This window comes from Diceros bicornis, chromosome 16 (assembly GCF_020826845.1).
Source record: "Diceros bicornis minor isolate mBicDic1 chromosome 16, mDicBic1.mat.cur, whole genome shotgun sequence".
NCBI classification, from domain to species: domain Eukaryota; kingdom Metazoa; phylum Chordata; class Mammalia; order Perissodactyla; family Rhinocerotidae; genus Diceros; species Diceros bicornis.
Window position 1 is genome coordinate 6,795,196 of NC_080755.1, and position 288,358 is coordinate 7,083,553.

Here is a 288,358-nt window from a genome sequence, read left to right on the forward strand (position 1 = left end):
TATAAGGGTAAAGTGCTATGGGACCCCAGAGGGCTTCCCTTTAGGGGTCACGGAAAGCTTCCAAGAGTAGTGATAAGGGGCAGATCCAGGCTTGGAAGGTCTGAAGGTTATACAATTTGGATAGCCCTTTAACAAAAAATATCTTTATCCTATAATTTTACAAAAATAACAAATGTCCATGTGAACACATTGCTAGAACCCCTCCCTTGGTCTTAGTACAGGCCCATGCAAATGCAAGTTCTGGAGCTTAAATTTCATTGGCTTCACAGTAAACCTGCCCTGGAGATAACATATGAGTTGGGTTTTGAAGGTTGTCTAGGACTTTCCCAGGCAAAGAAAGAAGGGAATAACCCACCCAGCAAAGCTATTAGTATTTGCAAGGGCCAAAGACGCAGAAATGATGTGTATCACAGCATGGACTTCATGGCGTTGAATGATGAGGATGACATCAGAGAAACGGTCCTGGGGTCAGATTGAAGATGACCTTGATGTACCGAGGAGTTTTGATTATATTCCATATCATATGCTCAAGAGAGTTTTACACCAAGGAATAATATGACCAGATTTGTTTTTATTTATTTATTTATTTTATTTATTTTTTTGTGAGGAAGATCAGCCCTGAGCTAACATCCGTGCTAATCCTCCTCTTTTTGCTGAGGCAGACCGGCTCTGAGCTAACATCTATTACCAATCCTCCTCCCTTTTTTTCCCTTTTTCTCCCCAAAGCCCCAGTAGATAGTTGTATGTCATAGTTGCACATCCTTCTAGTTGCTGTATGTGGGACGCGGCCTCAGCGTGGCTGGAGAAGCAGTGCATCGGTGCGCGCCCTGGATCCGAACCCAGGCCGCCAGTAGCGGAGTGCGCGCACTTAACTGCCAAGCCACGGGGCCGGCCCCTCGATGTTGCCTTTTAAGTGCACGGTTTGCTTTTCGTCTTCACAGGAAGGCCAAAGAAGTTGCTCTGTCCTTTTCTTTCCAATCAGCAATTCTTTTTATTATTAGGAAAGAGTATAGGAAGTGAATCCCCTTCCGTTTGGCTATTTTAACAACAGATGCAGCACTGTAACTCTTGGGCCTATTCTCAGTCTGCTATTAGCAACACAACACACAAAACTTCCTTAGTTTTTCTTGTTTTATATATTTTTTCCACTAAACTATTTTCAATCTTCAGAGAACAAATGGGTGGCCTGTGAAGCTGGGCAGGTTACCAAAAAGCTGCACCAAAACAGAAAGAGCGTTTGTTGCTTTCCAGTGCTGAGTCGGTGCTAGCTTTGTGGGGAAGAGGATGTATCTGGTCATCCTCTGGGACCCGGCGAGTGTGTAGGATTGTTCACTCCCATTTATTCCTCCGTGCTGCAGGAAATCCAGAGGGAGACAGCAGAGAAGTTTCCTGATTCCTTAAGGTGCATAGACATCTAGTGAAACAATTAGATGAAATAAATATAGAATAAACTCCGCGATGGTCCATGTGGCTGTAAGGTCTGCCACGTAGCTAGGATTTCATCAGTGGCCTCAGAATCTTCCTCTCCACCCCAACTCCTTTAGCCAGGCTGTGTGGCTTCATCTTCTACATTGTTAACACTCCATCCCACAGATAGCCATAAGGGCCCTACTTTAGTATGCCAAAGACCTTCACTGTGACTGCCTTTCAACCACCTATTCCTGGGGTCATATTCTTCATTGCATTAGCACCCAGAAGTGATTCATCTCTGAGATCTTAAGCTTCAATGTTTTACTCAGACCATTTGCAGAGATTGCTAGAAGCCTTCAATTGTCATTTAAGGGCACAGGCTGTTCATAATAAAGCCCATATTTTCCAGTATCCCTTCCAACTAGGTGTGGCAATGTGACTAAGTACTAGTTCAATGGGATGTAAACAGAGGCGATATATGCAACTTCTATGAACTGTCCTCAAAGGAAGGAAGCAATCCATTCTTTACTTCCTCCTCCTTCTTGCTGGGTGGAATAAGGATGTGATGACTGGGGCTTGAGCAGCCATTTTGGACCATGAGTTAGAAGCTCTCATGTTGAGGGTGACAGAGCTACATTACAGAAGCCATCTGGGTTCCTTATGATTGTGGCACTTCATACCAGCCCTGCATTGCCTATGTTTCCATGGGAGAAAAATAAGCCTCAATCTTCTTTAAGGCACTGCTCTTTTGGGTTTTCTGCCCTTCATAGCCAATCTCAATCCTAATATTTATAGCTCTCTTTTCACCATTATGTTTGCATCTTAACATCAAAACCTCAGTCCTGTTTCTTCCAGATTCTCTCTTGGTACTATTTTCTTTGCTACCCATACTCTCTTTCTAGCCTCTGTAGCCCATGCAATACACATCATGAAGTGACTAAGAGTTACATGGTGTTCTATTAATCCCCAGGGTACACTGGGGATGTTGAGAAATTGTTGAGAAATTAAGAAATTGTTCCACCGTCCTCGTGTCTGTGCAATGGGGGATCTGTTTGCAGATCAGACTCCAAGGGGAAGTGCTGCTTCTCTCATAGCTGCAGCTACAGCTCAGAGGACAATTCTACCACGACCACTGACCCTGCAGAGGGAGCAATGGCACCAAGCAGAACACTCGGGTTTAGGAGGTGTGTGCAGCCTTGCAGACAGCGTCTAGCAGAGCCCACTGAGGGGACACATGCCTATTTAAGGAGACCAACAGATAAAGACAGTTCTTCAAGTAGTTACATCAGCAGAAGGCTCTAAGGAATCTGAAAGCTGGCAGCCCAGACAGAGAAGCACTGCAGAGAGTAAGATGGGACTCGACCCAGTCCCGGCCACACTGGTTAGGAGATGTTACCACCTCCTTCATGCTGAGGCTGTGATCCACAACCGGTGTCTAGGATTCACTCATTGACTCTCATATGCATGCTGTGTTGTGGTACTTGTTAATTTGGGTCTGAGTTCAGTCAGTCTCAACAAATACTTTTGCCATCTTCATAATGTTCTGAATTAAAGAACCTAGCTATTTTTTATAATATCTAGAAAAAATGAATTAGAAGGGCCCTATTTGAGTCAAGAGTGTCATCCCCAAAGGATGACACTGCTGAGACAATGCTGTTTTGTGGGGTGCACTTCTGTTTGCATTTGCCAGATCTGAGGTAGAATTAGGCCCGCCCTCGTCCGTGCCTCCGTGGTACTCTTGCCATAGGGAAGGGCAATTATGCCTTTCTCTTCCATGGGACTCTGAAGGGTTCCTTGAGACAGGGCCTCTACTACTCATCTCCAGATCCCTGGATACAAGACTGGGATGGAGTAGAGCATTAACAAATACACGGTGATTGACTGACTGACTGAAAGAATCTTGACTACAGTATGGATATGTAACCAGACTTTACACTGAAAACACAGTCACATAATAATAGAGTTCAGTGGACTTACTGAAAAGGGAGACTACATACAGGCACTGTGAGATGGAGGCACAATGCATGCAAGCTTGCTGGGGTAATTTAGCAGGAGTATGTGATCAGAAGTTGGGAGGGAAGTAGGATGGCTGTTGGCCTCGCGTTCTGCGCATCAGGACTAATAGAACGGCTCTAGAGGCCGGCGTGAGCTGTGCTCGCTGCCCTCTCTTTTGCACTTCATGCACAGGAGGAGGGGCAAGTGGCACAGAATAGCACGGCTCCTTGCCCCAGCAGACCCTGGTGCACAGCCCACGAACAGGAATGCCTTGGAGGGAGGAGAAAGGTGTGCCCTACCTGCTTGGTGTGGGGCAGCCCACCTGGCCCGGAGCTATGGCTTCCTGAGAGATGGGCGGTCCCATTCAGGAAGGAAGTGTGGCTTTGGGGTGACCTGATCCCTGGGGGGCATCTTAGCTGGGGGATGACTGCTAATGCCCAGGTGAAGGTTACCAAGGGGCTCTGCCCTACTGGGAGCCATGGACCTATTATCAGACAGGGCTTTTCAGAAACATCTTCTCACAGGCCACATCAATGTTCTCTTATTACTCATACAACCTTCTCCTTCCTTTTTCTGCAAAATCATCTCTTATTCTGAGCTGGGAGGAGGCACAGGGGATCTCTTAATAATCAGTGCCCCAGCATGAACAAGAGCATGAAACAGATGGAGGATGGACAGATGGATGGATGGATGGGTGGACAGAGACATGATTAGACAAACAGGAAGAAATTAGTAATAAGAATAATAATAATATTTATGTTAATAATATTAATAATTTATACTATTATTAATATTATTTGTAATAATTATTAGTAATATTATAGTATTAATGATATAATTTTTTTATAAGAATTAAACCAAGAATTGAAGCAGAGACATGGAACATCTCTTCATCTTCTGGCTAGGCTGGCAGGATAGGGGCCTAGAGTCATCAAAGGCCAACAGTAGCTTACAGCACTGTCGGGATTTGAAGCATAGCCTAGCCCAAGCCCTGCTCATTTATTATCCAGTAATTACAAACTCTTCATGATGGCTTAACGGGCACAATTAACAGAAGAATGGACATTAGAGGGTAGTGATCAAGACGGGAAGGAAATATGTGTATATTATATTTCCTGGAAGTTTTGAGGAGAGGGCTTATTCGCGTGGATCACCTATTTTTGACAAAACGTCATCTTACAGAAGCATATTGCTTGACAAATGTCAGCACATCAGCGCTTTTGGCGCCAAGCCACTGTGGACACTGGCATGCCTCTGTCCTCAACCACCCCTGGCCTCTGGTGTAACAGCTCCAGCTTAGACCAGCTCTGTGTGCAGCCGTGCATGTGCCAGCATTTTCAGATTACTCTGCGATAAATCTTAGCATGTGTTGATACTGTAGCAAATGCCTGGCTGGGCAGTTTCTCAATGTGATAGGTCTGGTGACAAAGCTGTCAGCTCTGTGAGGCCAGGAACCTGGTCTGCTCTGGCTCCTGCCATATGCCCAGCCCCTAGCAGAGTGCCAAGCTCCTGGTAGAGGTCAAAGATCTGCTGAATGACTGAATGAAAAGGCCCAGTGTGGGGAAAGTGGGGTGGGACTTGCCTTTTCAGGACTAAGGGAAGTGTCTATACGGTCTCTGGGTACGAACCCTTTATATACCATCTGTGGGACTTAGTCTTATTGGAAGACAACCACTAAGGGTTGAGCTTCTCATCTAGTCTGTGACTTCACTGCTGAGCCACCAGCAGAGCGGCCACACAGATAACGATCCTAGGTTCTTAGATCCTCTGTGTAATACAAATTGACAAGAGGCCCAACCCAAGTCTCAGACAAGGTTTTCTCGGGGCTTATGCGCGAGCACAAGGGAGACGGCACAGGAGAAGCGGCTCTCGGGCTGGCCCCCAGAAGGGAGGCGTCCTGAGTCTTTCATGGGGTGAGGGGAGCGGACTGGTGTCACGATTCTCCGCCTCCAGGGGCGCTCTTCTTCCCTCTTCCTGGTGGCGCTGTCACCGTCGCACGCCCCGTCGGCGTTGAGGTCCTGCGCCTGCCCAGCCGGCCCAACACCGGGGCTTGCTCGCCGCCGGCGCCCCAGGACGGTCGCGGCGGGCCTCTCCAGGCTCTGCGCGCACGCCGGAGTCGGGTCGGCTGCTTGCCGGCAGCTTTGCGGCTGGACTTCGAAAATGGCTGGGCTGGGAGGTGCGGGATCTGGTGGCTAAGGGTGAGGGGCAGAGTCCCGTCCCTTTTCTGTCTCAACACCTTCCCCTGTGCCACGGCCCTCGGGTCTGTTTCTGTCCTGTCTAGCGGGCTGTGCCATAGGTATTTGCTTGTGTATGCGTCTCCTTCTCTTGAGGGCAGGAACTAGGTGTTATCTGACTCTTGTCCAAAGTCTAGCAGAGTGGCCTGTAAGGGTGTGTACTCACTCTGTGTTTGCTGAGTGAATGGACAAACGACACAAAACTGCATTTCACAGATGGCCCCCAGATGGTGCATGGGTAAGGAACAGATTACTAAAGATGTGTTTCTGGAGGTAGTCAGAAATGCTACTGGGGGATTTCTGCACCGAGCCAGGGGCAAGAGGATAAACGGTGCAGAGAAGCATGTGCTGGCTGCTGGCTGCCAGCAGGGGCTTTGGGTCAGATGATCCAGGATCTGAATTGCTGGTTCCATTCTTATTACACATAAATGACCTAACCTCGTTCAGCCTCGTTTCCTCATCTGTAAGATGCCTAGGATTGTTGTATTAAATGAGATAATACCTGGCATATGGTCAAGTGCTCAATAAATGATTGTTATCGTGTTTATTATTAATTAGAATCATGGAGCCTACGTGGAGGAGGAATACAAATCGGAGGGGTGGGGGGGAATACGAGGTTTCTCCCCCTTCTTTCTTCCCCTGAAATAGCCCTGGAGGCCCCTCCAGGGGAATCTGAGGGTGGGCAGGGCCTCTGAGAGGTCCCGGGGAGAGCAGTTCATGGCTTGGGGAGCAGTCAAGTGACCAGAAGACCTGAGTGAGGGAGAGCTGTAGAAAGGGTCGAGAAAGAGTGAGGAATGGGAAATGGGCACTATACTCGGCCCGCAAATCCTAAACATGTTAAAAGAATGATGTGTGTAAAAGCACTCGGTGAAGCCAGGAATTCGCAAACTGATAGCTATTAGCATTACCATGTGCTTGTTATTATGCTATGTGTGTGTTTAGGCTAAACAATGTATCTTTCCGCATAGGTGGCTTAGGCTATATTCCTTAAATTTTAATTCACTCCTCCCCCCCAAAAAAAACACACAAAACATTGGAAATGAGAGATTGGATCCAACAAGCATTTCTTGAGGGTCTACTAATTTGTTCAGGGCACTGTGAGGTAACAAGGAAGAAAGCCCCTGCCTTCATGGGGCTCACAACCCAGTGTGTCTGTGAAGCCACGTTATAAATAAATAAATATACATATAAATATATATTTATATATATATACACAAATATATATAATATATACAATATTGTATACATACATATATACAGTTGTATATATACAAATAAATATATAAATAATTATATAATTAACTCCTTAGCTTTTGTCTCACTGCAAGTGGCAGAGCAGCATTAGGCTGAGGAAGCTAGAATGTAAACCAGCCTTCCTTGGTGAGTGCATAACAGCCTGTCATCCATGCCACCTGCCCGGGCACATGCAGGTGGCTCCTGCCCAGGGGAAGGAGAGCAGGTGATTTTAAATGCTGAGGAAGAGGTAGGGTTCCAGCCTCCAACGCACATGCCCCATCCGCTGTATCTCCCACCCGGAGCAGTGAACTAAAACGCATATTAGGTTTTGTTGAAATGCCAGAGTAACGTGCTCACCAGATGCAGCTACTGATGCTTCTAAGAGTGATGTCTACATGGTGTTGCTAGGCAACCACACACGCCCTGCGCATCCCAGAGCCGCTGGCCAGCATCACAGTCCTGCCGGCAGCCCTGCTGGCACCCCTGCTCACAGGTGCCGAGCCAGCCCTCGCCTTGACCACTGCGGAAGCAGTTTGCTGCCCATCTGGTCTCCCAGGCGGCGAGTTAATATTGGATGGAACCTCCAAACGGGTCACTGGTTGCTTTATGGGGCATCTCTGCCTTGAATACAGTGTCCCAAATTTCATTTAAAAAAAAAGATCCCCTTCGGTTCTAGCTCTTTCCGTAAGTGGATCAGGGTAAATTTAGACAAGATCTTTAGTGGCTCTGAGAATTCAAATCAATTTGGAGTTGACTTTTAAGGACACAGTGTTCTCAGGGGGAAGATATTCCTGCCTTGTTATTTTGGGTTTTTGCCTTAACCAGTATGGTCTGGGAATGACCTCCTTCATGTTCAAGGTGCAGCCACTAAGGCAAGAAGTGACTGGAGAGGTCCCCTCTGCAGCCAGGAGAATGGTGGCTTTTCTCACCAAGAAATCCCTTCTGCAAATCTTTCTCAGGGCATCAACATTGCCAGCACAGGTGGCCCTACAACCCTGCAGCCCATAGCCCATAGGGAGTAAATTCTGCCTCAGCAAAGCTGTGGCTGCTCCAGGATTCCTATGTAGGAGCAACTTAGGGGCTTCGTTCTAGCTGAACAGGGACTAGGAAAGTTCTTTCGTTTTTTTGTGAGGAAGATCAGCCCTGAGCTAACATCCGATGCGAATCCTCCTCTTTTTGCTGAGGAAGACTGGCCCTGGGCTAACATCCATGCCCATCTTCCTCTACTTTATATGGGATGCCGCCACAGCATGGCCTGACAAGCTGTGTGTCGGTGCGCGCCCGGCATCTGAATTCGCGAAGCCCGGGCCGCTGCATCGGAGTGCGCGCACCTAACTGCTGCGCCACCAGGCAGGCCCGGAAAGTTCTTGAAACTGTGTTTTCACGTCATTTTACATAGCAGTGAAAAGTCAGCTGGTCATATCTAAATAAAGGGAGATGAGGTAGGCTAAATGGCCCTGTCTCTCCCTCCCCGCTCACCCAGCCAACCCTGGTGCAACCACCACCACAGGCATGGTTTCCCTCTCGCTCACACTGGGGGCTGGGGGCTGAGGGGAAGTCCTGGGACACTGCACAGATGACGGCTCCTTAGCAATGAACATACCTTTTAAGTAAACAAAGTAAACGTGTGGTCGTATCTGAGGGTGCTGAGGGCCTCTTCTAGTCCTGTGGTTCTATACTTTTCTTCACGTTGGGTCAAAGCATTACATTCCAAGGCATGTTAGTGCCTTAGGCAATTTCCCTTTCTTCTCCATAATCCATGCAGCAAATATAAATAATGTGTCCCCAGTGCCTAGGTTCATCCTTCTGTATCAGGAGTTATGTGAGGATTTATCAGGCCATGACCCCTTTAGAAAGGGTACCATACTAATAAAAGAAGCAATGGTAGGTAAACATTGCTTTTCCAGAACACAATGAGAAAATGATTCTGGTCAAAGAGGTCAATTGAGGCTATTTTACAATCTTGAAAAGATACAAAGTCAATGAAATTCTAGACAGGATTTAGTTTATTAAGCTCCAGGACAGAAGCAGGTGAGCTGAGATGGGCCCAGGTCCACCTGACAGCCTAAATTGGTCCCATAGTAGAGCCAATTCAACAACACGGGCCAGCCTCATTTGCTCTGGCAGGGCAGGGCAGTTAATGGAGTGGGTGTGGGGCGGCTGCAAGTGTCTGCTCAGTAAAGCCTTGGGGTGAGTCCTGCTTTGCCAATTATTACTGTGTAATCTTGAGGCAGCCAATGACCTTTCCAATCCTCACTTCCTTTAGCTATCAGATTAGGACAATCACTTTTACAGGATTATCAAGAGAAGTAAATGGGATGATACTAACTTGTGCTTCTTGAGCAAGTATCATAAGACAGACTCTGTGCTCACTCACTCTCTTATTCAGTCCTCACAGCCACCTTGTGAGGCAGCTGCCGTTATTTTACCGATGAGAAAACCCAAGTCCAGAAAGGGTAAGGGGTATGGACCATGTCCACGACCACACAGTATGATCGAGTCAGGGTTTGTGCCCATGTCTGTCTGACTAGACCTTAAACTCTGAAATCTGGTTAAGACTGTGGCTCCCATAACAGAGTTAATTCTGATGGGGATTAATTCTTTTAAAAATTCTGATGCCCAGGTCTCACTTGAGACCAAGAACATCAGAAGGTCTGGAGTGAGAAGCAGGCATCAGGGTTTCTTAAGCTCCCAGGTGATTCTAGTGTACAGCAACATTTGGGAACCACCAGGTTAAGAAATTCTGCTCTACTGGTAGTTTTGAATCCTAGCTGCACAGTAGAGCCACCAGGGAAACATCTAAAATATACTGATGGCCATACCCAAGGGAGTCTGATTTATTTGAAATGAGGTAGGGCCTTAAAGGCCTAAAGTTACTCTGGGTGATTCTAAAATGCAGACAGGGAGAGACCACTGCACTAAGTTACAGGGAAAGCACCCTCGGAAAATGGTTGTGTTATTAAAATTATGTATCAAATGAAGGCTTGGTAAGTGTGCTCTTAAACTCTCTTCCAACTTGTACTTGTAATTCCCTAGGAAAACCACTGTTCACTTTTGTCTCAGTTTGCTGGCTCAAGGGAGGAATTCAAACTATACTCTTCCAACAACGAGTGTAGCTGGGAAGAAGGAAAGGGGCGGGAAGCAGCCTCATTGGAATATTTAGCCCATTTGCTTCTGCTTCATACATGTAGTCAAGTAATTCAAGAATAAGCACAGTTCTACCTTCGTCTACTCTTAGCTAAAGGAACTGGAAGTTTCTTTTATTATGAATTCAAGGAATTCAATAAGGAAAATAATAGCTGTTTGCATAGCTTTAAATTCTCAAACCTCTTTTGTTAACATGAAGTAGCACTTTTACGTGCTGTGAAAATTCGATCTTCTGTTTTGATTTTTTCACATTATTTATACATGCATTTCCATTTTTTTGGACAGTTATTCCAGTCAGGATGGGCTAAGTTATGCTGCATTAATGAACAATTCCCAAATCTCAGTGGCTAACACAAGGACTTATTTGTCCCTCATCTACGTATTTAAAGTGTGTCTGTGTATGACAGTCACTAGGGGCCCAGGTGGATGGACACATGCCTCCAAACTGCCACGGCAGAAAAGGAACATGGCGAGTGCTGTATTGGCTCTTAAATCTTTCAGCAGGAAGTGACACATGTGGCTTTTCTTCACATTTCACTGGCAAAGAGCCACACCCAACATCAAAGGGGGTGGGGAAGTGTGACTTTATGATGTGCTCAGGAGTAGATGGAATATTCATGAACAGCTCTAGTGACTAACACAACAGCATTCATATTTATCTCATTTTTATTAGTATGACCTTGAGAACATTGGCACCTCCAGAGTCTATAACTCACAGGTAAACAGACATGAATCCACAAGACAGTGTAGATGGGGCTGCTAGTGTCACTAGGAACACGTTGGCAGTGAGAGTCTTCTAGCGGAACAAGAGTAAAAGTGACTCTTCCTACAAAATGCCATAGAAGATGGCATGTCCAGGAAGGAGGAACTGGCGTGCCTGCTAGGGCGGCCTTATTATGGGATTACTATATTGGGATGGCGGGCAGGGTCCTGGGGGTCAGGGTGGAGGAGCTACTTTTCTTCCTTTGGTTTTCTTTCCAATAAAGCTTAGCCTGGTGTCACATTCAATAAAAACACCAGTTCAATATACAAAAGTCATTGAAAATAATTTTGAATCTATCTGGGAAAATCCCAAAGGAGTATTACACGCAGTGCCTAGGCAGTACTTCTGGAGGTTCTCTTTCTCACTCCCTCTCTTCCCTCACCATTTCTACTTGGAGGAACCTAGGCATCCTTCAAGACGCTTACCAAACAGGTCCGCATGAACAGACCCTCCCCCAGGCAGAAATAATCCCTTTTATGCGCTCATTCTATACTTACATTTGCTATTATAGCACTTATCATACTGTCGTTATATTATAATGACATTTATATAATCATTTTGATACTGAACCTCTTAATCTCAAGTTCATGTGCCTGATGCACAGCAAGCCAAACAGTGAGATATCGGTGCTTGGAGATGAAGAAAGATTTATTTAAATTGACCAAAATAAGTAGGTGGGCACCTGGGTTGGCTTAAATCCACCTCCCCAAGAGCAGAAAGCAGGGGGCTTTATAGGGCTAAGGGGCTTGGCAGGAGGGGCTTCAGGGAAACAAAGGGCTCACTCCCGATAAGCCCCTGGGCAATCTGACTTGGCGGCCATCCAGTGATGGCAACCTCCCTGAAGGCATTCTTTCTTTTGCCAAACAAGCTCACAACCCTCTGGAAAACAAGCTCACCAATCCTTGAGACCCCTAAGTCACCCCTCAAGTTAAACAGGAAAACAGCAAATTGGTTTAGTATCTACAGTAACACTCAGGTACCCAGCTTCAATTTTATTTAACAAAATTTAGTGCCAGGCACTATTCTAAGAGCTTAACAAGTGGTATCTTCCTTAATCCTCATACCTACCTCTCGGGGGATTACCATTATTCTCTTTCTTTTGCGTAGGAGAAAACTGCGGCTCAGAGGGTGTGGGTAAATTTCCCGAGGGTGTCTGGTTAGAGGGTAGTGAAGCAGGATTTGAGCCCAGGTGGTTGGACACCCCTGGTGTCCAGGTCACAAGCTTCGTGGGAGCAGAAATTTCATGTTTATGGTTGTATTTCCACAGGTGCAGCCCAGTCCCCAGTCATGAGGAAGGTTTTTTGGGGAAAGAGCACAGTATTCACACCTGTGGATGGACCATAACTTGTTTAACCTGTTTCCAAATCCACTGCATAATTTGTGCTGCTATGAACCTATTTTACAAATTACACTGATTTCATTGGAGTTATTTGGGGTAAACTCCCCTAAGTGAAATGACTCAACAAGTATCAACAGTTTTATGGATAATTGCTATTGCTTAATCACTCTCCAGAAATTTGAATTTAGAATTTAGAATTCCACCAGCTATTCTTAGCTGCACTTATCCCATCACAGCATCTTCAGTGCTTTGTCATTTTAATCAGTCAAAATTATATGGACAGAGGACCAACGCTGGCCGGGGCTGATGGGTGATGAGTGATGAATTTGTTCCAGGATTACCATGGGAATTATAAGGTTGGATTCCTGGAGCCCTATTGAAATTTATTAGCTCCCTAGGATGGTATAGAAGCTTCTATCTTTGAAATGGAGTGGGTTCTTTCAAACTAATAGATAGAATTTGGCCTAGGAAAAATGAAGTGTGTACTCTGTGTGTTCCTATCTTATTGGTTTAGACTAGGGGTGCCACCCTCCCCCACCATCCCCACACCCAGAGCCCTCTGTGGTCCCCCTATAAAGAGAATTTAAAGAGCAGGAACCCACTTTCACTAAATTACAAATGACTGATAATAGCTTAGAAGTTGCCAACTTCCTTTTGCAGAAGGATCGGACCTTAAAAACGAAACAAAACCGAAATAAGAACCTTGCTCTGGGGGCCGGCCCGGTGGTGCAAGCAGTTAAGTGCGTGCGCTCCGCTGTGGCGGCCTGGGGTTCAGCGGTTCGGATCCCAGGTGTGCACCGACGCACCGCTTGTCAAGCCGTGCTGTGGTGGCGTCCCACAAAGTGGAGGAAGACGGGCACGGATGTTAGCCCAGGGCCAGTCTTCCTCAGCAAAAAGAGGAGGATTGGCAGCTGTTAGGTCAGGGCTGATCTTCCTCACACACACACACACACACACACACACACACACACACACAAAATAAGAACCTTGCTCTGTGATTCTGCACCCTGAAGCAAGGAAGGGGTAAGAGGGGAGGTGGTTCTCCCTGGCCCAAGGCCATGGACAAGCCTGCTGGCCCAGACTGAGAGACAGCAGAAGAATAAAGAAGGGCTTCCTTCAGCTTTTATCTGAACAAGTGGGACAGACTCGAGAGTTTGGCAGCAAGGTCTGCAGAATCCTCAGCAGCAGATTCTAAAGCCCAGTTCTTGACGAGCAGCACGTGGCAAGCCTGGTGGTGGCAATGCTAACAATAACAGCAGCAGACAAACTGTCCAAGCCACCAGCAAGGCTTCTCTCCGTCAGCACAAGAGTCTTCCGTTGGGAAGCCTTCCAGTCTTGCCCCTGCATATCCTCACAGCACAGCAGTCTTCTAAAGAGTAACTCCCTTGCTTAATATCTTTCCATGGAATGTTTCCCATCTAGCATAAAATTCAAACTCTCTCCAGGGGGCCTCTCCCAAGCTCCCGGTTCTCTCCCCCTACCCTACTCCCCCATGCTCAGGCCACAATGGCCCTCTTCCGCTTCCTGGAACACACCAGGCTCATGCCCACCTCCTCCTCCCAACTTTGCACCAGCTATTCCCTCTGCCCAGCTGACAGCTGCTTCTTGTCCAGGCCTCAGTGCAAATGGCATCTCCTCAGGGAAGACTTTAAGTTACTCTCCATCCACTTACACCTGTTTACTACATGTTTCTCATCACTACATTATAAGCTCTGTGAAAGCAGGGAGCTCATCTTTTCTGTTCATCTCTGGTGTTCACAACTCTTAGCATTTTGTACACAGTAGGTACACAGTAAACCTTAATCCTTGCAAGCCTGGGAAATAGGTATTATTGTTGCTATTTTTCAAATAAGTCTTAAAGCGATGACCCAAGGTTGTATTACTTTAAGTGTTCAACCCAGGATTCAAATCCAGATTTTTCCACTCTCAGTGCCACACTGATTCTAGTCACCCACAGTGTATTAAAGACCCAGTGTCATCAAATTCATTCTAACAGCTAACTTGCTTTTGACTCAGCCTGATTTCTTGCTGTACTGGTTTCCAATGCACTTTGCATTCAAAGAACGATGCTGAAAGCACTAAATGCAAATCAAAGAAAAACACGGCAAGTATGATATGTACCGGTGGCCTCGTGAAACCGCTGTGTGTAAGAGTTAAACACGCCAGAGTGCCTCAGTTATGAAAACTGACTGATGAGTGTCCTAATTGTGCGTTGTGAATTGCCTCCCTTTGGAGAATGCTCAAGGTTGTTTAAGGTAACCAACACATTTTCTTCTGTTTTAAAAATAGACACATTGCCATCAACTGATGAATGGATAAACAAGACGTAGTACCTCCACACAATGGAATATTATTCACTCATAAAAGGAATGCAGTGCTGACACATGCTACAACATGGATGAACCTCGAAAACACTGTGCCAAGTGAAAGAAGCCCGTCACAAAAGGCCACATATTGTGTGATTCCATTTATATGAAATATCCTGAATAGGCAAATCCACAGAGACAGAAAACAGATTGGTGGTGCCAGGGGCGGGGAGAGTGGCTGTCTGACATGTACTTCCTTTTAGGGTGATGAAAATGTTCTGGGACTAGACTGTGGTGATGACTGCACAACACTGGGAATGTACTAAAAGCCACTGAATTGCACACTTTAAAATGGTTAAAATGGTAAGTTTTATGTTACATGGATTTTGCCACATTTTTTTAAAAAAAATCAATGAAATAGGAAATAGAAAATAATAGTTGTACTCTGTTACTTTTTGAACAAAATAAATATACATAACTCTGGCAAGCTTGATAAGCAAAGAGTGAGACACAAACGTACTAAATAAGAACTATGATATGCACAGATAATACCAAAAACCTTAACGGGACACGGGACACGTTACCCTCTCATCTGGAGAAGAAAGGAGGGTACAATATGCAGCCACCGCCCGAGGGCGGCTGGTGCTGGCTGTGACCAGGGGGCAGGGTGGCCCAGGGGGCAGGGCGGCCCTCGGGCAGAGCTGTTGGCTCTGTTTGAGGAATCTGCTTCTGCCTCTTTCTTTAGGACATGAAAGCAAATGGCACATTAGCGACAACAGCTCCTGGAGACAGAAACAGACACTTCCCGGGGCCGTCCTCTCAGGCAGCTGCCGCCTCTTGGAGCCTGGCGTGACTCACATAGCTGCCTCGGCATCCTTTGGACAGGAATGTAGAAATGATTTCATCCTACTGTCTTGCCTTTGCAAAAGCTGGAGTGGTTCCACAGTAAATGGACTCAAGAACACAAATGCCCAACCATTAGAAAATGGGATGGTCAGAGAAGTTCCAAACTGGCTTTCATGGCCCTGACGCCCATGACGTGGCCTTGCTCACTGCGGGCTCTGCTGGCGGCCCAGCTGCCGCGTCACCGCCCTGGTGAGATGTATTTATTACCACCTCCTCACACCCTGCTCCTCCTGTACCCCTACCCAACCAACTCTCCCTCCTTCACATTTAAATCCTGCTCTTCCTTTGAGGGCCAACTCAAGTCCCACTTTACTTAGAATTTAAACCACATCATATTTGCATTCCATTGTCTTTGTGCCTGGAAAATTTATCTCCCCTGTCCAGATGGCAAGTTCTCTGCTGACAGAAACCTCTCCTTGTAATTCTAGGGTGCCCCCAGTCGCACACAGCCTTCACTGCCTTCCAGGCCCCTTTCCCTCTATTCCAACTGCTGGCTGGTTTTCCTCTGCTGGTCAGTCTGTCAGTGATTGGTTCTGAGCGAGAGGTGAATTAAAGCAGACCCATGAGATTCACCGTCCTGGGGCTTTTGCTGCAGCTACTGGTAAGACACCTTTTTCCTCTAGGAGTTGCTAAACTAATAGACGCTGCTGGGGACCACTGTTGCCAACTCTTGGGATGCTTGTCTGAGAATAAAGCCAGAGGAGAGCAGAGCAGGGTCCTGACAGCCTTGTTGGAGGCTCTGGATTGTAACCACGCTAGATGCCAGCGCTTTTCCAGGGATGAGGGCCAACTACTTCCCTTCTTGCTGCTAACTGGCTGCTTCTAACTGAAAGAATGCTAATGCCCCTCCCAGTATTTACTGTGGGCACAGTGTAGGCACAAAAGAAGTATCTGCTGACTTGCTGATAGTTTATTTACAGCTATGTCTAGGGTGGTTAAGCAGAATATTTTTTGAATTAAAAAATTGTTATTGGGGGGCCAGCTCGGTGGCATAACGGTTAAGTGCATGTGCTCCGCTTTGGCGGCCCAGGGTTCGCAGGTTCAGATCCCGGGCGCGCACCGACGCATCGCGCGTCCAGCCATGTTTTGGCGGCGTCCCATACAAAGTAGAGGAAGATGGGCACGGATGTTAGCCCAGGGCCAGTCTTCCTCAGCAAAAAGAGGAGGATTGGCAACAGATGTTAACTCAGGGCTAATCTTCCTCACACACACACAAAATTGTTATTGAGGTAAAATATGCATAACGTTCACCATTTTAATCATTTTTAAATGTATGTAGAGTTCTGTGGCATTACATACATTCATATTGTTGTGCCACCATCATCACTATCTGTTTCCAGAACTTTTCCATCAACCCAAACAGAAACTCTGTCCCCATTAAACACTAACTCCCAATTTTTTCCTCTCCCCAACCCCTGGTAACCACTTTCTGTCTCTATGAATTTGACTATTCTAGGTACCTCGTATAAGTGGAATCATACAATATTTGTTATTTTTGTGACTGGCTCATTTCACTTAGCATAATGTCCTCAAGAATAATCCATGTTGTACAATGTGTCAGAATTCTCTTCCCTTGTTAAAGCTGAATAGTATTCCACTGTATGTACATAGCACATTTTGTTTATCCCTTCACTAGGGTTGTTGCCACATTTTGGCTGTGGTGAATAATGCTGCTGTGAAAATGGGTGTACAAATATCTGTTCAAGTCCCAGCTTTCAATTCCTCCGGACCTATACCCAGAAGTAGAATTGCTGGATCATATGATAATTCTGTTTAACTTTTTAAGGAACTGTCACAGTTTCCATAGCGGCTGCACCGTTCTACATTCCCACCAACAGTGCTCCATATCCTCGCCAACAGTTGTTATTTTCCACTTTTTGGAAAGTATTTAGTTTACAGGTGCGACGGTGGCAATGCTGGGAAGAGAACTTACGTCATTGCCTGTCTCGATAAGAAGGAAACTGTAAGTCAGGGCAACACAGAGCTAGAAGCTCCGGCCTGCACCGCTCTTCTCGTGCTCTCGTGGCAGCTCCGCTTCCTCTTGAACTCCTCCTCTACCAGGTACCCACAGGCGGGGCCACCCCTCGCCATCAGGGATGGAGATGCCTGTTCTGGAGGTACTGGCCACTCTCGCTTTCCCAAGGAGGGGAGAGGGGGAGAGCCAGGCACATTTTGACCTGTGGATAACCAGTTTCCTCACAGCCCCATGTCCACCCGTTTTGGCTTTTCCAGCAAGAATGGAGTCGCCTCTTTATCTATCCCAGGACGCTCCTACAAGCACAGAAGCTCTGCAACGCCATCCCGCACGCGCAGTGCGTTCCCAGTTGGGTAAGTCAGCAGCTGTTGCCTCTTTACATGATCCCCTCTTTCCCTGGTTCCCCTGGCTATGGAAAACTTTCCACTTGACTCCTTAGGAAAAGATGGAGGGCATGTGAAACATGAGATCCAGGACAGGCTGCCATCTTGTAAAGGCTTTATTTCTACTTCATCATCGTCTCATACAGACTCCGAGGCATCATCCCTTGTTTCCATTTGGTATCTTCATGACTTTTTGTAGTGTTTTTCCTTAAACAAGAAAATTTTGAGTAAACACTGTATATTGCCAGTTAATCTTTTAACAATAATTTAAAAATGCAGTTGCTGTTCTATCATCAATGCAAGAGGACAATAAAAGTACAGTACGAGGGAATTCACAACGTATCACCATGTGACAGACGACTCACAGGTAGGCGGTGGTGAGACCACAGCAGCAGGATGTACATGCACCAAGTGCTTCGAACCTGAAGACGTGCGGGTCAAGCAGAGCATGTGGATTATACAGCGCATTTGGTCAGCCCAGCTGAGGACGCGGTACCTTTTCAAAATGCTGACACCAGTCCCCTCCAGGATATAGGGCATCTGTCTGGTCCACTGGCTTCACAGCTTTCCACTGCAAACAGCTCACTGAATCAGACAGTCTGAAGCACTTCATAAATTCTTAAAAAAATAAGTACACTGACAAAATAAAATTAACTTAAAACAGTCAAACTCAACGTGGGAATAAACCAAACCCATATGTAACAGTGCAAATTTGACAGAGGCAGTCAGTATTGAGAGTGCGAGCGTTCAGAATCTCTTAAAACGTACACCTTTAAAACTTTTATTTTTTAAATTTATTCATCTCTTATTTACCTTTTTTTGTTTAATATACTGTGTAAAAAAGATGGAGACAAAAATAGTTTTCTGAGCTATGAAAAAAATTAAGTTATTACAGGCACATTTACTGTTTCATTCTAGAAACATCTCAGGGTCACAGGTTGAACATTCAGCAGCTGTTTTTTTTTAAAAAAAAAAAACATTCTTTGACCTTGGGAAAACTAGATCTCTCCTTTTGGGTGGAGTTTGGTTGATGACAATGGTGTGGTTATGCAAATTACAGTGAATTATTCCACGATAATCCATGCAAACTTGCATCACGTCACAGGTGGAGCTTCTCCCCGGGCGCCTCCTCGTCGCCGAGCTCCTCCACGGAGGTCAGGTCTCCCGGTGACTGAGCCGGGCAGGCCATGGGGGAATGTGGGGCCCAGCGGGATGGAGGGCGCCGGTTTGCTGGTCTCTCGGGCCTGGAGAAGCAGGGTTCTAGGGATGGAGCTAGTGCGGAACAAGGTAGTTCCTTCAGAGCCGAGAAAGAGAAAGACAGGGTTACTCAGATGGACAGTTCCTCCAGGGGGTGATCTCCCCCACACACACTTCTCAACAGACTCAAGTTAAATATAATAGACCAGGGGCAACTTCTGAACGTTAATTTATATTTTGGTCATGGAGAATAACTTAAAATGGTATGTAAAGAGTTCACCCTGAATAATCAGTGACGATGGTAATGGGAAGATATCAAATTATAATGAAAAGATGGCAATGCCATGAGATGGTGTGTTGACAGACACCCTCAGACTTGGGCTGGAGCACAGGCCACATGTCATACTCCCAGCATACCCCACCACCTTGGCCCTCTTGAAAGATCGATTCAGCTACAATGACCGGTCCTAGGAGGCCAGCCTCCCTGTGCCTTGGTGTGGTGGGGGCCCATGAAGAGACCCATGATTTCATCCAGCTGTATTAGCAACGAGACTCACCTTAAAACGAACTCTGCTACTGTTTATTTTAAATTGACTGGCAGTGGTTAAACAAACTCCCACAACAAGGAACAAAGGCTGCAGGCAGGAATTTTAATTTAGATCTCGTCTTGTTTAATGACTCTTCCTTGCAGCAGCATTTTAAAAAGTGGAGTGCAAGTGCACTTGTGCTTTTGTGGCGCAGGCATCCCACACCTTCTAAGAGCAGACCATGCAAGACACACTCAACCGTGGTGCAAGTCACCTCTAACACTTACTCAAGGGCCACTGCTACTGTTTTGGTTTTACAGAAGGCTGAGCTACTTGTCCTGAGTCTGCACAGAAGGAAACAAGGACGCCCAAAGTTGGAATTTGCTGGCACACACAAACGTGACAAGCTGTGGCATGGGGAAACAGTGAGTTCTACAGGGTGGAGCCCGTCTGCCCAAATGATAGCCAACAATGAAGGGGTGAGATGGTAAACCACACAATGAGGAATGACACGGAACAAAGCCCTCCGAGTGTCAGGAAGCAAGTTGGAGGATTTAAAGAGACGTGACAAGCAGCTGCAAGACCAGAAGGAGGAATGTGTTGTCAGCGTAGCAGAGGGACAAAGGCGGGAAGAGACAGCGACTGTGTTGATGGGCAACATGACGAGGGAGGGAGAAGATGGCAGGCGGAACACGCTGGAGCGCGCACAGACGCAGTGCTTCGGGAAGAATGACGGAGTGGGGTGGTTTCCCCGCCTCCCTGGGGGGTCAGCAGAAAAGGAGCATTAGCCCTGGAGACTACTTCTTAAGGTTCCCTGCCTCCTTTGTGGCTGGCACTTTATGGCAAGGGGGAGCCTTGATCAGCAAAGCACTTACACTAATGGGAACCATGACAAGCAGCAACAGCTCACCTGTGAAAACATGTCAGCACTGAAATAGCTGAAATGCAAACTAACCTGGGGTGAGCTGTCCTCACCTCATCTCAGCCCAGCTCGAGGGGACCCATGGGCTGGGAAATCTGCTCCTGTTTTGTGTCTTTTTGTGTTTCTGCTCCTGGTAGTATAAGAGTTGTGTGTGTGCATGTGTGTGCTGCACATGTGTGTATTGTTTGTGCTGTGTATGAGTGTGTTGTATGTGCGGTGGATGTCATGTGTTGGTAAGGTTGCTGCTCTAGGTTTTCTCGACGCCACTGCAGCCTGGTTCCACCTGGATGACGCTGAACCAGAATGGGTTTTTCATTAGACAGTTTTGTGCCACCTCTTCACTGGCATCTATTCGTGAACTCCAACAGGAAGAAATGTCGTACGACCACCAGTTCAAGGGAATGAACTTTTTCTTTAGTAAGACACCAGCACATATAAGCAAACAACGCTGTCCTTTCCCGAGATAGTGGGTGATGTGGGCCTCTTATCCTGGGAGCAAGCACCACTGGAGCCTTTGAGAGCCCACTGTACTTTGCATTTAGCCCTTGGAGTTAAGGCCAGTGGATGAGTGGGTGGGTGACTGTATCCTTGATCAAAAACAAAGTGGGTATTTTCTCCTGCGCCTCCATTCAGGCTCTGAAGGCAATTCTGCGAGAATATTTTTTGTAGCAGGGATAGCTTTGTTGTTTATTCAATCAACAAATGTTTATTGAGCACTTACTATGTCCCCCTGGTGATGGCCTGGGAGGACAAGACACATTTGGGTTTACTCCTTCTGGTGTGGTTATTGAGAAAAGGAGAGAAGCCTGTCCGTTATGGTCACACCTCACTGCAGCAGACGGCAGTGCACACGTACCCTCAGCACACCCGTGAGCAGGTGCAGGCCAACTGGGAAACGCTGGGCTCAGAGACCCCCAGGCTAGGCCTCCGTGCAGGAGACACTCCCCTCTCCAGCCAACATCCCTCTAATCCTCTGAAAGCATCCTGGCTGCACAGTGCCCAGGAGAGCGGAATCTCAGCAGTGTCTCTACAACATAAGAGCCCTTTGCACTGAGCGGTCCACACTCAGGTGAGACAAAAGGGAAGGTCCAGCCTGCCAACCTGTCCCTGCAGGTGGACCCCGGCCAGCGTGGGTGTCTGCCTCTACGGAGCACATCTACCTGGATGATTTGGCCTTATTCTTGAGTGTCAGGTGCCAACCCTGATGACACAAACGATCTCTCCAGACAGCTTGGAAAGAAGGAAGAAAGCACTTACGGCGTGAGGCAGGCAGGGCTAGAGTCCCCAGGGGGCAGTTAGTAAGACAGTTTGGTTCTGGACAGAACAGACAGAGAAAGAGAAGAAAAACAAGGAGGTTGGAAAGTACTTTTAAAAAGAAGAACAGTAAAGGTTTAACCTCAACCAGCCCAGCAGCAGCTCAGGGAGAGCCATCAGGAGAAACTCGAGGTCCCGCAGAAACAGGCGCGTACACGCCGGGCACACTGGCCTGTCCTCCGTGTAGGTCCGGAGCCAGCAGGGACCCTCACCACGGACCGGCAGGAGACCTCTCCCTTCCGCCCGCTATTTTTCCCAGAGCTGCCCTTTGGCATTTAACATTTCATACACCCTCTGGCGCACAGAGAGACAGGAGTCACAAGACTGTTGTATTTGAAACAGAGCCCACTAAACAGCCTGTTTGTTTTAGTCACAATGATCTAGCAACCGCTGCTCATACTAAAAATTTCCTCTCGCATTTTCCACTTAGACACAGGAGGGAAGAAGAGCATTACATTTCCAGATTATTCTTTCTCTTCACACCAGAACTCCTCACAGCTTCTTTGTATCGCCGAATTGGTGCTATGGCTTCAGGAGAAAAAGAGGAATGAGTAGCTTGTGGGGTGGGAGTGAGGGTAGAAAGGGAGACCTCCTGTTGTGCACGTTTCTAGTGCAGGAATGCCCACGTCACCCGTGTCTAGATGTCCAAGTGAACTTCAGGGAGCGAGTCCACCACAGGGAGCACAGAGCAGGGTGGGAAATCAGAATCAGTTCTGGTGATCTGGATGAAAACCCAGAACTACATCATCTATGCAGCGACAGGAAGGGGTCTCCAATGGGCCTAACACAGTAAGTCAATTCAGACAAGGAATATTCCACTGGAATCCAGAGCAAGCAAAATTCCAACAAAAAGGAACAAAGGGCCCACGACATTTAAATATAGCCAGTGAGTGCTCCATGCAGGTTCTGAATCCCTGAAACTACGCTGTGCTCCCTACAAACTGGTCAATCATCTCTTTGGTAGCAGACACACCAAGTGAGAAGAAAATCTAAATAGACTCTTTGCAGAGGATAGGAGTGGGGGGTGGGCATAGCTTTGTACTGATAAAAGCATTGTCATGCCTTACAGCTGTGATTCACTCATTAAACCATTTTCTTTACATTTTTTGGTTCCTAAAAATTAATTTCTATTTAGTGTCTAATATAAATGGACATCACAGACACAGCCAGTTAATGCTTTGGGACAAAGCCCTAATTTCAACTGATTCCTCCAGAGCCCTAAGAAGGCAAAGCATTCACAGAAATAAGACCCTCTGCAACCAGTGAGTCACTTACCTGAGGGCCCTGGAGGGGTGGGGGTAACAGAAGCCTGCAGAAAGCAACATTTGTCACCTGATAACCCTGAACCAGCAGCATCTGTCCTCTCAGAGCATGTAAACAACTTTACCACAGACCCGTAGCTTCGGAACGTGTAGGCCACAGACCATCTATATTAGGTGGAACCTTGCCATTTCTGTAGGTCACTGGCCATTTCACGTGGTTGAACCTATTGCAGATTTAAACTCTATGTTTTGAGTTAAACACTGGGAACTCGAACATCATTTTGCTCCAGTGGGAAATGGGGGCAGAAAGAGGATCAGCTCAGACAGGAAATACACCTTCCTCCCTCCTCATCCGAGAAGGGAAGCGAGGGCTCCGGGGCCGTGGCAGGAAAGCAGTCAGGCGGCCCGGGGAGCGCATTTCTCTCCTCCCCCCTACCCCTGCCAGCTGCTGGAGCTGCTCAGCCCGGAGAATGCTAATGGGTGTCTGGACCCCACTGCTGCGGAGCCCGTCCACCTGGCTACCAGTAGGTCAGGCCTCACCCTCAAGTCTATCCACGGGATCACTCACTGAGCAGTGTCTTGATGGAGCACTGGGAAACGTGTCCTTCCCACCCCGTGAACTGCGAGGCCAGGGTCACCACCGTTTTCACCTTTAGCATTATCATCAGGCTTTGTTTATTTTGCACATTCTTGAAGTGGAAACAGGAATTGTCTTTTAAAGTGGTGTGACACAAATAGACTACATGTAGATATGCATCAGAACAGAATTCAAGGTTGCCTGATTCGTGAGTGTTAAAGGGGATATAATAATCATATAATAATAATACGTGATAATAAGTGTGGTCATATGTAATGTGATAACATGTGATGTATAAGGGGGATAATGATAACCATCACATCGTTTGCAGGCAGGATTTTGCTCTCATCCATTTGTCTCAGCTGGTTTCACTGCTAGGGAGACTCATGGACACGGAGCGGGTATGTGATTTTGAGAGGTAAGACTACTATTCCATACTGAAGCCAATACTGGAATCCAGGTGTTGTAATTCCTGATGAGATGTTCTAGTGTCCACGCTGTCAAAATCCTCTCCAGCACACCTCTTGTGTGTCATCACGTATAAAGATGTGGAGCATGCAGAAAGCCCTGACATGACTCTCCGTACTTCACATACATACATACATACACACACACACACACACACACACACACACACATTCATAGGACACAAATTCATACAGAAAGAGGGCAAATTACAACCCCAAGTGAAAAGCCCAGCTAAAAAGATAAGCATCGATCACTTAGATCAGAGAAGAGAACCTGAATCAAATTTAAAATTGTTGTGAACAGTAAAATGAAATTTTCTTTAAGCAGCAGCTCAGGGTTTGTGTTTCTGCCTATTCCATTCTCCCATAAACCCTGTATCTCCCCAGCTCACAAGAACCTATACGGACCAGGATTCTTGAACTCAAATGACCTGGTACAATCCCAGGTTCAAACATGTTCTCTCAACATTTAAATGGAAGAACTGGGAGGGTGAGGGTGTGGATACTCAGCCTGCATTACCTCCATGGACCCTGGTTCGGCTTTGACTGCTTCTCCCACATGGCTGTCACTGTTGAGACTTGAGGGGACGTGGGGGGACTGCCTCCTCTCCTCCTTTAAGGCATGCTCCAACAGCTTCTTGTTGAGGATCCGAGCTACATTCTCAGTGAGTGTGTAGCCAGGGGGAGCAGATAAGTCCTGCCTCACAGGTGTGCCCTCTCCCCCTTCCTCCCTACATGTCTCCGAGCCAACCCCGATGGGGCTGGGTGACTGTCCCCGGGAACTGGGGCTGGTTTCCTGGCCTAGGCCCAGCTCTGGCCGGGGTTCTGCAGAGCAAGACCGACTCCCAGCCCGCATCCCCTTCTGGAAGGGGTCCTGCACCACGGGGCTGTGGTCGATGATGTTGAAGAGGCTGGAGAGGCCGTCGTTGATGGCGGTGTGCACGGGGCTTTCCCTTGTGGTGGTGGAGCGGGCCCAGGCCGACTCGCTGCACCCCTTCTGGGCCAGCCCTGGGGAGGTCCTATTATTTGGCTGGTCAGCTTTGGGGAAGGGCTTCCTCTGCAGCTTGGGAGACCCGTACTTGGGGGAGCAGCACGTGCGTTCAAACTTGGCCTGTACCTTCTCGATGGCAGGCGCCACCTGCCTGCTCCTAAGGCCACGGGAAGGAGATGATGCGGGCGTGGCACCACCCCCTGCCTTTGGTGTGAGACACTTGTGGGGGCTGCTGGTGATGGCGCTGCCACGCAGGGCTTCGGTCTGCAGGCCCACGCTGATGGTCTGGACGGTCTGTGTCCCCGTCGTCCGGGACCCATTGGTCTGACAGGCCATGTCCTTGACTGGAGGCTCGGTGGGACCAGAGCAGATGGCATTCCTGACAGAGAAGGCCACCTCCTTCATGTCATCACTCATGTTCTTGGACATCTCCAGGCTGTGCAGTGGGGAGGCAAAACCCAAGGGGGTGCAGAGGGTGCTATCGAGGGGGCGGAGCCCTCCCTCCACGTAGTCTCGGGGGTGTCTGGAGGGGGCCCCAGGCCACCTGCCAAGCATGTGTTCTGAGGAGCCCCCCTTTGTGTCTCCCGTGCCCCCTCTGGCTCTGCTTGTGGAAAATGGGCACTCGGGCTCCGGCCGGCCCCTGCCCTCACCGCCCGCCACGACGATGCTATCCATCCTGCGGACGGCAGGTGGGCTGTGCAGCACCCGCACCCCGGGCGGCTCGGCCCGGACGTGGCTCCGCAGGGGCTGCTTCAGGCAGTGCTCTGGGCTGGTCATGGTGTCCGTGGTCATGGTGACGCTCGTGGTGAGGTACCAGGAGGAGTCAGGGAAAGGCTCGGTGCCGGCCTCGTGCCCCACCTGCCCCCCCTCGGTCCTGTCTGCCCAGGGGTCTGGGGGCCTCTCGTCCCAGCTCTTGCTGTTGAACTCCTCGATGTACTTCAGGTCGTCAGGAGACAGGGGCGGAGTGACATCCTCCCTGCTGCTCCCGGCGGGCAGGCCTTTCTCGGGCAGGAAGGGAGAGACGTCCATCAGGCGCTGGAACTCAGACATGGAGGACACGGACACCGCCCTGGGAAGAGTGGAGAGAGGACGGCATCAGCGGCCCATGTGCCAGCCAGGGAGCCCGCTGACCCGTGCCCCCACCCCGGCGCAGCTCACGAGTCCTGCCTGCACCAGCAGCGCCTGCTGCGCGACGGGCTCCACCTGAATGACCAGCACGCTCGCTGTCCAGCTGCCTGATGTTGTCCAGCTCTGACCCTGTGGATGTTTAACAGATCTTTACGATGGCTCTGGAAGTGTTCCAGGAGCCTTGTACTGGTCAGAACTCAATACAGCCAACCCTTAGATACTGTGGGAACAAGCGGAAGGTGGGCATGGCAGTCAGAGCCAAGCTCCAAACCCACTTTGAAATGGTTCATTTTAGCCTGTGGACGCTCCGCAGGAAGAGGGGAAACTACAGGAACCCTGGCTGTGGCCTGGCCTCTCCATCTATTGACAAGTGCCTTCAATTCCAAACCTACTGGGAGACTCCTGAGTTCCAGGCATCATGGCAGGTGCTCAGGCTACAGACATGACCGCACCACAGTCCCAACCCAAAACCAGCCACTGGTACTGGGGGAGTGAAATACCCCAACAAAATAACTACCATCTGAAGTCCTTCTTACTCTCAGCCTCATCCTCCACTGGCCTGAAGTACTAACAACGTCCAAAGGCCAAACAAAAGACGTAGAAGAGAGAGAGGAGGGGAAGATGTAATCAGGTTGGCAAACAATTCCCAAACGCCATTTCAAACAGAAACTCCACCCGGCCCTGCCAAACCCACCACCAGGGCTCAGTGCCCTCAGTTCCCTCTCTGCTTCCTCCTTGATAGCCGAGCTACTTTTTGTTCTTGCTCCTTCTATACTCCTGGCCAAGATGCACAAACACAACGGGAGAGTGAAGACAGGAGAGCTAAAGCAACAGCCAGTTTGGGGTGAGCTACTGCCTGATGGACGTGGATTTGGATGTAGATGACTCAGTGTATTGGCACTTAACTCAATATATTTCGATTTGACGTGAATTTACTGACTGCCTCCTGCAGGCCCAGGCGGCACGGTATGAGGGGCTGGGGACTCCAACATGCTGAGACAGGAAGTTGCTGCAGGGCTTGGACAGCTTGTCAACCCAGCCAGGGCAAAGAAGTGGTGGCCAGGAAGGAGGCTTGGGGCTGGCCATGCGTGCCGACTCAGGTCCTGGACCCTCTGGTCTGGAATCTCTCCTGATGTGGTGGTGGAGGTGAAGCGTGTGCAGACTCACTGTCTCTACAAGTAGACCACTTTATCATAGGACATATTAATAACCACGCACCCCCAAACTCTAAATACCTAGGGTTCTAGACCAGCCCAGGCCCTGCTGAAGGGGTCCCAGACTGAGTGCATGGCCACTCCTCTGCAGGACCCATTAACAACGGCGAGGCCAGAACTGGGTCCTGCTCTGAGCAAGTGTGTGGACCACAAGGACTGGTCCACAGAATGGGCAAAGTTCTAGGTGGCTTGGCTGACAATGCCCTTACCCTAGGGGCATGTGCTGGTGGTCGTTACCATGGGGTAAAACAGCAGGCTACAAATGACACCACTGGGCATTTCATCTTGTTATTTCTCACTAGAGGCACAAGTCAGTGGTATTTTTGTTATAAATAACCTATAAACTGTCCAATGGCCCTCTGAATAACAGAAAGCTGGCTATGGAAATAAAAGGAAATAGAAAGGATAAGGATGGTCCATTTGTCACTAGGTCCTAAGCTTTCCAGCAAGCACGATTTTCCTCTTGTTGCCTCTGATCAAGGAGCTGCTGAATTAACAATGAGCTTCAGAACACTGTTCACCGGGAGCTGGAAGTGCTCTACAGGTAGCCAAACCCTAATCCCTTCCCGTTTCTTGGATGTAGCTCATCTAACCCTGCTTCTGCCCACAGGAACTGCTCTCAGAGTCAAAGCAGCAGCAGCACCTCTGTGGGGACTTTTTGCCTCTAGGTCTTGGATGGATATCGTGGAACAGAGATGATGTGGACAGAGAAAGGAGAGGCGTTAACCTTAACAGTGGCCAAAGCAAAACAAAACCATACCTACAAAAACCAGACACATGTGCAACAAGGAGAAAGCACGAAGAGAACACAGGAAAGCACTAGAAGGGAAGGGGGTGGAGGGGAGGACAGCACCTTCTTTCTTTGTACATTTTGATACTGTTTCAATTTTACAAGCATGGATTACTTTTGAAATTAACAGAAGCAATTAAGATAAGCAATAATAACTAGCTACAGTGCAGGGAGGAGCTCTGCTAAGAAAGGCAGAAAGCGAGAGGGTGTAATGACAGCAAACTTCGCTCACTGCTATTCTGCGCCAGACATCGCTTCATCTTATGTGTATTAACACATTTAGGCTGCAAACAAATCTAATACCTCCTGTTTCCAGATGAGGAAACGAAGCACAAAGCAGTCAGATAACTCACCCAAGGTTGCATGGCTAGTGAGAGGTGGATGTGGATCTGAACCCAGGATGTTTGGCTCTGGGGCCGAGCTCTCAAGTGCTGCCCTGTGCTGTCCAAGAGCAACCGGACGAGACAGAGCTCGAAGGACAGAAATGTGCCACAGGCACTTCCCGGCGTTGGATGAATCCCACAAAGGGCAGAACGGGAAGGAGACATACTTCATGGACTCCAAGTTCACAGGAAAGTTAGGGAGCAAATTAGGAAGAGCAAATTGCCCTGAGAAGAAGCTGCATGCAGGGCAATGGTGTGTACCATCTACAAAGAAAAGTACGTGTGTGCGTGTGGGGAGGGCGAGGGATGGGTAAAGGAAACCGCCGCACTTTCTGCTCAGCTGTAGCTGTGTGTTTTTTTTTTTTTTGATGAGGGAGATCAGCCCTGAGCTAACATCTGATGCCAATCCTCCTCTTTTTGCTAAGGAAGATTGGCCCTGGGCTAACATCCATGCCCATCTTCCTCTACTTTATATGGGACGCCAGCACAGCATGGCCTGACAAGCACTGTGTAGGTCTGCACCCGGGATCCGAACCTGCGAACTCTGGGCCGCCAAAGCGGAGCACACGAACTTAACCACTACGCCACTGGGCCAGCCCTCAGCTGTGTGTTCTTAATATTTCCATTTAAACAAATTTGCTTATACATGCCTTTTCAGACATGTCTCATCATACATATGACCTAAAATACATGATTACTAACATCAACAACATCAACTACTTTATATTTACTTCAAGGATTACTGATGGGAAATATTTTAATAAACCCTCCTTGTAGAGCTTTTCAATGTACAGTATATAAAATGTCTCATAGCACAGCAAGAGGGACTTTTTCCAGACTTTAAATTAGAAGACAGAGGTTTCCATAGACTTTTCAAAACCCATTTAACACAATCATTCCTTTATATACACAACACACAACTATATCTGCAAAGTTCTTACCATAACACTAATACACATGGCTTGTCTCTTAGTTGTTACTACTAATAAAAAATACAATATTTATAAAATTAATAATAATAAAGCAACCACTTATTCAGAAGTCTTATCTTAAGTCATTCTGAAGATAGCGTTACAACAGACTACAGAGACAGGATGGAATCTCAGGACCAAGGGGTTTTTACTTCAGTAGTCTACTACTGTTTTCATCAATCTTACCTTTGAAGATTTCCCTTGGGATTTTCTTCTTCCTATAAAGAAGAGATAAGTTTGTCTGAATCAGTTAATTTTGGTTGCCTAGGAGCCTTCAGAGGGCTGAGTGACTTGTTTTGCTCTTCTGCTCTAGGAAAACACCACTTCAAATACACACTGAGGCCAAGTTCTGGCGGGGAGTGCTGCTGCCCTCAGCCCTTTGAAGTAACAATAAACCTGAATCCACAGCGTGATGAGGGGTTGGAGCTTCTGCAGTCCAGGGAGGAGCCCACGTGAAGGAGAGACACCAGCTGTAAACTTTGTCATGGAGGAAGTGCTTCCTCAAAAGACTTCGATAACTACATGCATTTCAAAGCCAGCTTTTGAAATGACCTGAATACGGCTGAATGTGTGCGTGTGTGTGTGTGTGTGTGTGTGAGAGAGAGAGTGAGAGAGAGAGAGAGAGAGAGAGAAGAGGATGAGAGAGAGAGGGGAGGTGGGGAGAAGGGAAGACGAGGGTAAGGGTTAGGAGACTGAAGTCCGTTGGTCCGAGCCTCACTTGGAAGTTGCTGTGACAGCCTTAGGCTGGAGCGCTTTCTTGGTTTTAAACATTGCCATTTAGAATCAGAGGTGAAATTACAGTGACTTCCCTTTAGATAGAAGAATGATAGCTGTGCTGGCAGAGAACCACATGAACACAGGCTGTCTCTGGAGAGAACACCCCCATGCTGACATGGTCCTGAAGAAGGACCAAGGATCCTAGCAAGCCTTCGACAGTAATGGAATTTCATTCCCCAGCACAGTAAACAGCTGGGTGTGCTTCCCTTTAGCAAGCATGGCCCTGGTCTCCGTCGTGCAGATCAGCACGGGGTCCAGGGCTCCCAGCATGCAGAGCCAGAACCAGACAGTCTCCCAACCCTGGTCTGCTTTCTCTCTGCTGTGAAATTGGACCATGAGAGATGCCAATAGATCAAACAGGGAGGCATACTGGCACTGTCATGTCATCCGGGTACCTACTGCTGAGAAGAAGGCACTCGACTTCACAGACATGTGACCAAAGCGTAACTTCCCCACATTTCAACACTATTTGACATGAACTCTTTTGAGTCTATTTAGTGTTAGGGACGGGTTAAATGACAGGTATAACCTTCACTCATTTCACCCACCTCCACCCTCTTGAAAGTGGCTAAGAAAGATCTTACAAGTTCTCATCATAAGATAAAAAAATTGTCACCATGTTTGGTGACGGATGTTAACTAGATGTACTGTGGTGATCACTTCACAATATATACGTATGTTGAATCATTATGTTGTACATCTGAAACTAATACAATGTTATATGTCAATTATATGTCAGTGAAAAAAAATAAATGATAGGTATAATTGTTAAAATGACTCACAAGTAATGATCCCTAAAATCAATTTTTAAAACCCGGCCTTAACAAGGAGAGAAAACCTCCTGCCTCGAGGTGGAACTTTTCAGTGCACACGCAGCTCACCTATTTGCTGACCTAATTTACATAAGGTTTCTCAGTGTAGGATTTTTTTCCCTTTGCACAGAATAAGATATTTATAGTATGTCATTGATTAGTAACATTTGCTATTTCTAACTGTGAAGTACTTTCTTTAAAACAGAATCTTTTTGGTTATTAATAAGTTTTCTAGAATCAGAAGACTGTGCTATGATTTTAAGGAAAGTTGAAGATCCACACTTCCCAGAGTGATCTACTTCCTCCCGAGTTTTGTTGGGCATACTCACTTGTGAGACGGCTCCTTTTACACAGGACATGAGCCCAGTATTTCCAAACCCAAAACAAGGTGGTAAAGTGAACAGGACCACAGCACACGCTAGGAACCTGGGGTTAGGACCACCATGCACAGCCCTTGGATTATGAAGGTTTCACTTTTACTCAACCCACAGGCTGCGCTATGTGAAGCCCTGGAGCCTGCTAGCCACATGGCCAGTTTCCCAGCAACCCCTGGACCCAAAACCCCAGGCCGACCTCGGGCAGGCAGTTCCTGAACTCCCTCTGGGGCCCATGGGCTGGAGGCTCCTCGGGCTCGTCGTCCAGGGACAGGGCGTCTAAGTAGAGGTTCTCCCGGGCCGAGCACCTGTCCGACTCCTTCAGCTTGGATAGTGGCCGGTCTTCGAATGGGGTGGAGTCGGTGTCCACACAGGGCCACATCCCCAGGGTACGGGGCACGTGGGGGCTTCCGGGGTGGGCACAGGGGCGGATGTTGCCTTCTTTCTGATCACAGAGGAAAATGCCACCTCTCCGGGGACTGTTTTCTTTCTGCAACTTGAGGGTTTTAAAAATGAAAACAATTAGCCTCACTTTTCTGTATGTTGTTCTCCCTGAGACCATGGTTTCTCCACAATTTAGAATTACATATGGGTCCATCTGAAAGACTGTAAGAAGTAAATGTTCTTAGAAAAGTCTAACCCAGTTTCAAAATGTAACACAACATTACAAATGCTTTTAAAAAGAAAAATCACAATTTTATCTGGACTGGAAAATCTGCATAAACCACACCCAAGCCAACTCCTTCTGACGAGAATATGTTATTGCATATAACTTTGAGTACCATGCTCAAAGTACATTTATTCTTTAAAAATCTCACATTGTTAAATGACATATTTAGAGCTCTCTTTTGTAATTACCTTCAGAACTTAAGGCACACTCAATGGAAAACCATCCATGACAGCAAACTTCTGAGGGTGACTTTGATTTTCCTAACTAGCACAGTTTCCTAATAGTAACAGAGTATTATTTACAAATTATTTGGAACGAGTCCTACACATAATCCGAGTGATCAAACTGGGTTATAACCAGTGGGTGTCAAAAACAACTTATACTTTGCTTGAGAGGATTAAAACTCAGCCATAAAGGTAATTAAAGACCTGGCATGACTGGAAACAAACAAACAAACGTAAGCCACATCCTTCAGAGTCCCTTCTTTCCCCTGTCGTGGTAAACTCAAGACGCAGTAGTGGGGGAAACACAGGACCACGTGGAGTGAGGAAGACCTGAGTCACAGCCACTGTTTCATGGCTTGCTGGTTTGCTCACAGGTGTAAGGTTCCCAACTCTTCTCAGCTCAGTTTGCTCACCTGTAAAATGGGGATAGCACACTCCCTCCCTCCCAGGTTGAGGGGAGGACCAGGGCTGCAGGCAAGGTCAGCCCAGCAGGGGCCGGCCCACTGTAGAGGTCACTGTTTTTCCCTCAGGCTTGAGCCCACAGGTAAGTGCCTTGCCTACTTACAGCACTAGAGCTAGACCAAGCAGAGGCCCTTCGGGAAGGGAGCCAACGTGAACCCACAGGAACAGGCCGGAAATGGCGTGCAGGGCAGACGTTCTTGCTTCTCAGAGCAGCCCTAATACACTGCTTTCCCTCAAAACATGCACAGAAAGCACAGTTGAGAGCTGAGGATATTTCCACCTATGAACCTTTAACGGGGTCCTCATTGGATGACATGCTCACACACTCTACCCCGTTGGCTGATCTTCTGAATAAGTAAATTATCTGAATGACTAAAATGACATCGGATTTGACCTGAAGGGAAGGCAGAAGAAAGATTTTCAGTCCTCAAGTGCTGAGACAGTGCCAGCAAGTTCCGAAACTCTCTTGGAAGCATATTAATTTATTCTTTAACAAAGCATCTTTCACAAATGATACCCTTGTGTCCTAATTTAAGCCTTCATCTACAAGTTGGATATGTGTGGCCTGTGTATCATCAGGAACAAAGCCACGTGAAATAATGGAGACAAAGGACTTTTACTCATTTTTACTAACTTCTGAGGTGGTGGAACAAAAGTCTCAGACTATGATCTTCATTTTGTAAGAGAGATGGAGATTCAAGTAGCCAGATCTTAAATGTTCCAGTCTGAGGCAGGATCACACTTGACTTAGGGAAGAAGCTCAGCCTCCTCTGCTCTCCACGCCCCCTCCCCAAAGACATGGTTCTTCCCAGTTCTCTAAAAGATGCTCAATGCTTTCTTTAAAAAAATAAAAAGGAAAGCTTTTTATTAGGTTCATCTAATGCATGTCAGTGCAATTTAGTTTCAACACATGATCATCTTCAAGCTATTTTGGGTGAGGAATTAAAATGCAAGAACCACATCTGAAGCTGTAAATGCGCACTGAGGGTGTGCATGAAGAGGGGGAAGGAGTGACTAAGAGGGAGCTATGAACAAGCACCTTCTAACTCAGTAAAGAGGGATTTCAAAAATAAACCCAGGCAGCCAGAAGCAACGTGAGCTAAAGCTGGTAAGTGTTAGGTTTCCTAAAACTGAGCTGGAATGGTTTTAGCTGGAGGTGTCTGCTGCTAAGATGCCTCTGGAGTGTCGTAACAGAATAATGGGGCCTTAAAAGGATAGGGTTTCCTAGGACAGTCATTTCAAACCCAGCACCAGCACCCACTGTACTTAGAATCTTGCAGTAGAACAACTTTTAATGCAAATAGAAAATTTAAAAGATTTGCATTTCAAATAATACAGGAAACAATAAACCCTCAAGAGTGTCACTTTACCTGGATTGGTGAAAAGAAAAAAGGTCACTTCGCGAACAGGTTTTAAAAGAATGGCTTTTCATGTTGTAAAGGCAACTGATTTAAGGAAGTCACTGGAAGGAGAATGGCATGACAGGCAAGCTTTCCTGCAGGGCTGCAAGTCCTACATCTTCTGCATGTTAACTGGAAACTGAAGAGTTCTAAGGAGAAATGGACTGTGATTCCATAAATGTTTACCACCCAGTCAAATCTGGATTGAGACAAGAGATGCTGATAAGATAGATGATATGTGTTATCTGACCTTAACCACACTCTCAGTCATTCATCATTTAAAATGCCTCATGTGGCATAAAAATTATGTAGGAATTTAACGACACCGGACAAGTATGAAGCACGTGTTCTGAAAGTGGAAAATGGATTTAGTGTTACGTCTTTCACCATCTGTATGAGGTTATCATAGTCAAGGTTATACGGCTCAACAAATAGTCAAATATCTAGAGCATACATTGTGAAGAAGGTTCACTTGTGTTGTTTCTTGTTTGTTTATGGAATGTGTGGCTGGAAGTTCAGCAAACAAGCAACCTGATAACTGAGAAACAAATACTATCTATACACACACACACACACTTCAGCCAATTTCCTCTTTTACAGAGAATGCCTATAACTGCTTTACCTAATTTTCAGAATTGGGCACCAAAATTTATAAAATCTTCTTTTAAAATGTCCAATATTTGAGGGAGAAGGCCAGGTTTATTTTTGAAAGCCACAATTGCATAGCTGAAGCATCATTCACTGGCAACGAATCCTCTTCTAAAAACAGCAGTGAAATCATTGTACAAAGCCTGTGAGATCTACCACACAGATTTCAGGAACAGATGAATACCTGGAACCCATGTGTCTCGAATCCATTATGCTCAGAGATGTTACCCCTGAGGCTTAAGTTCTAGGGCTATCAGCTGGTGAACGGTTACAGGACTGACTATTTGGAAATGGGGTTCAGCTCCTGCCCACTCTTATCTTTCCAAAATATAGCCTTAAAATGAGGTGACTGTTCATCCCTAGGTCATTAACTCTTTGAAAGTTGAGTATCATCAGATGTCTTACTATTTTTCCTTTACTAGAAATTCTTCATTCCCAAAAGCAAAATAAAACCCTAAAAGACTTGCTTAACTCATGTCCAAGGTGTGACCTCCAAAATGAAGCCATGACAAGACCAATAAGCCCACAGCTGACAGAGGGGACCCTAGCAGGGCCACAGCAGGGTTATGATGGCCTTGCTGGGGTATGGGAGGGACAGACAAAGTGAATGATCCTGGAGGGAACGCCAAGAGGGAACCTCCCTGGTGACCAGGGGTCTGGAGTTACTGTGGTTAACTCAACTCGGACATGATAAACCTGTGAGCATTCTGTAGGAATACACATTACTTCTGTCCCAACAAGTGCCACCTAAGAGCTGATCCATTTGACAGCGCACGGAGCCACAGGGGACTTAACACAGAAGATTCTTTTCAAGGGCTGCATTTCTAGACCGAAAAGGAAGTAGCCAACTTTCCTTTGATAGAATTTGGGGAATTGTGAAATGAGCCACATCAAATACCAACACGGCGACTCGGTGTGTGACTAATCAAATCTAGGAAGAACTTCAGCTCCTTTCCATCCGTAGTGCGCACTCTTCTCCTCAACAGCTTCTCAGCCAAAGGCTCCCTTCTAAGCTTACTTCCCAACGGCATGCAGAAACTAACCTATGCACCGCACCTCCGTAACACAAGTACCATGGCTGGGGATAACAGAGCACATTTTTCAAAAGGCTCCCACATAAATGTAGGCAGTACGGGTATTTATAATAGAGCAATGAGGTTATGTTTTCCTGAACTCAGTTTCTTATTGATTAACACATTTCCTTGAGGCCTCATGAATTTTTAAGTGTGACAGGCTGAAAGAAATAAAATGTATGCTATATAAAAATTTGGCCAGGGAGGAATTCCAAACCTTCATCAATTTAATGTGAAAATTTAATTTTCCCTCTGGCACGACCCCAACAGTGCAGACTGTCCTAAGTCTGACGTAACGTAGAGAATGATTATCTGGGCAGTAGAAAAACAACTCCCCCTCACCCCGTGAATTCATCTGAGTTCTTGAATTGTTTGTTTAGCTGAAGACACTGAGCTCCCAGCTACCTCCCCTGGTAGGGTCTTATCTAATTACAGCTCAGCAATATCTACAGCAGGTGCAAACAGCCTGACTTCCAACTTAATTCAGCACTTTTTTTACTCCTGGACAACAATTCCATTCAAGCTGAAGCAGTCACTGTGACAACATCTTTAGTGCCAAACTTAAAAGTTAGTTTGCCTTTTGGCAGAAATCACTTTATAAGACATGAAATAACTTAATCTTTCAAGTTTAGTCTTTAAATTCCTTTAAAAAGTTACCCCCCACCCCCACCCCTGACCATACACACACCACACGCAGACACACACAGTGAAGTCACCTACAAACTTTGCAATGGAAAGATTTGTGTAATAGGAGGGCTGAGCCTAGGTCTCCAATACGAGAAATCCCAGTATTTCCTCCTCTTCCTCTGAAGCCCTTAAGACATCCTGATGCAGCAAGGACCTCCCGAGCAGCCTGTTTCCTGTAAGTCAGGTCACTGTCCTGCCCCCGGGGCAGGGGCTCCTCACCTGCTCTCTTCTCTCTGACTCCAGGTCACTGTCCTGCCCCCGGGGCGGGGGCTCCTCACCTGCTCTAGTCTCCACAAGAGCTCCTTCTTCTGCCGCTCCCACTCCTGCCGCTCTCTGTCCAGGCAGTCGAGAAGTTCTACCTTCTCCCGATTCCAGTTCTTCTCGCTGTGGTGGATCTGCCAGCGCAGGTCCATGACCAGGCTGTGGCTGTCAGCAAGCAGCTTCTGGTGTGTCTCCCTCTCCTTCTTGAATGCCCCTTTGCTGTCAGCGGAGGTGCCTGGTTCTCCCAGGTTTTTCTCAGTCTTCTCTTCCAGCTGTCAAGAAAAAAGACTTAGAACTCAGTCCCTGACAAGTCTTCATTAGTAGGTGAAGAAAATCTCAGCACACTTACATATTATCCCTGGAAACATGTATAAACCAAGGTTTGACCGATCCCATGGAAAAAACAATTTTCATTATTAAAGTCCTAATGATGCACATTTGACACAGAGAGTCACACAGAAAGTTAAGCTGCCCATAGCCTGCTTCTCAGCTCCACTTCATTACTCTGAGTTACTGCCACCTCTTGCCATCCTTCTGTGGAGTTCCTTCAGGGCTGGCACATCTGTCCCTATATCCTGAGTATGGAACCTAGTGACAGGGCAGTGATGGAACCTAGATGTCTAGTGATGGGGCAGTGATGGAACCTAGATGTCTGCAATCAATGTTTGTCAAACACTCAGGAGGTTAAATACCAAAAAGAAACAAACAAGCAAAAAACTCCCATCTAGACATATATTCAAACTGCTGAAAACATAAGAGAAAATCTCTGAGGCAGACAGAGAAAAAAGACACATTATGCACAGAGGCACACAGATGAGAGTGACAGCAGACTTCTCCTCAGAAACCAGGCGAATCTGCAGACAATGGAGTGACATCTTTAAAGGGCTGAAGGGAAAAAATGTCAACCTCAATAGAATGCTATACTCAGCAACAATAACTTTCAAAAATGAAAGAAAATTTTCAACAAATGAAAATTGAATAAAACCATTGCCAGCAGACCTACATTTCAAGAAATAACACAGGAAGTTCTTAGGCCGAAGGAATATTATACCAACAGACACTCTGATCTACACCAAAAATGAAAACACTGGAAATGGCATAAATAGATATAGACATAAAACTCACTTTTCTCTATTCCTGATTGCTTTAAAATATCACTGAGCGTCTAAAGCAAAAAATAGTTGCAATGATGGTGTGTTTACAGAACATGTAGAAGTAAACTGTGATAACAATAGCATAGAGGACAGAATCAGGAGTATACTGTAGACGGAGAACGTGATAAATTTTAATGAAAGGTTAGTGAACACAAAGATGTATCTTTTTCCTATTCTAGTTCAGCAGGTCCCTGAATTCTACCCATGGACCTATGTTCATCTGTTGAATTCTTATGGTTTCTAATCCGTTCTCTACCTGGAATCCAAAAGAACCTTTTTAAAATGCAAATCAAAATGCTTTACTTCCATGATAAAATCAGGATTAACATTTCAATTCTTTAACATTCTTCTTTTCCCTCATCCCTGACTAGGTGCAGCTCCTCAGATGTGCCCTGCTCCTTTCTTCTTGACATTCCCTTGCTGTCTGAAACACCCTTCTCTCCTTCTCCATGTTCCCACTCCTAGTCATGCTCTGAGATTCATTCTAAGTAGCACTTTCACAAACAACCTTCCCTGAGCCCTGAAGCCAAGGTGTGTGCTCTGCACACCCCCATTCCCGACGGCACTGTGTACAGGCCTGGCAGGGCACTTAACACACAATTAGAAATGATAACCCTTGTCTGGGTCTCCCACCACACTGAGGGCCCCTTCAAGAAATATCTTATTTGTTGCTGGATCCTTGGCATTTAGAGCAAGGTCTGACTTAGAAGGCAATTAAAGGAATCATAGATTTTGAACTGATACAACATGGCCTCCACTGAGAGAAAATACTTAACTTTTGATAGAATTCAACTGTTTTGCATTTAAGTAGAAGAGGGTAAAGATGGGACTATTATAAATGAACTAGCATCAACCCATATTCCTTGCTTCCTGGGCTGCAAATGTTTAAGAAACTTTCTAAACAATTAGGGCAAAAGATGAATCTTTGCCTATTACCACTCGGCTTCCAGGCCTGAAGTCCTAGCTTTATTTCTCAGTGCTTAGTGACTCTCCCTGAGGCTTTATTTGTAGCAAATGTGTGGGTGGATACCAGGTTCCTCTAAAACAAAGACAAAACGTTTTGAAACTGGCTCGCATCAAAGATTATGCCTCCTTTCTTTGGCTATACTTACATCTTTGAAAATATTTAGCTTTCTCCCCCATAAACATATTTTTAAGTAGGTTTAAAGGCAGCTCATCAGAGTGTCCTTACTCATTTCTCCTCCTCAGCTGACTCTTCAGGTTGTGCACAAAGATAAACAGAGCATCTGGTAGGAATCTCCTACCAGGCAGTAGGCAGGATTCATAACTGGGTTAGTGGCTCCGTCATTTGACAGGCCTGGCCTGGACTTTGGTTTTGCTATGCTTTACTTCTTCCTCTGCAGAGAAGGCTGTCTCTCAGCTCTATCCAGAGCTGTGAGCCTGACACCACTGTTCCCTTGGGCCAGGCTGCAATGCAAGTGAACTTGTGGCCACCAGGGGAGCTGTTTTCTTTTGACATGACAGGCCCTTTCATCTTTTATCAAGGCCATTTGGAAGATGTCTCCTTTCTGGGCAGTTTTTTTGGTTCATGACTGAGCCGATTCATACAAAATTTTAATTGCTTTATGGTTAGCCTCAAAATAGGGCCTAAAAAATAGATTATCAAAGATGCACAGACCTCTCCTCCCTCATCAGGATCAAGGGGCTGGAAGAAACCTAGAGAAACAACCTGAGCAAGCAGACATGGTGCAGGAAGTGACACTGCTTTTAAGGCTTTCCAGGGAGTAAACACTCAGAAAAGAATGCTTCTGGTTGTCTGAACTTAACAACCATGGTCACAGTCTACAACCTCTGAGGAGGGTCTGCTCTGTTGGGAGGCGGGAGGCAAGAGCCCACTGTCCTCTCCACTGGAGCACTAACGACTGTGACCTGAGATCAGCCCCTCCTTCTGGGCCTCGCTTTCCTTCGGTGTAAAAAGGACACTGAAACCGATTGGACTTCTTGGGCATGTAGTGAAAGGTCTACAATTTCTTTCCAGTATTTTGAGAAATCTAAAGGAAAGCATGCGTTTACCTCTTTCAGAGATAACTAAACCAGTTTGCTTTTTCTCTGCTCCTGTTTGCATTGTGTCAGCACACTCTGATCACCACTTCATGCGGCCGTGCTTCGACGGGGCTAAACACAACCTTGTTCCACGCAGAATGGAAAATACACGCTACTTGAAAATGCTGCTTGGCAGGGACCGTGCTTCTCACTTGGGAGAGGGAATATGAGGGAAAAGAAAGTGTCTGGGGAAGGTTGGGAACTTCAGGAAGACACAGCAGGCAGCCGCTCCTGCTCTTTCCTCAGAGCCCTTGCTCTTGGATGAGGGCCACTGTGGATCTGAGTAAGCGTGCCTCCTCCCCACCTGTCCTGGACCACAGAGACCCCGCGGGCAGCACGGAGGGACTGGGCGGGCAGGTACCTGCTCTAGGCGGCACTTGAGCATGGCCCACTCCACGTCCCAGGCAGCCTTGTCGCTGGCGTATTGCTGCTGCAGCCGCAGCCGGGCATGCTCATCCTCCTGCAGCTCCAAGCGCAAGTCCTCCAGCAAGGTCTTGAGCGCGCCAAAGAGCTGCTGGTTTTCCACCACCTGTGGGAACACGGGAGTCGGCTCTGCCCCCTCATGTAAGGGTACTCTTTAGGTCAGAAGAGGAAGGAGGCTGGCAATCAAGCTGGTACTTGGCTGTTTCCAAGGTGCCATTGCAACGGGCGCCAAGCAGTGGGCAGCTACACAGTTGGTGAGAGAGAGCCAGAAGATCCCCATGCCCGCCACCAGGCTCCTGGAGCTGAGACTGCAAAGGGCCCGTTGGATTAGGAGGGAGGCCAGAACTCAGGCTGGCGCTATGGGAACCTGGAGCAGAGGTGCTCCGGCTGGAGAAGCAGAAGGGAGCAAGGTGCAGGAGGCCACAGGGAGCCCCAGAGGCCAGGGCTGCCAGGACACACTGTCGGACTTCAGACGTCTGGAGCTCTGGTTGGGGGTGCAGAAATGACAAGATATAGACACTCACCTTTGTATGCTGTCATTTCAGTGCCAGCTGTTGAGCCAGAAGGGAATTAATAAAAGCCTCATGTCTCTTATAAACATAGGGTGGTCATGCGCTGACCCGTAGTTACTAACGGGTCATATACATGACAAGCATGGCCCTGGTGGGGAGGAAGGGGATTTCTGAGGCTTCATAACTTAAAGCCAAAGGTAAAGTGCTTAACCCGTTTATAGAAGGCTTCCTCACGGTCCCCTGAGACAGAGTCACTGCCCCTGCCTTTCCACTGCACCACTCACACGAACCACCACCGCAGCGTCTTATTTATCTTGTGTCCCCCCACTGTAAGTGCCCAGAGAGACAAAGCCCGACCCACCCCGCCGTCCCAGTGCTTCACACAATGCGCAGCTCATGGGAAGCATGCCAGCAGGTCTCATAAATGAAGAATGGATTTTATTACTAATCTGCTTATACCTAACTTAAAAGATTTCATATTTTCTAAAACCTGTCCAGCCCTTTGAAGGCACATTCAAAACCATGACTGCCATCTCAGTACGTTTCAGCATGGGCATTCTATCAGAAAGGTCTGTCCAAATGAAGTAAACACACTGAATCAACTATAGTACCTGGATCATAAAAGCCACATGAGCCCATCTCCTCCAATCAGACAGAAAACACTAAAAGTGCATCGCGAGCGCTCAGACTGGTCTCGAGGCAATCTTGTTTGGTACATTTCTGAAGCAAGACGAATAAAAGCTCTCTCAGTCCTGCTGGATGCAGACGGTCAGATAGAATCCCCCTACTTGGTAAGGGTCTCAAGCCAGGGGCAGCAAGGAATACGCTCTCTGGCCTCTGAGCGTGGGCTCTGCACTCACATCAGCCTTCTTCTCTTTCACCTGCGGAGAGCCAGTCATGCTTTTCAAACTGTCCAGTCGATCCACTAAACACACACTCATACATATACAAAACTGCTTAGCCACACTCGGGAAGAACTTAAGATATTCTGGATACGTGTTTTGATTTAAATGAAGTTAAATTAGAAAAGAAAAAAGAAACTCTTTAACATAAGAAGATTTATTACTAAAAATGCCATAGTTTTTCCACATAATTTATCTGAAGAGTTGCAATATTTGATACAGTAGACTTTCCATCGAGTAGAAAGGCCAATTTATTAGCATTTATTGCTCCTTGATTTTTCTCACCTCCAACACCAATTTTTTACTTTAATAACTCTGAGACAAAAGGCATTAAGAGTACAATTCAGTTAACATTTGCAAAACTCAGCAGATAGAGAACTTTCTGGAAATCCTACACATTCTTTCCAACCATCTGAATGTAAAAAAATTACCACTATCATCAAAGAGATGCTCATAAAATGTGTGAAACTGTAATAAATGCAGAACAGTTTCCTTAAACTCTACACCAAAAGTATGTATTTTAAGGGGCCGGCCCGGTGGCGCAAGCGGTTGAGTGCGCGCGCTCCGCTGCGGCGGCCCGGGGTTCGCTGGTTCGGATCCCGAGCGCGCACCGACGCACTGCTTGGCAAGCCATGCTGTGGCGGTGTCCCATATAAAGTGGAGGAAGATGGGCACAGCTGTTAGCCCAGGGCCGTCTTCCTCAGCAAAAAAAAAAAAAAAAAGAGGAGGATTGGCAGATGTTAGCACAGGGCTGATCTCCTCACCAAAAAAAAAAAAAAACAGTATGTATTTTAAAAAACTGTAAGTGCAGGTGAGTGAGAAGGGGTGTTGCAACAATCTTTTCAGAAATACACATTCTCCTAAGTATAGAATTTGCTGAAAAATTATGTATATTTTATGGTAGATTTATCTGGTATTTTCATCTTTGGATTTTAAATTTTAAAAATCACTACTTTTTGAGTTATAGTATTTAAAGCATAAAATAACAGTAATGATTTTGATCCAGTCTTTGGAGTAGCCATCTAATTTTCACTGAGGAGAAAGCAGAAAACCATATAATCAATTCTTGTATGTAATCAATAGCTCTCTATGAGCCCCGAGTTGCATATGTGAGCAGCGTGTGGGGTTCTTAGCCCTACACCAAACAGCTCTGATAACATTAGGACCAGAACTTTGTGCTCCTCGAGAGCAGGGGTTCACATGACAGCCCTTGTGCAGACTGAAAATCTGGTTCCTCTAGAAGTAATTACTTCGGGGCATTAGCAGATATCATATTAAATAAACTTAAGCCTTAATGTTTTCACGCACATTTGGGTCACAGTAATCCAAAAAATGTCCTATTATACCTGTATAATATCAATCATCATGGAATGAGCTCAAAAATCATTTTGGGGTGAAGGTGGCCAAAGGGAGCCAGAAAGCCTCAAGAATCAATGCTCCTGGGACTTGTTACCACAATCGCCCGGGAGCAGCAGGCAGCATGGCACACAGCCAGACTAGGTCTCCACCACTGGAGCACACCAGCAAGAATCCACGTTGGAGTAAAAACTCCTGAAGACCCAGACTGAGCCCTAGATGGGCATGATTCTTTTAAACAACTTTTTCACATATAAAAGAACATAATAGTAATTGTCTCCAATGGGCCAGGGGGTATGCTAAATCATTCACCTACATGACCTTACTTGCATTTCACATTAATCCTGGGTGTGTGCTGTCACGTTCCTAGTGTTACAGAGGAGGAATTACAGCTTGGAGCAGCTGAGGTCTCGCTGCTAGGAAGTGCAGAGCCTGGATCACAACCCAGGTCTGTCCAAAGCCGGACAAACCAAGCCAGGATATTTGAATTCGCACATCATACCCTGCCCAGGCCTTTATTTAAACTTTGCCTTAGAGAAGCCATCTAATCTCCGTGAAACAATTCCATCCCTCATACCAAGGGAAATAACAAGTCAGCCATCCAGCAAGAACGCCTGGAAGTCACTTCTCTCACTTTTTCTCCTAAGGGTGCCTCCTGCACTATGTTTTGGGTAAAAAGATGACCCAAATCAAGAATGGAATCAAGACTCTGGTCCATTTAGAGGTCTTTAGGTGAAAGTCTTCTTGGATACAGAGCTTTCTGAACTTTTTTGTGTCGGTGGCCTAGCTATGTAACCTGTTATCTTATACATAATTTGTTAAGTATAGGTCAATTTTAGTTAAAAACAACTTTTCAGGGGCTGGCCCGGTGGCGCAGCGGTTAAGTTTGCATGTTTTGCTTTGGCGGCCTAGGGTTCGCCAGTTCTGATCCTGGGCATGGACCTACTCACCGTTCAACAAGCCATGCGGAGGTGGCGTCCCATATAGAAAAGCTACAACTCTAAAACTATGATACACAACTAGGTACTGGGGCTTTGGGCAGACAAAAGAGGAAGACTGACAACAGATGTTAGCGCAGGGCCAATCTTCCTCAAAAAAACAAAAACCTTTTCAATCTCTTCAGGATCAGCTGGTTGGTTTTCTCCCAAAGAAGCAGGATAAAATGGCTCCTCTATTTCCTTCTCCTCAGTCTAAGGGTATTTCATCCCTTCCAAACTCATCTCTCTTGGGTAAGGCTTAAAATAATCCCAAAAGTTGAATCAGGAACTTGATGGTGCTATAAAGTATTAAACTTTATAACAGGTTCAAGGTTGGGCTTCAGCCAACAGGACTGCTATCCAAATATATACTAAATATTATTACTAGAAAGTGAAAAGTGAGCTTTTGGAAAAGGTAACACATCCAGACATTTGTGATGCAATGCCAGCTGTTTTACAAAATCATTCTTATCTAAGATGACTTCTAAGACGTGCATCAAAACTTTGTGAAAGAGCTCAACTACCATCAATGACTTTGCTTACATCAGAGCCATTGACTTTGGAGGTGGGTTTAATCTCAATTTGGAACAGAGATTTTGATCTGCTGCTATGGGCTGACCCACAAAAAGCCAGTCACCAACTAGAGGTGATGCTTCCACCTCCTATTCATTTAGGCTATTAGACATAGGCAGGGAGTTCCAGAATGCTGCAGTAGCTGCCCTCATCCCCAACACACACATGCACAGTTCCTATTTGATACTTTTAAAGAGGGGGAGCTCCAGCAGTGTTCAGTAACAGTAACTCCTCTACCAGCAGGAGTCCCAAAACAAGTCCTTTACTGAGTGATCAGCCAGAAAGGATACATCTGCACCTCCAGCAACATTTTAGTAAATAAACTATTTGTTGTTCTTACCTTAATTGTTACATTCAGATTAACTTTAAGATTCTTTTCTAAAACCATTATCCCCCCACAGATAAAAGAGAATGGGTCATGGAAGGCTGGCTATGATGGACGTTTACAGAGATGAGTGATTCATTTATGTACAGAAATCATTTGTCCTCTGGCTGAGAATGTGCCAGGTGACCCGGGCCACGAGGGCTCTGTGCCTGCAGGTCACGATAATTTTCAAAGACAGCTTCCCAAGGATAAATGTGGGTGTATGAAAGAACTAATGGGCATATATTTGGTATGTTATAAATCCAGAGTTATCAGTCAAAAGCTTCAAAGAAACCAGGACAGGTCTGCAGGCAGATGGAAAGAAACCACTTACTAGCGAGGTTTAGAGCTTGTCCCACACTTTGACAGTTATGTTGCCAACGGCCGACCGTGGTTAACCTGGAGAGGTGAGACTGGAGCGCAGCACGTCCTTTCCTTAGTACTTGTGACTTTTCACCTCCTGCATTGCTATTTCACAGTAACAGAAACAAGCAAAAATATGCAGCAAAAATAACGTTTCCTAATCATAAGCTCTGGTCTGGTTCTTTACACAGAGCTGGACGTCTCCTAGGGGAGGTGATAAAGTTGCGCAGTCTGAAGAATAAACCGTGGCACAACACACAAAATCGAAACGTAAAAGCTATCTAGGCTCAAGAGGAAAGCTTTCTTATTTAGAAAAAAAATAAGTCAGGGAAGATCACAGTTCTGACACGCAGGCCTCATCTGGCAGAGGTGCTCTTTCAGGAAGTTTCTGCATCTTGGGCAAAATAGAAAGGTGGGCAGCCAGAAAGTGGGCTTCTGGGCACCCAGGTGAGTCTACGTCCAGGAGGCCAGGGAGCCAAAGGCACCTTGTCTTCAAGAGAAAGGCTGACTTTTACTTAGAGCAGCCCCTGAAGGCCCCAAGCTTCAGATGAGTCCTAGATCAGTGACGAAGGGCCAGAGAAGCAGATCTACTCGGTCCTGAGGCTGGATCCTGAGTAGGACTCTCCAGTGACCAGTAGCAGTTGAAGACTTGATGACCAATATAAAACATAATTTCATTAGATCTTGCTCCGAATTTTAAATTACGTTCTTTATATTCACACTTAGATGTTTTAATAAAGAGTATTATGTCACATCCCTGAGTGAAAAAAAAACTTTTCAGGGCCGGCCCCATGGCCTAGTGGTTCAGTTCCATGGCCTAGTGGTTCAGTTCGGTGCTGTCCACTTCGGTCTAGGTTTGGTTTCCAGGCGTGGACCTACACCACTCATTAGCGGCCATGCTGTGGTGGCGACCCACATATAATATAAAGTAGAGGAAGAATGGCAACAGATGTTAGCTCAGGGTGAATCTTCCTCAGCAAAAAATAAATAAATAAATAAATAACTTCTCTTTTAATAAATTAATCCAATTCTGGTAAGATTAGCTGTTGGAACCACAGGATCATAATTCTGGCACTATTAATCACTTTGTGTTAAAAAACTTGATTTTAGGAATTACTAAGTATAAAATGCATACACAGCCTTAGGAGTCTGTTCAAAAGTTTAACGAAGTAGCAAGCGCCATGGAGCTCAATGAGAACTATACAACATGTTCTTGCATATTTCCAGCCTCTGCTCTTCCAGAAGGCCGGGCAAACTGAAAGTGCTTACTATTCTCAAGGACAATCAGGTCGCTGCCTCTAGATCGCGTGACTAAAGATTAGTCAGCAGGGAACATTCGCAGAGCCAAACGTTTTCCAACCTGATGATTTTTTATGAGCTATTTCCAAGGTTGACTCGACACCTGTGTGTTTCTTTTTTTTAACCTCTTTGGACATGATAAATGTTGCCATTTATTGTGTTCAACTGTGAGAATGTTCAATATGACACAAAGCAAGGACCAAGCCAAGGCCTGGGAAATTTTGTTACTCATGAATTCATCCTTGGGAAAGAAGTTAGCCACATTTCCCATTGTGCTTATCACCTTGGGAGGTTCTCAGAGTTTCTGAAAAGAGTGTGGCTCTGGACGGCAGTTCTGAGCAAGAACACGTGTTCCTGCTCTTGCATCCAGGCTGCCTAGCTGATACCCATGCCACTAAAGGGCAAGCAAACCTTCCAACCGAGAATGCTCACTCCCAGGGAGCCAGCTGCCGCTTACAGTAGAACTCATTAATCTTCTGTCATTGGATGGATGGCATTATGCACTTAACTACTATGGACAGATGGGTCCATCATAGGCAGACCTGATTCTGCCCATCTGGGCCCTACCCTATTAGCCCATCCACATGCCTCTACTGCACACTGTACAAAGTACAAACTCACGAGTCTGTCTCCATTTTCAAGAGGAATAGATACAAAATTAGCATTGGAAGGAGGAGGAGGCAAAGAGAGATGACATTAAAATACACTGAATGTGAGGTTCCAGCTGAGTGACTTTACATTATTTTCCACTTCAAGGGTAAAATTTTCCATGACTATTATTTAGAAAACCAGATGTGTTGTATTTTTTTTGCTTCTCCAAAGCATTTGGATGCACTCGTGGGAAACACCCAGCACGTGATCTGCGATGCAGCAGGTTGATGGCCAAGCAGCAGTCAAGGAATGCTATTCGAGTGAATCACAGAAACTTTATAGGACAGATTGACAACACAGCTTTTAAAAATTATAAAACTGGTAGATTTTAAAGGATTATTTGCAAAGTAGCATTTTATTTTCTAACTAGATCATCGCTGGGAAACTCATTCCATGAGCTAAATCTCCCCATGGACACTGACATAATGATGAACTTCCTAATCACTGTGATTAAAAGTTCCTTTGAAAGTATAACCTCTTTCTTGAGTCATATTATTCAGGAAAAATGAAAGGTGGATGGGTGTGCACAGAAAACAGCTCTTCAGTTGTGAAAACCTGATGTGTATGTGCAGAGAAAGCAGTAAGGGGAAACCTACATTTCCCCAGGCCCGTGCTAGGACATGACCACGTTTCCTCCTTTAGATCTGAGCCAAAGTTCTGATGACAGTCTCTCCCACCTCACCCTCCGAGGCTCTGGGCTGAGGGAGGAGCCGCAGCTGTGGAGGCCAGTGCAGAGGGAGTGCCCAAAAATGCTTGCGGCTGAGCGGCTGCAGCCGCGCCCAGGTGACTGCCGCACCAGGGGCCAACCGGCCCTGCCCTCACCCCAGAGCCAGGGGTCCGGGCTTGGGGCCTCAGGCTCTGCCCTGCAGAACCCGAAAAGAAGCAATATGGTGTCAGTAGGGACTCAGACCAGGAAGCATAGGAGCAGAAAAGCTTTAACATCGGGTGCCTCCCAGGGGCTCAACACTCCAGACCCACCACAGCTGCTGTTTTGTAGGAAAGTGCAAAAACTCTGGGTGGCACCAACAGTGTCTGTTGTCTATTAAGCAGGGTCTATCTGCTTAATAATTAATAAATGTGGCATTCGGCAACACTAATAATAGTATACGCTGAAATCCCACCTCTCTTTATACATGCTTTAATTTTAAGTGTCATCAAATATTTTTATTTGGGGCATTATGTTTTAAGTGGCCCAAAGAGAAGCTGAAACACTTTACATGTATGGGGATTTTTAAAAATACTTGTTCTTTCCTCCTTACGCATTATGGTGCCACATCAGCGATGTTGCTGATGCTCACTTGACTAAACATCAATAAAAGCCCCGGACTGGCCGTGATGAGAGCACTGCACTCCGCACTCTCCTCCTTGGGAGGATGGGCAGAGCTGAAGGCCACAGACCACTCTGTAGAACATTTTTTCCTTCTGCTTCTGAGGTACATTTTTTGGCCTTGAGGGGAAACAATTCATCTAATCTTACTATGATCCTTATTTATATGTGTAAACTAATGAACTAATGGGCTGCCATTACAATGAAAGCCTTAATGATGTGATTTCTAGCAAAGATACAGCATCAGGCCACCACAGACAGCAAGAGAAGTTGTCTGCTCCCTGGAACACCGCATGTGAAATAAGATGACACAGACTTAGATTAGGAGCCTCCTCCTCCAGGTGTGGGTAGAACAAGGGGCTGGGACCTCAGCACCCACCTGCCTGTGGAACTGTCCTCCATCTGCAGGCTGCAGCCGTGATCCGTGGTCACCGATCTGCACAGGGGAGTGTGAAGAATGCTCCCCCATAGCAAAGCTGCAGCCTGGACCGTCGTCATCTTGGTCTGGGCCGCCTCCTGTTGGATCCTCCAGGACTCCAAGCTCACCAAGCCTGGGGAGGGTCTCTGGATGCTCGCTCTGAAAATAGCAGGAGACGATGATCACAGCTCCACCTGAATCATCTGCTGTGTAGCCTGATTTTTATTGTTGGAAGAGGATTATCCACTTTGTGGGTTATCAACTCATCACTTCTCAGCCCTCTTCCCTAATACGCTCATATGGGCCATTTCACCCAGTAGCCACTTTGTCCATTTAAATAGCACAGAGTGGGTGCCCAACTTATCAGAAAGATTAGAAATTTTACTATTTATAAATTATTTTGATAATGAAAAATTTTACTATTTATAAATTATTATTGCTTAGTTATGGTTTTATAATTTAGAGGAGGAGGAACTCCAAAGTATTAATCAATAGGAAACTTTACAACTATTTCTAGGTTTTACTTAACGATAGTTTTCTATGTTATGGATATTTGGAAGTAAGTTGAATTAATTTTTGAAGGCTTTCTTCACCCTGAGGAAAGAGAATCACCGTATCTTCCCATTCATAGGATGACTTAAAATTACACACACTGTTCACTAGAGTGAAAAGCACACAAAAGGTCTTTGGGGGCTAAAAGGAAACCAACATTCACAATGCCTTGAAGCAGCTGACAAAGTGGCCAATGGTGTGAACATCCAGAACACATCGAACACGGGTGGTTTCAGCCCTGCACTCACCAGAAAGCATGGCCAGGAAAGAGCCTGCAGAGCTAGAGATCACTCTGACTTATTCAATAAAAATGAATCAGAAAGCAAATAACTCTATTCTGCTTCTGTTATGAATCTGGGAATTGAGGCAGAAGAAGGAGAACATACACCAATTTCAGAGGTGGCAAAAAAGTCACCCATCTGGAGCTGAGAAGAGACCTTATAAAACTGCATGGGGCAGAATGGGCTCTAGCATTTAGGAACAAAAACTGAAATGGAGAGAAAACAGAAAGATTTAGAACTGGGTTTTACAAACTGGCAAGGTAGAATGAGACAGCCAAGGATCTCAGGGTGATAACTTTAACGAATTTGTAAATCAGCAATGAAAGGGATGGCAGCAAAACTTTGCTGAAGAATGGAGTTACAGACCAGTCTATTCTCAAAACAAGGTCAAAGGACAGCAGCGAATTCTTAGTCTAATATACCATTGGAAAACCCACTGCATTTCCACTGCCTGGACTGGACTTGACAAAATATCCTGAAATAACAGAACATGACTGACTGTGTGTGTAGCGGGGAGGGGGACAGCAGGGTCTGGGGGTCAAGAACAAAATCGACACAAATAAAATGAACTCTCCAGGGAGAGGTACCTTGGTGAAGTCCTCCCCTTCTTCCTCCGCCTGTTTTCCTTGCCGCCAGTGTTTCAGCAGCCACCTGAGTCTGATGTAGAAAAGGAAAATGTTCTGCTTCAAGGACCGGAGCTCCTGCTGCATCAGATTCCTCTCATCACTCCAGGTCCGCTCATGGAGGGTGTTTTGCAAAGCTAGGCTGTGCATTTCCAGTTCTTTCCACCTCAAAGCATAGAGGTGCTCCTCCTCCATCTTGGACAGAAGAACAGAGAGAGTGTGACAAGCAGCGATTCCAAATCGCCACCAAACCAAACCAAGAGTCTTTGTAACCTGCCTTTCAGTCTATACCATTTTGCACATAGGACTTGAAACACAGAAGCCCCCCCAAAGTTAGTAAATTCCTTGAGATGTCTACTATTGATAAAAACTCATGAGTTTTCTGATTCAGAAGCAAGTGCTATTTCAAGGTAACGCATTATAATCATTTTTCATTGTCAAGTTTCTTGTGGTGTTTTTAGATATCTCCAAAGTCCTTCAGGAAAATCGTTTCTTGGATGCATGGCTTACAGCTGACTTAAATGCAGACTCCACCTGCCCTCTGCGTGTGAGCTCGCACACAAAGGCACACTGCCTTTGGTAAGAGGAGGTAAGTGGAAACCCTTCCCCCTGGCTTTCTGAGCCCTCTGGTGCTCACAGGCCCCGTGGAAAGAGACCACCACGCTGACAGAGAGGCCCACAGAGAGCAGCGCAGTGAGTGCTGGGGCCAGCAGGAACTCTGCTCAAACGTGCAGTGTTCTGCTGATGCACAGCGGGGAGTGAACAGGAAAGTGAGTTGATCACCCACTTCCACGCTTAGGACTTCACATTCCCCCTAGATACAGGCAACTCTTAGGGAATAAAAGTATTGCTGAAAAAGAAGTGTTCTCCACCTCTCTGTTAAGGTCCTGCTTTTCCAACATAGGTATAGGCACTCTTCCAAGCAACAAACAATTATTATGTGTCAATAATGACTAAGCAAAAGGTTGTGAACAAAATCTTACTTTACAGATAAGGGCATAAGGATAATATCTATAGTAGCTAAAGTGATCTACGGGATGACAGCTTTCTGTTCTACAGACCAAGAAAAGGGTTAGAATCCAGGCTTATCGTTGTCAGCTGCCCTCTCCTAAGTTAACACTCCCTCTTGTGCCAAAAACCAAGGCAGTGGGTTTTGTTTTGTTTTTTCTAAAGCTCTAGGTTAATGCTCAGAAACCATGCGGATATGACTATGGCTGTCTGAGGCTGACACCAATATGACCCACGTGCCAAAGGCCAGTGAAGAGCGAGAGGCAGCTCTGGAAAGGTCCCTGGGTCTGCACGGCCGCTGTTGTAATACCAGATCTTTTTTGCATTTCAAACTGAAATAACATAAAATAGCACCATTCAATTCACCATCTCAGCAGCCCTCAGAGTCCCACCACTGGCTCTCTCCCTGTGGACACAAGCATAGGACAGATTGTGAAAAGGGGGCAGCCTCGCGTACTGGAAATCCAGTGTTTGCAAATGACGTGCAGTGTCGTCTTAGGCCACCGTCTGACTCTGGTAAGGCTTCAGCCTCCTCAGCTGCAAAATGACGCTAACACGAGATGCTGTGCGGAGCGCCTGGCTCATGGTAGAACTCCAGAGGCACCAGAGTATTAGCAGTGGGGTGCGGCGCTGGGGAAGGGCAATGTTCCTTCCAGACTCGCTCTGACTTCTCCACTGCCCTTGCTGCCTCCTTCTGTTCCAGGACTCCAAGCACTTCCCAAGGCTCAGTGGGTCCTCTGGCTTCGGGGTGCGTTAGGGGACACCATCCCTTCCCCTTTGAACAAGCTTGCATGACATCTCACCACCTTCGACGAAGCTGTGGGAGACTCTTCCTCGGCACACTCCTGTATCTTGAATCCAAGCACTAGACACACCTGGCACCCTGCCATTTTTCTATCAGCATCTCCAGGGACAAACTCACTTTTCAAATGATTTTTGGTACAGTGGAAAAAAAAAGGAAAGAAAATTAAACTACTTAGGAATCTACCTTTCGAGTAATATGAAATTATTTTCCTTTCCCTTATCAGTTGTTGACCTATTCAGATGAGCACAACCACGGACTATGTGGGGCTTATGTGTAACACACATTCCTTGCCAAAATAAGTTCTCGGATACAACAGGTACCTTATTTTGCACAGGATATGCATTTTAAAACACCACGGTGCCCTATTCAAGATCAACTCGTTTTTGTTTTTCATTTTTAAAGATACGGGCATCTTCCAAAAACAAATACAAGGGGAGAAAAGCAGCAATAGCAATTCTGAGCCTGGACATTTGTTTACGACTTAATTAGATCTGAGCTGGGAGGGACTGGACAGTCCTCAGGGAGGGCTGCAGGCCTGTGTCTGTGACTCCTTTCCACCAGGAACCCTGGGAAGGATGTAATGGACAAAAGATAATCAGCCAGTAACAGGTTCCTCTAAAACAGCTAGAAGAGTTAATAAAGCCACAGCTCAATTCATGGTAGTTTTTTGAAGACAACTGTTCAGGGTGAGTTGTTGATGTTTCTATCAGAAAATTTACCTAACTCTGACAAACTTACAAATCTGCAGGACAACAAGAGTTAGGACACACTTTTGTGTCCAGTTGCATCGAAGGCCTTTATTTTATCTTACTTTGCTGGTTATGGCTGCAGAAATTTAGATTAGGTATTAGAAAGAACTTCCTGAGGCCTCCCTGTAAATATGGAAAAGCATGTGAGAGAGCAGAAAGGTAGACAGTTATCTTCATTAGACGTCTGAGGGGCAGCTCGACTGGATGACCGCTCCACACACCCTCCAAGCCCTGTGAGTCCACGAGCCTGTGAGCAACAGGCGGCATCTTTTACAATACATCTTGTCATCTCTCTTGGGGAGCTCTACTGTCAGAGAAGTGGTTGTGCTGAAATCCATGTTACATATTTACCTTGTGGATCCTGTTAGTAAATTTCTCTGTCTCCTCTTGATGCAGTCTGGTCGCCTGTGCAAGATGACCCTGTAGCTCCTCTATTGATACACTCTGTTCAGGTAAAACAGGGGGGCCCCTGAGCTGATTGGTGGGATAAAGGAAGGGGTTTAGTGGAAGCAAGAACTCTGCCTGAGGTGAAGACGCAGGACAGACATCTGCACAAACCAGGGACACACGGAGCAACACGGCCCGTGCAGGCGCTATAGCAGTGGAGTGACTCCACAGCGACCCCCTGGACCCTCGCGCTGTGCTGGGAGGGACAGCTCACCTGCCGGTTCTATCTTACCTGGGGGACAGGCGGTAAGTGGGGCCTATCACCTGAACTCTCACCAGAGGAACCACAAACCAGGCTGAAGGAGGGAGCCTGGGTACACGAGAGCATCTTGGCCACCACAGCAGCTTCTAGACAGTTTTGTAAAGTGCTGGGTCAGAGCTGGCAATTATGACTGAGTCAAGCACGACTGCCTCACACACCGTCAGCCTCTGAGATTCACTGTCCGGTCCATATGTGTCCTTCTAAGTTGCACAGTTAACTTGCTCACGTGCTTTCTTATTAGAGCTTTTCCTGCTCAATGGCACGCCCTTCTCCTCTCCTGCCCTCCTACCCCAGACGTGCAGTGTGACTGGGGTGAGGCTCCTTCAATTACCAGAAACATCAGCTCAGGCCTCTCAACTGCACACACAGCCTGGGAAGAACTGCACAAAGATCTGCTTACTACATTTTAGGTTAAAAATACGTAAAGGAATATTTGTATATTGTTTTTATTGGTCAAGTCTATCTTTTATGCCTTTTTGGTCCAAACAGCAATGATAGAGAAGTCAGAGCTACTACTTGTGAAATAAAATGTGTTCTTTTAGAGATGGAAACGGTAAAAATCTCAGGCATCGTTAAAATGGAAGCATGACATTTTACCCACTTGTTTATGCTACTTGAAGAGAAGGGATTTATAAAGGTGGGAATTAGAGTAGATTATCGCGATAAAAATAGGTGTCGTTTTACTGGTTCATTCTGATTACCTTTAACCAATCTGTTATTTCTCACTGAAGATAGTGTTTACTCTTCCCCATCTGATGCTACCTGAGTTGTCATGAAGGAAAATCCCGCCCAAGAACAGAAATGCAGAAAATAAAAGAGCAGATCACTTCCCTCAGCACAGGGATGACCAAGAGACAGTTTACAGAAAGAAGGATGGAGACAAAAACTTAGAGACACTGCAGATTTGCCAGCTTTAGGATAAAATTTTTGAAAGCTATAAATTTAAGCTCATCCTACTTTCAAGAACTACTGAGAATATTAATGCTCCTTTGATTTGCTGGTTATTAAAGATTATTATCATAGTATTTTATACCTACCAGGCAGGATTTCGGGTTCTCTTTGAAGAGATATTTCTCTACACATTGAATTTACTCTAATGGCTAATTCCTCATTTCTAAAAGTACTATTTTATTGTTTTTTAACAAGTATGGTCTTTTATTGTAATGACTTAATCTTTTCTCCTGTTTGCTTGCCTTTTCATAGTCTTGAACACACTTATTTTGTAGTCTCTATCTGATCATTCTAGAACCTGAAGGTCTTAGAGTTGGATCCTGCTGTTGGCCATCAGCTGACTCTTGTTCCAGGTGTGTGTTTGTGGCTTGTGTTTGCAGTTTTGCATTCTGAGTTCATCTTCAATGGGGAGTTAGCTATGATCTCGTATGTGACCTGGCTTTGTGTTTTCAGAAGCCAGCAACAGAACATAAACTTTCCTTTCCTTGGGCATTCCTAAGCCACTGGGTGACATCAGTTCAAAGTCAGGTCCTGGTGAGGCCGACTGTCCTTACAGTTACTCAGGGGAGACTTCATGATGGTGGACAAGCTCCCCTGTTGCCTCCCTCTCCTCAGAGACAGATTCTCTCCAGTTCTGCCTTTCACACCATGCAGCCCTTTGGGGGTCTTGATTCATTTCTTTCCCTGCCCCTATTGGGCCTAAGGCCCTGTCTCGTGTCCCCAGGGAGCTATTAAAACCTAAGGCTCTGGGTTACCAATTCCGGCAACTATCCCCCTAACCCATCTACCTAGAGGCCACAGATAGTGCTCTGGTTTTCAATTCTGAAATCCATTCCAACTCTTGAAGATTTTCCTAACTTTCTTGGGAATTCAGCTATATATTTAAAGGACACTTTGTATTTTATGCAGCATTTTATTCCACAAGTATTATTGGGCACCTACAGTGCTAGGCACTACACTGGGGATACAGCAGCAAAGGAAGCTGCCCCAGAAGCCCTGGGGCGCCACTTCTGGCAGTTTTGATGTTTTACACAGGAGTGCTGTCACCGTGACCCAGGCTGCTCTACTGTGAGCATCAGTTCTCAGTTACACACGACTCTGTACCTCTGAACTGTAAAAACCCTCCACATTTTAACACATCTGGTACTAGCCCAAAGCTCTACATTATTAGATGTTAAATCGGGCATCCTAATCAAGCTCATCTTTTAAGAAAAGCGAAGATCTATTAATTTAGTTTCTATATATTATACCAAATAATTTAGTTTGGTTTTACTCTTAATAAATAATGTATATAAGCCATTTTTATTTTATTGAATATATGAGCCTCATACTTCAGCATCATTAGATTAAAAATGTGTTCCTCTGTTTGAGCCACATCTTTGAAGGGTCACAGAAAAGGCCGCCTGCAGTCCTATGAGGCTGCTCCTCTGGGGCATTTGATTGACTGTAGCGGCTTCGTGTCATCCGTGGAGACTGGTCAACAAGAGAAACTTTTAGATCCTCCTCATCTATTAGATGTTTTACTTTCTTTTATTGTCCATTCTTGCTAATGGAATATTAAAACTCCTACGAGTAACTAACTGTTCCTAGTGGGGATGCCGTCACTCCAATGTTACAAAAAACAAAATACACACACACTATGACAGAAGTTTCAGCCCAGAATTATTCTACTGCCACACATCCACATACGACCACATACCTTTGGAGAAAATTTTCACATAACACACAGATTTCCTCTAGAAAAAAAATAACTTCCCTTCATCACCAAATTCCCAAAGGTTTGATTCTAAAAACCACCCTTTGCCCATCTACCTAAGATTCTGATTATACATCAAATTCATCTTGACCTCTCTATGAAGACAGTTTATTTAAACAAATACCATCCTCACCTGATTCCGAGGCTATGGAGATGCATAAATCCTGACATCACAACCACCCTCCCTGTCTTAGTGTTCTGGACCCCCCACTAGGCTTCCCCCCATGGATGCATCCCACACTGATTCACATTGCTAATCTCATGGATGACTTCAGAGAAAGTGGCTTATAAATTACTTTCTACACTTAAGAAGATAACTTCACTATCTCAAGAAAGAAGAAAAGGGATGCTTTTCATCATAGCCACTCTGGTCCCTAGCAATGCTACTTACATGTTAGGACTCTATTCTACCTCCATCACCGTGACTTCATTTTCTGGTGAGTTCCATTTTGTTCTGGCCAGCTTTGCTATTGCTTCTTCCAAAGGTGGAATATGAGGTCAACACATGTGTACACATACTTGGCATGAAACCCTGTGTCATTTCATTGTGGCTGGTATTTCACAGCTGAGGCATAAGTGATCGCAAATGCTTCATGGGCTTCACTGATTAAAGGATAAAAGGAGGAGCTGGGGAAGAGAGCTCTTTGAGATTTCTGACCCAGAAACTCAATCCTCCGGGCACAGGCTTGGTTTCATTTATATTTGAAATCTGACCAGTGCCCGTGCTTGGCTACTTCTCATTCAGAACTATTTTTAAGGCGCCCTGCACATTCCAAACCACATATTCCATACACCACTCTGTCTTAACAAATGGGAATCTCTCAGCAGATTTGTCAGGAGCCACAGGGAGCAAAGTCAGGGAAGAATCCGGCGCATGGTATAAGAATCTTGCTAACATCTATTAAGATGAATAGGCAACAGGAATATCTATCCTTCTGAAGTCTGGTTGTTTTTTTCTGAACAGTTCACTTTTGTGTGGTTGCATTAATGGGTTAGTGGGTGTTAGTGGGTTCAGACTTCAGCTGTCTCTGCCTGTGACTGTTTTAAGAGTGTGGGTGTGGATATACCATTCCCTTCCTAAGCTTAGTGTATCCACCTCCCAGTGGCAGGCCCCTACTATTCAGATTTGTTATCTCCTGAAGTGCACAGTGTAAGAATGTCATTTCCCTTTTTCTCCTTCTTGTTAGTACTTCTGCTACTGGTACTACGAGAGGTAGTTTAACCTGGCCAAAATATCCAAATCTTCCAAAATAAGAACTTATCTTCTTTCTCCTTTCCCCAAATATGAAAATCTATAAGGCGAAAATCACAGAAGGCATTTAACAAATGGAACTTGAGAAACTGATCCCTTTTTACAACTTCAGCTTAAATTCAGAAGTCACTGCTCCTTTTAAGCTGCCAGTACTAGGTGTCCTATCAGCTCTGACCCAAGGAACGAAGGGCAAAGAGCTACAGGAAATGCACACGCAAAGAGCAGGAGCTGGCCGAGCGCACACTCAGTGGTCACTTCAGGGCAAGGTGAGAGGGAGTCGAGAGAACTGCTGGGGGTACATCGGCTTCAGTGTCGGCCTCGTTCCAGGCGACAGTGTCCGGGCTTGCCTCTCCCTCAATGACCGCGGCGCTCTGCAGCGTCCGTGCCTCGCGGGGGCCTCAGCAGGGCGGCTTCTCAGGGTGGCTGCCTGCTGACTACAGGATTGTTCCCATTATAGCCTCAGAGGAAAGCAGCTGCTGGCAATGAATTCGCTGGTGTTTTCACTAAAAGGCTTTCAAGAGTTCTGCTCCCTAGAACTGTCCATTGTACAATTCTTTAACCGAATGTAATATTCAAAGACCACACTAAGCCGTCTGTCAGGGTGACATCCACCCCAGGGACAGAGCAGCGTCCCCAGACCCAGATTCCGCAAGGATCTACTTGAATAAAAGGAAGGCCTATGGAGCCATCAAAGTGGTCCTAGGATGTGTTTCATAACGTGTTTGCACACATATTTGAGTTTTCTCTTCTGTGTGAAATGCCTTAGTGAATCGAAAAGTCAGAGCAAGGATGTTTCTCTCCTGATTCATACTATTTCCCCTTCTAGGAAATGATGCTTCCCAGACCCTGCTTCTCACTGTGAGCTTTTTATACTCACTAAAATATACAAAATTAAAGGAAACCAGACAGATGTTTAAAAGAAGAAACACCCGTGGCAAGACAGCTGGCTGCACAATTAGTCTCCTGAGTGATCTGTGCTTAGAAACATCTAGAGGAGACAGAGTTCTTGTTGGGGTGTCCAGGCCCAGTGGGGGGTCAGTGCTGATCAGTCCCTGCTGCTACAAGGCAGCGCTCCTCATGGGAAGTCAGGGAGAGAACTGAACCAGGCCTGGGGAGACCGTTCTAGACCCAGTCCTACCACCAGCCACTCAGGGCCTCACTGGCAAGCCGCTTGCTCTCAGGCCTCACTTTGCTCCTTCGCAGAATGAGGGAATCAGTCCAAAGATCCGACATTCCCTTCTCAGCGATATTGTTCAGTAATCCTCAATCACCATACGGCACCAACCACCTCTGCTAATCTACCTCTGATATAAAGAGGTTTATTTCCCCACAACGTTCAGCTTGATTCAACAAAGTCTTTTTCTCTCTTTAAAATCACTGCCGGTTTCTGAAGCAGTGCAACGCACACACGTATGCGGCAAGGGAAGGGAAGGCTCTTCCCGGCCCCAGCGTTAAACAACACCATCAGAGTTTAACTAAACAAGGTCGTGTGTGACATGCTTTGAATGACGGAGCGCATGGGAAGAGAGCTGCAGTTCTCTTCAGATGGTCTATCAAAGAGAAGAGGGCCACGACATTCAGCCACAGTTGTGCTTCTGGCACAGGACCAGGAAGCGGCCGGTGGAAATGAGACAGCCACAGTGGGGAGAGAAAACTGGTAGCAGGCCCAGCCTCTCACCATCGGTTTCGGTGCCAGCAGTCGGTTTGAAGGACGGGACACAGACTGGCCTGTCTGGGACTTACACGTGCTACCATCTGATCTACCCTGGGTAGCTTTTGTTTCTTTTTATCATATATTTATAGTAATAAAATCATGCAGCAAAAATAAAAAGAAAATTGGTACCATGACCACGGGAGCTGTGACATCCCTTCCTACCTGGCAGTGTCCAAGGCAGGACGTATTTCTCTCTATTATCAATCATACTCGGCATTTACAAAGCATTTAGCACTTTTTAGGGTACTTTCTCAGTCAAGAGCTCTTTGGTTCTGAAGACCATCCACGTATAACCATATGAGGCGGCAGGGCAGTATTTTTACTCCCATTTTACAGATGAAGAAACAGAGGCCCAGAGACTTGCCTGAGAAACAGAGCTAGTAATGGGCACAGCTGGGCTAGAGCCCAGGGGCCTGATGCCCCCGCCAGGGTTGATTCCAGCCCGGCACGATGTCCTGGCTAGAAAGAGCTGGTGGTGCAGCGGTAACCAAAGGCTGGGAAACGTGTCTTCCTGAGGCTTCCATCCTGGTTTCCATCCTGGAGATGGATCATTCAGTTCATCTGACATGTCCGTAACTGTGAGCTTCTACTGTCCAAGCAAACAGCATTCTCAGATGAGGCCCTGTGTGAGTCCCGGGCTCATCAGAGGGGCTTTCTGAGAAAGGTCCAGAGTTGTAAGACACACCAATCACAGTCCAAGGGGAAAATGGGAGTGCCCCAAACATGTAGGGTTTTGCTCACCTCTGGTATAAAACCTTAGAACGTCGTTTTTTGTTTTTGTAGTTTTTTTTTTTTTTTGATGAGGAAGATTGGCCCTGAGCTATCATCTGTGCCAGTCTTTCTCTATCTTCTATGTGGGATGCTGCCACAGCTTGGTTTGATGAGTGGTGTGTAAGTCCGCGCCCGGCATCTGAACCCGTGAACCCCAGGCTGCCAAAATGAAGTGCACGAACTTAACTACTACGCCACCAGGCCGGCCCTAGGAACTTCTTAACTGCAACTATGGAATGAGAAACACACTAAAGTTGGTATGCTGTAATACACGTCTAACTCCATGTCCAAAGATAGCGCTCAGAAAACATTTAAAAAAAAAATTACAGGGCCGGCCCCGTGGCTTAGTAGTTAAGTGCACGCGCTCCACTGCTGGCGGCCTGGGTGTGGATCCCGGGCACGCACCAACACACTGCTTCTCCAGCCATGCTGAGGCCTCGTCCCACATACAGCAACTAGAAGGGTGTGCAGCTATGACGCACAACTATCAACTGGGGCTTAGGGGGGAAAGTAAATAAATAAATTATTTAAAAAAAAAATTACAAATGCTTATTCTGGGCAATGTAAGCTTCTAACTGGGAGGGCCCCAGGCACCCTGCTGCTCCATGGACCACCATAGCAGCCCCAGACAGACACTGGGCTCTGCTTGCTTTCCGGAGCTTGGTGCTGGCGTGCATGGCCATCAGCATGCAGAATGTCTTCTGTCACATCTTGTGTGGTCCAGTTACTTCCCTCTGGGGCTCGGACCTGGATGCCACCTTCTCAGGCGAGCCTGGCCTCTGCCCAGGTAATCGGAGGACAGTGGAACTGCACAGGATGTTTCTGAAAACCGTTCTTGTCTTTATTTAAGCTTTTGGAGGTTGTTTTCATGTTACTTCTTGCCTAACCGAGGGTGGAGATGTGACATGCCCTATACAGGACAAGGGAAAAGTCCCAGACTGGAGATCTTTGACCTCACATCTGGGTAAGCCAGCAGCCCCGTGTGCCCACCTCTGACAGCAGGACCGGTGGCCTACCCAAGGCAGTGGCTGCAAGCTGAGCCAGAGGCGCAAGCGCCACTCTGCCCCTGTGCCTCTGGGCGCTTCATTTCCGTGAGACGCTTGACTATTTTGCCGAGCGTGCTTCTGTTTGCTTCCAGGTGTGAGAGACCCCCCTCTTCCTCGTCGCTGCCCTTTGGGAACCACTAGGATGCCTGGAGCTGAGCAGTAACATCCCCATTGGGCCGGATAAATTAAGAATCTTCATCCAGACCTTTCCTAACGGAGAGTACATTGATTCAGCCTTGTAATAACCTGCCGTGACCAACAGTATCAGAGCCAGACTCACTCCTCAGGAATGCCTCTTTCTGCCCTGGGTGGAATTACTGGCATGGGAGAGCTTTTACCGACAGGACTGCTGACAACTGTTTCATACAATGGCGTATCTGTGGTGGCTGGGACCTCTGTTGACATGGGATTACTATGGTGACAGAGACCACTGAAGAGCCCCCAGGTCAGGAGTGCACTCCCTGATTCTGCCCACCAGCTGGAGTACTGCCACCAGAACCTGTGGGACAGGCCACGTGAGACACAGGGAAGGACAGTTTCCTCCAGACCAGCAAAAACAGCGCTTGGTTTCCATCCCTGCTGCTGTCACTGCTTGACAAGAAGCCACGTAATGCTCACAAATCAGTCTCGTGTGCCTCGCTCCATTTCCATGCATTCACGCCCCTAGCGAAACAGGTCTGTGGACGGAACAAAGGCTGTCTGATAAGGAGTGTTGGCCGCTCGCCTGCATTCACCGTGTGGACCCCCCAGTTCCAGCTGCATGCCATGGACTTTGATTCCAGTTAAGTCCCACCCGGTTCCACATCCGCCTGCTGTATTCCCTGTGGGCCTTGCACCCAGGTAGGAAACGTCACACAGCCAGCCACACAACAAAAGGAGGGGCGGGAGGGAGAGAGGGGGTTTGGCCAGTTGGACCAGTCAGTTTGCTGACCTCTAGATTGACGCAGCTCTGGCCTCCCGGCCGGCAGCTCCCCACGTCTCCATCGGCTCGGCGGTGCAGCTCCCATGTGGCTCGGAGGCGCAGGTGCTCCGGCTCGTCCCCTCGCTCCTGCCCCAGCTGCCACTCCATCTGATCTCTCAGTTTGGACTGTTAGGTGCATGGGAGGGATTTGGTTTTGTTTGTTTTTTAATTTTAAATAAAAAACAAAGGACAAGAGGGTAGGGGTCGGCATGGGGGTGGAGAGAAGGGATAAAGAAAACAAAAATGGGTAAGGTAGACGACTGAAAAACTACCAGACGAAGAAAAGCATGACTAGAAAAACCAACTTAAACACAGTGGCGTAAGAGAGTGAAAAGAACAGAACCAAAATGAGGATGAGCAAAATGATGGGCTGAAAGATCTGAAAAGCAAAAAGAGAAAAAGAGGAAAGAATGCAAAACACTGGTTATGAGGCGCATGCAATGGGGATGCATGAATCAAAGAGGCAACCGCAAGCACACTACCCATGAAGGATACGGAAACAAGGCTCTTCCTTCCTTACTTGTGGTCGAGCAGCAAAAGGCATGATCCAGGATGGCCGCTGGGTCATGCACCCCAGGGCGATGCATAGGAAAGCAGTCCTCAGAAGGCTACTCCATTCTGCCCTCACCTCGGCTCAAGGAGGGCAGCGGGCAAGCTGGCAGCGAGATTTTGCATCAAAATCATCCTTCTCTCAGAACCACGCTCCTCTCCCCCATCCTGGCTCATCTTCCAGTGGGAGCGGGTGGGCCTGGCTGCCTAGGACCTTTCAGGATTGTACTGTGTCCCTCTGGCAATAAACCCAAGCAGGTGTGCACACGCTCCTGACCAAGTCTGCTAATCATCCTGACTGTGAAATGAGTTTGTACTTTGTTTTAAACTCCTCTTTGCTTCTTCATCGGGAAAGCTGGTCGTTTGAGACACAAAAAAGGAGAAAGGACGGACTGCGTCGATCCCTACAGCTTCCATTGGGATTAGCCTTGTGTCATGAGGGAGGGCTCTAAGCCAGGAGCAGCGGCGCAGTTAAAAATAAGAGGAAAAAGGAAAAAGAAGCAAGGAAACAAAAGAGAACTAAAAAAACAACAAAAAAGGAACCCAACCAATAGAAAGGATTTGGTTGACACTTGAGGCTTTAGTACAATGCAGGCTTGAAATCATAACCAAGCAGCCGTGAGCAGAGCGAGCTGGAGGGCAGCAATGCCAGCGAGAAGGAAGAGTAGCACGACGGAGCAGGGAGGCAGAGCCCGGGGCCCCCTTACCTGCAAGTCTGGGACCAGCTCCTTCCCCAGGGTCCCGACGGGGGAGTCCCGGGACACGGAGGTCACGGTGGAGAGGAAGCTGGAAGACTCCGTGAGGTGGGGCAAGGGGGACAGGCCTTCCAGGCGCTCCCTCAGGCCGTCCCCGAGGCGGTGCACCTGCTCCAGGAAGGCCTGGAGCTCCTTCCTGAAAGCCTTCATCCTCGCGTTGATGGTGCCCAGCAGCTGGGGCTCGTTCTGGTCCCCCTGCCCCGTGTCCCCGTGCCCCTGGCCGCCCTGCAGCCCCGCGCCGGCCGCGAAGCCCTCGGTGTCGCTGATGAGGCGCTCCACGGTGCGCTCCAGCCGCTCGGCCTCGCGCCGCATGCTCACCAGGCACTCCGAGTCCTCCCGGGCCCGCAGCAGCGCCGCCGCGCACGGCTCGCTCGCCTCCGACGGCTTCCCGCTGCCAAAGCCCGACGACTTCTCGAACATCTCCTCCGAGTCGCTCTCGCCGCCGATGGGGCCTTCCCGCCTGGGCTGGGGCGGGCGGCCCTCCTCCCCGTCGCTCTCCTTCTTGCCCGCGTCGCTGTCGGCGTCGCTGTCCCGGGGGCTCGGGGCGCGCAGGCCCAGGTGGGCGGCCAGGTCGTAGCGCTGGACGTTGGACAGCAGCACCCGGTTCTCATACTGCAGCTTCAGCACCTTTCCGCTCAGCTCGTTGATCTGCAGCCGGGCGGACTTCAGCTCCTCCTGCAGGGGGGCCCCGGCCCCCGCGCCCTTCTCCGCCAGCCAGCCGGGCTCCGGCCGCGGCTCAAACTTGAACTTGCTCAGCTCGTGGGTCAACTGCCGGTTGTGGTCCTCGATCTCGGATATGGACCTCCGGAGCAGCTCCGCTTCCTCCTCCACGAACTGCAGGTGTCGGCGGAGCTCGGCGGAGGACTCCAGGGAGTCGCCGAAGGGTGAGGTAGGAATGCTGGGGATGTGGTCCCGGCCGGGCCCCTCTCGCTCACACTGGCCCCGCAGGTCCTCCATCTCCGCTTTGAGGCCTCGGTTCTCCACCTCCAGCTCCACAATCTTCCGGCCCAAGATGTTGGCTTCTTCCTCCACCAACTTCAGCCGCAGCTTCAGCTCAGCCTCCCTGGTGCTGGGCGGCCCGCCGGCTTCCCCCGTGGGGAGGGGGCTGTCCACGTCGCCATAGAGGGCCTTGTACTTCTGCAACTCCTGTTCCAGCTCATCCTTCTCCCTCCCCAGCTTGGCCATCTTTTTGCACATCAGGGAGCCTTCCTCTTTAGCAAACTGAAGCTGGCACTTCAAATCGGCACTGTCATCCTGCCAGGAAAGAACAGCCCGAGAAAGGGTTATTTGAAAATACCAAATGTTCCTGTTTTCGATGATTTCCCTAGCACCTCGCCCCCAACACACATACAAACACAAAACATCAATCTCTGTCAGTGCCTTGAGATACACGTGGAAGGGGCCAAGACCAAGGCGAGGGGACCCTGGGGCCTCCGCAGAGGGACGTGGCAGAGGCCTACAGTCTGTTGCTTTGCCACAGAAACAAAAGAAACCAAAAAACTAATTTAGAAAATACATGCACATGAAAACCGTCATACAGGTGATGAGTGAAGAGAAATAAATGAAATGAGCCCAGCACACGTCAGTAATGCAGCGATCCCTCCTCACTCTGTAGATCCAGTCTAACCAATCACTAGCACCCATGAGAGACACCAGAGCCCCTCACTCAGCCTGCTGCCAGCAGACAGGCTTCAGCAGCCACTTCCAGCTGTTGGCACTCACTTCCTGCCCAGTGCAGACCTCCCTCATCCAAAGTGGTCAGCAACCCACAGGTATGACCAGGATGGGGAGGCCCGGTAACCCCAAATTAGATCCCAACTTGCCACTGATTTGCTGAGAACCAGAGACACAGCCTCTCCTCTCCGAGTCTCCCCATCCACAACGTATCACAAGGATGACATGAGGACAAAAACATGAGATGATGGGCATGAAGGTGCTTTGGAAGTTGAGGTGCAGAGTAAGTACCAAGTTCTGAAGGTTAGTATGAATTGGTTACTGCAAACCTAAACACCTGGTTACTTACAACCTCTCACTATGCAAGTGCAACTTCAGAGCCTTTGGTTACGATCCGCTCCCTTTAGTTGCTGTAACACAGCAGGAAATTAAACTCAGAAACCCAAGGCAAGGAGCTAAGTGCTTCAAAACCTGCGAAGTGGTTCTCGCTGGGATACCAGAGCATTCTAGAGGGTCACGAAAGCGGACTCTCTGTGTTAAAAGCCAACACTGTTTGGCTGAGGTCAAGAAGGCACTTGCTGGGCCAACTGGAAAGTCAACTCCGCCTTTCCAGCACAAGTCTCAATGCTTTGAAGCTACATGAACTCTGATTTGGGCTTGCACAAATGTTTCACTATTCACATTCAGTGAATGGGAAAAATGACCAGTTTCATGAATCATTCCTCTTGACTGGCTATCACAAGTTGCAAAAGCCTGTCATGGGGACAAAGACTTCGGCAAAGGCTTCCCCATCACACAGAGAAACTCAACAACATGCTTGATAGCAGTCATACCCCAACAGCCCAAGGGAGGGAGAGTCATCCAACCAATCTCTGGAACAAGTCAACCCTCTGGGAGAGAATAAAGTCTTTCAGATCACCGTCTGTGCGCAAATGGTCTAGTAGAGTTGATGCAGTGTTCGCACTCAGAGAACATGCCTCACTCTCTGCCATGCTCTTGCTGCACTCACCACTGGGCAAAAAGATGTAGAGAGAACTCCCTTGGTGCCCCTCAACTTTCCTCCTTCTATCCCCGCTAGACTCCTCCTCCCTGTACCACAAATCCACGGAAGAAAAAAAAGTGATGTGACAGGGAAGACTCAAGGAAAAACCTAAGGCCAACTGTGAGTCAGTGCCACGTGGAAAGCAGGCCCTGGCGCTATCTGTGTGCCCTCTGAGAGACAACACTCCCACTGCCACGCTCTTAGCAGAGGATGAACCAGTCCTGCTGGGCTTGGAGTCAAACATGCTGCCTTGAGTCCCAGTTCTCCTCTTCTGTCCATGGCACTATAGCTGATCACAGAGCCCTGGTGACCCTGTCTCCTTATGTCTAAAGCAGGATTCTCACTCAATCACAAGGTCATTGTGAAAGTCAGATGAAATAATGTACAGCAAAGTGGTTTGTACATGGTAAATCTCCAGATTCTGGCACCCTAAAATTAACTTTTTGCTTTCTGAGGGTCTTTGCGCAGAAAGGAGCAGGATCTCTGAGAGGCACACAGAACCTGGGCCTTCCTCAAGGGTTCTGAAACTCTTGGTTGTAAGTACTCAGGGTAGAAAATCTCAAAGAGCCCTCAAATCACCTTGATTTCTGGAAACCTTGAACCTCACACCGTCCCCCCCCATCTGCCATTCCCCACAAGTCTAACTATAAACCAGAACCATTCTCCTCCATCTCCTTAAACCTCCTTAAACACACATCAGTTAACTTAGAAGCAAGATTCTATGACATACCCTAACGAGTGTCTGATATGCAGATTACCTGAGGACTGATAAAATATCCAAAAGTCTTCTTGTTCCTTAAAAAGAGAAACTATCCACACACCAGGAATTCTAACATATGATTAAAGCATGCCGTCATATCTACTCAACACCCATGCACTACGAGGCCTGCCACCAACACTAAAGCAGTTTTTGAAAGAAAGACAATCTCTGAAGCCAAGGGAGGGAGTGTGCGCATTTAACAGAGTGCCCAGACCCGTCGCCTCACTCTGGTCAAGGCGGCTGCAGCAGGCCAGTGTGTGGGAGAGGGGCGGCCCAGGGGAGCAGGGGTGAGCCGTCCTGGAGCGGGATGTCCACTCACTCTCATAAGAGGGAGAATCTCAGCCTCCACTAAAGCAGTGGGAGGCTGGGTACTTGTAATGCAGACTTTCTAAAACTCTGCCAAACTCCAGGGGAGGAGTGTAGGCAAAGCCTAAAGTGAAGGATATCAAGCTCTGGTTTCAAGAGATCATCAGACAGAGAGCTCAGGAATGCAGTATGAAAGCAGAAGTTGAGCCCAACTTTCCACCCACCACTCCTGCTGCAGGCAGAGTAGGCAAGCACAGCATGGAGCGGAGGGCGCACACAGGACCCCCGGCCCCCCCACACCAGCCGGAAAGGCCTTGTCAAGCAACAGAAATATATCGCGATGGGTATATATTCTTTGGCTTGCAAGTTGGTTGTCTAGCCAGCACCCCAAGCGCTGACTTCTCGAATTCCTACCTTGCGCCGGGGCGCCAGTTTCCTTTGAGTTTTGGTCGCAGACCTGCAGTTCCCAAGGTGCTCCGTTCCACCACTCTGCTGAACAGAAACTCCTTTCTCAATGACACTGCAGGCTGAGGGGAACCTAGCACATACTCTGGAGGGGCAGCCGCGGCTGTTCTCAGCCTGATTTACCCACAGGTGAATGCAATGTTATGCTGCTCATTCCATAACGGGGCAGCGGTCACCCTTTTAAGGAAAAGATCTTCCCTGGTCAAGAGCCAGGAAGCTGAGACATACTCGAAGCCCAGGAGGGTCAAAGCACCCAGCAGTAGGATGACAGCTTTTAATTTCTCTGTGATTAGTAGATTCCAAAATGAGATTTGGGGAGTAGAGATTTGGGTTAGAAGCGAAAAGTTCATCTTTGGCATTCCCACTGTTCACATGCCCTGGCCGCCCTGAAGGATACTCTGGGGACCAGTGAGTTTGTAGAATGGAGGAACCAAAGGGAATCAAGTGTAGAATACACAGGGGCAGGCCAGCACTAAGGTCTTAGAGCTCTTAGTTACCCAGACTCATTGCGTCTCTCGAATTACTACTTGCTCCAAGCTCAGGGAGCTGATATCCCAATAATGCCTTTGTTCTCTCCAACACCTAATACCAGCAGCAATTAAAAAAAAAAAATAAGAAAGGAATCCAGTAAAGCAAGTGCTCAGAAAATCTAAGAAAGTTCTGAAGAACACATACCATGTACATAGAAAGGGCTACACTTTTATCATGTTTTGGCGAGAACACTTCACTTTCAATTAGGCCAGTTTAAGATACTGTTCAGCTCGCGTGTTTAAAAAAACTTAAGTCAAAATAATGCCTTACGAATGACCCAACACCACAGTAGCTGTACTATTCTACGTGGATGACTTTGAAGGCCAAAACACATGACCAGTTGTGAGCACCGCCAGGGCCTTGAACTATGCCGGAGGACACGTTACACACAGCCCATGTGTTCTTCTCTTTCTTGAAGAAATCACAGCTCCTCAGTGTGAGAAACAAAACGGAGGAGCTGATGGTTTGCAAAGACAATTTTCACTCCATAAAGGTTTTGAACGAGTCCAAATTTTAGGGCAAGTAATGTTTCTTTGAATATTTTAAAGGCAACACTAACACTTTTTGAGAAAATTCAAAATGAAGTGATTGCCTCTTGAGGAGATATAACATTAGAATGAAACCTCTGCTTACCTGGTTCAAGGTTTTCTTTTCTTTGTACGTTTCCCGACTGCCTCTTCTTTTCAGGGAACTCTGAAATAGATCCAAGTGACATTCTGTTACGGAAGGGTCACATGCAGGAGCTAGCACCAGGTAGACACCATCCCCACTTGTAGGGGACACACACAATGGACAGAGGCTCCTTTTTTCACTGGAATCCAGAAACCATTTAGAGTCAGTGTTTAAATGCAGTTGAATAAGCTTGCTGAGGTCTTTGAATCCTAAGATGCTTTAAATCCTAATTACTATATTTGCGGTATTTCTCAATTATTCAGTTTAATGAAAAATGAGGGTGGTTTGGATCGTTTGTAACAGTAGAAGAAAGACAAGAAGAAGAGGAAAAAGGACGTTTTGGAAATAGATATGTAATATTTCTGGAGCTGCCTTACCTTCCTAATTATGCTTTGTTTGGGCTAATACTAAAATTAATTGATGTTTCCTGAGTGCCTATGGGTAAATGCCCAGACAAAAAAGGGGTAGGGAGGGAGAGAAGGGCGGCCCTTGTTTATGGAAAACCCAATCTAGGCTGCAACATTCTCTATGAACAACCCACACCAATTCCTGATTAAACCTGCATCTCCAAGGTCTTAGAATTCATAACTGATTCCTATGTGCACTGGCCTTGCCTGCGTCCCTCAGCGGGCTGGGTCCTGCCTGTGTTACTACATTGCAGTGCACCTTTGCCTACTACAGGCAAGAAATGTGTCTGAAATAAATAGATAAGGGACCCAAGATAGTTCTTGCTAAAGTAAAGTGTGAAGACAGAAAGAAGGAGTGAGAAGCATCCTAGGGGAAGATAAATGAATCTGAAGCCTGAAAGGATTAATATAATCCTGAGACAAGTTGGAAGAAAGCAGTTTGGAAAGTTAAGACTTGCTGGCTATCATTCAGACCTTGGAAGCCTGAGAGTGGGAAGAGATTCTCCCTGATGGCTGCCCCCTCCCCTTGGTAGTTTCGTCCTGAGGCATGCAACAGGAGCTCATCTTGAGATGGGTTCAGAGCTGTGACCCTCTGCTTCATTCCTTGGCTGCTACCAACTTCCCACCTCCCCCCACCCCCAACAAAACAGCTTGGGGAGGAGACTCTTTTACAAGTGACTTATAGCACAGTCAGACCTTATGTTAATATCCTCAGTACTGTCTACATTTTAAGTGTTTCACTCTCAGAAGGCTAGGCCAGGCCATTTATTGGAGGAATTTCAAGGTTGAGAAATAATTAAAATTCTAGCTGCCCCTTAGCCTCTAGGAGGCTGGAGGCCTGGGGAAAAATGGTAATTGAGAGAAGGGATGAGAAGGGTTATAGAACCAGCACAGACTGTGGGCCTCCCTGGTCAATTAATGCACTCGGTGGGGGGGGGGGGGGGTGCGGTGCTGGCAGTGCGCTCTCTCTCACTCTCTCTCTACCCCCGCCGCAGAAGTGGCTTTATCTCCTAGAGCCTTCCCTGTAAAAGCAGGGTCAAACTTCAAAGAGAACCTGTCTCCTCCAACAGGTTGGGTCAAGCCTGTCTTAAGAAGGGTTTGAGTGTTTCCACCCATAATAAGTAGGTTTTCCAGGATTCTTCACACTGCAGTTAAGGAGTCTCTTTGATTTGAATGAGCTAAGTGAGATGAACACTTCTGACGACCCCCTAGAGAGAAGAGTTACCATAAAGCAGCGAGGAGAGAGACTGTTCCCAAGTCTTCGAACTGAGGAATTTCATTCTGGGACTGTGGCAGCTATCTAGGCCCGTGGGGAATCTGCAAGCCACCCAGCATCGCGGCACACTCTCCTAGTGACCGGAAAGCAGATTCTACACGCGCTGAAAGAAAACTAAACATCTAGATGAAAGCTAGAAGTAGAGACAAGGTTTCTTAAAATCTATGCCGAATCACGGGTTGCTGCATTGTGGTACTGGAGGAAGGAGCACATTCTGAGTCCTCCTGCTGGGCAGGAAAGGGTAGAGAGCCAATGCATGGATTCCTCCCACCCGCCAGTGGGTCTTTGCCCCTTGCTGAGCCCTGAATACAACTGCCTCTGAGTCCTGTGATCCTTCTAGTGACTCATGAATAGCTGGGGGGGTCACGGGACGACCCCTCTGACGCAGATCCCAGTCACAATGGCAACTACAATAAAAAACATTGCAAGGATTAAAGTTAACCAGAAATTTGCAGAACCTATATGAGAGAAACCATAAAACTTTGGTGACGGACATAAAAATATGCTTGATGCTGCCTGATGGGAAGACCCATTTCTCCCAAATCACTTTATAAGTATGATGTCATTTTAAGCAAATTCCTCCCTCTCTCCTCCCTATATATATAATGTAATATGCACATATATATACAAAAAGTATGTGTGTGTGGATACATATACACAGACTTGGTGTGTATATGTGAGACTGGTGAGTGGATGGAAGGACTTGACAAAATGATTCAAAAATTCATCTAGAACAGGGGTTGGCAAACTACGGCCCTCAGGAGCATTTTAAAACAGTGGGGGAAAAGAATGGGCTATTTGGTATATGTTGGGGAACAACTGGCTAACACAGGAAAAAAAATTGTGAGGTCCATATCATGTATCCATACCACATATAAAAAAATATTCCAGATGAATTAAAAATCTAGATGCAAAAAATCATAAAGGAACTAGAAAGAAAGAGATAAATTTCTAGTTATTCTTAGAGCATGGCCTTTATAAATACGGAAACAAAAGCAGAAACATCCAAGGAAAAGACTGATCAAGTGGACGGGTAAAATTTTTAACTTTTCTATATATCAAAAGAAACCATTTACAGTTTAAAAACTAAATGACAAAATGGAAAAAAATTTTTCTAACATGATAGACAAAACAGTAATATTTTGCAAGTAATGGGAAAACCATCTTAATAAGAAAATAAACAAATGGCCAATAAGCACATGATTACTAGTAATTAAAACAACAAGGTACCATTTTTTCACTTAGAGATTTACAGACCACAAGAGGTGTGACACCCGGCGTGAGTGAGTGTCCAGAGGTGGGCACTTCCACGCAGATCCATGAGAGTGGGGAGTGCTGTGGCATTTCACAGGGCGACTCAGCCTGACAAATGCTCTATCGTGACCCGTAATTCCACCTCTGGGAACATACCCTTAGGAAAAATGCAAAGACATGTGTGAAGATTTATGGGTAAGAATGTTCATCACAGTGCCTTTTATAATAGTAAATGAATACTGTGGAGGTTATTAAAATGATGTTTTTAAAGAATACTTAAAGATTCAGGAAATACATTAAAAGAAAAATGCAGGTTACAACAGCATGTATTTTGTGATTTCAATTGATATCTAATAAATTATAACTATACATATGTATTACATGTATATGTCAGAAAAATAGATTGGAGAATTATATCAAAATAATAAATGATCATCTTTAGGTGACAGAATTATGGATAATTTTAATTTTCTTTATTGTGGCTTTTCATGCACTCCAAATTATCTACAGTGAATACTATTTCCTTTACAGTTAAAAAAAAAAATGGGGGGCTGGCCCGGTGACATAGTGGTTAAGTTTGTGTGCTCCGCTTCGGCGGCCTGGGGTTTGAAGGTTTGAATCCTGGGCCTGGACTGACGCACAGCTCATCAAGCCATGCTTTGGCGGCATCCCACATACACAATAGAGGAAGATGGGCACGGATGTTAGCTCAGAGCCAATCTTCCTCAGCAAAAAGAGGAGGATTGGCAACAGACATTAGCTCAGGGCAATCTTCCTCACCAAGAAAAAAAAAATGGGAAATGAAAATCTGTACTTGAAAGAGGTGAGAGGAAAGAGGCTATCACTGATCTCCCATGCAGGACTGCAGCAGTGCTTCATCAGAAGTTATTCACCAATTTCTTAGGTCTCCTTCCATAAGCTGATATTGTTTCTATTAGCCTAGTCCTTGAGGTATAACCTATACATATATGGTTGGTTAAAAAGACCAGGAAGCCCCTGAGGGTCGGAGGAACTGGCCTGGTACCCCACTGCACTGCAGATCACAGACACTTGGCTCCCTCACCAAGTGCCAAGCAGTCACGAGGCCCCCAGCCTCACCTGCTGGGAGTATCATCCAGGGCAGCGCTGAGTGCTTTGGCTGCCAAGGGGGTCTGCGTGTAGGGCGATTTGTATGAGCATTATTCATGGCCAGTTCATTCCACTGGATGACTCAGAGATCCAGTGGAGAATATCTGCCAAGAGACAATTAAGGGAAAGGGGGAAATGTAGACTGTCAAGTAAACGGAACCCAGGATGGGGGACTTGCCTGCTGACTCATTCTGCTCTTTTTTTTTAAGTCTGGCCAACTGCCAGCAAATCAACTCTAAACTTCCTACTGAAAAGGAAAAAAATTGAGTTTGTGAATCCAAATTGACTCCATCTAAGGCTGACGCATTTGCTGAGTACTGAATATGATAGAACAAAATATGAAGTTAGGCAATTATTTGGACTTTCATGTCAATTCTTAATGTTTCCTATTTTAAGTTAGCCAGTTTCTTCCAAGCAATTTCACAGAAACTAACAAGCTCTCAATGGCTGAAGTGTTTCAGAGACAGACTGGGCTTAAAATTTAGGTTGCTAATAAAAGGAGACAAATAAAAATTAGGATGCTGTAAATTATGAGTCAGCATGGGAAAGAGGGCATAGCCGTAGGCAGATGATTTTCAGAATTCTTACAGATTCTTATTATTTAGAAAGTTGCTTGGGTTTTTGAGGCTGATTTACAGCCCACACAGTTATAAAATCAGATTAAGAAAACGAAGGTGCATAGGCCTTCTTTTGCCTCTTAGGAGGATGTCATCAAGATTCTTTACCTATACTGAAGTTATCACGTCAGTGTTATGGGATGTGGAGGAGAAGAACTGTTAGCTTCTCCTTCAGCTAGAAGCACCAGTCCTGGCTGGGAGACACTGCCCTTTCCTCCTCTCCACTCAACCGTCAGCCCAGCCCCAGGGAGACTGGTTCCCTTCAGGCCACGGATCGCTGCACTCTGCTGACGTCAGTTGCCCCACAGTCCACTGCAGGACCCAATACACATACAGCCCCTTGGATTCAGGAGAAACCGTCATGGCCACGATGGGAAGGAAACCCCTTCTCCTCGGCCCTGCCTGGGAGGATAACAATGACATTAACAACAGCCCTTTCCCGGGCACTTACTCAGGCACAGTGCTAACCTCCTTCTTTACAAATCTCGTCTAATCTAATTCTCACGAGAGCCCTGAGAGGCATATATTATTATCACTGATTAACAGACAAGAGGACCCAGTCAGCAGTTAGGTCATGTTTCAAGGTCCTCCAAACTTGGAGATGGGGCACCAACCTGACCCTGACTCCAAGTCCTCGCTCACAGCCACAGACCCCCGCCCCTCAGAGCTGCCTTCCAGGCCTCTGACAGCCCAATCTCCCAATTTGGGCTGTTTATCTTTTTGTTTTCTTGAGGTTTCTGAGCCCCAAATTGCTCAGTTTTCTCATCCAAAGAGTCTCTCCTTTCTTCAGCAAAAGAGCACAAAGAACTATTATAGGAATGGTTGCAAATTGCTCTGCTCACAAGGTACCCCAAGGTCGTGAAATATTTGTTGGCACTCGACTTCTGAAAGGATCTGAGGCTGCAGACAGCAAAAGTCCTTATTTGGAAAAGACAGAAAACTGGTATCAGAGGATAAAATACCACAAAGTAAATGAGAAGAGGAGGAAAATTATACTGAGACATTTCGGCTGAAGAAAGGTACAGCCATGACAATCAGAGCTGGTTCCAGACCCCAGCAGCCAAGGCTAAGAGAGGGACAGCCAGGAGGGCAACAGCTCGGCCACAGGCCGCACTGTCCAGGCCCCAAGGGCCCTGGAGTGGACAGAGACCACCAGCATACCCAACCTATCAAACACCACTTTCTCCTGGGAAAAGAACATGATGATAAAAATGACAGGTCACGGCACATACAAATTTGGGGAACGTGACACATACGGCTTTGCACAAGGGCTGGTTGATTTATTCAAACCTTAGAAACGTATCTTGAGGCCTAGTAATCAAAAAATTGCTGGCTACAACACGGCAGCCTCAAACATTACAAAATAAGCTAAACTGAAGGTGATAAAGTAAAACTGAAAATTATCATTAATATGCAAAAAGAAAAATGGAAAATCATGACCACTACAAGAACAAAATGATGACTACACCAAAAACAAAGTGTCCTTCTCAAAATTGTAGGAACCCCCAGCTCTCAATGTGTGCATACATGTAGGCACTCAGCAACACCACCAAGCATTATATAAATACTGAATTAGAATCCACACTTCACACGCCTCTACCGACTCAGTAGGTGACCAAGAAGTGGCCCTTGGGCATTCACGTTGAAAATCTATAGAAATGGATGCCATTTTCCTGTTAGAACTATAGATGAGGCTTGTGTCTTTTTAAAAATAATCTGTTCCTGGATCCCCCTGGCCTACTGGAAAGAAATATAACAATCCATCAAGAGAGGCAAATTACTTCCTAGTCTAATGAAATAATACAAGAGTAAGAAGTACTTTGAAAAAAAAAAAAAGCCAAAAATTACAAATAAATGATAAATTAAAACGTTGCTCCCTTTTTAGAGAAAACTCATCACTCATTTTTTTTCAAGTGCATGTAACATGAGAAAATATTTAATGCTTTCCTCTGTTTAGCTTGCAAACAAAAGAGCATACGGAAAAGTTCTGAATTACTTGTGATACTATTTCATAGTAATCTGCCATCACATCCTTTGGACCTTCTCACTAGTCCTAAATAACAGAGTACACTGTTATACTATTAAAATTTATGCACACATTTGTCAAAACTCAGTGAATATAAACTTAAGATTTATGCATTTCAGTATATGTAAATTAACTCAAAAAAATGTAAGCAAAAATTAAGCTCTAGTTAACAATGTGTATTTAGGAAAAAGTGAATTGGTGTCTACAATTTATTTTCAAATGCATCAAAAAATAAGATGGGTTAAGAGATCAATAGATGGATAGATGTGTGATAAATCAAGTATACTAAAATGTTAATGTAGAAGGTAGGTGGTGAGGATTCAGGTGTTCACTATAAAATTCTCTAAGCTTTACTATTGAAAATTTTCATAATGTTGGGAAGAAAAACATGCACATAAGTCTCCAATTTCACTGAAAGCAGTTAATATAGTAATATTGTATAGCTATTAAAATTATGATTACTAAAAATTTTTAATGATGGTAAATTTTTCATAAAATGCCAATTTTTGAAATGCAGAATAAAAAACATAAATTTAATATAATCACACTAAGATTAAATATTTTCGTCTTTGAAATGTTTGGAAACAAATACACTAAAATGCTAACAGGTTTTACCAATAATGGGCAATAGAATTATGGGTGACTTCACGTTTTTCTTTATAGATTTTGTTTTTTTATTTCTCTAAGAGTCAAAGCTAATATACAAGTATTTTTTAAATTTCAAAAGACGTTATATTTTGAGGGCAATAGAATTAACTCATAATGCAAACACACCCACTAAACCTAATACTGTGGTGCCTTTGTCTGGCCTTCCCTCGAAGCAATGGACAAGACTGATGGGCATGGGCCCCTCAAGTAAGACAGATATGAACAGGAAATTAAGCTGGAGGATTAGCCCCAGGCAGGATTAGCTCTGTACTGCTGGGGATCATCAAATACATCTTCGCACAGGGGACAAAGAAGGGCTTAATGGACATGTGGGGACAGAAAATGGATCTGAGATTCTAATCGTCTTCCCAGGCTGATGGCTTCCTCTTAGAGAGGCTCCCCCTCGAGATGGAGGCCGACTTGCTGACCCGTGTCTGCCGAGAAGCCCTGTTATCTGGAGCCACCACTCAGGTCCATTAATCATCCACCAAAAGGTCTGAAATCTCAGAAGTGTCCCTGGCTAGCATTCTGCATAAAGCCATTCCTGTCCCTTGAGTACATCTTCAGCAATTCTCATCTCCAGGCCATGGCAATTCGGATTCCCACCTCTAACACCAAGGCACACCTTAAGTGATGGAAGGAGAGAGTGAGGATGCTCACCCCATGGTTTCATGATTCTCCATTAGCCTCCACTATTGCTCAGGAACTGCAGATGATTCAATTAGACAAGCCCAGTAACTGAGCTGCGGGGCGAAGAGCAAGATGCGACTTGCCCTTGCATCATGAGAAACCCCTGGAAGCCCAAGAGCTGGAAGGGGCCAGCCAGTGAGCAATGGGAAATAAACATGCTTCCAGTAGAATATACCCTGGTAGGAAAAAACATCATGGCAGGAACAATACCAGCCATGGGCTAAGGACGGGCACAGAGCAGAGAGAAGGGAGGGGCTTCCCTGCTCCGACCAGGCAGGGCTGCAGCTGGGAGCAGGCGTTCTGTGGAAGAATGAAAACAGCCCTGGGTTCAGGTGATTAAATGCAAGGAAGCCAGTTTTATCCTCTGTGGTGGTAAACCTTCTTTTCTTTTGTGAACACACGGGCTAAGAAGCTTGATGCCCCAAACCATCCATATTTGTGCTAGCATATTATATTGATGAGACAGAACATCCCAGATACTGTTTAAAAAGCATAATCAGCTGCCAGGCCGGGTATTCCCACTGCAGGCCCTCAACAGCTAAAGCAGAGCAGTCACCATGCGAGCTGCTATCACCTGCAAGTCCCCACTCAGCCCACCAGGCCACGGGCTCTGATGTGGACAGCAGCTGTGTCACAGAGCCCATGGGGTTTCCCCAAGCAGCCCTGTGGCATACTCCCCAACGAAGCTGTTCTGCTCCCCCAAAGAGCTCGACAACTTATGCCTTGCTGAGGATGGAGCATCGTGGCTGGAGCTCGCAGGACAGAACTAGGCTGAGAATGATGAAGGTGGTCCCATCAGGCCTCACTCCTCAGCGTGGCCCTGCAGAGATGCAAGACTGCAGTGCTCAGCCAGCACACCTTTCCTGTGTGCGTAACAGCCTTCATGCTCTTATAACCACATCAGTCTATTTCTTTGTCTTCTAAATGACACCAAATCTATTACCAGTTTCTCACAGGAAATGCTGGTCTGAAAAAATCTAAATGTTGTCAGATCTTTATGTGCAAGCTGTAAAAATTTAGAAGACCTCATCTAGGTATAGAAGGGCAAGAGTGTTCTTTATTCAGATGCGCAGCAGCGTTTTATTAGGATGGCTCTTTCCAGGGCTGTGTGTAAATCCATTTGTATAATCAAGCCAGATTCTAATGGATTCCGAGTTGACAGAGGAAAGGGGCTTAATTAGGAAGTACTGTCTGCCTGAAAGCTTCCTCCTGCTTCCTTCCCGACGCAGCTTACGTGGCCTCTCCCGCTGAGACAGATGGCTCATCTCTGCATATAGGCCTACTCCTGACTCATAGTCTGTCCAAGGATGAAACCAGATGTCCCAACCTTTAGATTATCTGATTCTACTGTTCCACAAAAGCACTCTTACCCAAGGCAGCCTGGGCTGGGGCAGTGACACATCCCGGGGAGGCTCTGTGGGAGGAGGAAAGGGTAGTGCACATGCATAGGGTGCCTCAGCACTCGCACTTTCTAGGAGGGGCAGTACGAATCGTCGTGCCTCACTGCCCAGGAGAAAACTGAGGCCTGCAAAGATTACTGGATGCGCTCACGGCCGTGCAGGGAGAGTCGCCTCATTTGGAGTGTTCTGCTCGACCACACCTCAGCTGCCCCTGAAGCACAGCGATAAGGCCCCCGAGAGCACAGCGATTTGGGGTTGAGGTGTCTTTATTTTGTGCATCAGCCGTCTGTTTCATCAGAGCGCTGTACGTGTCCTCGTGTGGCTGGTTCCATCCTTCTCGTGCCTCCACCCCTTTCGCAGGTTTCCAGAAGGAAAGTCGGCAGCCAGGGGCTGGCCCCCTCCACTCCCACCTCTTCGGCCTCAACCTTACTCAGGTGCATGAGCTTGGCCACTGCAAACATTCACGTGTGGATGCAAAAGTGCTTTGGAAAATTAACTGGTGTTCAAAGAAAGAGTCCTTTGGAGATTTAAGTAACAACCAGCCCGCCAAGAGGAAAACGCCAGTAGAAAGGTTTTTTCCATCCCACTCGATGTCCACCGACGTTTTCTGCTTGCCACATAGCTCACGCTTCATGCCAGCACTACCGTGTTCTGGTCACACCCCTCTGTACTCCACCACTTTGCTTTGACTCTTCTTTTAGGCATTTTATTTTTTCTCTTTTTCTTGTCTGGAGAAATAGCACCCGAGATCTCTCAAAGTTGAATTTGTAATTTCAACTGATTTTTAAAAGCTTTCACAGTATGGCTCTGGGGAAACTCTGAAAATTCAAATTATAACTTTTTTTTTGCATTAGACAATAAACTTTATTCTAAAACTGGCCCAACATCTTCATGAATTTTTCAGTTTTCCAGCAAGCACGGGAAAGCACGTAAGCCACGTGTTTTCAAAAGGAAAAGGCGAATTAGGAACATGGACATTCATGTCCAAATCCAGGCACACCACTCACAGCCCGTGACCTTGGACTAGTTCCTTGAGCTCCTCGTGCCTCCATTTCCTTATTTAAAAGGGGTAATAATATTAATACCATTTTATATAAAGGGTTCTTGTAAGGACTAAATGAAGTAATATGCTTAACAAGTGACAGCCATAAAATGAAAAGGTTAGCCTGCTAACCAATTATGACTCTTTTCTTGGTTAATATTTTCACACACTAATCATTTTTTTTTCAAAGTAGAGAGTAAGAGCCATTATTAATCACACCAGCTTTCTTCTCTCTCTAGGAAAAAAACCACTGTTTACAGAAATGTCTTTTTTACTCTGCATGGAAAATGTGTTTGGAGTATAAACTTCATCTTCTGTGTGGTTTCTGTATATTCTTTTCTGCATATGCAATGGAATTTGCATAATTTAGAACTCTACATTCATGTCACAGATCACATAAAATCTACTGTGAAAATATCTTATTACTGTCTGTTAATAATTCACAGAAGAAATTTTAACTTAAAACAATTTCTCTCTCACATTAAGTGGGCATTATTTATATCATTTCAGGGAGATAAGTAGGTCAGATTTTCCACAACACAATTAAGTATGCCAAGAGCCAATGGCAAAAATGGCCTCACACACAACGTTGTGGATGAATCAAATGACTAGGAGAAAACCGATGACAAGGCATGCTCCCCACCTCACCCCGGCTTAGATGCTATCAGGACCCAACTCGCAAAGGTGAGGCACTCCTCTTTGTGACTGACAAGGTTTGTCTTCAACATAGTAACATAAAGTGAATAAGAATAATATTAACAAAAAGTTGTAGGAGGTCGGCTGAACCAAAGGATAAGTAAGAGGATGAAGCCGAGGAAAAGGAAACAAAGAGAAGAGAGATTATGAAACCTCTTCCATAACACAACTCCTGCCTGGTTTTAGATGGAAACTGAGACGCACCCAGCGTGTGAAACGAAATGGGCTGGCAAGACCTCCTGTTTGGTCATGGTGTCAGCCAGATGTGCAAATACATGCAATCTCATCTGGATATAAACCAACACCCAGCTGGAAAAAATGAGAGAAGAGTTAGATTATGCACTTTCCAGGCCTTTCCGACAAGTTGGACCTGCCTGTCCTGGGCTGGCCCCACGTGGGAGCCCCCCAGCCGACCTCCTGTCTGTGCTGGAAGGACCCTCTATGGTGTGGTTCTCTTCTTGGACATTGCTTTCCTCTCCCTTTATTTCTAAGCCCTCTGATAATTTCTGGGTTTCGGTTCTCTGTTTTCTTCCACACGACTGAAAACGGACATAAGATCTTGTCACAAGGTCTCCTTCACTCCGGGCAGATTTGCACGTTTTGTTATAAATTAGGACATTTTGAATGGGCTTAATTGTGAATTAATGTTCTAGGGTGGAGAAGTTCTTTGTGTAGTTAGCAGGTTATTTCAGGCTATAAAATGTATAAAAGACTTTCTAGCTACCAAAAATAACTAAGAATGAAATTGATAAAGAGAGGAAAGTATCACAGAAACTGAAACGTACAGCAGCACAAAAGCAGCCGTTGTGATGACAGGTGGGCACAGACACATCCTTCCAAGCCCTGAGAATGGGCGGGATGCAGGGGGAGGGCCGCTTTCCGGGCACATCCCACCTGACCTCCTGTGCCATCCGGTCTTCTCATGTGTATCTCCTACTTCTCACCTGTCTCTTGTACAGCCTCAGATCTCATTGTCTGTTACCACACAGCGAGTCCCCACTTGTTAGTCTTCTTGCCACACTCTGTACCCCATGTGCTGATATCTTCTCATTCCTCGGTTTCAGCTGCCATGGATATTGCTCCTCTCTCCACCCCTGGGAGGGGTTCCTGGGAGTGCCCTCATCTGTCCTCAAGAATAGAAGCCCTGCAGTTTTCATCAACTCTTCTGTCCTCACTCCACATCTGTAACACGCCATCCACTGAACATAATCTTTTGTATTCATCCTCCTCCTCTCCTGCAGCCAAGGGAAGACTTGATCGCCTGGGCCATACTGTTGGAAGCCTCCCTGGTGGTGATGCCTGCATCTTCAATCAGTGCTAAACTATTTAGTAACGTTTTCTTTGGGGGAGGATCCACGGTGGCATCTCTATCTTGTTTACATATTACTGGTGCATTTGCCAGGTGGCTGCCTCTGGCTGACGGACAATGTGTTTTGTGTTTGCAGTGTCCATAGGCACGTGGTCAGCTTTAACTATGGAGACAGACAATATAGTGCCAGGAGCTGGTTTTCATAATAGCAAGTGTATGCCATTCATTGATGTACCCTTGCACCTTCTCTTTGAGAAGCTCAACCTACAGAAAGTTACCATTTTAAAACACTAATTAGCAGAGACTCAAACAGATAACTAAACAATAATGTTCACTGCATCATTATTCACGATAGCCAAAAGGTGGAAACAATCTAAGTGCCCATCAACAGATGAATGGATAAACAAAATATGGTATAAATGCACAGTGGAATATTATTCTGCCATAAAAAGGAAGGAAATTCTGATACATGGATGAACCTTGAAAACATGCTAGGTGAAATAAGCCAGACAAATATTACATGATTCCACTTACATGAAATACCTACATTAGGCAAATTCAGAGACAGAAAGTAAAATAGAGGTTACCAGGGGCTGGGGGGCAGTGGCCAAGGGGAATGAGGAGTTACCATTTAATGGATGCAGAGTTTCTGTTTGGGATGATGGAAAAGTTCTGGAAATAGATAGTGGTGATGGTTGCACAACATTGTGAATTATCTAATGCCACTCAATTATACACTTAAAAAGGATTAAAATGGTAAGTTTTATGTTATGTATATTTCACTACACAAAAAAAAACTATATCCAAGATAGTCTATTTTAAGAGCCATAACAAAGCACCCCAAACAAAACCTTATGGATTGCTATAGCTTATTTTTACGGTGTCACTGTAAGACCCATGATTTATTTCTCTTTCCATGTGTACAATACTATACATTCTTTCTCTCCTTTTATGGCCAGGAAGCTAAGATTAGCTGGTACTGTTTTTAATCTGTAAAATACACATTCAGATGGATTCAAACTGTTTATAAATGTTTTGAAGGCAGCTTTTAAACAGTGACCAAAGCTTTAGCAAGTTTTTTCTCCAAAGGCCTTACATTTTTTTAACAATGGCATACATTTTTAAATTTTATTTTATTATACCTCTAAAGGAGTTTCTCCTCTATTGATGTTTCAAGTCAGTACATTTTAACCAACTATTACATGCATGGTGTCTTCATAAGAAGTAAATAATTTCTCTCAGCAATCATAACTGATTTGTGGAAAAAAATTTCTAAAATTTACCAGAAAATACTAGAGGGAGAAATTTTGATTTTTTCATAGAGGTATAAAATCTTAAAACTTGTTGGAAGCAATGCAGGAGTGCATTCTACGAGATTTTATATTTGCTTTTTGTACATACACACACAAATACATTGCTTCTTATGGAAATGTGGGAAGAAAAAAGAACGGAAGGAGTAAAGGCAGTTGGAGAGAATGGAGGTAAGACCAGGGAAGTGGAGAAGGCGAGGCCCCAGTCATTACGTTCTCTTCCTAGACAGAGCCCTCGCTGACCGCGCAGTCGTTACGTTCTCCTCCTAGACAGAGCCCTCGCTGACCCTGCAGTTGTTATGTTCTCTTCCTAGACAGAGCCCTCGCTGACCGTGCAGTCCTTACGTTCTCTTCCTAGACAGAGCCCTCGCTGACCATCCACCCTAGCCTCTGAGTCAACGGAGAAGTCAAGATCATAACACTTGCTTTCTGATGGGTTAGGAGAGCACCCTGATGAGAAGACAACCCACTCGCCAAAGGACAGCCATTAAGAACATCAGCTATGGGCCGCCCCGTGGCTTAGCGGTTAAGTGCGCACGCTCTGCTACTGGCGGCCTGGATTCGGATCCCGGATGCGCACCAACGCACCGCTTCTCCGGCCATGCTGAGGCCGCGTCCCACATACAGCAACTAGAAGGATGTGCAGCTATGACATACAACTATCTACTAGGGCTTTGGGGGAAAAATAAATAAAATTATAAAAAAAAAAAAAAGAACATCAGCTAAGTCAGCAAACACACTGCTTGTATTTCGTATCTAATAACTCATTCCATCATAGTCAAGCACTATATACTCAAGATCTCTCCTCCTCACAACACCTTTATGAGAAGGGTATTATTATTCTCATTTCATATGTGAGGGAACAGGGCAAAGTAACTTGCCCTCCATCACAGGCAGAATTTGAACTCAGGCCCTCCCCTCATAGCTTGAGTCGCTCCCCAGAGCTGTGCTTTCTCTCTGATGAGGGAGCCTGGGAGAAAACAGGTCAGAGGCACTGCTGGGCCATTCACCTCCGTGCTGACTGCTCTCGGATTCCAAGTGGACCTGTGAGGTTGGCCCACGTCCCAGAAGAGTATGTGACAAGGAATAGTGCAGGGCCCTTGATATTTTGGGTGCTCCAAAGCAGGCAAAGCACTCATCCGACTAGAGTCATTTCACGTTTATGCATCTTTTAAAACGGGAGAAACGACTCCAGTCTACAACGTACCAAGGTGCAGCAGACCCAATCCTCCAGGACTGAGGCCCTACAAGCATAAGCCCTTTGGGGGCTCCTGGAGAAATGTGGAATCCCAAACCACGCCACCATCCTCTCAGTCAGGACACCCACAGCTCACCGATGTGTCTCCCACTCTACCCTCTTCAAGCGTGGAGACCCTGGAGGCCCAGGTCTAGTGTTTCCTGGGTTACTGGTGGGCACAGAGAACCTATTACAATAATAGTTTGTCATTTATGGACATTACACTTTTCTCTAGAATCTTATGCCAATTACACGCTTCTATAAAAATCCTGGGCTTGAGAGGACAACCTCCTTTTAATAAGGTCTCATTATGGCATTCTGCTTTTTAAATATCTTTTTTTCCCAGAATTTGTTTTCATATGGTTTGTGACAAATGAGAACCTCAACTGCCTGGTTAGAAGGGTCTCAGAATGTCCTTGCAGGGAAGCAGTCTCACAATGAATTAAGAACAGAGAAAGAACAGGAGAAAGAAACCTTTCTCCTGGGTAGCCCTGGCTGTATGGAAGAAATCGTAAGCAACTCCTTAACCTCAAGGAGACAGCGTTCCAGCAGTCCTTGAAAACAACAGGATTCTTTCAGAGTCCCTCCTGAATTCGGCTCCTCCGTGCAGCTAGAGACTAGTGAAGGTCTAAGGATGGAAAAAAGCACTGAGCTCCAGGAAGAATCTTAAAAGCACATCACAATTTTCCTCTGCTTTGAGAAGCAGCAGCACTCACATTTAGACCTTAAGCCACACAGATGCACTCTATAGCAAGGCACGCTCAGCAGCCTGTAAAACGGCATCAGTGAGTTTAAAAGCACTCGGCATAATTTGTGTGCTATCTGCTACTTAAGTCTTTCCACTCAAAGGCAGTTTTCCTCCAAAAGTGATCCCGAATGCAGAATTAAACAACAATAACAATTCCCTTGCCCTCAACACACCTCTCATCTCTTTTTGTCCTGTTATTCTCTGTTCCTCTGTTACTACTGTCCTGGACTGATATTCTGGAGGAGGTATTTCAACTATATTTTACTGTCTGCAATAAGGGGAGGAAAAAAAGGGGAAACTTTGAGAGAAATCCCCAATGTTGGTGTATTCAGCCCTTTTCATCTCTATTTTAAAAACACTGCATCTGGTTTCCCTAGGTATCAACACAATTTGCAATAATAGTTTTATTTCCTTGCACCATTTATTATTGTCTGTCTACTGTCTGATCCAAACACCTGATAACCAAGAATTCATAATTCACTGACGTCCCCTGACCCTTGAGAGATGAGAGAGTGCCTGAATATGTAATAAGTGTTAACAATTTTCAAGAAAACTTCAACAGCACAAAATAACACAATCATAGCTTGTGCAAGACTAGGCTTTTCTAGATTTATCAAGTTGTATGAGCTTAACTAGTATCCTAAGGGAGAAGTGCCAAGCTCATCATAGATAAGATTAATCAACCTGAATAACTCATCCATTGTTTTTAATTACCCCAAATCCTACAGATTAAGGAAAACCCAGGTGATAGGCCTTGCTGTAATCTATAGAAGAAAACATCCCATGAAATTATCTCCACCTAGCAAATGTGAATGAGCCACAGTTAGATAATTGGAAAAATCTCAGTGTTGTCTGGCATAATTCCTGAGGGAAGGATTAGCACAGTGGGTGCTACCCTATGAGTCATTAGTGAAAATATTTCTTTTTATCTTTCTTGAATAAAAAGCTGACAAACCAGTCTTTAAAACCTTATTTAGCCAAATCCAGTTATAAAACCAGTTAAAGGAAGAATATCTCTATCAAAAGAACATGCACATTTTTTAACATCAACAATAAAAGAAGACAATAGTATTTAATACAGTAAAAACATATTGCTTTTAAAGAACTATAAAACTTTATCAGACCACCTTTATTAGAAGACAATATTCCTCAAAAACCATATCAGAAGTGCAAATGACCTCCTTTTTCTATACGTGTATCTCCAAATAGACCTTTGCGTCTGTCATTTGTGTTTCTGCACCACAACGTGGGTCCAAATGTGGGTCCGAATGCAGCTGTGTGACTCCCTCCTGTCACCCGGCCCCGCTGTGGACTCCAAGAGCTCTCGCATCACTTCTGACTGAGCTTCGATGGGCGGTAATACTTGCACTTCACCTGTCCACAGGTCTCCCTGCTCCCTGGCCTTCTCTAGTTTGTTACTGACCTGCAGTTCATGTGACTCGCCTATTACAAAGTCTGCTGGGGGTTTTCTTGGCTGCCAGGACACACATCTTTAGTTCCTACAGTGACTCTTTGCCGATCGGGCATCCTCAAGGAAAGAGGGGTTCCACATAAAATTACAGGGAAATAAAATAGGAGCTAAAACTTAAAACAATAAATAAATGGAGTTAACCATTATAGACGACTATGAAGTGGTAGACTCCTGGAAGTTTGGAACCTAATAGGAGAGCGTCATGGTGACCCATGGGACTCACCAGAGGGAAAGCCAGTATTTCTGATTCCCAGTTACTCTTTTAGAAAATATATTGCGCTTTTTCCTGCCTTCTTAAATGGAATTTACAGAATACAGGCCAACCCTGTCCTCGTGTCTGGGGCTCCTATTAGCAACCTCCGGGGGACTCTGCCATGGGCTCTCTGGCTGACCACGCTCCAGGGCTAACACTGTCCCCTCACTCATCATTAGGGCGTCAGTGGAGACTCTCCTTCGCCCTGCTCCAGCTGACCCTGCTGGTGGTGTCAAAGCAATTGGGGCCAGGGTAAAGGATGACCGCAGCCATTAGAAAGAAATACAAATCCAGCTAATTTCATGGGGTAGGGCCCTAAGAGGAAACCTCACCCATTAAATACATCACTTGGGATTCACGACAGCTCCTTTAGGGATTCAGAGCCTTTCTTTAAGCACTCTGGGATTTGTGACCATGTTCCAGTTGCTTAAAGCTGACAATACGTGAATTCCAGACAAAGATACACTTTCTCATCTTTCACACTTTATCTTCTCTTTCTCCCTCCCTTGTAAAAGTCTCTAAATTTTTCTTTTCTCCAAAAAGTTTGCCTCTATTCTTCAGTATTCATGAAACTCTAAGTGAGAACCTGAATCTCTTGCCTTTGATATGTACAATTCTTTCTCACGGCTAGCTAAGGCTGAAATTTCACGCTGTTCTATAATGGAAATGTGACCAGGGCCAGAAGTCACCAACCAGGGCAGTAAGTCACTGCCTTACGATCTCCAGAAAGGCCTGGGACCCTGCAAGGGACCACAGCACTCACAAGCTGAAGCACAAGCACTCTGCTCCCGGGACAGAACCTTCTGCCCTCACTCTGTGCCTGCTAATTCTAATTCTGAATACAAGCCTAACAAAACAGATGAAACTAATCATATCTGTGCAAGGTTTTATAACGTGCTGTAGAACCTCCATATCAAGCCCTGCTCCACACACAACTGCCTGTGACCAAACTTTCCGTGGACTTTACAGGTCTGTATTATATCACAGAGGTGCGAGTTTGTCTTTCAAAGGTGGCTTAGACATAAAAAATAGTCATGACCCATCACAAAATAGGTCAGGTTATCCTGGGGGCCCTCGAGACATGTCCTTGAATTCTAAGAAGCTGCATTGGCTTCAGGAGGATTTTCTGGGACAGGGCTGGTCCCTGGGAAGCGAGGAGAAGGGTGTAAGATGCCCTCGAAGTCCCTGGTAGAAATGAAGCCTTGCTCGGGGATCTTTCATCAAGAGGAACAATCGCACATGCTACAAGTGTCAGGGCTGGAGATTTCCTCGCTATGGTCCCGCCACCACTAATTAAACTTGAGCTTGATGAGGGGAGATAATCAAGGACTAAACTCTAGTTTTTTACGCTGATATAGTAGTTTTTACCTCAAATAAATCCTAGTTTACAAAACAACAACAAAAAAACCAAAAAAGCACTTATAACCTTGGCATCAAAAAACCTGTGTCCCGGACCTTGCCCTGTCACTTGTTGAGTGAGCCACTCCCTCCCATGGGTGGACCAGTTATCTCCTAACTCACAACGTGGAGGTGAGGGACACAGAGGTACAGAAGCACTGGCATTACTCAAACGTGCTCTATCATTACGTAGCCGTCTCAACATACAAGTTACCTAGAGACTTGAAAGTAATGTTTTCAGTGACTTTAAGTTAACTGTGTTTCCTCCACCACCACCCCAAACAGGAGCAAACATGAACTGTTAAGCAGCCAGCTTGCTCACAGCTAGGGGGCTCTTTGATACTACCACGTAGAAAAGATCCAAGAGCCCGGGCAGCACTGGGGAGACTTTTTCAGGTGAGCTCCACCTGCAAGCTATTTTCTTCCCACTAAAAAGCCTGAAGAACTAAACCCCCTTTCCACCAATACTCCTACATTTCACATTCAGAGAGATACAGGGAGAGAAATGGAGAGCACGCAAGGCACAGAGAATTGGAAAAAATTTTTTTTTCCATTTTGCAGAACTGCAGCTTCTGTACCATAGCTATTGGGAGCCAGGGTGGCTACACAATGGGACTACAGACCAATTAAAAAATATGTAACCATTCTTGATAGAAACGTGACAAAATGATCTGGTTCACTTTTCCCTCTGACATCACATGATCAAGCACTGGATGGATTTCCTTTGGTTGTTTCACGTAAGCCTATCTCATTACTCTAATATGTTATAAAGCTGAGGGCCAGGACTGAATCATCTCCCCTTCCATACGCCCAACAGCACCTGGTAGAATGTTATGCACATAGGGGATATTTCATAGATGACTGCTTAAAAATAAGGGTGAGAGGAAGGAAGGAGGGAGAAAATTTTTCAAGCAGTTGCTTATCACATAGTCTGTAGGAAAAATAATAGGATTTTCAAATAGCTTGAAATAAGAATATATATTTTAAATTTTAAATATATAACCAAATTATATGCTGTGAAATGGTCCTTTATTAAATAGACACAAATTTAAACACTTCTCAAATTTTCACCTGTAACATTGTGATATTTATTTTTTTAATCATGAGGAGAAAGTCTGCGTGGGTCTCTCACAGTCCTACACATCTTGCTCAGTGTGCCAAGGCTGCAAGGCTCCAACCAATCCTTACCTGGACCATTTCTCAGGACTGTGTTTGCAGCGAGCAACCTTGAAGGATGAGGGAACATCTCTCTCTGCACCAAAGAGCAAGCTTGCCTACCATCTGCTATAGGACGGTGGGTTCCCCCAGCTCAGTGTTCCGCAGCTGCAACACAAGTCCACAATGTGCGCAACGTCTATCTGGGCCATTGGGTCCTGCTCCTTGGACCTGGGAACAAGGGGAACTGACTGTGTTGATGCTGCCTGCTGTACCCTGAGTAATAAAGTCCTTTGTCTCTGACCCAGGAGTCTCACATCTTTGGTAACAGGCCAGCTTATTAGCCTGTAAGCAGGGTAAAATCAATCCTGGACCTGTCCATATCTATTCAAATAATGACTGAGTGTCTCCAACTCACTTTATAGTTGAGTCAAAGGAAAACACTGGATTCAAAGGTCATGCCTATAACAATAGAATTTAGCATTTGATACTTTAAGAAGTGATTTTAACTTTTTGTGAAAACCATCTTGCCCACCTTGGGCTCTTCTACGTCTACTTCTGAGTGTGCACGAAGCCTCCCGTCTGTGATGTGCATCAAGCCAGCCAGGCAACCCCACTGCCTGACCAGGATCTGGCGTGTTTGCTTCTCTTCTCATCCTTTTACGAGGGCTCCCATGACTCTGCTGAAGGCAACTGGTTTTATAGCCTAGGGATCAACAGTAAAAATTCAAGTGCAACCAGCCTCTGCCCTTGGCCCGCTCCACCCTTTCCCCCTGCAGGAGTAAGTCAAAATGGCCACGCTGGGTGTACAGGTGTTTCACTGTTTGCCCTCCGTCTTCTCTGAGGCTTCTCACATCCCAGTCATCCACAGCCCAAGGCTTATGCCTCACTACGGCGTACCGTGCACTACATGAAGCCCGGGGCCTCCTCAACTCATCCCTCTCAGAGGGCAGGGGCTATGTAGTTTCTGGGAGAGCCTATGTATCCAGCAAGAGGGCACCTGCACCCCAATATCAACTCCACAATACTTGATGAGTGAGCGAATCAATTTATCATCATTGCTAGATCTCATTTGCAACAATATTTTTCAAGATCATTCTATTGGGTTTAAAAAGTGGGAAAGTAGCAAGCAGGATCTTTAAACAGTTCCCCCAGGAACCTTAGAACTGCTCTGTGTGTCTGGCATAAAAAGTACAACGCACCTAAGACTGGAAAGTTTTCACCGTTTGTTTAATTTAGTATTCCATGGGGTTTTCTCTGAGACAGAGCCAGGGCAGGCCTTTCTTAAACTTTCCTCCAAATCAAACCTGGAAAAACAAGTAACAGTTGCTAAAGAGAGTCAAAAAATTTCAAATTATTTTTCTAATTAAAAGTTATCAACTATCAGTTCTCTTTCAGTTATTATGCAACTAGTATGTGGAAGCTTAAATATTAAAAAAGAAAAATTTAACAAAGTTTACAAAACTACTATTCAGTACTTCTAATATGCATATAATTTTCATAAACATGATATTTATACATCTTACTCAAAATAACACCATTTAGGTGTTCTCACTTAAAATATTACATGATGTTTAATTCTATCTCATTCTGCAAGTCAACCCTGACCTCATCATCTTCTCCCCAAATCAGCCCTCTCCATTTCTGTCATTAAGATGTCCCAGATTCAGGGGGCCGGCCCGGTGATGCAAGCAGTTAAGTGCGCGCACTCCGCTGCGGCGGCCTGGGGTTCGCCAGTTCGGATCCTGGGTGCGCACCGACGCACCGCTTGGCAAGCCATGCTGTGGCGGCGTCCCATATAAAGTGGAGGAAGAGGGGCATGGCTGTTAGCCCAGGGCCAGTCTTCCTCAGCAAAAAGAGGAGGATTGGCAGATGTTAGCACAGGGCCGATCTTCCTCACTAAAAAAAAAAAAAAAAACAAGATGTCCCAGATTCAAAGCCCTGAAGTTCCCTCCATCTCTCCCCTTCCCTTCTTTTTGGTCTCAGAGATTTATCAACAAAACTCCTTCCAAGACACCTCCACATTTATTGTCCCTCCTCATTTCCAGCATCACTACCCTAATCTAGTTCTTGAATACCTCATGTCCAGGTTAACAAAACAACTTTCCAAAGACAATCACACTGATTCCATCTGTCCCAACTCAAGCATTTCTGATCTAATCCAGTCTTCAACATGATCATGAAAAAACTTTTTTTATTGTGATGTCCCCTCTTCCAAAAAGCCAGCAGCTCTCTTGGAGCCAGCAGCCAATCTCACTTGCACTGAGCCTCCCCATATCTCACCCCAACACCTACCCCAGCCTGCACTGGATCTGTGGGGTTCAGAACAATGAGAAAGTTCGCCCCATGTTTCCTTGACCATTGAAGGGCATGCAGCAAAAATCCCCAAGAACAAAAAGCGATCATTTTTAGTGTTCTTATATGGGAAATGCATGTCAAAAACAGCATCCCAGTGAGAAATCGTAGCACAAAATTTAAGTTATCTTGTTCCAAAACAACACCAACCCATCTGGAAAGACTAAGACGGCCAACTTCTGAGCACAGGCCAGGACAGTAGTAGCAGCATTACTCACAGCCCCAGAAGCACAGATAAAATATCATGTTACACTCCGGGGTGGTCACTGAAAGAGATGTGTTTAACGTCTCTGCATACAAAACTTAGAGAACGAAGTGCCTGGTGGGATACCCTTCTGAAGCCTTCTTTTGACAGAACACACACAAGCTATGTCCAAACAAGTTCAAAATTCCTTATAAATAGTCAAGTCAAAGTGCAGAGTGAGCAGCAGCTTGACATTTACAAATCTCTTTTTTGTATAAACATTTTCTTCTCAACGGAATCCAGGCACACCACGTACTGAGAGATATGCACATGGAGCATGAAAACATGCAGCCATACGTCCACAACCACTTGTCCTGCTTTGAGTCTGGTGCCCGGAGCATCTGCCCCTCCAATCCTCAGAGCACTAGGTGGTGGCTGTGGAGGCCCACAGGACAGACCTGGCCAAGGTGCATGCTGTGCAGTGATGTGGCATACCTGCCCCCACAGCTGCTCACTACACTCCCAGTAACCTTCTCCCAATGCATGTCTAATATATCCACATATAAATAGAAGGTAGCTCTGCAGGCCTCAACCCCAGCAATGCCAAAGGTGACTATCTTGTGACTCCCTGAAATAAATTAAGTCTTCCTGGCAAGTCACTTCACTATAATGAAAATAAAGCACTCTAATAAGCCAAGAACTCCCTCACGTCAGATGGAAAATCAGATTATACCTGCAATGCATTCAAAAAGCATGCTAATAATCTTGTTACAACTCCTCCCCCACCCAGGAAAGGTGTTTTCAAGCCTTTTGCAGAGCAGTGTTCTCTGGATTTATGCATTTGGGGTCCAAGTTTGTAACCCCAAGGAAGAGGTGGTGGCATTCTATAGTTCCCCTCTGCTCTCCATCTGATTAAAAGATAGAAACTTCCCTCCTTCACCTATGCAGCCAGCCAGGTGAGAAGCACAGGCTGCGCTCGCACTGGGTGCCCCAACCTCCAGGGGATGGCAGGGACACGAAGAGCAGCAGGTGTGGCCGCGCCCTGGAGGAGGGCACACTCTGGGTCTGGGCCCTCTCCAGGCTGGTCTGGACTTGGCAGTCACACACATGGCCAACCAGATGACAACAACTTTAATATTCCCTACGGACTAACAAACAATTTCAAAATACGTTTTTACGTTAGTCTGTACCTCCTCTTAAAGCAAAGCTTTATCTCATTTAACAAAAGAACAAGCTTCTAAGGTAGGTACTAATATCCCCATTTTACAGTTGCAGACACTGAAGTTCAAGTAATTAAGCAACGTGACCAAGTCACATGGTTACGAAGTTTGACAGAAGAGGATCTGATGTCTGAATGATGCTCGACTCAGGCTGTACAGAACTATACACAGAGTTCTGGTGTCCCTACAAGTGGAAGATACTATTCTCACAGGTGTTGAACAGGTGGCTAAATCTCTGACTGGCTCACAGCCCTATCACCACCGCCTCTGCCTTAGGTCAGGCTTAGATGACTGCAAGAGCCTCCTGACTGGCCTCCTCTCTCTTCTCGTTTCAGTCCACTGCCAGTTATCTTCCAAAGACACAGTTCTGACTGTGTCACTCTCCATTTAAAGTCCTCCTGCGGCGCCCCACTGCCTGCAGAATAACACCCAACACTCCGAGCCCGGACAGTAGGTTCACGTGGTCTGTCCTTGGCCAGCCTGACCCGTCCAGTCTCACTTCTACCGCCCCACACTCTGAGCCCCTTGTGGCAGTCACACTGCGTGGCTGTGGTCCCGGGAGGTCTGGCTCTTCACCTCTTGCTCCAGTGCTTCCTAATCTGATATGATTTAATTACTGCTAAGGCTGAGGCTTGGCCAGCTGCACTCGGGTGTGCTGTGGCACATCTGTGATTTTCTAATTGCTCTTCGATGCCTTTATGAGATGAGTCTGAAGACACTGCACAGGGAAGAATGTTCCAGAAACTGAAAATGCTGCTGGTTGATCAAAAGCTCCACCTTTTACTGCTGCTAAACAAATAAGGTAAGTGACCAAATATCTCATAAGGTCATCTGAGGCAAGTTCAGGGTCTCCATTTATAACAGAACTAAAAGTAGCGATGAGGCATGACATTGTAAGGGTGGCATCATGTCCTAGTGGTGCTAACAGAGGACACTTCCTGGTGTGTGGGAAAGTGCTTTGAAAGGACTGAACCTCTTAGGTGATTGTGACAACCTGAGAAGGAGCCATGATCACCTATGACTTTTGGCTGCAGATGCAAGGATGTCCTGTCAGTCCCAGGGTACAAACCACATGGCTTCCCTCATCGAAGCCTGGCACTCCGTCCAGTGATTACAGCCCAAAAGACAGAAGGGCCTGACCCTGAACTAATGTCAGATAAAAATTCTGAAGAATCTATATTAATACATCAATAAATTTCCCTAGCTCTAACAGAAATACGTATCTGTTATATATACTATCTGTATATTAAATATATATAAGGTATATATCTCATATCTTAGCATCTGAAAATGTCAATCAGTGCTGTTTTTCTGTAGTTCTGAATTTTCATTCATCCTCAGTTATAAGTTTCCACCAACTATTTTCATTTTCTTTCTCTTGGTTATAAATGTTTGGTTTCATCAAGTTTATTAAGATTCTTTAATATTTTCTCCAAATGGGGGTTTACCTCACTCATTATATGTATTGTACCAAAGTCACAAAATATTTCACTAATTGTCAATAAAAAGTAACCAGAAACCACGGGGAATTTTAAGGGACTTGAGTAGAAATGTGTATAGTTCCAAAAAATTATTTTTTATCAATTCAGTGTGTTCCATCCAACAGCTGATCTACTGGTGATGCCATGAAGGTTCTGCGTTCTCAGCCGGGACGAAAAGGGGCCAAGACCTGGCTGCTTGCAGGTGCACGCGCCAAGGGCCCTCATCTTGCACGATTGGTCTCAGCTGCTCAGCTTTAGTTTGCATGCAGCTAGTCATTCATTCATTCATGCGTTCAGCAAATACTCATTAGAGTTTTACTATGTGTTAAATGATACTCCACCGTGATGGAGATAGAAATGAATAAGAAAGTGCCTGCCTTCAAGGAGCTTAGGGTCTAGCAGAGGTGTTGAGACCGATACCCAAATAAGAACAAAACAGGGCAGAATGTGGTGAGTGCTTGAGCTCCCAACGGAGAGCACCTTCCCAGCTGAGTTCTTCAGTGGGTCTGGGAGCCTCAGCAGGAGGGACTAGAGGGGAGATGACTGCAGAGATTGCCGACCATGTGAGCTGCAGCCCTGAAGCACCAGTGTGCAGGGTATGTGTGGCACGTGGCCGAGAGCAGTCACAAGGGCTCTGGGAAACAGGGTGGAAGACAAGGGTGGAAAGAGCTTAGGCCAATGGAGCCTAATGCCAGGCTAAAAGTTTACTGCATTTACCAGAAAGCGAGTCCCAGTGATTTCTGGGCCTGGGAGTAACTACCGTGGGGCCTCTTTAAGAAGACTCACCTGGCACCTTTGGACAGAACTGACTGGAGGGGCGGGACCCAGGCAGGGGTCACCTACGGGAACACTGCAACAGTTCCCATGTGAGGCCCAGTGGAGACAGAGAGACCGGAACAAAAGGGGCAGAACCAGGAGACACTGCAGTGGAGGACGCTGACGGGATGTGTGGGGCCCAGGGAGAGGGCAGCCAAGGGCAGTTCCGAGGTTTTACTTTGGGAATTAAAGACCAGAGGTACCACCGCCATGATATGGAAGCGAGGAAGAGGAGCGGGTGCGTGCATGCGTGCGTAAGTGATGTGCAACCAGCTCTCCTCACAACCCGCAGGAGGTCTCTCTCTCGGGGGGACTTCATCGTGGGCCACATGAGGGAGCAGCAGCGAGGAACGGAGCCCCAGGGCAGTGCTGCTCAAGCCATCTCTCCAGGAATAGTTTAAGAAAAATGCAAGAGGGGCGGCCCAGCGGCACGGTGGTTAAGAGCACTTCGGCAGCCCGGGGTTCGCAGGTTCGGATCCCGGGTGCAGGCCTACACACTGCTCATCAAGCCATGCTGTGGCAGCGTCCCATATAAAATAGAAGAAGATGGGCACAGATGTTAGCCCAGGGCCAATCTTCCTCAGCAAAAAGGGGAGGATTGGCAACAGATGATAGCTCAGGGCTAATCTTCCTCACAAAAAAAAAAAAGAAGAAGAAAAGAAAACTGCAACAAAATGAATTACTAAAAAAAAGAAATAGAAAATATAAGCCCACTGATCCTGTGCTTGGATGTCACGGCAGTGTCAAATTCCAGCTTTCTCTCATTTTCTGTGGCTGTCCCAGCGTTGGGGTTGGATTGTGTCCCCCAAAGAGATATACTTAAGTCCCAACCCCTAGTGCTCGTGCGTGTGCCCTTATTTGGAAATACGGTCTCTACAAGTGTAATGGAGTTAAGATGTGGTCACCGGGAGTAGGGTGGGCCCTAATCCAATATGACTGGTATCCTCAGAAGAAGAGAAGAGACATGGAGACAGACACACAGAGGGAAGACGACCTTGTGACAATGGAGGCAGAGACTGTAGCAGGCAGCTGCAAGCCCAGGGACGCCCAGGAACCCCAGAAGTGAAGAGAGAGGTATGGAACAGACCTTGCCCAGAGCCTGCAGAGAGAGCATGGCCCTGCCGACACCCTGATTTCAGACTTCTAAACTCCAGGACTGTGAGAGAATAGAGTTCTGTTTTTTAAGCCACCCAGTTTGTGGCACTTTGTGATGGCAGCCCAAGGATCCCTAGTCCCCATGTGGATGGGCAGTGCCCAGCAACCTGCTGGGGAGGTCCGGGGCTCTGCACCTACTCACTCCAAAAAGCTGACCATCCTCTCGGATTTCCCAGGGAAGAGCCAGGCCATTACGGGGACGCTCAGGAAGAAAGACTGCTGTGATTATAAACGGGCCCCAGGCAACAAGACCCAGTGTGAGTAGAGAGATGGAAACCGGCAAGTCCAGATTCTCAAGCTAAATCTTAAACTGGCACCCATGGCCATTCAGCTTTAGTCTCCTTTTTCTGAGAACAGAAAAATCCCCGTTTTGCATTTACAGTGAACCCTGCATATTAAGTCTATAGGACAGAGTTTTCCCATGGGAAGCCCAGAGAAGTCATCTTAATTAAAAAAAAAAAAAAAAAAATGGGCCAGCCCCATGGCTTAGCGGTTAAGTGCACGTGCTCTGCTACTGGCGGCCCAGGTTCGGATCCCGGGCACGCACCGACGCACTGCTTGTCCGGCCATGCTGAGGCCGCGTCTCACATACAGCAACTAGAAGGATGTGCAACTATGACGTACAACTATCTACTGGGGCTTTGGGGAGAAAAAGAGAAAAAAAAAGTCCCATTGTAGGTACACCCAATCCCGGGGTATTTATTCATTACTCTTAGATATAATGAGATAATTTTCTGTTTAATCATCCCACATCAATAACCCACACCCATCACTCCAGGGGCTCTGGGCTCGGCCACAGTGAAGACTCAACTCTCCGGGCAGTGAGCGAGCACAGGGGAGCCTGCCAGCAGGGTCTGCAGACCCCTAAACACAGCTGAGAGAAAATCTTCCCCACGAGAAGCAAAACTACCAATTTATCCCCAACTTTATTTTTACTCTAAAGAGAACAAGGAACTGGGCAGGAGAGCACCCACTTGAACATCTCCAGGGTTTTCTGGATTGAAATTACATAGGACTCTCCCCTCCCCGGATAACAGCTCTGATAACAGCAGTGACAGCCCTTGGTATATATTGTAGGTAACCTAGATATGAACCTTGAGTCCCCACAACAACATGGCCAGGTAGGCATGAGTGACCCCAATTAGAGAAGAAAATGCAGGCCTCCTAGAAAACATCATCTCCAATGAGGTCATGGGGCAAACAGGTCAAGAAAACACCTGCCAGGTGGGAAAATCAATGCTGTCCCCACTTCAGTTACACACAGCATGCTGCTTCATGACACCTACCTCAAATTACTTCTGATAAACCTGCCAACCACCTCTCTTTACTTCTTCAGAACAAACACATGGAGAAGCATATAATACAAGATAGGGTTGCCAGATCCGACCCTGAGAGGGCTGCCAGTTTGCTGCAAACAGAGAGCTAAAGAACAGTTTTGACTAACAGAACGGTAACCCAGCATCCCTCGGCAACCTGTAAACATATAAAATGACCCCCATCCATGGCAGTGGTTCTCAGAGAAGAGCAGAGGGCTAAGTGTCTGCTGGGGTGTTTTTTCACAAACATTCACACACGTACACATCCATTCAGGATTCACTTGTCAGAAGGGAGAGTGGCGGGTGCGGGCGGGGGGGGGCAGAGTTTGCAAAAGTTCCCTGATAACTGTGAATCACGTCCCACTCCAAGTAGAGAGTGACTACGCTAAGAAACGACACAATGAAAGGTGCCAGAACAACAGGTCACCCACATGGGGGGAAATGGAAAAGGCTCTCCATTCATACCCTACCATAAAGATAAATCCCATTTGGCTCAAGAACTTGTGAAAGTTGGCAATCCTATAAAATTATAGGAGAATATGCTCATGACTTTGGCATATGTACCATAAAGGAAAAGACTGATAAATTTAACCACTTTAAAATTTATATTTCTGTTCATCAAAAAGCATTACCCGGGGCCGGCCCAGTAGCGTAGTGGTTAAGTTCACGTACTCCGCTTCAGCGGCCTGGGGTTCACTGGTTCGGATCCTGGGCGCGGACCTACTCACTGCTCATCAAGCCATGCTGAGGCAGCGTCCCACAGAGAACAACTAGAAGGATGTACAACTATGACATACAACTATCTACCAGGGCTTTGGGGAGAAAAAAGGAAAAAAAGGAAGAAGATTGGCAACAGATGTTAGCTCAGGGCCACTCTTCCTCAAAAAAAAAAGTATTACCCAAAAAAATGAAAAAGATATGCCACAAAACAAGACATTCTGCAGCATGTGCAAACTAAAACCATCAGGATATATCATTTCATTCAGCAGACTGGCAAATTTTAAAAATTTGACCACATAAGAGTTAGCACAGACACAGAACAAACGGAATTCTCATAAACTGCTGTGTACATATAAGCAGTTACAACCACTCTGACAAGTGATTTGGCATTACCTAGTTAACACTGAACATATGCAAAGGACTTGAACAGACATTTGTCCAAAGATATACAAATGGCCAATAGGCACATGAAGAGATGCCCAACATCACCAGTCATTAGGGAAATACAAGTCAAAACCACAATGAAATACCTCTTCACACCCATTAGGATGGCTACCATCAAAAAAAAGAAAGGATGTGTAGAAATTATGCACCTTATGCAATGTAGACAGGAATGTAAAATGGTGCAGCGCTGTGGAAAAGAACAGCGGTTTCTCAAAACATTAAAAATAGAATTACCATATGACCCAGCAATTCTACTTCTGGGTATATATTCAAAAGAATTAAAAGTGGGACTTGAACTGATATTTGTACTCTCGTGTTCACAGCCGCATTATTCACAATAGCCAAGAGGTGGAAACAACGCAAGTGTCTGATGGACGAATGGATAAACAAAATGTGGTCTATACATACGATGGAACATTATTCAGCCTTAACAAGGAGGGAAATTCTGAAACATGCTATAACACAGATGAACCTTGAAGACATTATGCTAAATGAAACAAGCCAGACACAAAGGGACAAACATTTTATGATTCCACTCAAATGAGGTAATTAGAGTAATCAAATTCATGGAGACAGAAAGCAGAATGGTGTTGCCGGGGGCTAGGAGGAGGGATGAGTGGGGAAGTATTGTTTAATGGGTACAGAGTTTCAGTTTGGGAAGATGAAAAACGTTCTGTAGATGGATAGTGGTGATGGTTGCACAACAATGTGAATGAGCTTAATGCCACTGAACTGTACACCTAAAAATGGTTAAAATGGTCAGTTTTATATTATGTATATTTTACCATAATTTTAAAAAATTAAAATTTAGAAAATAAAATTGAACATGTGCACCACCCTATGGCCCAGCACACCTACTCCTAGGAATATGCATTAGAGAAATTATGGCACATGGCACCAGGAGGTGGCAAGGTATGTGCACAGAAACGTGGTTTGTAGCAACAATAACCAAATAGACAAGAGGAGAGATCCAGACAATGCAATAATAAATAGGAGTAACAATGAATGAACTACAGCTACATGCACCAGCATAGATGAGTATAAAAACACTCTGTCAAGGGTATGTCACAGAAAATACCTACAGTATGACTCCATTTTATTCCTTATTCAAAAATAAGCAAAACTAAACAATATACTTCTTCAGGATACATACATAGTTGGCAAACTATAAAGAAAAGTGAGAAAAAAATTAACATAATTCAAGACAATGTTGACTTGAGTCTGGGAGATAGACATACATGGATTTGCAAACTAACTGGTAACGTTCTATTGCCCAAGATGGGTATTCTTTTTACTAGTCTTCTTTAACTCTTATATATAGTTCTATATATATATAGTTCTATATATAGTTCTATATATATATAGTTCTATATATATATATAGTTCTATATATATATATAGCTCTATATATATAGTTCTATATACATATATATTTAAAATATACTATTTTTATATATAATGTAGTTCATAATTTTTTTTAATCACTCAAAAAATTAAGGACATGAACTTGGTTTGTACCTGAGAATCTCTAAATCTCAAAACTTCTCAAATATTAGGAGGCAGGAGGGGAATTTGTCCTCTCCTCCTACATTTGCAGCCCAGGCCACTCCCCAGCTGTCATCTCCTTGTGGATCATGGGATTAGTGGAGACCACAGGAGACCACTGGTAGACAACCTCAGCGGGGTTGGCTGCCCTGTTCTGGGCCACCAACTCCCAGATGTTCCCTGCATGGGCCTCTAGTTATCATCAGAACAAGGGAACCCATGGGGCTGGGTGGGGGAATGGGGGACTCTTTCACAGAATTTCAGTGCATTCCAGATCCTTGCAACAAATAGAAGGAACAGAAAACAAGACAGGAGTGCCCTAGACTTTAACAAGGGAGACTGTTGCAGCTCCTGTGAACCTGACCGCTATCACACCATGGTTAGAGGGACGGACATATACATGTCAAAGTTCATACACTCTAAAGAAAGTATCCAAACTTGTGAAAGGAAAAAATAAAACAGACAGAAGGAATGTGTCCAAGACAAAAAGAAATATGGGATTCAGTCCTAAGAAGCAGCAGGAGCAGGGTGAGAAATGGAAACCAGGTGAAGTTTCTATCTTAGAATTTCCACACAAATCTTCTCATGTGTTTGAACTGGGTAGTTTACAATAAAAACCATGTTCCAAGAGGATTAAAAAAATACGATGTCCTTCAGAGAAGGAAATTAGGAGCTACAAAAATTTTAAAAGTTTGAGAATACAATGATACTTAAATCTTCTTTCAAAAAGGATCTTCTGGAAAATGCATTATCACTCATGTCACTGGAGGAAAATGTGAGCTGGCAGAATGGTATAACGGAAAAAGAATACTAGACAGGAAACTGGAGATCTGATAGGTAACCACATGCACCCAGCACATGGTAGAAAGAGTACGGGTCGGCTAGGGCATCCAACAACTCTGGGTGTGATTTCTCACGTAGCTGCCACTTACCAGCTACGTGACAAAGGGCAGGTATGTTAGCCACTCTGAGCCTCAGTTTTCTTATCATTAAAGTAGGAATATAAAAATGCCTACTTCAAAGGGTTGTCATAAAGATTAAACAGCATTTGGAAGCATTTAATACCCAGTGGTGCATAATAAATGTTATGCTGCAGGCCTCAGTTTCCCAACTATGCAAATGCAAGAAGGAATAAATGAGCTCTAATTTCACTTGCTCTAAAATTTTGTTTCCCTACTGTGGTAGGTAGAATAATTCCCCTCTTCCTCCCAAATGTCCACGTCCTTAATCCACGGAGTCTGTGACTGTATTATGCCATATGGTGAAGCGTAATTAAGGTTGCTAATCAGCTGACCTTAAAATAGGGAGATTATTCTGAATTATCCAGGTGTGCCCAGTGTAATCACAGGGTCCTTAAAAATGGAAGAGGGAGGCAGGAGAGAGAATCAGAGAGAATATGTCAGCCCACCATTGCTGGATTTGAAGATGGAGGAAGAGGACTTGAGCCAAGAAATGCAAACGCATCTAGAAGCTGGAAAGGGCAAGGAAATGAATTCTCCTCCAGAGCCTCCAGAAAGGAATGCAGCTCTGCTGATACTTTCATTTTAAGCAGGGAGGCCCAGTTCAGACTTCTGAACTACAGTACTGTGAGACAATAAACTTGCATTGTTTTAAGCCACTAAGTTTGTGGTAATCTGGTACAGCAGCAGTAAGAAACTAATACACCTGTCTGTGGTACTAAGACCTATTATGCTTAGGACTGGCCCTATACTGCACCAGGGAGGAGAGAACGATGCAAAAAAAGGAAAAGAAAAATTACTCTAAAACACTAACACATTAGTAACGTAATATGTGATGATACTTATCAATTCATTTATGTAGGTCTATATCTGCATGTGGATATATAACTTTAAAAAACTGTTTAAAGGGCCACCCCAGTGGTGTAGCAGTTAAGTTCAAGCACTCTGCTTCAGCGGCCCGGGGTTCACCAGTTCAGATCCTGGGCTCAGACCTACGCACCACTCATCAAGCCATGCTGAGGTGGTGTCCCACACAGAGCAACTAGAAGGATATACAACTATGACATACAACTATCTACTGGGGCTTTGGGGAGAAAAAAGGAAAAAAAAAGGAGGAAGATTGGCAACAGATGTTAGCTCAAGGCCAATCTTCCTCAAAACAAACAAAAAAAAACTGTTTAAGAGTCACTAAACTGCTAGAACAATGTTCTGTAAAAGAACAGGAAGACATCAACGAATCCATGTTACAGTATCTTCTCCAGCTTCTCCATCCTGGACTTGTCCAGCTCTGGGATCCCAAAGCAGTCTAAAGCAACTCATTCAAATATCCCAACTGCTTTTAAGTTAATAAAATGATATAGTTTTAATTGTGATAACAATTAAAATGACACTAATAATTCCTACTACCAATCCCAAGGGAAATGCCTGAGTGAATGATTAGTGTACACATCTAGAAAATCCATAGCATTATTGTTGTTATCCTTGCTCCCTGTAAATCAAGGTTTTGTGGGCTTTGTTAAGGGAAACTGCATAAATTACAGACTCCTTCAGTTTATTACATGGTCTACATTTTCCATTTGAAAAATAAGGAATTTAGAAGTACTAAATATCATGTGTATAGATATTTAGGATTTGCTTTAAAATACTCAACATAAAGGAAGGGAGGGAGAACAAGAGAAGGAATAGATAAAACAAGACTGGCAACATGCAGATACTGGTTGAAGCCGGGTGATGAGTATTTGGAGGGTCATTATACTATTCTCTCTAATGCTGTATATCTTTGAAAGTCCTCATAATTAAAAAAAAATTTAAATCAAGTATGCTTCCTACCTGCCAATATACTCCCACCAAACTGGGGCTGGTGTCCTGTTGAGGTGACATTTTGCCTCTGAAAACGATCAGGTTTGGTCCAGTGGCAGAGCAGTGTCCTGCACTGCATTAGAGATCCTGAGAAAACACAGGCTCAGCCCTATGCAGGGTGAGCCGGACTGGGGGAAATGAAAGCAGCTCAGAGTACGGTCAAGAAAAGCCGCCGCCTCCTTGAAGACACGGCCTAACCGCTTTTCAACAGCTTCCCCTCAGACCTAAGTCTCCCCCTGAAAGACTGTGGCCAAGTCACAGGAACACAGGCCTGGGCTCCCAGCTGCCTCAAGCCAGCTTGTTTCAAGAGCCATTTAACTCTCCATTAACTTGATTTGATGCGTTGCTGGATGGCCACCAAGTGCACTGAGAAATAAACTCTCGCACATCAAGCACATCACAATTTACCACATCCATTAACTGACATATGAGCCTGTACTGCTTGGGACAAAAGTAAATCACTTCTGTTTTCTTATTTCTCTCACATCCGTCCTCCCTGGTTTGTGTGCATTTAGTTGGCTCTTCTCATCTTTTGTAGTTTCCTATTGAGCTGTTATTCCATTTATTTTTCCCATCTCATAATCTTTTACTGAGTTGTGCAGTTTGCTATCGCCATCCATACAATTTTTTCAGAATTGATCAAGGTTTCAAGGCAAAATCCCACAACCCTCAAACTCTCCACTCACCCAACTTCAAAACGTTTGCCACGACCAAGTATCTTCACGCAGGAGGCCGTGTGACGAGAAGAGCATTCAATTGGGACTCAAGGAAACCTTGGCCGTGTCATTTAACCTGGGCCCTGGCACTGTTCCGGGCAAGAGGAAACGGTCTGGGGTTGTTTAGTGGAGAGAACACTGCATCGTGGGGAGAAGACCTGAGATACAAAACATCTGGTTGGATGTTTAATTTTCACTCCTTTCACCAAATATAAGAGCAACCACTGTCCCAGATACCACCTCAGGCACTACAGATACGACAGTCACCCCAGTCCCTGCCCCAAGAAGGCCTCTAGCCCAGCAGCTACACAGCTTTCTCAGTGAATTATCTAAGATGCCATTCCTTCACGTCCTCAGGGTACCTGTCCGACAGGGGTGATAAAACAACGAATCAGCTTGCCTCACAGAGCTATAAAGTGCAAATAAAACCAAAGCATGAAGCACTATCCTGGAAGTGGCTGTTATCTTGTTTCTCGAGGATTTTTCATGCTTGAACAGGTTCTTGCATCCCTGAATGCATATGAATAACAGAGCTATAAGATTGGATTTTGGTTAGTAGAAGAACAACCTGGATAAAGCTAAGTGAGTAAACAGAGCAGCATACAAGTATTTCTTCACTAACCAATTAATAAGACACATCTGCCCCCAAACTCACTCAGCAGAACGGGCTCTAGGAGAATTAACATGTTTTCCAAGGAAAGAGCAGTTGTTTTAATAACCTTGAGAAAAGAAATGTTACTCTCATCTGCTCTTTACAATCTCCTTAACATAGGTATTTGTGGCCCCCCTTTGTGCAGCACTTAAACTCGCACACAGACCTCCCTCCAACCAGAGACTTGTGATCAGACGGTGCTCTTTCACCAAGTCGCTGTTCTTCCTGAACCTGTCAGCGACCTCTCTGAATAAGACAGATGCTGATGTTGATCTCTGGAAAATGTACCCTTAATAACATGGGAAAACCATCCAGGGTAGGGGAGGATCTCTTATAAATGCCACAGACATGCACAGGGGTTTCTAGGGGAAAGCACACTCATGTTTGTAGCAGAATACCTTTCTGTCATCGCCTCTCCCCCACCATGCACACACGTGCGCACACACACACACGCGCGCGCACACACACACACACGCACACCCCAATCACGCTGGAGCACGTGCTTCCTGGTGGAACAGTCCCCGCCTGCCCCTTATCGTTGCCCCCTGTTTAGGTCCCCACATTTCATGTGTTTTGAATGAACATATGATATGCTCCGAAACCCACCAGATCCAGACTCCTGTGATGTCTTCTGCGAGTTAAGTGGACTCACACTCCAATACCGTATCTGCTGCTCGAGGTTCTAACTGGTGGTTTCTCACTCTGCTGAGCCTAGTTGCTGATGTATTATAGCTGCTACAGAATCATTCCGAGTGGAATTGGCCAAGGAGTCTGTGAGCCTCCCTTCTGACTCTCAAAGCAGTGTACTCTATCTTCCACACAGGCCAGGTCGGTCTAACCTGACCTTAAGAGGCAGTTCTTGGGCAAAACTGTGTACTATGTGGAGGGTCGGGAGGGCAATCTCAAAAGAAAGGGCTCTATTTCCTCTTCTGCAAGAAAAAGAAACGCCATGCCTTCATTCCCAACAGATCATATGAGGTTGACTGACCTCGAAAATCTCTCCCAAAGTAGTTTTCTAATTATTTGTGTTTATTAGCCAACATGTCTCAAAATAATAAAGACCAACACCTTAAAAATTGTTCTATAAACCCACAGGGTTTCACGTTAAGAGACCTATAAAAATATTTTTGCAAGAGAAGACAAAAATCACCTACCTACTCACTCATTCAGTGTTTCCTACTATATGTAACACTAAGGATAAAACTATATCTGTAGCACCTACACGTGCAAAGATTCATTAGAATATAGTAACCTAACTAGAATGACAAAATCACCTTACAGCCAGTGGTTAACACATAAAACTATCTTTTAAAAACTGCACTAGTAAGCTCAGAGCAGTGGCGGAAAATGGGCTCCTCAGCATTTCAGTCAGATGGCAGCCACTCCACTGCACGGCTACAGAAGAGGAAGGAAAAGTCCTCTAGTATGGAAACGCAAGACCAGACAAAACACTTCTGGAGGTAAATGTTGTTAGCCATGAAGTTATTGGCTAAAATGTTATTTCTTGAATAGTATCGAAGAGAAAATAAGAAAAATGAAAAATATGTTTATTCTTTTAGACCAACGCATTCTAGTAAGATTTACATGATGGCCACCTCAGAGAGCCTGTATTTACTGGACATAGATTTAACTTCTAAAAGCTCTGAGATCTTTTGCTATTGGTCTCTGCATCATCACACATGCCTGACAGACACTGCCAGGCAACTGGACCTTCAATAAACCTGCACCAGGCAGGCTGGGCTGATGTACTCACAGTGATCCTAAACATAAGAAATGAAGAACACACTGCAAGCCCCAAGAGGGATAAATAAAAAGAAATCCACATCGAGAGGCATCATAGTAAAACTGCAATGGTAACAAGTAAAACTTAAAAGGAACAGAGAGAAAAGTCAGATTACGGACAAAGAATGAGAATTAGGCTCACAGCCGCCGCAATGACAACAGGTACCAAAAAATATTAGAATTGTACCTTTAGAAGTGCTGAGGCAAAATAATTATTAACCTAAAAACTCTACCAAATTAAATTTTCATTTGAGAGTAAGGGCAAAACGAGGATACTTTTTAAATATACAAAGGCCTCTCTTAAAAGATCACCTCCTACTTACACTTACTGAAATAACACTAAAAGATGCATTCTAGCAAGAAGGAAACAGAATCTGGAAAGAAAAGTGGTAACCGAAGTTGGTAAATTTAGATCTAAACAGTGACTCAACGTAAGTAGTTACAATTTAAAGAGAAACAAATGGAAGCTTAAGATGGGGTGGAGTGTTTGACATTTACCTAACGTCAGCAAGTCAGCGCCAGAAGGAGCTTATCTCATTTAGGAGAATGGAAAATATAAATTAAGTGTGTTTGTTAAAATTTGCAAAAGCAATCAGTAAAAGGAGAGATAACTTCTAAACCCATAGACAGAATTTTAAAAAAAGCCCAATATTTTTGACAGAAGGCAGGAAGGTGAAACAAAAAGAAGAAAAAAACATGATAGCAAGAAATGGAAAATAAAATAGTAGAACAAGTCCCACTATAAGTGCAATCACAATAACTGTAAATGGAATAAACTCACTGATAAAGATAAGCTCAGATTATCACACACACACACTCACTCAGCCATAAGCTGCTTAAAACATGACACAGAAAAGTTGAAAACAAAGGAGTAGAAAAATTAAACCAGCAAAAAAATACCTCAAAGAAAACCGATGTAGCAATATTGATGCAATATAATACTAATAGCAATATCAGACAAACTGCAATATAAGGCAAAGGACTAAGAGGGATAAAGAATATATTTAATAACAGAAAAAGAGCCATCTACCATGTATAACAATCATGAATTTTTATGCACCTAATAATAAAGCAGCAAACACTTTCCTAAACCAAATTCGCTTTCTTTATTTTGCTCAAACGACCCAAAAAAGCAACAGACAAGAAAGCCAGCCCACTGGTCAGAGGGGTCACTGGCTGGCTGGATGGGCCGTGGTCTTGATTTAGTAGCAGTTTCTGTCCTGCAGCTGGTTAGGGAGCCCTGTGAGGTCCCATTTCTTGAGCAGTTCTGAACGTAGTCAAGGGCTGTTTTCCTCCTGTGTGTGTCATAGGACTCAAATCCAATGCTCAATGTTTAGCTTGACTCATTTAGTATCTGAATCCCTTGAGTTGTCCTCTCAGCTCTGAAGAAATTGAGAGAGATACCCCAGAAGCCCAGCTGCCCTTCAGTTAGTCATCTGCTTGGTGTCTTCAATCGTTTCTGCTCACTTCGCCTGCTGTCAATTAGGTTCTCAAGATACTCCAAGAACACCCACGCTGACAGCCAGCCCAGGCCACCACAGCCATGATGTCTCCCTCAAGCTGCTGGGCACCGTCCTTTGTTTACATTCCACACGTCATTTACACCAGCCCCAGTCTTGAAATATAGGCGAGAGGTGACATGACCATAGGACACTACTTATCGCTTTCTCAAAACTTATCCTTAAAACTCTTTAAACTTTAAACTTCCCTGTCTCTGTTTAAATCCTTTATGACTAAATGTTGAAACAGACCCGAGTGTAAGAACTAAACAAAACTCCTATATTATAGTGAATGTCAACCACTCTACTAAGTTGAGTTCCATTTGTTTGCTACTTTTAAGATGAAAGTAAAGGACAGCCCTGGGAACCTTGACGTGAATGTCCTGCCTTCCAGGACTTTACTACCTCATAGAAGAGAACATGAAGAGTTACAACACAGGCAATGTCCAGAAAAGGCTACAGGAATACTCTGAAAAGGTGCTACAGAAAGTCCTCCTTAGTCTACACAGCAACAGACAGCTCCAGGAAAGTTTTAAAATCCCCTCACGCTTCCTTAGGTGCCTAACTCAGGTGGGAAGTAATCTGGGCAAAGGATATAATAGAGCTTACCCCAGGGAATCTTTAGAATGTGTACATGCCATATTTCACTGATTTTAAGATACACGTGGAGTTGCATGCTATGATCTACGGCATGTCATAATTGGCAGCATGCTTTTATTTTCTCTTAAAATAAAGAGATGACAGTCACTTTTCATTGATGACAGTCGGTGGAATATGCTTCACCCATGGAAACAGCTATACCCAGATTGAGTATGTGACACAGGATTAAAAAACGAAGGAAAGGATGCAATTCTTTATCTTCTTTTTTTCTTTATTTTGCATACATGCAGCCTTAATATATAATAGTAGGTACATTTGTACATTTCACACATAAGTCCCCAAATTTCCCCCACATCTCTTAGAAAAGTTTGGAAAGGCATTTTGATTAAAAAAAATAAAGTATGTGCTCTGTCTCTTACAGTCTATGTTACCCACTGATGTGAGGTCCTGTCTGCCAGATACAAGTTGTGTGATCTGGCAAGTCACTTAACATCACAGAGGCTCCATGTGCTCACTGAAAATGGGTCTGCCCCACCCAGCTCAGCTGGTTGCTTGAAGGATGAAACACGTGAGGTTCTTAGAGCACTGAGCACCCTGCTGGCCCCCAGGAACCCTCAGGCACCGCTGTGAGAGGGCCTCTCACTCAGGCTGTTCCCAAGGCTCCACCCTCTGCTTCTCTCCCATACCCATCACCACCACTCCCAAGCCCACCCCCACCAGAGGGATCCTCAGAAACAGAGGAAGTGAGACCACCCAGGCTAGCAAACCACCCTTCCCCTCCCCACCCTTGTCCTGACAGTGTGTCCTGCTATCACAAGAGCAACTGAACAAAACAAAATCCTGGCACTCGAGTGGGTGGATTCAAAGCCCATGAGAGGCTGGCAGGCCACTTGGAGGCCAGCAGGAGGGACTGACCAAATGGCCACCATTGCATTCTAATGCAGTTCCTGTTCCACTGGTGACCTGGAGTACCAGAGCTACACACAACCAGCACAACCCACAACGGCTAGAAGGGTACGCTCTTTAGGTGAGTAAAAGGGGAAAAGGAGAGAAGAGAAAAAAAACTAAAATGGCAGAGAGGAGTGGAGTGAATTTGATTAGTGGCAGGTTCAAATGAACCTTACACAGGTGAAGGCCGTCATGCACATGTTAGAAAATGGCCTCTGATGTGTTTTAGGAAATCTATAATTAACAGACAGGAAACCACAGTCATTGCCCTTTACAACTTCTATGGTCAAAAATACACAACTCAAAACTGTGATTTGACAAACTCACTAGAGCAATTACACATTGTAGCTCAATCGTCTAGGGCCTCTGTTGTGATGGAATGAGGTCATCCCAAGGCCTCATCTTCCCCAAATGCCTGATCTGGAGACTCCTATTTTACCCTTTTAATCTAACCAACCTGCAGCACCACCCCTGGGTAAGAAATATTTAATTATAATTACAGAGATGTTTCAGACACACCATCTCACGACAGTGACCACTGCTGACCTAAAATCACTGGAAGGTTTTAAAAAACACAGATGCTTGGGTCCCATCCCAAGAAGTTCTGACGTAACTGGCCTGGTGTGGCATGGACATCATGATTCTTAAAAGCCCCCCAGGGACGTTAATGTGCAACCAGGGTGGAGCATCACTGGGCTCTAAGGGTTCAGGCCTTGACATGCATTTATACAATCCCTTTCACCACCTAGTAAAAGCAGTGGTGTAAGACGCGCCTTGTCAAAACCTGCTCTGAGCACTGCTGTTCTCTAATCCTCCTGCAAAGAAAGACCCAAACGTCTACACAATCATTTCAAAGGATACCGCTGAAGATGTTCTGCAAGAGGTTGAGAGCAAAGGCAACCATGTAGTGCCTACCTTCCACCCACTTCTTTGTCGAGTTAGAAAACGCAGGCGAGCCCACCTTTCAGAAAATAAAATAATTAACCAAGCTCTAGACTTCACTGGGATGACTCAGAAGTAGGATTTGAATCCAGATATAGTAACATGGGAGACAAGAGAGCTTTCCTAAGGTACTAGAACAAACCTGTGCAGCTGCCTCACAATCATGTCAAACAAATCCTCCCTCAAGAAGAAAAGAACCTGACACTGTTGCCCAAGCCAAATGCATGTGGACACCACCATGTGCTCATCTAGGCCAACCAGGATTCTCTCCTCCGAAGCTCCAGGGGGGTTGGAGGAAGAGATGTCCTGCTAGACTTCGCATTGGTTTGTCTCTCTAAGCCAGTGGTGCTCAACTGGGGGCGATCTGGGCCCCTCCTAAGGGCACCTGGCACTGCCCATAGACATTGTCACAAATCAGGGGGTGGGGTGGAGTACTTGCATTTAGTGAGTAGAGGCCAGATATACTGTTATGCATCCTGCAAAACACAGGACAGCCCCCTACTACAAAGAATTATCAAGCCCAATATGTCCATAGTGCCGAGACTAAGAAACCCCACTCTTAGCAGATTACTTAAAAGGGAATCCTCAAGCAATTCCAACAGGTGATGTTTCCATGAAGGTTATAGGACATCTGGGCCACATCACTTAGGGTGACTCCATGAGGAACCTTGTTTAAAAATAAATCCAAACTCAAACCAAAAATCCTACACAAGAGAACCCCTGGAAACAAATGAAAAACTTCCAGTGTTACTTCAAAATTGAAAAGTAAAAGAGTGGCCTGGCCAAGCCCTACATAGAATCAGTTAGCCAGAGGAAAAATCACCTTCAGTTACCATGAGAACGCCGCTGCAACTCTCTTCTAGTAGAAATGTTTAAAGCTCTTGATCATTAAAAGAGTTTTGAACACATGTTATCAGACCAAAACAGACAGGCACTTGTTACATAAAATTATATCATCTTTAAACTGTACTGTTTCCTATGATTAACAAATTTAATAAATGGAGAATTTTTCAGAAATGATTTTGTTTCACTTCTTTATGGAAAAAATTGTTGCTAATCCCTGTGAATAAACACAGATGGTCAAACATTCACAAGCCTCTTCGCATCCCCACTCTCAGTGCGGCTGTTTGGCAGTCCCACGAGGAATGCTCGGTGCCCTGACGTCCCCCCACTGGCTCCCCCAGACTGCCCTTTGCAGCTCCCAGTCCTGCTCAGACTCCAGCAAGACCTCCAGCCAGAAGACACGAAGCCACGTGAAACGGGAAACAGCTGACAAGGGTCTACTCCAACTGTTCAGAATTAAACACAAATACATGCTTGATAAATATTGTTTTGCCTGGGCAACCAGCTCATGTCAGCATCCGAAGATGAATAGCATCTATATTCCAATGCCAACTGTCTGATGAATGTGCCCGACATTTTCTACATTCCCTTCTTCCAGTAAAACTGCTATGGGTCACAAGAAAGAGCGTCTGCGATGTCAGGGAACAAATGAGCACCCAACCATCTCACACAAACATTCTTTCAGTAAAAGTTAACGACCTGCACAAATAAATCACACGGGAAAGCACCCTGGGACCACTCAGGGTCTCCTCTCCTTTCTCTGAGGCTCATCCTTAGGTCAGAAATTCAAACGCTGCTTGTTTCTATATGGTTGTGTAACTACATCTATAATTTGGTGTCTTTTCAATGCTGAATAATTTTTGATTACTAGGGAAAAAAATGAAAACAGCTTATTTGGCTCATAATCATAATACCACTCAATGTATGATGGCTCTCACTTGAGTCAGAGAAATAGCAAGAAAGTACACTCAGGAAGAGATAATACCATGTAGTGTTTTCTAAGCATTGCTATTTCTCTGACTCCTGATTCTGCATTGCAGGATAAAACTTACATAAATTATAGTACGTCAATAACACCACTTATAACATATACATTTGACAGACCCCCAGTATCAAATGTAAATTTTGACAAGAGAAGTATTTTTTATTTATTTCCATAACACAAACTTAATGTAGTTAACTGTCTAGTGAAGTCTAAATTATTCAGAAATATGTGCTGTCTACATTTTAATTATTTTTTAAGGAAAGCGACGTGAACATAATGTCCATCTCACTAAAATTCACAAGTTCCATTCTAATGCTTAAAGAGTAGTGGACGACATGTTGAAGCATTGTCCTCCACATTATAAGATCCCCATCTGCCAAGAAAGGATGTATTGGGGGGGAGGGGAGAAATGACTGGATCTTAAATCTCTAGGGAAAGAGACTGCATGTGGCCTGCAAACCAACAGGCTGCTCACTGCATCACTGCTTCTGATGTGGCTGTCTAAAAGGGTCCATCCTCTGCCTAAAAGCCCACCTGAGCAGCCACAGTGCCTGTGGGTGAGATGCCATGGGAAACAGGCAAAAAGGAGGAGGCTGCCCAGCCCACAGGAGACAACTTGGTGTGGCACGACACCAGCAATGGACACAGCCTGGCTGAATCTTCAGGAAGTCAATGGACAAAAGCAGCTTTGCTCATCACTAACCTAACAGGGTGATTTATGACCCACGGTCATTGTCAAAAAACTTGACCCAGAGTGGAATTACTGGTTTATATTAACTGTCCTAAGGTAATCATTTACAGAATCAGAAATTCCTCACCAAGAGATCTTTAAATAATGTTATGGCTCTTTCTCAGGGAAAAATAAAGATGGTAAGACCTTCACTCACTCAACAAATATTTGCTGAGTGCTTCATAAAGGCAGGGATGTGTAAACGCACATATATATCCAAAGGGCAGAAACATGAGTGTTCTGAAATGCCACTGAGGGATCAAGCAAGACTCCCAAACTGCTGGGGAGAGTAAACACCATCCCGGGAAAGCACTCTAAGCCTTACACAGCTAAGCAATCCAGGCTGTACTAGCAGAGATCAATGAAACAGAACAGAAAACCCAGAAACAGACACACACAAACATGTCCAACTGATTTTTGACAAAAGTGTTAAAGTAATTCAATGGAGGAAAGACATCCTTTTCAACAAATGGTGCTGGAACAACTGGGCATCCACAAACAAAAAAAATGAACTTTAACCTAAGTCTCATACCTTACAGAAAATGAATTCAAAATGGACCATGGATTTGTAAAATGTAAAACTATAAAACTTTTCAAAAAAAATAGAGAGAAAATATTCAGAATTTAGGGCTAGGCAAAGAGCTCTTAGAATTGATACCATAAAAGGAAATATTTATAAACCTAACATCAAAATTAAAAACATTTGCCCTGAGAAAGACCCTGTTGAAAGGATGAAAGACAAGCTACAGAGTGGAAGAAAATATTTGTAAACCATATATCCGGCAAAAGACTAGTATCTAGACTGTAGAAAGAACTCTCAAAACTCAACAGGAAAAAAAAAATAAGTAAAAGAAACAAGCAATCTAATTAGAAAATGGGCAAAAGACATAAAGAGACATTTCACCAAAGAGGATATACAGATGGCAAAGGGCACATGAAAAGATGTCCAATATCATTAGCCATTAGGGAAATGCAAATTAAAACCACAATAAGATATCACCTATCAGAATGGCTAAAATAAAAAACAATGACAATACCAAATGCTGGTGAAGGTGCAGAATAAAAAGGAGTTAACATGGCCAGTTGGAATGGCAGCTTCAATGAGGCTTTTCAAGTTCACAGTCATCATTGTTCATTCAATACATACATACTTGAGAGTCTACCATGAGTAAAGATATCTTATTATATCCCTCTCCGCACTTCCTGCACACACACACACACACACACACACACAGTAGGGCAGCTATAAACAGGAGCACTCAGATATTACTTGTGGCAATGTTAAACGATACAGCCACTCTGGAAAACAGTTTGGCACTTTCTTAAGAAAACTAAATATGCAACTACTATATGACCCAGGAACTGAGCTCCTGGGCAGTTATCCCAGAGAAATGAAGACTTAGGTTCCCACAAAACCTGCACACGAACGTTCACAGAAACTTTCTTAGTAACAGCCCCAAACTGGAAACAATTCAGATGTCCTTCAATCAGGGAACAGTTAAACACATTACGGTGCATCCTTATCGTGTCACACTACTCAGCAATAAAAAGGCATTAACTATGGATGTGCACAACAATCTGGATGAATCTCCGGAGAATGCTGCTAAGTGAGAAAAAACAATCCCAACAGGTTGCACACTGCATGATTCCATTTATATAACATTCTTGAAGAAATGACAAAATTATCGAAATGGAGAACACAGCAGTGATTGCCAGGGGTGAGGGATGGGATGGGTTTGGCCATAAAAGGTCACCGTGAGGGATCCTGTGGTGATGGAACTGCTCTACAGCCTGAGGAACTGCTCTACAGCCTGACTGAACAATGTCAATATCCCGGCTGTGATATGATCATACTAGAGTGTTACAAGATGTAACCACTGGGGGAAAACTAGGGTACATGGGATCTCTGCTATTTCTTACAACTGCACGCAAATCTACAAGTATGTATCTCCAAACAAAAAGTTTAACTAAAAATAAAAATAGTACATATGGTATATTTCCAATTTCATGTGAAAAGCAGATATATCTCTGGGATGTCAGCATGATGGGAACTTTCTCCCTCTACAATTTTCTTTACCTTTCAAATTTTCTACAATGACCACGTAATGGCTTAATCACATGAAAACGTTTGTTCAGAGTTCAGAAAAGAGTGCTGTGGAAGGCTTCAATGAGGAGGCAGCATTTCCAGGAGCATCTTAAAGAATGGGCAGGATTTCAGTAGGAAGAGGTGGCAATCTAGGTATGATCCTGGGGAAAGACTGGCAGGACCAATGAGCTGGATAGGAGGGAGAAGGAGCATGGAGGCTTCCCTGGGGAGCACGGTAGGAAGGCAGGCTGGGAGGACCCACGCTCACTCTCCTCAAAGGTAAATCCTGCCCTCCTTCTTCCTATGATTTTCTCAGTAGAGATGAAAGAAGGAGCTTAATATATACTTCTAAAAGTAGAAATTAATTTTCTAGAGAAGCATTAATGGGTCAGAGAAAGATACAGGTGCCCTTCCTGGCCAACCCGTCGAACAAGGAACCCAGAGCTGCTCCTCCTCTAGCAGCTCCTCCTCAGGGATGCTCCCTTCAGGCTGGCTCCACAGGCCACCACTCCAGTCCTGACCTGCTAACCAGCCTCCTCCTTCTGGGTTTACAAAGAAAGGAGGAGGTGGGACTGGAGCTAAGGTCTGGAGGAAAGGAAGGAGGAAGAGGGTTGCTAGGAGTTAGGGTCCTGGGGCAGGGTCCCAGCTCTGTTGCCAATGGGCCACCCGACTTAAGGCCATTCACCACCCAGGCAGATCCCTTTCCTCATGTAGGTAAGGAGAAGGTCGGCTAACTCCCCTCAAGGATTCTTCTGGCTCTCACGCTCAGTGACCCTGAGGTCCTCGGGCCTGGTCTGGCCACTGTCCTACACACTGATGGGAAGGGAGCTGTCACACACTATTCCTCCTGCCCACAACCTCCCTCTGTCCTCACCACCAAACTTTTTCCCAACATAAAAGCCACACAAAGTGGAGGAAAAATACTCCTTTGACAACAGCACTTAATGAAATAGCATAACCTAAGAAACGAAAGCATTTCAGAAACGTGAACCTGGGCAAGCCCTCAGCCCCTCTCGCCTGGCCACAGCTCACCAGGGAGAAGCACAGAGGCAGCCTGCGCCTCCCCGAGGCCTGCTGAGGCTAAAGGAGCCAGCGCCCAGGGGGCACAGTACTCGGACTCCCTGTAGAGTGGGCGGCAGGACTCTATCAGCCTCGTGGAAGATCTTCACATGGTTTTGTCTTGGTTTTGACAAGAACTGTCAAAGGGGCACAGGTTCCGAGTGACCAGAACAGACTGTGACAGGCTCTCACTCATCCTTTCCAGCAACAGCGTGAATCAGTCATTAGTGCAATTTATGGTTTTTTAACTGAACACACACCCCCTTTCTTCCCAGCCACCAAAACTGTTCCATCTACAGCTTACACATTCAAAAATATTTATGCCAAATCTTCCTGCAGTTGCTGCCTGTTCCAAATCCTCCCGGCCTCTGAACTCTGGATCTCCCAGCCTGGTGTTTGTCTCCTTGGTTGACACAGCTCTAGTCCAATCCCATCCCTGCCCTCCTGATCTGGGCAGAACACACAAAAGGCCATTTTCCTCCAGATCCCTGTGCAGACACTGCACGCACACACACGTGCACATGCAGGCAAACACACAAACCAGACTCTTCTCATGTCTCCGTGTTTGGGGAAAAAAGACTTAAACCAGACACTCCTGATTCTTCCTGCTCCCACTCTGATGCCATTTTACCTCATTATTAACTTAGCAGGCCCACAACTGGGGTATTATTCAGGGTACTGGATTTCCTCCCCTTCCTGTTCTCTGGCTATAGGCACCACGCCCTCCTCAAACTCATGACTAGCAAATGAAACCAGGTGCTGGTTATTCCCTCCGAGGTGTCCTAGAGAGCCCACCAAGCTAATACATACAATGCCTGCCTTTATCCACATGGCCTGCGGGTCCAACAGTCCACTGTTAATTGGGCCACGGGTAAGGCCCTATCTAACTCCACGGCAACCACCAACAACCTGGTCTGTGTCCGATGAGATGCCCTGGCATGAGCACTCTGCCCAAAGACGCTTTACACCGGCTCACCCACGCAAATCTCTTTCTTAAGGAGGACCATAAATTCTGGAAACAGATACAGGAGGAAGACCATAAAGTCTGGAAACATAGATAATACTATTTTAATAAAATAGTATAATAGTATAGTAGCTAATAGCAATAAACCATTTATTATGTTTGAACACCTATATTTCTAGAATTTATGGCTGTCTGAGAGTTTGAAAGTAATGACATACAGAGAAAAGTCATCACCCACTGGTTGAGAAAATAGTAGAAAGACTCTCTTAGTCCATTTGGGCTGCTATAAAAAAAATATCACAGACTGGGTGGCCTAAAGAACAAGCATTAGTTTCTCACAGTTCTGGAGGCTGGGAAATCTAAGATCAAGGTGCTGGCAGATTCGGTGTCTGGTGAGGATCCACTTCATGGTCCATAGGTGGCCATGTTTTCACTGTGTCCTCACAAGGCAGAAGGGGGCAAGGGAGCTCTCTGGGGCCTCTTTTATAAGGGCACTAATCCCATACTTGAGGGCTCCACCCTCATGACCTAATCACCCCAAAGGCTCCACCTCCAAATACCATCTCACTGGGGATTAGGATTTAATGTATGAATTTTGGAGAGACACAAACATTCAGTCTATAGCAGCTGCCCAGAAACAAGACAGTGAGTAGAAACCTTGAATGGTAGAGAAGCCATGAGTAAAAAATGGCCCAGAGGTAAATGGGAGCTGCTGAGTGGCAGGGTAGAAGGAAAGGAAGAGAGAGAGAGGAAGGGACAAAAGTGCTGAGTCAGGAACTGGAAGACAACTGGGCTTACTGGTGACACTCCAGAGCTGCTACTGGGGAGCTTCTGCTGAGCCCTGAAGGGTCACCCAGTTTTGGCAACATAGTACACACTCACAGTCATGAGCCCTCCCCCAACAGACAGTTAGAAATGCTAGAGAAAACATAACAAACAAAAATTTATACACAGCTAAACTCATACACACAAAAAAGGAAAACATCCTGGAGTCAGAAATGAGTAAGGACTGAAAACCAGCAGTTAGCAGGAGGGTTTGCGTTAAGGGTTAGGGGATAGGAGGAAATGGTAGAAGTTACCAGACCCGAAAATACACCCTTATGGCCAGGGGTATGAGAAAAGGCTTCAATTAGTGTAGCCAGGAAACCCACTGAAGAGATGCACTCCAGTGAAAGTAAACTAAAAATAACTCAAGGAAGGGAAAAGTTGGCTTCTGCTCAGGACACTGGGTAGTGGGGAAAAAAATCTCCTCTGGCATATAAAAATATCCTAGGCCTATGCCACATGCAAGTTTGATGTCCAATTGACACAACCCATTTGGTACACAACTCCACAAGCCAAAAATTAAGAACTGTATTTGGACTAACGATACTACTGAGGCCTCTGGAAAAGACTCATGCAAAATGTCACCAGGAGGACATTTCAACAAACTTCATGGAATTCCCACTAAGAAGAGCTCATAATAGAATTCTCACTAAGAAGAGCTCAGCATCTCCTGAGCGGAGCTTTTGCATGTGCCTGGTGCCCCAATTTCTGTTGCTGCTGCCTAAGGGATGCCTCTTGATTGCCTGACTCTGAAGGCCAAGAGAGCTTGCATTCCTGGTCCCATAGGACTGTAATAGTTGGTGTCACCCAGAAGGGAATTCATACCCCTGCTGCCACCCTGATTTTTCAGACTGCTGCCAGGGGACACCACCAGATCACTTGGCTCTGGTGGCCAGTGGGGCTTACACTCATAGTCCCACAGGACTATATATGTTTGTATACTTTTAAAAGCTGCTGCCTGAGGGTCTGGCTTCCAATTAGCCTGAATCTAGATGCTGACAGAGATCCTCCCCTTTGGGATACTGACAGTTCTTCACACATCTTCTACTGGCAGCTATTAAAAATATAATAGGCTGCTTGGACAAGCATAAAGGCTTGAGAGACAACCAAGAGCCGATGTGGGGTTGAATCACAAGGCTCATCTCCTACAAGAGGCCACTCTTTCAAGACTGGGAGAGGTGGTTGTTTCATCTACTATATAGAAACCAACACAGAGAGTCAAGCAAAATGAAGAAACACAGGAATATGTTCCAAATGAAAGAACAAGTTAAAACCTCAGGTGGAGAAAAAAAAGAAAAACCTTAATGAAATGAAGATAAGGAATCTACCTGATAAAGAGTTCAAAGTAGTGGTCATAAAGATGCACACCGAACTGGGACGAAGAATGGATGAACACAGAAAGAACTTCAACAAAGAGATAGAAAATATAAGAAAGTACCAAATAGAAGTCACAGAGCTGAAGAATACAACAAATGAAAGAAAAATACACTAGAGGAGTTCAACAGCAGACTAGATAAGCAGAAGAAAGAATCAGTCAACTCAGAGACAAGGCAGTGAAACTCAACCAATCAGAGCAGCAAAAAGAAAAAAGAATGGAAAAAAGTGAAGATAGCTTAAGGGACTTATGGGACAACATCAAATGGACTAACATTCATATCACAGGAGTCCCAGAAGGAGAAGAGAAAGAGAAAGGGGCAGAAATTTTATTAGAAGAAATAATGGCTGAAAACTTCCCTAACCTGGAGAAAGAAACAAACATCCAGATCCAGGAAGCTGAAAGAGTTCCAAACAAGAGGAACCCAAAGAGACTTACACCAAGACACATTATAATTAAAATGTCAAAAGTTAAAGACAAGGAGAGAATATTAAAAGCACCAAGAGAAAAACAACTTGTTATGTACAAGGGAACCCCCGTTAAACTAGCTGCAGATTTTTCAGCAGAAACTTTGCAGACCAGAAGGGAGTGGAACAATATATTCAAAGTGCTGAAAGAAAAAAGTGCCAACCAAGAATACTCTACCTGGCAGTGTTATCACTCAGCAGTGAATGAGAGATAAAGAGTTTTCCAGACAAGCAAAGGCTAAATGAGTTCATCACCATTAAACCAGCCTTACAAGAAATGTTAAAGGGACTTCTTTAAACTGAAAACAAGGGCACCAATTAGTAACAAGAACACATATTAAAGAATAAACCTCATTGGAAAGGTAAATATATAGTAAAGGTAGTGGATTAATCACTTATAAAGCTAGTATGCAGGATAAAAGACAAAAGCAGTAAAAATAACCATGATTATAATAATTAGTCAAGGAATACACAAGATAAAAAGATGTAAAATGTGACATCAAAAACATAAAATGTGGGGGGCCAGCCCCGTGGCGTAGCAGTTAAGTGCGCGTGCTCCGCTGCTGGCGGCCCAGGTTTGGATCCCGGGCGCACACAGATGCACCGCTTGTCAGGCCATGCTGTGGCGGCATCCCATATACAGTGGAGAAAGATAGGCACAGATGTTAGCTCAGGGCCAGTCTTTCTCACAAAAAAAAAATATATATATATATAAAATGTGGGTGAGGGAGTACTAATGTTGAGCTTTACCATGGGATCAAACAAGTTGTTATCAACTTAAAACAGACTGTTATGGATGTAAGTTAATATATGTAAGCCTCTTGGTCACAACAAAGCAAAAACCTATAGTAAATACACAAAAGATAAAGAGAAAGAAATATAAGCATACCACTAAAGAAAGTCATCAAACCACAAAGGAAGAGAGTAAGAGAAGAAGAAAGGAACCGACAAGGACTATAAAAACATCCAGAAAATAATTTAAAAAATGGCAATAAGCACATACCTATCAATAATTATTTTAAATGTAAATGGACTAAATTCTCTAATCAAAAGACACAGAGTGGCTGAATGGATAAAAAAAGAAGACCCATCTATATAATGCCTACAAGAGACTCACTCACTTTAGATGTAAGGATACATACAGACTGAAAATGAAGAGATGGAAAAAGATCTTCCATGCAAATGAAAACCAAACGAAAGCTAGAGTAGCTACACTTATATCAGATAAAACAGACTTTAAAGCAAAGACGGTAACAAGAGACTAAGAAGGGTATCACATAATGACAGAGGGGTCAATCCAACACGAAGATATAACATTTGTAAATATTTATGCACCCAACATAGGAGCACCTAAATATATAAGGCAAATATTAACAGACCTGAAGGGAGAAACAGCAATACAATAATAGGAGGGGACTTTAATACCCTACTCACATCAACAGATAAATTATCCAGACAGAAAATCAATAAGGAAACATCGGCCACAAACAACACATTAGACCAAATGGACTTAACAGACATATACAGAACATACCATTCAAAAGCAACAGGGCCAGCTCCGTGGCTTAGCGGTTAAGTGCGCACGCTCCGCTGCTGGTGGCCCAGGTTCGGATCCCGGGTGCGCACTGACTCACCGCTTCTCCGGCCATGCTGAGGCCGCGTCCCACGTACAGCAACTACAAGGATGTGAAACTATGATGTACAACTACCTACTGGGGCTTTGGGGGAAAATAAATAAATAAATAAAAATTATAAGTTAAAAAAAAAAAACAAAAGCAACAGAATACGCCTGCTTCTCAAGTGTACATGGAACCTTTTCCAAGACAAATCATATGTTAGCCCACAAAATAAGTTTTAATATATTTAAGAGGACTGAAATAATATCAAGCAACTTTTCTGACCACAATGGTATGAACCTAGATATTAATTACATGAAGAAAACTGGAAAATTCACAAGTACATGGAGATTAAACAACATGTTATTGAACAACCAATGGGTCAAAACAAAAGAATCAAGAGAGAAATCAAAAAATATCTTGAGACAAATGAAAATGGAAATGGAACATACCAAAATTTATGGGATTCATCAAAAGCAGTTCTAAGCGGGAAATTCATAGAAACAAATGCCTACCTCAAGAAACAAGAAAAGGCTCAAATAAACAACCTAACTTTACACCTCAAGGAACTAGGAAAAAAAAGAACAAACGAAGTCCAAAGTTAGTAGAAGGACAGAAATAGCAAAGATTAGAGCGGAAATAATGAAATACAGACTGAAAAGACAATAAAAAAGATCAACGAAACTAAAACCCAGTTCTTTGAAAAGATAAATAAGCAAACCTTTAGCTAGACTCACCGAGAAAAAATGAGAGAGGACTCAAATAAAGTCAGAACTGAAAAAGGAGATGTTACGACTGATATCACAGAAATGCAAAGGATCCTAAGAGACTACTATGAACAATTATAAACTAACAAATTGGAATAACCTAGAAGAAATGGATAAATTCCTAGAAACATACAACCTGCCAAGGCTAAATCAAGATGAAATAAAAATCTGAACAGATCAATTACTAGAAAGGAGATTGAATCAGTAATCAAAAACCTCCAAACAAACAAAAGTGCAGGACCAGACAGCTTCACTGGTGAACTCTACCAAACAGTGAAAGAAGAATTAATACCAATACTTTCCAAACTCTTCCACAAAAGAGAAAAGAGGGGAAGAAAACTTCCAAATCATTTTAAGAGGCCAGCATTACCCAGATACCAAAACCAGACAAGGATGCCACAAGAAAAGAAAATTAGAGGCTAATATCTTTGATGAATGTAGATGCAAAAATCCTCAACAAAATATTAGCAAATTGAATTTAACAGTACATTAAAAGGATCATACACCACAATCAAGTGGGATTTATTCCAGGGATGCAAGGATGGTTCAACATCCACAAATCAGTCAATGCGCTACACCACTTTAACAGAATGAAGGATAAAAATCATATAATCATCTCAATAGATATAGAAAAAGCATTCGACAAAATGCAACATCCATTTATGATAAAAACTCTCAACAAAGCAGGAATAGGGGGAACGTACATCAACATAATGAAGGCCGTATGTGACAAGCCGACAGCTAACATTGTACTCAACAGTGAAAAGCTGAAAGCTTTTCCTCTAAGATCAGCAACAAGACAAGGATGCCCACTCTCACCACTTTTATTCAACATAGTATTGGAAGTCCCAGCCAGCGCAATTAGGCTCCCAAAAAATAAAAGGCACCCAAATCGAAGAAAAAGAAGTAAAACTGTCACTACTTGCAGATGATATTACATAATATTATATATAGAAAACCTTAAAGACTCCATCAAAAAACTGTTAGAACTAACAAAGGAATTCAGTAAAGTTGCAGGATACAAAATCAATACACAAAAAATCTGTTGCATTTCTATACACTAACCATGAATTATCAGAAACAGAAATTAATAAATCAATCCCATTTATAATGGCATCAAAAAGGATAAAATACCTGGAAATAAATTTAACCAAGGAAGTGAAAGACCTGTATATTGAAAACTACAAGACATTAATGAAAAAAACTGAAGAAGACACAAATGAATGGAAAGATATTCTGTGATCCTGGACTGGAAGAATTAATATTGTTAAAATGTCCATACTACCCAAACAAATATACAGATTCAATGCAATCCCTATGAAAATTCCAATGGCATTTTTCACAGAAATAGAGCAAAAAAGTCCTAAAATTTGTATGGAACCATAAAAGACGCCAAACAGCCAAAGCAATCTTGAGACAGAAGAACAAAGCTGGAGGCATCAAGTTCCCTGATTTCAAACTATATTACAGAGCTATAGTAATTGAAACAGTATGGTATTAGCATAAAAACAGACACAGAAATCAATGGAACAGAATAGAGAGCCCAGAATTTAACCCACACATATATGGTCAATTAATTTACAATAAAGGAGCAAAAAATATACAATGGGGAAAGGACAGTCTCTTCAATAAATGGTGTTGGGAAAATTGGACAGCCAATTACAAAAGAATGAAACTAGACCACTATCTTACACCATACACAAAAATTAACTCAAAATGGATTAAAGACTTGAACATAAGGCCTGAAACCATAAAACTCTAGAAGAAAATACAAGCAGTAAGCTCCTTGACATTGGCGCTGATTTTTAAAATCTGACACCAAAAGCAAAAGCAACAAAAGCAAAAATAAAAAAGTGGAACTACATCAAACTAAAAAGCTTCTGCGCAGCAAAAGAAACCATCAACAAAATAAAAAGGCAAAGCACGAAATGGGAGAAAGTATTTGCATATCATATATCTGATAAGGGGCTAATACTAAAAATACATAAAGAACTCATACAACTCAATAGGAAAAAAACAAATAATCCAATTAAAAAATGGGCAGAAGATCTGAAGACACATTTTTCTAAAAAAGACAGACAGATGGCCAACAGGGACATGAAAAGATGCTCTACATCATTAATCACTAGAGAAATGCAAATCAAAACCACAGTGAGATATCACCTCATACCTGTTACAATGGTCATTATCAAAAAGACTAGAAATAACAAGCGTTGGCAAGGATGTGGAGAAAAGGGAACCCTTATGTGCTGTTGGTGGGAATGCAAAGTGGTACAGCCACTAAGAAAGCAGTATAGGGGCCAGCCCAGTGGCACAGTGGTTAAGTTCTCACGCTCCACTTTGGCGGCCTGGGGTTCGCCGGTTTGGATCCTGGGCGTGGACCTATGCACCACTCATCAAGCCATGCTAAGGCAGTGTCCCACATAGAGCAAGTAGAAGGATGTACAACTATGACATAAAACTATCTACTGGGGCTTTGGGGAGAAAAAAGGAGGAAGATTGGCAATAGATGTTAGCTCAGGGCCAATCTTCCTCAGAAAAAAGAAAACAGCATGGAGGTTGCTCAAAAAATTAAATATATAACTACCATATGACCCAGTAATTTCGCTTCTGGGTATTTATCTGAAGAAAACAAAACATATAACTCAAAAAGATATATGCACCCCATGCTCACTGCAGCATTATTTACAATAACCAAGATATGGAAACAACCTAAGTGTTCATCGATGGATGAATAGATAAAGAAATTGTGCTATGTATGTATGTATGTGTGTACACACACACACACACACACACACACACACACACACACACAGAGGAATATTATTCAGCCATAAAAAAGAATAAAATCTTGCCATTTGCAACAACATGGATGGACCTTGAGGGCATTATGCTAAGTGAAATAAGTCAGACAGACAAAGACACACACTGTATAATCTCTCTTTTGTGTGGAATATAGAAAATAAAATATAAGATTAAAAAACTAAACTCATAGATACAGAGAACAGATTGGTGGTTGCCAGAGGAGGAGAGTGGGAGATGGGAGAAATGGGTGAACTGTTTTGGGGTTTTTTCAGTTTAAATAAATTGAATTATTAAAAAAAGAAGAGCTCAAAATAAAATCCACTTTGAGTGAGTCAGCAGATCTGACAGAAGGATTAGTAACACCAAGAAGTCAAGATAACAGAACAAACTGAAAGAGACTATAACTTTAAAATGTTTAAAGATTTAAAAGAAGAAATAAGAGATGATGAGGAAAGAAGAAGCTCTAAGAAAAAGAACAAGCAAATTTTTAAAACTTCTAGAAATGAAAAGTCAACTCATTGAAATGAAAACTTAGTGAATGAATAAAACAGTAATTCTTTTGTAAAGAAGAGAATTAGTAGAGCCAGCCCCTCGTGGGTAAGCTCAGCATGCTCCACTCTGGCGGCCCACATTCGGTTCCCAGGCGCAGACCTACAACGCTCTATTAGCAGCCATGCTGTACTGGCAGCCCACGTACTAAAAAACAGAGGAAGACTGGCACAAATGTTAGCTCAGGGTTAATCTTCCTCAGCAAAAAAAAAAAAAAAAAAAGGGAAGAATAAGAATTAGTAACTTGGACAAGAAAGGAAGAAATTATCCAAAATGTAGTATAGAGAAATAAAAAGATTTTTAAAAAGAACAGTGAGGTGAGATGGAGGATGGAATAAGAATGGCCAACATAAGAAGGTCCCACAGAAGAGTAACAGGAATTCTAGAAGAAATAGAGAATGGGGAAGAAACACTATTCAAAGTGAGAATTTCACCACTGAATACTATTCAAAGAGTGAGAATTTTCCAGATTTCACGACAGACATAAACACTAAGATTGACAATGAGTGTTGAGTAAAACAAAAATAAATCTATATTCATTTGACTGAAACTACAGAATACCAAACACAAAGAGAAAAGTATAAAAGTAACCAGGAAGTAAAGACAGAGCATCTACAAAAATGAGAATTATCTGACAGCAGAACTCTTGATAGCAAAATAGAGCCAAAGATAATAAAAATATTATCTTCAAAGGGTTAGAATTCTATGCCCAACTAAATATCTCTCAAGACTGAGTATAAAATAAAAGCATTTCACACATCATCATTTACTGAAAAAAAAAAATACTAAAGGATATATTAATAGATCAGTGAGAAGAAAACTGAACTCAGAAGGAAGGAGTAACACTCAAGAAGCAATGTTAACAGACTGGAAATTGTGTAAATGAATCTAAATAAGCATTAACTATTAAATTAGTCAACTTGGGTGGATGATTTCAAAAAGATGAAACAATGATACTAGATAACAATTATATGAAAGACCGGAGTTGACTGCAGTTGAAGCTTTCTAAGATGCATGTATTATTCAGGAGAAGAATAGAGCTAACGATCAGTTTTAGATGTTAACTCAAACATGCATGTTAAATATGTAAGAGTAATCATCAGAATAACAGTAATAGAATATATAACTTTCTAACCAAGAGAGAGAACATGAGAATTAGAAATTCAATCAATCAAAGAGAAATCAACATAGAAAAAGGAAACAAAGAAAAGTCACGGAATATAAAGAACATAAAATACAATGATAGAAATAAATTAAAACACATATATAATATAAATATAAATATAATAATGGAATATAAAACACATAAAATAAATAACCACGATAAAGGTAAATTCGCAAGTTTAAAAAAAACAGATTCTCAGATTTCATTTTTAAAAAGGTAGCTATAGTCCATTCACAACAAAGATACCTAAACCATAATGACATAGAAAAATAGAAACTAAAGGAATCACAGAAAAGCTATACCAGGCAAATACTAACCAAAACAAATTTGGTATAATAAAAGCAGACAGAGTAAACTTGACAGCAAAAAAGCAATACATTAGAATAAAGAGGTCATTATCAAATAATAAAGGGAACAATTCACAAAGAATAGTTCTAAATACGTATGCATTTATATTCAAAATATATAAAGAAAAATGAGACAGATTACAAGTAGAAAAATTAAATACAAAAATTATAATGGGTGATTTTAACATAACTTTATCCTAAATAGATATACTTACCAGACAAAACAAAACTATAAAGGGTACAGAAAATCTGAACAACACAATTTCCAAATTGCAGCAAAATCCACTAATGGACTAGAAATCAAACTTATAACCACCATTAAAAACAGAACAGAATAGAATTGAAAATATCAGAATGTATCCCATATGGCAAAGATAAGCATTATTTTGTGAAATCTTTATGTTTGTATATTGAGTGATGACATAAAATGTACTTCTTGCTGTGGGTTATAGTTAAAGTTTGAAAGTCTTCAACCCAATCAATTTATATTAAAGTCTTCACCCCAAAATTGGAGCACAGACATTCTTCTTAAGCACTCAAGAAATATTTACAAAATCTGACCATTTACTAGGCACAAAAGAAGTTTCAACCAAGGGCCAGCCCAGTGGCATAGTGGTTAAGCTCACGTGCTCTGCTTCAGCGGTCGGTGCTTTGCAGGTTCGGATCCCTGGTGAGGCCTACACACCACTTATCAAGCCATGCTGTGGCAGCGTCCCACATACAAAATAGAGGAAGATGGGCACAGGTGTTAGCTCAAGCCAATCTTCCTCAGCAAAAAAGAGGAGGATTGGCAACAGATGTTAGCTCAGGGCTAATCTTTGTCACCAAAAAAAAAAAAAAGAAAGAAAAAAAAAAGTTATAAATAAAACATATATCTAAAAAAAAAAAGTTTCAACCAAACCCAGAGAATCAATATCATATCCTGAATGGTGATGAAAGATGTCCCACAAGGGCTATCTGACTGCTAGTCGGTTCCTGTGGTTCCATTCAACAGTCCAGGGGTTGGGGTGGGGATGGTATGGGGGGTGGTGAAATAGGTGAAAAGGATCAAAAGATACTGTGGAAATTAATAAACAGAAAACTCATTAAATTGGAGTTGGGAAGCCAAAAGGAAGAGCTCTCATACCCTATGTCCATAGCAGAGCCCAACAGGAAGAAGAAAGACTTCTTCTTGACGAGCAAGAAGCTCAGCCAATGAGAGACTGTCACGACTCAGCCAATGAAAAGCCACTACACCTGGAACTTTTGGTATACCACAGCCCTCCCAACTTCCTCTGCCCTCCATAAAAGAGTTTGTCCCCTCTTGCCCCTGTGGGACTTGCACGTGGCTCGCCATGGTTGCAGATCCCAAACTGCAGTTCTTTGCTAACCTCAAATACACCCATTTTTGCTAGAGAAATAATTGGCTGTCTATTTGTTTAAGGTCAACATTATGGTGGCCCGTACAGGGACCCAGAGAAGACCCCCAATGACTCCAAGGCTGGTGAGCAAACAGGTGTGGTACCCACAACAGAGCCCACTGAGCTCCTTGCTTTTCTCATCCACCCTGGAGTTTGAGAGTAAGTCTTTCTTTTGGATCCGAGCTTCAGCACTCTGCATTTGAGGCTCTCCAGGCTTATGTGAGATCTGTTCTGAGCCTTCGTTCTTTTCTGGTTAAGGCCTTGTTTGTCGCAAGGACTCGGGCAGCACTTTGGCCTGACTCTTTGACTCAGGCCGTTTCTTTGAAGTGCGCTACCTTTTCGTCCAATTCCTTTTGGAACTGGAATGTTCCCATACTTGGAACTAGTTAGCCTTCAGTCCGACTTCTGGACTATTCGTTGGAACCATAGTGGTCCAGCCTTTGGCCTGACTCTGTTGGGAGCAGACTGTCCCCTGGAACTGCGTTGATCAACCTTGGAACTAAACTATTCTTTGGAATTGCATTGTTCTTTGGAACTGCCTTGATTTGACCTCTGGTCTGTCTTAGTGAAATTAGACTGTTCTATTGGGACTGGCTGGTATTAAGCCTGTAGGCTATTAGAGCTGTTCAAGCTGTTTGAGCTGTTTAGGCTGTTTGAGAATTATTCCTTTGCTCTAGAGAAAAACCTCTAAGAAATGAGATCTCAGTATTCTAAATATTTTGAGGGTGCCCCCTCTACAGGGACCCTGGCCACTTTTACGTTTAAAAACCGCGGTAATCCCTCATGCTCATTTCTAACTAAATGGACCGATTTAACCAGAAGTAATTTAGAAAATCAATGGCCATTATGGGGAATTACTGACCTCCCCAAACTTACTTTTCTTAAACCAAATTGGACAACCATAGCCCTGTAATTTCCAAAACTGAATGGAACGCCTATTTTGATTGGTATTTTGAGACTTTCAAATGTTATCAAGAGTCTAAAATGGCCTCTTTGCAAAATAAAATTTTAAGATTAACTGAGGCAAATAAACGATTAAAGAAAGATAAAATGGCTTCCGAAGCTTCATGTTCCTCTCCTCCGGCTCCTCGTGCTCAGGCCCCTTCTTCAGCACCATGTTCCTTGTCCCCTTCCATACCGTCTACCCCTTCTGTATATTCTCAGAGCCCCCATTCTAACTCTCACCTAACTTCCCCTTTTTCCTGAACCTCTCCCCACTCCCTCTTCCTCTGAACCTATCAGAACCTGTGCTTTTAGAATTAAGCCTTCTGAGGATACAAAGGTTAAACCCTTAATTTCTTATCTCCCCGGACTAAAGCTGAACTTCAAGCCACAGTCAAAGATTTTCCCAAAGTAACCAAAGATCCTTACGAATTTGCTGAGGAATTTACTATAGTCATTCAAATGCATCAACCTTGTTCCCCTGACTTATATCAGCTAGTCCATTATGCTCGTCGTCGGTGAAGGCCAGGCCCAGCATTGGATGAAAACTGTTAAGTGGCAAAATCCCATAAGTCCCTAGAATTACAACCAGGAGACCAGCCCGCTGACCTGTTGTATGATCAGGCTCAGGCAATCACTAGACAACTTCATCAGGCAATTTCTAGGGCTTTCCCAAAGCCTGTTGATTGGAACAAAATTCAGGCTTGTGCACAAAAACCTGATGAACCTGTTCATGACTACAATCGACTTCACGTTGTTTTTAAATAAAATTCTGGTCTCCCTCCAGATGTTGATTCCCCCCAGGTAGCTTCTAACTCTATGTTTATTAATGAGCTGACCTGACCTTCCCCTTCTAGGAAGAAGGGCCAGGATGGAAGGGGAAACTATGTCCAGTCCAGATTTAGTTAATCTGGCAAACCTCTGAAACTCTAGACGAGTCACCTAAAAGAAAGACCACTAACATTCTTTTTTTTTTTTTTTTAAAAATACTTGACCCTTTTTTTTTTCTCCAGTGAGGAAGATTGGCCCTGAGCTAACATCTGTGCCAATCTGCCTCTATTTTATATGTGGGACACCGCCACAGCATGACTTGATGAGCAGGGTGTAGGTCCACGCCTGGGATCCAAACCCATGAACTCTGGGCCGCTGAAGCAGAGTGCGTGAACTTAACCACTATGCCACTGGGCTGGCCCAAAGACCACTAAAATTCTTAATCTTCAACTCCAGCAAATGAAAGCCCCTAAACGAACCAATAAACCTCCTAGTTTCTGTTACTATCGCAAAGAGCTAGGACATTGGAAAAGAGATTGTTACAAATTTAAGCACTTCAAGTGCCTTCAGCCTTCTAATCAGCCTTTCCACTGTCCTCCAAATTCCCAACAACGGGGCTCCGAGGAACTACTGGAGCTCTTCCCAATCCTCCCTTTTAATTGGCTTGGAGAAGCATTTATCGAGACTAGCGATGAATCTCCTTTTGTCCTAACTGACACCAGAGCCACCCCCTTGATGCTCAACCCCACTACTATAAAGCAGCCCCTGCTTCGGAGTACTAAAACAGTTCAAATAGTGGGGATTTCTAATAAATCTCAACAGGGTCCTGCTCTGAACCTATTCCCACTTTTGTTTAGGCCCTTTGTGAGACACACACTCTTTTCTCTTTAGTCCCTCCACCCCTATTCAGTTACTAGGCCAAGACTTCTTGGAAAAGTATCTTGCTGGAATTTCTTTCTCCCAAAAAGGGGAAATAATTCTAGAATTAGACAGTAGCCATCCAAACAGCCAACCAGATGAGTTAAATGACCCTTTGACATCTTTTATTTGCTCTATCTCTGACAGTACTAGAGTTGATTCTAGAAATATTGATTCAGCTACCACCCTCCTTATGGGCAAAATCTCCAATTCATATTGATAAAATTCACACCAAGATTCAAATAGATCCCTTGAAATCTCTTGACAGAATTAATCAATATCCTACAAGTAAAGAAGCCCTTCAAGGTATAAAGCCCATAATAGAGGACTACAAGGCTTAAGTCCTCATTGTCCCTTGTACTAGTCCCTGTAATACTCCTATTTTACCTGTGAGAAAACCCAAAGGCTGAGGGTGGAGGTTTGCCCAGGACCTCCAACCAATAAACAACATTGCTATTCCTTGACACCCTGTTGTTCCTAACCCTCATACGCTACTAACATCCATACCCACTGGAAGCAAACTTTTTATGGTAATTGATTTATGCAGTACCCTCTTTAGTATTCCAGTTGATGAAGGTAGTCAATACACTTTTGCCTTCACCTGGGAAGGAAAACAATTCACCTGGACAGTAATGCCTCAGGGTTTTACTGAGAGTCCTTCTTATTTCTCACAAATCCTGAAGGCTGACCTGGATGATATAAAGTTCCCTAAGGAGCGGCTCTACTTTGATCCAATAAGTGGATGATTTGCTTCTTTGCTCTCCCTCCCAAGCCTCCTCACAGGAAGTCAGCATCCACTTGCTAAAGCTTTTAGCCTAAAGGGACATAAGGTGACCAAGGAGAAACTGCAGTTTGCCCAAACTCAGATTTGATATTTAGGGCATCTTATATCAGAACAAGGGCTACACCTAGATCCAGTTAGGCTTCATGGTGTTCTAAGTTTCCCAAAACCCAAAACTAAGCGCCAAATGTAAGGTTTTCTTCGGCTAGTTGGCTATTGCCTAAATTGGATTCCCAATTTCTCTCTTAACGGCCAAACCTTTGTATGTTTTAATAAAGAACAACAACCCCAATCCAATTTTATGGGAATAACTGGACAACAGCCTTTAAGGCCTTAAAGGAGAGTTTGATGAACCCACCTGCCCTTGGACAACCCAATTATCAGATTCTCCTTTTCCTATTTGTATATGAAAGGTAAGGGAATGCCCTTGGGTTACTTCCCCAAAATCAGGGGGACTACCATTGACCCACAGGGTATTATAGCAAGCAACTGGATGCTGTGGCACAGGGATACCCCCTTGCCTTAGAGCCATTATTGCCAGTGCCCTTTTGGTTAAGGCGACTGAGAAAATTGCTGTGGGATCCCCTTTACCCATTTTTGTACCTCATGTAGTAGAAGCCCTCCTGAATTCTCATCACACCCAACATATTTCAGCCAGCCACCTCCTTTGAAATCCTTTTGTTAACTGCTCCTCACAGTAATAACCTGAACTCTGCTACTCTTCTCCCCTCCACTACTGACAAAGTCCCTCATGACTCCTTAATACTGAGAGATCACTTCCTAACTCCTCCTGATGATCTGCAGGAAACTCCTTTGGGTAACGCCCATTTCTCATGGTTCACAGATGGTTCTTATTTAAAAGGTGACAATGGCAAATATTGTGCTGGATATGCTATTGCAACTCCTTTTGATATTGCTGAGGCAGCACCTTTACCTATGGCTACTTCAGCCCAACAGGCTGAATTATATGCTCTTACACAGGCTTGTACTTTAGCCAAGGGCAAAACTGCCAACACTGATACTGATAGTAGACGTGGTTTTGAAGTAGCTCATGATTTTGGAATGTTGCAGAAGCAACATGGCTTCTTTACTTGCAAGGGAAATAAAATTAAAAATGGTCCCAATGTCCAGGAATTATTAGATGCTATACTTTTACCTGCTGCTTTAGCTATTACTAAGACCCCAGGACATTCTAAACTTTACTCTCTGGAAACTAAAGGAAATCACCTTGCTGACATTTCCACAAGGAATGCAGCCCTTCAAGGAACCAACAACAGCCAAACCTCTGCATGGTCCAAGGGATACTTCCCCAGATAACTTAGAAAAACTAGCTAGAGAAGCCCAACAACTTGCCTCAATAAAGGAAAAACAGTTTGGAAATTCAATAATTATTGGTTTTATAAAAAAGAGAAGGCTCTGGTTTGGACCAAATAACAACCCAGTCCTACTGGAGACTCTAACATTCCCAATCCTAACCACTGTACATGCATTAAACCATTGGTCTCCTGACAAAATGATAGCATTCATGAGTTAATACTGGTGGGGAAATATCAACAAAGCCACAAAAAGTGCCTACTTCACTTGTCCCATTTGTCTAAAATTCAGGGAAGCCTGTTCACACCGTTCCCAGACATTTTAAACTGCCTAATGGATCACCTGAGGTTTGGCAAATGGATTTCATACAACTTCCCCCATCAAATAGACATAAATATGTTTTAGTCATGGTTTGTATGTTTTCTCACTGTACTGAAGCGTTTCCTTGCAGACAGGCTACTGCCTCTTCTGTGGCTAAAGTCCATTCGGAAAGGATTATCCCTACCTGGGAACTCCTCTCAAGCTTCATAGTGAACGAGGAACCTATTTTACTGGTCAGATACTTTGACGAGTCTGCACTGTTTGGCCAATTTTACACCACTTTCACTGTGCTTACCACCCTCAATCCTCTGGTTTAGTCAAATGCACTAACGGCATTATTAACACTCAATTGGCAAAATTTATAGAGACCCTCCAAATACTTTGGCCAAAAGCATTGCCATCGGTCCTTCTAAGTCTCAGATCCACTCCCTTTGGAACTCATAAACTCTCACCCTTTGAAATATTCAGAGGATGCCCAATGCACTTGGCTCCTGCTCTTTTGACACATAGTTTATTAAAAAAAACTAATATTCCAAAGGCCTAATTGTTTCTATTAAAAATAACCATGTTTTGTAGAGCAATCTTTTCACAGTGCACTCTAGGGAGACGAAGATGTTAAGCATCATACTTTGCAATCTTGAGATTTCATCTATTGGAAAAGACACTTCCAGAAGGACTTTCTTCAACTTCGCTGGAAAGGCCCCATCAGGTGCTGCTAACTGACCCTGGTGCCGCAAAACTCCAGGAAATAGACTCTTGGAGTTTTGAAAGTTAAGATTTGAAAGTAAAGATTTCCCGGAATTGAAGCAGACGACATCTGATGAGACAGCTTTCCCAAGACGTCCAGACCACGCCTTGGAAGTTGATCTGCCAAACTTCTGATGATGACATAATGCTTCGGATAATCTCCAATGCTTATGATCTTGATAACGTATGGACTTTAGAAAAGAAAAATGCCTGAGAGTTCTCCCTCCTGCCCCTCCTTGTTATTCAAATGTGGCCTCAGTAGGTTTACAGTCTGTGCCCTTTCCCTCCTACCTGGGACATGACACCCAGGAAAGGTCCTTCCTGGCATCAAGAGATAAAAGGTGATGAAACCAGAAAAACCTGATGCTTGATCAGCAATGCTTTCAGAGAAAGATCTCGATCAAAACAGGAAATTGTCAAACTAATAAACAGCAACCTCTTTAAATTGGAATCGGGAAGCCAAAATGGAGAGCCCTGACACCCCATGTCCATAGCAGAGCCCAACAGGAAGAAGAAAGACTTTCTCTTTTTGATGAGGAAGAAGCTCAGCCAATGAGAGACTGTCACAACTCAGTCAATGAAAAGCCACTACAACTCAAACTCTGGGTTTACAATAGCCCTCCCAACTTCCTCTTTCCCTCTATAAAAGAGTTTTTTCTCCCTTGCTGCTAGGGGACTTGCATATGGCTTGCCATGGTTGCAAACCCAAAATTGCAGTTCTTTGCTGATCCTGAATAAACCTGCTTTTGCTGGAGAAATAACTAGCTGTCTATTTGTTTAAGGTCAACAGTACAAACTTTCAATTATAAAATACATAAGTCGGGGCCGGCCCCATGGCGTAGTGGTTAAGTCTGGCATGCCCCACCTCGGCAGCCCAGCTTCATGGGTTCAGATCCTGGGTGCAGACCTACACCACTTGTCAACCATGCTGAGGTGGCAACCCAAATACGAAATAGAAAAAGACTGGCACAGATGTTAGCTCAGGGCAAATCTTCCTCACCAAATAAATAAATAAATAAATAAGTCATGGGAAATAATGTACAGCATAATGATATAGTTAACAATACTGTATTACATATTTGAAAGTTGCTAAAAGAATAGATCTTAAAAGTTCTCATCAAAAGAAAAAGAATTTTTGTAACTATGTACAGTGACGAACGTTAACCAGACTTACTGTGGTGATCATTTTGCAATATATACACATATTAAATCATTATGTCATGCACCTGAAATTAACATAATGTTATATGTCAACTATACCTCAATAAGAAAAGAAAAGACAATCCGAGTTCCCTGGAGTACTTTAGAATATGTCTCTGTTCCTTGCAAGTGCCAACTAACTTGGCAAGTTATTATTTGTGTCTAGCATATAATAAGTACTCAAAAAATTTTTGGTAGAATGAAATACTATTGAGTGGAAACACTTGGGCAATCTTCAAGAAGTTGAAACTAAGCTAAGGTTAACCATTTTCAACCTTTTGAGATATTCTACCATAGAGACAATTGAGTGTTAAAGGAAATATACTCCCCCCAAAAAGGAAAAAAATTCTGAGTTTGCACAAGTGAAGGGGTATATGGGAGATTGGGTGCATGGACCATGGCGTGAACAGGCACAGGAAGCAAGCAAGCAAGCTGGCTAACCAGAAGGGGCAGTTCCAGTGGGTTAATTATTGCCAGCCCTCTTCAGTCGTCTCATCTGTCAATGCAGAAAGTGACTTTGCTAAGACACACCTTTATTAGTTCAAACAGGACCAGAAGGCATAGTCTCTTCTCATCCTGCTCAACTGCATTTCATGTCACACCAGGGTTTACTGCCATGGGGTGGGAAACCCAGCTGGGAAACAGGGATGGGCCAGGCAGGAAAGGTTCTTTGCGTCATGCTGAAGAGTTAGACAACTGGGAACCCAAGCAAGTTTGTTTAAGTGGAGAGTAACACGGTCAGATTTTGGGGATGTAGAAGACAATCCCGAAAAGGGAGAGACTAGAAGTGGTGCATGCCTTCAATGTAGTGATGGCATAGTATCAGCCTTCAAATCTTCATTCGAGAGGAGACTGGTGAAAGGATGGATAGAATAGAGAAAGTAAACATCCATAATTGAGGTTAAATTAACCATTTTTAAAGTGTACAATTAGGTGGCATTTAGTACATTCACACTGGACTTGTGAAGTGTACCTGCACAACCATCACCTCTATCTAGTTACAAAGCATTTTCATCACCCCAAAGGAAACCCCCTGCCCATTAAGCAGTTGGTCTCCCTTCTACCCAGCCCCTGGAAACCACTAATCTGTTTTCTGTCTCTATGGATTGACCTATCCTGAATATTTCCTATAAATGGAGTCATATAATATGTCTGGCTTCTTTCTACTTGGTATATTTTCAAAGTTCCTCCAATGCTGCAGCATCTACCAGTGAGAAAGAAAATTCTAAGACTGCAAAAGCAGAACAGCAGAACCTAAAGCACAGAGCAGGCAACTGAGGGTGGGGAGCAAGAGAGGTAAGGGTAATGGCCATCACTTAAGCCTCAGGACTGAAGAGGACAGTGGCACCATTAACACAGATGGGAAAGACAGAAGAAAGTGTGGGTGGAGACAAGGGTGATGAGTCTGTTTCTGGACACACTGAGTGTGAAGTGCTAGGAGAAATCCATCTTGGAGAAGTCCACCAGGCAGCTGAAAACACAGTCTGCAGCTTAAGAGAGAAGCCCAGCAGCGGCCACAGGGCTGCAGAGATGCGCTGATTTACCCTCCTCTGAGGCCGAGGGGTACATACACGTCCGCAACTCCTCCTGTCATCTGAGGATACGCACAACGAACGCACCAAATGTCCTTGCCTTTTTCAGAATGTGACACGTCCATTTACAAAACTTCAGAGGTGAACGATAATGAGCAAGGCTCAGGATAGAGAAAATATCATCTTCACCCTAAAGCAAAACTTGGCGCATTTTGTTCTGGCTTTGGTAAGAAGAACCCATTCACGGAGACCGCAGCTGGCATTTTCCAATAAATATCTCCTCCACCACCTTTGAACCTTGTATCGCTTCCTATCATTCTCTGCTTCCAGCACAGTCTATCAGCGTCTCACCCTCCTCAGACTCCTGACAGTTTCAAGATTCACCTAGAAGTTTGGTGTAAATATGCAGCCCCACCAGTCTGACTGCAACTCTGGAGGTAACTCAGTTGTATCCCAACTGAGCAATCCCTTTCTGAGTAATTCTAAGCCACAAAGGAAGGGAGGGGCTGAGCCCTCCACCTCCCTCCTCACATCCAGCCTGAGCCAACATCACAGCTCTCTGAGGATCCCCGCCTCCCACTTGCCCAGCTCTGTTGTTAAGAGCAACAGTGACCACTGCTTTCCCCAAAGAGCTAGTCATGACCTGACACAAAGGTCTACACAAATCCATTTACATGTGTGCAAAAGAACCTTTGCTTGCTTAAAATAGATTTACTTATGTTTATACATAATTTATATATTTATACATAAACATGCACACATATAAAATTTATAAGATACACTTCTAAGTTGTTTTCTATAGCCCCAAGGTCAGGCTCAAACTGGAAATTTTAAGAAAAGAAACCATTATGGCACACCTTCTAGCAAACTTAGACCAAAGGAAAAAGAGAGAAGTAAATTACCAGGACCTGTAAGTGTAGAGGGAAGGGATCCACAATCATAGGAGAGATTCCTCCAGTCCTGGTGGTAAGCAGGTTTGTAAGTTAAGGGACAAGGTCCCATGAAGAAAGAAGGTTCTCAGAATCTACCTCTTCCTCTGTGGAGCTCACTGAGTCCCCCAGGCAAGCTGTAGTCAACACAGCTCCACATTCTCACCCTGCATCCCCCCGTCACCCAGCGAGTCCCTGACAATGCCTATGTGCCGGCACTGTTCTAGGCACAGGGACCCCACAGTGAACCAGAGAGACAAAACCCCCATCCCATGGAGCTTGAGTTCTAGAGAGACATGAGTGAAGGGGGGACTGTGGAAAGACAAAGAAATAAGACACACAGCATTTTCAGATAAGTGGTGACAATATACACATAATTTACCAAAATCCACGTGTCAGATTGGGATGGCCAGGGTGGAGACAGGAACAACTTTAATGTGTAAGTATTGAGGGGACATGGCTAAGGTGAGATGTCAGCAGAGACCTGGCGATGAGGGAGTGAGCCACGGCAGTGTGGGGGTGTGGAAAAAGTACGCTTCAGGGGGAGGGCAAGCTCTAGCAACGGCAGGGAGGCCAGCATGGTTGTGAGGAGAGGGAGCGGGGGAGGAACCAGAGAGGCTACAGCACTGGCTCCTTTGCTGTAATTTACTTGTCTTGCTATCAGTGTGCCAAGTGGATCTGTAAACACCTTGAGGGCAGGGCCTGTGCTGCCATATTCCCATCTGCACCCCCAGGGCCTAGTCCAGTGCCTGAATTAAGTGTGGGCGGATGGACGAGGAATGACTGAGTGAATCAAGAAACTTATGTGGAGGAAAAATGAACTGCCAAGTGAGGCTTTTAGCAGGTAATATGCTGGCTTTAGCCATCATCTTAAAGCTTTAACCAACAGTCTTTAACTTCATCAATATGCAGGATATTTTCCAAGAAAATACTCAGTTTTAATCTTATAATGGAAGTCAACAACAAAACAGGATTTGCATTGCTGTATGCAAATGAAAAAATATATATACATATATATACATACATACATTCATTTTCTAGACCACTTTGCTAGGACACGTTCACTCCCTAAAAATAAAAAAAATCTGCATTTAAATCATATTGGCTGAACAACAGACATAGGTAGCACACACACATTATCTGTTCACGTAGCTTTAACAGACAACCATAACATATTTTCCAGCTCATTGGAAGAGCAGACTCTTGAGAAAAAAGATACTGCTTAACTTCGTATACTAGTATTAATATACCCACTTGGACACATAAAAGGAATTAATGGCCAGTCATCTGAACGGAAATTATAAAAAACAGCTTTAGACCAGGGTCCAACAAGCCTTTTCTGTACAGGGCCAGAGAGCATATACTTCAGGCTTTGCAAGCAACATACAGTCTGTCACATAGTTTTCTTTGCTTTTTTAGGTTCATTTTGTGCGGTTGGGTTTTTTCCTTGATTTTTTTTTTTTTAACAATGCTATAAAAAAATGTAAAAACCATTCTTAGTTCCCAGGCCATACAAACAGGCCTAGTTTGCCCATCCCTGATGTAGACCACAATAAGAATGGGACGCTTGGAGTCCCAAGTTCCTAACAATTAAACCCAAGGGGGAATCCCCGTACGTGTCTGGATTACCTCTTTCAGTCTCTCCAGCTCATTTTGGAGGGCCTGTTTGGATATTTCCACTTCGATCATCTGCTGTCGGAGAACTTCATTTTCATCCTCAGCTTTAGCACGCTTTTCCTCCACAGTTTCAAGTTCATGGTGCAATCTGACAGATACGTCTTTGGCTACCTGCATTGACCCGCAGAGATAGTCATCAGGATGTGAAGCTTTCTGTGTGCTAAGGGTACACTCGAACAACTTCAGAGGCAGAATCATTAAGTAACATGGTATTACAACAAAGAGCAAAGACCCTGGCAAGATTAAGCAAACTTATTTTTAAAGGAGGAGGGTATTAGTTCAAAACATGAAAATCCACATTATGAGAAAGAATACGACTTTTATCTGGATTAAAGGGCCACTTTGGATAGCCCCATCTCCTTACAGAATATCACCAAGAACGCCAATTCTGCCCAAGCACACACATTTTCAATGGTAAATTACAAATAATAATAATAGTAAACAGATAAACATTTCTGTTTCCTAAGGTAATATTAAATCTACCTGCTAAAAAGCAAATAAAATAATTCTGTATGCAGTAGATGTTTAATAATCTATTGTGGTAAAATATTTGAATGTTTACAGCAGTTAAACATTTTCACTTTTTAAAAGGAAATGATGAAAGAGATTTTGCAAGAGAAATATAAATCACCTTTATATCACATTGAATGACACTTTGTTAATGGTTTATAAATTTGGTAGAATTACAAAGATTCTTTTCCTGTTATCACAATGAAAGGCCAAATGAGATTTCCTAAGTACTCCCATAATAAGAAGCACATTATACATAATGCATGTCTAGATAAATGATTTGATAATTGGGGCATGAGAGAACCTATGCTGCCCATGGAGAGAGTGAATGGTATAAAGTCTGGGGTTCTTCACCTCATTCTCATTTCTGCCAATGGTTCTGAAATACACTTTAGACAATTAGTTATGATCCTAGTTCTCCTTCAGTTAAATCTCCGCTGCACAAGTCTCACTTGGGTTATGGTAATTGAGGTTTTCTGCATCTTAGAAACTTACGTAAGAATAAAAATGTTAAGTGATTACGGTCAACCTTTCAGAGTGGTCTTTGACTATAACTGAATTGATAATCAATAGATTTTTTTTTTCAGATCTTTAGAAGGAGTTTCTCTACAATTTCTACACAACTGTCAGACCAATTGGTAGCTATTATTTCTTTTTTTATTGTAGATTCATTACTATGATTTCTTTTCTTTTCTTTCTTTTTATAGATTTTAAGATTCCAGTTCATATCACATTTAAATCTTGGGCCGTCAAAGCCATATGAGTACACACACCCTATAAGCCATAAAGTGAAAGAAGAATGTTTATGCAGCAATCCGCTGAGAGAGACAGAAACACTAAGAGAACATGAAGACCACGGGTAGGTGGGGTCTGCCGGCTGCATTTTCAGGTCTGGGATCCCACCCACAGCAGCCCCTTCCGGGAATGCGCATTCCATCAAGGCGCTCACTCACCTTTAAGTCCTGCTCCAGACTCCGGATCAGCTCACCATCCACTTGACCAGTCTCAGCCACTTTCAGGCTTTTCTGCTCGGCTTTCCTGAGGCGGTACTGCAGGATTCGGCAGTTTTTATTAGCACGGTCCAGTTCTCGCCGAAGCTCCTGCAGCTGGTAAACATCTTCCTCTAAGTAACTGTCTCTCATCTCTTCCATTTCAGCACGGAGTTCATCCAACTCATCCTACCCAAGCCAGACAGAGTAGATTTATAAGCCAAGTCCATCAAAAAAGGGCGGTGTCTCCTCTCCACCCCTGCTCCGCAATACTAAATATTCACTACCTGCACACCTACCCACCGGCCTATGGCCACACCTGTGTGACATGGCACAGGGACCTCTGGAAATTCTCCCATGAGACAATATCACCAGATATCTGTTCAAATCTTATAGATCCAGAAACTAGAAACCAGCATCAATTATTCATTGCCACCTCTCAGCATTTATTCCACTCCCAATATTTCCCGACATAATCATAACCATAAATGAAATAACTGCAGATAATTAAACCTTTAGATTCAAACCAAGCACTTACCTGAACTTATATCTCTAAGACACAATCTAGATATGAAGATGAGTCAGACAGACCCTGCCTTCAAAGAACGGAAACTTTAGTGGGATTTAACTAGGAACTGCCCTGGAATTACACCTGCAAATGTCCCTAAAACTCTGTTCCACAATACAAATCTCAGCATTGACTACGTGACTCACAATTCTAAAGATAAAACCTTCTGCATTATTTCAAACACACATGGGTTTGTTTTTTTCCATTGACCTATCCTTTATTTCTCATCTCCATTCTACTCTGGCGCCAACATGAAAACATTGGACAGTTGTTCCTGGCTCCCCTCCTTCCTCCCATTTCACAGCCAGTCCAGTGCTGTCAGCTCAACATCCAAACACCCTCGGGGGTTCTCCTCCCAGCAGCTCCATGTCACTGCGCTAGTCCCTGCCTCTGTCCCTCTCAAGGGAGTAGCTGCATACACAGGCAAGGCCATCACATGCGGCTCCCTACTTCCCCTCCAGCTTCTCCTCCTTCACAGCCCCTTCTCCACCCAGAGAGTTCTGTTTTTAATATGTAACTCAGACCACCTCCCCCTACTCAAACCCGTCAGGGGCTTCCCATCAAACTGAGAAAATTCTTTAAAGTCCTTCCCAGGGCCTCTCGGCTGCCAGCTCCCTCCCTGCCACACTGCTGGTCCCACAGGGTCTAGGACTGCTCCCAGACTTTCACGTGTTATGCCCTCTGCTTAAAACGGTCCTCCTCGCCCTTTGCTGAGCTCATTGTCACAAAATTGGAAGGAATACAATGCCTTCTCTGACCACCCTTCCCCCCAACCCCATTGTCTCTAGCCACCCCCTTGCTCTATTTTCTTCCCATCTCTTTTTATTTGTTTCTTCCTCTTCATCGTCTGTCGCCCACACTGACAGGTAGGCTCCACATGGGGAGACACCTTGAGTGTCTGCTCCTCCTTGCGTTCACGGCACCCAGAGCAGTGCGAGCCACACAGTAGGTCCTCAATAAATACTTGTGGAATGAATACACATGAACATCGGTCAACACCTAGAAGGACCAACTCATAAAGACAACCAAAATAGGACATAACTGCACCTCTGCTTTGTTCCAGTCTTGTTACCTCATCATGAAAAATTCTCCCCAAACCCACAGACTGCAGTATATGAGATATAAATTCTACTGAAGTCTTATAAGAGATCTTAAAGAGGAGCAATGTGGAAGGAGGAGATTAAAGAAAGCATTCAGGAATTTTCTGATTAATTTGATAATTGATGGTTTAAAAGCCTTCAGTCTAGGATACCCTCAATCATTCCCATGTATTTTGTTCAATTAATATTGAGGCTCAAAAAAAAACTCTCCCAAACTTCACCCTAAGTGGTCAGCTCTCGTACTGCTATTTAGTTTGTTCCTGGATTCTCGCCACTCTTGCTAATCTTGCAAGATTTAATTCTTAAAACTGGGGATTTACTTAGAATAAACAAGAGTTTCCCAACATCAGAGCCTCAGGTAGACAAAAAATTGAACAGAAAGAAATCTCCTGAAGAGTATTTTGTCCTGGATAAGATTAAGTACAACAAGTGTTTAACAAATAAACTGGGAATCCTTATGGAAAAATGCAGATTGGCACAAACAGGCTAAAGACAGCCTCACCAGCCTCACCTGTATGCACTGGTCTACTGGAAAGAGCACAGGTGTGGCATCTCATTCCCCCAAGCCCCAGCCTGTAGATTCTCCCCACTCTGTCCACACTACTATAATCAAGGGAATGGCCTACTCAATTGACCATAACTCCAAACAGATTCAATGGACTACCAAAGAGAATGGAAACCTTTACCAACTTCCTAGTGGTCAAATGAATAAAATGTTTGTCTTCTTGGCTTCTAAGTGTTCTTACAGAATTTCTGTACCAGTGACGACAACCTCATTAAAAATATAAGAGGTTTTAATGTGTCTTAAGAAAGGTAAATCTTAATTGAAAATGTTGGGAAGTATACGCAAATTTCATTTCTCTTGTTTTTCCCTTCACAACATCTCTTCCTATAAATCTCGTTCCTGGCAGGAACATTTGCTGGGACTGGAAGTTACTGGACCAAGCACAGAAGCTGGTCAGTTGAACACACATGAACAGAATGGACAGGCGGGGTTTTTCAGGGGACTGGAGAACACAGCTATTGCACAAAGGTCCTTGCCAACCGCCAGCAAAGAAGAGGTTGTTGCTGATGCGATCCCCAAACTGAGGCTTTGGTGACGCCACGTAGGAGCCGTGCCCCCGACCCAACCCATGCTGGAGGAGACCAAGGGCAGACCACAAGCTTTAAAATGGGCCTCGTGGATGTTAGTCTTCTGACGAAGAGTAGAGTTAGTCCTGAATCTCCAAAATCAAGGTCAAGTTTCACTCAGGTCCCATCCATTAATCTGATGGATCTGACTTGGAGAAAGAGCCTAATCTCCACGCTTGTGTCTGATTACAGTTTAAAAGGCAACGGTTGCATTCGCCTGGTGGCGTAGTGGTTAAGTTCTCGCCCTCCACTTTGGCGGCCTGGGGTTCGTGGGTTTGGATCCCTGGCGCAGACCTACACACCACTCATCAAGCCATGCTGTGGCGGCATCCCATATACAAAATAGAGGAAGACTGGCACAGATGTTGGTGCAGGGACAATCTGCCTCACCAAAAAAAAAAAAGGCAATGGTTTCATTGGGTAACTAATAAAAAACAGTTCAATACAGGCAATAATCACTGTATGTATACATATACATACAAATATACAGTGACTTTGACCATTCTGTTCCTGGAAGGAATTTTTTGTGATTGCTTTTCCTTCTAGAAAGCTTATCATAAAAGCCAAAATCATTAATGCCTGAAATTACCTGTTACTCAAACAAAAATTTTTTAAATGTGATATAGCCATAAGAAGATAGAAGATACCACTTTCAGGCATAAAAATGTTCTCTAGTATTCAGACTTTGTAACAAGAGAGCCCTCATCGACCCTAATGTTAAATGCTGGATATGTTATATGATGTGTAAACCACCACTGCAGGCTAAAAAAATTGTTGAAGGGCTAGATGAACCCACACCTCCAAATCATTGAGTAGGCCAGATGTAAACAGCTAATATTTTTTGGCATAAATAAACACCAACATTAGTTACTCTGAAAAGAAAATTAGGGAGAGACCATAATCGCATATATTTGAATCACTGCTTTTATAACTCATATTTTATCTAAATTTGTAGAACAGAAGATTTCCTTTATTAAGCACTTTACCTTCATTACTAACCCTATAATAACCCTGCCAGGAACATATTAGCCTCATTTTACAGACAAGGAAACCAAACCCATGCGGGTTAACGTGTCCCAAGTCCCATCGCTAATAAATGGAAGCTAGACTGCAAACCCAGGCTGTCTGGTTCCAAACTCACACTCTTTCCAGCAAATACCAGAAATTATTTGCAACAACCAGGACACATGAAACAACAACAGGCCTTAAATTGTACTTTTAAAAGCCCAACATCAGTGTAAGATAATAAAACAGGCTAACATTTAGAGCTTGACATTGCCAATGTACAAGTACATCCATTATTGCAACTGGTCCTCAGAAAAACACTGCAATGTGCAGCAAAGCTATATTAATACCCTCATTTTAAAATGAGGAAATTGAGATTCCGAAATTTTAAATGGCTTTCCAACACTAGTCTGTTGTGGAGATGGGAGGAGGCCAGTGTTTCAACTCTTTTCATAGAGCCTTGAAAAAAGCAATTTTCAGGTTCAGTGAAAAGAAGTTACAAGAAAAGCAAATTATAAACCATGTGAGCTGGCAGCAGACGTTTGAAAAGCAAAAACTGTGATTATTCAGATCAGGGTCATGATGAATAGTGTTTTCAAACTAACATAATAATTTTCTGACAGCATGCTCTAATTTAGAAAACATTATATTAAAGAACCTTAAAGATGTCTGCCATTTAAATGTTTAAGACCAAATCAAGCAGAACACATTATGTTTCTGGCAGATATAATTTAAACATAGTAAGTAAAAGTGAAAAATTCCTGTTGTTTTTTTATACACAGAAATTATAAGAAAAAAAATTGCCCTTAATCAACAGTTTTATATTGAATTAACATCAGATCTGTCAGATACTTAAATGTTAGATCATTATCTCATTGAAAAGCTAATCTAGTTTTAATTAAATATACTTTTCTAATTTAGCATATAAATTTGAAATCTTGAAGTAGCGTGAAGCTCTCCTATTCCCCTCTCCCTGCAGATAACCAATCAACCTTACTACATATGCCAAATTAGAGAAATAATGAGGGAGCATGTGTGCGCCAGAGTAAACCAAGATTCAAATGAAATGTTACGATGAAAACCTTTATGAGAATAGTTTTATCCACAAACGTAAAATAAAAACTGAATCCACGCTCTCATAGTATGTATAAGTGATGAAAACTCTTGATTAGACTGACAATTGTATTCAAATCTTAATCTCCTTTAAAAAACCCAAAGTTAATAACTACTTCTATTTTAATAACCCCTCCTTAAATAGACCCAATTTGGACAGTAGGAGCAGTCATCTGGCCACTGATGCGATAATTCCATCTTCTGGGAGTTACAAACAGGAACTATTGTCTGTTGTAATAATACAAATAATCCACCTTACTTCCCACCGGACAATGGAAGTGTTCTCTGCAGAGTCCCAGCTGTAGCTAAGAAGACACAGGGGCTGCTGCCATTGTTTACCAGGGGACAGTTCACCCAGCAGCTGAAGGGCACCGTGGGCCCTGGTCTCCATTATCTTGCCACCTAAGATTATTACAGCCACTCTTCCACCGGCTGAATAAAGAATGGGTGTGGAACGTGAGATGTCAGGAAAGAACAGTTCACTCTAACCCTTCCAACAGAAAGGGAGGAGGGGCAGGGGGCAGGGGAGGCAGGGAGGAGCTGAAGCGCTTCAGCTGCTGACAACTGCTTAGTCTTGCCTCAGAGTGTCCCCTCCTCCAGGTGACGCTGACCGCCTGGAATCTAGGCAGCCAAATTCAACAAAACCATTTCAGAGCTTGAAACTCAAAAGACAATCTCGGGGGAGAAACAGGATGGTAAGGTTGGACCAGTGGTGATGCACTGCACCTAGAAAACCAAAACGACCTCACCAATGATCTCCCTTAGGAAATCATTCCTCACAAAGAATCCAACATTATCTGCTTATCTGCTCTTACAGCTAGCACCGACTTCTTTTGTTTTAACCAAAAGTAATTTTTATGAAATAACTGATAAACCAGAGCAAAAATAAGCAGGCTTTCCCCACACCAACCCTCGCCCGGCCTGCAGGATGTCAGCACTTTGCAGGACACTCTTTGGGGGCAGGCAGGGGGGTCTTGTGAGTGCATCACCAGTAACGTGAAAAGCATTTTCAAAATAGGCCAATAAACTCAAAGTGATTAAACCCTCTTGGAAAGCCTGTGGAAACAAAGAACATAATTAATATGTTCACAATGAGCACTACGGCTTGTCTGATTGTCTCAGAGCACTCAAGCAAAGCACAGTGCTGGCAGGCGGGCAGGGAGCAAACTCACAAGCAGCATCTAGTACGAGTCCTCATCATTAAGAAACGGGCCTGGGTTTGGTTTAAGAAAGAAGCAAAGGCCTTTGGATAACTGAACTCAACTGCTCACCTTAATTTCTGAATACTTCCAAATATGTTCGATTCATCAGAGGTAAAGGGACAAGAGTGATTTTCTGACTGTGTTTTCATGCAAAAAGCCAGCTTCCTGGGTTGAGTAATTTGGCATTTTTCATCTAGTCACTTGGTGCCCTTTGATGAAGGCAGAGAAGGAAGAGAAAGCAGGGTCAGGGAGGGCCCCATACGGCTCCACACAGCACAACAGAAGGCATGCACTTCTCTGTTGACATTTGCTATTTTAGAAAAATACAGCAGTCTGGCTAAAAACCACGAGAATTCCACTTGAATTTCCTGATCAATAAGACATCCTTCTATGGTTTTGAGGCCGTATTTTTCTGTTTGATTACTTTTAGGTCATTCTAGCTCAGAAATTGTGACAGTCTTGTACAGTAATGGTGAGAGAACTAACTCAGGAAAGAAAGTACTAGTTAATGTGGTCACAATCCTCCAGAATATATCAAAGTAAAATTTCTGGGCGGAGTCTCTTCTTGTTAGATAACATTTGACTGGAGGGATGCTCTTTCTAATCACCAGGGCTCTGTGCAACAGCCCCTGAGAAAGCAGCAGGTCAAGGATGCACTTTTACCCACCATCTAAAAAAGTACCCTGAGCAGCAAGAGCAACACAAAGAGAAGTCTCGATGTATAACGTGCAGGCTCTAAACACCACCTGCAAAGGCCTGTCTACTGCCTCTGCCCCAGGAAGTCATGGAGGCTCCCAGCCCAATTCTGCACAAGTGGGCAGGCTCGCTGACCTTAGAAAAGTCTACCAGGATTGTTGTATTTCTTTCCCAAATCGAACTATTGTAATTTAAGCTTTTGAACAACAAAACAGGTAACTCACACATACATTTGCACTTGTTCTTCTGGTCTCCTAGCCTTCTTCAGAACTCTACCCACTTCTCTCTCCTGCTTTCAGAGGAAAGGCTGGAGATGGACTCAGGCACAGTAAACAGCTGGCTGTAACACTTTCTCCACAGGAAATGGCAACTGAACATTTCCCACAAATTAAAGATTGCCAGTGGGATTTATATGACCATTTGTATACAGGCTAGTGGAGAGGCGTCCATTATGGCCCTTTCACCTAAAAAGAAAAGAGGTCCTCTAGGAAAGCTAAACATTGGGAACATTTTGAGCTAATAAAACAACTCTAAAGCAAGCAGTGTACTCTGAGAAAAGCAGCCTTGACGGAAACAGGGACACAGCCTGGCACAGTGAAAAGAGCAAAGGCTCTGGAGGCCGTGAAAACAGAAGTTGCCACACCTACTAGCTGTAAGACCTTGGGCAAGTCATTAAGTTTTCTGAGTTCTCAGCATCCTTGTCTGTGAAACTGGGGTTATAATAAATATAACAACAATTATACCCCAAGTTGTTGTGAAAATTCACTGGAATATCAAATACACCAGATCAGACTCTTATCTCATCCACTGAGAATTTAAAAATGTGAAAGATAGGGGCCGGCCGGGTGGCGTAGTGGTTAAGTTCACGTGCTCACCTAGGTAGCCCAGGGTTCACAGGTTCAGATCCCAGGCGCGGATGTGTGTACCACTCATCAAGCCATGCTGTGGCAGGCGTCCCACATACAATAGAGGAAGATGGGCACGGATGTTAGCCTAGGGCCAATCTTCCTCAGTGAAAAGAGGAGGATTGGCAACAGCTGTTAGCTCAGAGCCAGTCTTCTTCACCAACAACAACAAAAAAAAGTGAAAAGATTAAAGCAAATAACCAGTTACCCAGAAATGAATCCTGAAATGATGTCAGACTAGCTACCTTAACATCTTTTCTTTAAAAAAAAAATTCCATTTTCTGTTGCTTCACAGTCATGATTTGGATAAACATCATTCAACCAAAAACACTGTGGGTCAGTGATTATGCTGAGTTGCAGCTACAAAAGTGAACAAGACCATCTTTCTGGCCCTCTGGGAGCTTACATTTGTTGAAGATTTACAAAAGTGCTGGTCTCTCAATAGAGTCACACAACACAGTTGCTTGCCCTTTCTCTCCAACACCTTTGAATTTCACTCTGTGGTCTGCTACATTAAAGAGTAGGTGACAGGAGAGCAGTATCTGAAACATCTCACTCCAGTCCCAACCTGCCCTCTTTTCTCACCTCTCTCCCTCACTGTTACCTCTCTGCACCAATAAATAACTCCTGGGCTCAGCTGGTCAGAGCTGCTCCTGACCAGAGGTTTAGGATTAGGAATACTCGGCAGCTAACTGACTCCAGTTGGAACTGCACACTTCACCACCATTCACCTTAAAAGCCCACACCCTAGGTCCCACTGGCCAAAAACTAGGCCTCACTTGGGTAGGTTCAGCATTTGCTGAGAAAACAGCACAAATCACTAAACCCACTGATAAAGGAGGCCCAGTGCACTGGTTTGGGGGGATATATATTACCATCTCAACAGAAACACGAATAGATTTATACCAACTAACCTAACCTGTGAATTACAATAAATTAAAACAATTGCCCTCAATACAATCCCCCTTATTTTCTCTCATGTCACCTCGATTGTCTAGACACCTCAACACTGTCTAAAGCCTCTGTTCTGCAGCAACAGCCCTCCTCCTCAGAGAAAAGATGGAGTCAGACTGAGTGCCCCAAAGCTAACAAGACCAAGAGGCCACTGACTGCAGGTCCTGCGGGAAAATACTGAGAGAGAGGGTGGCAGAGGCTGCGATTCCCTCGAAAGTGCTGGCGCGTGGAGGGAACCAAGTGGCCTCTCCTGACACGAAAAAGCGGCTCACGGAAGCTTACAGAGGACTGACCAGCAAAACACTGTTGTCCTTCAACCCAGGCCACACTCAAGGGACGCCTGAACTTAGGTTTATCACCGAAAACAGCGGAGCCCCCTCTGCCTGTCCTGTCCGAGCCTCTGAGGGAGACACTGAGGGCGCTGGATAAGCAGCAGACGCGTCCGCAGCCTGGGCCACCGCACCCTCTGGAACCGACCGACACACACACACACACCCCACCCCCCTCCGTGGCCCGGACCAGAGCTCCTTGGCTAGGTATAACCCACTCCCACAGGTGAGGGTGGGCAGATATGTGGGAGTCAACTGTGTATCCAAAATGTGATTATAACCACCCCTTCCCCAGCACATCGACAGGGGCAAAGGCATCAGCTGAGAAAAGCAAGCCTTCTAGAAACAAGAAAAGCTAATTGGGTTGAGAACTGGCCCGGACTCACAGATCTTGGTGCTCCTTCTAGAAGTTTTGACTTAAGTTCCCAATGCCCAGCGTGTGCGGCGGCAGTAAAGTGAAGGGCAGAAGGGAGAAAGTCCTTGTCAGGACCCCAAAGGCGGGCCCCTGCGCGCACCCAGACCCTCCGGGACACCTGCGGCAGAGCCGACTGCTCACCTTGAGATAGTCGTTCTCCGAGCGCAGCTCCTCCATCTCTCGAAGCAGCTCCTCCTCCTCCACCGCCGGTACTAGCCGGGGCTGCTCGCCCGCGCCGGCCTCCTTGGGGGTCCCGGGGACCGTTCGCTCCAGCGGCAGGCGTCCCCCGGCATCCTCCGCCACGCCGGGCCCCGGGGACCCCGCGGGGACCCCGCCCGGGCTGCCCCGACCCCCGAGGCAGGCGCCGGCGGCGGGGGGCGCGGCGAGGAGGGCGGGGGGCTCGGGGCTGCCCGGAGGCGCCCCCCGAGCTGCGGGACTCGTCGTGGGGGCTCCTCGCAGGGGTTCCCGGTCGCTGGAGCCAGTGCCAGACTCGGCGTCGCTGCTGGCGGCGGGGAGCAGGCGCTGCTCGTCCGACAGGGGTTCAGAGGGGCAGTCCGAGAGATCGGAGCTGCTGTCGGTGTGGCTGATGCGCGAGCCGGGGGCCGGGGAGCCGGCCGCCGAGGTCACGGCGAGGATCACCGCGGGGACCGGGGCGGCCGGGGTGGGGAGCCCGGCGGCGCGGGCGGGGGGCGCCCCGGAGCCACGTCTGGCTTTGCGGCCCTTCGCTGTGGCGGGCGGCGGCTCGGCCCCGAGCGGCGGCGGCGGCGGCTTCCCGGCCCGGGGCAGAGGCTCGGCGGGCGCCGCGCGCGCTGCCCTCCTGGGGCCCGGAGCGGCCTTGGCGCCGCCCGCTGCCCTGGCCCCGGCGCCCGGCGGCGGCTTGTCCTTCGCGCCCGGGGCGCCGCCGCTGAGCCGGGAGAGGCGGCCGGGCGCGGCCAGGGGCCCCGGCGAGGGCGGCGCCTTGCCCGCGAGGCTGGGCGAGCGCGGGGCGGCGGGCGCCGGGGCTCGGCCCGAGGAGGGGGCGGCCGGGGCTGGGCCGGGCGCCGCGGGCCGGCCGTGCAGGTCCTTGAGGAATGGTCTGGCGGGCGAAGGTGCGCGGTGCAGCCGCCTCCGCTCGGCCAGCGGGTGCAGGTGGTGGTGGCGGTGGTGCTGGCCGGGCGGCTGCGGCTTCGCGTCCGGCGCACCGCCGCCCGCGGGGCCATTCAGCGTCTCCATGGCCGGCGCCCGGGCCGCGAGCAGCAGCTCGGGCGGCAGATGCTCCGGGCGGCGGCTGCGTGCAGCCTCCCGGCGCGCTCGCTCATCACTGTCCGCCAGCCCCGCCCGGTCTGCGCCCCGCGCTCCCGCGCCGCCGCCGGCCCCCCCGCACCCCCGGCCCCAAAGATCCCCGCGGGGCTCGCAGCCGCCGTCGCCGCACTCTCCCCTCGCTGAGGTCACTGCCGCTCGAGTTCTCCCGGCGCAGCAGCGCGGCGGCTCCCTGCCGCTCGCATCCCCTGGACGCCGCGCTCCCGGCTCGCGGGGCCGCCGCCGCAGCCTCGCACACCAGCTCTCGTCCGGCAGCGGCGCGGTCGGCGCGCTCCCCGCCCACGGCGGCCCGCGCCCGGCAGCGTCCGCCCGCCGGCTCCGGCCCGCGCCCGTCCCCGCCCCCGCCGCTCCCGGCGGAGAGAAACTGCACGCGCGCTCCCCCGCCTGCCCGCGCCCTGTGCGCATGTCCTGCCGGCGGCCAGCCGGCGCTGGGGGTGGGGCGGAGGCGGGGGGCGGGGCCTGCGCTCCCCCGGGGCTCGGGCGCGCGCTGTGTCCTCAGCCCTCTCTGCCCTGGGTCCCTCCTTGCTTTTTGAGGCCCCAGAGTCAGTGCCAGGAGCTGGGGAGGGAGGGAAGTAGCAGAAGCGAAGTGGGGGTAAGGTGGCGGGCACTGGCCGCTTGTGGGAGACTGGAGGTCCGGGAGGCGTGGGTGGGCCCCTCTGAGTGGGGCGCCAGCTTTCCCTGAGTTGACCAACCCCCCCCAAAGGCCCCTCCATCCAACCCCTGCCTCCCAGGACCCGGTAGTTCCCCCTCCCCCACTGTCCTATCCAAGTGTGCCCAGAGTCTCCACTCTCCTTTAAGGCTTGCTGGTACCCGATGCAGCTATCGCGTCAAAACGGACACAGCACTCCACAGTTGGCACCCCCAGTGGCCTCTGTAGCTCTGACAAGGAGAAGCTGCTGTAGAAATAGGAAAAGCAGCTCGCCAAGCTTGGAGTCAGAAAAGGAACTCACATTTATAGTTCCGGCTGCCAGCCAGGCACTGTTCGACACTTCATAGGCATTGTTTTATTTAATCCTCATAACAAGTCCGAATTGGAATTAGTCTTCTTTAAGGACGGGGACATGGGTGCAGGGAGGTGAAGTCGGTGCCTTAGCCAGTCCATGGCTGGGCCCGGAGTCACAGCCAAGTCTGTGGAATTCTCAATCCTACACGCTATCCTCTCAGAGAACTTGCGAGTCTGACGTGGGCCACTGACGTTTTTGAGCCTCAGTTCCCTCGCCTGTATAATTAGAAAATACTGCCACCTGACTTTGGAGATTAAATGAGCAAATACGAGAAAACACTGTGTAAACTGTAAAGTGCTTTTCAAATATTCTTGAGCGCAGCTTTTGCGTCACGCGTTGGATGTTGGGCAGTACTCAAAGGAATAAGGCCCAGTCTGTCGTCTAGACTCAGCTTTGGGGAAGGCAGTCATTACAAGTTGCTGGGTGGGCACTTACCCAGCTGGGGGAGGTTGGAGTTTCCCAAGAAGGATGAGTTGGTCTCCTGGGTGAATGCCCAGGACTTGCCAGAGCAGAGGCTGTAGGTGAGATGACGCTGGAGGGGTGGTGGGCCCAAATATCCTTCGGCGGAATTGGGACGTTATCCTAGAGGCTGGGGGAGCCGTCCGAGGATTCTGAGCAGGACTGATCTTATTTGCTTACAAATATACCACCGGCGGCAGCAGCAGGAGAGGGAGGCCGATGAGGGGGAGCTGTGGCAACGAGCACAGACGACGGGGCAGTGGGAGTAGGGGTAGAGAAAGGGGGACAGACTTGTGAAGATAAAAGACTAAAAGAAAACTAGACTCCCAAGTCTGATCTTAAGTACGAATTACCCTACTTAGCCACCTCCTTCAAAAAAATGCGGGATAAAGTGATTTTTTTTAATCCTGTAAATCAGCAGGGCCGTACTCCCAGAAGACATCCTATCTGCTTCTCCTCACATCCCCGCGGAGATGCCTGCCACGCCCTGTGACCGAGCTCTGAGGACGCTGGAACCTAGTCTGCTCTACTGCTCTCTTGTTTCATGTGAGTCCTTTCCCTGGCAATTCCTCTGAATGTGTAACAGCACACACGGAATATAATCGGTACTGAATCTCCTTTGACTCAGTATCTAACAAGAGCACAGCCATGTTTCATGGAGTATTTGGAGAAAAAGGGCACTGGTGGTGACAACACTGCAGAGAGGCTTGAGAGGTGCCGAGCCACCACGCCCGGCCAGCTCTCCCCTAGAGGGCGCCCTAGCCCCCCTTCCGGAGCCGGCCAGTTAATCAGCGTGTGGCCGCTGTCAGTCCCTGGAGCACAACTGACTGGAACGCGGGGTCCAGGAGCTTCACTTAGAACTTCTTCCAGAGACCCAGAGTCTCCATCACCCTCACTTTTCTCAAGAATTATGTCCAGGACTCTTAGCACAAGCATGCCATTCCTCATACCACAGATATCATGCAAAAGACCACCTTAAAAGTGTTTCAAGGGGCCGGCCCGTGGCTTAGCGGGTAAGTGTGCGCGCTCCGCTGCTGGTGGCCCGGGTTCGGATCCCGGGCGCTCACCGACGCACCACTTCTCTGGCCATGCTGAGGCCGCGTCCCACATACAGCAACTAGAAGGATGTGCAGCTATAACATACAACTATCTACTGGGGCTTTGGGGGAAAAAATAAATTAAAAAAAAAAAGTGTTTCAGTAAGTTAGTCTTCCAAAAAAATTAGCCAGGTGACCATACTGTTTGTGGCCAGCGTCCCTTTCCTTCCCGTAGTAAGTCAAACAAAACCCCTACTCTGGATTATTAGCCTGGCATTTGCTTCTGCTGGCCTTGGCAGCAAGGTGTTCAACAACGCTTTCTTTGTTTTCCAATATTCAGTGAGTTACAGGTGTAAAGAGATATCTGCTTGCATAATAAATATTTTTAATGTCACATGTGATTTTTAAACATTTTTTGTTGTTAACTCAAGTTAGTCTAAAGGCAGTAGGGGGTTTACTATTTAAAGGAGCCTTGAAGAGCTTTATTCTGGAAAACAATAAAATCTAGTGTGCGTGTGCCTATTTGGGTTTGTCTGCCCTCACACTCAGTCCTTGCCCTTCCCCAACTCACTCTGTATAGAGGGGAAATAACCCATAAAGGTTGGTTTTCCAAGTTCCTGGGTTTGCTGATTGGGTTTGGCCAGTGGGAGGCGCTGTGGGAGATTGGCGTGTAACAGCAAGCGAGAAACCAGCGTAGCATTTCTTACCTTCTCTTTCTGCCTTAAGTGGCTTCTTCAGAGTGGCCAGCTCTCCTCTGTGGACTGGCTTATTGGGGTTTCAGCTTTCACTGGACGACCTGCTCCCTCTAGTAACTTCACCTCCTCCCATTGCCTCTCAGTGGAGGGTGGTAGTGGCTGCCTGTGGTTGCAAATCTCTGGTGACTTCACTGTCCCCTGTTTGGCTCTTGATTCCTCCCCCACCTCTGTGACCAATTCCCTGCAGTGTAATCCCTGTGTTGTAAATCCTTGCACTACACTCCGGGGTTCCGATTTTCTCATTCTTCTGCAGAGGCCTAATTACAAGCCTAGGGAACTGCACGCAGCAGCTTTGATGTAATAAGTAGTTTAGTATAACTGTGTCCATGACCTCCTTGTCAAAGAGCAATGAGGTATGGTGACAAGAGGTATTGGCACCAGGTAAATCTGGGTTCAAATCCTAAGTCACTTGCATTCTGTTTGCCCTAGGGTAAGATATTATTATCAATATCACCATCATCTTTATTATTTAACACCAGTGGAATAATCTTCAGTACTCTTTAAAATGTGAGCAAACCAAACTTGGAGAGTTAGAAATCTAGTCTATGTCTGTACAGTTATATAAAGAGAAACAATTTTTCACTTTGTTTGACTCATAGAGGAAAAAATACAAGTTAGGACTGCACGTCCCTTGCTACTCTGTATTCACAGGCAGAATTATATGCAGAATTTCTGCACCCTCAAAACCTTGTCCAAACCTAGGGACATATCTATTTTCCAGTGTTTTCCCTTATTTTAACACGAAAGCACATTTAGAATATGAAATCATTTCTTGTTTAAATAATAAGAAATCATCCTCTTTGAAAAGAGTGGAAAGCAGAGATTTTTAACAGAGTGGGCAATTTTTTGGGTGCTTCAGGAAAGTTAGGGTTAAAAAGGGACAACGTGAGGTCAGGTGGCCCTCCTGCGTTTGAAGCTGATGTGTCCACCCCAGAAGGGGGCAGGGTGCCTCCCAGCTCCTCTTGGAGGGTTACTGCCAAGATGCCATAAGGGGCCTGAAGCACAAGGACCACTGACCCTTTCTCATGACCAGATTGGCAGCTGTGCGTGCTGGTGACGGTGGTGATGAGGATGGCTTCAGAGGCTCTTAAACCTTGAGTACATTAAAATCACCTGGTGAGCTTGTTAAACTTGCAGATACCGTGGCCACATCCCCCCCTGATTTCAAAGGTATGGAGTGGAGCGCTGGAATCTGTGTTTTTAGTAAACAGTTTTGATGCAGGTAACCACCTGACCACACTCTGAGAAACACTGTGTTAGTATTTGTAACACAGCTCCAAGTGTCGTATGCTTGTCATTTGCATTTCCTCATGGTTCTTTTTGAAACCTCATTCAGTGCTGTGTAAAAATCTGGATGATCAAGATTAAGAGATATCGATAAAGATTTACTCAGTTAAAACCGAACTGGTCACATGTCCCACCGAAGGCCTCTCGTAGCACCAGTCTCGGGGAAGTGGTGAGTCTCCCTCTGACTTGAGAACCTAGAGGAAGGATATCGATGACAGTAGAAGGAGGGCCTTTTGCTCTGGAACAGTGCTTCTTAATGAGGGTGGAAGCACCCTCTAGGAGCACTGTGGAAGTTTGTGGAAGTATTTTTTGTTGTCACTACAATGGATTGGGGAGACTAGTGGGATTTAGGAGGGGAGTCAGAGATGCGAGATGTCGTCAATAGGCCTAGAGAAGAATTGTTGGCCCACATGCTGCACAACTTCCAGACCTCCTTCTGAAACATTCACATAGGTTAAAAAATGTATATATGTTTATCATTATCTGAGCCTGGAATGTAACTGTTTGTCTTAGTCTGTTCTGGCTGCTATAACAGAACACCACAGACTGGGTGGCTTATAAACAGTAGAAACTTATTTCTCGCAGTTCTGGAGGCTAGAAGCCTGAGCTCAGGGTGCCAGCATGGTTGGGTTCTGGTGAGAGCCCTCTCCTGGGTTGCATACTGCCTGCCATCTTCTCGTGTCCTCATGTGGTGGAAGGGGCAAGGGGTCTCTTTGCAAGAGCACTGCTACCATCCATGAGGGCTCCACCATGGTAAGCTACTCACCTCCCAGAGCTCCACCTCCTAATGTCATTAGGATTTAACATGAAATTGAGGGGGAGGGGTACAGACATTTGGTCTATAGCACTGTTTTACACATAAACACAATATTTTACATATAAAGCAGTATTTTAAGGATTATTTTAATATATACTGGATTTTTTTAGGAATGCAGCAGCAATAGGAATCAAGAGTGGACTTCATTTTATTTGGAAATTTACAATGAGGTTTTTATCTTTCATCATTTTGTCATTGATGGCAGCGCCACTCAGTGTTTGAGTCATCAATATAACACACCTGTATTTGTCTGCATTTTAACTGTTGCCTCTATGTATAGAATCTGACTACTTCATTATGTGTATTTCTAGTATATTTGTACCTAAGCTTTATATGTTGAAATACATATTATTTTGTTATAAATTATGTTTTTTTATTATTTCTCTTTTGTATTACCAGTAGAGCATTATGTTGATTTTTCAAAATATATGTTAAGGGGAGTGATACACACACACATAATGATTCTCATTTCGTGAAAGTAAAGGGCACTTGTAAGAAAAGGGGGCTATGGGGACCAGCTGGTGGCACAAGCAGTTAAGTGTGCACGCTCCACTTCTGCGGCCCGGGGTTTGCAGGTTCGGATCCCAGGCGCGCACCAACACACCACTTGGTAAGCCATGCTGTGCCGGCGTCCCATATAAAGTAGAGGAAGGTGGGCACGGATGTTAGCCCAGGGCCAGTCTTCCTCGAGAAAAAAGGGGAGGATTGGCATCAGATGTTAGCATCGAATGTTAGCTCATGGCTAGTCCTCCTCACAAAAAAAATTTTAAGAAAAGGGGGTTCTGCACTGCCCTAGTTGAGAACCAGCACTCCTGCTGCGCTTGGCTGGAGAGAGCTGAGATGTCTTGGAGGGTGCCCCAGTGGTTGGTGTTGGGATAGCATGCCTTCCCCAGGCGCGCTGAGAAAATAGCAGACTCTTCGTGTGTCAGCCCAGGGTGGGTGGGAGTGGGGATTGGTGATTCTTAGAGACTTCTTTTCATTAAGGGAGGCAGTGTTCCCTTATAGAAGCTTTTGGCATGTTTGCTAAACTTGAACTTAAAAATTCGGGCTCCTTTCCTCTTACAACATAACTGCTCAAATTCTTTATTTTTTTTAAACTATTTTGAGATTCTAAGCTTGACGCACAGAGAAAATATGTTGTTAAATAAGGAAAACTAATCCAAGTTCTCTACATTTCCTGGTCAAAAGCATGTATACTCTGAAAACTTCAGGGAAATTAATGGGTTATGTTGTGGCTCCTCCCATTTAGAGCATTACACACTTCACCATGCAGATTGTGAAATGCACAGCATGTCTCGTATGTATTTTCAGTGTAATTCATCATTGTTTATTTCTCTACCGACAGAGTTACCAGCCTTCAAATCAGAAATGGAGAGTTGAAACAGAAGATGCCAATATCCACTTCTTCCTGCCAGTTCCAGCTTTCCTGCCCAACTGTAATGCTTACCTTTACCTACAAAATAAGAGCAGGTTTACATGAAAGGCAAAAGTAGAACCACAGATTTATAGAAGGTTCCATAGCAGATGGTACTTATGAAATGAGTCTCCTGAATAATTCAGGAGATAGGACACTGATAAGATTACACAAAAAACATAGTTTAATTATTATTTCTGCATAAAATTACTGTCAAGCAAATTTTACCAGTGAGGAGATAGAGCAATGTGAGTTCTATGCCTGGTCACAGTGATTTGTTCAGTTACCTTGGACAAAATGGCTTAGTCTTCCTGTGCCCTTGAGGCCTAATCTACAAAATTAGGGAGTTGAACTTAAATAAGCCTTTTTTCTTTTTTTTTTTTTTTGAGGAAGATTGGCCCTGTGCTAATATCTGTTGCCAATCTTCCTCCTTTTCTTTTTTCTTCCCAAAACCCCAGTACATAGTTGTGTATCATAGTTGTAGAGCTGTAGCTCTTCTATGTGGGACGTGGCCTCAGCATGGCTTGATGAGTGGTGAGTAGGTCCGTGCCCAGGATCCAAACCTGTGAACCCCGGGCCGCCGAAGCAGAACACATGAACCCAAGCGCTACACCACCAGGCTGGCCCCAAATAAGCTTTAATGTATGTCCCTGTTTAATGGATCTGAAGGTTGAGGTGAACTTGTGCTGTTTTAACACTTAATCAACATGGGATTATCCGTAGTAAATTGCAGGTTACCTCTGTTCATTCTCAGACAAAATGTACCCAAAGAATATAAACTAATTTTAATAGAAGAATGGTATAATTAGGAAGGCTAATATTATAGAACAAATGAGACAAATGTTAGTTATACATATACCTGATTACCCTATTGGGGCCGACTATTGGGAGTTCATCATGTTTTTAAGTAATTCTCAGTATTATTAGTTAGAATAAGTTCATTTCATATTTGCCTCTTTAAATATTGCCCACAGGATCTAAGAATTTGACAGCAGAAAGAGGCCCTAGAAAGCATTTGTGGTCCTCTCATTTGTCAGCCCCTATTGAGGAAACCCCATGACTGGTATCACCACTGGTTGTTATTCTGAAGCTGTCCTCCCTTCTTTAATTAGGGTGAGCGTATAATTTATCATCCAAACCATAGACTGTTTGCGAATGGAAGGGGCACTATTAATGACTGCACCAGACAGCGGGCATGAACTGGACCTGGCGGCAGCTCAGGCAGTGTGGTCACCCTATGAGTAATGTACACCCCTCAAGGTAAGAATGTCTCCAAGCTGGATCAGACTGATTCATCTTTATATCCACCTACACTAAGAAGACATGAATACTTTTCATTTTGGTTAACTCTTTCAAATATAATTGAGATAGAAGACTGCTAAAAAAATCCTCATAGCCCGTTCATCCACTTAACCGTTTATACACTCATTCATTTGAAGATTATTTATTGAACACCTTCTAAACTTCTAGACTATATACAGATGTTGAGAATGGCAGGGATGAAAAAAACATGGCATCTGCCTTTATGGGGCTCATAATCTCATATAGAAAGGATTATGAGAAAGAGAAAAGCTACCCCTGATGGTGGAGCTGGCCTCCACCGTCACTCATGCCTCCTTGTTCCTAGGATCTGGATTAACTCTCCAAGCTAGGCCCTGGCATTCTCCTGTTAAACATAAACAATGTTACAGAACCTCAACATTAGACAAGGCCACTCTGGGACCATGATGGATCAAGACAAAAACAAGACCACTCCGTAGTCATGTCTGAACACAGACAAAACACAAACATTTTCTAAACCACAGAAATGACCCAACATCCCTCTCTCCCAGCTTGTTTGAGTGACTGCTGCTTCTTACCAGTTACAGCTTTCGCCTCGCTCCACGTGCGCCTCCTTCTAGATGAGATTTATTAAGATACCCAATCGCAGAGTTACCCCCACTCCCTGACAGCAGCCAGTCTATAGCAAAGCCCCACTTCATTGAACCCTCCCCAAAATTATCCAATGCAAGTCCAAATCCATGTCTTTTCTAACACCCTCTTACTGAGGGCCCCCCGGGTGTCCATTCGCCCTCACTGAGCAGTAAACTCAGCTTACTCAACCACAGGTGTGTGTGTGCCTGGTGAGTTGATAATTGTGACTGTCAGCATAAGGCAAGGAATCAAATGAAACTGAACATAGCAACCATTCTCTGTTTTACAGATATATGAATATGCAAAACATAGTTTTTGTGCTTTAATGGGTCTTGTTTCTCCTTGAAAAAGACTGCATAAATATTGAAAAAAATCCAGAAGTGGAATAGCTAGATCATATGGTATTTCTATTTTTAATTTTTTGAGTAGTTAAATGGAGAAAGACAATTATTGTATGACTTCACTCGTATGTGGAAGATAAACAAGCAAAAAACACATAGATACGGAGAATCAGATTGCTGGTTACCAGAGGAGAAGGGAGTGGGTGGAGGGCGAAAGGGGTAAAGGGGCACATGTGTATGGTGTCAGATGGAAACTAGACTTTTGGTGGTGAATGCAATGCAGTCAATACAAAAGTCGAAATATAATGATGTACAACTGAAATGTATGTAATCTTATAAACCAATGTGACCTCAAGAAAATAAAAATAATAATATTGAAAAAACATTATCAATATATTTAAAGGCTCTAAGTCTCTGAGCAGCTAAACCTGCTCAATAGTTGCCCAGATCAAAGCCTACTTTGGAGATGATGCTGAACAGAAAGTCTTTTAGCTCCACAAATTTCTTTTTTCCTACAGTGAAGCAAGGATCTCATCTTTTGCACCAATGTAGTGCCATTTTATAATCTAGGATACAGCATTCAGTGATTTCATGAACTCCCAAATCCGCTCTGCTGTGCAACTGACTTTGTGTTTATTTACTTCTATTTTCTCTGTACGATGCTTGTCAAATACAGTCAAGGAGCTGCTAATGTAAGTTTGGAAATTTATTAAGTAATGAAATATAAAATATCTTAGAAGCATAGAAAGAGCAGATAAAGAAAATAAAAATTCAGGCCCGGCCCGGTAGCATAGCGGTTAAGTGCACGTGCTCCGTTGCTGGCGGCCCGGGTTCAGATCCCAGGCACGCACCGATGCACCGCTTATCAGGCCATGCTGTGGTGGTGTCTCATATAAAAGTGGAGGAAGATAGGCACAGATGTTAGCCCAGGGCCAGTCTTCCTCAGCAAAAAAGAGGAGGATTGGTATGGATGTTAGCTCAGAGCTGATCTTCCTCACAAAAATAAAAGAAAAATTCATTGCTTATTCAGCATTCCGAAGGAGTGGAACACAGTATTTAAAGGATATAATTCTTTTCATCTCTAAAAAGATAAGTGAAATAGAATGGAATGGGCTGTCTCCAAAAGTACAATGGCAGGTTCTCTGCGAGGGTGTTGCCCAGGCTGATGGTAGAGACGTTTCTTAGCCGGGAAAGGGGCTGTGTCTCAGCTCTGCAGTTATCTTCTTGCTCTCTTCCGTAGCGCAGCCTGCTCAAGTGCAGAGCCACAGGGCAGTACAGAAGCCTGCACACAGTAAGTAGGTAGTGTATCTGCCAGTAATATAACTAAGATAACTCTCCAGTGGAGCAAGTTGGTGTCAGGAAGGAAGACAGCCAGGAACTGACACAGTAGGAGAGCTGCAAAGGCTGTCATTGTCATTATATTTTCCTCTGGTCTTTATTCTTAAAGATGACAAGAGTATATCTTGTCATTGTCTGGCATCTTGTAGAACATTCCACACATGTTATGATTTTATATAATCATAAAAGTTGTCTTTCTCTTTCTTTTCTTGCTCCCACTCTTAAAAGCATCTATGAATGTGTCATCAAGTTCAAGGGAGCCATTACTTAGGACAACCTAGAACCACAGTCTGCTTAAAGCCCTTTTTCGGGGTTGAGGCCCTTCCAGCTATTCACTCTGTGGAAGTCTAGAACCTTAGACAACATTCTATCAAGGAGAACACTCTGGAGTTCATGTTTGCTTTATTCACTGAAAGTTATGAAGACCAAAGCTTTCCTTTATACGACTTCTACATATCATTCCAGGGGGAGAAGATGGACCAGGGGTATAGTTATCTTGTAGCTTTTTCAAATAGAAACTCATTTTATTCTCAATTAATGAAGTGTAAAGAAATCAAAATCAAGAGCATCAGCAGTTACTACCTCCTAGATGCTGGAACTTTTCAAAGTGAACGACAAAGCAGATTCATATCCTTTGAAGAATTTGTAAATTCAGGAAATGCTGAGACAGGTAAGTGCTCCTGCGAATTTTGAGGTGTGAAAAGTGCAAAGAATCACAATGTGCAACTTTTATATGAGTTTTGTGTCTTGTACCTCTTGGAATGGACTTAAAGTGGATTGAAAGATGCAGTTGAGAAATAACTTTCTTAACTAAACCACAGTTGGTATTTTCACTACCAGTTGGCCCTTTCTGTGAAAATTCGAGACGCCTGCATTTCAAATGGGAATCCACCAATCCCTGTTTTCTTCCTGGGGAAAACAACAAGAACAAATGTAGAGAAACAAACAAAAACAAAAATTCAGCCAAGTTAAGACAACCAAACCATTTAAAACTGACAAAAACTGACTAGAGTGGAAAATACAAATACTGAAGAAATCACTCTGCTTTATGAACGTAATTAGTGGTCAATTACTGTATTGAGAGTATTGAGTATTGAGACTCGCTGATATATTTTTGGCTTTGTGAAGCCTTCTCTGAGGAATGCTGACTGGGAAAACAACTCAGGGGTGCTCTGTGACCCGTTCTTTCAATGTTTGTTACCTCTCATTCATTTATATTCACTTTTCATTTATTCTTCAAAAGACTTTGTTGTGACAGGCACCGAATATAAAGAATGAAAAGGCCTGGGCCCTGCCCTTGAAAAGTTTATGAGGAGACAGATATTAAAAGAAATTAAAATACTGAAAGAAAGTTGCTATACTAGCAGTACCCAGGGCCAGCCACAAAATTTGTGGGGCTCAGTGCAAAACAAAAATGCAGGATCCCTCATTCAAAAAACAGGGGAAAAAGTGCCATTAAGTGTTCTCAAATATGAAGCTTCTCTTTTCTTCCATGGTCTCTCCCTCAACTTGTCATGCTGCTTTCATTTGTTATTTAATGTTGCTCTAAGTAAAGAAAAATTAAGATTTTAAATTATTAGCAAGAATTTTACTGTAAATCTTTATATTGTGCAATGCCACTTTTTAAATGCAAAAACATGAGCATTTAGCTCATATGTTGAATCACAGAAATTACACAATTTGTATTTTGAATCTCATACATTTATATGTATCTTGTTCTTACCAGAACAGTGGAGATGCTGCCCAAAGCTAACTCAACTGTTTTTATTTTGCTTCTCGACATTTGCACATTTTCCCAACACTGTCTACCTTTGGCTCATGGGGAGTAAGGAAGGACTGACAGGAGAAGGGGCTGTGGGTTGTTCTTCTCTCTCTTTCCTTTTATGTCATCATTTTCAGCAGAAGTGCTAATACAGGGAAGTATAATGAGTAAGAAATAATATGATAGAGCTCCTTGGCCATTCATGTTTCTTTGAACACCATTGCTTTCTTTCTGCATTCAAAGCAAGTTCTGGTCAAAGCAGTTTCTGATTCAAGAGGAAAGTGTGGCCTCTCAGAGCTGCCAGCTCCCTTGCTTACTAAGTCATTGACGAAACACACTTACCTTGTGTTTGCTTTGAGTCTCACTAAACTCCATGCACTGTGGGTCCACCAGAATGCGGTGCTCAGGGGGTCATGAATGCAGTATGCAAATGAGGTGGCCAGGAAAAACAGAAATGCATATTGCGTGTATCTGCTCTGCTCATCCACCTGCTCTATTGTCCCACTGGACTTCCCTTTAGAAACGCACCAAAGTATGTTCAAAGATAAATGTAGTGAGAATTTCAAGTTTAATGCAACAGGAGAGCATTAAGCCAAGGATGGAGCCCTTCTAAGCATGGATCCCGTGCTACTGCAGAGGTTGCGTGCCGGGGAAGCCAGCCTAGCAGCATGAATGTACATAGTAAAAGATGCGGTGATCAGCAACATTGAGTCCACGCGGCAGGCTTCTCTCTATGGAGATAGTACGGTGGCTGAGAGCTTGGGCTCTGGGGTCAGACCCCAGCATCGCCAATTTGTATCCTTGGATAAGTTACTTACTCTTTCTGTGCCTCTGTTTTCTTGCTTGTCAAATGGGGATAATAATGGTATCTAATTCATACGGTTATTGTGAGGATTAGATTTTAATACACATAGATATTTAGAATCATATTACTTGGTGTATAGCAAGACCTGAATAAAGATTAGCTATTGCTAGTGGAGATGAACGTATGAGGCAACGTGTCACTCCTTCATAATACTGGTATCTCTGAGACCATGCTCGCCAATCAACTTTCTGACAGTAATTTAGCTTCCTATATAAATCTGCTTACAGGCAAAGAATGTGCTTCATAGTTCTATTTCTCATTGGAAAATGATAAATAGGTATTCTGGTTTACAAATTAAAAAAAAAAAAAACAAGAACAAAAGCACAGAGAGGGAAGTAATTAGGTCTGGCAAGGCTTTATGGTGGAGGTAGCAAATGAGCCTTATCAGATGGAATAATGGGTCCTAGATATGCTTGTCCTCTCAGTTTTACAGATGAAGAAACCAAGGCATAAGGAAAAGAAGTAATTCACGAAACACCACAACACTGTTAAGTGCCAGGGCCAGGCTTTGCACTCAGAAGTGCTATGTGAATGTACACTCCGCTAGCACATTCTGAACCACCATCCAGCGTATACTGCTACCCTCCCACTGGGGTGTCAGGCAACCATCAGAGCTGCTGTGGACCTTTCCTAGGGGTGAAATGCCGCCAACTTTGCAAGATGCATGGAAAAGAGAGATGCTAGAGAGGCAGCTGGAAGGGAAGAACTAATGGTCATCAGGCAGGCGATCCCCGTAAATGTCTTGCTTCTTTATGGGAAATTTAATGCTGAATATCTGATCTCTGGGTTCAAAAAGCCAGGAGCATATCTGGAATTTCCATTTGTAAGTGAGATGATGGTGAAAGGAAGGTTTTATATTTATCAAGAATCATAGGCCTTTGGGAGTACTTGGAGTCCATACAGGAAGGACGAGTTGTGTTCAAACTAATTCTATATAAGTTAACATTTGAAAAGGTGGGGAAGTGGGGCCAGCCCGGTGGCATAGTGGTTAAGTTCGTGCACTCCGCTTGGGCGGCCTGGGGTTTGTGGGTTCGGATCCCAGGTCGCAGAACTACACTGCTTATCAAGCCACGCTGTGGCAGCGTCCCATATAAAGTGGAGGAAAATGGGCACGGATGTTAGCCCAGGGTCAATCTTTCTCAGCAAAAAGAGGAGGATTGGCAGATGTTAGCACAGGGCTAATCTTCCTCACACACACACAAAAAAAGGTGGGGAAGTAATTTTTTAATTAAAAATTTGAATAGGGCCATTGAGTGTGGAGCAACACAACCCCTGTATGGTGATCTGAGGAAAGGCTGGCCTCGAGCCCCTGAAATAATTGTTTGTCTTTAGATCCTTTCAGTAGTTTAAATGTGGTCCTGGGGGAATATTATTTGAGAGGATCAAAGGAGGAAGCAATTAGATTCTTTGAGACTTGGGGAAACAGAGACCACTAGGCACAAGGGAATCTACTTGTGATTTTCCAGTGTGCATTCAATGATAGTAGTGTGTTTGGACTGGTTTCCCTTGGTGCTACACGATGAAATAATCAGTGGACAAGGGCCAGCCCACCAAGAATGCTCTTGGGTTGTGCTTACGTGCTATAGGGTGAATAAGAAGCATGACTTTGATCCATGCTTCCAAAACTGTATCTCAATCTCGGACGTTCATTTGAGCACAGAGCCAATGTGATCAGATCAAATGCTGATTTAACAAGATGTTTTAGGAAGACCCTTGATAATAATAATAGCATCACAGATGCAAAAATCATGTCATCAGAATGCATGAGGTTATTGATGATTTTGCATGTGTGTGGGCTTGGAATTGACTTAGCTTATTAGGTCACAGATTTAGCTCAGTTCCTTGTCTCCCGTGGCAGTTTTTCCACATTAATGATTAGGGAGAGAGTTGCCACAATCTCATTCTTCCTGTCTGTTTTGGAGGATATTGAGGTTTCACTGGAGCTGTATTCTGTACAAGGGTTGATCTAAAGAGGAAGAAAAAGGATGGCCAGGAGTATGCCCCTGAAATTCTGATAGGAAGGCACTTTCAGAAGACAGAGGAGCAGGCAGATGCATCGAAGAGAAGCCCCTTCTCTGTGCTGCTTTCTTGCTCCTTTAAGTTAGTACACGCTCCAGAAGGTTCGTCTTTCTCCTTATCTTTCTCCTTTCCCAAAGACTTCCAAGCCATCCACTCAGAAAGTACATTTTTGTTGAGCATCTACTATCTGCAAGGCATAGCCATCACCCATCTCCTTCACAGAACCCCTCCCTCAGCCCCTCAGCTCTACCCTGTGCACCATCCAAGCTCTCTGAAGGCCTCTGGGTAATGACTGACTCCCAATTTCCTATCATTGCATGCTTGGCCAGCCTCAGAGCATAGCATGGAGGAGAATGCCTAACCACGGCTTGTGGCGTATGAATTGTAACATTTCCATGTTTACCCTGCACGAACAACCAGGAGCAGAGTATGTACAAATTTCAGGCTAAGTCTGAGAGAAGCCCTGCCCATTGCTGAGAAATTTCTTAAATAAAGGAGAAATTTATCTATCTATAACTTTATTTTGCTGTGCAAAAGTATAAGTACTCTTCTCCAAATATGTAAAGCTGAATGTTTTGGGGATTTTTTGTTTTTGTTTTTTTTTGCTGAGGAAGATTTGCCCTGAGCTAACATCTGTGCCAATCTTCCTCTACTTTATATGTGAGTCGCTGCCACAGCATGGCTGAGGAGTGGCGTAGGTCTGCACCTGGGATCTGAACTCCAGAACTGGGCCACCAAAGCGGAACGTGCCAAACTTAACCACTACTCGTGGGGCTGGCCCTGGAATGTTTACTTTTTTGTTTTTTAAATTAAGAACAGAGAATATCAACGTCAGTTGCTGCTAGATACTCTGCAAATCTCAAATGAGGGGACATGGAAAAAACACACTGAGACGTTTTTTGGTCCTGATTTGCAATGTTAGTAAAACCTTTGTTGCTGTTTGAACAGCTTGCTAATGGAGTGAAATGTAAATATCTTCATAATAGTAAATTTGTTTTGAAACTACCTGGAAGGCTAACTTGAATTTATAGAAAATCTATAGTTTTTTTCTGATTTGAGAAACCAGCCTTTTATGTATAATAATAATGGGAACTAGACAGCGTATGTTCTTTGCTGATTAAGAACTGGGACACTCAGTTTCAGCTCTGTCCCTGGTAAACAAAGCATGACCTGCAAACATCCGGCTTTGGGACCAGACTGACCTCAGCTGAAATTTCAGTGGGCCTCGGTGAGTCTCTCACTTGCTGGCAGAGTGAATCCAGGCACAACGTGGCTTAACTTCTCTCCATGTGGTTTCCCTTCTCCACCAACAGCATGACGATAGTAGTAATAAAATGCTCACCCAAGAGTTGTTGCAAGAATTAAATGAGACATATATATATATAAGACCTTTTGCACATTGGAAACACAGAAAAATTCCAATTAATTAGCCATGTGGCCTTTGAGCCAGTCACTTAGCCTCACCGGTTTCAATCCTCTCCAACTCTAAATTCCCTTTCCAAACAGCCCACATAGATTATAGAGAATTGTAATTAGCATATCCAGCACCAGCCTAATTCACACCAGCTCCTGCGATCACTGCAATGACACCGTTTATATGTAAATGGCACTCCAAGTCCCTGAATGGGGCCAGTGCACTCAACTAAGAAAATAGTGTCTGACCTTATTGCCACTCCTCCTGTCCTTAGCAAACTCTTGTTCACGGAGAATACAAAGGTGCACTTCTGACCAGGCCCAAGGAACTGACAAAGTCAACAAAATGCAGTTTGAATTTTCAAGATTTTTCTTTGGTTCAGTGATGGGAACAGAAATGACCCTACAGCTGAGTAGTACCTACCTTCCTTTAAGAGATGTGTGTTGTCTGGAGGTAAAGCCATGCCAGCTAATTCTATTTGGGTGGACTGTTGCAATTAGCTATGATAGCTGCTTGGAGATTCTTTTAAACTCAAAGGGAGTTTTGACTGACCTGAAATCATCATCAAGACGTGTGTGTGTGGGTGTGTGCATGCGTGCACACGTGTGTCCAACAGAAATCTGTGTAGTCAGGAAGGTTTGACTGAATGGGTCTTAGCATCTGCTGGCTGACTCCATTTCCCACCAAACATCTGAATCAGCCCTAGTTAAGGCTTATTCATTCAGCAAATAAATTTTGCTGTACACAGAGAACACAAAGATGACTGATCATTGCTTTGGCCCTCAAAGAGTCTTGTTAAGGAGCCAGTATATGAGAAAGATAATGTATCCCAGTGTTGTGAGAGGCGGGTGCTGCAGTGGGGCACAAAGGAAAGAGTAACAGCTTTCCCTTGAAGGTGGGAGGGAGCTGGTGAGGAATGGTCTAGAACAGAGGTGACCATTTTTGTCTGTTCCAAATTTGTGTTCCCCCAACTCTTAAGGCTCCTTCCGTGCTCCTTATTCTAAAGAAATAGGCTAGCTCTTGCCATCTGTCAAGTTTGAGGCCTCCTGTTTGGGGACATGATGTTATCCCCAAGCTAAATGTGTCAGTGGGAAATCATTGTGGCAGATAACTGCAAGCAAATCAGAGTTTTGCTGAGTTGCTTGGGCATGTTCCCTGTGAGGAGAGCTCAGCAGGTCCTGCTCATTAACCTCCTCCCGAGTGAGGAAACGAGGGCCAGCCAAGATCTGGGGATTACAGGGGGCCAGCAGCTAGTCCTGTTCCCTAAACAAAGCTCCCGTCTACAGTGTAAACAGTAGGTGGACTGTTCACTGGGTCGCAATCTAAGCCCCTGTCATCAGGACAATTTATTCACTGGAATGAAGCCACTTTGAGCCAAGAAGAGTATGGAAAGGTGGTTTGTGGATAGTTCCTCTCCACTTCTGTACAACCCAACCCAAAGGCAGTCCTTAAAGGTACCCAACAGCCACCTTTAGGAGCTTTGGAGCCCTCAGGGCAGTGTTCCTTAGAGTTACCAAGTATCAGCACCACCTGGAGCTCCATTGCTGAGCCCTGTCCCCAGAGTTTCCTATTCAGTAGGTCTGGTGGGACTTGAGAGTTTGCATTTCTAGCACATTCCCAGGTGAGACCACATTTTAACCAGCATTGCCTCAAAGCATAACTGATTGTGATACCAAGCCTCTTAATCTCAAATTCGTGTGCCGGATGTGCAGTAAGCCAATCACTGAGACATCAGTGCTTGGAGATGGAGAAAAGTTTATTCAAATTGGCCAAAACAAGAAGGCAGGAGGATAGGTTCTCTCAAATCCACCTAAACAAGAGAAGAAAGCAGGGGCTTTTATAGAGCTAAGGGGCTTGGTAGGAGGAGTTTTGGAGAAACAAAGTGGGAATCGGTGTTTCTTTCACTCCAGATAAGCCCTTGGGCAGTCTGACTTCTGGGCATCATTGGCAGCTGGTTATCTGGTGATCCTTGAAGGCGTTCTTTTTCTTCTGCAAAACAAGCTCATAAATCCTTGTCACCCTTGAGTCATCCCTTGCGTTAAACAAGAAAACAGCAAATTGACAAGATTAACTTCTTTTCATCTATGTTTGTGTTTGGAACAAGTTTGAAAGGTAGTCTTATTGAATATTTACAGTGACCCTCAGGTACCCAGCATCAATTGCTCTTGCTAAAGCAAACTTGTCAATTTAGGTATGAGATTTAGTGCAATCTTGCATGCAAAGGCAAAGGCCCCTAGAAGAGCAATACTATTTACTCTTGGTAGGGACATTTTATAGGAAAAGAAAAAGGTTACTAGATGATCATTGTTAGACCAGTTACAATAAGAAAAAGATGTTTGATTAAAGATCACTTTTGTTTCACTTGACTCAGTGGCTGGGTGACAGGTTCCTCAGAACAAGTCTTAATTTCATGAGAGTTTATCATTAAATTGTTTTTATTTATTTATTTATTGGTGAAGAGATCAGCCCTGTGCTAACATCTGCCAATCCTCCTCTTTTTTTTTTTTTTTTTGCTGAGGAAGACTGGCCCTGGGCTAACATCCGTGCCCATCTTCCTCCACTTTATATGGGACACTGCCACAGCATGGCTTGCCAAGCAGTGCGTCAGTGCGCGCCCGGGATCCGAACCGGCAGACCCCGGGCCACTGCAGCAGAGCACGCACACTTAACTGCTTGCACCACTGGGCGGCCCCTGTTTTAATTTTTTTTAAATCAAGAATGCTAATTTCTTCCAGATGAAGATTGGGGATTATATCACACAAAATTAGCTTCCTTCCCAGACTGGTTTGGGGCATATATTCTTTTATACCAGGAACACAATCCCACTCAAATTAACATAAGTAAAAGGACACAACAGCTACTCCTTCCGGCCTCTGAGAAAGAAAATGGTGTCCGGTCACATTACACTAGGAAATCAGAGTCCTTTTGTCTTCCGCACAGCAATGGAGTTCTTTGTCTCCACTTCTCTCTGCAAGCTATCTGTCTTGGCTAGCTTGTGGGTTTTCTTCTCACTAGTACTTTCTCTGCCTGGGGGTTTGGTCTCCTGCAATGATGGCTTGTGCTGTTGACCACACATGATGTTGCGGCTGTGCTCCCACAGCTAACCAACTCCTTTTCTCAGTACCTGTGTTCTAGAACTCCTTGGAGAGAAAATCTGATTGACCCAGCTTGGTCCAAGTATTTGCCCCTGGTCCAATAGGGGGCAGCTGCCAGCTCCAGGGGCGATGGCCAGCCCAGCATCCCTGAAAGAAGAGTCTGGGTGGGGAGGCAATGACAGACGCGTGTCATTGAGCTGTAAGCACAGTGGACCACATACGTTCCACCTCAGAGCTTTGTCATACATAGGACTACGTGTATAAAACACCTCGCCAGACACACAGTAGACACTCAGTAAAGATTAGTTTCTTCTCTACCTCATTCTTCTTCCCGCAAATTCTTCAGCATTTGAGATTCTGGTTAACCGTGTCTTGCAGAATAGCATAGATGGGGTGGTCTTCTGAACCCTTGATCCATCCCCTTACAAGTTGCACAACTAGTGCTGTTTCCAGGCTCAGGCACATTCTCAGCCCCTGGCTCCATGGGAGAGGCGGAATCTTTAGGTCTGCCAGCTCAGAGAATAGTCACACGCCTCTCCTTCACATTCTGGAGAAGTATGACCATTTGTCAAAGATTTTTTTTTGCAGAAAAGGCGACAGAAATTATGGATGTGTAAAATTGTACCTTGCTCTCACGTGTCTAAATTGTAATCCAGATGCTTGATTGAATGCATGGGTTTCATGGCACGTGTGTTCTTTTATGCCAATTTATGGGGGGAGAAAACTTTGTAATCCCAACAGAGACAATGGCTTTTTTTTTTTAATTTTATGTATTTATGTATTTTCCCCCAAAGCCCCAGTAGATAGTTGTATGTCATAGTTGCACATCCTTCTAGTTGCTGTATGTGGGACGTGGCCTCAGCATGGCTGGAGAAGCAGTGCGTTGGTGCGCGCCCGGGATCCGAACCCCGGGCCGCCAGCAGCGGAGCGCGCACACTTAACCACTAAGCCATGGGGCTGGCCCTAATGGCTTTTAAAAATTAGCATCACGGGGCTGGCCAGGTGGCACAAGCAGTTAAGTGCACGCGCTCTGCTTCAGTGGTCCAGGGTTCGCAGGTTCGGATCCCGGGCGCGGACCGATGCACTGCTTGTCAAGCCATGCTGTGGGGGCATCCCATATAAAGTAGAGGAAGATGGGCACAGAAGTTAGCCCAGGGCCAGTCTTCCTCAGCAAAAAAGAGGAGGATTGGCAATGGATGTTAGCTCATGACTAATCTTCCTCACCAAAAAAAAAATGGCATGAAGGGTTTATAAAGACGTGACGTTTAATTCAGTCCTTGTTTGGGCATGTTCACTTCAGGGAGGTTTCTTTCCTTCTCTCCCCTTCCCTCTGCTCCCCTCTCCTCCCCTCCTTCCTTCCTTCCTTTTTTTTAATTTAAATTTTATCAATATTTCTAGGACTTTCTGTCAGTAGAAGTCACATTTTTATTGGTAGTGTTTTGACCCATCACAACGTTACAGCAAAAGGCAAGATGGGAACCCAGTGCCACACGAAAAGGTCACGGAGGACAATCTCATCCCACTGCATGTGCTCGCAGCCCCTCATCTGGCGTCTGCAGTAACAGTGGCCGGGGCAGTGACAACACCTGGAAGGTTCCAGTCAGCACTGTGCGCCTCGGCCCTCGGGAGTCTGTTCACCGCAGCAAGGGGCAGGCTCTGTGGGAGGGGCTGCCTGGTGTATTTTAATGTCAAAGTGCTTGTGTTTCTACCTGTAGTGCAGTAAACCATATATTGGTCTAGCGTTTATTATTTCCTGAAGGTAAAAAACAAAATTCTTTTTCCTCAGGTTTTTTAGCTATGAGTAAACTGCTGTTATCTGCCGCATGTCAAATCGACCATTGACTAACTAGGCACCGTAAGATCATACTGAAGTTATCGCCTTTGGGAATTCTGACTGTTGTTTTTAATCACTTTCATGTTGGGAGGAAGGAGAATCTTGAAGATATATTTCCCTGTGTTTACACTGAATAGAGAGTTTCGTGTATTTACACCAGTGATTCCTAGAAGATTTTAGACAAGGAAACTGCAAAGTGAAAAGTTCTAACTAAAATTAGTACTACTTTCTCTTTCGGATTAGCTGTAATTTTACAAATCGTTTGACCAAGTTATGGAAAATAATGCTCTATCCACCAGCTATAATGAACATTTGTGCACTTGTGGGGACCTCCCTTCCCCTTTTGTCTTCTCATATACTTCAGAAGAAAAGCTTTCACCCAGCGTTATTCCCTATCATGTTTTGTTTTGTTTTCCTGCTTTGAACTGGCATCTGAAGATGCTCGGAGACACTTCTTAATTTGAAAATAATCTTTTCTTTAGAACTATGGGGCAGTGGCTCTCAAAGCTTAGCATCAGAAATTAGAATCTCAAAGTCAGAAACACCAGGAGGGTTTGTTTAAACTCTAATTGCTGAGGTCCCTCCCCAGAGTTTCTGACTCAGTAGTCTGGGGAGAACCTGCCTTTCCAGCAAGATCACAGGCACTCCTGCTGCTGCTGGTCCAGAGGCCACACTTTGAGAACCGCTGGTCTAGACGCCCAGCAGGCAGCCGCTGAGCCAGCATTCCCTTCCGACTCCTGCCTAACTGCCTGCCTTCCACCCCGAGCCCCGTCCCACTTCTAGGACTTGGCACCGTGGGGCCCTGGAGAGGACAGACAGGAGCCTCCAATGTGACATCTTAAATGGGAAATAAATCTCACTTGTAAATAGACCTTTCAATAATTTACAAACACTCTCATTAAACTGTAGAAAAATGTAAAGATTTTATACATCATACTGTGCTCCCTACAGTTTAAAGATGAAAGAGTTTTAGCCATTCAAAAACCTCACCACAAGTCTCCTCTCTGTGCGGTTTTCTTTTCACCTCGCTGTCACTCATTTATTTATAAATACAAGTGCAGCCTCACATTAAGGAGTCCTCTTTTCTAAGCATTAAGAAATTCCTGAAGAAAAAAGGGAACGTTAGCTATTGAGTCCCACCGACGGTGCCACTATGGTCATGTAACATTGGGCGAGAATTTCAAAGGACAATGAAAACTATAGGTTTGGCCTCCAGAATTGAGATACTTTTTGTGAATTTCTCCTCTCCTTTTATAAAGGGAAAATGGCAATTGTGCAAATGAAAGACTAAAAAATTTCATAAGTTAAATATTTCCTTAGCCAGATGAAGTTTAGTCAACTACTGATTTAAGTAAACATTACACATCTTATTTTATATCAGCTGGCGAAACTGACAACATGCATATTTTTCACTTATAAGTGCAAAAACTCACCCTTCTTTGCTCAACCTTATTAAAGTTGAGAACTTTATCGTTAACACCTTCTGGATTAAAACTGTAACTACCCAAAGATGAGACAATTAATTAACCAGTAAAAATTTACAGCATTACAAATTTCTTTAGCTCAGAAATGGGAGACAGAACAGTGTGAGGGAGGTAATCTTTTTCTACCATGGACTACAAATGTATACAATAAAAGTCAGGTGAGGGATATGTAAGTTAAAATGCCTTTATTTAGTTTGATTAGACAAAAATAAATAAATAAAAATTTGTAATTTATTTTTGAATTAAAAATAGAGAACAAAAATTCTCCCCAGAGATTTGCTCACATTTCAGGGTAATAAAGAAAATGTCTGGGCCAGCCCGGTGGCACAAGCAGTTAAGTGTGTGTGCTCCGCTGCGGCGGCCCAGGGTTTGCAGGTTCGGATCCCAGGCACCCACCGATGCACTGATTGTCAAGCCATGCTGTTGCGGTGTCCCATATAAAGTAGAGGAAGATGGGCACGGATGTTAGCTCAGGGCGGATCTTCCTCAGCAAAAAAAAGAGGAGGATTGGCATCAGATGTTAGCTCAGGGTTGATCTTCCTCACCAAAAAAAAAGAAAATGTCTCTCTCTCTAGGGGGACAATGTGTAGGTTTGCCAGCAGCCCCCTCTAAGATTGGGGGTCGCCTAAGCTCACCGTTCCTCAGCTATAACACAGATCCCCGGTGTGTTCTGCATCCCTGGGCTGCCACACAGCCCCCGTGGGACTTGGAGGGTAAGAGGAACCAGTTTCAAGGCGAAGCTCTTGCTGTCTCATTTATTTTGCAATTTTCTGTGTTTTATGTTTGTAGCAATTCTTTACATATTGTGCATACAAGATCTTTGTCATCTGAATGTAATGCAATGTATATGTGTTTGCATATATACAGGCAGAAATCTTTTTTTTTTTTTTTTTTTTAGGGAAAGAGTTGCCCTGAGCTAACATCTGTTGCCAATCTTCCTCTTTTTTTTTTTTTTTCCTCCCCGGAGCTCCAGTGCATGGTTGTATATCCTAGTTGTAGGTCGTTCTAGTTCTTCTGTGTGAGCCACCACCACAGCATGGCAACTGACAGACGGGTGGTGTGGTTCTGCGATGGGGAAATGAACCCAGGCTGCTGAAGCTGTGAGTGCTGAACTTTAACCACTAGGCCACCAGGGCTACCTCCAGAAATCTTTTTTTAATTAGAGTATAATATTTAAAGGTAAAAGAACACAAACCATAAATGTACATCTTGATGAATTATATCCTTTTCTCAGCACTCTTCGGGTTGGCCCTTGGCTGTAGTCCACAAATGGGCCACATGACATTGTGCTCCTCATTCACCGTACATCTTTTTATATCAAACTGGAACACCCACCAGACTAACTGACCTAAAGTTTAGGTTCTGCCATGTACTAAAGGTGTAACTCTGGGGAAGTAACATCCCTGTCAGGCCTCAAGTATAAAAGAGAGGAATGGATAAGATCAATCACATATATGGGAATGATTTTATCAAGTTCAATGCAAATTCAAAAATAGCACTCTTCAAATCACTCACATTTGATCTACCTCCCTTAGCAATGCCTGGCCCATGGGGAATGGTCAGCAGATGCTAACTGCTCTCATACTGCACCGGATGAAGCAGCTAGGGTGGGGCAGAGGAGACCACTGACTGCTGCCTGGGCCTGCATACCTTCCCATTTTCGAGCCCAGCGCACAGTGCAAGGGGCTGAGCCGCCTCAGAGGGGAGATGCAGTAAGGTCCTAACCCACAGGAAGCACTATTTTTTTAATCTACTGCTGTGCGTCAGCAAATGTATGTGCACGATCTCATCTAATCTGTACAAGACACGGCCCAGGCTGCCTTTCTTTCTCTTAGGTGGACAGCTGCAGTCAGAATGAAGCGCAGATCCCTCTCCCAGGCCTGCGGGGCCCTGCATGAGCCATTTACCTCGCCTCCTGCCACTGTCCTCCGCTTCCCTAGCACATCTGGTCATTGCTGCTCCAGAGCCCTTCCCAGGACCTGTCGCCAGGTCTTCTGGAGGCTGCTCCTGACCCTGGTCTCAGCTGGCCGGCCCTCCTCTGAGAGGCGCTCGGCGCCTCCTGTCGGAGTCATCCCTCACCTCCACTTCACTCTGTCCTGTGACCGCCCTGGCTTCTCCTCGTGCCTTTGTTTGCTTCCTGCCCTGGCAAGGTCAGCCCACAGGGCAGGGGCCTGGCTGCCTCCTTGGTCAAGCATCTCCGCGCTCAGAGCAGGCCTGGGCACTTGGCAGGCGCTTAGAAAACACCGAGTAAACGTTAACGCGTTCATGGTTTTCCTGGGTGTAAGACACACGTACAGCCTTTCCGGAGACGAGTGAGAAGTCTCTTTCCCCTGGATTCCGACTGTCCTGCAGGAGCGCTAGGCGTCGGTGCTGCCCTTGGCGTCGCAGCCCGGCTGTGCTTGGGAGGGGACAACTGAGGACCTGGAGGCCGGGTGAGGAGGGGGCGGCGGTTCTGCGTCCAGGCCCTGGCGGGTCCCGCCAGACTTCAGGGGACAGCAGGGGAGCTCTCTGGGCTCTCTGCGTGACAACGAGTGACACTGGGAAGAGCCAGCCTGGCAGGTCGCAGCCTGGGCCCCCGCACCTGCAATCCAGAGCCCTCCATGTCCCCCTTCTGGGCGAAGCTGCCGCACGCGCTGCGTGTGCCGGGAGCCGGCGCCGGGCGCTGAGGGTCTCGGCAGGCTGCGCGCTCGCCCATCATTCGCCCCGGGGCTGGGCAGATCCGGGGACCTCCGCCCTAGAATCGGAATACAAATAGTGCCCATCGCCTAGGCTGCTACAGGAATCAAGTCATTTCATACACACGAAACGCTTAGAAGAGCACCTGGTAGCTAAAGGTGGTCATAGCTGCTGTTGCTACACCAGGGGAAGGAGGGGAGCGGGAACCGCGAGAGAACTAAGGGCAGGGCGCCCCTCTCCGCGCGCGCACCCGAACCGCGCTCTGCACGCAGCTGCTCTACGGGGTCGCCGGGCCACCCGGCGCACAATGGGGCAGAGAAAGGAGCCGCTGTCGCCAAGGCCGCAGGATAAAGACAGCCTGCGGACAAATGCGTGGGATCGCCATTGTCCAGGCGCGCTCAGCCCATCTCTCTCTTTTTTTAATTAACGTAACTAAACTGGGAATCAAAGGTCTTTGTCCTCGCTTCATCCAATCTCGAGTTCAATGCTAACCTGCAGGCTCTCTGGGAACACGGCGAGAAGAGAGGCGGTCACAGTGAGAAACCACAGGATCTTGCGCAGTTAAATCCAGAGAGCACTAGTATTATTGTTTATCATTTTCAAAACAAAAACACTTCGCAGCCTCCTTCTTAAGGGAAGAAATGGGCGTGTTTAACGGCTTAAACAGGCCCCGGCAGAGGCAGACGGGCGGTGTCAGCTCTGTCCTTGGAAGGTCAGGTGGCTGTGCAGGGCCCCGCACCCTCATCCGCCAGCGTCACCGGATTAGCCTTCTGTCCTCCGGCGAGGTCATCCGAACCCAGCTGCACATGCAAATCTGTAACGAGACAGGGTGCGTCTCCAGTCTCTGCCCGCCAGGGTGAGAGCCGTCTGTCTCCCAGGTGACCGCAGTGCTGTTTCCTGGGTAAAACCACAGGGAGGAGGGGGAAGTAAAAATAAAATGAGCCTGAGCAATGAACCAACACTCTTAACCAGGAGTGGCCGGCTCCGCAATCACTGAGAACTGTAGACCATATTCTCACCAGTTCTCCCGCCCTCATCCTTCTTGCAATCAACACCATCAACGGCAAGTTGACCGTTCACCATTTATTATTCAATTTGTAGTAACAGGCAAAAAAAAAAAAAAAAAAAAAAGCGCAGCAGTGCAATTCGTGTTTTCACAAGTGAGTCACATTTGATTTCTGTGTAGCAATTAATGCTAAATCCTCACATTACAAATGGCAGTGAAACTTGTATGAGGGTAAAGACTTGTCTGTTGCTGTCTCAAAATTATAGACAAGTAGCGTTTCTTCATAACTTTGTAAGGTTGTGGATTAAATGTATCTAGGTACGCATCCATGCACCTGCAGGGAAACACCACAGCTACAATTACATTGCTTGCTTTTCCTCCTTCCCTCCTCTCCTCCTGCCCTCCTGCCTTTCTCTCTCTCTCTCCTCCTCCCTCCCTGTCTCCCTCCCTCTCTCTCTCTTTCTTGCCAGGTATATTTATTGCCAGCATACGTTTACTGAATGTTTGCTCTGGGTCAGAGACTCGTTCACAAGGACTGCAATGTCCCCTGTCCTCCCCTTCACAGTCTGGGGATACAGACACAAGAAGTGATTATAACTCAAATATCAATCAGCCTTCGCCAGCCTGTGGAGTCCAGAAAGTCACTTAACAGTCACAGTTGTTCTTCCCCCACCTCCACCCACGGAGCCTCCCTCCCTGAGCTCCCTCCCTCCCATGAGGCTGACAGCTAAAGCCCAATGGGCAAATAGAGGAACAAACAAATAAATGAATGAAAACATAAATATGGTCCAATCAGCTGTCTTGATATATGTATGAAAATGTTCCTGAAAATTGGTTCAAGTCATTTTATTTATTTATTTTTTTAAATTTTTGTGAGGAAGATCAGCCCTGAGCTAACATCTGATGCCAATCCTCCTCTTTTTTTGTTGAGGAAGATTGGCTCTGAGCTAACATCTGTGCCCATCTTCCTCCACTTTACATGGGACGCCGCCAAAGCATGGCCTGACAAGCAGTGCATCGGTGCACGCCTGGGATCCGAACCTGCGAACCCCGGGCCACTGCAGCGGAGCGTGCGCACTTAACTGCTACACCACCAGGCTGGCCTTGGGTCAAGTCATTTTAGATGACTTATTTTAAAATGCAGAGAGGGAACTTACTACTTAAAGCAACCTCACAGTGAATCATTTTGTAAAGCAAGGAAATTACCATTACCATTTTTTACCAAAAATTACCATTTTGTAATGACCCTGATTAACCAACTTTGTTTGGTTTGGATTTTCACATGTGGATTTTTCTTGAGGTGCACAGGTCTCATAATAGTCAAGAGAACCAGGCAGGAAGCCATGTAGAATCGGAGACAGCCGGAGGCCAAGGTCAGAGGCCCACCTGAGTATGCTACAGTTCCCATCAGGCATCTGGTAGGAAAGCTTTTCTTTTTCAAGGCTTCTCTTCCCAGAAGTTGGTCCTGACTGTGCCTGCGGGCAGGTAAAGCTCCGTGAGTGGGGAGCTCACTGGCCTCTAATACCAGAGCTGGTAGAAACGGCCAGTTTTGTGAAAGTCCAACAAAATGAAATTCAAAGGCTGCAAAACTGTCTGTGGAGGTAGAAGTCAGGTGGTATCTTCAGAAGGGAGGGAAGAGCTATCCAAGGTAGAACACGACCAATGCTTTCACGGAATTGCTAAGTGCTGCAACCAGCCCAAGGATGGGAAATATCAGGTGAGATGAGTGCGTGAGGAAGGCATGGTAGAGGATGTTCACCTGAGCCAGGACTCAAAGGGGCGGCAAGCCCTCCGCCAGCTGTGGCAAGGAGAAGACTCTGGGTCTCTGTCCCCACGTGGCCCTGGAGAGGCCCACGAGCGACTCCGAGTGTCCTCCTCTGTGAGGCGGGCTATACCTACCTGCAGGGCTCTCGAGGACTCCATGACAGCAAGCGTAGCAGAAGGGCCAGGAAGGCACTGAGAGCACTCACAGCTGGGCTGGAGGCTCCAGGTCCAGCTCCAACAAAGTCACATATCGTTCCTCTTCTGACACTTCAAAGTCATCTTTAAAAACCTCCAAATGGCCAACAATAAATCCTTGAAAGTCAAAGGCCGACTTCCAATTTCTCCTTGAGGAGAGGCTGTTGGTCACCTGAGGAGGGTGGGGAAGATGCTGAAGAACCTGGGGGCGTGAGGAAGAGGCTTTGTGAGGCAGCTGGACAGCGGGAAGGAAACCTGGCTGCTCCGCGGGTCTGCCCGGCTCTCAGGACACAGGCCCTTCTCTGCAGGCACCAAATGAGGGAAACTGGAACACTCCCAGCCAGCATTTGTCTCAGAACATTTACATATATGCTTTATCCTCCTCACAATCTCATTTTATAGATGAGAGGAAATTGAGGCTGCAGGAAATCCAGTGATTTTCCAAATTCATAGCTAGTAAGTGGCAGACTCAAAACTAAAATCAAAATCTGCTCAAGTTCAGGGCCTTTTCCTAGTTACAGTCAGTGGATGCGACGGGCTGCGCTGGCTTTACCCGTCCCCAGGCAGACGAGCGGTGATGCCAGCCATCTTCTCTCCGGTCGCTGCTTCGCCTGTCATTTACAGCCTGTGAGGAAACTGAGTCTCAGTTTGAGCACGGTTCTTAATATCAGCATCATTAGTAGCAACAACTACTAATCAGCGACATTGGTAGCAATGTCACGTGAGGCAATGAATAAGCCCATTTTTACTTCATGATCTCTAAGTGCCCAGACAACTGTTGATCAATAGGGATTTTATCTTAAGATCAGACTGTCAGCTGCTTCTGCAATGAAGGCCACACAGGACCAATACAGCTGTGGCTGCTCCGGCAGCCTCTGCTCCCCCAGCTCTCCCTCGTCCTCCCCTCCTGCCTCTGGGAGTTGGCTCTCCTGGTGACTAGCGCCTGAGATCTTTTGCTACAAAGTGGTTTATAAATGACTGTGGATCCATCCATGTTATGTTCAAGCTAGTTTATAAAGAAACATTCAAGAGATAGATTCCACTGGGCTCCATAGGAACCCTTCCCTAGGAGGAGCTGCTCACATCGTTTAAGAACGGTGAGATGTTAAAAATACAATATAAACTACCTCTGCCAATGAGACACAAAATCTGTCTGATTTTTGCACCTCCAATTTCTTAGAGTCCTTCTCTCTTCCCTGTCCCCAGCTGAATTCCCTATGAAGATGCCAAGACCAAGTGGGGACCGTCATTTCAGCTTAAGACATTCGCTCTTGGCTTTTGAATAAATGACTGATTTTCCTGCAGAGAAAATGCTTATAGCTTTCTGTGGACCCTCACCTGGGCATGAGCTTCATGCCCACAGTGACTGCCGGGACAAGTGAGCACAGAGAGCTGGCAGATCCTGCCAGTACTTAGAGGATCCTGGACAGGGTTGTCACCCTATAATGCTGAGAGAGGCTGGCTGGCTGGGCCCGCACCCAAGGCCTCAGCAAGCACGCCCTGACCTAGCAGGTTGCCACTTGCCATGGCAGCATGACAGCCCCCAGAGGTAGGCCGGGGGGTCCTGAGAGCGGCAAAGCCAGGCAGCTGCTAAGCTTGCACGGGGGGCGGTGCAGGGCGGGCTCAGCAGCTTGGGAAAGAGCTTCAAGCATGTGTAAGACTTACAGCAGTTTTTCCTGATGAATGGGAAAAATCATAAAATGGTGATGATGAAGGATATTGCACAAGTGGTGGAGAAAAGGAAAGGGAACAGTAAAAACTTGAAAGGGATCAGCTACTGGGCATTAAAAATGAAGGTGTGGGATAGTGAGAAAACAATATCGTGGTGGAGTTTAAAATCCTGCCCAAGGGAAAAGGCAAAGGAAAAAAGGAACAACCTGGATCTTTTGAGCCAAAGAAGAAAAGAAATGAAGGAGTCTGAGGCAGCTCCCTCAGCCTGCAGCCTGGGGCAGTGAGTGGCCTGGCCGGGCTGGGAGTGACCTTGGCTACGACAAAGTTGCGCTGGTGCTAGAAGTGGGATAGCTGCAGCAGCCCTCGGCACCCAGGAGCACACCCACGGTTTTATGTCAGTGCTGGCGAGGGCTAGAGACTGCGCACTGCTTTGAATTTAAAGTATTTCTTCCTCTGAAATTAGGCCTTTCTTGTAATGTCAAAATGGATTTAATTTAAATGGCAGTTTCAAGTAGTCATCACAAATTATGCCAGGCACAAAATGCAAAAAAGTGTCTGGCTGGTTTTGAGCAGGCTTGCTTTATTGTTAGGTTAGGCCAAATCGGAAGGTGCTCATGGCTGTTATCAAATCTGTTCTCTAAGTGACCACTCTGGAGCCAGCCCCGTGCCATAATGGTTAAGTTCACGTACTCTACTCTGGCACACCGGGGTTCGGATCTCGGGCACGGACCTACACACCGCTCATCAAGCCATGCTGTGGTGGCGTCCCACATATAAAGTGGAGGAAGATGGGCACAGATGTTAGCTCAGGGCCGATCTTCTTCACCAAAAACAAACAAACAAACAAACAAACAAGTGACCACTCTTATCCACTCGGTGAGAGATAAGATATTCTAGGGGGCCAGTCGGGGTGAGTCATTGGCTCTCACTGTTGAAGTAAGGGGACTCGTGGGACAGCCTGCCAGGGGCTGCAAACATGAGCATGGTAACCTGAGTCTCCAGCCACCCTGACTCTCTCCCACAGGCTAACCTGAAGAGCCCTAACTCTTGAGTCACAATGGCCAATGTTTTCTTTATAAATTCATCTGAATTTATAAATGACTGAATTCATTCAGTTATTAGCCATATAGGAACATTTCTTGCTTTGCCAATAAATCATATGGACAACAGTTTGATGGAATGCCTCATTCCAGAACTTGCTCTCAAACACTTTGTGACTTTCTTGGGAAGATGCAACAAAAAAGTTGTCCAGCAAAACAGAGTCATATGTTCTTTGGACTGAGTTTAACCTATGCTCTTGTTTCCTGGAATTGATCCATGCAATAGTGTCGGCATCTACTGCTTTCTGACCTACAGCCCTGGGAAGCCCAGCTGCCACCGAGTAAGGACTCACCATCAATGATTTTTCTCCCTGAGGCTCTGTTTGCTCAAAGACATTGGTCCCTCTAGTATCATGAGTTAGCATTTATATCTCTATAAGAATACTGGATACTTCAGGAGAGTATCTAGTATATGTAAAGAGCTCCTACAAATCAAATAGTAAAAGGCAGATAACTCAATAGAAAAATGGGCAAAAGATGGAAATAAGACTAAAACCACAATGAAATACCACTATATACCTATCAGAGTGCATAAAATAAAAAAAGGTAGGCAATTTCAAGTTGTTAAGAAATTATATTAATATAATTATTTAATTATTGAATTATTGAATTCAAATATAATTATTTGAATAATTATAGTATTTTGTTATAAAATAGATTATTTTAGTAATATTAAATATCAGCAGCTTAATTATAGAGCTACTGGTATACACATATGCTGTAAATTGGTACCAATACTGTGGGAAGCTTCTTTGTCAGTATCTATTAAAGCTGACTATACATACCCTATGACCCAGCAATTCCACTCCTAGGTATACCCAACAGAAATGCATACCTATGTTCACCAAAGGAAAGAACGAGAATGTTTATGTCAGCCCTATTTTTAATAACCCCAAGCTATCTAAATATCCATCTACACAGAAAGGATAAATTATGGCATATTCACACAACGGATTATCATACACAATGAGAATGAACGTTCTACGACTCACTGCAACAACATAGATAAATCTCACCTGTGTAATGATGAGTGGAAGAAGCTGGCATGAAAGAGCACCTTATGAATGATTCATTTGTACAAAGTTCAAAACCCAGCAAACCAGTCTATGGAGTTAGAAGGTAGGATAGGATGTGAGAGGGAAGTTCTGAGGTTTTGATGCTACTCTTTCTTGTCCACATTGAGAAAGATCTATCAGCTGTACAACTTATGACTTGTGGTCTTTTCTTCACGTATGTTGTACTGCAATAAAAATGATCAAAAACAGAACAGAACAGAACCAAACAAAAAAAACCTCCAAGACAGCCTGGCCTTGTCCCTCTGGTAGCCACAGCCAGCCACCTGTTGATGATCCCCTGCCTTCCAAGAGGCCAGGAGAGAATTCCCTATTTCTCATCACCTCCTATTTCTCCTGTTCACCTCACAGTGGCCTCCCAAGCACTCTCTCTGCCTAACCCCATCTGCCAAGGAGAGAAATGGGTGGAAAGTTAGTATCCTTTTCTTACATCTTAGACTGAATTTATGTAACACAATCATATAGCAACAGAAAACACACTTGACTTCCAGCTGTGTAAGTTAGACCATAATCCTTCAAGGTATCCTTGCCAAGGTTCCACACTTACAAAATTCATTATACATCCACTCGAATTCTCCCTCTCTTTTCTCCTTCTCAGAGGTGTGTTTATACTTGCAGCCTCTTTGTTCCTTGTGCTGTGCCTGATGCTGCTGTGTCCTCTTTACACTCCTTTCCCAGTCTCACAGGGACTGTGCCCCTCTGGAAATTGGTCCCTTGTTTACCTCCCCTCCATGCTTCTTTGGATTCCTTACTCATCATCCTTCTCTTTGTGTCACCAACAGCCCCCATGCCTTTCCTCAACTGGTCGTGCGATATATGCCCACAGCTGTGAGTCACAATCTCTGAGTGTGGTCCATGGCTACAATTTAAAAAGCAAATGCCAAGTAGGTTTAGTGAATAAAATAAGGAAGTGTTGTCTTCCCTAAATGACACCTAGATAAAATGCAAACAATAAATTTTAGCCAAAGAATTATTTTTATTTATTTATTTTTAAGGAAGATTGGCCCTGAGCTAACATCTGTTGCCAATCTCCCTCCTTTTTTCCCTCCAAAGCCCCAGTAGATAGTTGTGTGTCATAGTTCTACATCTGTCTAGTTGCTCTACGTGGGACGCCACCTCAGCATGGCTTGATGAGCGGTGAGTGGGTCCACGCCCAGGATCTGAACTGGCAAACCTCGGGCCACTGAAATGGAGTGCGCAAACTCAACTGCTACGCCACCGGGCTGGCCCCAAAAGAATTATTTTTAAAACTATTATTGTATTCTTTCCATCTCTAACACTTCTTTATGCTTAAAAACCTTCAGCCTTTGATTTAGGAAAAGTCCCCTGAGTTAAAACTGAATTCATTAGGTTTGTTCAAATTACTGCTAAAATGTAGGGCATAATTTTTAAGATTTACATTCCTCTTCTCAATTATACCATATATTGAAATGATACCTTTTAATTATGTATACCTTTTATATATAGTGGAAAACATTAAAATAATAAAGACTCTAGCTTTACGTACATTAATTGTACAATTCTAGAATGTACAATTATTTAGCTTAGAAATAGTTGTACATTCGTAAACGATGACATTTTAAGCTGTGGTGTTTTTATCATTGGTGCTCTGGCTCCTCCTAATGGACAGCTGGCATCACTGCAGAAGCATTTTAGAGATTATTCCAAGACCACTGAGAAATTTCATTGTATTATAACTATAGTCCATATAGTTTCCCAAGGGCTTTGAGGTGGCTTTATGAGTATACCCACTACAATAAAGCAAAAAATAAATAAATAGAAATTCAGGCTTACAATGTACTCAATAACATCTCTTCACTAAAGGTAATAACTGATTCCACGAGAGGTTTCCTAGGGTCTCCATGTTGGCTGAAGACATGACATCACGGCACAGTAAAGACAATTCCCAGAAGTCAAGACCACTGGTTTCTTTACCCAGCTTTTGTATGAGTGTCTTGACCTGGGGAATAAGATTAAATAAAGGAACAGAGAGTGAGACTTCTGAACTATGAGCCACAGAATTTTTGATAAAGTTGAGCAGCAGATATTTGAAGCTTGTGTTCAATTTTAACAGCTTGGAGTGTGGGTAATTTGTAGAGCTGATTAAGAGCAATCCATATGTTTTAAAAGCACCAAGCAGATGGTAGGGCTGCCTTCATTTTTGGTAGAAAATAAAAAGCCTAATGAAAATGCTAGACTGAATGGATGGCCACCCAGGTTGTCCCATCCAACATCATTCTCGGTATTCAATCTATGCACCATCACTTAACACTTCTCTTGGCTTTTCTAAAATAGGCTGTAGTAAGTTATTTTTGGATCAGTCACGGGGGAGATGGAGAAGGGAAGTGACAAAGGAACCAATATTTAAAGAGCAGGGAGGTGTTAGCCACCTTCATTTTGCTATCTCCTTTACTCTTCACAACAATCCTCTCAACCTACTTCAGGAGACTGAGGGGGTTAGAACCTTGCTGAAAGATTTCCCCCTATGTTTTCTTCTAGAAGATTTGTAGTTTTAGGTCTCATATTTAGGTCTGTGGTCTGTTTTTGAGTTAGGTTTTGTATAGGGTAAAGGTATAGATTGAGGTTCATTTTATTGCATGGATATCCAATGTCTCAGCACCATTCATTAAAAAAAAAACAACTATCTTTTTTCCAATGTATTGCTTTTCACATTTGTTGAAAACCAATTCACCAAATATGTGTGTCTATTTCTTGATTCTGTTCTGCTCTACTCATCTATATGTCCATCCTTTCTTCTCCACCATGTCTAGATTACTATAGATTTATGGTTAAGTCTTGAAATCAGGTAGTGTGAGTCTTCTCAGTTTGTTGTCCTTCTTCAAAATTGCTTTGGCTACTCTAGTTCATTTGCTTTTGCTTATAAAGTTTAGAATTAGCTTGTTGGTTTCTACAAAAAGTCCTATAGAGATTTTGATTGGATTAGTGTTGCATCTATAGATAAGTCTGGGGAGAGTGGACACCTTAACAATAGCGAGTCTTCAAATCCATGAAAAGAGTATATCTCTCCATGTATTTAGGCCTTTCTTGGTGTTTTTCATCAGCATTTTGTAGTTTTCAGCATACATATCTTGTATATATTTTGTTAGATTTGTACCTAAGAATTCCTCGTGGGTTTTTTTTTTTGGTGCTATTTAAATGGTGTAATAAAAATTCAATCTCCAAATGTTTATTGCTAGTAAAAAAAAATACAATTGATTTTGGTATATTTTATATTTTGTGACCTAGCTAAACTCATTTATTAGTTCTAAAAGTTTTGTTGTTAATTCTTTGTGAATTTCTATGTAGACAGCCTTGCCATCTGCCAATATAAACGGTTTTATTTGATTTATGTATTTATCTCCCTTCATTTCTTTTTCTTGCCTTATTGCAGGCAAGGACCTTCTAGTATGGTGTTAATTAAAGAGCAAATGTCCTTGCCTTGTTCCTAATTTTAGGGGAACAGCAGTCTTTCACCATTAAGTATGGGTTAGCTGTTGATTTTTTTCTTTTCTTTTTTTTTGCAGGGGAAGATTCGCCCCAAGCTAACATCTGTTGCCAATCTTCCTCCTTTTTTTCCTTTCTCCTCGCAAAGCTCCAGTACATAGTTGTGTATAGCTGTAAGTTCTTCTGATTCTTCTGTGTAAGCTGCTGCCACAGCATGGCCACTGACAGACAAGTGGTGTAGGTCTGCACCCAGAAACTGAACCTGGGCTGCCAAAGCAGAGCACACGGGACTTCAACCGCCAGGCCATCAGGGCTGGCTCAGCTGTTGATTTTTTTATAGGTGACCTTTAGCAGGTTGAGAAAGTTCCCTATTTCTTTCTTTTTGAGTGAGCTTTTTGAATGGCAGTTTGTATTTTTCAAGAAATTTGTTCATTTTATCTAAATTTTTAAATTTATAGGCATCAGATAGTTTATGGTGTTTCATGATTACTTTTTTTGATGCCGTTAAGTGTCTGTAATGATGTCCTCTCTTTCATTCCAGATAGGGTAACTTGTGTCTTCTCTCTCTGTTTCTTGATGAGTTTGGCTAGAAGTTTATCAATTTTGTTGATCTTTTCAAAGGTAACTTTTTTTCCCCATTTCTTCTTAATTTTTTTCATGGTAAAATATACATGACATAAAATTTACCATTTTAACAATTTCTAAGCGTACAGTTCTGTGGCATCAAGTACATTCACATTGTTGTGCAACCATCACCACCATTCATTTCCAGAAGTTTTTCATCTTCTCCATCTGAAACTCTGTCCCCATTAGACAAGAACTCTCCATTCCCTTACCCCCAGCTCCTGGCCACTGCCATTTTAATTTCTGTCTCTGTAAATTTGACTACTCTAGGTACCTCGTATAGGTTAAATCATTCGGTATTTGTCCTTTTGTGTCTGGCTTATTTCACTCAGCATAATGTCCTCAAGGTTCACCCATGCTGTAGCAGGTGTCAGAATTTCCTTCCTTTTTAAGCCTGAATGATATTCCATTGTATGTATATAGCACATAACACATTTTCTTCACTCAAGCATCCATCAATGGGCACATGGGTTACTTCCACTTTTTGGCTGTTTTAAATAATGCTGCTATGAACGTGGATGTACAAATATCTGAGTCCCTGCTTTCACTTCTTTGGGGCATATACTCAGAAGTAGAGTTGCTGGATCATATGGTAATTCTATGTTTACTATTTTGAGTCACTGCCATACCATTTTCCACAGTGGCTGTACCATTTTACATTCCCACTAGCAGTGTGTGAATGTTGCAATTTCTCCACATCTTCGCCAACACTTGTTAGTTTTTTTTGATAATAGCCATCCTAATGAGTGTGAAGGTATCTCATTGTGGTTTTGAGTTGCATTTCTCTAATGACTATTTTTTTGCCCATTTTTTAATTGGGTTGTTTGTTTTTTTGTTGTTGAGTCATATGGATACAGTTTTTGGTTTGTTGATTTTTCTCTATTATTTTTATGTTCTTAATTTCACTTATTTTACTTCATCTTTATTGTTTCCTTCCTTCTGCTTGCATTGGGGTTAATTCACTCTTTTTTCCCCTAGTTTCTTAAAGTGAAAATTTAGATAAGTTATCCAAGACCTTCTTTCTTTTCTAACATAAGCCCTTAATGCTATAAATATTCCTCTGTGCACTACTTCAGCTACATCTCACAAATTTTGATATGTCGTATTTTCATTTTCATTCAATTTAAAATGTTTGTAAATTTCCCTTTTGACTTTTTTTTTTTTGTGAGGAAGATTAGCCCTGAGCTAACATCTGTTGCCAATCTTCCTCTTTTTTGCTGAGGAAGATTGGCCCTGGGCTAACATCCGTGCCCATCTTCCTCTACTTTATATGGGACGCCACCACAGCATGGCCTAACAAGCGATGCATCAGTGCACGCCCGGGATCCAAACCTGCGAACCCCGGGCCGCCAGAAGCGGAGCACGCGAACTTAACCGCTATGCCAGCGGGCCAGCCTCCTTGACTTCTTTTTGATACATGGGTTATTTTAAAGTATATTGTTTATATTCCAAATATTTGGAGATTTTCCAGATGTTTTTCTGTTATTGTTCTAGTTTAATTCAGTTGTGGTCAAAGAACATGGTTATATGATTTCCTTTCTTTTAAATTTGTTAAAAGTTTGTTTTATGGCCCAGAATATGATCTATCTTGGTGACTCTTTCATGTGTACTTGAAAATGATGTATATTCTGCTTTTGATGGCTAGGTTAAGTTGTTGTTCAGATCTTTGATAGCCTCACTGATTTTCTGTCTGCTTGCTCTATTGATTACACAGAAAAGAGCATTGAAATCTCCAACTATAATTGTGCCTGTGTCTCTTTCTCCTTTTAGTTTTATCACTTTTTGCTTCACATATTTTGAAGCTCCGTTGTTGTGTGCATGCACATTGAAGATTGTTGCCTTCTTGGTGAACTGACTCTTTTATCGTTATATAATGCTCCTCTTTATTCCCATTTAATTATAGGAATTCCTAATTAATTAATATAACCACTCCAGCTTTCTTTTGATTAGTGTTTTCATGTTATATCTTTTTCCATCTTTTTACTTTTAACTTATCTTTGTCCTTATATTTAAAGTGGGTGTGTTGTAGACAGCATATAGTTAGGTCTTGCTTTTTTATACAATATGACAATCTCTGTCTTATAATTTGTATGTTTAGACTGTTTATAGTTAATATAATTATTAATATGCTTGCATTAAATCCACCATCTCGCTAGTTGTTTTCTATTTACGTCTGCTTTTAAAAGATTTTAAAGGCAGTGTTTGTGCTGTAATCACACTAGTGATTTTTAGCAAATTAAAATGACTATAAGAACACAAGATTTTGGGGCCATCTTCCAGTTGGCAGGAAGTCAATAGCCTATTGAGTGGTTATTACAAATAAATAAGGAACATGTTACTATATATTTAACCCAAAGAGTTAGTAAATCTTTTCAAAGACTGTGAGAGAAGTCAGCAAAGAGTCTAAGGACTTGGGGTTATGTCCTAGCTCTACCCCTTGCTAGCTCTGCACATTTGGACAAGTTCCTCATCTCTCCAAGACTCAATTAAATAGATAAAATAATACCTACTACAAGTGATTGGAGGAGCTATCTATGAACCTTGGGTAGAGTTAGGAGAAAAATCTCTTGATTTGGGGAAAATGCTCTAGAGAAGATAGGATTTCTGAATATGTTTGGATGATAAAGGAGGATTTAATAAATAGTCACAGTCAACTTGAGAGTATGATTTTAGAAGGGAGAATAATTAGAACATATACACAAATCAGTGGCTGTTGCAAGAATGCAAATGAGGAACTATGATGCTTCAACTAATGCAAAAGACTGGAGAGAAGAAGATTCAATTCAAAGGAGCTTCAAGACCAATTGGACATAGAGGACAGAAAAGGAGGAAGTCTAGGATCACTTTCAAGTTTCAGAAGTGGGAAACTAGGTGGGTGGCAGTTTCTTCCACTGACATGGACTACAGGAGGAAGTGGAGAGGGCTGGCTCACAAATCGAAGGGAACATCAGTTTCAAATTAATGTCAGTTGATTTTGAGGTGTGTGTAGTAGGCCAAGGTGGAAGTGCCAGTAGGTAGCTTGATCTATGTATTTGGGACTTATGAGTGATCTGGGTTGCAGACTTGGAAGACATTGCCCTATGAGTGAAGCCATAGGTATGGATGAGTGTATACACTGAAAAGTGGGCTGAGGACAGAGCTCCAAGATGTTAGTGAGGATGCTTTCAGCTATTAGCAAGGAAAATCCCAACTAACAGTGGGGTAAACTGTTATCATGTCACATAGCAAGATGATATAGTTAACTGATTCCTTCTAAAATCGAAGGACTTGGATCCTTTCCATTTTTCTCATCTTTGATATTTTGACTGCCCTTTTAAGCAGAATTCCTTTATAGTTACAAGACGGCTGCTGCAGTTCCAAGCATCCCATGAAGATGACGAATTCCAGAGGCACCAGAGTACCTGCGTATGAGTCACTTTTTGGAGTAAAACTCTTTCCCAGAAACCACCTAGTGGACTTGAACTCATGTTTGTTGGCAAGACTGTGGTCACATGCCCATCCCCAAAAAATCACTGGCAAAGGGATGGAATTATCATGGTGGGTATAGGCCAGTCAGGATTCGCCCCCAAGGCTGCAGAAAGGTGCAGCCTCCCTGGAAGCACATGGTCATTTGATACCTGAACAAAATGAAAGATATGAGGAAATGACTGTTGGATAGAAGCCTGCTCTTCCCTAGGGAACATAACACCTAAAAGGCAAGCAGAGAAAGAGATACTTAGAAATGTTCTGAGAACACTGACATTAGGGGCCACAGAAGCCAAGGAAGCAGAAGAGATTCTGGGAAGAGAACACGATTGTTGAAAAAAAAAAAAAATTAGCCAGTGAAATTGGAATAAGGTCTGTAAGTTAGTTAATTGTGTTGCACTAACGTCAATTTCCTGGTTTTGATAATTGTACTATAGTTATATAAGATGCTATCAATAGGGGAAACTAGGAAAAGGGTACATGGTGACTCTGTGCTATTTTTGCAATTTCCTGTCAGTCTAAAATTATTTAAAAATAAAATGCTTTAGGGGTCGGCCCCGTGGCTTAGTGGTTAAGTGCGCACGCTCCGCTACGGGCGGCCCGGGTTTGGATCCCAGGTGCACACCAACACACCGCTTGTCTGGCCATGCTGTGGCGGTGTCCCACGTACAGCAACTAGAAGGATGTGCAACTATGACATACAACAATCTACTGGGGCTTTGGGGAGAAAAAGGGAAAAAGGAGGAGGAGGATTGGCAATAGATGTTAGCTCAGGGCCGGTCTTCCTCAGCAAAAAGAGGAGGATTGGCATCGATGTTAGCTCAGGGCTGATCTTCCTCACAAAATAAATAAATAAATAAAATAAAATGCTTTAAAAATATACAACAGTACTAGCTAATTACTGAGTATTGGCTGTGTGCCTGGATTGTTATAGGGAGTTTACAGATATTCACTCATTTAATCCTCATGACAACCCTGTGAGGTAGCTAGCATCTAATATTATCCTTATTTCTCAAATGAGGAAACTGAGGCACACTGAAGTTAAATAATCTACCAAATAATTACACAGCTGGCAAACGGTCAGGTCAAGATTTGAACCCACACAATTTGGCTTCAGAGACCACATTCCTGAGCACTAGGCTGCACTGTTGCTCATGAAATAGTCTTATTATGACTTATTATGAGCTCTCAAGTGCTCAGTGCTATGGAGGCATCAAGTATGTCAGTGCTCAGCCACTGGGTTTAATACAAACAGGTTGTTGGTGACTTTGACAGGGAGAGATCTTTTTTTAAAATTATTTTATTGAGGTCATATTGGCTTATAACATTGTGTAGATTTCAGGGGTACATTATAATATTTCAGTTTCTGTGTAGCCTGCATCGTGTTCACCACCAACAGTCCAGTTTTTATCCATCACCATATGCATGTGCCCCTTTACCCTTTTTGCCGTCCCCCCACTGCTTTTCCCTCTGGTAACCACTAATCTGTTCTCCTTATCTATGTGTTTATCTTCCACATGTGAGTGAAATCCTATGGTCTTTGTCTTTCTCTGTCTGACTTATTTCGCTTAGCATAATACCCTCAAGGTACATCCATGTTGTCACAAATGGCAAGATTTTGTCTTTTTTATGGCTGAGTAGTATCCCATGGCATATATATATACCACATCTTCTTTATCCATTCATCTGTTGACGGGCACTTGGGTTGCTTCCACGTCTTGGCTATTGTGAATAATGCTGCAATGACCATAGGGGTGTATATATCTTTTTGAATTATTGATTTCATGTTCATGTGCGAGGAGAGTTTTTGTGGAGAGCTGTGGTTGGGAACTAGGCAGCTGTGAACTGAGTAATGAACCTGAGGTGTGAGAGCAGAGATAGCAAGCATGAATGGCTCCTTCAAGAAGGCTAGCTGCAGAGGAGAGGGGTAGGCTCCAGCTGGGGACAGAGGAGAGCTTTCCCAACATGTGGAAATCAGCTCATTTAGGTCCAGGGGAACCAGCTAGTCAAAGGGGCAAGCTTGAACATATGGAGGGAGAGTGGAGACACTGGATGGACCATGCCCCAGGCGCCACTGGGTGCCCCATGTTCTGTGCGGTAGGAGGCGGGCCACCTGAGAGTGATGAGCAGCAGAGCCTGGAGACTTCGGCTTGGTGAACGCCAGTTAGTTCTGTCTAGCCTGCCTGAAGGCAGACAGAGCCAAATGCAAATCGGCCCAGTTGTCTTTGGGCTCAGTTTCTTTCTAAACCATTTTCCTACCTGATGTTCATGATTCTCCTTCTGGTACCCAGTGCCCTCCTGCTCCCAGCTCTCCCTTGCTCAGTTCAAGGCAAGATCTAATATCTAGCTATGTGGACTTGTGAACGACAGATTACACTTGGATGGGAATCCAAACTAACAAGTTACTGACACTAAAATCTTTGCTTCCAATTATGGAATGAAAAGCTGTTTTCTGAGTTAAAGAGCATTTCAACAAGTTGGGGTAGAGATCCTGAATGGGCCCCTGAGGTAATGGCGGGCTTAACTAGCTGACCCCAAAGGTAAAGCTGATTGGTAATCACGACTGACAGCTCTGAGTCACACTTGGAGACCACAGTCTCCTCCCAGAGAGCTTCAGAACTAGAAAGGGCCTGCCCAGGATAGCATCCCTTATTCCTGTCTTTTAAAAAACACGTACTTCAGGGCCGGCCCGGTGGTGCAGCGGTTAAATGCGTGCACTCTGCGTTGGTGGCCCAGGGTTTGCGGGTTCGGATCCCAGGAGCGGACAGACGCACCGCTTGTCAAGCCATGCTATGGCGGCGTCCCATATAAAATGGAGGAAGATGGGCACGGATGTTAGCCCAGGGCCAATCTTCCTCAGCAAAAAGAGGAGGATTGGCAACGGACGTTAGCTCAGAGCTTATCTTCCTCACACACACATACACACAAAAAACACTTAATTCTTTGAGGTAATGAAAGGCACCCCACTTTAATTACAAGCATTTGTTGAACTGTATTTGGACTAGCATCAGAAAGGTCTGCAATTCTTTAAAGAAAGAAATCTAGTAAAATTTAGGGATTCTATTGTTAGTCCTGCCCATCAAGATTTAAACGCCCAGCCCCTGCCATTGGTTAACAGTGGTGATGAAGTTCTCAGGGCTTTGAGAACACCTGCTATCCTTGCTGGGTGATGGCACTGTGAGGAAATTTCCATCTCACTGGGCCTGTGCGGTGAGTTGTTTTTGCCAATAGCAAATGGATTTGGGTTCATTTACCCTCTTCTCAGTTTGTCAAACAGGGTTATGATTTAAACCTGCAGAACAGAGCTGACTGGTTCATAAATGAATCAAGCTCATCAGCTCACCCTTGCTAAAAATACAAAGGCAGATTTTAGAACCCTTTTCAGAAATAACTGTAAATTTATTGGAATGAGACCTGCTTTAGGTTTCGTATGTGCGTGCACAGTGCAACTACATTTCCAGTAATTACTTCGTCTCTATCATGAGAACAGGCCTAATCAAACATTTACAAGAGGCAGCAAAGCGTTTTAGAAAGCTAGAACCAATTGGGAGAGCTAGCAGCGCATGCTTTACTATGTACAGTCCTACCTTTTCCAGGGGTCCTTTCGGTTCCAAATTAACAGACAGCTTGTGAATACACCGTCCCTCCACAACTCCATAGTCTACTCATTCCTGAAGGCCCGAGAATGCTCCCCCTCCCCACCGTTCCTTACACCCACACGGCTTCCCCTCCTCTGCTTCCCAGGATTCTGTCCTCGTCCTTAATGATGGAAGCTCTGCCTGAGCTCCAGGTATGGGTCTGTCTCTGTACTTGAGGAACTCCTTAAGGGCAGCGACTGTCCTATTTATCTCGGTCGTATCCCCTACAGCACTCAAGCACAGGGCCTTGCATATAGCAACCACACAATAAATCTCAACTCTGTTGGCTACAGCATTGCAACATAAATAATAGCCCCGTACATCACATCCTGACCCACCCTTCACTGCACTGTGTGGGCTAGTTACGGCTTCTAGGCCATCAATAATCTATATGACAAGTACTTTCTCTCTCCCTGTAATGTAAGTCACTCATGGAAAAACAAAACTAGTTTTAGGTGGTTTGTTTTACAGCTAGAGAGAGGCAAGATTAATCTCCTGTTCTGTTGTGTCATCAGCTAATATTCGCCCCTCAGTTTCAAAATTCAGAACTTGAATCCATTAAGTAAAACTGCCTACCAACTTGAAACAGCACTTCACAGATCCAGGAGGTAGAGGAAGGAAGGGATGTAGATTTGTACATGCAAAATAATCCTGCTGTTTCCCAACAGCATTCAAAGTAATTCAACCCACTGTTAATTCTGCGTGAAGAAGGTGAACTCCAACGAAGTTTAATACGTAGTCCACAGACTAAAAATATGATTTTGCAGCCATAAAATCTACAGCTCTTGTGGTCTTAGGTGATTTTTATTTGTACTTTCTTGGATTTTGTTCCTCTCCATCTAAATGGATGACTAAATATTTATTTTACACCTGTCTCTACTCATCTCAGTTTCTGTGAGAATCAAACGAAACAAAACACTTTAATTTAGGACAATGAGCTATAAAAAGGTAATGTTTTATTTACAATTTTTTTTTTTTTTGGTGGGGAAGATTGTCCCTGAGCTAACATCTTGTGCCAATCTTCCATTTTGTATGTGGGACCCCACCAATGCATGGCTTGATGAGCGGTGTGTAGGTCCATGCCTGGGATCTGAACCCATGAACCCCCGGCCGCTGAAGCAGAGCACGTGAACTTAACCACCGAGCCGGCCCCCTACAACTGTTTTTTAAAAGGAGAGTTCCCCTTAAAAATAACGAGAGACTAAATTGCATTTCATCTTATCACACAAGGGCCTATCGGGCCAAGACATGGGCAAGGGAGGCCACTAGTCATGAGGACCACTTGCAAAATGGATATTGAACAACCAGCCCCTGAAAAATTGTGGAAGATAGTAGTATAGAAAATTAAAAGTCCTAGTCCTACTGTCACAAAATCCTATTTATTCGAGAAAAAATCTAGTGGGAAACCAGAAGACAAAAACAATAACTCAAGAGCCATGAACCACCACACAGAGACCTCTGGCAAAGTATTCCCTTTAACCCCAAACAACTCAAGTGAACAAGAATGGGGCTACCGCAGACAGGCACAAATGCAGAACCAAGATGGAGTCGTAAATACGAAAGGCGACAGATTACTGAATTTGCCACAGATGCCCACGGCAAACAAAAATTTTTTTCTCAAACTCATCTTTGAGGATCTGTTTCCTGAGACCACTCCTAATACCCAGTACTCTAGTCTAGTGCTCAGTCAGGAAAAGAGACACAAATGAGGGATTTTTAAACAGGGATTTAATATAGGGAACTAGCCACATAGTTGTTAAAATGCCAAACCAACCAAGAGGGAATGCTAAGGTGACTCAGTGATTAACAACTGAAGGAGGCAACCACTACCCCCAGGGCTGGGGGTGCAAAAAGGAAGAGGGGGTGTTGCCAAAACTTCTAGGCTCAAAGGAAGGATCCCAAAAGGCTGGCCTCAGCTTCTGAGGGGTGTGTCAGAGCAGGTGCTCAGACGCTGAGCAGAGGCAGGACCCAGGGGGTACGCGGATTTAGGAGGGCAGTGCAGCAGGTGCTGGGATGGCCTGGGGGTGTGGCCCAGTGGGCAGGACGGTGACCAGCCCCAATTGTCCAGGACCTCCGGTGGGGTGCAGCAAGGCTGGAGCTGGGGGTCCCACAGAAGCTAGAAGCTAGAGCCGACTGAATGTTACGGCAGGGGGCTGAGAGGAATGGAAAAATGGCAAGCAAATCCCTTCTCTTCTCTCCCAAGTTCCTCAGTTTCTCCCATCAGCAGGTTTAAGAGGAAGAGCAGGAGGTTCTGGCCAAGGTCCTTTAGAGTCTCGGCCCCACATCACAGAGCAGGGCACAGGAGGGAGGCGCGGAGGTGAGACGACAGGTGCCCAACTGGCACAATCCATGATGAATCGTTGGATGGTAAAAGGTACATGTATTAAAAATTTGAGGACAGTATATATTATATATTTAACCATTTTTAAGGGTACAGTTCAGAGGCATTAAGTACATTCACATTGTTGTGCAACCATCACCACCATCCATCTCTAGAACTTTTTCACCTTCCCAAACTGAAACTCTGTACCCATTAAATAATAACTCTGCATTCCTCCTCCCCTCAGCCCCTGGCACCCACCATTCTAACTTTCTGTCTCTACGAGTCTGCTACTCTAGGGACCTCATATAAGTGGGATCATACAGTATTCATCCTACAGTATTCATGCTTTTGTGTCTGGCTTATTTCACTCAACATAACATCCTCCAGGTTCATCCATGCTGTGGCATGTATCAGAACTGCCTTTCTTTTTAAGGCTGAATCACAGTCCACTGTTTGTACATATCACTTTTGTTTATCCATTGATCTGTTGATGGACATTTGGTGTGTTTCCATCTTTTGGCTAATGTGAATAATGCTGTTATAAACATTGGTGTGTAAGTATCTGTTTGTGCTCTTGCTTTCAATTTTTTCCTGGTGTGTACCTAGAAGCGGAATTGCTGGGTCATACTGTAGTTCTATGTTTGACCTGTTGAGAAACTGTGAAACTGCTTTCCACAGCAGAAGACACTGTATTTTTCTAATGTAAAACACTCAAAAGATGAAGATTTGGAGTTTTTGAAGAATACTGTCAGATATACAATTTATAACTGTACACATAAATGTTGCAACTCAACTGTCATTCATAAATACAAAATTTTATTTGCACTTCATTAGTGTAGAAAGACCACAATGCTTTTCATATCACAACACTCAAGACACGCCAAGTTATTCAAATACATAATTACTTATTTACCTTGACTAAACAAAACAGTGCAGTTTAATAAAAGATATACCAAAGATAGAGTTCACAAATTCATTATCAGACCAAAAAAAAATTTCTGAACACAGGTCTAGGCTTAATAGGAGTCAGCTTCACCATAAAGGGGAGAAGTTTTATCATTACAAAGGTATAGAATGTTTAGGCAAATACATGTATTTCTTTGATATAGTAAAATGTATCTCTTTAAAATTCCTTTAAACAGGATTTCTTTAGGACAGCAGCGTTGTTTTAAAATCTTCTCTAGTTTCAAAAACACTTCTTTCTTTATTGAATCTTTGTAGCTCTTAAAAGCATAGGGTATGTTCTCTAGGAAACCATGAGAGAGATTCTGCGGCCTCAGGACCAAGCCAAATCCTACCCTCTAACTAGTAATACTCTAACATTACATACGTTAATAAGTAACCTTCAATGACGGCTATGAATGGGGCTTTGCTTTGTGGCAGAAACACTCCACTACTTCAAAGACGCCACAGCTGGGAGAAATGCCTTGTAAATAGAGAAAAAGCACTTAAGATAGCGTTCTTCCCCCAAAGAGTCTTTAGTTTTACAAATTTTCTTTAAAACAGTAAGCAAAGCATCACGTTCTTTCTTCTTATCAGACTATCTTCTGTCCTTATAATATAATTAACAAGGACAATTATATTATTTATTTCAAGAAACATTATACCTTTCATTTCTCCCATTCTTCATATTAGAAGTACTATGTTTCCCAGTGTATGCACACTAGACACGGGCATAATAAATGAACTATAATAATTTGGAGGGAAATATGTAACTTATAACCAAAACTTACCCAGGATTGCATATTTGCATATTTACAAGTTAGTGTATAGCTTTGACTTGGATTACAAAGTGCGAAGGAAATCGTCAAAATGATTGTAGTGCAGAAGAGAACATTTTCCCCTTTCCAGGAATCATTTCCACTTTGTCTCCAAAGTAGCAATCAACAGCACCGAACATGCGGTCTGGGGGGAGGCAGTTCCGGGGGAATCTCAGGCTCTGGTTGTAACGAGAGGATACTATTGGACAACTCATTCCTTAAAATATCCAGAGGCATCTTAAGGATAAAGAAAAAAGACCAACACATTTTAACCATACAATGTATATGTAAATGCTTTGCAAATTGTACAATTATATAAGAACAAAGTATTTTTATATAAAGCTCTCCAATCATCAAAGTTTAATTAGACATACAAATATTACACCAAAGAATAAAAACCAAGTTCAGGGTGTTTCATGTCACAACACGACGCTGCCCAGCCTACTTCATACTCTATGGCAGAAGAGCCCAGATGGACCTCAGAAACATGTATTTTTCATAGAACCCAGTATAATGGAAATTTAATGCATTAATAAATGAAAAAATGGTTCTGCATTTTCAGGAGTTATATCATCACTAAAGAAAGAAAGAATCTCTCGACAATTACATAAACAACCATTTTATTAGAAGCTTCTGAATTATGTTTGAACTGAGCAGATTATATGTAATAATAATATAAACAAACTTAAAGTTGTTACTAAAAAATATTTGAAGGTAAGCCTAAATGTTCCTAAAGAAACTGCTGCTGTTCAGTGAAGCTGTCTAGCAATTTTCCTGAACTTAGCGTCCCGGAAAGGCCTCAGTAATGGCACCAGCCTGCTGCTCGAGAGCAGAGCACCGAGCAAGGCAGGTGCTCTCTTCTCAGCTGAGAACCCCGCACCCTCTGCTAGGTCCCCACTGTCCCCACTGTCTGTGTCTAACTTACTTCCTGTGGGAAAACAGGAAAAAAGAAAAGCAGATGTCAAATAAACATGGCACATTGTTACACTGCTCCAGTCTCTCTACCAAACCATACTTCAGGCTAAACAAGCACACTGGACCTCAACACTGAGGACCCTGCAAACCCGCACGGGAAGCAGCTGCTGCTACAGCACACTGGGTGCCGCGGGCTGAGTTAACTTGACCTGATTCTTGAGTCTGAGGAAAACCACCGAACCTCCCTTTCTAAACAAAAAATTCTCAATCAAAAAACAATGAAGGAAACTACAGGCTTCAGGTGAAATACTTTCATTAATAGATTACTATGTTACCTTTTTCAGAATGTCATCAACAAGTTTCAGAAATATTTCATCCACATTGAAGTTATCCTTGGCACTTGCTTCACAGAACCGCATCCCAGTTATTTGCTGTGCAAACTAAGAAAAAAAACTTATTTTTTCTGTGTAGGGTGCAACGCAGTCTAATGTCCGAGCATGAGGCCCACGACGGGGCAGCCTGCCGTGCTTCAGCTTGAAGGGAGGGGAGGAACAAGGGTTATCAAGTTCTCAAGTGCAGCGAATTCTCACGTAAGTAAGTAACAAACAAAACAAAATCCCTAAGGTGATACCAGGACCTTCAAGTCTAAGTACTTGCCCAAGTTTCTAAAATTGCAATGTATCTGACATTTAAAACATGAATATCATTGATTCTCCAAGGAAGGTTAAAATACATTCGAGTAAAAGAAAATCATAAAGGCAATTTTATGGCTTAAAAACATGTTTCTCTGGGGGCTGGCCCCGTGGCCTAGTGGTTCAGTTCGGCGCACTGCACTTCAGCGGTGCGGGTTCGGTTCCTGGGTGCGGACCTACACCACTCATCAGCAGCTGTGCTGTGGCAGCATCCCACATACAAAATACAGGCAGACTAGCATAGTTGTTAGCTCAGGGCGAATCTTCCTCAGCAAAAAAAAAAATAAATAAAAACCAGGTTTCTCTGTATAAAATGTCACGTTAGATAATAATGCAGTATATATTAATGTGGTTTTTGTTTCTCCATTTCAAAATGAATTTAAAGAAGCAGGAAGTTTACTGGGGCCAGTCCAGGGGCACAGCGGTTAAGTTCACATGCTCCGCTTCAGCAGCCCAGGGTTCATGGGTTCAGATCCTGGGCACAGACCAACGCACGACTTATCAAGCCATGCTGTGGGGGCGTCCCATAAAAAGCAGAGGAAGATGGGCACGGATGTTAGCTCTGGGCCAATCTTTCTCAGCAAAAAGAGGAGACTGGCAATAGATGTTAGCTTAGGGCTAATCTTCCTCACAAAAAAAATGAGTAATTTATTAAAAGAAAAAGTATACCAACTGCTAAGGATGGAGCATGGGAACTGCCTCCATAGTTCTCTCACCTTTTCACCTTGCTGTCGGGTGATTTCTCTGTCCGTTTCACAGTCCAACTTATTTCCAACTAAGAGAAGTTCTGCATCTTCTGAAGCATACTGTGGAATTTTAAAAGAAGCTGCATTTCAAAGATGGGCATTGTCATATACTGCCAGGAAATGTAAACCAATCCAGTATCTTGCTCTCATTTGTTCATTAGCTCCACAGACCTTTGAGCTCTACTCTGCCAGGCAGCACTGGTTCCAGGACTGTGAAAGATGGTTCTCCCAGGGCTCATGCGCTTTAGAAAGCAACGTGGTCACAGGCTTTATGAACCACAATGTTCTTAGCCTTTGACCAATAACTCCTAAGAATCTATCCTAAGGAAATGATTCAACATACAGGCAAAGCCCTATACTCAAAATGATCATCAATCAAAAAATACCTAATAGTCCAACAAAATACATGAAGAATGAAATAAGTTAAGGTACAAAAAAGAATGCAGCCATAAAAAAATGCTTTGGAAAAACATTAATATTACACAGGAAGGCCCTCAAGATAGAATATTTAGTGAAATAAGCAGAATGTAAAGTTAAATGGAGTATGGGTCCAATTTGGTTTTTAGCAGAACTATAGATTTTTTAATTTACTTTCATGCTTTTCCAAATTTTCTATAATGACAAGGTATCATTAGTTTTATAATCAGGAAAAAAGTTAAAAGTTCCATTTCTAAGTTTTTAAAAAATACAGGCACAACAGAATTTCTCTAGAAAGGTTAAAATCTCTTGAATAACTCATTTAATTTTGTATATTCTAAAAAACTATTTGAGACAGACTGCAGCAAAAGGCACCTGATGGCGTGACCTTGGCCGAGCTACTCAGGGTCTCAGTCTCTGTATCAGCAAAGTGCGGGTGACAGTACAGGTGCCCACCGGACAGGGCTGGTACCCGGTAAGCACTCAAGAAATGACAGCATTTGCTCACAAAAAGCTAGAAGCAAGAGTCAAGTATCAGAGGAGAGCATCAGACCGCAGGACCTCGGCAGACCCACAAATTCAAGGACCTCACAGGGCCCTTAGGGTTGAGGCCATTGCCTTTAGTTTTGAATTCATTACATTGGTTCTGAAAGTTTTAGCCAGCAATGAGGACTGCCCCTCTCTAACTGCCTTAGGAGCATTCCCTGTGGCTTCAGCATGGCAGGAAATCAGCACCCAGAGACCTGCCATTGCAGAGCACAGAGCCCAGGGATGACCGACAGCAAAGTTAGAGCAGGCTGAAGGCAGGGCCCACCCCAGGGCCAATTATCTCAGTTACTGTGGTCACTCTGGTCCCTACCACATTTGAAAGAGGTGCACACTGATAACATGCTTGTAAGACTGGCAAACGAACATTCTCCCACATCATCTTAAATAGAGGGGTTTAATACAACTTGTAACAAAACCCAATTTATAATATATTAACTGTGCTTGTTATGCAAAGGAACTAAACATCAAATTACTGAATAAGGGGAAGAAAACTCTCCAAATGTGGTCCCTGTTTATCACATCACACCCTAACTGCTCTGTCCTTTAAGTGTATTTTGGGTACACATTTCTTAGAGGGGGGCCCACAGTTTACATTACGCTCATAGACACAGGTGATCTCTGGATAGTCAATCTCGAGCCAAAGGATAAAATTTCTTTTGTTCAAACTGAGGAAGTAAAGGACATGAATAATTTTGAGGGCAGATGTCCAGCAGATGATCAAGGCCCCGGAACTGTCCATAGGCACCGTGGTGAAGCCCATCTCCTTGAGGTCCCTACTCTGTGGACACTCAGAAAATGAGCATCCAAGTGAACTTTCTGCAGAAATGAGAATGGCCCATATCTAATTCCACAGAAGCAGCCTGACATAGTGGAATTACCATGTTTGGGCTTTGAAGTCAGAGTCCGGGGTACCAGAATAAAAATCCTGGCTTTATCATTTATAAGGTGATTCTGGATAAATCTTAATTCTTTCACCTCATCTACAACACATGAATATATATCTACTTTGAATGTTGTAATATGGATTAAATGACCTTTAGTATGTAAAAGTATCTCCATAAATGTTTCCCCTTTCATCCTTCCTTTTATAAGGATTAACACCCAGAAGAAAAGAGGCTACATCTAAGAGAAAAACGCAACACCTACCTTATCAATCATCTTCATCCATTTTGGCAAATCATCAAATGTCTCCTTCTTAGTGATATCATACACTAATATGATCCCCTTGGCACTTCTGTAATAAGCTGAGGTAATGCTGTTGAATCTCTCCTGACCTGCCGTGTCCCTAAGAAATAGCAGCAAAAATCAGTTCACTGACAGTAACCAGAATAATCAACTCTACATTCCAGTGGAAACGCGGAGAGCACCGCCCACCACACTGCAGGCTGGTTTCCTTCTAGTCACCAGGCAACTCCTCATGTCTGGGCATGTTCATTATTATTAGTGGGGGTAGCTCTTCTGAGCTAGTTACATTCAAACAAAAACATAAAGATCTAATTTCTTTCAAACTAAGATTCTGAAAATAAGAAAATGAGAATTTTTATGGCAAAAAGACAGTCATAATGAAAGGGGAGAGAAAAGGTAGATCCCATAATAATTTAACTGAAGATGCTAAAGTCTTGTACACAGCAAAATCTTAATTTTTTCAAATGAAATGTCTTTCCAATGAGAAAATTCATTCAGAAATATCATTAAGCATAAAAGTAATTTTTGATTTCTTAACTCATACCTAAGGGGCTAACTTAAGCTAACGTTAGCTTTGTAATAAATTTTTTGACATTCTAGAATAAAATCATGAAAGTATAAGGTAATTTACATAAATGCACTTGACCACACTCCTCCCCCACCCCCCAAAATCATAAACTTGCCTCTAGAAGGATCTAAGGCCCCCATCTACTACAGTCTGAAGGAAAGTGGTATGGAGGGAATAAGAGGAAAAGCAAAGATGCACAAGGAGTTGGGCAGTGGGCTGATATGAAACTGTTTTATCCTGAAGTCACAAAGTATTATGCTCAAGTCAGTCTTTCTAGGTATCCTGTTTCTATAAATTGGCATATTTACAGGTATATGTGTTATCATTCCCTCAATAGCACTGATGCAACAGTGGACAATAGCCGTTTTCTGGTGAGAGCCGCCGCCAGCAGGTGACTGGCGTGGTGCACCGCAGAGAGCAGCGGGCAGTCCAGGGCACCCAGGCACTCCTCTTGGCTTCTCTGGATAACTCGACCTTCTCACCTGAGCTCAGTCTCCTGACGTGTAAAATGACAGAAAGCGTAACACCCTCCATGGCAGGCAGTTATCAACAATGCGAAAATGCATGGACAATAGTTCAAAGTATTTAAGCCTCCGTTAACTCTCTTTTAACTAACATAGATGATTAATGTCTGATTTTGTTGATAACATGACCAAGAGTCCCCCACTAATGAAAAATGCTGGAGAATCAGTCTTGCTATCTTCTTAGTCCTTCTAAACAGAACACGTGGTCAAAGAGATAGCGGAGAGACATCAAACAGGCTTGAAACACAGTTGAGTTCATTCTTCTCTGATTGCTGCTCTGAAACCTAAAAACAACTCATTCTTCAGGCTTAAGCGGACCATTTCAACATGAAGGATGACAGCACACCAGAGCACACACAGGCTGGCGGAGACTGACTTTCTCCATCTAATAAGCCAAGAAACTGTTTGAGAACCATCATGTATTTATTTACAAATGAGGCTCAACAGAGCAGGGCTTCTGATCAGGAAAACAATTTCTTTAAAGATGATCTCTTAATTTAGCTTTTCCCAAGGAACCCTAACTCATGGCCTGCTCCCAGGGGCCAGAGAGACAGATGGGTCACAGTGGAGGAAGGCAGGGGGGCACTGGAGGAGGCAAAAAATAAGGTTCTTCACTGCAACACTGTTCAAAGCCTCCCACACAATAGAGCATGTGAGTTTCCGGAAGGGGGAGATAGGGTGCAACACTTTCCAAGCGCCTCTGATGAAAGAATGTTTCTCTTGAGCTGTACCTTATGGGACCACGTTCCTGAACACATATGGCAATGGGGCTATAATTTATGGCTTCATTCAAAATAGACTTGCTACCAAATTAGTTCACATTAGCGATGTGTTATTACGCCAAACAAACAAAAAAGCTCATTGGAAAATTCATTTTCCCATCAAGCAGGCCATTTGCTTTGTTCCAGAGGATGTTAAGAATCCCCTGCTGCCCTTGACTGGAAGGCCCAAGAAGGTTGTAGCTGGTTGTCTTTGTCCACCAGGGCCGAGCTGCATGCCTGGCCCACAGCGGGTCGTCAATAAACATGTGCTGAACGAAAGCTTCCATGCTTAAAATGTGGAAAGCTGATGCCACTTCAAGGCAAAATAAACTTTATTTTTTGACCTAGAAATGCCAAAAAATTGGAAAACTGAATATGATGGGGACTGAATTATTCAGGATTTCTAAAACCAACTCAAAGACCACATAAACAGGCACTTTCAAAGTAGGTAAGAAGGAACTGATTCACACACCATTTACAAAAGGAATCAATGAATAGAAGTATTTCTGAAATCCTAGGCACTTTGGGGCATAATTAATAGTTTCAAATCCATAAAGAGTTAAATCTTTCAAAGCATGGTTTCCCATCCTGTCACAAGAGGTGGCTTGTTCAAATTAGGATTTGATCAAATATTTTTAATGTTTTAAAAAATATTCTGTGCTCTTTGAATACTGTTAAGAAACAACATCTCACTCATTTCTTTAAAAAGCAAAATTAACACACATTTTTCTACTCTGAAATCTGTGGTTAGCACAATATAGTGGCATCATAAATTTAAATAGCAATCAGATATCATATCTTCACTGAGCATTTTGGGAATTACATACTTTAATAAATCTTTATTCTAAGTAATTTTAAGCTGACTTTTAGTGTAAACCAACTTCCCATTTATTTCTATACACATTCAATGAATTAGAATCCAGAAACTGGGGACTCAAGAATAGAGAAATTAGAGACATTAGAGGTTTTTGAAAAATTATTTTTATTTTATTGTGGTAAGAACTACTTAATGTGAGATCTACCCTTTTAACAGATATCTATAGGCATAATGTTGTACAGCAGATCTCTGGAAGTTTTAATAAAAACCAAACAATCAAAGAATAGGGATAGTAAAAGGCAGTTTTTGATATAGTTAAAAAACCGTGTTGTATGAGGAGCAAACTCAAGAACCTTAGAAACATGAAGAAGTCAGCTGTCTCTCTCGGCTCTGAGTCAGACATCCAACAAGGATAGACCTCAAAACACAAAATCTGAGGCAATCATTCTAACACAAATAAATGAGTAAAAAAGTTTAGCTTATAAAAATCCCAATGAGGAAACATTTACCAGCTCACCACTCCCCATTTAAGGCCATTCCTTAAATTCCGTCCTTTTGTGCCTGGTTCTGAATGCTTGAGGTAGGAAAGCATCTCTCTTTGAGAGACTATTCCACATTCCCAAAATATTTGAGTTGCAAAAATTTTTATTTTCTATTCCTTTCAAAAGCTCCTTTGCTTGATTTATTTCCCCTACTCAATTACCTGTTATCATAACATGGTCAAAGAACAAGGGAAACAAAATGCCAATTCAGTTCAACAAGTATTTATTAAATACCTACTCTGTGCCAGTACCATAAAATTCCCACACAACTTTCCACTCTCCAAAAAACTAGATGATAATAAAATACCAATGCATTGATCTTGCTTTTACACCTATCTATGAAGATGCAGAATCCTAATATTTCCCCTCTTTATCTCCATGAACCTGAATTTTCCCTGTAATGATAAAAGAACTGATTTCTAGAGATTTGCAGTTTATTAATGTCAGCTAAATCATCATTTACTACAGCTGCAATATGATATTATTATTATTTCTCTATTTTGGTGTAAATTGAAAAATTCCTGCAATTCTGTTTTCCCAGTTTGGTAATACGGCCATGCTTTGAAAATTCAAAGATTCTTATTTGTTGTATTTAATATATCCACTTAAATGATAACAATTATTAATTTGCAGGGCAGGAACCAATATCAGTGTATGAAATGTTCCACCTCTTCCAAGCAAAGGAAAGGAAACCAGCTTGATATCAACGTAAGAACGCTGATTAAAATTCCCCAACAGTGAACACTGGCGCGATGGACAGAATGAGGGGTCTTACGTGAAGCATTTTAATTCTCTTTGCCTAAAGGTAGGAGACAAATTTCTTGGCTTCAAGCCCATTTCAACCCAATGACTCTAAGTCACCATGTATAATTTCCAAGACAGCATTTGGATGTAAATTCACGAAACTATATGCTAGCTGACATATTTTATTTTAGCTATGCTTACATAAAGTTCTTATATATATACATGTAGAAACATCTTAATACAGAGACAAGAAAATGGTTCTTTTTCTGACCACAGATAATCAAGAAACTGGAAAATGAGGCAAGGACATAAAATGTCATGACAACACCTGTAGCTTTTGGTACCTTAAACTTTTAGGAATCTATAGTAAATAATATTTTCTTAGATTGGCCATATTCAGAATTAATCAAGAAAAAAAGCATTTCTTCTAACAAAACCTTTCTGAAAACCGACTAGCAATGCCCCCACAGGCTGACAGTCCAGAAACCCAGAGCACAGCTATTATTAGCAGAGCAGTCCACTGAGCCTCTCTGAAGAGCTCCTTCCAACCACACTGGCTCCTCGTCTGCTGTCAACTGTGACAGAGTAAAATGAGGCCAATACGCCCACTTGTGAACAAAGCAGATCACAACAGCAACAGCATAAGGACTGCTCCCAACTCCAAAACGAGGCATGCACTGCTTTAAACAGTGGACCTGACGCCAGTACTTCCTTTCTACCTGCTGGGTAACAATATCGAAGAAAGTTTTTATCCTTTAAATAAAATACTTCTGAAGATAAGAATCTTACTTTGAGTGTTGTGTGATTAACAACTAGCTGGCAACGTGGATACATTATGTACTCACTGTCCAAAATCCCTTTAGGAAAGATAAGTCTTACTTCTTAACTGAATCACTAGGATACTCCCTGTATTCGACTTGCAATCAACCTTTCAAACACCTTCAGTGAATCTCATTTTTCCTCCTTCAGTTACATTCTTCACCAATGTTGTGCAATTTAAAAATTTCAAAAATGAAGCCTGAGGAGTGAAGAGTCAAGCAGAAGCAGAGCAGGAGTTATTTTGGGGAATGCTTTTACACCCAAGAGAAAAGTGGTTTCAGAGCGTCCTGTGCATTTCCCGGAACTGCACTATCACACGCTTCCCCATGGAGTGGGAGTCACAGGCAGAGGCCTCTTAGATCAGATGCAAAGGTATTGTAGTGAGATTCCAGAAGTATCCAATGTCATCAACACAGACAGTCTTAGGGGGCAGAGTTCCAAGGAGACACAGGACATTTGGACATATTTATTTTTAAGGCATTTTATTTTCCTCTGTTCTTTTTTTTTGTGAGGAAGATTAGCCCTGAGCTGACATCCATGCCAATCCTCCTCTTTTTGCTGAGGAAGATTGGCCCTGGGCTAACATCTGTGCCCATCTTCCTCCACTTTATGTGGGACACCGCCACAGCATGGCCTGACAAGCGGTGTGTGAGTGCGCGCCCGGGATCCGAACCCGGGCCACCAGCAGCAGAGCGCACACACTTAACCGCTACGCCACGGGGCCGGCCCCTGGACATACTTTTACAGATCAGATTACTACTGCCTGCAATGAAAACCAAAGTATTAATATATTAATTATGTCTTTTTTGACAAGCCACAATGCCATCATTTAGACATTGCTGTCATCCACAAAGCAAGTTGCACAAACATTCAATATTAGCTTTATAATCCTTTGTGGGGCAATCTCCATCAAAAAGCATCCACCCACAGGTGCTAAGTACAGAGATGTACCCAGATTCCTTTTAAAGATGGTCTTTACCTTAAAGAGCTTAAATTAGAAACAGTAGCTCATGCGAGAGATACTTGGTTGTCATTTCCAGCATTCAAACAATGGGCAGCAATGTACAGTCAAAGGTCACTTAACGACAGGGACACATTCTGAGAAATGTGTCATTAGGCAATTTCGTCAAGGTGGGAACATCACAGAGTATACTTACACATACCTAGGCTATGTGCTGCTAATCTTATGGGACCATCATTTTATATGCGATCTGTCGTTGACTGAAATGTCATTACGCAGCACATGACTGTACAAGACAAAGTTTGCTGCCTTCCCAATCATGGGCTAATATAATAAGAAGTAGCCATTTTTTGTTATCAAGTATTTAGGCAAGAATGTTAATGTTTTAGAATCAAGCGAAAAACAAAAATAGGAAAAACAAACAAAAAAACAACAAAAACCAAAAAATCCTTAAAATGGGTGACATAGTCACAGATGACCAAACAAAGATATTACCTCAGACACCTCCGGCAGGCAAGCAATGCTGGTTCGGCTGCAGCTGCGCCCCAGACAGGGACACGGATGAAGAATGAAGGCATGGCACTAACACTCAAGCATTAGGGAACCGATGAAGCCACAGGTGAGGCAGAATTAACGCAGATGAAAGCAAACACACACACGGTGGACAAACACTCAGAGCTGAGGGTGACCTGCCAAGAGGAGTTAGTAAGCTGAGTACACTGCAGCCGTGTCGTTAAAACAAGGGCATTCTTAGAATACCCCAGCGGTGCCACTTTCAAGCCACCACCAGACCTGATCCTTTCTCCATAGATGGGTTTCCTAAGGCCACCTGTAGGCTGCTGAGAGCCAACAGAAGGTTCTTAGACTAAACATGGTTATAACACAGCTGGTTGAGACTCTCCTACAATCAAGATGTGAGAAAGGGGCGTCTCTTCAGAAAGCAGCTCTGGACTCATTTCCAGTTGGCACTAATGGGGGCTCGTGCCACATGACATCAGCAACCCGGCCAGAAGGGGCATGCCCGTCCCACAGCGATATTCCCACTGTGCCACCTGGGACAGCCACTGAACTGTCTATGGGTGATGTGCCTTGAAACCGTGCAAATCTGGCTAGGAACATACTATCAAAATCACTTTAAAAACACGAAGACAAGCATTTGACAATCATTTTAGTGATGATGGTTTTGATATTATGTCAAATGATTTGAAAATAGAGGCATAAGGGATCCAAATTAGCTATCATTATTAAAGTAATGTCTTCTTTTCATAACCCCCTATGTGTAGATGGAGTATGAAATAAATGGACTCTTTTCTAAATTCTCTCTCTCAATGTTTATTTAAAAATGAGCAAAGAAGAAGAAAAGTAGGAGACGCAAACCAGTTCAAACAGTTAATTTTCTAAGACAAGCGTATGGATTGTTAAACACATATGGCAATTCTGGGCGCAGACTCTCCCACTTACCAGATCTGTAACCTGATTTTCTTTCCTCTTAGCTCTACAGTTTTGATTTTAAAGTCAACACCTGTAAATAAACAAATGAAGATGAAGCAAAAACAATAAAGACGCAATTTGTCATAAAAAATAATTCTATTTGTATATCATTCTATTTTTATATCATTATCAGAAAAACAAAAAACCCCACTATTGCTAAATCTCAAAAGGAAAAAGCAGAATATCAATGTCTGTAACTACCCAGTCATTCTATGCTTCATACCCAACTGTAAAAGTCAACCTCTCCTGTATTTCACCCTCAACTATCTACGCAGCATCTGCTATTCACAATATAATTTATTACTACCACAAGCTTATCATTAAAGCCATTTAAAAATTAAATTATTGCATTAACAAATGAATGGCTTTAAAAGAACATTATCTTGGGGAAATTTCTCATATGGAACACTAGAAACTTAATCTCGATTTCAAACAGCCTTAGTCTGAATCTAGAAATTACTGTATTAAGTTTTTTAGCATTCACAAAAAATTTAGTTAATATGTAAACATGACTTCTTTATTATATTGTCAATAATGTGGAAGAGGAATTATTTTTTAAAAATTTACTCATACAAATTAACATACTCATTTTTAATTTTTATTTAATATTAACAAGCAAACCATCATGTATCACTGTCCCTTTCCAATTCAGCCCTTCGAACTTCAGATAATTTTTTAAACCAGATTTTCATTTGTGTATGTTACCTCATATCCATCTCAGTTATAGAAAACTTAAATATTTCAAAACAATATTTTTTACACAACTTTCACAACTAACAAACATAAGCCAAAGGGATGCTGGCTAAATTTGAGAACTAGAAACATATTCTCTACAGGAACTACTTCCGGACTGCTTCGAAGGACCCACGTTCTCAGGCTGTTGGGCCTCTAAGGGGCAGCGGCCCCCATCCGCCAGTGCAACGTGGCTGCACAGTGCACAAGGACCCCGCTCCCAGGCTCTCCACCTCAAGGCACTGATGCAGCCCTTCCAAGTCAGATGATGTTCTTGAGGTGAGGCGAGAGACATGTGACTGACTTTTATAATTAGTAACACACTGTAACACCAAAGCAATACCAAAGACACATTACAACCCTGGGCCAGGGCGAGGGCAGCAACCCTCCTTCTGTACAATAAAGAGAAGGTGTATGAATATAAAATGCCACAAGGAAACAAAGCTAGAGAATGCTCCATTTCAATTCTTACTCTCAAACAGGCGTATTTTTCAAATGTCACTGGGCGAAAGCTGGTTAATTTAATTTCACTTTCAGTTCTGAAACTGATTTGCTTTTTAGAAAAAGTCAAATGACACTCTAAATCAGCTTTGAAACAGGAAGTATGTTTCAAATATCCTTAGAGTTCCTTAATGACTCAACCACAGGGAAAAGGATAACTTAAAGCAATATTCTACAGGCACAAAAAACAGCCTGGAGATATTTGCTATGTTCTGATTTTTAAAAGGCACAGCTTAATGACAAAACACTGTCTTCCTGATATTAGCATAAAGTTAGGACCTCACCCGCGTTACTTCATAAAGGCAAATTACAAATCAAATTCATATTTTGTCATTACTATTCTATTTTACTTTTATTTCCAGTTACATTTTGGGTTTTTTTTTAGTTTTAGTTAAGGGAGCTGTAACTTTTGTAAAACTTGTCACAGTGGCTGCTACTTTATTGAAAAGAATTGCAGACGATACTTCTCTTGTAAGCTCTGCTTCAAATCAACTAAAATAATCCCTTGAAACAGCCAGAGCAAATAATTTGTGTTTTGATTAGGCTGTTTTCTCTGCTAAGAATTGTTCTGAGGCCTAAACATGTCAGACACTTTTTCAACCAACTTGAACAACTTATGCAACTTTAGCAGTCCTACACTAGGACTATTTGGTAACCAGAGTTTAACCAATAAAACAAAAGGAAAGGGCATTAATATTCAAAATCAGGAAATAAGTGGTAATGTTATCACCATGTGATTATAAATACATTACTAGTTTTAACAGGAAAACAAAACAAAGATTAACTGACAGTGAATAGGATTAAGAATCTGTTGAGCCAAAACGAAGACTATCTAGTTTTAGGGAGTAGATTAATGACAACATCACTAACAACAACAGAAAAATACCCAGTGGCTAGATCTGAAATTCCATAAAAGAGCTTATTAAAATAGTCCTCTCTCAAAACACCCTTTACCACATTTAACAGCCACGAAGTAGCTTGTAACAACTGGAATATTACTCCAATTTATGGCTTGGAAACATATACTTGTATCAAAGAACAAAACTAAACATTTCTAAAAACCTTCTTACATCAAGTCAAAAATATCTCTTAATGTTGTCTATTTTTAATATTCTCATGTCACAGAAATTATAATAATCCTTAATAAAAGGTAATAAGTCATCAACAGCCTCAAATATTCAGTGGGTTAGTTCTACGAAAAGTTAGCACAGAGCTGGTCCTCACTGCGAAGGAACTCCTGGGACCAATGTTTACAAGCAAGGGATGAAAAGGGTGGCAACTTCATTTCCATCTACAGCCCTTGTTGAAAACCCAGTTTCCAACAGGTATCTTGACCAACAGAAGCAATCTACTACTCCATCAGTTGATGGGGACAGTCCCTGCCCTCTAAGAGCTTAGTCATACCGACCTAAATCAAGACCCTGAACACTTGGCAAAGAAGTGCCTTTCTTTATGTTCTCTTCTTTAGAGAGCCTCCTTGTCTGCCCAGAAACCTTTTAAGTCCTAAGTGATTTCTCCCTGAACCCTTCTGACTGCCCCACCCTCACCCTCATTCCTCGTCTGTGTTCCCAGTTCTTGGATCTGAACTCTCTTCTAGCCCTTATCACATCGTCCCTTCTTTGTTGTTTGGTGTCCCCTCTGAGGACACAGTCATCTTTGATTCCCTAAAGCCTAGGACACTGCCTGGCATACAACAGCAACACAATAAATCTGATGAATGGAATCCCGCCTAATCTTCTCCATCAAATGTTGGCTATTTTTGGAATAATTAGGGAAATTCAGGACTTACTAGTAAAAAAAAGAAAAAACAAAACAAAAAACCTAACCAAACACTTAAGTAGTAGAAAGAAAGGGCAGATGTTCCAAGTGTGTCTGGTGTGCAGAGCAATGGAATGGGAGCAGTGAAATGCAGGGGTACCCAGCACACATACATCACCCCAGAAACGGAGTACTTCATTTCTCCTACAATTCCTATTATTGATGGTAAATCCTTGGAGGGTGGGGTAGTCTTAATATGCTCATCTCCTCTCCCTAGACACATACATCCCAGAGGATTCTTCAGTCCCTTGGTCCACTAAGTGAATTATTCTGGCAACAGAAGCTTACCTTTCTCTAAGCTTACCAACATTACAGAAGTCTTGCTAAAAATATTTTAATCAGAAAGGACACAGGTCACAGGGCTATGATCAGTGTCCCAATGGGTACAGATTGCTCTATTTGAGTCCCCATGTCATCTTCTTGATGTTAGTCTCCTTTAATAATCATGATAGCGGACATCTGTCAAACGCTCAGTGCCTGACATCCAACACATGGAACCCTATAGCAGCCCAAAGAGATAGGCTCTATTGTTCTCAATTTACAGAGGAAGACACCAGAGCAGAGAGAGAACAAGGTAATTTGCTTCAAGGTCATATCACATGCTAGGTGAGTGGCAGAACTTAGATTCAAATTTATAACACTGCCCACAATGAAAAGTTGTGACAATAAAAGTCAGATGCATGAAAAAAGGAAAAGTGTGAAATGTTCTCAAATGACCCAGAATCACCATAACCAAGCTGTTAGAGAACAATGCTTAACTTTGCACTCAGTCTTCTTTGTATCTGTCTTCCATAAATCTTAGCAATAGCACAAAGAATTGGGTACTCACTGCTAAGATTTCCAAGTTCCCCTTAAGGCAAAACATTTCCAAAACATTACTCTATTTCTTTTTGCTGGGCCATAAGAAGTTACAAAAATGAAAACAGCAAAAATAAACAGGAGCTTCTTTCTTCACATTCCTTTCCAGCAAAAAGCTAAATAAAAGCAAAAAGGACACCATGGTCCATGCCTACGATTAAGCTGAATGGACTTCCTTTTTCTTCTCTGCCCATCTCCACTCCCCCACCACCAAAGATCTGATTTTATTTTACTTAACACTTTTAGGAAGTTGAAGGATTTCATCGACTTTGAAATAAATCTCAATCCAAACAGTGGTTGTGATGTTACTGCTGCTGCTTTATAATAACTATCTTAAGTTTGTACAGTGGCTTTTCTTCCAAGGATATATATCTAATAGTGTCATCCAATTACGCACATAATATTTCTACTAAGGGAGAGGATTTCCAGCATCTTCACTGAGTTGAGAGTGAGAAAATAAATTAAGAAATGCATCAAGGTCACATAGAGAGACGTAAATGCAACATCAGAAAATGAGTCACCTGAACACAAGGCCAGCTTCTGCCTCAACACCACCAACCAGAGAAGAGCACAACGCAAACAGGCAAGCACCATGCAAAGGAAAAGGCAACACAAACTGGCTGTCAGGAGACTACCTCTCAACTCCTGTACTAGAAGCACCTGAACTTGTGAAATCTTATTTAATATTATCTGGCTTTTCCTGCTTAAACTGTGTTAGGAGGAGTCAATGAAACAGAAATATAACTGTGAAGTATCCTGATCATCTCAGAAGTAGGTACTATTAAAATAGCAAAATCATTGTATGTCATCAAAAAATGTGTAACAGGCCTGAGGATATCAAATGTCTATCCTAAGTTTAATATGATCTGCCTCTCTTTCATTCCAGGCGGGACACACCTCCCCTCCAGCAAATAAAGACCACCTGTGTCTCTGTCCCTGCCATATGCAGGAGAACAAGGAGACAGCCTTGCACTTGACTGGAACACACACATGGCGATACCAGGAACTTCACTAGGCAGGGAGAGAAGAGAGTCCAAGGTCACAGACTTCAGAGAGACATGGAAGGAACCGAGGGCACGTGACACCTCAGGGCGGTCAGGACAGGCAGACAGTTCCATTTTCAGGACGTATACACACATGCAAGAATTTCACAGAAAGGGGTTTATTCCCTTCATAATAAAAATAAGATTAAGAACTCTTTCATGGTGTTTACTGTGCTTCAGGTACTATTCTAAGGGCTTTATGTGCTTTAACTCATTGCAACGTATCCTCAACAATTTTATAAGGTAGATAATACTACTCGCCCCATCCTACAGATGAAAAAACTGAAGTCAGAGAGGTCAGTGGCTTGCCCACGGTCACCATGCTGCTAAGTGTTAGAGCACAGATTTGACCCGGGCTGAAGGGCTCCAGGCTGTGCTCCTCCCAACTCACTGCAGCAGCCTCACCTGACGAGTAAGTGGAGGAGGGAATGGCTGGAAGGGAGCTATCAACACATACTTCATGTCAAAACAGAATTCTGCACTGCTAGGGAATTACGATAAAAGTAAGCATGAGGTACGTGGCTGCTCCTGCACCAGGAGGCCCTCCCGCTCTCCGGTTACAGACAGACCCCGATCTGAAAAGCCAATAATTTCAACCTCTACGTCACAAGAGGAAGAGAACATTGATGGGGGAGGACGAGCTGGAAAATAAAAAAACCCAGATGATCAAATGGTGGGTCACTAATATTTTCTTCATATGCAAAAAGTACTAACTTTACTACTACTCAGATGGGGTCCATAAAAACGCAGGGACTGTCCAAGAATTCTGTCCTTTCCCAGGTCACGTGTTCACTTTGTGATATTTCATATTCACCTATACATATCTCAGTCAGCATCTCTAACGGATAAGGATCCTTGTTTGGAGCGTTTCAGAGTTTCTGCATCTGTAGGATAAACTAGGAGGAAAAGTGAACATAACTGACATGTATAATTTGCCTTTTCTAGGCCAGGTATGTAAGATATTTTATCCTCATTTACTCTTGTACCACGAGAAAGGAAGAGTGCAAGTCCTACTTATTTTTCTTTTTATGAATGAGGAAACTAAAGTCACTCACCCAGAGACACTCTGACAGCTTGCGGCAGAGCTGGGATTGAAATCCAGGACTGTGCGCCCACCTCTGAAATCCACACTCTCCCCACATATCACAACCCCTGGGGGAGCATCTAGAAGGAGAGTAGTGGCTAAGGAGAAGGTGGAGAGTTTTTTTTTTTAAGTGAAAAATTAAAAGGAAAAATGTGACTGTAGGTGTGTGATTCTTTAGCCATCAACAAGAGTGCCGAGGTTCTGCCATGTAGCAGGCCTGAAGAGGACAGCACGTGAAGAGTAACAGAGCTCCTCACTTAGAGGGGCCTGTTCCTCCACCTGGGTCCTGAAGCTTCTGCGTTCAACTAAGCTGGGAAACCAGGCGAGTTTTATTCATCAGCTACTTCACCATAGGCTTGCCTGAGGTGGAACTATAGGTTGCTGTTTTGTTTTGTAAACTAAGAAAGCATTATGTAAGCACCAGAAACCAAACAGCGGAGGCTGTCAGATTTGGGAGGAGAAGGTTTGCTATGGAATACAGTGGTCTATTAAGCCTATGTTGTGTTTTCTGGTTTTAAAGGATAAGGATATTTTTTTAAAACATAATCACATTCAATTAAGGGCACTATTTTAGGTCTGTAGTTTTGGTTTTCCAAATACTTTCCAAATGTCAAAGATGTGCAATAAAAAGACAAAGAAAAACAATCAGTTTCTTCCTCTGCTGAAGTACAACAGCACAGCATTTTACCTCTTTCTTAACATTTTATTTCGGCTTCTCATGACTCACTTCCCCTTCTGAAAACGACAAGCCAGGTAAGCAAGCATTAGCTTTGTGCCCGACAAAATGGCTAGCAGAATGTGTCTTGCATAAATATAGACAAGCCTCTCAAAAAAGATCTGCTAAGTGACTACGGCACAAAGCCACGTTTTCTTTACAAATTCAGACAAATGCTTAATTAGAACAATGTACCTGGCACCCCTGGCTGGAGAACGACTTGCACCTATCAGTTCTCAAAGGAGCCTCCTCTGCCTTCTCAAGCCAGTCCCAAGGTCTGTTCACAGACGGCTCCTGGCAGAGTCCGCGGGCTGGAGCAAGAGCAGCAATCTCTGAGAATCTGGATCTCCACCACGCAGAAGCAGACCTTTCTTCTCCAGTGAGTGCACAACAGTGAAAGAAAGGCTGCATGCACTTACGCCAGGTCTTTAAATAGATTTTTACTCAACCTAAACAACCCGATCGCAACTAAATTTCCATATTTTCTTTGAAAGATAGCTACTCTATTCCACAAAAACAGACGCACTCTGTGCAAGCCTATCAGCTTGCATTAAGTTCATTAAATAAACCTAATCACGCCACACACGGCATATGCTGGCGTAAACACTAAACGTTAACCAAGATGCATCAGCCCCTCTCACACCCCCCTCTGCCTGAGTCATCGTGTTACATCATTTGGTAGGGGAGTGGAACAACACTGGAGAGCTTCGGGGCTGGGCTTTTCGAGTGGGAATTCAGGACGACTTTCCCTAATTCTCTTTTAAGTGAAACACTTTGGCAGATGAGCCATGGCTTGGAAGACTGCAAATGAATACAGAAAAGTAAAATAAAATACAGTTTAGAATTCAAATCCAGTATTAGATATTCATTCCGGGTTTTCTAACACAAGTTTCTGACCTAAGTTTCCACAATACAGTATAAGCAGTCAATTTCCCTTGACAGTGGTTCCAATGCTTCTAGGTAAGGCCGACCCAACACTGATGGACTGCATCTCATCTGCCCTGTCACCTAGCGTTCAAGGCCAGCCACACGGACAGCCACTTCTGCAGGGGACTTACCTTCACCTGTTCCTTGGACCCTTCAAGTCGGCTTCCAGCTCTACTGCTGGCCCTGATAAAATGCAGCCACCTGCACCACCAAGCTTCCTCATCCTTGGAACAGCATCCTGAGTGCCACCCTCAGCTCAACACTGGGCTCAAAAGAATGTGTTCTCAAAGAGGACACAGGGACTCCAGCCAGTAACTGAGTGAAAACAGGGCTTCAGGAAAGCACCATCATCTTCTAAGAGCAGCTCCTCTCTGGGGCCTGCCTGAAGTTTAAGCCACTACTGCTGAATGGGAACAACGAAGACAGAGTAGTGCGGTTCTCAGAACTAAATTTAAAGAACTATTTAATTCTGATATTCTGTCTTTCCTAATTTTTTGTGGGTCTACTTCATTTTAAGTCTTTTTTTTTTTTTTTGAAAAGTTGGTAATAGTGGATTTTTTTCAAATGTCCTTACTCAGCAAAATAAAAGAACTGGCAATCCTATGTCAGCTTCCAGCACTTTGGGGGAAATTTTACTGCCCAAGAAAATCAAAATTCTGGTCTAGACCGCCTTACTCCTACTATTCCTCTATTTAAATATGGCAAATTTGGGAAAATTTTTTATAAATATGTAAAAGGCTTTCAATATCTGAATGAATATTTAGGTAAGAAATGCAATTCTTAGAGCATTATTTTAATATCCAGAAGGCAAGTGACAAGTGATGATAGGGGCATAGTTAGAGAAAGTCATCTTCTCATTGACACCATAGATCAATGACATCACTGTCTTCGTAGGGCTGTAGAGAGGACCAAATTCAGTAAGTAGGAAAGGGCTTCATGATATCTGATTCTGAGCCACCAAAAATTTCACAAAGCATAGTACATTTAAATCTCCAAGTAAGCTAAGGAACAGATAGTTAGAAAGAACTCATTCTAGCCCTGCCCATGACCACTTGCTGACTGGCTGTGCCCCAGTGGGTAAGTTGTTTACCTCTCTGAGCCTCTGCTTCCTCATCTGTAAAATGGGAAGGACTTTCAGGACTGTTGTGAGGACTGGAAAGAGTGTACTTTTGCTGGTACACAGTAAATGCTCAACAAATTACAGCTACTACTAAGAGAATATTACAATTTACATGCACAAACACCTATATTACTTATCCAAAGTCACAAACTACTCAGTGGCAGAGCCTAAATCAAGAGCCCAGGCTCCTCAACCTTCCTCTTGTGCTTTTTCTAGAATGCAATGCTGCTGGAGTGGGGGTGGGTACTGCCAGACAAAACATTTCAATCCAAACAAAATTAACAGCTGGTGTCTAATAGTTACAGAGAAATAAAACAAAGGTTGACAAATATATAATTTTATGGGTTTGCTTTTTGTATGTTAGATAGTTGTGAATTCCTACAGCCAACTAATTTTTTTTCCATTTCTCAAACTTCAAAAAGCTGCTCCTGTACTTTTAAAGAACCTGTCAAATGATGTTAGCTATATCAGATTAAGTAACTCAATTCCATGAATACAAAATCCCATTTGAAAATAATACTCCACCCAATTTCTATTAACTACATCAATTATTACAAAGTCTTTTTAGCTTTTCATGCCATAGTGAATTTTGTGTTGTCTTTTAAACCAAATCAACTCCTTATTTGATTAATAACACACACACACACACAATCAACATTTTGCTCATTTATAATTTTACAAAATAGATTCATTACCTCAAATCTCTAGAGACTTCCACTATGGTCTTTTATAGAAAGTGAGTCTGATTCACTTTAAAAAGGCACTTACTGGAGACACTCTTTTCTAGACTCTGAATTACACAAAGCCATCACTTTAGTGACCAACCTCGGTCTTCGCATGCTCAGACACTCTTCCCCGCCATGCCGCAGGGAGCAGGTCTTTTCCAGACTCTGCTGTCATGAGAAGCACCCATCTGCAAGCCTGGACAGAGTAAGGGCAAGTGCCACCGTGGAAGAGAATCCTTCTCTATGTGGAGCTGACTGTACAACAAGGAGATGAAACTTGACAAACTGGCCTCCGAAGGACCATATGAGCTAACCGCTCGGAAGACAGGCATTCAGGTGAGGCAGCCACAATTCTACACCACACCCAATGCCATATTTAAATAGCATTTTCCTAAACGAATTTGAGGAATGGATTTCTTTACAGCATTCCAATGGGGAGGAATCCTCCCCTGACCAGTCCTCATCCTACCCCGATTGCAGGGGCTGCGCTTCCACTGTGTTCCCCCAACATTCTGTACACATCTCTACCACTGCCCTTATCAACCTCTATCATCTCATTCCCCACGGGCTCTGAGCCACGTCTGCACAGAGAGTGTCCTGTTCACCCTTGAGTCCCAGTGGGTAGCATAGGACCCAACACACAGTAGGTGCTCAATAAGTGATCCGGTAAGTGGAAGGAAAACACAACTCAGAATCAGACATTGAAGGTGGGTTAGTTAGCTTTCTTAAACCGTTTTCACATTCTAGATCAGACCTGAAATTATCATCTTTCTCTGAACTTCCCCCAGTTTAAATAAACACTTATCGAGCAGAGTACTACAGGCTACATATGGAGGAAATAAAAATCCAGCACATAAGGAACCCTGCAGTGGTGGTGGTGTGGGGAGATACGGGCATGTGTAAGTGTATGCATTTATGTCTTTTTATTAAGGGGACAGAGAAACAAAGTGCTTGGTTTCCTCGCCTCCCAGTTTCTTCTTCATTCCCAAATATTCTATGTAATCCTGCCCAGTGTGTTTCACTGTCTCCATGCCAATGCCGTTCGCAAAGGCCTTCATGGCTCCAATAGCTATAGAATAAGGTCCACGCTCCTTTCATGGCAGTCAAGGTCTTGAAGCATCCATCCCCAACATCCCCTAAGAGTCTTTCCCAGAATGTGGGAGTGCTACTCCACTGTGGCCCCGGCTTAGAAAACCCTGCCTCATCTCTCCTCTGCCCCCTTCGAAAGCACACCTTTGCTCACCTCCTACCTCACCACCCATCCCCCAAGTCCTCTCATTCCCCCATTAGTGCCTTTGCTGATCTCTCTTCATCACACAGTACAACTCTATTATCACTCATTTTTATATATTTTTATGTGTGGAGCCATAAAGATCGATAGTTCTGAATTGCTTTTAAGTCTATTTATGTCAGGTACTAAAACAACAATATAAACCCTCATTTGATGGTTTAATAATTCCCTCTACTTTATATGATCCAAGATTGGATATTTGAAACAGGTACAGTTATGCTATTGAATTTTAATATCACGGTCCCAAGGCCAATATTTGAAAAGCAAACTGAGTAGAGAGCACAAATATTTCCAAAATGATCTATTCCAAAAAAGCATTAAGAAAACAAATTCTCACAAACAAAACAAAAAGACAATACAAAACTTGGGGGTTTAATTTTCCAATATGACATTTTAAATGCAGTACTGTTTTGTTACATGACAATTTAAAACCACTTCATCCCCAAATTGTACCACCTTGGAACTACCACTGGTTCCAATACTAACTGTATGTACAAGTAGACGGAATGATATTTTTACCTCTGAATTTCAACTGAAATATTATTCAATGCTCCTTGGACCTGCCCTGGGGAAATCCCTCACTGCCTAGCACTGAAGGTGACTGCCCTTTATTTTGAAGAACCACCTCATCTATGGGGTTCCCCTAGCTCTGACAGCTTTTAAGGGGTTTTCCATAGAAATAACTGTTACAACCCACACTGACCTGAAAAACCTCAACGCCAAGTCCCATACATCTGACTTCATTAAAAAACTTCCCTGCAGTTTCGGTTTTAGATGCTGAGGACGCTGCACTTCCTGACCTGGAGCCTTACTGTCTTGACTTCAGTGTTGTACTTCATCCCCCTGGGTGGGACTGGAGGACTCCTCCCCACTTTGGGGAGTCCCTGGGTGATTCGAGGTCATGGATAAATACAGCTGAAGTCCCTCTGCCCCCGCATTTATAGTTAAAACAAGAAATTTCGTGTCGCTTTAGTCTTAATATTCTCCACAGACCTTCCACAGGGAATTTTAAACTTCATTATTCAGTGCATCTTAAAAGCGAGTTCAAATATAGAAAATAAGCCCAGATTTACCGCGCAACTACTCCTCGTAAGGCAAAGCTAAGGCATCAAAATTCGCTGTAGGTTACGCACTGTGGCCACCCAGCCAGCGGCACAGCTTCCACTTCACGACACCGCCTGCTTGCTTCCCACCTCTCTCCCATTTTTCTTGGATGAGTGAGGACAAGGGCGGCGAGTTCCCGAGCAGAGATGCTCACACAGTCCCCGAGACCTGAGCCGGACCAATGCATCACCCTGGCCTCATGACGGGCCCCTGAGGGCGCGGGGCGGACGCTGAGACGCCTGTGTTCAACAACCCGCTCCGACAGGGCCCCAAGGACAAGTCTGCGTGGAGACGACGAGGAAAGCTCTGCCTGGCTTTGGGAATGGGGTCCAGGGGCTTCAACATGGGCCACCCCCCGCTCCCCTGGCTTTCACCGAGGACCAGCCACCAGATGCAGGGCCACCCCGGCCACACAGCCGGAGCAGGAAAGGCTCGCCTCCGCGCGGAGAAGCGAGGCCACACGGTGAAGGGCGGCAGCCCTGGGGGCCGGGGGAGGGCGGCCGGGCGGGAGGCCCAGCGGGATGGGGCCGGCGGCCGCGGCGCCCTTACCCACGGTGGACTTGCAGGCCTCGCAGAAGGTGTCGTCGGTGAAGCGCTCCATCAGGCTGGTCTTGCCCACGCCGCGGGAGCCGATGATGATGACCTGCAGCTTGAAGTCGGCCGGCCTGGGGGGCTGCTTCCTCCGGCGGGCCTGGCCGCCCGACAGCGCCGGGGAGCCCGCGCCCAGCCCGCCGCCCCCGGCCCGCCTCTGCAGCGCGGCGCCCGGATCCATGCAAGCATACGGCCCCCGCTCGGCCCGCCGCCCGCCGCCCGCCCCCCGGCCGCGCGCCCCGGGCCCCGGTGCCCCCTCGGCCTGCGCCGCGCGCGGGGGCTCGGCCTCGGGCTCGGCGTCCGCCCGCTCGAGCCGCCCCGGCGGACCGCGGGGGCCGCGCTGCAGCTGCGCCGCCGGCCGGCTCCTAGCGCCCGCGCCCGCGCCCGCGCCCGCGCCGCCGCCGCCGCCGCCGCCGCCGCCGCCGCCGCCGCCGGGAGAGGAGGAAGGGAGGCAGCTACTCCGCAGCAGCGGCAGCAGCATCCCGGACGAGGAGGGGCAGGAAGCGCAGGCGCGGGGCGGGGCGGGGCGGCGGGCGGGAGACGGGCGCGCGCGCGCCCCCTGCCGGCGGGAGGACCGCCCGCCCCGCGCGCCGCGTCGGCCCGCCGGGTTCGCTCCGCACCTCCTGCCTGCTTTCTGGTACCCCTTCTGCTCGAAGTCCGCTGCCTCCCGCTTCCCAGCCCTGTCTTCCCTCTCTTTTCTTTCGGTCGGCTCCGTTATCTTGCCTTTCTTTTCCGGCCTCCCCCTTTTCCCTTTCGCTCTCCTTTCTCTGCTTTCACTGAGCACAGTCCGAAAACACCGTGCCCGTTTATTAGCCATCTCTCCCAAATCTGTTACGTTCTCAAGATACGCCTCCCAAATCGCTGCGGCAACTCACAGTGTTGCTGAGACGCTCGAAAGTGCCCGAGTCAGGCCTCCACCGTCACCCTCTGCCAACCGGGGCTCCTGTCCAGACCCGCGGTGGCGCAGACCCCACTTACTGCGCCCCGCGCACCCCCAGTTGGGTGGGAGACGTCTTCATCTTTCCCTATCATGTATGTCTTCCATTTTCCACAGGAAACACAAGAAATCAGTTATTTTTAGCCCTGATTGCAGCCTCATTCAAAGTTCAGAAGTTTTTATTCCATTTAACTTTTAAAATAAATAAACGGCATGCTCCTTTGGGCAAGCGATGGAGTTGAAACTCAGTGGCAAGAGAAACTCCAAGATTGAAAAGCCAGAAGTTTAGGATTATGGACTCGAGTAGTATGTTTTGCGTTTCTGTGTGAAAGGACTTAAGGATACAGAAAATCACTGCGCTGATCCCTTGCCAGGGATTTGTTTAGCAAATTCCTCAGCGTGAACTTGAGCACCTCAGTACACAGGGTTCTAAACATGATAGGAGCTGGCACGTGTGCCGAGAATGATCTCGTTACCCACCAAATTTCAGCTTTATTTAGAACTAGGTTTAGTAATGCATAGTTCAGATGGATGTTACTCTACAAACCTGATTTGTACAAATCTAGCATCGCCCACAAAGGAAGCTGGAAGAAGTTTATAAGAGAATTCTTGGCTTTCCAAAAGCGATCACGATAGGAGTCTTTTCAGTAGTTCTTAGGCTATTTAAAATATGATTTTAGACACAGCTCTGTCACTTACAGTCAGGGAGCCTCTCTGAGATGTGGACTTCTCTTCTCTTCTATAGGAAGGAGAGTAGCGACTCCTCTTGCCGGTTTAACATTGTTAGGAAAAAATCAACTAACAATCTGTGTGAAGTCTGTTGTAAACCATAGCTCATTATATAAATATAAGGAATCAAAGAAACTGATTTACTCATGACTTTTCGGGAATACTACAATTTCACACAGCAAGACACATCTGCAAAGGCAATCTCAAAAATTTTAATTCAGTCCATTCTGATTTTTATAGCACTGCCTGTCCTAACAGGCAGATGAGGTGGCATGGCTTGTGGGGCTGAAGACTCTCTTGCCCAGAATAGAATATCTTCCCCATAAAGCAGCTCAGTAATTTTCTCCACTAGAATAATTAATGGGTTAAATGGCAGGGGTTTGGGTAGTACCTCCAGAGGGCACAGTTCAAATCCATGTGTGCTGCTTTAAACCAACTATCTGTCATTACCTAGTGTCCCGGCATATAGAACTATACCAGATATATAGTACAATTAAGCAAATACTTGTGAAAGAATGAATGACATTTTCATAGATATTCATATTGATAAAGTTAGTTGGCTTCTTTGGCTCTGTCCTAAATCCGGATTGTGAAATAAAGGGGACACCCCTCTGTCCTAACTTTTCCCCCCTGAATTCGTCCCTACCATTTTGTAAGGCCCCCCTCCTCACTATCACCTTCACATCATCGTCACTACCTAAGACGAAGAAGTTACAACTTCCACGAAAGCTCTGAATCTGAAGAGTATGTAGAGCGAGCAACAGAGCCAAGGGCAGAATCTGGGAGTCGCCAGTACCCAAAAGACAGGTGAAGGGGGGGAGGCTGGGAAGAAATCCCAGAAGGGAGGTGGGAGGAATCTGGAGACAGGGGGCTATGGAAAAACGGGGGAAGACTGTGGTTTACAAAGGTGGGAATGACTGAAAGAGTCAAATGGTACAGAGCCATCAAGTAAAATAAGTACAGGCACTCCTCACTTTGCACAACATTGTCAAGGGGAAAAATTATGGTGGTTTCATGACCTTTACAAATTTTTGTCAAAACATTGAAAACATTCTGTCAGTTATAAATGCATAAAGAAATGAAAAAAAATAGTAAAACTAGTATTTATTTAGCACACTAATTTAAAACATCAGAAACATTGAGAATTAAAGTGTTTTATGTTCTTGTAAAAAACTCATCAAGAATAACTTGGAGCCAGCCCTGAAGGCATAGATGTTAAAGTTTGGGGCGCTCTTCTTCCGCAGCCCAGGTTCGGTTCCCGGACACAAAACCACACCACCCATCTGTCAGTAGCCATGCTTAGCAGTGGCTCACATAGAAGAACTAGAAGGACTTACAACTAGAATATGCAACTATGTACTGGGGCTTTGGGGAAGAAAAAGAGTGGAAGATTAGCAACAGATGTTAGCTCAGAGCAAATCTTTCCCAGAAAAAAAAAATGTAGGTTAACTTCACAAAAAAAGAGAATAACTTGAACAGTGCTTATCTTCTTCTTGTCTTATAACTTACGACCAGGAGTGGACATCCTTTCTATGCCATGGTGAATTGTTATACCCCTTTCTAAGTTTGGATCAGCTTCCAACATTTTATTCTTTGCACTTTCAGTGTTATGAGATATCTCCAAAAGTTCATTTCATGTTAAGTTTTTTATTGGCATCGCCTCCTCTGGGTGGCTTCGTCCTTTTCCTCACAACCACTTTGCTCCTTTGTGTCAATAAGCTTTCCTTCACTGAGTGACTCTGCCTACACATCTAAACTCTCTGGAAAGGTGGCAGGGTCACCAGCCCCACAGCCAGCCGTTTCTTCTTTAACTCTGTTTATGTAGATTCAAATATCACTTCCAGCATTATTACTTCTTGTCTCCTTGCTGTACTTCATCCTCATTGGCCAATTTCCTCTTTTGACTATCCATTTTTGTAAAATGTCATGTGAGTTTACCACTGGGAGACAAGGAGGCAGCTCAATAACACACTTCTATGTGGGAGCTGAATAACACACACAGTGACCAGTCACCAACAGACTTGAAAAGAAGTGACGTGGTGGTAGGGAATCTGACTCCGTTTTTCGGTGGTTGACTGTTGACGTCTTTTAAGCCTTACACTTCCCTCTTCCCCTTGTGTCCCACGTCTGGGTAAGCTGATAAGAAAGCCCGACTGCTGCCTCGTTTGGTGCTGGTGGAAGATTCAAACCATGCAAGCCCCTGCCTGCACGCAGGGGCTCTCCCCCTAGCACAATAAACCCCTGTGCCAACCTACTTCCCTCTGGTCTCAAGCCATTTTTGAACTAACTTGGGAGACCCACCCTATTCTCCCCAGAAAACTTCAATTAGGTAAGTAAACACACCATCCTGGGGTGTGCCTGGAGTCATCAGCCTTGACCTCCAAACCAACCTTTGGTGGGAGTCCTTTGGAGTGTCCATGACGGACATGATGGTCACTGGTTATGATGTACAGTGTAGCAATCTGTGGACTGAAGAGCTAGCTGCGAAGTTTGTATTTTATGCAATTACTCATAGTTAATATAATGGAAATTTGAGCTGTTAGGAAACTGGTGTTATTTAACTAAATTGTGGTAACTAAAGTTTCTGCTTATCAGAACCATTCAAAGAGAGGGCTGTCTGTATTGAAGAGCATTCATTACAATGAGAGTGGGAATCAGATTGCATTATTCTTCTCTACTAACAGAACTCTGAGTTTTTTCCAGACTCACACTGCTCTGTGAAGTCATGCTTGCCCAAGCATCAGGTAAAGCTTGCCCAAGCATGAGGACCAGGGAGAGAATGGTGATTTACCTAAAGCAATTGCTCAGATTCTATTCTCCTTGTCAGTAAGTGGCTTAGGAAATGGCATATGACCAAACTCTGGTCAATGAGACATGCAGGGAAATCTTCGAGAGGATAGAGGCTTCTGGTAAAAGGTTCTTAGCTCTTCAAAAAAGACTCAAGGAAGAGATAGTCCCTTTTCTGACTCTGACTCTTGGTGTGTGTAATGCTTCCAGTTGCTGATGCCATCTTGCAATCTTGAGGAGAGCTGGCCAACAGGTTATAGATGGCAGCGTGGAAAGATGAAAAGACCTGGGACTTTGATGTGGTTGTAAAGTCACTGAATTAACCAAGCATGGAGACCTCTCCCCTACCTAAGGACATATTATCATGCAGAAGAATGAATTCCCTGTGTAAGCATTTGGAGTTTGGCTTTTTCGTATTTGGAGCTGAAAGAATCCTAACAAATATAGGAATGCATCCCTACAAATATGACATTATAGAGGCAAGCTTAAATCAGCCCTAATCTCCTTTAAAGACTATAATTAGCAAACTTTGTTACTTTAATTATCAATAACCAATTACTTATGATGTGCCTGACAACTGATCACAACAAACAAGTGTTTCATGGTGCCGCAGTTGAGAACCGGGCAACATACCAGCTATGAAGGGAAGGCAACAGATAGGAGTCACTAGAGAAGTATACCAAATTCAATGTATTTCCCAGTATTGGAAATCAGAGTAACATTCTACTAGATATAAAAAAGCATCCTCTATAAACTCAGAGCGGATCCAGGTTTTGTGGGGCTTGAAGCTTTTACAATTTTGGGGTCCATCTTTAAGAAAAGAAATTTCAAAATTACAAATGCAAAACCATCAAGAACTGTGAACAGCCTGAGATGTTACCCAATTTGCAAGCTGACAAGTTAGCCTGCCACAGTTTCCTGGATGCCGGCAGAACACACGAGGCTCCTGGCTCACAGACATAGAGAGGCACTCAGGTCTCAATCTTGATCCTGCCAAGACACTTTTTTTCCCTCCAGTTTTATTGAGATATAATTGACATATAACACTGTATTAGTCCAAGGTTTGCAACATAATAATTTGATAGTTATATATATATTGAGAAATGATCACCATAGTAAGTCAGTTAACATCAGTCACCTCACACAGTTATGATTTTTTTCTTTGTGATGAGAACTTTTAAGATTTCATAGCAACTTTCAAATATACAATATGGTATTTTAGCTATAGTCACCATGCTGTATATTACATCCCCAGAACTTATCTTATAACTAGAAGTTTGTACCTTTTGACCCCCTTCACCCACTTTCCTCCCACTCCACTATCTCTGACAACCATTAATCAATTCTCTGTGTCTATGAGTCCGGGTGTTTTTTTCAGGTTCAACATATAAGTGAGATCATACAATATTTGTCTTTCTCTTTCTGACTTATTTCACTCAGGATAATGCCCTTAAGGTCCATCTATATTGTTGCAAATGGCAGGATTTCCTTCTTTTTTAAGGCTGAATAATATTTCATTGTATATATATACTATATTTTCTTTATCCACTATCCATTGATGGACGCTTAGGTTGTTTCCATGTCTCAGCTATCATAAATAATGCTGCAGTGAACATGGGGCTGCTGATATCTTTTCAAGTTAGTGTTTTCATTACCTTTGGATATATTCCCAGAAGTAGGATTGCTGGATCAGATGGCAGTTCTATTTTTAATTTTTTGAGGATAGTGGCTGCACCAATTTACATTCCCACCCACAGTGGGACACATTTTATCAGTTCATGTTATTACTTTATTACTCACAGTACAGTGGGCAACATGAGCTTCATAGTTACCTCAGTTTGTCCCCAAGTCCCTCAGGTGCTGTGGGGCTAGGCCCAGGTGGAGGTTGCACACACAGTGGGTTTGCATCACCGCTGAGGAACCTCACGTTTAGGAAACCCGAGTCATTCACAGGGCTGCCAGCAAACCTGCCCAACCTTTGCCAGGGGAGAGTCATTGTCTCTATTACACTGGTCAGCATACAAAACCTCCCTCTGCCCTGAAGGAAGACAGGATCTCCATCTTCCAAGGCTGTTTACTATATAAACATCCCTGAAAAGATTATCCAGAACAAAAGCTGTCGGTCCCCCTGCTCACAAGGTGTGTAGAAACATGAGAGACTCATGGGGAATTGTCTCTCGATAAAAATTAGGTAGAAAGTGAATGTTTATTTCAAAGGATAAAATAAATAATAACAATTCATAAATTTAAAAGAGCCAAGAAATGCTCTGAACATAATCTTAAAACTTGGTATTTTTGTTAATTAGTTGCCTGGATCAATTCTGTAATTTTTTTTACTATATTTTTGTTGGCTGCATACATTTGATTATAGGATGATGATTTTATAACAGCATCCTTTACAGAGATTGAAATGCAGTCTTTCCTTTAGCATGGTTGGTTGGGATTTTTTATTTTTTGTTATTGATAGTTGGAATGTGTAAAACATGTGACGTCGCATGCAGACATATTCTCTGTTTATAGTTCTGCTGTAGGCTTATGTCCCACAAACCCAGGAATTCTGATGCTTCTTTTTCACACCAAAAAGAAAGCAAAATGTATCTTGTGTTTATAGTTGTCTACACTTCACCATTAAGTGCATCCTTTGCTGGAGAGTATTCCACTTTGCTCAGTCGTTGATGAGGACGGAATTCTCCACTTCTCGTTTTTCTGGTGATTGGAAGAATGTTCTGCAGGCAAGCTTCTGACTATACTTGCAATTTCCCCTCTGTTGCCCATATATTTTTGGAGCCAGCCTGTAGGACATGTTATAATTGCAATACGACCTCTGAACGTGAACCTTTGTGTCAGAACCCAGAGTTAGTTGGCACAGTGGGCAGAAAGCTTATTCCTACTTAGAATTATCAGCAGTAATCTGACTATACATACAAGTGACTGCAAACCACATAACATATCCCCTTAAGCCTAAACTAAAAATATTCCCAGTTCAATTTTCCCATAGGTATGGCCATTGAAACACCACCTGACATACAGGGAAGTGAGGTGGGAGGAGAGAAGGCACTGCAAGAGGCAGCGGCCTTAACAAGTCACAGTAAAGCTGTTCTCTTACAGATTTTACAAACACTATGTCATGTGAACACAGTGCTGGGACCCCTCCCAGGCCTTGGAGGGGCCTCTGCAAACGAGGGATCCTAAAGCTTAAGCTTCATTACTTACCACAAATATGCAGCCATGTAAATCCCAACTTCACTATTTTATTTTTTTATTGAAGTATAGTTGATGTACAATATTATGTTAGGTTCAGTTGTACAACTTAGTAATTTGACTTTCATATACATTATGAAATGATCACCATGACAAATCTAGTAATCATCTGTCACCATACAAAGTTATTACAATATTATTGACCACATTCCCTATGCTGTACATTACATCCCTGTGACTAATTTGTTTTATAACCAGAAGATTGTACCTCTTAAACCTGTACCTGTTTCACCTGCCCCCCAACTCCCTTCCCTCTGGCAACCACCAGTTTGTTCTCTGTATCTATGAGTTTGTTTCTATTTTGTTTGTTTGTTTGTTTTGTTTTTTAGATTCCACATATAAGTGAAATCATACAGTATTTGTCTTTCTCTGTCTGGCTTATTTCACTTAGCATAATACCCTATAGATCCATCCTTGTTGTTGCAAATGGCAAGATTTCATCTTTCTTATGGCTGAGTAGTATTCCATTATATACGTGTACCACATCTTTTTTATCCATTCATCCATTGATGGGCACTTACGTTCTTTCCATGTCCTGGCTATTGTGAATAATGCCACAATGGACATAGTGCATATATCTTTTCAAATTAGTGTTTTTGTTTTCTTTGGATAAATACCCAGAAATGGAATTGCTGGATCATATGATAGTTCTATTTTTAATTTTTTGAGGAATCGCCATACTGTTTTCCATAGTGGCTGCACAAATTTACATTTCCACCAATGGTGCAGAAGGGTTCCCTTTTCTCCATATCCTCACCAACACTTGTTATTTCTTGTGTTTTTGGTGATAGCCATTCTGACCGCTGTGAGGTGATATCTCATTGTGGTTTTGACTTGCATTTCCTTGATGATTAGTGATGTTGAGCATCTTTTCTTGTGTCTGTTGGCCATCTGTATGTCTTCTTTGGAAAAATGTCTTTTCAGATCCTCTGCTTGTTTTTTAATCAGATTGTTTGTTTTTTTGGTATTGAATTATATGTGTTCTTTATGCATTTTGGATATTAACCCCTTATTGGACATATCATTTGCAAATATCTTCTCCCATTCAGTAGGTTGTCTTTTCATTTTGATAATGGTTTCCTTTGCTGTGCAAAAGCTTTTTAGTTTGATGTAGTCCCATTTGTTTATTTTTGCTTTTGTTGCCCTCCCTGTGGAGACAGATCCAAAAAAACATCACTAAGATTGACGTCAAAGAGTTTATTGCCTATTTTTTTTCTAGGATTTTTATGATTTCGGGTCTTACATTTAATCCATTTTGGGTTTATTTTTGTATATGGTGTAAGAAAGTGGTCCAGTTTCATTCTTTTGCATGTGGCTGTCGACACCATTTATTGAAGAGACTATCTTTTCCTCATTGTATATTCTTGTTTCCTTTGTTGTAGATTAATTGTTTCCTTTGCTGTAGATTAATTGACTATATAAGTATGAGTTTATTTCTGGGCTCTACCAACTTCACAATTTTATATTGACCAAAATTAAAATAACCTTTTCCTCTTTATTACTCAATGAAGATGAATAAATGTTTCAAATATGAGTGTATAAAATATATTTACACTAAAAAAAAGAAAATTGTTTCATATTTGGGTATTCTAAATAAAAATTTGTTGACAAGAAAAAGAGTTAGAAACTTATTGAGGGAATAATTGATAGAGTAAAATCCAGGAAGAAATGAGAGGGCATAGTTCCAGGAGATGGAGGGCTCAGCTCTGAGCAGATGGAGCGCTGCCCCCCTCCTCAGAGAAGAGGGGTGGTGGGTGGTGATCAATACATTTGTAAGGAAGAGGGAAGAAAAGCACACCAAGGATGCTCAAAGCCCCTCAACAATCGCTATATTGTTATCTCTGTGAAGTCCAAGGCCAGATCAAGACCTTTAGAAGCCCTAAGCCCTGGAGAGAGTAACCACTGCCTTCCCTGTATGTAATTCAAAAGAAAAAGTGAACGAAGTTTAATATAAATCTGAAGGGTTGAATTGTGGGCTCCAAAGAGATAACGTGAAATCCCAACCTCTGGTACCTCAGAATGTGACCTTATTTGAAAATAAGGGCACTGCAGATATAGTTAGTTAAATTAAGATGTGGTCTTACTGGAGTAGGGTGGGCCCCTAATCCAAGAAAGCTGGTGTCCTCATAAGAAGAGGAGAGGCACAGACACACGGACGCAGGAGAGGAGACGCCACGTGGCAGCAGAGGCAGACACTGAAGTGCGGCAGCTGCAGGCCAATGAAAAGCCAGCGCTTGCTGGCCGAAACACCAGAGGCTGGCAGCGGCCGGGGAGGGTTCTCCCTGCGGCTTGCCCAGCAGCATGGCCCTGCTTCATTTCCCGCTTCTGACCTCCAGAGCTGGGAGAGAATCAATTCCCGTTGTTCTCAGCCACCCAGTTTGTGGTCCTTTGCTACAGGAGCCCTAGGAAACTAATACGAAAGTCCAAGGAATTCTGACTTTTTTCATAATAATTATTTCAATGCCTTTTTTGTTTCCTTTAGGAAATATGAAATTCTTTCTTAAAACTCTGCCCCTGTCTATCTTTTTGGGTGCCTCTGGCTTCCTGGTGCTCTAGGTACAAGCATGGTCTGCCCTTTGTGTTAGTCAGAACCAAAGTTCTTTTTTCTCTGCCCCCACAAGGTTCTTGGTGATGGCCTGTTGTCACAAGGATGCTAGTCAATGTTCTACTTTTAGGACCCAGTTCTGGGGTAAAGCCAGTTACCACCTTGGAACCCCAGGAACCAGTTTGGCTGATCCTCTATCTGCCCCTGGGTGAGAGCAGTGCCCTCAACAACGTGAAGCCTCTGCTGATGGACACAGGAGGTCCAGGGAAGGAGACCGACAGTGGTGCAGTAGAGCTGAGGGAGCTTCCAAGGTAACTTGTGAGGGCCAGTGTCCCCCCGTTCCCCAACCCATATTCTCCAGCAGTAACCCACCCCCTCTCTACAGTTTTGTGAGGTGGTTATTTGACATTTTCTCAATTTTATGTCAAGTGCTATGCAAATACAGCTTGAGGACAAGTCTCCTAGCTGCCTCTTCCAATTCATGGCCCTTTCCATGTCGAAATTCTGAGTTTCCTCTAGAAAGAACTTTTAGAACGTGGGAAGACTGTCCTCATCTTTCTTTGGCCAGAATGAGGTCACAGGCCTCTGAAGCCAGTTGCTGGCAAGGGAAATCGGCCCATCAGTTAGGGTTACCACTGGTCCTGGGGATATGGTCAGTCTCTATGAACCACTGGGGGAGTGCTGGACACCTGAATGAAATCAGGGATTGGCTAGCAAGGAGGAAGGGTAGGATGGATGTTGGGGCAGCATCCAACAGTTCCTGCTGAGAGTGTCAACATCAAACATAAAGCGTGCTGGCCACCCTCCTTCATGTGGGGGGCCCATGTGCCCATCTGTCTGTGAGGAGGCTGGAAATTTTTGGAAGAGGAGACACACTATCAGTGCAGATTAATTAACTCATTTATTCAAAACACTTAAATTGAGTAGCTGCTGTGTGCCTGCTATTGTGCTAGGCCCTGGGGGCGTAATCCTGGACAAGATGGACACGATCTCCGTGCTGGACATTCCCAGAGCCACTCTCTAACCTTTTCCATGCTGCCTGAGCCCAGGATGGGACCTGTCTGGGCTCCGTGACAGCCCTCTCACCCTCCAGCTTCCCGTTGGGTCCGACCCATTTGAGGCAACAGTAGAAGATAAGAGATGGGAAGAGAGTGAGGGTGAGTTTTTGTTCTTCAAGTTCCCTCTCTACTGGATTATTGCAGGTCACCTACACCCCTCTTAATGACATGCCATCTGCACATTTTATTACGCTTTATTAGTATATTAATTTTTTCCACGTGAAAATATTTTCAGTGAAATTTTTAGATATTCTATTTCATTTGAACTGAATATTTTTACCTGCATGAAATGGCTCAACAATATACTTGTCTTCATTTTATTACTTAATAGCATATCATTGCAAGTTATGCTGTTTAATAAAGTGATCCTTAGAATGTGGGTGTGGATGGTTGTCACATTACTTCCTGTCAAAAAGATGTGAAATCTAGACATTCTCTAGTAACTTACGCAATGCAGTCTATATCAAAATGTTGCATTCCGAATTATGGAAAAATTTGTATACACACACATTTGCTTTCTTGAAAAAAGCCTAAGTGGGTACCCTAAAAGGGAACCATCTTTTGATCAAGATGTTTTAATGTGAACCTTTTTCTTCAAAGGAAATAAATATGGATGATATTCAAAGTTGGTTGACTAATGCTGCTCAAGTCTGCCTAGGGAGTTTACTGAATCAGAATTCATTTCTTTATTTAATCAGAAGTTCTGTAATAGTCTCCTGTTTTTCATTAATTAGTGGTTTTTCTTTTTAAAAGAATTAAATGTGTATTACCTACCTTCTCTTTCTTTTCAACATCTTCTGCCTCCTTGCTATATAAATGAGCCAAAGATGGCCTTGGTATATTGGCCCCTAGGTTGTTCATTTCTTCACACCAGGCTAAGACCTGTTAGCTTAAAAGCCTACTGGCATCAAACTCAAATTTTTATGCATCCAGTTGTTTTAAACACAGCTCCAATAAGCAGATTTTTAGCCATTTAGAGCCTGCCTGTTTTTGTTTTTTGACTTTTTAGAAAGAAATAGATTTATTCTCATATACAAAGCGGTCAGCCCATGGGACTATATTCAACAGTTGCACAGAGTCCTAGAAAAATGCATCTCTCAAAAGGCAACTCAGAATAGTAAGGCATCCCCAAGAAATTGTGCCATTGCTAAGATAAACCTGGGGCTATAAACACCCCAGGCTGCTGCTGCCCTCCAGAGTTCTCTGACCCAGAAACTTCCTGCCATGCTGTTGAACAGCGTCACCTAGACACGTCAGTCCCTTCTCCGATTCCCTTATCCCCCCAGGGAGTTCCCTTATCCGCCTCAGTGGTCTCCTGCACAGTAGCCTCTGGATGGTCTCAGGCCATGAGGGACTTTCCCGCATGCAAACCTGTCAGAGTGGCACCGGATAAATCTTGTGCCTGCTACTGCCACCTGTGATCATATCTTTCTCCTTGATCACTCCTGATATCCTTCAAACCCCCTACACTCCTCCATCCAAAAACTGTCCTCTGTTTTTCCTTGAGAAAGTCAAGCATGTAACCAGGACAGTGCATCTAACATCACAAAATTCAGAAAGTGGGAACCACAGAGTGATTCCCAAATGTCTGTGAGACTGGACTTAGTGATGGCAGGAATGCTAACAGCAGCGCTTTGGATTTGGCACATTCCCAGGGAATCTGCAGACAGCTTTCAACTGGACGAGCAGGAAGCAGCTTCAAGAAGCTTGAGCTCAGTTAAAAATCAAAACCCAGAGAGTTACCTGGAAATTGTTGCTGTTTAAAATTCGTGTACAGAGGCAGCGTTAACATTTCTGATCCTCACATTCTGGAAAATCACAGAGCAGTTTTTGATGTAGAGAACTAATTATCTTTGTCAGAAATTATTTGATTGGAAGGAGCAGAAATCTACTCAAATTATCACAAGTCAAAAGTTTGAGTTTGTTATCTTGTACCCCCAGGAGGGGAGGTACAACCAGGCCCCATGAGGAGCTGCACTCAGGAACTGGAGGACCAGAAACAGAGTGTTCTGGGCTGAACTGTGTCTCCTCTCCTCTACTCCCTAAATTCATGTGGTGAGGTCCTAGCTCACACTAGCTCAGCATGTGACTGTATTTGGAGATAGGGTCTTTACAGAGGTAATGAAGGTAAAATGAGGTCATATGGGTGGGCTGTGATCCAATATGACTGGTGTCCTTATAAGAAGAGGAGATTAGGACACAGACACACACAGAGGGAACACTATGTGGAGAAAGAGGGAGGAGTTGGCCATCTACAAGCCAAGGAGAGAGGCCTCAGGAGAAACCAACCCTGCCAACCCTTTGCTCTTGGACTTCTAGCCTGCAGAACTGTGAGAAATACACTTTGGTTGTTTAAGCCCCTCAGTCTGGATACTTGTTATGGCAGCCCTAGCAAACTCATACAGAGAGGTTGCCAGGTTACGAGCCCCACCTCTGTGGAGCCCATAGTCTCTTTTCTGCTCTTCTCTGCTCGGCTGCCTCGTTTACCTGCATCTACAGATGCTTTCTCTGAAGCGGCTCACGTGTGACAAAGATGGCCTATCCAGCCTTGATGCTAGGTCATTGCTCTCAGCTCCAGTGCCTCAGACCAACTCTCTGGAGTCTCCAAAAGAGAGACCCTGACTAACCCAGTAGGCCAAACGTCCCTCCTATGTGACAGGAGCTGTGGCTTTTGGGAGGGAGAGTCACGTGTTCCAGCGTGGAGACCTGGACCTCCCGACCCGTGTGAGATGTTCACAATGAGCAATGTGCCGTATGCGGGGTTGGGGCGAGGCAGGCACCCCAAGGAGTGGGCTCCTCTAGGTATTTTAAGCAAACCTTAGAGATAAAAGTGTAACTATCAGACAGAGCCAATACAATATAGCCCGTTAGGGCTGGACCAAGCTTCTCTATCCTCTTCCTCTTAGCGAGTGAACGGACAGTGAAATGTGACAGAGGGACGACACACGACACGGCTCCAGCAGCTTCTTCCAGAAAGCCTGGAGGCTATCAGACTACAAGAAGTTGTGACAACCTTAACCATAACCAGGGAAAAAGCAGGACTGAGTTTCTCTCTCTCTCTCACACACACACACTCACACACACACTCCTCAGCCATCGTTTTATGATTTTTCTTCCCTCTTTAATACTGTTCTTTTATTTTAAACTCAGACAAAATGCACTCACATGGGGGCAGAATGGAAAAGAAATGTCCGGTGTGCTTTTTCCCATGTCCCCTAAGAGAAGACACAGATCCCACATCTAAATAAGGATAGTCGCAAGTCCTTGCAAAATTTTAGTTAAGTATATATGCTTTTTTTCAAAAAAGGAAAATTAGAAAATGTAAAGATGTTAATTAATGTACTTGGTTTCAGATTACAGAAATGTAACAGTGACAAGCTTTGCAAAAAAGGCAAAGTTATTTTTAGGCTATAGGCACATCACACAGAAACCAGGGAGAAATGCAGGTGGAGCCCGGGGACCAGTCAGAACCCGAGACTCAGCGCCAGCAGGATCTTCTCTCACCCTTCATCTGGGCCTCAGTTTCAGTTTCACTGTCTCTCCTTATTCTCTATCTCTGTTTCCCAGTTCCAGGAAGAGGAAAAGGCTGTTATCTGCACCTCTCAGAAAGAAAGAATATAAACTTACATCTCTTTACTTTACCGCCAAGTTCACAGAGAAGGCCTCTAACTGTCCTGGCTGGGTCGGTGCTCCATCTTTAGACCAAAGAGGAGTGGCAGGGAAAATGGCGTCCCTTAAGGACACGGCAGCTCTGATGTAACCAGACTCAGGGACAGGGGAGGCCAGTTCCAGAAAAGTGCTGACAGTGGTCAAGAAGGCATGGGGAGACAGAATTAGAACTGTCTGCTTCCACACACAGGCAAAAGAGAGAGAAATCACACCATCTAAAGATAATAGTCGGAACATTTGGACACCATTTTTTTTTCACTGAGAAAGGACACTTTCTCTTCACACTTTAAGATAGAAATAGTGGTAGAATCATGTGGGTATTTTAAAGTTTTAATATTTTTATGTATTTTTAAAATTCTTATGAGTCCACTTTTCTCATTTGAAAAAATAAAATAACCTATATTCAAAAAGTAATGAGAGGAGGAAGTCAAGATGGTGGCGTAGGCAGACTCTGAACTCACCTTCTCCCGTGGACACAGCCAATTTACAACTACTCGTGGAAAAACTACCCCTGAGACAGAACTGAAAACTGGATAAGAGGAACTCCTGCAACAAACGACAATCCTAATTGAGATAGAAGAGGCAGAAGCGCCCTTCTGGAGAGGAAAAACGCCGCCTTCACAAGCCGCAGCGCCTCACGGCCGCCCGGGAGCAGCCCAAAGGTCCGAAGCCCTCCCTGGAGGCGCGGGGCCCTGAGCCGGGGAGCGTCCCCGCTGTGGGCATTTCGTGGACCCAGCACAGTTGAGACAAGTGACATAATATCTGACTTTGCCTGCTACTAAAACGTTGGGGAATACCCCCAGAAAAGCTGGTTCACAAAGAAATTAAAACTGGCTCTTAAAGGGCCCATGCGCAAACTCACCCGTTTCAGAAAGCAACCGAAAATCACCAGAAAGAAAGGTGCACAGTGTTTTGGTGAAAAGAGACTCTCCTGATAGGCCCTGAGTGCATCTCAGTGAGAGGTGAGACCTCTCCAGGGACTGAGACATTGGTGGCGGCCATTGTTGTGGCCTGGTGTGGGCGTGCTGACACAGACGCCATTGGAGTTCTAACCGGGGCCTGCTAGCCCAGGTCTGCCCCACCCACTAGAGCACTGATTTGATCCAGCTCAGCCAGGGCAGGTAGCCCACCCTAGAGACTGGCCCCATTCAACAATAAGCCCTCAGGCAACTTGTGGGCCTGCATATATTGGTGACTGGATTCACTGCAGCCTGGCAACTGTGCCCACTTCAGTGGGGCAGGGCATGCACAAGGAGTGGGTGGAGAGTGTGGGGCAGTGGTGGAGTGTGTGGGGCTCCTGCCGTGGAGAGACTGGGTCCACTTCAGGAGGTCGGGGAGCACACATGGGGCAGGACTGTGTTGACTGTGTGTGGACCTGTGGGTGGTGGGGCTTGTCAGATGCAGAAGACTTGTGTTTCTCAAAGACCCACATAGGGGGTTTGCCCCACCTTCCAAAGCCTGAAACAATTGGGTGTGCCCATGCCTGAGGCCAGCCCCACTCAGCTGCAATCCTCAGAGAGCTGACAAGAGACCTAAAGGCTGGAGGCTTATAGCAATTGTAAGGCCCTGAGCCTAACAACCTGCCACACCCGGGGCCTACTCACTTAAAAGAAATACTGCAACACAAATGTGGTATTAGAACTTGCAGCCAACTGAGCTGGGGTTCCCCACACCCGATAAAGAGACTGAAGGGCCCACAACAACTACAAGCAGCTGAGCATTACAACAGCTGACCAGGAGCATAACTCAGCCTACCTGGGCGCATACAGGGAGAGCAAACAGGCCACAACAGAAGGACACACGTAGCCCACATAGGGGCCACCCCTGGAACATTGAGAACTGAGGGAAGCACACTGCAGGCCTCCTAAGGCATCACTTTTATAAGGTCACCTATCCAAGAGCAGGAGACATAGCTGACCTACCTAATACGTAGACACAAGCACAGGGAAAGAGGCAAAATGATGAGGCAAAGGAATGCATTCCAAGTAAGCGAACAAGACAAAACCCCAGAAAAGGAACTAAGTGAAACAGAAACAAGCAACCTACCCGACAGAGAGTTCAAACAAAGAGTGTTCAATATGCTCACTGATCTGGGGAGAAGAATAGATGAACTCAGTGAGAAAGTCAACAAAGAACTGGAACATATAGAAAAGAACCAGTCAGAAATGAAGAATACAATACTGGAAATGAAAAATTCACTAGAGAGACTCAAAAGCAGAGTAGAGTATACAGAAGAACGGATCTGCGAGCTGGACAAAAGACTAGAAGAAATTACCCAAGCTGAACAGGTAAAAGAGAAAAGAATTAAAAAGAGTGAGGACAGTCTAAGGGACCTCTGGGACAACATCAAGTGCACTAACATCCGTGTTATAGGTGTCCCGGAAGGAGAAGAGTGAGACAAAGGGGCAGAGAATCTATTTCAAGAAATAATAGATGAAAACTTCCATAACCTAAGGAAGGAAACAGACATCCACGTACAGGAAGCACAGAGAGCCCCAAACAAGATAAACCCAAAGAGGCCCACACCAAGGCACATCATAATCAAAATGTCTAGAATTAAAGATAAATAGAGAATCCTAAAAGCCTCAAGAGAAAGACAAGTTACATACAAAGGAAACCCCATAAGGCTATCAGCTGACTTCTAAGCAGAAACCTTAGAGGCTAGAAGAGAGTGGCATGATATATTTAAAGTGCTAAAAGGAAAAAACTTACAGCCAAGAATGCTCCACCCAGCAAGGTTATCATTCAAATTGGAAGGAGAGATCAAAAATTTACCAGACAAGCAAAAATTAAAGGAGTTTGTCACCAAGAAACCAGTGCTACAAGAAATGTTAAAGGGACTGATTTAAGGGGAAAAGAGAAGACCACAAATAGGAAAAATTATCTATTTCCATGATAAGAGGGTATTGGATACAAATGCACAAAAAAGAGGTTAGATACGATATCAAAAACATAAAATGAGGGAGGAGGGGAGTTAAAGAGTAGAGCTTTCAGACAGACGTCAAACTAAAGAGACCATCAATTCTGTATAGAAGGAGAAAGGAACAGAGAAGGACTACTAAAACACTGAGAAAAAAAAACTTAAAAAATGGCAGTAAGTACATTCTTATCAATAGCTACTTTAAACATCAATGGACTAAATGCTCCAATTAAAAGGCATAGGGTGGCTGATTGGATAAACAACAAGACCCATATATATGATGCATACAAGAGACACACTTCAGACCTAAAGACACTCACAAACTGAAAGTGAAGGGATGGAAAAAGATACTCCACGCTAATGGCAATGAAAAGAAAGCTTGGGTAGCAGTACTCATATCAGACAAAATAGAATTTAAAACAAAAACTGTAAAAAGAGACAAAGAAGAGCTTTACATAATGATCAAGGGAACAATCCAACAAGAGGATATAACACTTGTAAATATCTACACACCCAATGTAGGTGCACCTAAATATATAAAGCAATTAACAGACATAAAAAGAGAAATAGACAGTAACACAATAATAGTAGGGGACTTTAACACTCCACTTACACCAATGGATAGATCATCCAAACAGAAGATCAATAAGGAAACATTGGCCTTAAATGACACACTAGAACAGATGGACCTAGTAGATATATACAGAGCATTCCATCCAAAAACCGAAGAATACACATTCTTTTCAAATGCACATGGAACATTCTCCAGGATTGATCACATATTAGGCCACAAAACACGTCTCCATAAATTTAAGAAGATTGAAATAATACCCAGCATCTTTTCTGACCACAACGGTATGAAACTAGAAATCAACTATAGGAAGAAAATCAGAAAAGCCACAAATACGTGGAGATTAAACAAAATGCTACTGAACAACGACTGGGTCAATGAAGAAATCAAAGAAGAAATCAAAAAATACCTGGAGACAAATGAAAATGAAAATACGACATGCTAAAATTTATGAGATACAGCAAAAGCGGTTGTAAGAGGAAAGTTCATAGCAATACAGGCCTATCTCAACAAACAAGAAAAATCTCATATAAACAATCTGACAATGCACCTAAAGGAACTGGAAAAAGAAGAGCAAACAAAGTCCAAAATTAGTAGAAGAAGGGAAATAATAAAAATCAGAGCAGAAATAAATGAAATAGAGACTAAAAAAACAATAGAAAAAATTAATAAAACCAAGAGCTGGTTCTTTGAAAAGATCAACAAAATTGACAAACCTTTAGCTAGACTCACCAAGAAAAAAAGAGAGAAGGCACAAATAAGTAAAACCAGAAATGAAAGAGGAGAAATTACAACAGACACCTCAGAGATACAAAAGATTATAAGAGAATACTATGAAAAGCTATATGCCAACCAATTCGACAATCTGGAAGATATGGATAAGTTCTTAGAATCATACAACCTTCCAAAACTGGATCAAGAAGAAGTAGAGAATTTGAATAGACCAATCTCCAGTAAGGAGATCAAAACAGTAATGAAAAACCTCCCCAAAAATGATAGTCCAGGACCAGACGGCTTCCCTGGTGAATTCTACCAAACATTCAAAGACTTAATACCTATCCTTCTCAAACTCTTTCAAAAAATTGAGGAGGGGGGGAAGCTCCCTAACTCATTCTACAAAGCAGACATTACCCTGATACCAAAAGCAGACAAGGACAACACACACAAAAAAAGAAAATTACAGGCCAATATCACTGATGACATCAACGCAAAAATCCTCAACAAAACACTAGCAAATCGCATACAACAATACGTTAAAAAGATTATACACCATGATCAAGTGGGATTTATTCCAGGTACGCAGGGATGGTTCAACATTCGCAAATCAATCAATGTAATACACCACGTTAATAAAATGAAGAATAAAAATCACATGATCATCTCAATAGATGCAGAGAAAGCATTTGACAAGATACAGCATCCATTTATGATAAAAAATCTGAATAAAATGGGTATAGAAGGAAAGTACCTCAACATAATAAAGGCCATATATGACAAACCCACAGCTAATATCATCCTCAATGGTGAAAAACTGAAACCTATCCCTCTAAGAACAGGAATCAGACAAGGATGCCCACTCTCACCACTCCTATTTAACATAGTACTGGAAGTCCTAGCCAGAGCAATCAGGCAAGAAAAAGAAATAAAAGGGATCCAAATTGAAAAGGAAGAAGTGAAACTTTCACTATTTGCAGATGACATGATTTTATATATAGAAAATCCTAAAGAATCCACCAGAAAAGTTTTAGAAGTAATAAATGAATATGGTAAAGTTGCAGGATACAAAATCAACATACAAAACTCAGTTGCATTTCTATACACTAACAACGAAGTAGCAGAAAGAGAAATTAAGAATACAATCCCATTTACAATTGCAACAAAAAGAATAAAATACCTAGGAATAAACTTAACCAAAGAGGTGAAAGATCTGTACACTGAAAACTATAAAACATTGCTGAAAGAAATTGAAGAAGACACAAAGAAATGGAAAGATATTCCATGCTCTTGGATTGGAAGAAGTAACATAGTTAAGATGTCCATACTTCCTAAAGCAATCTATAGATTCAATGCAATCCCTATCAAAGTTCCAATAACACTTTTCACAGAAATAGAACAAAGAATCCTAAAATTTATATGGAACAACAAAAGACCCCGAATAGCTAAAGGAATCCTGAGAAAAAAGAACAAAGCTGGAGGTATCACACTCCCTGATTTCAAAATATACTTCAAAGCTATAGGAACCAAAACAGCATGGTACTGGCACAAAAACAGACACACAGATCAATGGAATAGAATTGAAAGCCCAGAAATAAACCCATACATCTATGGACAGCTAATCTTTGACAAAGGAGCCAAGAACATACAATGGAGAAAAGAAAGTCTCTTCAACAAATAGTGTTGGGAAAACTGGATAGCCACATGCAAAAAATGAAAGTAGACCCTTACCTTACATCATACACAAAAATTAACTCCAAATGGATTAAAGACTTGAATGTAAGACCGGGAACTATGAAACTTCTAGAAGAAAACATAGGCAGTACGCTTTTCGACATCGATCTTAGCAACATATTTTCAAGCACCATGTCTGACCAGGCAAGAGAAACAATAGAAAAAATAAACAAATGGGACTACAACAAACTAAAAAGCTTCTGCACAGCAAAGGAAACCATCAACAAAACGAAAAGACAACCTAACAATTGGGAGAAGATATTTGCAAACCATACATCTGATAAGGGCTTAATCTCCAAAACACATAAAGAACTCATGCCTCTCAACAACAAAAAAACTAACAACCCAATTAAAAAATGGGCAAAAGACCTGAACAGATATTTCTCCAAAGAAGATACACAGATGGCCAACAGAGACATGAAAAGATGTTCAACATCATTAACTATCAGGGAAATGCAAATCAAAACTACAATGAGATATCACCTCACGCCCATCAGAATGGCTATAATTAACAAGACAAGAAACAACATGTGTTGGAGAGGATGTGGAGAGAAGGGAACTCTCCTACACTGCTGGTGGGAGTGCAAACTGGTGCAGCCACTATGGAAAACAGTATGGAGATTCCTCAGAAAATCAAGGATAGAACTACCATAAGATCCAGCTATTCCACTGCTGGGTATTTATCCAAAGAACTTGAAAACACCAATGCGTAAAGATACATGCACCCCTGTGTTCATTGCTGTGTTATTCACAATAGCCAAGACTTGGAAGCAACCTAAGTGCCCATCAAGGGACGAAGGGATAAAGAAGATGTGGTATATATACATAATGGAATACTACTCAGCCATAAGAAACGATGAAATCCAGCCATTTGTGAAAACGTGGATGGACATTGAGGGTATAATGCAAAGTGAAATAAGTCAGAGGGAGAAGGTAAAATACCATATGATTTCCTTCATTAAGTAGTAGATAACAACAACAATAAACAAACACATAGAGACAGAGATTGGATTGGTGGTTACCAACGGTGAAGGGGGGAGGGAGGAGGGCGAAAGGGATAATTCGGCACATGTTTGTGGTGATGGGTTGTAATTAGTATTTGGGTGGTGAACATGATGTAATCTATGCAGAAATAGAAGTATAATGATGTACACCTGAAATTTATACAATGTTATAAACCAATGTTACTGTAATAAACAAAAAATTAAAAATAAAATAAAATAAAAATAAATAAAAAGTAATGAGAAGTATTTCAAGAGACATCAAGTTTTTCAAAGTTTTATTTCTGTTTTCTGAACACTTGTAACCTGTGCATTGAACAGACATGATTCATGGGGTGCCAACATAAAATAATTTTAGTTTATCTGTCACTGTTCTGTTAACTGTATTCAGCGGGACTAGTTTTCTCTGTACCTGGGTAAAAACTCGGGCATTCCATGACTTTTCAGGGCACTCTTAAGTAACACAAATGGTCTCAACACAGAAATGAGCATTTCCAGTCCCTGCAATTTCCTGAACTCGAATTTGACTTCATTGAGGTGTCTCTCCTCTACCCTGTGGGAAGCCTGCAGGTGAGGAAGAGGTCTGTCTCTCTTTCCCCGTCCAATATTCTATTTCTTCCCAAACCCCTCCAGTTTGCTAACCATGGTTTTGGACACCTGCAGGGTTGGGGGTTGCATGGGGGAAATGGGGAGACAAGAGAAGGAATGATCAGGATTAAACTGATACTGCCAGCAGTGGGCTTCTTGCTCTCGGTGCTGGGAGACATTTAAGGAGGATTCTTTCTTGCATGAGCGTTTGAGTTGTGCCTCCAAGGTCCTCCTGCAGCCACCAGGCGGGTGGGCAGCTCCCACTTGCATGCCCTAGTTGTGGGTGCTGACTTCCTTCTGGCTCACTGTGTTTCGCCCAGAGCCAGAGGAATGCAGCAATACCTGTGGCTCTTTGCCCCTCCAGGTGACTCTCTTCGACAAGTCCTGACCAATAATGGCTTTCTCACAGGTGGGGTCCAAGTCTGGTCCACAGGAAGCATTCATGCCCTGTTGCCACAGCATTCTGGGGGTACAGGCCTCGCACGTGGCCACCTCTGCCTCCCCTTGGCCATCAAGAGAGCTGCTATATCTTTCACCCTTTAGATTTCTCAAGTCGGAATCAGACACCAGTTTCCAGGGCCCCCCACCACATGAAACATAAGCCAGGCTCTCCATGTGGTTCCCTTAACGCTTCTCTCAGCAGCTGGAGGTGAGGGCAGGTGCCCCCCACTCCGCCTCCTTGGGGGCTGGGACTTAAAGCACATCAACAGTCCTCTGCACAAATCTTCCTGTCTCCACATGTTCTGGCCTTTGATGCAGGTGGGGGTTAAAGTTTCTCATCACCCACCCTAAAAGTTAGCATTTGTTAACTCCAAATAAGTTAGTTCCTTATTGGGTACCTCAGTTTGGGCCATGATCTTCCTCATCTTGGGGTCTCAGCCCAAACTTGCATTTTTATATCCTGTTACACACTACATAATGCCCCCTTTCCTTGTCTTTAATTTTAAAGAAATAAACATTGATTCGCCTTTGCAAGCTGTTTTTTGTTTGGAAAATTAAAAAATGCAAACTATACTTTGTCCTCAGTCCCTCCATTCTTAAACTTGAGACGTCTGGGGAGTTATGTCATGCTCTGTTTTAGAATGAAAACTGGAAGTGATAATGCCTTTCGCTTGTATAGCGCTTGGGAGCTTAAAAAGGAGTGCTTACCAATTGCTTATTTCTACATTCAATTGCTCAGAATGAGGAGACGTAAAAGAACTGTTAGAAAAAAGATGGAGCTATGAATAAGGGGTCCCTTTGCGTCTACCTCAAGCAAGCGAGGCAGTGAGAAAGTGCGTAAAGGATTTTAAAACTTCAGAAGATTTGTACCTCAATCCAGATTATGGTTTTATTATTTGTTTCAAATATTCTTCTGGATTTACTCATTGATGGTCATGCTGTTGAAAACCAATTTCAGATTTTTCTTGTTCTTCCTTGAAAGGAGGCATTCGAACTTAAAGGCTAAACTCAAGGATGCCTTATTTTAATAGGGAACATGTTCGGTGGTGTTGATGGTGTGAAGTGACAGTTCTCCAGGCGATGCTGTCTCTCAAGGAGTGTTCCACACATGTGGCCACTGGACTAAGTGAGGCTGCCCTGAGCGGGGTGTTTGCACAAAGGTCGGGGCCCAAGCCACTCTGTTCCCCAGACAACATACATTTCTTTTACTGCTGCCTTAATCTCATTTCCAGGGTCTGAAGTTACTGCTCCGCACTGGTACTAGTCATTTTGTTTGGAATAACGTCTTGTTAATGATGGAAATGTGGCTTTCTGGTACGCACAATAAAAGCCAATTTAAAAAAATCTCTCGCCTTCTTTTTCTCCTTCTCCTTTTCCTCTTCCTCCCTCTCCTCTTCCCTCTCCCTCTTCTTCTCTCTTTTTCTATTTTGTTCCCTATGTGAATTATCCACTCCAACTTGAGGCCAGCTAAATATGTCTGTTCTAGCATTTACCTGGCGACCGAGCCTCTCTATTTTCCCCACTGGGGACGAAGGAGGCGAAAAGCATCAGCAGTCAGAAACTAAGGTCTGCCTCCTCTTCCAACTGTCCTTCCTCCTTGTGCCTGGGCAGGAGACACAGACAGTCCCCTGCGGCCCCAGCTGGACACTCCAGCCATGGTCCCTAGCCACAGGAAGCCTTTCTGAGGAAGTGGGCTAACCTTAGTCTTCATCTCCTGATGACCTCTTCAATTTCTTAGCTCTGACTACATATTTAAGAAATCCGATGAGAGGAAAAGGGTTTCTCTATCAGTAATATGGGGCCCATCAAAACACTCTTAGTCCTGGGAGTCACCAGTCAGGGGACTGTGCTGTATTCTCCAGGCTGTGTCACGACAGACATCACCATTGTCCATCTCCTCCTCCAGTCCATGCCCTGGCACACTCAAGCAAGCCTGACTTAACAGCAGCACTTCTCCTTTTAGGGTTGTTAGGTATGGAAAAGTCCAAATTTGCCACACTTTCTAAAGTGACTAGATCTTCCACCCAATGCTGCTTTATCATTTAATTAATATATTAGTTTATGCAACTAGCAGATGTTACTGAGTAAGTCTACCTGACACTCCTGTGTTAGCTGATAAGGAGGTCTAGAAAAGGATTCCTGCCTTTAAAGAACGCACAGTCCAGTGGGAAATGTGCGTCTCTTTCTGTATCTGCCTACTAGCACACTGAATATTCAGTGTGCTGAACACCTCTGGAGCCCCTTCAAATCCTCCCAGCCCCACATCATGTTCCGACTACAGCTGCAGCCACCTTCATGGTGCCGGCTCTCAATAGCTTTGTGAAGGAGCGACCTGACAGTGTCTTGCATCTCGACAAGCACATGTCAACAGCCTCTCACTTCCTACCCAAGGGCTTCTCAGATGCCCGCTTGGGTCCCTCCATGGGCACTTACTTAGTGCCTACACCTGTGTAACCTGGACAATGTAGGAGTTAACCCCAGTGGGGCGCCCTTGACCAATGGATGACTGGAGATTCCTCTTTGCATTGCTCAGCCAAGATAGTAAGCCAGAAGCAATACCACATCTCAGGAGATACTGCAGCAATTAGCTGCAGTATCTGCCAAGGACAAAAGATGTAGGGGTTTGAACCCCATCATATCCTGTTCAATTTCCTGTTTGGTTCCTGCACAACCCAGATGGATCATGGCAGATGCCAATGGGTTACTGCAAATTAAACAAATGGTAGCCGGTTGCAATCATTGTAATAAATAAATAAATACATTTATTGGAGCAGATTAGCTGCTCTTTGGGCACTTGGCATGCAGCTATTGATCTGGCAAATGAATTTTTCTCAATGGCCATCAATAAGAAGAATGAAAAGCAGGTTACTGTTATAGGGAGGTATACCAGTACTTTTTTGAGCTCTCGTATTCTCTATCATAATATAACCTATAGGAACATAGATTATCTTGACATTCCACAAACCATCATGCTGGCCCCACTCTACTGATATCATACTAATTGGATGAGTCATAAACTAGCAAGAACTCTAGATGGTCTAGTAAAACACACGTGTGGCCAAGGATGAGCGAGAAACACCATAAAGATGCAAGAATCTGCCACTTTGGTAAAGATTTGAGGGATCTAATGGTTTGGGGAAAGAAGGAAAATCCCCTCTAAGGGAAAGGGCAAGTGGTTGCACCTTGCATCCTCTAACAGTGAAAAAACCCCAAAAAGGTAAACACTTTGTGAGCCTCTTTGGATTTTGGAGACATGCCACTTGCCGCACTTGGTAATACTACTCTGACCCATTTACTGGGTGACTCAGAAGGCTACCAGATTTAAGTGGGGCTCAGAGCAAGAGACGGCTCTGCAGCAGGTCCAGGCCACCCTTCCATCAGGCCATATTACCCAGCAAACTGATTCTATTAGAGATATCCCCAGAAGATAAGGAGGCTGTATGCTAAGTCCTTACGGTTCTGAAGCAATGCCATTCTGCAGCAGAGAACTACTTGCTATTTGAAGAACAACTGGTATGCCTCCAGGCCCTAGTAGAGACTGACTTCCTAACCAGAAACACCAAATGCCTGTATGACCAGAACCGACCATCATGAGCTGGTGTTATCAGATCTACTACACTATAAGCTCAGAAGGTAATGGTACATTCAAGATCGGCCCAAGTAGGCACAGAGGACTCAAGTGTTACATAAACAGGTGGCCCAGAATCTCAAGCTAACAATCTTTGTGACCACGATGCATGTGATTCAACTCAAATATGTGTCTTAAGGGGGTGGGTGGGGTGGGGGGAGGTGTTCCTATAATGAGCTGGCAGAGGAGGAAACAATTCAGGTCTGGTTTACAGATGGGTTATCACAATACCTTGGTGCTAGCCATAAATGGACTGCTCCACTGCAGGCCTGCTCAGGAGTGGCCTTAAGGACAGTGGTGAGAGAAAATCCTCCCAGTGGGCAGGGCTACAAGCAATATTCTTTGTTGTTCACTTGTGTGGAGAAGTCACCAGAGGTGTGGGTATGTATAGATTCCTGGGCAATGGCACATGGCTTGGTTGGCAGATTGGGAGCCAGACAGGACCAAGACTTGGACTCCATGTGAATTAGGGAGATTAAATGTCTTCAAGATATATAAATAGGCTAACATATTATACAGAAACCTTTTTCTTGCGTGAACAGGGTATAAGAACTAGGAAGGTCTATGACCTGTACGCTTGGACATGAGATCTAGGACTTGATCCGTAAACAATCCTATGTCATGACTTTCTGTTACTTACTAGAAAATTTGGCTGCCGAATACCTACCGTCAAGGTAACAGACTCCTGTTGCTGAAAAATTGTTGTGTCTACCTCAAGTGAACTTTTTCCTGTAGGATGGTAGTTGACTTGGGATTTCATAGAGCTTACAGAAGAAGTTTTTTGAACTGCTTTGTGCCTGCTTACTACTAAATGTTTATTTATTCAATATTTACATGTGTGACAGGATCTGTTTTGAGACATGCTTTCATTATAATCTAGCAGCAATGTCGTAGGTAACCTTCACCCACCTCAATCTTTTTGGTGGCTACTATTATTTACTAAAAAGCAACCAAGGGTCCTGTATGACCACATTAGCTTATGAAGTTTGCAACACAAGTAATTGGGCAAGGCTTAGCATCCTGGGTTTGAAATGGCCAAAGGGAGAGTGGATGGGGCTGTCAGAGAAACGATGATCCAAAATATCCAGGAAAACTGAGGTTCATTAAAATTAGTCAAGATCTGCACAAATACCAAATTTATTATTATAAAATAAAAGTAATTAAAATAGTGTATTACTGGTACAGGGATAGACAAACAAATAGGACAGAAAAAAATATCCCAGAAACATACATATGGACATTTGATTTATGACAGAGGTGCACCATAGGACAGCGAGAGAAGGACGATGTTTTCAAAAAACAAACCTAGAACAATTGGGCATCCATATGGCCATAACACGAAATTAGAACCCACCTTACACCATCCATCAAAATAAAGTCCAGATGGATTAGAGACTTAAATGGAAAGACAAAACTATAAATAGCTACACAGGTTCATTTGGGAGAAAATCTTCATAACCTCAGAAAGGAAAGATTTCTTATAAAAAACACAAAAGTCTCTATGCATACAGAAAAAGATGGATACTTTGACTACAGTTAAAGAGAAGAGTTTCTGTGCATCCAAAATATCTAAAGAACTATTGCAAATCAATAAGAAAAAGACAGACTACTGAACAGAAATATGGGCAAAAGACTTGAAAAAACGTTTTACAGAAGAGGTATTCCAAATGTCAACCACCTTATGAAAAGGTGCTCAACCTCCTTGATAGTCAGTGAAATGCACATTAAAACCACAATGAAATACCACCACACACTGATCAGAGGGGCAGAAGTGAACTTGTACTCCAGTGCTTGCTCTGTCGTAAATTCAAATATACACGTCTCTTTTTCTGGACACTTTATTCTGTTCTAGAGACCCTCTGTCTAGAGAATAAATCTCCTGTCCTGTGTTGGGATGGGAAAGGGGGAGTTTCCACAGCATAGAATTAGGAAGGGGGTTGGGATATTTTTTTATTCCATCCACTTCTAGCATCCAAATTTTGTTGTTGTCTCTTTTTTCATCCTTGAGGGATTATTCCTTAAAAAAAAACAAGAAAAAAACCTTTATTATCATCTTAGTGAGATTTCAGAAGGAAGAGAATGTCTGCATATATATATAAATTAATTCCTTATTTCTGAGTAAATGTTTAGACAAATGTTTTTAAAATGCATTAAGAAAGAATCAAAATATGGTACCTCTGACTCAGTTTCTAATGGTCAACAGAATAACAAGAATTCCACAAGAATAAATTATTTTATCCATTTTTAATCAAATTTTCTGTCATTACTTTTTTTTTAGTTTCCCATTTCAGCCACCGCATAGAGGAAAGCTTTAATGAGCACTTGAGTTTTGTGTCAGAAGAACCACACAAGAATCAGTCATATTTGCTGATTATGGCCCTGAGGGTGAACTGTGGTCAATCTTAGGAGGACTCTCCCTCTAGGCTATTTCCGAGAAAGTAAAGTTTCCCTTTCTGTGTAATTGTAGAGAGGTTGACATTTGTTCAAACTATGACTTGGATGTTCATAATAAAAGTGCAGTTTATGTATTTTGTTTTTACTGATCTGGACTTTCTGCAAAGGGGAGGGATCCAAAACTTTATTCAGTTCCGTCCAGTCAACTTCAGAAATGTTTAGTTGTTCTTTGTAATATGTCCAGTCTCCGAGGACCTCCCCCACATCAATTTCTCCTCCTGAGAGAGTGTCTTGGTTATTGGAGGGGCTTACAGTGGCTTCTTTGCGAGGGGGTCTTGTATCTCCTGAGGACTCTGATGCAGAAATTCATGGTGAAGAACTCTGGACCATTCTTCTGGCCTACGTGATGCTTCCCAGAGGCATCAACCACCTCTTTTTGCTGGCCAGGACCTACCTTGCCTCTCACTGGTTAATGAAATCTCGGTACAACTCCCAACAGGCCCCTAACTGTGCATAGTCTGAGCTATGACTCAAAGACAAGGCAAATTCACATGGTGTTCAGGCAGCTTCCCAGGCCAGGACACGCCAGGCCACATGGTGCCCATGGAAAAGATATCCTTTCCTCAAGTAAAACCCATTAGTATTTTACATATTTCATATTTACATACTTTACGTATTTACTTAACAAATAAAAATAAGAGCAATTATTTCAAAATCATACGAATCAAATAAATGAACACAAAATAAAATTTAAATGATCAATAACAATAATTGAGTACACCAAGTCATCAGGCTATAATTAGGATTTTCATAGGTGTGACAATCTCTATGGCAATTCCAATGCCCGATTGTTCCAGGATACCATTTTCTAGAAGTGATCATTCGATTTTCTAGTGACATTGTAGATCTTGAGTAATTTTTTTAAATTTAATTTTGAGAAGCTATATTTTCCTCAGGTGACTGAAAATGGCAAAATTAAATATATCTTGGGAGACTCAAAAATACTCAGAAATGTGTCTGGTAAATTATTGCTGCAAATACATTGCAATTCCTCAACAGGGTCATATTACCTATTAGGCAATCACCCAAGTTCATTAGTTCTCCATGTTGATATCCATTAATTTAACATTACTTGCCATGTTCGTTAGTCAAGTTCAACCATAAATTTAACATAGTTGTAGGAATTTATGTTTATTATATTCTTCAAATTATATAGTCTTCCAAACAATGAAAAGGCTATGATATTTTTTCAACACTATAAAACTTTCTTTAAAGGATATTGTATCTAATATGGAAAAAAGAAAAATTAATTTTGAAATTTAGTTGCATGTCATAAATGATAGGATCTGTAGACAAAATGAGTATTCTTCTTTTTCTAGTATATTCTACATTTGAGAATTTGATTTCAGTGTCAGAAGACTGCAATTTGATTTACCTAAACAGCATTTTTAAAAAAATAAATATCACAGCATTTTTCTTCAGACAACTTCTTAATCCCTTTGACACTTTTACGGGTATTAGTACATTAAATTTGTGTTACTGCATCACTTTGCTTGTAACATTAATTTTACTTTAAACATGATTCCAAATTAGTACTGAAAAAATACACTTGAAAGTAGCTATTTAAAATATTGTAACTTTGGCTTGCATTCTAGAATGTGAATGTTTATATTTTCAACAATTTCTAAGTGGGTTAATCTGAGGCCTCACGGCATCCACCTGGCTTCTCATTGTAGATTTAACAATGGTTTCAAATTTATGCTTGGCAAATGTGTTCTTAATACCTCCAGTGTTTACGAAGCAGCAAAGTAGTTGTATAGTTCTCAGAGATTAACACAAATTCAGTGTTGTCAGAAGTTTTTGCTGCAACATTCATTGACATATTTGAAAATGTGCAAGAAAAGAAATATAGAATGCCCTAGAATTTTTTTTGTGGTTCTGCTGTTGCAGTCTATTCTATTTTCTAGGCATTCTCATGGCCTGTCAAATATTTCTGCCTAAATTCAATTTCAGTATTAGTCTTTTTAGAATATACATACAGCCTCATCAGCCATGTCATCTGTTGGGTAAAATCACACAAAATGTTCACATACAGAGTATTTGCATCTTGGAAATGCAGAAATCAATAATTATCAGCTCTACATCATGCCATACGGGCTTTTATCTAAAACAAATGTGTAATATTTTGCATTTCTTACCTTATTCAAAATGATTTCATTCCCCACATCTATTGTATTTCTATGGGGTTTTGTGTTTCATTCCCTAAATAGTGTGTAATCTTCCTAAGATTAGACAGGATAATCTCCCCACCTCAAGATCCTTAAAATAATCACATTTGCGAAGTCCCTTTTGCCATGGAAGGTCACATAGTCTCAGGTGCTGGGTATTAGAACATGGGCATCTGAGGGAGGGCATTATTCCATCTATCAAACCTATGTTTCCAGACTTAATAGTCACCCCGGTATTTAAATAAAATTGATGCATTTAGGAATTACTAGGCTTGTTGATAGGTGCTGAGCATGCAATAATACAATGATAGGCTTTCTCAGTCTATCAGACATTAGCATGACAGGCATGGGGCCTGACAAACAAAGGGAAGAGAGCCACAGAATAACAATCCACAGTGCACCACAAGCAGCCATGCTCCCACTCCGTGGTGTGTATTGTGCAGACTCGGAGGCTGCAGAGCACTTTTCCTCAAGAAACAGAGTGTGCTTGGCAGTTCCCACTGTCATGGGGGTGAAGTCAGTGCTCCATGCAGACCCAAACTGTCTCTTTTCTCTGTTTATGCCCATCCCCTCCTTGATGGTGCTTTGCTCCTAAAACCCAGCACGCCTCACTCTTCACCAAACTGCCTTGGGCTGATCCCAGAGAACCTGGGAATTTACGTCACCCCAATCCCTGAACAGCTCTCGACCACTGGCCAGCAGATGGGGGGGTGGGGGCAAGACTACAGAGTAGCTCCCTGGAGTGGGGCTGACCCTCTGCTTGCCCTGAGCTCATGCCTTGCTTCGTCATCCTGTTCCTCCTGCTCCCTTACAGTCCCCACAAGCCTGCCCCTAAGACATCGCTTGCCGTGAATCCTTCTCTCAGGGTCTGCTTCTGGGAATGCCATCTTGAACACCCTCTGAATGAAACCTTCAAAAACAACACACAACGAGCCAGGACAGAGACATGCATCTTAGAGAGAGAGCAAAACTTGGCTGTTGTCCACCTGTGTGCGATAATGCATCCACAGTTGCACTGTCCAATAGAAATAGAAGGCAAGCCACGGGTGTAATTTTCAATGTTCCAGTAGCCACTTTAAGAAAAGTAAAACACCGGTCCGGTGGCGCAAGTGGTTAAGTGCGCGCGTTCTGCTGCAGCGGTCTGGGGTTCTCCGGTATGGGTCCCAGGCGTGTACCGATGCACCGCTTGTCAGGCCATGCTGTGGCGGCGTCCCATATAAAGTGGAGGCAGATTGGCACAGATATTAGTCCAGGGCCTGTCTTCCTCAGCAAAAAGAGAGGAGGATTGGCAGATGTTAGCTCAGGGCTGATCTTCCTCACACACACACACAAAAAAAGTAGAACAGGTGAAATCTACTTTAATATTTCCTTTAACCCAACATATTCAAAATAGCATCACTTCAGTGTGCCATCAGTATAAAAATTAGTGACTGTTTTACATTTGATTTTTCCTACAAAGTCTGAAACCTGGTCCTTTAGGCTCACAGTGCATCTCACTGCAAACTAAGCACGTTTCAAGTGCTCAGTAGCCACAAGTGGCTGTGGATACTGTATTGGACAGCACAGCTCGAGAGAGCAACTATGTCAATTAGAAGAAAATTCGTAAAATTAACAAGGAGAGCAGAGTTGTGAGGTGAAGAGCTGTGCGTCGTCTGTGGGGGAGGGCATCTTGGCCACGGGCTGCCCCATTCTCTCCCGCTGGGATGTGTGGAGCTCCTCCGGATCCCTGCTCACAGCGCCTTTCCATTCTCATTGGATTCTCTTTGCAGGTGTGCCCACGGGGAGAGGCCGGCCTGCTCATAACAGCTTCAGATATTAGGTTTCTGGCACTGTTCCTATAATAGCGAATAAATAGAATTTTGGTTTTATACATCAGTCCATATTTGATTTTATACACGGTTAATTTGAGCCTGTCCTTGAGAGTGCATGTGTACTTGGTGTTCAGATAAAATCAGGTTTCTGATCCTGCAAGGAAGAAAGTTAGAGTCTCACCCAGGAGGGCACGTCAGTGTGCGGGACTGGGCGGATCCTTCCCACCTGTAAACGTGACCGCTCATCCATCCTGCCCTCAGCCTCACTCTGGGCTGTTCTACATGATATTGATTTATTAAATTCCTCCTGTGGCTTCACAGGTTAATGTTCTGGGTTTTCGAGCCCTTCAGCACTGGGCCTCTATTCACTTCTCCAGCCTCGGCTTTTTCCTTCCACTCTCGCCTTTGAACCTTTGCACATGCTAACCCCTTTACTTGGAAAACTCCTCTCTTCCCCCTGTCCCACAACTCCAAGCCTTTTTTTTTTTTTTTAAGCATAGACACAAGTTGATCTAAATCCCTAAATGTTTTTATTTCTATAATAGAAATAAGTTAAAAATATTATTATTCTTTAAGTTGTGAACAAATGTCCCTAGTTTCCAACAGTTTCTGTAGTGAAGGTGTTTTTGGCAATCCAAAACAGTTTTTGGAAATACAATGAAGGAAACTTTTGGCAACATGCATGTTAATTCTGAAATAGAGAAAAATCTATTGATAGCTGCATTGAGTAGTTAAAGGTCAAAATACGAACAGTATACCATTGAAGTACTCTGACATCAAAAGGCCCATATATAGCCTTTATTAGCAGAGGGCAGTGGGCTCAAGGCCCAGAAGAGATTAGGCCCAAGAAAGCTGTGCTCTGGGAAAGTAAAAACAATTACTACAAACCGGTTATGTAGTAACCGGAATTAAGTACAAACCAGAATTAAGGCATTAACCACGCCCCTCCTTTTGGCTGCAGTTTACCCATCCCCCTTTCTTTCCCATTATCACTGTGCACGGAGCTGGCCAGTGCCAGTGACAATTTTGCAATCTACTGACAATGTGACCTGGAGGTTTCATTTTTTAGATTTATTTATAGGCCAGGATGAATTGCTGAGGTCTTTAATAGTTTCAGAACTGATGCCAAACTAAAAGGGTGATTCTAGTTTAAAAAAATCAGGAGGTTTGTGTTGGTTGATTTAAATCTGTGAATACCCCACTCTTTTGAGGCAGTCCAATGCTTTGGACGAGGAAGCCTCACAGGACCTTGAATGGCAGCTCGAGGCCCTCTTAGGCAGTGCTGAGAAGATGGTGGGAGCTTCACCAATCCGTGGGTGGCCAGACAGGTGTGCTCCTGACAGACACACATTTAAGGACACATGGTTGGCACAGGCCACATATAGAGCTGGTGCAATGCCAAGACTAAGGAAGAATGAAATCCAACCAAGATTGAGATCCTGCAAGTCACGCGGCAGCCAAGAAAATCGCCCACACCCAGCTTTAGCAAAAGTGTGCCCGATAAATTAGAAGTAAAGAGATAAAAGGGGCAGAGACATACATTCTTGAAGGAGCACATTTCCAGGCTATATCAATGGGTAAACAAAGAGAAAAATGACCTACCAGAGCCTTTGAAAAGGGGAGGTAAATTTGTTGCACAAATGACCTCAGGATCTCCATTAGCTCCCACCGTCTCCAAGGTGTCAGGCAGCTTCAGCTGTGGGTCAGGCTCTACAGCTGGATGGTTTCCACTCTCCTTTCTTTCTTTTCTCATTCACGTAGCTTTATAGTTTTTAACCAATATAACACATATTCGTTGTAACAAATACTCAAAATATATTTTTATTATTCTTAATTAATGGAGCAAATACTCATAGTGACAAATACTCAAAGAGAGAGGGAGAAATGGAGGGGAGAGGGATGAGAGAGGGAGAGAGAGAGAAAGGGAGAGGGAGATTGATCTATTATTTAGTGTTTCTGGATGTATCTGCCGTAGACAGTAACTACTGACTCTCAGTCATAGAAGTGAGGGTTTAGTGTTCTAACACCTTCTCTGCTTTACTTCCCCTTTACTCATCCTGTCATTATCCTACATTTTTTGGTTAAAATTATACTAACCAAATTTGGTTAAATTATATTACAATTTTTGGTGTCACTGCCTCTCATGGTTCTGTCTTTTCCTTGATCGGCCCTGAAATCCTTGAACTCGTCACACTTGGATAGGATCTTTTTTTCATTCATTTTACTAGTATTCAGTGGACTTTCTCTAAGAGCTATTTCTTCCTCTACTGTTACAGTATTTGGATGTGGTTTTTGAATCCACTCAGTCATAAACCTTCAATTTTTTCTCCTACAATTGAAGAACAACATTAAATATCAGCATATCGAAACACTCTTTGACCAAGCCATTTATGATAAATTTTAGTCTTAAAGAGCCTTCTTTGTTATCCTCCGCATTAGAAATCACACTATCCAGCCCTCAAGTGGTAGCTTCAGACTAGTGAAGAATCTGTGTATATTACCGAGCTGCATCACTTGACTAAACTGCTTGAAATCCTAGAACTGGCCTTACTGGGATTATCAGTTTACCAAGAAACTTTTTTGAAAATCTCATTCCTTTTTTTTATAGGCAGCTGAGTCCAGAGAGGCAAGGGAAGAGAGACACTTGTTTGTTTCAGTGCCTGAGATTTGAATGTACTCCCTGAGGAATAGTGACGGGGCAGACTGTTGACTCCAACTGCTCCCAGGGACTGGGCTCATTCACATGGGAGGGCCCTGCCCGCTACCCCCTGCCCTTAGAGCAGAGTCCAGTGGTGTGCCATCAGTCGAGATCTTGGTGCATATTTTCCAGTCTATACCATGATTCACATTACAAGAGTTTCCTAAACAAAGATATCTGCTCTTGCTGCATGAGTTTTCAGAGATAAACAGAATAAAACACCATCAAATAGTTGTCCCTCATGGAAGTAGCATGTCTGTATAGCCAAGAGCTGATTCACCATCTGCTCACAAATTGTTTGCCCAACTGTCAAGTGTAGGATCTTCCAGTAGGGACACGGAATAGCAATTGCTTCATAGAGGGACACCATGTTACCCTCGACAGCATCCTTTGGCAAAGAGGTTTTCCAAGTAGTTTTTCTTTCTCCTTCTGAGTATAACATTTGTCATTAATTTTAGCACTACTTTCCCCATGCTTCTCAGGAATCCTGGGGTTTGCACCTGCTTTTGCTATGGGGAATGCAACTTTGAATGTGGTTTCGGTAGTTTTAGTCTTTTTTCTCTACATAAACAACAGAATTTTTTTTTTAGTGGGAATCATTTTTTTGAGCTTTCTCTAGGAGAACTCATTACATTTACCAAAGGGATCACAGGGCCTTAAAAATGATGTGACAGCCTCAGGGATTTCATGCTTTTCCTTGGCAGAGTTGATAACCAACAGCACACTGCCCATTTGCACTTTCCAGTGTTGGCCTCCTAAGCAAAATCGTCCCAGGTGGAGATTCTCTTGTTCTAGCACATACAAATTCACTTTTCATATGCTCACTAAAGTCATGCTCAAAATTTGTTTTTGCAACATTATTCTGAGTAGTGTTAGCATTATTATTTTCAATACTTTTTTTCAAGTTTTATACTTGATGAGCCACTTTTTAACCATTGCTCCACATTTGTGAGTTGTAGATGTAAGATACACAATTGAAAGAACAGAAGGTGCCAGTTCAATGAACAGAAATGACCAAAATAACGTCAGACTCTGTTAACAAAGACAAGCCATAAACTGATAGCTGAGATGACCTGACCAACGGTCCTTGTAGCCAAGTAATTTTTTAGAATATGTGGAATTTCTTTGAAAATTATAATTAATTTTACATTCAAAATTTGAATGTATATAAACCAATTCTTTCTTCTGTTTTGTTCTCTAAAACCGCCAAGCTGCCCATGACGTAATTGGCAGACTACTAGGGATTAGCAGCAATCAAAGGACCACGTGCTGAGAAATGCTGCTCTGCATCAAAGTGAAAATCTGTCGAGCACTGGGACTCCCTAATTCCTGCTCTGCCAGGAAGCCTGAAGCTCCCTTGGTGATCCCATCCAGCCTTTTTGGCAGGTACGCAAAGGCTCTGACAAGTCCTCTCAAGCATCAGTCAACCAGCAAGAACATACGCTCTCAAAAGAAGCCAGATCTGAGCCAGGGTCAGCAGAGTGGACTGTGAACCAAGAGGACCCCACTCCCTCAGAGACTTAGGACTCTCCGAGCATCAGGTCTCTCATGTATAAAATGGAGATAATAATGTCTCCCTTATGGGATTTTTTGGGAAGAAAACAATGAATTGAAATGTCAAAGACAAAGCCCCTAATACAGAGACTAGCACATAGCAGGGATTCAGTCATTAGCAGTTGTAACCATCTTCTATTTTTTAAACTATGTTCCCATAGCATTTGAATATTGGAAGCTGAGATACTTAAGCACCACAGTAAATGAATTTAACCTTGGTAATTACAATCCAAGAGGGCAGAGGAAGTATTTAAACAGCCTTCAGTAACAATACATAAAGGCCTGAGAAACAGCAGTGGCCCGTGGGCCAGACAGAGAGCTCTAAGAAATGGGTTCATTCTCCTTCAGTCTCAGTACGACTCTGAGCGTGAAAGTCAGCATCATGAAAGAGGATGGTCTTGCTAGGCCTTAGAGTCCTCACTATACGTGACAAACAAATATGCACAGTTGTTCACCCTTCCTGACTACTCTTAGGGGTTTTGTGTTTGCACTTCTCCACCCAGGTTATTTGTGGTGCCGATTATGGGCCCCCATGAGTGGAGGGGAGCTATCAATGGGAAAGGAGGGAAAAGAAAGAAAAAGATATGGAAGGCAGGAGGAAGGTTGGAGGTGTGGAGGAGACATGAGGAATTGAAGAGAGTCAGCATGGAATGGAATTCTGTGGGTAAGATAGAAACAAGGCTCTGAAAGTTGCCTTGAAGTTTGGGACTTGAGGGATTTGGATGGGTAAGAAGGATTTCTAGGACATGTTGCTGCTGTGTGTGGTGCAAGTTAATGTCTCTCTTTGGCAGTTAGACTTACATTTCTTGTGGATGTGGCATTGTGCTGAGACAAGCAGCTTCGTAGATTGCACACATTGCCACAAATTCTTCCCATTCATGTCAAAACCCCTTTGCAACATAATTTTGCAAACACAGTATAAGCACAGCTGCTGTCACATGGAGCAGAGAGACTAGCTGTCTCAACTGAGTTTAGCTCAAAATGTTAATCCTCAGAATTGCAAACAAATAAATGGTGGTTGTTTTAAGCTACTAAGATTTGGAATGGTTTGTTATGCAGCAAAAGCTAACTGATACAGGCAAGAGCAAGAAGATCCAGTACTTCATAAGGTTGTTATGAGATGGTGATGTATGCCTAGTGCACAGTTAGTGCCTTAACAGGTAGTAGCCTGTAGAAGAGCAGCTGCAGTCAATTAAACAGAGCAAACACTAGAAAATTTTAGCAATGTTAGTGCCCCTAGAGCTCATCTACTCCAACCTACCTTTGATATCGTGCCTAGCTGGTCCTGCCTGGCTTCCTGCGGCAGAGACACCCCTCAGCTCTCCCTGGTAGCCCATTCCACTTAGAGGGTTCTGAGTAGTAAGTGGTATGCTCTTTCTTATACTTAGCCAAAAGCAAGAACATTGCGAAGGAGGAAGGTATTTTATTTTTAGAGTAATCCTGAGTTCAGAGAAGATATGAGGGGAAGGATGGAGAGCTACACTCCTTTGAATGGCCCCCTCCCCTATCCTGTGTCCTCTGCCCTGAGACATCTACTGGGTTCCCGAACTGTGAGAACCTCTTCCCTTGGGATGGCCCCATTAGCTGATCTGCAGTGATTCAGCTAGCACCCATCCAAAAGTGTAAAGCCTGGGAATCTGGGCTGTTAAGGAGCAAAGGGGGCCGAGAAAGGAAAGCCAAGGGCATGGACACAGCACAGGCACGGGACAGGCACTATGCTGTGTGTACATGATGAGATGTATGTGGTACGGCATGATATGATATGGTATATGGAATACGGTATGATATGGTATATATGTGTGTAGGGGATGGGACTCCATACTCAATAAGTCTGTGTTATGACATGATTTTCTGTGCTCAAAGGACAAGTTGTACAAGCTTTGTGGCTATAGGAAGTTCACCTGGAGTAGAGTCAACTACTGTCCTCAAAATTGAATAGTGGGGAGCCAGCCCTGATGGCCTAGCGGATAAAGTTTAGCACTCAACTTTGGCGGCCTGGGTTTGGTTCCCAGGCGCAGAACCACACCACTCCTCTGTCAGTAGCAATGCTATGGCAGCAGCTCACATAGAAGAAGCAGAAGGCCTTACAACTAGAATATACAACTACGTACTGGGGCTTTGGGGAGGAAAAAAAAAAAGAGGAATATTGGCAGCAGATGTTAGCTCAGAGCAAATCTTTAAAAAAAATAAAAATTTGAATAGTGGGATGAGTGGGCTTGTCATCCGTTCATCCATCCATCCATTCATTCATTCATTTATTCATTTGCTCAGCAAACACTTACTGAATATTAGGCTCTGGGGATGCAGTGACAAAAATATGAAAAGTTCCTGAACTCATGCTTCTATTTTGGAGGGGGAAATACCCAAAAAACAAGTTATTAGATAACATGATTTGGGGGTGCAGAAAGCAGGATGAAGGCACAGAGAGTGTTTAGGATGCTTCTTTAGATCAAGCGTGCAGGAAAGGCCTCTCTGAAGAGGTGATGTTTGGACAGAATCCTGAACTAAATGGAGGCATGAGCCAGGTGGACTTCTGGAGGAGGAGGACTGCAGGCAGAGAGCATGGAAGTGCAAAGGCCTGAGAGGCAACTGCGGGGTGGAGCTGAAGGGTGGGGTCCGGCAGTGGTGGGGATGGTCAGTGGCTGGAGCTGCGGAGGAAGCCAGCTGCCTGCACATCACATGCAGGGCTTCCCAGCCAGAGGGAGAAATTTTCATTTGACTTATGGCAAGTGGAATGGGAAGTCTTGGCAGACTGAGGGCAGGGGACTAACTCGATTTGATTTACATCCTTACAGGATCCCTCTGACTGTTCTGACTTTGGCTGTGGGAGCCTTAGAAAGACAGCTGGATCTGGGGGCTAGAACAGTGGCTCCACTATGGTGTGAACTTGACATGTACTTAACCTCTCTGAGCCCAGACTTCTTGTCCATAAATTGGTGATAATAATAATACCACTTACCGCATAGCATTGTTAAACAATTTAACCTATTTTTTGAGCAGCCGCTCTGTGCCAACCATGCTGTGAGGCGCTGAGCTGTAGCAAGGACTGGATAAGTGACACACATGAGGGTCCAGGCTGCTCCTAACACAGTCAAGTTCAAGAAATGGTGCCTCTGGCTATTATCTTCATGATTATTCAGTTAGTATCCTGGTTCGATGGAGGAAGCAGCTCTGGGTCTCATATCAAGGGCTACAAAGAACCATGCTCTGAGGGCAGGAATCCATCTGGGTGTCTCTCATTCCTGGATGCTCAGGCCAGGTGCTATGAGAACATTGGGGGTTTATCTCCTGCTCCTACTCCCCTGCCATTGTACTTTTTAAATTCTATGATTTTAAAGTGACTTGCATTTATTTGCCTTGTTTTGGTATATCTTATCCTTTGTACTATTAATCTTTCAGTGTTTGACTTTATTTTTTTTTTTTTGGTATATTAATGATTGCATTGAATCAAAATCTGCTTCCCTATAGCTTCCAATGTGCAGAAATGCAGAAATATCAGCTGACCGGCCTTGGTCTCCTCAATCCAAGGGTTACAGGAGCATATTTTGTTGCATTATTGTTTATTGGCTTTATTATTAACACAACCACAGACAAAATCATATTAGGGAACTCTAGTTTAGGAGAAATATAACTTTTTAAATTTTATTTTATTTTTAATTGTGATGAAATACACATATAAAAATTATCATCTTAACCCTTCTTAAGGGTACGGTTCAATGGCATTAAGTACATTCCCATTGTTGTGCAACCATCACCACCCATCTTCAGAACTCTTTCATCTTGCAAAACTAAACTCTGTCCCCCTTAAACAACAACTCCCTATTCTCCCTCCCCCCAGCCCCTGGCAACCACCATTCCACTTTCTGTCTATGAATTTGATTCCTCTAGGGACCTCCTGTAAGTGGAATCATACAGTAGTTGTCCTTTTGTGACTGGCTATTTCACTTAGGATAATAGCCTTGAGGTTCATCCACATTGTAGTCTATTACAGAATTTCTTTCCTTTTTATTTTTAATTTTCTAATCTTTATTGAGGTATAATTGACAAATAAAATTGTAAGACATTTAAAGTGTACAATGTGATGATTTGATATATGTATACATTATGAAAGTATTCCCACCATTGAATTAATTAACACATCTATCACCTCACATATTTACCTTTTTTTTTTTGGTGAGAACGCTTAAGTTCTACTCTCTTAGCAAATTTCAGTTATACAATACAGTGTTATCAACTACAGTCACCATGTTACATATTAGATCTTCAGACCTTATTCATCTTATAGCTGAAAGTTTATACCACTTACCAACCTCTCTCCATCCTCCCCCACCACCACAACCCTGGCAACCACCATTCTACTCTTTGTTTCTGGAGTTTGACTTTTTTTTTTAAGATTCCACATATGAGTGATACCACACAGCATTTGTCTTTCTCTGTCTGGCTTATGTCACTTAGTATAATATCCTCCAGGTTCATCCATGTTGTCGCAAATGACAGGATTTCCTTCATTTTTTTAAGGAAATAAAAATTTCCTTCTTTTTTAATGGAACAATATTCCATTGTATATATACCACATTGTTATATTCATTCATCCATTGATGTACACTTGGGTTGTTTCCATACCTTGGCTATTGTGAATAATGCTTCAGTGAACATGGGAGTGCAGGTGTCTCTTCAAGATAATGATTTCATTCCTCTGGATAAATACCCAGAAGTGGAATTTCTGGATCATATAATAGTTGTATTTTTAATTTATTTCTTTTGCAAATTTCCTTTTTTTTTCTTTTTTTTATTGTGAAATTTTTGTTGTACATTATTGTTTATCAGTTACCATATAATTGCATCCCTCCACTCCTTGTGCCCACCTCCCACCCGCCTAACCCCTGGTAACCACCAAACAGATCTATCTGTCCGTGTGTTGGTTTATCTTCCACATATGAGTGAAATCATGCACTGTTTGTCTTTCTCTTTCCGGCTTATTTCATTTAACATAATACCCTCCAGGTCCATCCATCTTGTTGCAAATGGGACGATTTTGTCTTTTTTTATGGCTGAGTAGTAGTCCATGGTATATATATACCACATCTTCTTTATCCAATCATCGGTCGAGGGACTCTTGGGTTGCTTCCATGTCTTGGCTATAGTGAATAATGCCGCGATGAACATAGGGGTGCATAAGCCTCTTTGGATTGTTGATTTCAGGTTTGTTGGGTAGATACCCCGTAGTGGGATAGCTGGATCATAAGGTATTTCTATTTTTAATTTTTTGAGAAATCTCCATACTGTTTTCCATGGAGGCTGCACCAGTTTGCATTCCCACCAGCAGTGGATTAGGGTTCCCATTTCTCCACAGCCTCTCCAGCATTTGTTGCTTTTTGTCTTGGTGATTATAGCCATTCTAACAGGTGTAAGATGATATCTTAGTGTGGTTTTTGTGTGTGTGTGTGAGGAAGATCAGCCCTGTGCTAACATCTGCCAATCCTCCTCTTTTTTTGCTGAGGAAGACTGGCCCTGGGCTAACATCTGTGCCCATCTTCCTCCACTTTATATGGGACGCCGCCACAGCATGGCTTGCCAAGCGGTGTGTCGGTGCGCACCCAGGATCCGAACCAGCGAACCCCAGGCCGCCACAGCAGAGAGCACGCACTTAACCACTTGCGCCACAGGGCTGGCCCCCTCTAGTGTGGTTTTGATTTGCATTTCCCTGATGACTAGTGATGTTGAGCATCTTTTCATGTGCCTATTGGCCATCTGTATATCTTCTTTGGAGAAGTGTCTGTTCATGTCCCGTGCCCATTTTTTGATTGGGTTGTTTGTTTTTTTGTTATTCAGTTGTGTGAGTTCTTTATATATTATGGAGATTAATCCCTTGTCAGATATTTGGTTTGCAAATATTTTTTCCCAGCTGGTGGGTTCCCTATTCATTTTGATCCTGGTTTCATTTGCCTTGTAGAAGCTCTTTAATCTGATGAAGTCCCACTTGTTTATTTTTTCTTTTGTTTCCCTTGTCTGAGTAGACATGGAATTCAAGAAGATCCCTTTATGGCTGATGGCGAGTAGTGTACTACCTATATTTTCCTCCAGGAGTTTTATAGTTTCAGGTCTCACCTTCAGGTCTTTGATCCATTTTGAGTTAATTTTTGTGTATGGTGAAAGAAGATGGTCTACTTCCAGTCTTTTGCAAGTGGCTGTCCAGTTTTCCCAGCACCATTTATTGAAAAGACTTTCCTTTCTCCATTGTATGTTCTTAGCTCCTTTATCAAAGATTAGCTGCCCATAGATAGGAGGTTTTATTTCGGGACTTTCAATTCTGTTCCATTGGTCTGTGTGTCTGTTTTTGTATCAGTGCCATGCTGTTTTAATTACTATCGCTTTGTAGTATGTTTCAAAGTCAGGGATTGTGATGCCTCCAGCCTTGTTCTTCTTTTTCAGGATTGCTTTAGCTATACGGGGTCTTTTGTTGCCCCATATGAATGCTAGTATTCTTTGCTCTATTTCTGTGAAGAATGCCCTTGGGATTCTGATTGGGATTGCATTGAATCTGTAGATTGCTTTAGTCAGTATGGACATTTTAACTATGTTTATTCCTCCAATCCAAGTGCATGGAATATTTTTCCATTTCTTTATGTCATCATTGATTTTGCTCAATAATGTCTTATAGTTTTCATTGTATAGGTCTTTCACTTCCTTGGTTAAATTTACTCCTAGATATTTTATTCTTTTTGTTGCAATTGTAAATGGGATTGTCTTCTTCAGTTCTCTTTCTGGTAGTTTGTTGTTGGTATATAGAAATGCAACTGATTTTTGTAAGTTGATTTTGTACCCTGCCACTTGGCTGTAGTTGTTGATTATTTCTAATAGTTTTCCAATAGATTCTTTAGGGTTTTCTATATATAAGATCATGTCATCTGCAAACAGCGAGAGTTTCACTTCTTTGTTGCCTATTTGGATTCCTTTTATTCCTTTTTCTTGCCTAATTGCTGTGGCCAGAACCTCCAGTACTATGTTGAATAAGAGTGGTGAGAGTGGGCACCCTTGTCTTGTCCCTGTTTTCAGAGGGATGGCTTTCAGTTTTTCCCCATTGAGTATGACGTTGGCTGTGGGTTTGTCATATATGGCCTTTATTATGTTAAGGTACTTTCCTTCTATACCCATTTTGTTGACAGTTTTTATCATAAATGGATGTTGGATCTTGTCAAAAGCCTTCTCTGCATCTATTGAGATGATCATATGGTTTTTATTCCTCATTTTGTTAATGTGGTGTATCACATTGATTGATTTGCGGATGTTGAACCATCCCTGTGTCCCTGGTATAAATCCCACTTGATCAAGGTGTATAATCTTTTTAATGTATTGCTGTATTTGGTTTGCCAATATTTTGTTGAGGATTTTTGCATCTATGTTCATCAGGGATATTGGTCTGTAGTTTTCCTTCTTAGTACTGTCTTTGCCTGGCTTTGGTATCAGGGTAATGTTGGCCTCGTAGAATGTGTTGGGAAGTGTTCCATCTTCCTCTATTTTTTGGAATAGCTTGAGAAGGATAGGTATTAAGTCTTCTTTGAATGTTTGGTAAAATTCTCCAGAGAAGCCATCTGGTCCTGGACTTTTATTTTTTGGGAAGTTTTGATTACTGTTTCAATCTCTTTACTTGTGATTGGTCTATTCAGGTTCTCTATCTCTTCTTGATTCAGTTTTGGGAGGTTGTACGAGTCTAGGAATTTATCCATTTCTTCTAGATTGTCCAATTTGTTGGCATATAGTTTTTCATAGTATTCTCTTATAATCTTTTGCATTTCTGTGGTAGCTGTTGTAATTTCTCCTTTTTCATTTCTAATTTTATTTATTTGAGCCTTCTCTCTTTTTTCTTTTGTGAGCCTGGCTAAGTGTTTGTCAATTTTGTTTATCTTCTCAAAGAACCAACTCTTTGTTTCATTGATCCTTTCTACAGCTTTTTAAATTTCAATTTCATTGATTTCTGCTCTGATTTTTATTATTTCCCTCCTTCTGCTGACTTTAGGCTTTGTTTGTTCCTCTTTTTCTAATTCTGTTAAGCATAGTTTGAGTTGCTTATTTGGGCTTTTTCTTGTGTGTTAAGGTGGGCCTGTATTGCTATGAGTTTCCCTCTCAGGACTGCTTTTGCTGATTCCCATATGAGTTGGTATGGTGTATTTTCATTTTCATTTGTCCCCAGATATGCTTTGATTTCTCCTTTAATTTCATCAATGATCCATTGGTGGTTTAGTAGCATGTTGTTGAGTCTCCACAGCTTTGTCATTTTCCTCATTTTTTCCTTGTGGTTGACTTCTAACTTCATGGTATTATGGTCTGAAAAGATGCTTGTTATGATTTCAGTCTTCTTAAATCTATATAAGCATGCCTTGTTTCCCAACATATGGTCTATTCTTGAGAATGTTCCATGTGTGCTTGAGAAGAATGTGTAATCTGCTGTGTTTGGATGGAGTGCTCTGTATATGTCTTTTAAGTCCACCTCATCTAGTTTTTCATTTAGGTCCATTGTTTCCTTATTTATTTTCTGTCCGGATGATCTGTCCATTGATGAGAGTGGGGTGTTAAGATCCCCTACTACTATTGTGTTGTTGTTAATATCTCCTTTTAAGTTTGTTAATAGTTGCTTTACGTACCTTGGTGCTCCTGTATTGGGTGCATATATATTTAAAAGTGATATGTCTTCTTGGTGGAGTGTCCCTTTTATCATTATGTAATGCCCCTCTTTGTCTCTCATTACCTGTTTTATCTTGAAGTCAACTTTGTCTGATATAAGTAAGGCAACACCTGCTTTCTTTTGTTTACCATTAACTTGGAGTATTGTCTTCCATCCTTTCACTCTGAGCCTGTGTTTGTGTTTAGAGCTGAAATGTGTTTCTTGGAGGCAGCATATTGTTGGGTCTTGTTTTTTAATCCATCCCACCACTCTGTGTCTTTTGATTGGAGAGTTCAGTCCATTTACATTTAGGGTAATTATTGATATATGGGGGCTTGTTCTTGCTATTTTATTGCTCTTTTTCTGGTTCTTTTGCATTTCTTTTGTTTCTCATCCCATGTGTTTCAGACTACCATTTTAGTTTGGTTGTTCTGTATGGAGGTTCTCTTAGTTTTCTCTTTCTTTGTCGTGTGTGATTCTGTTCTGATTATTTGGTTAGTGGTTACCGTGAGGTTTGTATAAAAAATCTCATGGATGTGATAGTCCATTTTTTGCTGGCCTCTTATTCCCTTAGACTAAGTCGATTCGATCCCTTTCCTCTTCCCCTTCTAAGTTATTGTTGTCACATCTTATTCCTTCTTGTGTTGTAAGTTCGTGTTGGACATGATGAGGTTATATTTATGCTGGGTGCTTACCTTCCCTTGATCTTTGGTTTTATATTGAAGCGTTTGCTAATCTATTTTGATAGAGGACTGAGTTTTTCTGGTTTTGTAGATCTATTTTCCTCCTTGTTCAAAACTTTGAATCCCCTTTCTCTTTTTTTCCTCAGGGATGAGGGCCTTCTTGAGCACTTCTTGTAGTGGGGGTCTTGTGGCAATGAACTCCATTTGCTTTTGTTTATCTGGGATAGTTATTATTTCTCCATTATATCTGAAGGATATTTTTGCTGGATACAGTATTCTTGGCTGAAGGTTTTTGTCCTTGAGAATTTTGAATATATCATTCCACTCTCTTCTAGCCCGTAAAGTTTCTGTTGGGAAATCGGCTGAGAGCCTGATAGGAAATCCTTTGTATGTTATTATTATTTTTTTTTTTTTTTGTCTAGCTGCCCTTAATATTTTTTCTTTGTCATTGACTTTTGCCAGCTTTACTACTATATACCTTGGAGAGGGTCTTTTCATGTTGATATATTTAGGAGATCTATTGATTTCATTCACTGGTATTTCCAGCTCCCCTGGGTTTGGGAAGTTCTCAGATATTATTTCTTTGAACAAGTTCTCTGCTCCTTTTTCCCTCTCTTCTCCCTCTGGAATACCTATAATCCTTATGTTGGATTTCCTAATTGAGTTGGATATTTCTCAGAGAGTTTCTTCATTTCTTTTTAGTCTTAATTCTCTTTCCTCCTCCCTCTGGAGCATTTCTGCATTGCTGTCCTCAATATTGCTAATTCTTTCCTCCATATTGTCAGCTCTGGTGCTTAAGGCTTCCAGATTTGTCTTTATCTCCTCTATTGTGTTTTTCATCTCCAAGATTTCTGATTGGTTTTTTTTGTTTATGGTTTCAGTCTCTTTTGTGAAGAAACTCCTGATTTCATTGAATTGTCTGTCTGTGTTTTCTTGTATTTCATTAAGCTTTTTTATGATGGCTATTTTGAGTTCTCATTAAGGTTATACATTTCTGGGCTTTCCAGGTTGACTTCTGGGTGCTTGTCATTTTCCTTTTGGTCTGGAGATCTAACATATTTTTGCATGGTGCCTGTCAGTGTTGGCTTGCTTTTCCTCATAGTGAAAATATATGGTTCCAGTTTCCTCTTGCTGCCTCTGGTTGGGGGTCAAGGGCTGTGTATTCTGGCCTGCCTCAATCCGTGGGCACTCTCATCAGCCCCTGGCTGATCTGAGGCGTGGCTGAGTGGAGGCTGCTGGGGGGGGGGAAGTGTGGGAACAGCTGGCGCTGGAGTGTGGGAAAAGCTGAGACTGGAGCGCAGCTAGGCTGAAGCAGCTGGGGCTCGGGTGCAGGTGGATTGAAGCAGCTGCAGCTGAAGTGCCACTGGGCCAAAGAAGCAGGAGCTGGAGCGGCACTGGGCCAAAGATGCTGGAACTAGAGTGTGCTGGGCCGAAGAAGGAAGAGCTGGAGTGCCACTGGGCCAAAGAAACTGAAACTGGAGTACACTGGGCCAAAGAAGCTGGAACTGGAGTGTGCTGGGCCGAAGAAGGAGGAGCTAGGATGCCACTGGGCCAAAGAAGCTGAAACTGGAGTACAGTGGGCCAATGTTTCTGGTGCCAAGTCAGCTGGAGCCTGAGCACAGGCCAAGCTGAAGCCACTAGAGCCAGGGGTGGGGGGGATGGTCAAGCCGAAGGAGATGGGGGTGGGGCATGGTCCAGCTGAAGGAGCTGGGGCCGTGGCACAGGGAAGCCAGGAAAGCTGGGGCCATGGCTTGGTCCAGCCAGAGCAGCTGGGGTTGTGGCATGGTGGGGCCTGAGCTGCCACTCCCTCTGGTGCCGGGGCACAGGCTCGCCTCGCTGCTGGTTGGGCCTGGGCACCTGGGGGCCGCTGCCTGTGGGGGTGGGGCAGTCACGCTGCCCCTGCTGGTGGGTCCCAGGCACCTGGGGGCCACTGCCTCTGGGGACTGGGCTGAGCTGAAGCACCGCTGTGCTGAAGCGCCAGTAGGGCAGGCTGGGTCGGGGAGGGGCTCTTACTTTCGCCTCCCCGATCTCAGAGGTTTCTCCCCTTGCTGTAGCTCTCTGCTCTCCTAAGGGGCTAGCTTGTTGAAACTACCCTCACAACAGTTGCACTTCCTCCATAGGGGGATCCCCTCGGGCTGTGAGGGGTCTTGGAGAGCGTCAGTTTTCATGTGGCGAGCCGCCCCTCCCCCTCCTCTGAGAGCCGTGTGGTCTCCGTCTCTGGGTCTCAGTCATTTGGGAAGGAAAGGAGCTCCTCTTACCTCCCTCTGCTTCCTCTGGGGATTCCAGCACCTCCGTCCTCAGGCATACGGCTGCCTGGGTGCCTCAGATGTCCCCTGTGTTGTGTGAATAGCTTCTGTTGGAATATGAATGCCCTTTTTGTTGTGTCTTAGAGGGGGAGAGTTCAGTGGGGGAAGCTCACTCCACCATGATGCTGACGTCTGCCAATTTTTAATTTCTTGAGGGACCTCCACACTGTTTTCTATAGTGGTTGCACCAGTTTACATTCCCACCCACAGTATACAGGATTCCTTGTTGTTGAAAAGACTGTCTTTTCCCAGTTGAATGGTCTTGGCATCCTTGTCAAAAATCATTTGACCCTATATGTGATGGTTTATTTCTGGGCTTTCTATTCTACTCCATTGGTCTATGTGTCTGTCTTTATTCTAGTACCACACTGTTTTGATTACTGTTGCTTTGTAGTAAGTTTTGAAATCAGGAAGTATGAGACCTCAGCTTTGTTCTTCCTTTTTTAAGATTGTTTTTGCTATTTGGGATGCCTTGAGATTCCATATGAATTTTAGAATGGATTTTTCTATTTCTGCAAAGAACAGCATTGAGATTTTGATAGGATTGTATTGGATATATAAATCGCTTTGGGTAGTATTGACATCTTACCAATATTAAGTCTTCCAATCCATATGCACAGGATATCTTTCCATTTATTTATGTCGTCTTTAATTTCTTTCAGCACCATTTTGTAGTTTTCAGTGTACAAATCTTTTGCCTCCTTGGTTAAATTAATTCCTAAGTATTTTATTCTTATTTAATCCTATTGTAAATGGATTTTTTTTTTTAATATCCTTTTCAACTTGTTCACTGTTAGTGTATAGAGACACAACTGATTTCTGCATGTTGATTTTGTATCTGGCAACTTTGCTGAATTCATTTATTAGTTCTAGCACGGTGTAGTGTGCTCGTGTGTGTGTGTGTAACGGAACATAACTTCTTGAATGCTTTTAAAACCACCTTCTCCCTATCTACTAGGAGGCTGTGTGTGAATGCTCTTAGCATCTCACACATACTGAATGTGAGTGTGTAGACAATCCTGACCACTCTATGCTGGCATCTATGGACAGAGAAAACAGATGACAACAATTGCTGAGCGTGCTTAGAATCTGTCAGTAAATGATATACCAGGTTGAAAACGTTGACAGAAGAGAGAAATATTCAAGAGATCTTTTTTAAAAATTTAGTCATATTTATTTTTTTATTGAGGTCACATTGGTTTATAACATTGTATAACTATCAAATGTACATCATTATATTTCAAGTTCTGTATAGACTACACTGCGTTCCCCACCAAGAGTCTAGTTTCCATCCATCACCATACAAATGTGCCCCTTTACTTCTTTCATCCTCCCCCACCCCCTTATCCTCTGGTAACCACCAATCTGTTCTCTGTATCTATTATATGTTTTTAATTTGCTTGGTGTTAAAATATGATCTCTGAATATAAGTTGTGCTTATCCCGGCATGTCACAATTTTCATAGAAAATGGTAAATAATGTTTAGTAGAAAATTACTTTGCTTTGTGGGATCACCTACCACACCATAAATGAGGTGTAGTTTTCTAATTTAGGAAAAACAGTGAGAAGATTTTCCTGCTTGAGAAAGGCAGTTTTACCTACTCAAAGTAATTGGAATGCCTGACTGAAAACATCATAATAGGGGAACACAGAGTTCAAAGACTTTCTGGAATGTCAAATTAGAGCTGCAGATAGAGGCTGTGTGTATTGGGCTATACACAGAGCTGCAAGGAAAAGGATGTGACCAAGAAAGTGAAATAACTCGCAGCTGCTTCCACTGTTGAGGAGGATGTCCTGGGGCCAACTCTTCCCTCTGCTGGGCCCCGCCCTCCAGGGTGAGGAAAGGCAAGAGAACAACATAAGTATTGGCTGCCTATATTGCTCTGAACCCAGGACAACTTCACCCGGGCCCCAGGCGTGGGCGCTTTGGCCTTATCCCAGACCAGGCTTCCCTCTAGATGGTGAGGCCAGATATTAGAATAGGTGAGACCAAAGGTATTTGCAACCCTGTAGCTCATCAGAGCCTGCAAAGAGCAGATCAGCAGAACCCAGTAGCTGTCTCAAGCACACAGTTTCAATAAACCAAAGCCTTCCCCCTTCCTCCTTCACCTAAGGGACAAATTACTACTGAGCTCCTCCCCAGACATTACCCTCTGGTGGAGCAACCAGACCTAACATGGCCCTGCCTATAATTATTGTTTACTTCGATTTCTGTGGCTTGCCTCATGACAGTCCATTAACAATGAGAGGGTCCCATAGCCAGGCAACCAGCGTGGACAGGCTCAGTATAGACTCTGACTCACTCTGTTTCATTGGGTCAAACTCCAGTTGTGTCTGCTCTTGATTTACCTCACTTCTGTGGTCACAAGAATGCAAACCACTCCACAGTCTGCAAGGTTACTCTCCTCGCCTTCGTATGCCCCCACACCACCTCCCTCCACCCCAAACTCTGGCTGACCTATATAGTCCTTCCTGAGAAGTCTGAAATAGCTCTTTTTGTTTCTGCTCATGAATCCTGAGGACTTTTCCCTTCTTAATGCAGTAGATTCCCACGTCCTATCAATACTGCCTGTTAACACCTACTCCATGTATTTCATGTGCCTTTCTAAATTGTTTTATCCCTCTGCAAAGCAACTGGTTCTCTCATTCTTTGAGCGCTGTCCTACTTTCTGACACAAGAAGAGATTCCATGCTCATCTTGTACTTTCTCTGTCTCAGCCCTGGAATCAGACACTTCTCCAAGGTGCCCTGGTACTTTGTAGTGGAAAATGGTATGTAGAAACCAAGGTGTGGTCACTGAGTGTGCTCATTGCTATTGGCGTGTTTGGTGTTCCCAGCCCTCTCAGTGCACAGAGCTAGGGAATATATATATATATACACACACACACACGTACACGTACATCTGTATTTATGTTGGTGTCTAGTTGTCTGTATTGAAAACCATGATATCTCCAATTCCAATCAAGCAATACTGTTCGTGCTGGGCTTTCTTTCCACTTCTCCAATGGCGAGAAATCTGGTTCCCACTTTCCTTAGCATATTCACTTATTTGATCAGTTTCCCATGCTGTATCCAATCTTCCATCACTGCCACTGCCCCCACTCACATGCCTGGGTAGATGCCCTCCTCACCCCACACCAGGCTGGCCCCCCACAGGCAGGGCTTTCTCAAACAGAAAGCACCAGGCCCACTGGTGAGTTCTACCAGACATTTAAGAAAGAAATTATACCAGTTCTCTACACTCTCTTCCAGAAAATGGGAGCAGAGGGAATAAATACTTCTTAACTCATTCTATGAGGCCAGCATTACCCTAATACCAATACCAAAGACTTTACAAGGAAGGAAAACTACAGACAAGTATCTCTCATGAACATAGATGCAAAAATCCTCACCAAAATATTAGCAGCAGGATAACCAACCACAAACATGGCATAACCAGTCACAAGTGTGGAACAACCAACCATAGGCATGGAATAACCAACCACAAGTGTGAAACAACCAACCACAGGCATGCAAGAAAGGAAGGAGAAGATGACCCCCTGTCAATGCCAGTCCAGAGACCATGACTAGATGCAGAAGGCAACCGTGAGGGCAAAAAATATCCCTGTAAGCATATATAGGCAAAATATCCTCTGAAGCATCTGCCACCCATTCAAGAAAGTATAAGAGAGAAATAAGGCCAACAATATTTGTTTGTTACCACATGCCAAATAGGAAACAGAATCAGAAACAAGAGATCCTGGAGAACTCTGCTAATCCAAGTACTACCCTCTGTGTAGTGAGGCCCAGAGACCTAGAACTATCTCTCGCTTTTCCAGAGGAGACTGGAAAAGTAATCAACCTTGTAGAGACCAAATCTTATACCTAGAGAGTACACCAACAGTGATGATTAAAATAAAATCAGCTAGTTGTGAAAAGAGAAAAAAAATTTAGCAAATCAAATTCAACAATGTATAAAAAGAACTATACATCATGACCAACTGGTATTTATTTCACTTAGAATGGTGAAAGTGCACAGCAAATAAGTACTCATAATCATAATAATCTCCAGGGTTTGCACAAAATCAAAGATAGTTCACATATCCACCAGCTAGAGTGGAAAAACCTAACACAGAAGGTGTTACCTCAATAGGGAACCAAATTACCCATCAAATAAGTCTGTTTGGTTTTCGCCTAACAGAGCTTAAAATCAAGCTTCAAAGGATCAAACTATTTCCAAGGAATTTGACTTGTCCCAGGTCAAGGCTCAAAAACATTTAAAAGAATACAGAACAGTTAAATTCAGCACCCAACAATATAAAATTGACAATGTCTCTAATGCAATAAAAAATTAGCAAGGATGCAAAAATGCAGTTCAAAAAATGACCCACGATGAAAATAAAAGTCAATCAATAGAAACAGACACAGAAATGACACAGAATTACTAGACAAGGACATTAAAACTACTACTGTAAATATATGCCATATGTTCAAGATGGTAGAGAAAAGCATGTACAAAGTAAGAAATATGAGAGATATTTTAAAAACTCAGACTTCTAGATATGAAAAATACAGTGACTAAGATTAAAATACACTGAATGGCAAATAACTTGGATGAATCTCCAGGGAATTATGCTGAGTTTAAAAGCCAGTCCCAAAAGATTACTGTATGATTCCATTGACATAACATTTTGAAATGACAACATTTCAGAAATGGAGGACAGGTTAGTGGTTACCAGGACTTAGGGATAGGAGGGGCAGTAGATGGGTAGGAGAGAGGTGGGTGTGCTTATAAAGGGCAGCATGAAGGATCCTTGTAGTGGCAGAATCATTCAGGATATTGACTAGGGTGGTGAATACATGAACCCATGCAGGTGATAAAATTGTATAGAATGTAATGCGCGCGCACGCGCACACACACACACACACACACACAAAGGGTACAGTAACACTCGGGATAGCTGAATAATACGTCAGTGTCCTGGTTGTGATATCATACTACAGTTTTGAAAAGTGTTACCATTGGTGAAAACTGAGCAAACTGCACAAATGATCTGTATTATTTCTTACAACTGCAGGCGAATCCACAATTATCTCAATAAAATTACCAACTAAAAAAATATACCAGATGCGATCAACAGCAGATTAGGCACTACAGAAAATAAGATTAGTTAACCTGAATACGTAACAATAGAAACTACCCAAAATGGAACACAGAAAGAAAAAAGACTTTAAAAAACTGAACAAAGTACCAGTTAGCTGTTGGTCCACTTCAAGCCACCTAATGGACATAATTGGAGTCCCAAAAAAAGAGCAGAGGTTAGTGAGGGACAGAAAAGAGTCTGTTAGGAAATAATGGCCAAATTTTTTCAAACTTGATGAAAACTATTAACTCACAGTTCTAAGAAGCTCAATGAACTCTCACCCCCCGACACATATTATAGTAAAATTGCTTAAAATCGGTAATAAAGAGACAATCTTAAAAGCAGCCAGACCAAAAACATAGGAATGAAGATTTAAATGGCAGCAAACTTCTTGGCAGAAACTATGTAAGCCAGAACACAGTAGAGCAACATCCTCAAAGCACTGTCAGAACAAAAATTGTCAGCCTAGAATTCGACTCCAAGGAAAATATCTTTCAAAAGCAAGGCAAAATTGATACTTTTTTCAAACAGGCAAAATATTTTTTCCAAACATACAAAAGCTGAAAGAATTCCTCATCACCACAATGACCTTGTAGGAAAAGGTAAAAGAAGTCCTTCAGGCAGTAGGGAAATGATACCAGATGAAAACCCAGGTCTACTCAAAGAGAATGAAGACCACACTAAACTTAACTATGTGGGCGAATATGACACTATTTCTTATGCTCTTAAATTTCCTTAAGAAATAAATGAATATTTGGAGCAAAAAATAATAATAGTGCATTGTGGAGTTTATCTGGAAGTAAAATGTATGAACTAGCACACAGACTAGGGGAGAAGAACTGAAGGTACACAGTTGTAAGGTTATTGTCTCAGTCTGCTCAGGCTGCCATAACAAAATACTGCAGACTGGGGTGCTTAAAAAACAGAAACTTATTTTCTCACAGTTCTGGAGGCTGGAAGTCCGAGATCAGGTTCTAGTGAGAGCTCTCTTTCGGGCTTGCAGAAGGAGAGGACATGTGTGCTCACATGTCCTTTCCTCGGTGCATGCACGTGGAGAGAGCCAGAGAACACAGCTCCCTGTGTCTCTTCTCATAAGGATACTAATGCCAGCATGAGGTCCCCACTCCCACGACCTCATCTAACCTTAATTACCTCTCATCACATTGGGCATCAGGGCTTCAATATATGAATTTGAGGGGGCCACAAACATTCAGTCCATAACAGTTATACTATACACAAAGTTTTATATTATTTGAAGGTAGACTGTTATAAGTTGAAGATGTATATTGTAAACCCTAGAGCAGACACTATAAAGAGTATTGTTAATAAGGCAATATTGGAGATAAAATACAATCACAAAACAATTACTCAGTTAAACCAAAGGAAGACAAGAAATGGGGGTTAAAGGAGACAGTGAATAAATGGGACAAATAGAAAACCAAAAACAAGATGATAGGTTTACACCCAATCAAATCACTCACCACATTAAATGTAAATAGTCTAAACCATTACATGAGGCAAGCTGTGGATCTGGTGAAAAGATAGTTGAGTTTCACAGTTGGAGAGGAAGTGAACCCTTGCAAACAGTAAAGAGCTGAAAAATGGCGACTATTAGATGGGGCAGGAAAATATTCTGCTGAAGACGCTGGTCAGTCCAGAGAACTGTGCAGAGTGTCAAGCTAGACTGCCCACTGCTCCACCTCGCCTCTGTCCTGCTGCCACCCACCTCACCCAGCATCAGCGCCACCCCCACACCAGGCTCCTACCTGGGTCAGAGCTCTGTAGACTAAAGCTCAAAGAGGAGGAGATGCAGTAGGTGGGGTTGCTCCAGAGAAGCTCTCGTTGCCTTTCCTGTTGTAAATGGAATGCAAGACTTTTCCTGGGGAACATTGTGGCTCTCTCCCTGCAAGGAATTCTGTAGTGACCCACCTCCCTCTTCATCGGAATAAGGATATTGAAAGTCTCAAGGGCTCTGGGGTGAAATTACATCCCTCCAATTCATCAAAGCCCACACGTGTCTGCACATGGTGTTCTCTGGCCACATGATTGCTCAGGAAGCAGCACGGCCTGCACTTGTGGCCAGTGAGGCAGCTGGCAAGTTTGGTGGGGCCTCTTGGGAAAGCAATTCTTGCTTGTTCCCACCACATATGCTTCCTGGGTGCCTACAATGTGCCAGGGGTATTATGTACAGAAAACACATCCTTGACCAGACAGGCGATAATCCCTGGCCTCAAAGAGCCCACTCTCTGACATGTCCGCAGTAAATAAGAAATATTCTGCTGCTCCTGGAGGTGTGCTGCAGAGTGACGGGTGGCTCAGAACTGCTGCTGCCACTTGAGCACCCTGAGGGAGGCCCTCTGAGGGCACTGCACAGAAGGCAGACAGGATAGACCACACCAGGCCTTGGTGTCATTAGTAACATCACTGAGGCATTGAATTTGAGTGTCAGTTATCTGAGCCAATAAACCATATATATATAGTCTGGGAGGTGGGGGAGGAGCAGGAGAGCGAAGCAACCCAGTAGAAAAATAGGGAAAAGACATGAACTGACATTCAAAAACGAAGAAGAAAGAGGAATGAACAAAACCCAAAATACAAAAAGATGATTATCCTCATTATTAACGGAGAAACAGAAATTAAAGAAAACCAAGGATACCGTTTTACACTCATCAGACCAAAAAAAAAAATTAAAGTTAACAATACCAAGATGTTGAGCAAAGAAAACTCTTTAAATGTTAGTGAGAATGTAAATTCCTATGTCCACTTTGAAAAACAGTTTGACGTTACCTTCTAAAATTGAACCCTTACATATTCTGAGATCTAGGTGTTTCTCTGCTAGGTATGTACCTAGAGGAACTCTTGCACAAGTATCCCGGGAGAAATGCATAGATACTTTCATACCAGCATTATTTTAACAGCAGGGAAAAAAACTGGGAAGTACATAATGGCCATAGTCAGGAGAAAGTGTAAATAAAATGAGGTATTGTCACATGATAGAACACTAACAGCTGTGAAAATGAACTGCAGCTACATGCTTCAGCATAAATCAATTTCAGACATATAATAGTAAATGAAAAAAGCAAAAATGTAAAAACATTCAAAACTAAACAACATATTGCTTAGAGATACAAACAACAAGCGTAATATTAGCCGGTACATACTGGTGGAGCTGTGCGAGCGCTTAGGGCCTCATCCCAGCGGTCAGCGCCCATGTCATAGTGGTTGTTAAATATTTTGATATTACCCCTCAAAAAAACTACAAAGAAGGCTAGGTAATATAACCTCAAAATTCAATTCCTTCCCACTTCAGGAAAGGAATGAGATGTGGGAAACAAAAGCTTAAAAGTTAAAGTTATTGGTAATGTTCTATTTTTCATACTTGGCTGAGACTACATATTTTTCATTTTATTATTCTTTTACTCTATACATGTTTGTGTGTGTGATGTCTGTGTGTGCTCTTTCATTTTAGGGTGTTTCTTTTGGCATGAATACACGTATGTGTGACAGTATGTTATTTTGTTCACATATTTCATGTGGTAGTCAGCCTCCAGCATAGCCCCCAATGGTCTTCCTTTCTGGCATTCATGCCCTCCCACACGTCCCAGCCCACAATAAGCAGAGCAGGCTATGACTGCAGAAATGACGGTGTGCGATTTCCAAGTCTAGGTCATACAATGCAAGTTCTCGTCCATTCTGAGAGAAGCCAGCTGTCATGTTGTGAGGAACCTCAAGCAGCCCTATGGAAGGGTCCACATGGCAAGGCCTCTTGCCAACAGCCAGTAACAACTTGCTAGCAATGTAAGTGAGACATTCTGCAGTCAGATCCACTGGTCCCAGGAAAGCCTTCAAATGACTGCAGCTCCACCTGAGATTTTAACTGCCGCTTCATGAGAGACCTTGAGGCAGGACCACCAGCCAAGTCATCCCCTAATTCCTGACCCACAGAAAACGGGTGCAATAATAAATGGTTATTGTTGTTTTAAGCATCTAAGTGTTGGGGTAATTTGTTATGCAGCAATAGATAACAAATAGATTTGGGAAAGTGGAAGTGGGGTTCTACTATAACAGAAACATAAAATGTGGAAAAGCTGTGGATTTGGCAGTGGGTAGAAGCTAGAAGGACTTCAAGGAGTGTTAATGAAAGCCTAGAGGGCTTTGAAGGAGCTGTTAGCAAAATCTTGGTCACGTTTGAGAAGGCTGGATGTAAAGGCTTCAAGGAAACAGAAGAATGCTGTTGAAACTAGGGGTTACGTAGTGGCAAAAAGTTCATCAACACTGTCATCTATAGAATGTGCAAAGAATAAAAAGGACCTAATGAACTGAGTGATATGGCTGAATTTTGAAGGTGCACTGTTTTTTTTTCTTACTGCTCATACTGAAATGCAACAGGACAGAGATAAGCTAAAGGAAGTGGTATTAAACAGAAAGGAGTCAGGAATTTTGGGTTTGAAAATCCTCAAGCTCTCCAGATGGCAAAGGATGCTAAAATTAAGAAATAGCTTCTATGCAAAGATCAAATCCAGGGCCCTCTCAAGAAAACACGGTCTAAAGATGAAGCTGAGAAAGTAACTGCGGAATCCTTTGTTATGGCCTCAATGAACCGTGCAGGACTTCTGAATATTTTAAGGGCTTTGCCTTTCAGCAGTCTCAGTAGCAGCCTATTATAGAGAAAGGCTTACCTTGAAGAGATCTGTGACTTCTGTCCAATGGAATAAACCCACTAAGGCAGGAGACCCACAAAGATTTTAAGAGAATTGCTTTGGCAGAGACACTACCAGCTTGGACTGAAAGGCCAGAGAGAGTTCAAGACGAAAAGTGACCTTTGAACCTCTCAAATATCTATAGACAAGAAGACTGGGAAACTACTTGGTTATAACACAGGCTGCTTTTGATGAGACAGAAAGGATGATTCAAGGGTAGAAATAAGAACCAGAGGGCACATCCAAAAGGCAAGGAGACTCATTCCCAGGCAGAAGTAGGACTGAGTCCTATTAAAGTAATTTTTTAAATGTACCCTGATGGATTTCAAAATTGCTATGGACCAATGACTCCCGTATGGCCCCCTTCTCCCTACTTTTTGGACAGGAATGTCTATAGCAGTTATCCTATGCCTATCCAACCATTGAACATTAGATGTGTGAGAGGCTAACAACTTGTCTCTTTAATTCACAGATCTTCAGATTGTGAGAAACTGGACCTTAGTAGCCCCAACCACACTTGGGCCTGATTTAAAATATGAGATCTTAAATTTTTTGAGGAGATGCTCTAATGGGATGAGACCTTTATGGGGCCTTGAGAATAGACGAGTATATTTTTGCATGTGGGAAGTACATGAGTGATTGGGGGCCAGAGAACAGACTGTGGTGGCCAGCCACCAAATTGGCCCCCAGTGCTCCTCACCTCATGGTATTCATGCCCCTGTGTATTCCCATTTCACAATGAGCAGGGCCAATGCATGTAACCAATAGGACGTTACAGAATTCACAGCATATGACTTGCCAGGCTAGGTCATAAAAGACATTTCGGCCTTGTCGTGAGCTCTCGTGGATCAGTCACTTATTCTTGGGGAAGACAACGACCACCCCTGAGGACATGCAAACAGCCCTGTGGAGAGGTCCATGTGGCAAGGAACTAAGGGATCCTGCCAACAGCAAGCCCCAACTTGCCAGTCATGGGAGCAAGATGTCTTGAAATTGTTGTTCTAAGCATCTAAATGTTGGGGTAAGTTGTTATGCAGTGATAGATAACTAGTAGACTTTGGAATGTAGAATTGGGGTGCTACTATAACAAAAACCTGAAGTGTGGGAGAAGTTGTGGATTTGGCAGTGGGCAGAAGCTGGTTCCTCTACCTCCCGTACAAAGCTTTCAGAAAACTGCAGTGGTAGCCGATATCTTAACTACAACCTCAAGGGCAATGTCAAGCTAAGACACTCCCAAATTCCTGATCTGCTGAATCAGTGTGAGACAATAGATCGTCACTGTTGTTAAAGCCACTGAGTGTCGGGGTAATTTTTATGCAGCAGTAGATAACATACACTTCCTAATAAAAATTTTACAAAAGAAACAGGTTTACTGAAACACATGGGAAACAGAGAACATATTAAGGAATTTAGAACAGAGGTGATATATGGGGTTGAGACAACTGATTGTTTTACATAAGTGGAATCACACTACACTTTCAATTTTATAGTCCATTTTACGCTTAAAATTTATATAATTTTTCAGAATAAAAGGAAATGATATGTCGGTTTTATGTTTTTTAAGAAAGTTTTTTTTAAGTAATGGTTATTGAAATTTCTATATAAAATTTCCAAGTAATTTTATGTGGTTAAAATCAACCACACAAGTTGTATTCTTTGCTCATTTAATATTACATCTTACAGGTTTTTCATGTTGATCCACAGACTTTATCATTATTATGGATGTATATTTTAAAGCATTTTAATGGTCCCTTCAAGTTTCTCACAAAATTTATGAATTTCACTTTATACTCAAATGTGCAAAGAAAATGCAGGTTTTTTATCCCCTATAACTGCTTGGATATTCTTGTGAACCCGCACCTCCTAAGAATGGGGACAAGTAAACTTTCAACTTAACAATTTGTTACCACAGTCCCTGCCCAATTAAACGAGCTCCTTTGGATGACTTTTTGGGGTAAATAAGATTCCCTGTTCTCTCCCACTCCTCTGCTCTTCTCCGAGAGGGAGTCTGGACTTTAAGGGGTGCTGGTGCCCTCGCAGCCTTGGAGGCCTTGCCATCCTCCTGCACTGGGTCTTGGGTGTGCACTGGCTGGTTTCACTTAGTGAGGTGGTCTGGTCCTGCCCCCAGAATCCAGCTGGAAATGAGACCTTTCCTTCAGCATGGGCATTTCTCCAAAGAGCTTGGCTACCTCTCCTTGCTGATTCACACCGCCTCAGCTTTTGCTGGGGCTGTGAGCCCCTTGGGGTCCCCTTGCCACAACTACAATACAACACCCACCTCAATCCTGGGTCCAGGCAGCTCATCCGGCCACCCTTCACCACTCCTGCCTTGGCAGCCTTCTGGAGCAAGCTCCCAGCAAGGCTCTCAGATGTACCCTGCATGCCCCTGTGGAAGTGCACACCTGTCTGCATCCCTCCCACGCCAGGCTAGAGCTGATGTGGCTAGGCATGCTAACCGGTGCTGTCTCTATGCCTATACACACTGAATTTCCATCTGTAATCTAACGAAGGCCCCTCCAATCTGGGCTTTTTAGCCAACCTGTCTAAGACACCTCTCCACTCTGCTTTTGCTTCACTCCTCTGTTCCCGGAAGTGTGTGGAGCAAAACAGAAAAGCATCTAGGACAGAACCCAAAGGAAAAACACAGGCAGCAGGACCCCTAACGCTGGAAATAAGCAACTGAAGAGAAAGAAGAGAAACCAGAAGCATGTAGAGTAACTATAAGTCAAGGGAAGAAAGAGGCTCATGGAGAGAGAGAGGAATGCTCTAGTTGTGAGAAGAAGACCAGAACTGCCATGTGGCCACTGGCTTTAGTAGCATGGAGGTCACTGGTGACACTTCCAGTGGAGTGGAGATGAGGGAAAAAGGCCGACCGAGTGGGGTAGGTAAGGGCAGGAAGACAGTGAATGCAGACACTGCTTTCAAGAAATTTGGCTATGCAAGGGAGGAGAGAGAAGATACAGAATGTGGCCGTGACATCTAGGGAGAGGTTTTTTTTTGGGTGGGGTGGCTGTAAAAGTTAAATACCGACAGGAACCAGCCAGCCATGAGGGAGAGGTTAACAGTTCAGGGGAGTTCTTATCCGATAGCTTCTGTCTTTCTCTGTGAAGCTGGAGGGAGGCGAAATCCTCCACTAGGAGTGTGATCAGAGGTGGCAGGATCAGAAGACTGGGGAGGGAGGAAGTTTGGAAAGAGCTTCCATGCTCAGTGGAAGGGAAAGCTGAGGAGGGACATACCCGAGAATTGCCAAGTAGTGCTGGATGCCCAGGGACTTCAGCAAATGGGAATTTATTGGGGTAGTGACCTGGAAGGGTGTATGTGTGTGTTTGTGTGTGTGTGTGTGTTTGTGTGTGTGTGTGTGTTTGTGTGTGTGTGTGTGTGTGTCCCAGCAAACCCAGCCGTCCAGGTCCTGTCACAGAGGTGGCAAACAATCCACTGTGTAGATCGCTTCATACAACCAGCCACGCCAGTGTGCTTTACCACAGTGCCTGTGGGCTCAGGTAAACACGCTACCTGGATTATAAGCTCCTAAAAGGCAAGGATGGTGATGCCTACAATAGACACATAGCTGGAAGGGTCCTTAGAAATCATCTAGTCAAACTACCTATTTTTCACAAGGAAAAGCCAAGCTTGGAAAAGGAGCCAGGAGACCAGTGCAGACCTCCTCCAGCTAAGCCCCATGCCCTTTTGCCAGCCCAGGGCCACCTCTGTCTCCCTCAGAGCGCACAGCCCCTGCTCTGGCTTCTAGTGTGAATGTGAATTTTCAAAGAACAGCTTCACTGAGCGCCTAAATTTGGTAAAATTTTGGAGCAGAAATACCACTGGATTTTTTATTTTTTTATTGATGTTTTAATGGTTTCTAACATTGTGAAATTTTGGGTTGTACATTTTTGTTTGTCCATCACCCCATATATGACTCCCTTCACCCCTTGTGCCCACCCCCCACCCCCACTTCCCGGGTAACCACAGTCCAGTTTTCTCTGTCCATGTGTTGGTTTATATTCCACATATGAGTGAGATCGTACAGTGTTTGTCTTTCTCTTTCTGGCTTATTTCACTTAACATAATACGCTCCAGGCCCATCCATGTTGTTGCAAATGGGACGATTTTGTCTTTTTTTATGGCTGAGTAGTATTCCATTGTATATATATACCACATTTTCTTAATCCAATCGTCAGTCGAGGGACACTTAGGTTGCTTCCACTTCTTGGCTATGGTGAATAATGCTGCAATGAACATAGGGGTGCATAAGCCTCTTTGGATTGTTGATTTCAGGTGCGTTGGATAGATTCCCAGTAGTGGGATGGCTGGATCATAGGGCATCTCTATTTTTAATTCTTTGAGGAATCTCCATACCGTTTTCCATAGAGGCTGCACCGATTTGCATTCCCACCAGCTGTGTATGAGGGTTCCTGTTTCTCCACATCCTCTCCAACATTTGTTGTTTTTTGTCTTGGTGATTATAGCCATTCTAACGGGCGTGAGGTGGTATCTTAGTGTTGTTTTGATTTGCATTTCCCTGATGATTAGTGATGTTGAGCATCTTTTCATGTGCCTATTGGCCATCTGTATATCTTCCTTGGAGAAGTGTCTGTTCATTTCCTCTGCCCATTTTTTGATCGGGTTGTTTGTTTTTTTGTTGTTCAATTGTGTGAGTTCTTTATATATTATGGAGATCAACCCCTTGTCAGATGTATGTTTTGCAAATATTCTCTCCCAGCTGGTTGGTTGTTTGTTCATCTTGATTCTGGTTTCATTTGTCTTATAAAAGCTCTTTAGTCTGATAAAGTCCCACTTGTTTATTTTTTCTTTAGTTTCCCTAGTCTGGGTAGGCATGTCATCCGAAAAGATTCCTTTAAAACCAATGTCAAATAGTGTGTTGCCTATATTTTCTTCTATGAGTTTTATAGTTTCAGGTCTCACCTTCAGGTCTTTGATCCATTTTGAGTTAATTTTTGTGAATGGCGATAGCACATGGTCCACTTTCATTCTTTTGCATGTGGCTGTCCAGTTTTCCCAACACCATTTATTGAAGAGACTTTCCTTTCTCCATTGCATGTTCTTAGCACCTTTGTCGAAAATTAGCTGTCCGTATATGTGTGGTTTTATTTCTGGGCTTTCAATTCTGTTCCATTGATCTGTGTGTCTGTTTTTGTACCAGTACCATGCTGTTTTGATTACTATTGCTTTGTAGTATGTTTTGAAGTCAGGAATTGTGATGCCTCCTGCTTTGTTCTTTTTCTTTAGGATTTCTTTAGCTATTCGGGGTCTTTTGTTGCCCCATATAAATTTTAGTATTCTTTTTTCTATTTCTGTGAAGAATGTCACTGGGATTCTGATTGGGATTGCATTGAATCTGTAGATTGCTTTAGGTAATATAGACATTTTAACTATGTTTATTCTTCCAATCCACGTGCATGGGATATCTTTCCATTTCTTTATGTCATCGTGGATTTCCCTCAATAATGTCTTGTAGTTCTCATTGTATAGGTCCTTCACCTCCTTGGTAAGATTTATTCCTAGGTATTTTATTCTTTTTGATGCAATTGTAAATGGTATTATCTTTTTGAGCTCTCTTTCTGTTAGTTTATTATTAGCATATAGAAATGCAACTGATTTTTGTAGATTGATTTTGTACCCTGCAACTTTGCTGTAGTTGTTGATTGTTTCTAACAGTTTTCCAACAGATTCTTTAGGGTTTTCTATATATACAATCATGTCATCTGCAAATAGTGAGAGTTTCACTTCTTCGTTACCTATTTGGATTCCTTTTATTCCTTTTTCTTGCCTAATTGCTCTGGCCAAAACCTCCAGTACTATGTTGAACAGGAGTGGTGAGAGTGGGCAGCCCTGCCTCGTTCCTGTTCTCAGAGGAATGGCTTTCAGTCTTTCCCCGTTGAGTATGATGTTAGCTGTGGGTTTGTCATATATGGCCTTTATTATGTTGAGGTACTTTCCTTCTATTCCCATTTTATTGAGAGTTTTTATCATAAATGGATGTTGTATCTTGTCAAATGCCTTCTCTGCGTCTATTGAGACGATCATGTGGTTTTTATTCTTTGTTTTGT

The 288,358-nt window shown here is 43.7% G+C and overlaps 2 protein-coding genes across 10 annotated transcripts; both read right to left on the reverse strand.

Moving 5' to 3' along the window:
- Positions 1-18,265: 18,265 nt before the first annotated feature.
- On the reverse strand, positions 18,266-152,012 carry MTCL1 (microtubule crosslinking factor 1). Of its 9 annotated transcripts, XM_058556693.1 has the most exons (17): positions 150,573-152,012; positions 140,978-141,202; positions 139,467-139,625; positions 69,102-69,161; positions 67,887-67,964; positions 63,643-64,944; positions 62,357-62,512; positions 50,629-50,859; positions 49,170-49,367; positions 40,405-40,572; positions 36,843-37,097; positions 31,600-31,896; positions 29,624-29,655; positions 26,110-26,208; positions 24,481-26,020; positions 22,930-22,963; positions 18,995-22,182 (listed from the first exon to the last, which is right to left on the reverse strand). In XM_058556693.1, exons 1-17 carry the CDS (start codon positions 151,641-151,643, stop codon positions 22,106-22,108), a joined length of 5,982 nt encoding a protein of 1,993 aa, XP_058412676.1. In that variant the 5' UTR covers positions 151,644-152,012; the 3' UTR covers positions 18,995-22,105. The 9 variants fall into 9 exon arrangements, with proteins under 9 accessions (XP_058412674.1, XP_058412673.1, XP_058412675.1 ...); XM_058556691.1 differs by lacking the exons at positions 18,995-22,182; positions 22,930-22,963 and adding an exon at positions 18,266-18,988 and having other exon boundaries at positions 67,887-67,961; XM_058556690.1 differs by lacking the exons at positions 18,995-22,182; positions 22,930-22,963 and adding an exon at positions 18,266-18,988.
- A 46,330-nt stretch (positions 152,013-198,342) lies between these two features.
- On the reverse strand, positions 198,343-224,029 carry RAB12 (RAB12, member RAS oncogene family). The gene is made up of 6 exons (XM_058556700.1): positions 223,507-224,029; positions 211,010-211,070; positions 203,774-203,912; positions 201,632-201,721; positions 200,559-200,663; positions 198,343-199,545 (listed from the first exon to the last, which is right to left on the reverse strand). The coding sequence occupies exons 1-6, from the start codon at positions 224,027-224,029 to the stop codon at positions 199,432-199,434; spliced, it is 1,032 nt and encodes a 343-aa protein (XP_058412683.1). The 3' UTR covers positions 198,343-199,431.
- Between the last annotated feature and the right edge of the window lie 64,329 nt (positions 224,030-288,358).

Coding starts and splice junctions, on each gene's coding strand:
- MTCL1 (XM_058556690.1), bottom strand. CDS start 151,643: ATGGAGACGCTGAATGGCCCCGCGGGCGGCGGTGCGCCGGACGCGAAG. Junction 50,860..62,356: donor AGAGCTGCGTCAATCTAGAG/GTCAGCAAACTG, acceptor CTTCTGTCCAAG/ATGGAGGAGGAGCACCTCTA. Junction 40,573..49,169: donor GAGGACAGTTCCACAGGCAG/GTGGGTGCTGAG, acceptor GTGTTCCCACAG/GTGGTGGAAAACCAGCAGCT.
- RAB12 (XM_058556700.1), bottom strand. CDS start 224,029: ATGCTGCTGCCGCTGCTGCGGAGTAGCTGCCTCCCTTCCTCCTCTCCC. Junction 200,664..201,631: donor CCCGACAGCAAGGTGAAAAG/GTGAGAGAACTA, acceptor TTTTTTTCTTAG/TTTGCACAGCAAATAACTGG. Junction 199,546..200,558: donor TTGATGACATTCTGAAAAAG/GTAACATAGTAA, acceptor TTTATCCTTAAG/ATGCCTCTGGATATTTTAAG.